The 246,967-nt window shown below is 38.9% G+C and overlaps 3 protein-coding genes, 1 long non-coding RNA gene and 1 pseudogene across 12 annotated transcripts; 3 read left to right on the forward strand and 2 right to left on the reverse strand.

Annotated features, from left to right (window-relative positions):
• Positions 1-9,220: 9,220 nt before the first annotated feature.
• Positions 9,221-92,260, reverse strand: METTL8 (methyltransferase 8, tRNA N3-cytidine). 7 transcript variants are annotated; one of them, XM_057318530.1, is made up of 13 exons: positions 92,044-92,114; positions 88,991-89,109; positions 88,197-88,264; positions 63,083-63,141; positions 55,672-55,826; positions 37,495-37,586; positions 27,590-27,957; positions 25,415-25,464; positions 21,036-21,099; positions 18,979-19,118; positions 14,609-14,715; positions 14,422-14,487; positions 9,221-13,717 (listed from the first exon to the last, which is right to left on the reverse strand). In XM_057318530.1, exons 4-13 carry the CDS (start codon positions 63,113-63,115, stop codon positions 13,527-13,529), a joined length of 1,266 nt encoding a protein of 421 aa, XP_057174513.1. In that variant the 5' UTR covers positions 63,116-63,141; positions 88,197-88,264; positions 88,991-89,109; positions 92,044-92,114; the 3' UTR covers positions 9,221-13,526. The 7 variants fall into 7 exon arrangements, with proteins under 7 accessions (XP_057174513.1, XP_026348360.1, XP_026348358.1 ...); XM_026492575.4 differs by lacking the exon at positions 92,044-92,114 and having other exon boundaries at positions 88,991-89,203; XM_026492573.4 differs by lacking the exons at positions 88,197-88,264; positions 88,991-89,109 and having other exon boundaries at positions 92,044-92,133.
• Positions 92,261-92,355: 95 nt separating this feature from the next.
• On the forward strand, positions 92,356-134,832 carry DCAF17 (DDB1 and CUL4 associated factor 17). Of its 2 annotated transcripts, XM_026492572.4 has the most exons (14): positions 92,356-92,853; positions 93,261-93,364; positions 101,292-101,382; positions 105,356-105,492; positions 106,640-106,718; positions 107,715-107,804; positions 109,997-110,101; positions 110,399-110,504; positions 117,336-117,478; positions 122,895-123,004; positions 125,768-125,858; positions 126,575-126,658; positions 129,148-129,303; positions 130,074-134,832. In XM_026492572.4, the coding sequence occupies exons 1-14, from the start codon at positions 92,728-92,730 to the stop codon at positions 130,218-130,220; spliced, it is 1,569 nt and encodes a 522-aa protein (XP_026348357.1). In that variant the 5' UTR covers positions 92,356-92,727; the 3' UTR covers positions 130,221-134,832. The 2 variants fall into 2 exon arrangements, with proteins under 2 accessions (XP_026348357.1, XP_044237421.1); XM_044381486.3 differs by lacking the exon at positions 93,261-93,364 and having other exon boundaries at positions 92,767-92,853.
• Positions 134,833-164,849: 30,017 nt separating this feature from the next.
• LOC113250780 (plasma membrane ascorbate-dependent reductase CYBRD1) lies at positions 164,850-198,715 on the forward strand. Its single transcript, XM_026492571.4, has 4 exons — positions 164,850-165,136; positions 180,762-180,970; positions 194,119-194,273; positions 194,811-198,715. Exons 1-4 carry the CDS (start codon positions 164,944-164,946, stop codon positions 195,106-195,108), a joined length of 855 nt encoding a protein of 284 aa, XP_026348356.1. The 5' UTR covers positions 164,850-164,943; the 3' UTR covers positions 195,109-198,715.
• LOC113247844 (G protein pathway suppressor 2-like) lies at positions 173,169-175,024 on the reverse strand (annotated as a pseudogene).
• Positions 198,716-208,428: 9,713 nt separating the features above from the next.
• On the forward strand, positions 208,429-222,110 carry LOC125281303 (uncharacterized). 2 transcript variants are annotated; one of them, XR_007188426.2, is made up of 3 exons: positions 208,429-208,722; positions 210,501-210,746; positions 218,081-222,110. It is a non-coding gene; the product is annotated as an uncharacterized LOC125281303 (long non-coding RNA). The 2 variants fall into 2 exon arrangements; XR_007188425.2 differs by having other exon boundaries at positions 210,638-210,746; positions 218,081-222,043.
• The last annotated feature ends 24,857 nt before the right edge of the window (positions 222,111-246,967 follow it).

The raw sequence follows: 246,967 nt of genomic DNA on the forward strand, positions 1-246,967 counted from the left end.
GCCCTCAACAAATGCTAGGGATCTTCTTTTATGTCATGCCAGCACACTGTGTGGGGAAAGTCAAATGTAACACCTTTGCTTCTGGCCCCCTCCATCACTCCCAGTCATTGGGATTTGTGAAAGGGCTGAAACTTTCCCAGGTTTGCTTGGTGAAGGGTTTTGATGATCCATACTTAGGGGTGGAAAGTCCCATGGTGGTGGAAGCCCAGGATCTTCTGTACTTAAGTCCTGTCTCCTGTGACCAGGCAATGAGTGTGTATGGAAACTGCCCGGCCAAGTCCAACTGGGCTGGGCGTGGTGAGGAATGGCAGGAGACAGGCTGGTCTCCTGGTTTGGAAGGCCAGGCTAATACATAAGGGCCAGTTTTCTTTTTCCTTTCTAAAAATTTCGGTAAAGTACACTGAACATAAGATTTGCCATCTTAATCATTTTTAGTGTACAGCTCAGTGACATTAAGTGCATCAGTCACATTGTTCTGCTACCGTCACTATCAGTCATCCACAGAACTCTTTTTATTTTGCAAAACTGTAACTCTACCCATTAAACAAAAACTCCCCATTTCCCGTACCTCAGCCCCTGGCAACCACAATTCTACTTTCTGTCTCTATGAATTTGACTATTCCAGGTACCTCAATTGGAGGTGGAGTGGAACCATACTGTGATTGTCCTTTTGTGACTTGCTTATTTAACTAAGCATAATGTCCTCAAGGTTCACCCATGTGTCAGAATGTTCTTCCTTCGTAAGGCTGAATAATTTTCCTTTGTATTTACGCACCATGTTTTATTTACCCGTTCATTTGCTGATGGATACTTGGGTTGCTTCCTCCTTTTGGTCATTGTGAATAATGCTGCTATGAACATGGAAGTACAAATATCTCTTTCAGTCTCTGCTTTCAACTATTTTGGATATATATCCAGAGGTGGGATTTCTGGATCATATGTAATTTTATTTTAAAGTTTTTGAGGCACTACCATAATGTTTCTATAAATGCTGCACCATTTTACCTTCCCACCAATAGTGTGCTTGCATTCTAATTTCTCCATATCCTTGCCAACAGTTGTTATTTTCTGCGTCTTGGTGATAGTCATTCTAATAGGTGTGAGGTGCTATCCCACTGTGGTTTTAATTAGTCATAGTCCTATATCTTTTCATGTGCTTACTGGCCATCTGTGTAACTTCTCTGATGAAATATCTACTTAAATCCTTTGCTCATTTTATAATTGGGTTGTTTTGTTTTTTTGTTGAGTTGTAGTTCTTCATATATCCTGGATATTAACCCCTTACCAAATATGTAATCTGAAAATATTTTCTCCCATTTTGTGGGCTTTTTCACTATGTTGAGTGTGTGCTTCGATGTACAAAAGTTTTTAATTTTGATGTAGTCTAATCGATCTTTTCGTTGTTGTGCTTTTGGTATCATATTCCAAGGAATCCCTGCTAAACTTGTGTTATGAAGCTCTTCTCCGGTGTTTTAAGAGTTTTATAGTTTCAGGGGCGCTTGGGTGGCACAGTGGTTAAGCATCTGCCTTCGGCTCAGGGCGTGATCCGGTGTTATGGGATCGAGCCCCACATCAGGCTCTTCCGCTATGAGCCTGCTTCTTCCTCTCCCACTCACCCTGCTTGTGTTCCCTCTCTCGCTGGCTGTCTCTATCTCTGTCGAATAAATAAATAAAATCTTAAAAAAAAAAGTTTTATAGTTTTAGATCTTACATTTAGGTTTTTTAAAATCCATTTTGAGTTCATTTTTCATGTTTTGTAAAGTAGGGGTCTAACTTCATTATCTTGCAGGTGGATATTCAGTTTTCCCGACACAATTTGTTGAGAAGATTGTCCTTTCCCTATTGAATGGTGTTGGATTCCTTTTTTTTTTTTTTTAAGATTTATATATCTGAGAGAGGGAGAGTGCATGGGAGCAGGGGGAGGGGCAGAGGGAGAGGTAGGAGAAAAGCAGATTTCCGGTTGAGTGCAGAGCCTGATGCTGGGCTCCACATGGGGCCTGATCCCATGACCCTGAGATCATGACCCCTGAATTCACAACCTGGGCCAAAATCAAGAGTCAGATGTTCAACTGACTGAGGCACGTAGGTGCCCCAGTGTTGGTACCCTTTCAGAAAGTCTTCTGACTGGTATATGCAAGGTTTTTTTCTGGGCTCCACAAGGATAAGTTTTTGAGATTATATGAGGATCAGGTGACAACGATGACAAGAGGTAAGCCAGATCAGGTTCCCAGTTTGGATGACTGACTCAGATGAATGGGGCATGGTGCCAGGAGTAGAGCTTTGTAGCACTTTTAGAGTCTTGTAGATCTTTTGAAGGCAGCCAAGATTTCATCTCAATTGTGACCAGTTAGATGGATTGTGGTGATGCTGAATGGTGCTGAAAGGCATTGTGAGTGAAAGCCCTAAATGCTGTGAAGGACGTGGTCTGTGTAGAGGTGGCATTATTAGAAGTGACCTTGGACATCAGAGGGCATATGGTGCAGGGGCTACATTTTAAGGACTTGTTTCATGTGCTTTGTTTGGCTTTCACTAGGTAGTACATGACTAGATTTGTTCATGGAAGGCCTTGGAAAGGGTCTCAAAAATGAGGATGCCAATGGATATGGTACAGTAAGGTAGACTGTGGCAGTGCTGGCCAATGGAACCAAGCGGTTTAAGTAAGTGGTCAGTTGGAGCCAGGCAATTCAAGTGGGAGATACTTACATTTCAGATAAATGGGCATCCATCCTACATTGCAGGCATCTAAGTCTTATTCACTCTAGTACTATCAGTGTCCAGCACAGTTTCTGGCACACAGTGCATGCTTAACAAATGTTTGAACAGAACTGAACATAAGTCAAGGAAATAGCAATGACTTTTTTTTTTTAAGATTTTATTTATTTATTTATCAGAAAGAGAGAGTACAAGCAGGGGGAGTGGCAGGCAGAGGGAGAAGCGGAATCCCCACTGAGCAAGGAGCCCAACTCAGGAATCGATTCTAGGACCCTGAGATCACGGCCTGAGACAAAGGCAGACACTTAGCCTACTGAGCTACCTAGGCGTCCCCAGCAATGACTTTCTGAAATTAAAAAAACCTCAATTCTTGGGGCGCCTGAGTGGCTCAGTCAGTGGAATGTCCAACTCTTGGTTTTGGCTCAGGTCATGATCTCAGGGTCACGAGATTGAGCCCCGCCTGAGTTAGGCTCTGTACCAAGTGGGAAGTCTGCTTGAGATTCTCTCTCTCTATCCCTCTCCCCACTCGTGTAAATGCGCGCTCTATCTCCCTAAAAATAAATAAATAAATCTTCAAAAAAACCAAAAAAACCACCTGAACTCTTCATAGTTAGGAAGTTCCTTATGGCTAATTTAAATAATTTGAACTGCAGGAGGAGGCCATTTTTCCTCCTCCCCCCAAAAGAGACAAAGATTTGATCACCATACTTTGTAAAAAAATAAAAATAAAAATTTATTAGTGATAGGTTAATAATTACCACTTTTTAAGCACCAATCATCTCCAGGTACTATGCCTTATATTTGATGCGCTTTGTCTTTTGTCCTTGCAACAATCTTCAGGTAAGCAATATCATCTTCAATTTATAGTTGAGGACACTGAGGCTCAGAGATGTTAAGTATTTTGCTTAAGGTTACACAAGCAGCAATAGCAAAGCTAGGATTCATATCCAGATGGGTCCCATGTTTCTTCTCCGAGAACCCATTTTGCCTGTTTCTACCTGGGAGCTATCATTCTCATCTTCTGGTGTGCTCTTCTTCTAGGGTGAATTAACACATTTTCTTCAGCTTCTAATCATCTATCTCTGGCCTTCCCTGAGTTCTCCATGTTCTTTGAGTTCGGCATCAACTCAGTCTTTAAAATACCATTCAATAGGGAAAAAATCACAAGTTTGACTTTAATAAACGAATAGAATCATCTCCCTTTCCATTTTAAATTAGCCTAGAAACTATTAAGCACCTATTCACAAAAAATCATTTTTAAAAAAGTGAACAAAAGGAAACAATAACTACCAGGAATCCTGGTGAGAGCTGGGTGATGCGGTGTGGTTTTGTGTGCTTAACACAGCCACCTGCGTGTAAAGGTACCAGGAAGAGCCTGGAGCACCTGGACTAAGCATTTTCTAGGTGGAAGAGTGCGGTCCTGGCAGAAGATGTCCCATGGTGAAGAAAGACTACAGGGTTCAGGAGGTGAAGCCGATCAAATACTGTGATGTGGAGTTTTAGTCTCTCTATGGCCTAGAGTCGGGCAGCTCAAAGAGTGGGCTGTGGGCAGGCGCTGGTCTGTTTCATCTCCAGTCCATGACAAGGTAAGAAGAGCAACCAAATCAATTTATATCTGTTGAATCTAATAAAAATCTTGAGCTTGTCTATTGCCTATCTTTATTTTTTCCTGCTCATCTCTTCATTTCCAAACACTAGAGCAGGGCCTGACATGTAGCTGGTATGCACTGGCTGCCTGGGAGATCATAAGGAGAGATTGTTGGAGAGAGGGCAGAGACCAGAAAACACAATGCCAGCAACTGGAGGACATCCTTTTTTTCCCTCCTAATGATTCATCTTTGTAAAGCATTGGTCTATGACAAGTTGCACATGCGCAAAACAAAACAAAAAGCAACAACTGGTCCTTTACCTCAGGTAATTTGAGAAGTGCTGGTCTACAGCCAGTTATTCCTTTTGCAAATGAATGTAGAAATGGTGCCTGGCAGAGTTGCTAGACCTCCTGGCCATTTATTTAGCAGTCTGGTAAAGATTTAAGTGTGGTAAGCTTCCCAGAATAAGTCACTGGTAATACCTTTGGAAACTCACTTTGATTTTAGTGCCCCATATACCAACCACTGACATGTGTCAGTGCATACGCTGAAGATTCCATCCATCACTAAGGCAGATGCTGATAGACCACAGGCTTATAGGTAAATGCTGAAGAACTACTGATGGTCTATCTCTCTAAGCAGACTACTCAGCAAGTCTAAAAGGACATAGGAGAGTCCACTCCACATTGCTCTAGCCCTGGTAAACGTGACATAGGTTTTACTCCGCACTTCTAAAAGGTTTAGGTAATGCTCACTCCTGTTGTTTCTTGCCATGTGGAGGGACCCACCTGGTCTCTTTAATCCTGCTCTCTTCATTCCTGGGAGAAGTGCCTTAGAGAAGTGAGTTTGGGAAACGAATTAGGCATGTTTAACCCAGTCCTCCTTCACCCTCTCTTGGAAACTGGCTACTCTGGACAAGGCCACACAGGGGCAGACCCCTGTGAGCACAGTCCTGCAGCTGTTCAGCTGTGGGTCTCGATTCTTGGATTCAATAGTAGGAAAGCCATTGTTCCCACGTACCCTGAGACATTTTCTCCAGTACCAGCTTCTCTCAGCTGGTTTACAGTTTGGGCAGGAATACAGAGATATTACTTTGGGGGCTTCCCTCAAACCTCACCAAATGGCAGTGATTGTACACTGAAGCCATGTCTCATAGGCTATGCTAGCCTATATTCTTCACTTGCTTTCCATTAGTGTTCTTGCACAGGATGGTGGCTATGCCATATTGATACCTACTCTGCACATTCTGCCAAGGAGAAGCCAGATCTTCCTCTGCCACACTGGTGAATGAGGGCAACCTTCCAGCTCAGTCAATGCCCTTTCTGCCTGTACCTTTCTGGGTGTGTTTTTCCTAAAGTTGTGTCTCATCTTTCCAGGTTTTTGAAGATCAATAAACACGTACTTTGTGACATATCATGATGGAAAACACAAGGGCTCTGGAATCAAAAGAAGAATCAGATAAAAGTGAGTCTTTGCTCTTCTAAAAAGTATCAAGAACAAAATGTCTTACCAGCCATTTCTATGATACACTTCAGGTAAACAGAAAAAAAGCTCATGGCCTCTGCAGCCTTCCCATTTCCAAGGCCCAGTTAGGGCTCTTTCTTTGGCTCTTCCTGAGCTAGGCCAGGGGGCATTAAAGCTTATAGTTCATTTCTCCAAGATTCAGTTACAAGTCGCTCTTGCTACAATTCTCTCTGACCTTCCATTTTTCTTTGGGTCACTGGAGCAGTTTTTGGCTAATCTGCCTGTGAACACTGCCTACCTTCTCTAAGCCAGAACGTGGCTTGCTTCTTCTGGTAGCCCTTCCTTGTGGTGACTATGCCTGGCTGAGCTGGAGGAATGACTGACCCTAGATTCTTTGCCACCAGACTGACAGCAGTATGCCTCCTCAACTAGACCTTGTCTATGCCAATAGCTTTATCTTTGTATTTTCCCCATCCCCAAACATGTTATTATATTTGTGATATTACTTTATATTACAGATTAAGTCCTTAAAGAAACAGTAACCACCCCCTTGATGTAAGATCTTTGTCAGTGTTTTTATTTTTATCATTCAACTTTGCTAGTCCAGGGCACCTGGGTGGCTCAATTGGTTAAGCATCTGCCTTCGGCTCAGGTCATGATCCCAGGGTCCTGGGGATCAAGCGCCACTTCACATTGGGTAGCATGGTGTTGGGCTCCCTGCTCAGCGGGGAGTCTGCTCCTCACCCCCTTGCTCTCCCCATCATGCTCGCTCTCTCTCTCTAATAAATGAATAAAAATCTTAAAAAAAAAAAACCTGAACTTTGCTAGTCCAAACATATTTTAATGTAAAAATGCATAAATATAGAAAAGTATAGGCTTCCGGGTTAGATAGCCTACCTCTTCGGAAAGTTACTGACCTCATAAGAAACTATGAATAAATTCCCCACGGTAGGATGAACAGAAAGTAACTTATACTCATATATAAACATAATTAAGTATAGATACAGTTGCATAACTAGAATGAAATGTAATGTAAATGTGCCAAAGAGAAGAAAGCACAAAAAATTTATAAAACTTACATGAAATAAGAAAATGTTCAACTGGGTAATAACCAAAACTACATTAACTCAGCAGTCTTGGGGACTTAGAAAGTGAGGTAGCACAAGCCAAATTCCTTTGGTGTTGCAGGTCCTTCTAGACCCAGGCCAGCAAGTGGCAGTGTAACTGGAGCAGGGGCAAGCCCACCGCGTGGTGCGCAGCACACTGCATTGTAGGTAGAACCCACAAACAGGGAATTCATTATTCTTGAGTTTCCCTGTGCATATGATCAGCTTCTCCCAGCACTTGGAGGAGAGACAACCCTATTAAAATGCCTTCTAAAAAGTTAAAGCTAAGTGACTAAACCTTAAAACTTGGAGGAATGGGGCGGGGGGGGGGGGGAACTATGAGAAAAACGTCGGCTTGCTTATCCAGGGAATGAGCAGAACTTAATTCTCATTCCAGCATGGGGCTGCTGGGCACCCAGCTCCTTCCACTCTGGGTAGAAAACAAATCCCCAAGTTGCTACTGAGCCAAATCTTTAAAGGCTAGTCAGGAAATGAGCAGCACTCCCGAACGGGAAAGACTGGATCAGTGTTTTTTCTAAAGTAAACAAAAGATCTGCAAAAGTGTTTCCTTGCACTATTTGGCAAGAGAAAGAAGCACCTGGAGAGTGAGTTAGGATGAGAAACCATATAAGAAATGGGAGTAAAACAAGGATGGTTATAATGAAGCTTTGTCTCGCTAATCTCCAGAGCCCAAGTGTTCTATTAGGAAACAAAGCTGCAAATGAAGAGACAATCAGAAAGACTGGTTGATTAAGAATACATTCATGGAAAGGAAAAATAGAATAAATACTTTTTCTGGATCCTGAATTTCATCTTTCATTTGGATTTTTAAAAAACTTTAAAAATACCTTCTACAGAGTCAAAGTGGAATCTATACATTAAAATAAATGAGGGCTGTGGAGGAAGAAGTATGAGCAACGAGAAAAGCAATTATCCTTGGAGACAGAAATTTCCGTGCTTCAATGCAGCACGTGATGCAGGCAATTTCAGCCATTCTCTTTCAGGGGATTTTCAGTGCGCTTTCCAAATGCTGCTTGAGGGGACGCGGTCTCAGCTCACCTGAGGGACTGGGGCAGAACTAAAGGTGTATGGAGAACTATCAGATTCTTTACGCCAAACATTCTGTTCAGTAGGACAGCCTCCGGAGGAAGACAAGTCACCCTCAGGAGACAGGTAAGAGAAATGAGGCAGCAACCACATAGTGTTGCCTGTGTTAAATACATAGCATTAATCCCCCCCCCCAAACCAATGCAAATGACTCAATGGCATCTTGTCGGTAATTTTATGAAGTCACACAGTTTTAGCTTTCTCCCAATGAAAAAAGGCTTAAAGACTTGAAGGGTGAGTGCCATTCCTCAATGGGTTTAAAACAACCAATAATCAATACAGAAAGATTAACTGAGAAAGAAAAATCATTTCTGCTTTTTCTGCAGTGAGCTAGGAAGTATCACATAAAGGAGCAATAGACTGAAAAAACTGCCAAAGAATTTGTATAAGCATAACAAAACTCATAGTTTCCCTAGACCAAACCCATCAGCCCAAGCAGGAGAAATGCTTGGGGGTGCTTGGGGGCTTTTTAGGAGGCGATCAATGGCTCACTTGATTTGGAAGGCAACATCCGATAGAAAAGCATCTATTTTCTGGGGCCCAGGCTCAGCTTAGTGCCTATCTGCTGGAGAAAATCAAAAGATAAAGACGCAAATCCCTGGGAAGCCAGGGACACAGCTAACTGGACGCTATTTGTGACTATTTGAAGTCCATGAGTTCCTCGAGTATTGATTTTTTTTTCTCCTTATGAAATGTTAACGTGTATTTTTATTCATTCACCTGCCTCTAGCTCTTCCTTACAAAAGGTTAAGTGGTTGTGAAACCCCATGCACTACAGAATCCAAAGCAGCTGTTTTAAACTCTTGAACAAGGAGTAGTGCCTCCTAGGTCCAGGGGCAGCTGAGGGTGGGCTCTCTTTAACCATCTGGAGGTCTGAATGTGCTCTGTCCAGCTCATGCCGGCGCGGCTGGCCGAGGTGGGGTCACTGTGCTGGAAGACACTTCAGGGGGTGCTCCAGGGGGCTGTGCTCTGAAGCCTCCTGGGCCTCTCCAGCAGGTGCACTTGCATTTTCAATTTGAGGCTGTTTTTCTTACCCTCTGCAGGCACTCATACACAGAGCTGTTATTACTGGTTACTGCATGCTGCTGATTCATACTCAGAAGGAAAAGTAATTTTGTCTTCAACACCTCTTCCCTGTCATGTAAGGCATATGTTAATGAAAGACAGATTTTGGCATCCATTCTCCTCTGTAGCTTTGAAGCTACAATATAAGATTCATTATAAATGAAGATGCAACTGTTATTTTACTTCTATTTATATTTATAACAACACCAAAGCCATCTTGCAGGTACCTTTGTGCCTCTCAAATCCCAAACCATATTCCAAGAAATGCTCAACATTTTATGCTTGAATTGGCATTAATGTGGCATTAATGTACATACAATGTTTTAAAATAAAGATGTTTTTACTCATATTTTATTACTGACAATCCTTGAATTCACATATTTTAGATTATACTAAAGCTGAATCCCTTGGAAGACATTTTAAGGGCTTTTTCAGACTGCTTTTTTTCTCCCCCTGTAAGTGAGGCGTGTGCAAGTGATGGGTTCTCAGGCTCTCTCCCTCGGAGGGGAGCCAAGTGGAAGCCTGAAGGGGGTGGGGAGGGAGCAGAAGTAAACATACGCAGAATGCTGAAAAGAACTGATTGAAAGCTTTGCTTTGTCATTCCCCTCGGTTCCTTTCCTTCTTTTCCTTCCTAGTTTGTAACTGTGGACCAGTGCAACGTACTTATTTCATAGAACCACTGGATCTAAAATGAGCTGTCACCTTGCAGATTGTCTCATCCAGACTCCTACCCATCGCTGTAAATTCTCCGCTTGATTCAGGGGCTCTTTTTCTTCTCCAGCAGCTTTCCCAGCAGCATGTAAGCTATAGATTAAAAGTGCGCTGAAAAGACTACAGGTTTTGGAATCAGACAGTTGTGGGTCCAAACTGTGGCTCTGCCATGGATTGGTGGTGACATCCTGGGCAAGTTACCCCAAATCTCAGAGCCCCAGTCTTATCTATTAAGTGGTCAGAACAGAAATGAATTCATAGGAGTTTGAAGATTACATGAAGTAATAATGTAATATATAAAAATATGGTATATAAAAGAATCAGCACTGGTTGCTAAATTAAGAGTAGCTAAGTGGTTCAAGAGGAACCAAGACCTATCTTTCTGATTGACTCAGGTAATACTTTTCCACTGCATCTTACTGTCTTTCTCACAAGGTCTCATAAAACCACTGAAAAAGTTTCTGTTGCTGGAATACTCTGTATGCTGCCTTGTAGATTGTAAATGTTGGTATTAATAACAATACTTCACATATATTCAGTGCTTTAGAATTTACAACACTTTCACAAGTGGGGGGTGGGGAATACCCACGCCAACTTGCCGTCTGCTGATGACTGATAGAGGCAGAAAGCAGGAGCAACAGAGGCTCTGAAAGAGGTCTATTAGTGATGCAAATGTGCAGTTATCTGCACTTGTGAGGAGCATAATAAACATTAAAACCAATTAGAAGTAACAAGGAGTGATATATTCAGGCTTCAGAACTTGGCTTTGAGGAATTGGAAAACCATAGGAATACAGCATAGGACTTTGGGGGCAAGAATTTAATTTACCTGAAGTTTAGCAGTCTAAATATGGGTGAGTTTTCACATACAAACTAGAGTACAGTAATTATTTAGACTCCAGAATGGTAGAAACCTCGATGTGTTCGTATTTTAGAGACAAAGCATATGGAACTGAATCAAGCAAAGCAAATAATTTCTCAGAAGTCAACATTAACTGGGTGTTCCAATACGATAAATGTGTCATACTGAATGCAAAACTTTTAGTAATAGAAACTGTTACCTTGACTTTCTTACAAACTTCTGAAACAGTTCTTCATTTGTGAGAGCTTTACATCTGGAAGGTGCTCAAAAGTGAATTTTTAGAAGTAGAGAAAAATGGAGGGTGCATTTTTAATATAGAATATTTCATTGTTCCTGTATCGTACGAAGAGGAAGGAACATCTTTTTCTGCTAGAAAGAAAATGGTTCTTTTGAAATTCAGCTCCCTCAGAAGATGAATTTTTAAATCTCAAACTCTGCCTAACTAACTGGTCCTAGCTTTATGTTCATAAGGAAAAAAATAGAATTTCATGCAGCTATCAAATATTTTAAACTAATACCCAAGCAGAAACATTTGCAATGCTTCATGATTTTTTAATATCTATAGGCAATATTCCAAATCAGGTCTTTCTCTCTTTTTTCCCCCTCTGCCAAAAATCTATATTTTGTCTAGCAGGAAACTTTAAGTAGGGGGCTGATTTCAGTGGGCTAAGCAAGAGAAAGACTGACCAGACAAGGAGAAGACACTGGTAGACATGGCCCTACGGAGCAGCCATGTGGCACAGGAGGTCTATGCAAGACAGAGCCCAAAAGAGCCCAGTTTGTGTCTCACAGTCCAAATTTGGTTGATGTATTTTTGAAGTTTCTAAAGGTTAACTACATGCTATACGTTATAGAAAGACACAAAGCTGAATTTTACTGTGCCAGTCAAAAGCCTGGCTTGAATCTGCTACTTGGGACTGAAAGAGAGAGAGTACAATTTACATGTGTGAGAATGCGAGAATGATTTTACCTTCTGTTGTTTTTAAAACCACCTTAGGCCATGATTTTTAAATTGAGACAGAAGAAGATCTGCTGGGGTTCCCATAGCAACATTAACTTACCTATCTGCCCTTGTTGTATGTAATAGTTTCACAACTAGTTTGGCTTTTAAATGTACACTTTAATTATGAAATACAACGGAGACAAGCGTCTCCGGCACATTTTAACTTCTGCATTTATCGACTGATGCCATGTTTAAACAGACACCTTGATATCGTACTTCTGAGGAATTGCTACCAAGGCAAGTGTATGCGAAAAACCTTTATGTGGTCTTCCTTGCTCTGATATCTGACCTCACTGCATTCCATTCCATATAGGATGCCTCAATCTCTCTAAATATATTTATAACATGCCATGGGTATGATAAAACAGAAACAAACAAACCTCAGATTGCTCCAGACTAGAGACTAGAACCCAATGTGCCCTCTATTCAAGGCTGTCTAGAAGCTGACTCCCCACCCCCATCTTTTCTCCATGATTCCTCATCAGGAATGGCCCAGACCAAACACACTTGTTTTATCCCCATCTTTGGAGAGCATACGTTCAAGGACTAACCTGATACCCACCACCCCCCAGAACCCTGATGCTTCCCCCTTCCTTCCCAGCAGCTAATCTTTCTCGCTCCTTGGAACCACTATTGCTGCTGCTACCACTACTATGTGACACGCTGTTTGTGACCTGGCAGCATCCCTCCTCTCTTTTTTTGACAACAGTGTCTTCATTTTCCTTTGAGGAACTTTCCTCCACTCCATAAATTCAGGTGGCACCATCAATGAAGCTGCCCTGCCCCAAACTGTCCAGAGATGAATCCATGACCCAAGTTGGACCAATCACATTCTTCCAGAAAACTGAATTTTAAGTGAATTCAAAAAGGAAAAATAGTGGCAACTGAATTTTTCCAATGGTGGTCCTTTAAGAGATTATCCATTTCTTCTAGATCTCTGTGGCTCATAACAAAGTCCGCTAGCTGATAAGTTCCCTATTTGAGTACCTGTTTATATATTATCTGAGATCATGATTTAGAGGCTTGGGATGTACACGTTTTGCTTTGCCAGCCAGATCCTATCTATGCTTTCTGAAGACAGGACTGGATCTGTATTTATTAGTCCATGTAATTTAGCATAATGTACTCAATATATGTTGTATAACAAATGAAAAACCAATCTTAGAAACTCCATTTTTACAAAGTGCAATTTGCAAGCCAACTTATATCCTTTTTGGGCAAGGTGGTAAATAAATTTTCAATTGCTACAATTTAAGAATTTTTTTGGGTATAACAGTTGTCCAAAGAGAGCTTACAACAACTTGTACACCTAAGAATAGCCTGAAAATAATGCTAGCATGGGTCATACTTCCCCAATTTTAGGAAAGGAAAGAGAAACTAAAATTCTATTTCAGACATTAGTCTCTGAATTAAAAAAAAAAAAAAAGTTTTGGCAAAAACAGACAACAACAAACCAAAAATTCACCTAGTCTTGTGACTTGCCAGGGAAACAAGGAGTGCTGCCTCTCTGCTAATCAGATAAGAGAGGAAGAGAGTTTAACTGTGTCAGACTAATGCATAAACAAAATTTTTTTTTTTTGCACTTCTAAAAAATGGCAGGGCATGGTTTCTCAGAATCATCTGACTGATATCAGTAATTTAATCAAATGCTTATAAAATTCACAGAACAAATAAAATGGTTAGACATAATAAACCCAAACAAGCTTGAGCATATTAAGTTTTGAAAACACAGAATATGGTACACTCTTCCAAATCATTTACGAGTGCTTAAACAAAAGAGCTCACCCATGATAAACAGCAGGATATACAAATTCTCTTTCCTTCTGATGGTCCTTTCAAAAATGAAAGATCTATAGAAGTCTTTGTACAGTGTTATCTTCTGGTTTGTACCTTAACATGGTACATACTTCAGCCATGAGAAAGGAGTGAAAATACCAATTTGGAGGTTTTTTGAGTCAAGTGTAATGGTTTCTGGAATTTGCCTTGAACCCACACTCGGTGCATTTTTACTTGTTTTTTCCTATTCACTTGTAAGCGACGATCAACCAGATTTTGCTTCTCGTCTAACCCAGCCTTGCAGAACATATTGTGGACTTCCCCTGCGAGACAAAAATGGCAATCAAATGTATATGTGACTGGGGCATGGTGGTGGGGGAGAGCGGGCAGTCAGGAACAATGGAATATTAATGGAATAACTGACCATCTAAATTTCATTTATACCAAGAAACTCCCTAGTACAAATTGGTTAAGGAAACCTGTGAAATCAAGTGGATTTCTTCTACTTCACAGAAATATACCAAGTATAAACAGCTTAACATAGCAGGCATAAACAGATATACAATACTACTGGTTGCAGATTTCAATATTTTGAAAGGTGGCCTCTGTTCTGAGTTTTTGTTGGTTTGCAGAGACCCCAAATAGCATATTATAAAAGTATTAACATAAGTCTGGAGAAAATCCTTGAATGTACAATTCATTTTAAATGCTGCTTTTTTTTTTTTAAATGAAAAGTCACAAAAGATTAGTAATTTTCTATGGACTCTTAAAATCAAGTTCCCTCCGTTCACTGTGACATGCATTTTTTTCATATCTGGGCTAACAGTATTTGCAAAATGGAACAGACTACACCTTCATTTGGGCATAAGGATGAAACAAGTGATTCTTTAAAGCAGTTTCAACGGGAAAAAGATTAAAAGACAAAAAGGTCATTTTCAAGCTTTCACACAGAACAGTTACACTGTGGTTACAGAGTAACCAAAGAGAGTTTTTACAGCTAATTGTTTTCCCTTAGAGATAAGCGTACCTTTTGTAAAGAAATATGCTCTGGTACCATCTCCTCGAACATAAAAATTTTCAGATAAGCAATGCCCTAAAAAACATAATCGTGATCAGAGAAACTTAGTATTCCTTAAAACAAAACAAAAACTTGACACAAAATATAAACAAGGTGTTCTTTAAAACACAGGGAAAGAATTCCAAACTGAATATACCCTTTTTAAAACGAAGCTGAGTCTTATCATATCTTCCATAGTCCCGAAATAATAGCATTCCTCCGGGTTTCAGTAAGTTGGACAGTCGGTTTACAACGCCTTGCATCCTTTGAAAACAAAGCACGATACTGTCTGCAGAAATCTTGTTTTACATGCACATTTAACCTTCTTAAAGATAAAATAAGGAAAGCTCTATGGGGCCAAAAAAATCTCACCAAAAACAGAAAGACAACAAAACCAAAAATATTTTGTACAGAAAGGAAAAAGGATACCAAAACTTGCTAAAGGATCAGATTCAAAAGACCTGGAGTATTAAGTAATCACCCAAATGCCCAGAGTGGTGACTTCTCAGAGCTGGATATATATGCCAAAGCTGCACTGCAGAACTACATAGATGGTTCCTGGTGTTTCTATCAAGTTAGGGTAGTTTCAAGGCAGATAAACACTGAAGTCGCTTCATCTTTCTTGCAGGATAAAAAATACGGTGGAGCCATCCCAAATTGCACATATCTAAACAGAGATCACGTTTCCTCCAAAACTAGCTCTTTCTCCTTTATTTAGTTCAAAGGTACCATCATTCACTGAAGTGTTACATCTCAGAGATATCTTTAACCCCTTTTCTTTTCCTCCTCTTTCACTAGCCTCTCCACAACCATTTGGTCATCCAATTCTAGGTTTTCTTTTTTCTTTTTATTTATTTATTTTTTTTAAGATTTTATTTATTTATGTGACAGAGAGACAGCCAGCGAGAGAGGGAACATAAGCAGGGGGAGTGGGAGAGGAAGAAGCAGGCTCATAGCGGAGGAGCCTGATGCGGGGCTCGATCCCACAACGCTGGGATCACGCCCTGAGCCGAAGGCAGACGCTTAACCGCTGTGCCACCCAGGCGCCCCTAGGTTTTCTTTTTTAAATTGACGCTTTGTCTCCTTTTTGTTTCCCTTTGGTAGTCTTTTAGCACCAATTGCTACCTCCTTAGGCCTGGAAACAGAATACTTCCTAACATCCTTTATTATTCCCCCCATTAATTCTCCTTGCCTATCAGGGAGGATTTATTCTGCTTAAAATGATGGTTTTGTCAAATCTTCCCTTTGCTCAAAAATGTTCATGATTTTAATCCATAGGATAAAATCTCAGTTTCTTAGTTGGGCCCTTAAGATCTCCTACAACTGGCCTCAATCTCTCCAACATCTTTCCCACCAAGTCCTGATGTGAAGCATCAACTCTGACCAAACTGTTACATGCTTGGCTCTGAAGCAGTCCATGCCTTTGTTCACGTGGTTTCCCCTCAAAGAATTCTCTCCTTCTTACTTTCTGCCTATTTAAATTCTATTCACACTCCAAGCCCCAGCTCAATACTGGGAAGCCTTTACTTTCTTTTATTATTTATTCTTTTCATCTGGCTCCCAATCAAATATGACCCCTTGTGACTGCTCTTGACTTAATGTTTTTGGTTAAATGTTCATGGTCTTATGTGTGATTATGGGTCAGAGATGGCAAAGATTTCAGATCTCATATCAATGCCGAGTGACTGACTCTGGCTGCCTACAGAGCTCACTGGGAATGACAATCAGGGTACAAAATCAGTTATGAGTGTCTGCCCTGAGCAGAGAATGGTAAATGGCAGCCCGGGTGCTGAGTCCCTGCCATCTCTGCCTTATCCACACTACTTAAAGCTTCTAGATTTTTCTTATTTTAAAAATGAGGAGTTTGCATCAGATAATCTGTAAATTCCTTCCAATTAAAACACTGTTCAGTGTAATAAAGGAGTGAAAAGCCAGATTTATGTCAGGTTATGAAGGAAGTAGATAGTGAGAAAATGAAAGTAACTATGAAAACAAGATACAAATATAACAGAAAGAGGTGGCATAATTAGATGAAATGCTCTTTTAAAAAACTGGAACATAAGTACATGAAAGGGAAAAAAGAAAAGTATTTTTCCTTGTTTGTTATTGGTTATTTTCGCACTGTGTTTATGGCCTTAGGCTTTGGCAATTAAAGAAAACCATATCTAAACCTTAAAATATTCACTTTCAGGATAAATGCCTTACGTACAGAGAAAAATATCTTTCTGCAATTACTACTAAAACAAGTATGAAACATAAATGCAGAAAAACAAAGAGCCAAATATTTCAAAATGCAGCCATCTCCCTCTGCAAATCCTTTCTTCCCAACTATCCTTTAACATCTGGGGTTGTGGGTGAAGGCAAAGGTGGGGGAGCTGCTTTTCTTCATCAGCCCATCTTGCTTGCCTCAGTGCCAAGTTCCAGAGCCAGTTCCTGAGGACTGCAGGTGGGTGTGGGCTGGGGAAGATGGACAAGACAAGAATGGGAGAGGGCCCCTTTTCTTTCTCTATCTGCCTTGGGCCAACTCTGCTATCCTCATCTACCTCTAGATGGAGGGCGAGGAAAAGGAAAAGAAGAGATTAAAAAAAGGAGTATTTATTGATTGCCTACTCGATGCTTGGATCTGTGGTAAGCATATTGTACTTTCTTTTATTTCGGTGATAAGGACAATTAGCTCTTCTTTTGTAGGCTCTTGGGGTTTACTCCCCTTTAAGCTGGGACCCCCAGACTCAAGGTCTAGCAGAACTGCTTGCCATTCATTTGTGCATGGGTTTTCCAAGCTGGCAAGAAGCCACTTTTCTAAAACTTTCATAGGGCTGAATATACCACCACAGTCCCAAATGACCCTAAAGATACTGTCTTTCCACTTACTATTGCCCTCCTTCTACTCATTCACCTTACTTTTAGATCACTTCCATATAGGTAAGAAAGTGGCTAGGGACATGATACATCTGAATTTATTTTATAATAAATAAATAGAATGAACATACTATAGGATAACAGTAATCTTTCCATGACATCTGCTTCCCCTTCTTCTTAACATTCAGTGCAAATCATGAGAAAATACATTATCTAAACTAATTTCAAGTAGTGTTTTTGTGGTCTTTTTGGAATTTAAACATTTCCTGTTATAGGTGTCAGATAGAAAATCTTGTTCTCTATCCACCTACTCCATCCTTTTAACTATTCATTCTTTTAACTATGAAACACAATACATAGATGACGTCTCTCTACCAGTACCTGAATGATGCCTATATTCTAAACAGATTAGCAGAAAGACATAGATTATAGAAACTGGGCGGAAAAAGTAGCTTCATGGAATGTGATATATCTCACCAGGTGCAAAAATATGTTTCATTCAGATTTAATTTGTCTTTCAACAAGCAATCAAAGTGCTCATCTCTAAATGAGAAGTAAAAGGACTGTAAAGGGTCCTAATGAGTTTGTAATTGCAAAGGAAAAAGCACATGTTAACTCAGTTTCTTTGGGAAAGGGTCACATTCATCAAAGACTGGTTGATGTCAAATCTGTATCTACCAGCAGAGGAACTTTCCTGGGGCTGAATCTACTACCACAGCAGAAAACCCAATTTTAAGAAAACTTACAAATGCACAACCCTTGATACCACATGTGTGCCTTAATACATGAGGTGGCAGAATTTTAAGAGAAGTGATCATTTTAACAGCTGGTAATATCTCTTTCTGCTTCCTCTCTGGACAAAAGCTATGTTGATTGTTTCAAAATATTGTGTGAACAAAAAATTTAAGTCATAAATATTTAAATGATGGCACTAGCCAATCTTTTTTTTTTAAAGATTTTATTTATTTACTTGACAGAGATGGACAGCCAGTGAGAGAGGGAACACAAGCAGGGGGAGTGGGAGAGGAAGAAGCAGGCTCACAGCGGAGGAGCCTGATGTGGGGCTCGATCCCAGAACGCCGGGATCATGCCCTGAGCCGAAGGCAGACGCCCAACAACTGCGCCACCCAGGCGCCCCAGCACTAGCCAATCTTAGACTACAAAGGTCCAAGGTTAATCTGGCAAATCTTGAGTACCCCTAATTCCCTGGAAGACTTCTTTAAAACAAATTTTTTAAAGCCCGCTGACAGACCGGTGTGAAACCAAACAGATTCACAGCCCACCTCTTCACGAACATTCAGTAAGATGCTAAATCAAAGATGTTTGTTTCTGATCACCAAGTACAATTTCCCTCTTGGGAGTCTATTAGGCTGTTCTGAATTTGTAATTTCCTTGAAGCACTGTCACTTTTAATAGGTATGTGTCTTGCTGGAATATGCTCACTTCACTCTGACAGTGATAGAAAGCTCACTAATGAAGCAGTTTGACCAGTTTCTTTCTCAAAGTCTGAAGAAAGGAAAAACTGCATTTAAAAGGCTGCATGTTCTACACAGTGTAGTTCACTAAATAATAAATTCAAAAATTGTCACTTTTTTTTTGATAGTTCTGAAAACGACGGACTGATAAAGGGGCTTTACACGTTTGCTTTGCCCTTTTGTCTTCGGTTACCTGTCAGGATGAATGGAAGAGAGCACAAAGACAAGGAGAATGACGTCCAGGATCCCATCTGGAAAAGGGTAGGGTAAGCCCTCATCACAGACGTCATGAACAAAGGCACAACACTGGGCTGCTCTGTAGGACGAGTGCAACTATCATGATAAAGGAATAAAAAGGAAAAAAAGCCATTAGCAGACTTTAGCATTTTTCTTAAAATAAAAAGGTCAAACTTAATATTTCTCCCTAGTGCCTTTCTGCTGTAAATCTGAATGCACTATATTTCAGATTCAGTATTCTGTTAGTTTATTTCAAGCTGCCATAAAAAACTAAGTCTTGCGCTTGGACTCGATAACAAATATTCTTCACAGTCCCTCTTTAGTTAAAAAGAGGAGTAGGCAGGCCTTTGAGTCAGTAGGCAGCGCTGTTGGAAGCCTACCCAATGCTATTTCAGAGGCACTGAAATGGTCCTCAGCTCTCTCTCCTACTGCTTGCTCCATGCCTCCTTTGACATAAAATACAAATATCCTCTACTACACAATCAAAAATTAGATAATGGTAATGATTGCACAACTCTGTAAATATACTAAAGTCACTGAATTGTATATTTAAAAATGGTGAATTCCATGGTATGTGAACTGTATCTCAACAAAGCTGTTATTTAAAAAAATTAGAGTATACACACACACACACACACACACACACACACACACACCTGCCTACAATACACCAGAAGGATATACACCAAAATACTAACCTCGATTCACCACAGGACTCTCAGAAGTGTGATTATAGGTGAATTTTATCTTCCTGTTTAGGCTTTTCAGTATTTTAGAAAATGTCTACCACAAATAACTATTACTCTTAATATCAGAAATTCAGTTCCATGTACTGGCTACACATTGCTGTTAGGAGACTTTCCATTCCTTTTCCATCTCTAAAAATACTTTTTGCTAAGGTAATGCTTACTAGCTTTTGGGATTGGTGAAACAAGTCCAGGCTCCCCACTGCTTTCCCAATAGTCTAGGACAGTTTACATTTGTATCATATGTCTTCTCAAATTTTTTTAACTTTAAAATTTTTAATTTAATGAGTGCCTCCTATGTGTCAGACTGTGTGTAGGGCTCTAGGGACATAAATATGAATAAGATTACCTTGTAGGGGGCACTTAGGTGGCTCAGTCGGTTAAGTGTCTGACTCTTGGTTTCAGTTCAGGTCATGATCTCAGGACCCTCAGATCAAGCCCCATCCTGAGATCAAGCCCTGGGTTGGGTTCCACACTGGGTGTGGAGCCTGCTTAAGATTCTCTCTCCTGGGGCGCCTGGGTGGCGCAGTCGTTAAGCGTCTGCCTTCGGCTCAGGGCGTGATCCCGGCGTTATGGGATCGAGCCCCGCGTCAGGCTCCTCCGCTGGGAGCCTGCTTCTTCCTCTCCCACTCCCCCTGCTTGTGTTCCCTCTCTCACTGGCTGTCCCTCTCTCTGTCAAATAAATAAATAAAATCTTAAAAAAAAAAAAAAAAAGATTCTCTCTCCTGGGGAGACTGGGAGTTGGTTGAGTGTCTGACTCTTAGTTTCAGCTCAGATCATGATCTCAGGGTTGTGAGATTGAGCCCTGCACTTGGCTTCACACTCAGGGGGAAGTCTGCTTGAGATTCTCTCCCTCTCCCTCTGCCCCTCCTCCAGCTCATGCGCAGGCTCTCTCTCTAAAATAAATAAATCTTTAAAAAAAAAGATTCTCCCTCTCTCTCTTTCCCTCCACCCTTAAAAAAAAAAAGATTCTTTCTCCCTCTCTCTCTCTTTCCCTCCCCCCTTAAAAAAAAAAAAAAGATCACCTTGTAGGAGCTATTGACCTTTCTAGATGTACCAGTGCCTTCAACTTTATCTTAAATTCAAAACAACTTCTATCATTTTAGGGTGTATCTTAGGCATCAGCTGATGATATGATTCCCAGAAATAGGAAAAGCTCAGTTAAGAATGGGCACAGATAACATGTGAAACATTTCAAAATTATCACATCAGCAGCAAATAAATTAGATCCTTACCTGGCTCTCTTTAAAGAAAATATGAGACATACCTTTACGAGCTCCACAGCTCCAGAAGCAAAATCACAACAGTAAAGAAAGGACTCTGGAGCATTCCTAGGAAAATGGAAGCAATACTTAAATCTAGAGTTCAGCTATGCTCAGGTTACAGAAGAAAGGAAACTGTAGGCTTGAACTTGTTAAAAAAAGTATTTCTTTAATAGAATTTTGGATGATACCTGGCTTGTTATTTCTTCTCTTTAGATGTTGTTCGTTCTCTATAATGGTGTATGGGTGCCTTCATGTTGCTTCTAAAACAGTACTGTCTCAAATACTTACCATTAATTACAGGGTAACTTTCAAATTCCTGTCCTGGTTTTGAAATTCTCCATTATGTGAGCCTACCTGCCCTTACTCTCACATGGGAAACCTCCAAAGCCATCCATCATCATTGCTCCATCTTCCTCCTGATCCCCTCACCTCACCACACTCTTTCCAGGAAGGCCTGTAGCTCCTCATAGCTTAATCAAGTTCTACCCTTGTGCAAGAACTCTCAGACCCCTGTGTCCTTGGTGCTTCAGTCCCCTTTCTATGTATACAACTCATTTGGTTCTTGGGCCTCTCAAAGAGGCTCTGATGTCCCTAATGGAATAGAAATATATACATATATATATTAAGAGCATGTAAATACAACTTCTAAAAAAGAATAAAACACTAATATATTAATTCTTTTCAAAGTATGGTCATTTATTAAGCTTCATGTATGTACCAAGCATTAGAATACAAGGTAGCAAATGAAATTGTCTAATAAAATAGTAAGAGCATAGATTTTGGAGCCAAATAGACCTGTGTTTAAATCCTGAATTTACCATTTATTAACTCTGTGAATTTGACTTAACTTCTCTAAGACTCAGTTATTTATAAGTAAAATAACTGAGTTACTGTCATTTTTTGGCAGGGGACGTTTATCCATATGAAAGTCTTGAGTAGTTTTAATTGGCCTCCACTGAACTTAGACAAGTTCTATTTGGCCTTTACCTGAAATTCAGTTACAATGTCTGGACCATGGTTACTCACGGGCACACACATACTTTGAATTTTGTGGGCCAATACCCTTCCTTATTATCCCTCGTATGCTGGTATCAAATAATTCTTGCATCATGTTACTTAATACCATGTCTGAATCATAGAAAGGAATTGGTATATCATTAAACAATAATTATAACTATGGTCCTTGCTCTTGTGGGTTTTATAGCCTGAGGACAGGATTGGTTTTATATAGCTTCTATAACGTTGTGGATAGGGCAGAATTCCTAAGGGATAAGTCTTAAGAATCCTGAAGGAGGGGAATAGCATTGCTGAGTGGGGAGAAGGGTAAATAGTATAAGGGCTTAGAGATAGAAGTCCTATGTCAGGGATGAGAAGCAGAGTTGATCCCGACAGCTAAAACCAGTATGTAGCAGAATATGCAAGTGGGCCTTAAAACACATAATTAGAACTTCTAATTTAGTTCAGGAGACTTTTCAAGCAAGGAGGACTACTAAGTAAATATGAAATAAAGCACAAATATGTATTCCACAAATAAAATCTCACCCAGGCTCATATTATACTCTTAAATGCTACCCATTGATGGATACTACATTCATGTATAACACATTCATTCTGTGGCATTGGGGATTTACATTCTATTTAAGATCAGTTAAAATATGATGAATAGGATTTGGTTATGACTTGCACTGCTTGCCATTTTCATCTGTCTTATATAAAAAAACAGTGCCTTACTACAGCTGAAACCCCTACCGTTTCCTAAAAAATCCATATATTTGTGACCCCCTAACTTGCTGGGTGGTCACATGTGTTCAAAATTTTCTCAGGAAGCACTCAGATGCATATAGCCCTATGTGATAGGATGGCTAAGGGCAAGGGTGGAACCAAACTGCCTGTGGTTTGAATCCTGGCTCTACCACTCAGTTGAGGATCTTGGAATAGTTACTTAATTTCTCTGTAACTCCGTTTCCTCATCTATAAAGCAGAGATAAATATGGCATCTAAGGTCATTGTGAGGATTGAAGGGATTCATATAAGTTTCCAGAAAGATGCCTAACTCAGAGTAAGCGCCTAATAAATGTTAGTCATTATAATTGTTGTTGCTATTGCCATTATTATTATTATTATTATTATTACTACCACCATATTATTATTATAGGAAGATCTGCCTCTGCTGTCTAGGAACTTAAAAACTTAAGAACTTATCACAGTTCTATAAAAACTTCCATATAACCCAAAATGCTTCTCTGGACACTAGCACATCTAGCTGATTATAAAAGGTATGCAGTCAACCTTTGGGCAGTGGTTACTAAACACCCACAAGATATAGAATAGTCTAGTAGCTAAAGGAAAGCATGTGCCATCTGCCATGTGTCCTACCAGGATGGCAGCATGACCTCTGAGACTGAATTCCCACTGCAACAGCAGCCTAAGTTGAAGTCTTGTGACCACTCAATGACTTTCCAGAGCTTTTCTGTAAAATCAGCTGACTGCCTTGGCCCTTCTCCCAGCAAGCAGGTGTAAATATCACTACTACCACCACACCATTAAGCACTCTCTTGGCAGGGGGTTTAAGCATTAAATGATCCTTGGAGAATGATATGACCTCTCAATTCCAGAGGTCTAATTATGGTAAAATATTCAGAAAATGTAAAACATTAATCCTATACTCTCCAAAAGTAATAAAATATAATTTCTTAGGTGGGGAAAAAAGTCTAATTCTCCCTTTGGAAGGCTAATAATCACTGGTTGCCTTTAGAGATGAATTAATTATCTTAGGTTATCAAGCTACAATGATTAAAACAACAACAACAACAACACAGAGCCAAGAAGTGTCAGGAGTGAAGAAGTAAGTGCTCGCAACTATTCACTGGACAGAGAAGTAAAGAGGGAAAAATAGAACTAACAAGTGGGAATTCAGAGACATTAGCCAATATATGTTGAGCTCTATCTGTATTACACTGTTAGGCTACATGGAAAATCAGATTAGGGTAAAATATGCTTTCTACTTCAAGGAATATAAGCAGTGGTTGGAGAGACAAGACTTAAAGAAATGATATGCTAAATAATACCTTGCGATGAGTCATAAAGTAACACACTATCAATTGCCAAAGTAGTAAATTTATGTATACTGTAAGTTCAGAAATTACAGGGGTGAAGGAAACTGGGTGTGTGGTATAAAAGAGTAGGAAATACTGGCCCAGAAATGGGGAAGAGGGAATACAAAGAAAATAAATACAAAAAGAGAAAGGCCATTCAGAACTGCAAATTTGCCACCATCACTTCTGTCTGGCCACTTCAACTGGTAATCTAATGGTATTAGGAAATTACTATTTATTATGTTAGGTTTAGAATAGTAATGAAGAATGTACTGATTTTTTCTTTGGAGCTACATCATAAGTATTTAAAAATAAAGTGTCATGATGTTGGCATTGTGTTAACTGTTAAACTGAGGTGGTGGTATATGAGAATTCACTGTATTACTCTTTACCTTTCTAAATGCTTTTACATTTTCACAAGGAGAAGCTAAAAAAAAATAGCATCATTAAAATGTAAAATACACATAGAGAAAAGACTGAAAGGAATTAAAACAAAAATGCTGACAGCAGCTATGTTAGGATGATGGGGATGATGGGTGATTCCCACCCTCCTTTCCTCTAATGGAAATGTTCTGCAATGTGCTCATGTCAATTTTATAATAGAAAAATAATGTGAAAGCTATTGTGTAAACTTGAAAAAAACAAACAAACAAACAAAGACCAGCCATAGGTAAAAGGTGCTAGAAAAAGCTTTGTGAGGAGTGTCGTCTTCATCATGGAAATACCACAACATATACGTGAAGCAGTGAACAGGAGAACACCTCTGTCCCTATCATCTATGTCTGCTTTTTTGTCTTAGGGTTAGTTGCTGTCACCTCTAAACAATTTCAAGTGTAGACATAATCATTTGACAAAGGGAGGTCTTATACTGGGTGTGGCCCCAGAAGTGATGACAAAATAAAATGAGGGTTAAAGTATAAGCTTTAAATTCAATTTTCTGTGTAAAATGGCACCACCATACCTGGAGGAGCAAATAGATCTCTGAAGTTTAGCAATTCACAGCTTAGTGGAAGAGTCAAATCTCTTGCTCTTTTCTTATTCTCTCATCCACACACACACAAGCTTAAAAAATTACTTCAACCCATGGCTGTGAAACACTCTTTTCAGAGTAATTCCTAATTCACATAAAATTAGACACTAAGACTAAGACAATTCTTTTGAAATTTGTTTAAGTCATTGTTTATATGTGAACAAGAATACTACTGGCATATACATGACATTTTTCCAGAATTTCTCAGCGCCCCCTATATATGTAAAACTTTGCAAGAGAAAACTTTAAAACTCACTGTAACGTGTTCAAAATTGGAAAAACACTATTTCCAGCTCCACAGCCAACCTAAGAAATCAAAAGAATAAACAAATATCATGAAAACCAGGTTAAATTTTCCTCACCAACATTAGATTGTTTTATTTTCAAAAACTAGGAAAAAATGTACTTGGATCTCTATATGTCGGATGGTTTCCTTCCTTCCTTCCTTCCTTCCTTCCTTCCTTCCTTCCTTCCTCCCTCCCTCCCTCCCTCCCTCCCTCCCTCCCTCCCAACCTCTCTCCCTCTCTCTCTTTCTCTCTTTCTTTAAATATTTTATTTATTTGACAGAGAAAGAGAGCACAAGCAGGGAGAGCAGGAGAGGGAGAAGCAGGCTTGACGCTGAGCAGGGAGCCCAATGCAGGGCTCGATCCCAGAACCCTGGGATCATGACCTGAGCCGAAACAAACGCTTAACCAACTGAGCCACCCAGGTGCCCCATAGGTGTTCGAAGGTTTTCTAAATTTTCTAAATTCAAAAGCATGGGTGGCTCACGGGGCACCTGGGTGGCTCAGTCATTAAGCCTCTGCCTTTGGCTCAGGGTGTGATCCCGGCCTTCTGGGATGGAGCCCCACATCAGGCTCCTACGCTGGGAACCTGCTTCTTCCTCTCCCACTCCCCCTGCTTGTGTTCCCTCTCTCGCTGGCTATCTTTCTCTCTGTCAAATAAATAAATAAAATCTTAAAAAAAAAATAAAATAAAAATAAACTCAAAAGCAATGGAGTAAGTCACAAGAATAATACTGACAAATTTAAAATTTTTACACAACAAAACTCAAACCAAATTAAATGGTGACCAACACACTGTAAAAAAAATTGGTAATAAATACAGTAGAATGGTAGAGTTTGTTTAAGAAATTAAAGATAAGTAAGCAAAGAAAATAAATAGAATACAAAAGAAGTGCAAATAGCTCTTAAACATTTGAAGAACTATGTGACCTAGTTAACAATCAAGAAATGCAAATCAAAACAAGGTACAATTTTCATTTGTCAAGGAGGAAAGCACTTAAAATAAGAATTTTTAAAAAATATTTTATTTACTTATTTATTTGAGAGAGAGGGAGAGAGCAAGAGTAGGGGTGAAGGGCAGAGGGAAAGGGAGAAGCAGACTCCCTGCTGAGCAGGGAGCCCAACACGGCACTCAATCCCAGAACCCTGGGATCATGACCTGAGCTGAAGGCGGACGTTTAACCAAATGAGCCACCCAGGCACCCCTAAAATAAGAATATTCTAACCCATGAGGGTATGATGAAACAGACATACAATGCCATGAATTGGTATTAATACAACTTCTTAGAAAGTGATTTGGAGAAAGAAAATATATTTAAGGGCATTAAAATTTTAAAATAAATTATGAGCCAGTAAATCTAACCCAAGATAATAAAAGGAAATACAGAAAAGTCTATACCCAAAGATATTTTCTGTAGAAAACGTGAAAACAATTTAAATGCCTAGTATTGTAAAAACAGATAAGCAGATTAAAGTACTTTCCACAGAAAAACATTTTGCAGCCTGAAAATATTTATAGAGAATTTTTAAGTTAGAAAAATCTGCTTTGGTTGCTTATGTTATAATGTTAAATAGAAACAAAGCAAAACTCCAAAATACAGGTACAGTATAGCTCAACTGTATAAAATAGTATAAACAAAAGGAGAAAAGTCAGTAAAATGTTAAGCGTGGTTAACTCCCTTGTATGTGGGATGGTAAATAATTTTCTCTTATCTACTCTTTAGCAAACTCTCTAATCAATATATACTACCTTTATAACCAGAAGGAAGAGATTTATTTTTAAAAATAGAAAGTCAAGGTCTATACTGGATTACAGGTAATTATACATCTCACTTATTTCTATTTCACTTAAAAAGGGTTAATAACAGAAAGAGATAGCAATTAAGACCAAAACTTTATTGGTATTTAAAACTGCCTTCAAGTTAAAAATGAAAACAAATGAAAAAAAAATTAAAATCCAAACTTAGAACCTGATGATAGACATGAGTCCCTTAAATATTTTTAATGCACAGAAGTATACTGAACACTTATTTAGTTAGATTTGATCATTTTCCCCCTAAAAAAATATGGATTATTAATAAAGACATATAGAATGTACATTTCAAAGTTATTTGCCACCTCCCATCTTTGCCCCGGCTGGACAGTACCTCTAGGATTCTGAAAGTGGCGTTGCTACCGGGAAACAATTCTGTCTTCAGAGGTCCTTTTCTGTGTTCTTTAGAGTCTAGGTTGGAAAAATGCAATCCTGCTTTGCTTTGACTATCTGAGGAACCACACCTTTCCTCATGATTTTTTTCTTGAGGCATGGTAGGGCGGTGCACTCTTGAGAAACCATCTGCAGCACTAGTTTTTGCATGATCCCAGGATAATTCTCGCAACTTCTGTTCAGTTTTCTGATCAACTGGAATAATTTCGGGAAATTCCCTCAACAGCCAGTTACGATCCTTGAAAAACTTATTCTTATGAATCTTATAAAATGTGTCCCAATATTTACTAGCTTCATCCTCATACTTAACTAAAATAAAGAGGGAAAAAAAAGATTTATTTTACTATGAATTATGTTTACTATTAGTTACTATTTTAATAACTATATTTGATACTGTTAAATATATTACAGACATTATCATTTATAACAATTACATTTACTATTGAATAATTTTAATATTAGAGTTTTTATTAATCTGATTTTTTTTCCTCTTACAGGTTAAAACTAGAGTACTGATTCTCTCAAAATGTGTTAATGTGTGGGGTATTAGGTCCTATTCCCCATAAATCTGCTTCTGCCTTAATCATATGGCCAATAAATTTTTGTGAGGAATATAATCCTTGCAAACTACTTTCTATATACTAAATCTTGGATTCTTAATAATCACATTTTCACCAATAACCTGTAGGGCTCTTTATCATCTTAAGGAAAGGACACCTCATTTTTTAATTTCTCTATAAATGCAGTTTCAACACGACGAATATCTTATGCAAATTGGTAATCAGAGAGGAAACTGCAGAATTATAAATGACATAATCTTACAGCCAGAACTGCCCTTTGAAATAATCTATTCCAACTCCCTTGTTTTGCATTTGAACAAAGAACAGCACAGAGCTATGAACCCACTTGTTCCAGGTCCTGAAGCCCAGTCACAACAGAGCCAGGACTCCTGGAATCTAGGGGCCGTTCCATTCTTCCCCCACCGCCAGAGGAATCTCTTCCTACTGACATCTCCTAGTATGAAGGCTTAAAGAGATATGCCTTTTTAAAAGACATTTGCATTTTATGATGTCCCTTAGATTTCCCTGGTCCCAGGGTCAGGGTTAGGTCAACAGTCTCAGGACTTCAGACAATTCTTAGTTTTCTGCCTCTTTTTATTGTACCTTAAATTAATAAAATAATTAATTCACTCACTCCTTCACTCCTTCACTCAACAAACATTTCTTGGTCACTACTATGCACCAGGCCCAATCCCTGGGTTAAGAATTATTCTCATCCAATATAGACACATGACATTTTTAAAGTGCTTTCAAAGAATAAAAAAGGCCTTCTATTGATATAATTTCAAGATTTAATGATGGGTGAAAAAGCAAAGTGTAGAACAGTACGTCTATGACACAATCATCTGCTAGGAAAAAAAAGAAGATAAAGAACACATGTGTGCATACACAAAAACATAATGCATGTACAAACATATTTACTTGTATATGTGCAGAATACTTCTGGAAGGAAAATCACATAATTAGTAATACCGGCTGCCTCTAGGAAGGGGAACTCGGTGGCTGGGGGCCAGGGTTTGTAAAAGAATTATTTGAATTTTGATCTGTATGAAATAACTACCCTCCAAATAAACTAAATTACAAATAAAAACAATGGACTCATTTCTTTCATAATTTTAAAGAAATCCCAATCCTCAGATCAAGCAGTTGCCTGAAGTCAGGTTCATCTTTCTTATAGAATCTTGTATAGTTTTCCTTTTCTTTCCGTTTTTATCTTTATGGCCTTGTACATGGATCTCCACCCATCTGGCCACAAGACTTCCTTCCCATCAAGGCCGAATCGTATCTGGCAGCAGCACTGCTATAAAGACAGAAACTCCCTTCTGTATTTAAGGTCTGTGAAATGAAAGTAGATCTCTGTAACAAAAGAATTATGTGAAGTTGAAGTACAAAACATGCTCACATCTGCACTAATGGAAGGAGGCCATTTATGGTTAATCTAAAAATGTTATATATTATCTTTAAAATAGTTCTATATCTACTTTTAAGAACTGGAGTGTACCTGTTATACTGTGTGAGAAAATAAAACAACATTCTGAAACCAGATTCAGGAGGAATTAGGAAACTATCAAATTTCCCCAGGGTCTTCTCACACCTTCTTCCTTTTACCCTAAAAACTCTCTTTGTAACTCTATGCTGGTAAAAAAAAAATTTGTTTAATAAAAAGCAACCACCTAAGAAGAATTACATTTAGTCAAATCTCTAGTATCTGCGTTTTCAATACCAAGCTACTGTGAAGTGAGTTTGAACCTATCATTAACTAGAATGTAGTATTACACCTCAATTAATTTGTGGAAATATTTCCCTAGAAATTAAGTGGGGCGGGAAGGGCATAAATAGCAGGACTGCAACTTGAAAGAAAAGAAGTTCATAGCAGTGCTATTTAAAATAGGAAGAAGTAGGAGATAACTTAAATACTCAACAACATAGGAATGACCAAGCAAGACACGCAGGTCAAAGCAGAGCAATTTTCCGTAGCAATTAAAATTTAAAGGATAATGGTATTAACAGAAAACATTCACACAGACTGGTCTATACACTGATTGCAACTCTAAAATTTATTTTATACTGATATATAACAATCAGATGAAAATTTAGAGCAATGATAACAATGTAATGATTATTAGGTAGTTCTTTCTTTTATAAACGTTTATCTGTATATTACACACAAAAACAGAATCTTAGTTGAATGCTTCATTCAACTTGCCTATGGAGTCTCATTTGATGAGGGGTTGAATAAGGTTATCTCTATGTTCAATGTCTAAGAAGTCTATGTACTTTCTTATTAAACCCCATGAATTTATGGAGAACACTGAACAGTCTCAGTTCTACAAACTACAAAATCTTGGATCAGATTGCTATCTTAAATATGAGGCTGTGCTACCACCGTTTTAATTTCTACAGGTTATAAAGAAGGTGAATGTGGGGCGCCTGGGTGGCACAGCGGTTAAGCGTCTGCCTTTGGCTCAGGGCGTGATCCCGGCGTTATGGGATCGAGCCCCACATCAGGCTCCTCCGTTATGAGCCTGCTTCTTCCTCTCCCACTCCCCCTGCTTGTGTTCCCTCTCTCGCTGGCTGTCTCTATCTCTGTCGAATAAATAAATAAAATCTTTAAAAAAAAAAAAGAAGAAGAAGGTGAATGTGCAGCAAGGTGACTGGAATCTGGTTCAGATTCCAAATACATAAAGCATCTCTATTCAACCAGATTATGCAATCTTTAGAAAGGATCTGATTACTATGAGAACACCATGGTCAAGGGCTGCTAATATGTACACTCCAAGCCTTTTCCAAGTATTTCCCATTCTTCAGGAATTAAGAGAAAAAAACAAAAAACAAACATAAATTACTATACCAATTATAACAATAACACATATTGAGTGTTTATTATGTGCCAGGTACTATGTCAAATGCTTTACTTGGATTTTTCCCCCCATTTAATCCTAATAATACCTCTCATACATATTATTATTCCAATTTACAGACAAAGAAATTCAAGGTCAGAGGAGACAAAAAATTTTCCAAGGTCACCTAGCTAAAGCCAGGACCCAGACCATGTCTACTGGGCTTTAAAGCTCATGTCCTTGGGGCGCCTGGCTGGCTTAGTTAGAAAAATGTGACTCTTGATCTTGGGATTGTGAGTTTGAACCCCACACTGGGTGTAGAGATTACTAAAAAAAAAAAAAAACACTTCAAAAAAATAAATAAATAAAGCTCATGCTCTTAATCATTACACTACATTGCCAACCTAACACTGAATCAATATTAGACCCCTTCAAATATCTCTGAAAATAAACTTGTTTTCCTGATTTTGTACTTTCCTCTCATTATGAAGCATCAAATTGAAATTAAAACCCCAGTATGACATAATCAGTATAATTAAACTGAAAAATAATGCTAATTGGAGGGAACCTTCATAAAAACAGATCAGAAATGCAGAATTAAACACCATTTGATTTATATAAAATATAAACTATGCAAGATTTTATGATTAAATTATGATGAGCAATGGAAACATAAAATGCTCTGTGAGAATAGATTGGTTTGTGGGATAGAAACAAAACAGAAACAGCACCTAGCATGAGTTAGGGTGAAGGCTAGTGGGCTGGACCTTTTTTGTCCTTTGCTTTTTAAGTTGTGCGTTCAGCAGTTATCTCAATCAATGCTGGCAACTCATAGTTCCTAGTAAGGTGTGACAGCTTCTGAGACGCCACAAAAGCTCAATCAAACTCACAATTATGGTTATGAGAGAAGGTAAACACCGTCAGCATATGAGTTGATTTCCTGAACTTTAAAGGTATCTGTGATAACGGGAAGTGGAAGAGCTATTTTCCTGACCATGAGTGAAATATTTAGTTTCGACCTGCTGTTAACTCATCTCAAGTTCAGGTCAATAAAGTTAAATACAGTGTGGAGAAATCTGCCCTGTGTTAATCTTGTCCAAATGATTTTCTATTTATTTATTTACTTATTTGCTTATTTTAAAGTAAAGTCTACCCCCAATATGAGGCTCAAATTCATGACCCTGTGATCAAGAGTCACATGCTCTATCCGACTGAGCCAGCCACACGCCCCAACCAATTTTTTTTTTACCACCTGATTTTCTAAACAGGTATATTAATGATCAATTTTTCTTGGAGAAGCAGTTTTTTCCTTTCATTTTCCTAGGCTGTGGATTCAGAGCTAATTGGTCTATGCCAATGGCAGTAAAGGGATGCAGTAATATGTTTAACCACAGACAGATGAAGCAAATTCTCAATTATTCACTTATTCAATACTGCTGAGGGAAGAGAGAATGTGACATACTAACTATACTTACTCAGAATTCACCCTGAATCACACTGAATATCACAACTAAGAAATTGAATTAAACCATTTATGTATCTGCCATATGATTAATATTAATTATGAAAAATTATCCCATTACAATGTAACAAAAAGCAATTTAGAGTTATTTTTGCACACCAATTACACTCTCAAAGTTGGAAATTTCCACGTATCACTGATAGAAGTTCATTGTCTAGTTAAGAAAAACCTCTTGGGGCACCTGGGTGGCTCAGCTGTTAAGCATCCAACTCTTGGCTCTGGCTTGGGTCATAATCTCAGGGTCATGAGATGGAGCCCCCTGTTGTGCCCCCGCCCTGGGCTGAGGTGTAGTCTGTTTGACATTCTTTCCTTCCCTCCCTCCCTCACTCTTGTGTATACACTCGCTCTCAATCTCTCTCTAAAGTAAATAATTAAATAAAACCTTAAACAAAGAAAACTATTACGAAAAGGGTGTGCGTGTGTGTGTGTGTGTATGTATATAATTTTAAGATTTTAAGTAATCTCTACACCCAACATGGGGCTCAAACTTACAACTCCAAGATCAAGAGTCGCATGCTCCACTGACTGAGCCAGCCAGGTGCCCTGTGAAAAGTATATTTCTAACAATAATGCATGAAATTTTAAACAACCAAAGCTGACTTAAAAACAAGTATTCTAGATTTATTAGCGCACAAAACTTTCAACGACTCTATTTTTTTTTTTTTTTTTTTTTACATAGGACACTTTGAAGTGGTAAAGGAATTCACAAGGTAAGGTATAATGGAATTCTTTTACCACTTTGGTGGACATAGATAACTCACTCTAGATAGGTAATTATTCGCAAGAATATTTTAAAGTAAAAATAGCAGCTGCTTTCATTATTAAGTTTTAAAAACCCATTACATTTTCTAAATAACCAGCTGAGATATAACACACTGGAGATGTTTTTAGGAAATTATAAAATATAATCATGTTAACTCAAAAACTGCCAAATGTATTTTCCTTATTTCTCTGAATTAACCTGCTTTTAAAAGAAATTTGAGCTATCATAAAATGCAAAAGAAATTACCAAAAGGAAATGTGGAATAAAAATGATTAATCTGGGCATCTAAGTGAAAGAAAAATTGCTAACGAGAGCTTGGATGTTATACATTTTAATCACAGAAATGAAATGTCAACCATCTCACAGCAAAAGACTGTACTACTGGTGATGCTTAAGCTCTTATTTTCAGAACTGTGAGGGTGTTTCCTGACTTCAGTTCTCACAACATCTGAGACAATAGGTGAGAAATGAGAAATGGGAGTGACAGGAGAGAGTGACACACACAGAGACCAAAAGAAGTGTGCTAGAGAGGAGGCCAGCAGGGCAGAACAACCAGTATTTCCGCCCAGTGGCATTAAAATTAGAAAGATAAGATCAACAGACAGTGTTTATGCTGTATATTGTCTGCGAATGGAATGCTCTGTGATGGGAGAAAACGCACTCTTTCAACGACTTAGGAATCTCCTGGATAAGAAGAGATGGTGTTTAACTAACAGGCACAGAAAAAGAACCGGGTCAGAGCTTCCTTTGGGTTTTCACAAAGTTTGTGAGTCGAGCTTTTTCACCGATCCATTCACCTTGACCTGTATTCATCAGAGATGCTAATTACCAAACAGGAAGCCTCGCCTAAGGCGTCTGCAGCCCAGCAGGTCTCTGATCCCTGGCTGAGCCGGCAGGGTGGCTGGGAAGGTATTTACTGTAATGTCCTGTCCCTCAACATAGTTCCTCAGGACAAAAGTTCCCTTTCTTTGCCATCCTCACAGCAGCCTCAGTTGCTGCTCTCTGCACCCTCGCTTACACGTGACGACACGGTCACCGGCATGGTGGGGTCCTCTCCTTGTGCCAGTTCCCTGACATGTGTGAAGCCCACGGCACCAAGTCGTGCTCCAGGGCAGGGTGGGGACCCGGCAGAATCCTTCCTCACTTTGAGCCATTTTTAAATGGAATCTTTAGGTCTGTGTTTCCACAGCAGCCAGAAAACTTGCTTAGAAAGTGACTGGACGTGCTAATAAGCAAACCAAATGCTTCAAAGCAGTATCATCAGTCCTCTCCAGCCTGCTTTTCCTGCTTCTGTAGAGAGAGGCCAGTCACCACCTTTCTATTTCAGTCACACTATGGTTCTGTGGGAACTGTCATTTTCCTTTACTGCGGTTTCCAAGGCCCTAAAATAACCTTCTCATTAGCTTCACTCAAGTTCATTGTTAACATAAATAGGCCAAAATAGGCAGCCTCGTACAGCGCACTTTAAGGGAACATTATCAGCACTGCTCATCTATTTATGTCCTAAACAAATATTCAAGAGAGCATGAAAAAAAATCCTTGGTTTTTCATATCAGGAAATATACTGTAGATAATTTTTAACTTCCCGGAAATGAATTAAGATGACTGATAACTTTTAATTCTGTTTAGGCTTGATGCTCTCTGTCACATCCAGGTGGCCACTAGCAGAAGCTTGAGTAATGTGGAAAATATGTCTGTGCAGCTGCTGGCAAAGAAGCAAAATTATACTTCCTCAGAAATAGTGTGACAGAGTTCCTGCAAAGGAATGCAATGTTGGCTGATTTGTAAGCAGAATTGCCACTGGTATGCACCCTCAAATCCAACCCCAACACTCCCTGGCCATATCCCACTCTGGAACTGTATGGCTGGAGCTCATAAAAATAGAATGGTTCCATTGTGGATCAGGTGCTTGTCTTTGCTGTCCACCCTACAGGACACATTCATGCTTAGGATAAGGAAGGAGAACTAGCTCTAATGAAGAGCAAACAATGCCAGGGGATAAAGTAAGTCATCGATGGTGGCAGAGGGTAAGATAGGGCAGAAGTGCCCCCTTCACTGCCTGAGAGCTGTCTCATTAGCTCAGTGTCCACAGCTACCTTTGCTTGCAAACCTTAGCCACAAATGTAGGCTAAGGTCACTAAAATAATAGTTAACTTTATCAGTGAGATTAGTGATTTTCACTATGCTTGGCTTGCACAGAGGAATTCAAACATCTTTCCCAGGGGAGTTTCAGAACATAGGATCAATCTGGAAATAAAATCCTATCGCAGGGGTTGGCAAAATTTTCTGTAAAGGGCCGGATAGTAAGTAGTCTTTGTGGGCTATGTACAGTCTCTTTTAATCACTACTCGACTGTATAGATAGAGCCCAAAAGCAGCCATGGACAATATATAAACAAATGAGTATGTCTGTGTTCCAACAAAACTTTATTTATAAAAACAGGCCGTAGGCTGGATTTGGCTCCTGGCCATAGTTTCTGGACACTCGCTCTAATAGGTACACTGATACTGCTACAACAGTGATCAAGAAATCATCATGACCAGAACCAAGCTGTTCTGGTAAAATCAATCTAGGGTATTAGAAGCCAGAATAATAGTTGCTCTTTGTGGGGTCAGAGGGGTTGGGGGAAGTATTGTTGTTGGGACAGAAAATGAGGAAGTTTCTGGGTTAATGGTAATATTGTTTCTTGATGTGGATGTTGGGAAAATTCATTGAGTTTTGTGACAATTCATTTAGAAGTTGTGATAATTTCTGTGTATGTTTGATACTTCAATAAACTTTTTTTTTTTTAAAGAAAAAAGAACCAACATGTTTTAAGGGGGAAATCATTTTAAGAAAAACAAGGTAGAAAAGCTTATCTGGAGAGTACATGTGTTGGTCAAAGTGTATATGGGTTCCTAGCTATGGCAGTGAGGACACAGACCAAATTTTTTTTAGTATGCTTTAAAAAAAAATGTGGTAAAAAATACACAACATAAAATTTGCCATCTTAACCATTTTTAGTATACAGTCCAGTAGTGTTAAGTATATCACTTGGTTATGAAACAGATGTCCACAACTTTTTCATCTTGCAAATCTGAAACTCTGTATCTGTTAAACAACAACTCTGTGTTTCCTCTTCCCCCCAGCCCCTGGTAACCACCATTCTACTTTCTGTTTCTATGAATCTGACTACTTTAGATACCTCATAGAAGCAGAATCGTATAGTTTTTGCCTTTTTTGTGACTGGCTTATTTCATTTAGCATAATATTCTCAAGGTTCATCCATGTCATAGAATGTGACAGGATTTTCTTCCTCTTCAAGGCTAATACTCCATTGTGTGTATATGCCACATTTTGTTTATCTATTTACCTGTCAATGGACATCTGGGTTGCTTCTACCTTTTGCCTGTTGTGACTAGTGTTGCTATGAACACGGGTGTATGAATATATCTTCAAGACTCCGTTTTCAATTCTTTTGGCTATATATCGAGGTGGGATTTCTCGATCATATGGTAGTTCCATTTATAATTTTCTTAGGTACTTCCATACTGTTTTCCATAGAGGTTGCATCATTTTACAATTTTACCAATTCCACAGCACCTAAGATTTCTCCACATCTTCACCAATGCTTGTTATTTTCTGTTTTTGTGATAGTAACATTAGCCAATTTTTTTAGAAGCCAGCTTTGAAGGTTGACAAGGTCTTACCTCAATTAAACTTGCAATATCAAAAAGCCTCCAAGAAAAGTACCTTGAATCCTTATGAAACTTGATGCTTAGCCTAAAAGGCCATAACATTTTGATATGACTTTACCATATTTGCTCAAAGTTTCTGAATTTGTTAAAAACTCCTGTTAAATACAATGCACAACAGCAGACTAAAAGATGTATAGCAAGAGGGAAATTTTAAAATTTCCTTATGTGTATCTCCCAGAAAAAGGTAATACTATGATTACCAAAACGGCAACTAAAGAGTCAATCCATAATTAATTTCACTAACTTTGGTCCCACTACACTAGAATAATGGAATTCTCCCAAATGGAGCAAGTGGATTGGCATGGGTAGAAGCCAAGAACTCTCCAGAGCAATGACACAATTAGGAGGAGAACATGTGAACTGAATCAGTGGAAGGCTGAACAGAAAAACCAGACTCCAGGAGCTACAACATGTAATTGCCTACCTTGTTCTTCCAGAAGGACTCGCACAGCTGAGTTTTCCTCTACTTTTTTTTTGGCTGCTGCTTCTTCTTCTTCAGACCATTGCATGTGATCCCTATCAAAAAATGAAAAGGTTGCAAAACCTGCTTCATAATTCAAGGCAGAAGAAGGGTGACAAGGGATACATCTTTCATTCTAAAATAATCAAAGGCAAATGATACAAACTAATTCCATGTTGAATGAATATATTTTGTGTTAGATGTTTCTTCTGATGGCGCTGGTACAACCCTGGAACTCCTACAGTTCTTCTGTTAAAATGTGGCTGTGTGGCAAGCCCCAACTACCTTTTGGAAATGACTGCTGAAGTCATGTCTCAGGAGCACTATGGAGCATGATTATTTGGGTGCTAGTATGGTTTGCTGTATTTTACTCTAAGGCTAAATTTATTTGCCTTTTTGTTCATTTATGAATATGGCATTCTTTAATAGTTTTTTAATCTTTTATAATACTTATATTCTAATACTTTACTATTAAAGAGATATGTTTTAAAATATTTTGTACTTACCCTCATTTTTTAAATTATGTTTAGTTAGCCAACATAAAAGTACATTATTAGTTTTTTTTTTTTAAGATTTTATTTATTTATGTGACAGAGAGACAGCCAGCGAGAGAGGGAACACAGCAGGGGAGAGGGAGAGGAAGAAGCAGGCTCCCAGCCGAGGAGCCCGATGTGGGACTCGATCCCGGAACGCCAGGATCACGCCCTGAGCCGAAGGCAGACGCTTAACGACTGCGCTACCCAGGCGCCCCACATTATTAGTTTTTGATGTGGTGTTCAACGATTCATTAGTTGCGTGTAACACCCAGTGCTTATCACCACACGTGCCCTCCTTAATACCCATCACCCTGTTACCCCATCCCACCCCCTTCTGTAACCCTCAGTTTGGTTCCCAGAGTCCAGAGTCTCTCATGGTTTTGTCTCCCTCTCTGATTTCTTCCCATTCAATTTTCCCTCCCTTCTCCTGTGGTCCTCTGTTCTATTCCTTATGTTCCACATGAGTGAAACCATATGATAATTGTCCTTCTCTGCTTGACTTATTTCACTTAGTATAATCCCCTCCAGTTCCATCCATGTCACACAAATGGTGGGTATTCAGCCTTTCTGATGGCTGAGTAATATTCCATTGTATATATGAACCACATCTTCTTTATCCATTCATCTGTTGAAGGACATCTCAGCTCCGTTCACAGTTTGGCTATTGTGGACATTGCTGCTATGAACATTGGGGTGCATGTGCTCCTTCTTTTCACTACATCTGTATCTTTGGGATAAATACCTAGTAATGCAATTGCTGGGTCATAGGGTAGCTCTGTTTTTAATGCCTTGAGGAACCTCCATACTGTTTTCCAGAGTGGCTGTACCAGCTTGCATTTCCACCAACAGTGTAAGAAGAGGGTTCCTCTTTCCTCCACATCCTCACCAACATTTGTTGTTCCCTGGCTTGTTAATTTTGGCCATTCTGATGCTGTAAGGTGGTGTTTCATTGTGGTTTTGATTTGTATTTCCCTGATGGCTAGTGATGTTGAACATTTTTCATGTGTCTGTTAGACATTTGTAAGTCTTCTTTGGAGAATTGTCTGCTCATGTCTTCTGTCCATTCCTTGACTGGATTATTTGTTTTTGGTACCCCCAGTCTTTTAAGTAACTTTAGATTTATCTTATTGGTTCCCTTAATTTCTGTAAATGGATTCTTTAACATTTAAATGATAGAATAGTTGATATAGTATATAAGAAGGTCAACTTTCCCAGATCTGGCACTTTCTATAAGTATTTTCAGTTTCAAAATTTATACTTCCTATGTGAGATGATATTATTTTCTGCTGCTAAAATGTCTTCATGGAATAGAAGCAACATCTTCATACAAAAAAGGTGGGGGTTTTGGGGGTTTGTTTTTACAAAATTTGTATTTCCTTTTTTGAAATAGGTAAGGTTATAAATGAGTGATGTAATTTTCTGAATAAACCATTTTCTTTTTTTTTTTTTTTTTTTAAAAAGATTTTATTTATTTATTTGACAGAGAGAGACAGCCAGCGAGAGAGGGAACACAAGCAGGGGGAGTGGGAGAGGAAGAAGCAGGCTCCCAGCAGAGGAGCCTGATGTGGGGCTCAATCCCATAACGCCGGGATCACGCCCTGAGCCGAAGGCAGACGCTTAACGACTAAGCCACCCAGGCGCCCCCTGAATAAACCATTTTCTTTTCTTTTCTTTTTTTTTTTAAGATTTTATTTATTTATTCGACAGAGATAGAGACAGCCAGTGAGAGAGAGAACACAAGCAGGGGGAGTGGGAAAGGAAGAAGCAGGCTCATAGGGGAGGAGCCTGATATGGGGCTCGATCCCATAACGCCAGGATCACACCCTGAGCCGAAGGCAGACGCTTAACTGCTGTGCCACCCAGGTGCCCCATGAATAAACCATTTTCTAAACAACAGAGAAGCCACATATCCAAAATTCAAGCTCCATGTAGCCTACTGATAACTGTAAGAAAAATCTCTCACATTTTTATATTTGTAGCTATCTCACTGATGAAAAAAGGGTGAAATATCAAATTCTTGACATGTATCATAATGGTGGTTGACAAACATTAATTGAGCACTTAGCATGATCATTATTATAATGATAATTACTATTATTATTGATTATATTGGTAGGCATTGTGCACATACATATATGTCTTATTTAATCCTTTCAAAAACCCTACGAGGGGTTTATAATCATTCTCATTTTGCATAAGAGGAAACAGAAATTTAGGAACTTATTCAAGGTCATATAGCCATTAAGTGACAGAGCCAGAATTCAAACCCAGTTTTGTCTCACTTCAAAGTCCATCCTCTTGACCAGTAGTCTATTACTGTCTACTAAGACAGTGGGGGATACTGAGAGATTTAAGACTTAATCCTTGGCCATAGTGGGGTTTATATGTTCCTGATACAGGCAGATTAACAATGTAATAATAATACATTGATATTATCAATGATAATATGTAAATTATAATACAATGTAGCCCACTTGGTGAGCATCTAATGTATGTAAATGTAGCCAATTAACGATAGCTGGGGCAAATAGGAAGCCTTGAGAGGGAGGTGAGTTTGGGCTCAGGTTAGGGGGAAGGGAGGTGGGGCAATTTATATGTTTCATTATGAAGCTGGCAGCTGCGTAATGGTCAGATTCCAAAGATCTTAAGTGTGAATAGTTTAGTAATGTATAAGATAAAATGAAGTGGGGAAGGACTGGTGGAAGGGAGACCGATGAAATTCTGTTGCAGTGGTCTAGGAGTAATGAGTCCCAGGACAAAGGTGGTGGCAACCGCAAACAGAAAGCAGAGCAGAGGGGGAGCCACTGTGACAAAAACTGGTTTCTGTGACTAGTATCTGTGACCTAGCTGCTGGGAGATAAAGAAGAATAGAGTCAAGTATGATTCTAAGGTCTTAAAACAGAGTACTAAGGGACGGTGTGTGTGTGTGTGTGTGTGGCAGGGGGGTAACCAAGACAGAATAAGAAGGTGCCTTGGGTAAATGATGATAAGCTTGGTACTCTTTTAAGTCATGTTTATGCAATCAGATATGAGAGGGTATATTCCAGTGACCTGGCTATAAATACACCACCTAAAGATAGGAAACTGCTTTCCTTTAAGAAGGATCAAAACTGATATATTGAAATTTCAGGAAAAGTAAATGAGGATGTTAAAAAATCAGAGTTCCAAAGATGAAAATTTAACTACCATTATTTCAAGTAAAAATCATTCACAGCCCAAATAATTATTAAGCAGCTTTGTCCACTTGCTTTAATGAGAACAGATTTTTGGGGGCACCTGGTGGCTCAGTCAGTCAAGTGGCTGCCTTTGGCTCAGCTCATGATCTCAGGGTCTTGGGATCGAGCCCTGTTTCTGTCAGGCTCCCTGCTCAGTGGGGGAGTCTGCTTCTCCCTCTGTCCCTCCCCGCCCCTGCTCATGCTCTCTCCCTCTCAAATAAATAAAATCTTTTAAAAAAACCCAGATTTTTGTTTTGACTTATTTTAATATATGTGAGCAATCACATACATAACTTGGAGCTGGCAATTATATTTTATACTCTGTATATATAAATACATACAGAGTGTTATTAAATGATAGTTATGATATTAAACACAACAAGTAATTTATTGAAAAAATAGGATTACTAAGGCTGGGTACAAGTTTCTCATCTATAAATTTCTACAGCATATAAGAAAGAAAATATAACAATCCATTTCCCTGTAAAAAAAAAAAAAAACACCAAGCTTTGAGACATTAAGAGTATATATATATGGTCGTTAGCTTTAAGCATTTGTTTTAAACTGTTAGTTTAACTTGCTTCTTCCTTAGTATTTAATAGATTTAGTTATTTCTTAAATTGCTCTCACTTCCGTACACTGTTCTTTATGTTGCTTCATTTTCTTAACTGCTAAGTGAGGGGAATATTATACCCTAAGCCCCTGCAGAACAGATTTTCCACTGTATAGTTACAGAATCCCCACAGAAACCTATAAAACGTTCCTACTATATTTATGGGGACTTCCTTTAGACCTGCTGCTTTATGGCATTTCTTTATATTAGAAGAGTCTGATTCACATATACAAAAACCCAACAGACAGCAATAAGAATCATTCGGGTTTGTAAGTAATAAATACAATTTCAATAGAATTTAAGCATAGAGACAAATAACTAATGAACTGAAATAATCAGGTATTTAACAACCACTGCCATTACCACCAAAGGAAAAAAAATGGTTCATACTGTTTGACCTATGAGTTGTGCTTCCGGGAATTAGTATAACAAAGTAACTCAAAAGAACAGAGAAATTCTATATAGAGAAGTACCTGTAAAATGATAATCACTAGAATACCAAATATAATAGCAAAAAATTGGAAACAATCTCAGTGATAGGGTAAGGAAAAAATTATGGTAACTTAAAGGAATATTATGCAGATATTTAAAATGATAAATATGAAGCTTATGTGCCAACACGGAAAAGTGTTTATGAAACATGAGGTTAAAATAGCAGAACCAAAAATTGTATCTGTATTATAATCACAACTAAATAAAACTATAGAGACATTGCGTAAAATAAAAACAAGTATGTTAGAATGGTGGAATTAAGAGATAACGGTCTTAAAATTTCCTTAATATTATAAAGCTGCTTCAACTAGAGGTAATTTTTTTTGGTGGGTGGGTAGAGGGACAGAGGGAGAGAGAGAATATTAAGCAGGCTTTATACCCAGCATGGAGCCCAATGCGGGCCTTTACTTCACAACCCTGAGATCATGACCTGAGCCAAATCAAGAGTCGGATGCTTAACCAACTGAGCCACCCTGGTGCCTCTCAACTAGAGGTAACTTAAAAATATATATATTTACAAAAAAACTGTATGTTTAAGACATATTAACAACTGTCATTAAAGCTTTATATCATCCTTCTCAAGAGAAAATCCAGCAATTCATACAATAAAAAAGAAGATATGTTTTCTTAAAAGAAGAGAATTGAGCAGAAAATACAAAATATACTTAATATTTTTCCTGAAAACTTGAATTTGAGAAAAAGAAATCTCAAAAATAAAAGACAGGATTTTTGAGCAAGAAATTTTTATAACATGGTTTGTAGAATTTGTCCTATAATTTTATAGTAGTTGTGAGTCTTAACGACCTCAGTTCATGAATGTGCATCGTATTTCCTATTCCTTCTATATGTAAAGTGTAATTGAATTCCTTGCTTTCACAGTTGATTGCAGTAATAGTCTAAATAACTGTGCATTTGGTTTGGTTTGGAAAAGTTAAAACACACTGACACACACATAGACCCCAATTGTTTAGCTTGGGTACTAACATTTTTGAGGATCCTACATATTGAAAATTCTGCCAAATGTGGCGCCATGTACTATTATAATTTTTAATAATCACAAATAAACTAAAGTACCCAGTGTAATCTATATGGATAGAATGTTTTCCTGTCTTTGACATTTACTGTGTATATAAAAGTCTCATTATAAAAAAAAATTTAAAGGCAAATTTAACAAATTTTAGGTAACTAATGAATTAAAAATAAGATATTCTTCCTGGGTGGCAGAGTTGGCTGGGCGTCCAACTCTTGGTTTCAGCTCAGGTCATGATCTCAGGATCATGGGATTGAGAACTGCATCAGGCTCTATGCTCAGCATGGAGTGCGCTTGGGACTCTCTCCCCCTCTCCTTCTGCCCCCACCCATGTTCTCTCTCTCTCTCTCTCTCTCTAAAAAATAAATCTTTAAAAATATATATTCCTAGGTAAAAGGAAGAAATGGAGGTTATTAGTTTCAGCTTAAAATTAATTCAATAATCCTTAATTCCATAACAAAATCATATTACACAGTTACACTTATAATAATGGAAAAATTTTAAAAGTTTTACTTTTCATTTTTAATATCCTAACAGATTAACAGTTCTTAATTTTTCAAGTTCCTTTCCTATATTTGTGTACATATGTGCATATATACACAAACATTTTTCTATATAGCTATAAAATCATAATTATTACTTAGAACTGCTGAATAGGGTTTGTAATTTTGGCCATGACAGAGTACGTCATAATGGGCTTACCCTCCTACCAAAAACAATGATAAAACTGGAAAAAATATATGAAGGAATTGTTTTAGGCACTGGATTACACTTCAGACAGTGCAGGACTGTGATCCTTAAAAGAAGAGAAAAACAAAAGGTCAGTCCCCACATTCACCCTCGTTTTCTGTCAGGAACATGTTCTAGACTATAGTGCAGAGGTAGAGCCCAAGCAGAGAGTGGCTGTCTCACTGAGTGGCACTTTTGTGAGTTGGAAGGCAGAGATCAGGGTTCAGAGTCGCTGAGGTGGTAAGACTTTGTGCATTAGAATACTGAAGAAAAGGGGGCTGGACAGAGGGGTAGGCTCCTAAAATCTGCAAGGGAGTTCTAGTGTTTAACTAGTGCTGGCTATTCACCAACAGGACAGACTCCACAGGTCCTGATGTACAGAGAGGATTCTGTGGGTGAAGGTAGCAAAAAGAGAACTGACCGGACATAGGCAGTGCATTGCTTGGCAATACTGAAATTCTGGCTAAGCCAGAGTGGAGAGGCCTCTCTGAACAGCTCCATTATTCAGTTAAGACCCCAGATATGCCATGCCATAGGAATAAGATCCACACTCACAGGACAATATCAAAATAGTCTCACCCTAACAACACCCAAAATTATACCTCACCTTTAAAAACAGAACTACCCTATGACCCATCAACTGCACTACTAGTTATTTACCAGAAGGATACAAAAATAGTGATTCAAAGGGGCACATGCACCCCAATGTTTATAGTAGCAATGTCCACAATAGCCAAACTATGGAAAGAGCCCAGATGTCTGTCGACAGATGAATGGATAAAGAAGATGTGGTACACACACACACACACACACACACACACACACACACTGGAATATTCCTCAGCCACCAAAAAGAATGAAATCTTGCCATTTGCAACAATGTGGATGGAACTACAGGGTATTATGCTAAGTGAAATAAGTCAGTCAGAGAAAGACAAACAGCATATGATTTCACTCATTTGTGGAATTTAAGAAACAAAACAGATGAACATAGGGAAGGGGAAGAAAAATAAGATGAAAACAGAGAGAGAAGCAAACCATATGAAACTCTTAACTATAGGAAACAAATTGAGGGTGGCTGGAGGGGAGGAGGGTGGCAGGATGGGGTAATTGGGTGATGGGCATTAAGGGGGGCACTTGATGAAATGAGCACTGGGTGTTATATGCAACTGATGAATCACTAAATTCTACCCCTGAAGCTAATAATACACTATATGTTAACTAGATTGAATTTAAATTAAAAAATTTAAAAATTATATCTCACCTGACCAAAAAGATTTGGCAGTAATTCAACCACTTGCCAGGAAAAATTCAATGCCTTTAAAGTAAGAAAACATAATCCAGATTCCATATAAGATATCATCCATAATGTCCACCACACAATCAAAACTATTAGCATGTGAGGAAATTAGAAAATGTGATCCTTAATCAAGAGAAAAGGCAGCCATAAATACAGACTAAGAACACTCAAATGTTAGAATTAGCACACAAATGTTAGAATTAGTACAAAATAGCTTTTTAAAATGTTCAAAGATTTCAAGATTTAAAGGAAAAGATGGACAGAATGGATGAATAGATGGGGACACCTCTGCAAAGAAATGGAAACTACTAAAAGGAAATTCTAGAACTAACCATATACAATATCTGAGATGAAAAATTCACAGGTAGGCTTAATAGCTAATGGGCACTACAGAAAAAAAGTCAGTGAACTTAAAGACTTGAAGGTGTAGAAATTATCCAAACTGAGAACAGAGAAAAAAAATTGGAAAAAAATGTACAAGTCTTTATAATCTATGGGATGATATCAATTGGGTCTAAGAAACACACAAGTTGAAGGCCCAATAATAGAAGAGACAGAGTGAATAAGAAAACAAAAACAAAAACAAAAACAAAACCTGAAGAAACACTGACTAAAGTTTTTCCAAATTTGATTAAAAAAAATAAATCCAGGAAGCAAAGCAAATCCAAGGCATGATAAATACACAGAAAACTGCTAAAAATCAAAGATAAAAAGAAATATTAAGAGGAACTATTATAGACAGGCCAAAAGCAATGCAAACACCAGCTGACTTCTCATTAGAAACAATGGAGGCAGAACACAAATGAATGACATCTTTAAAGTACTGAAAGAAAAAAGTCTGTCAATCTAGAATTCTATATGAAGTGAAAATATCTTTCAGAATTTAAAAATAAAAACATTTTTGGATAAACAAAATTTAAAAGAATTCGTTGCCAGCAGAATCGATAATACAAGAAATGTTAAAGAAAGTTCTTTAGGCTAAAGGAAAATGGTACTAGATGGAGACTCAGATGCATAGGGCAGAATAAAGAGACCAGAAATGATAAATATGTGGTAACTATAAAAGACAATGTTTTTTAATTTCTTAAAAAAATTACTAACTATATGTAGCAAAAATATTAACAATGAATTCTAGAGCTTACAGCATATATAGAAGTAAACTATATGGCAACAGTATAACACAGATTGAATGGGTAAGTAGAATCATATTATTGTAATCTTCTTACATTTTATATTATGTAGTACAATATTAATTCTTTTTTTAAGATTTATTTATTCTTTTTTTTTTTTTAAAGATTTTATTTATTTATTTGAAAGAGATAGAGACAGTTAGCGAGAGAGGGAACACAAGCAGGGGGAGTGGGAGAGGAAGAAGCAGGCTCATAGCGGAGGAGCCCGATGTGGGGCTCGATCCCACAACTCTGGGATCACGCCCTGAGCCGAAGGCAGACGCTTAACTGCTGTGCCACCCAGGCGCCCCAAGATTTATTTATTCTTTAAGAGAGAGAGAGCATGGTGGGGAGGGAGAGAGGCATAAGGAGTCTCAAGCAGACTCCATACTGAGTGCGGAGCCGATACGGGGCTCAATCCTAGGACCCAGAGATCATGACCTGAGCCAAAACCAAGAGTCAGACACTTAACTGTGCCACCCAGGTGCCCCTCACAATATTAATTCTGAGCAGACTGTATCAAGTTGAGGAAGTAACTTAAGATAATTACAGTAACACTGTAATCCTAGGACTATGGTTTCAAAGTTTTGTCCACCCTTTCCGGTGGTTCACTAAGTCAAAACTATTCTATATATGCTGCTATTTGCCTTTTTCACTGTATTGACATTTGCACTGATAGTATAAAAACAATGGTGGTGCAACAAAGTGCAACTGCCCAGTATGAAACAAGACAGTGGCACCAAAATGTACCAGTGGTCATTGATTCTAGACCACCAACCAGTGGGTGGTAAAGAATTTACCAATTTTTGTTTAAAAAGTCTAATTCACTGAAGAAGTGGCTGATAAATCAGCAAAAACTATTTTATAAAATATTGACCCTTGGGTAACATAATGTTTAATATTCAAACAAAATAGGAGGCACGCATAAAGGACTTTTGCTACATTCTGAAGTACGATGACTGACTTGTAGAAAAGCACTTATATGATTGTTTGCACTGTGAACTGAATTATCTGCTTTTTTTTTTTCGGAGAATGCTATTTTTAGTTGAAAGAGCAACTGTAGACAAATTATAGTTATTCAGACTTGGGTTATCTGGCATGTCTTAAAAGTAAGTAAATTGAGGGATGCCTGGGTGGCTCAGTCGGTTAAGTGTCCGACTCTTGATTTTGGCTCAGATAATGCTCTCAGAGTGGTAGGATTAAGCCCTGCATCAGGTTCTGCACTGGGGGTGGAGCCTGCTTAAGATTCTTTCTCTCCCTTTCACTCTGCCCCTCCCCTCCCTCTCTGTCCCGCTCTAAAAAAAAAAAAAAGATAGGAAAAGAAAAAGAAAAAAAAAAGAAATGAGCCTACACTTTAAGGAAATAAATGACAATTTTTGCCACCAAAGATAAATTTTGTGTTTTAAAGCAAAAATTAGTATTTTGAAAAGTGGTGTCTACCACCACGAATTGATAGCTTCCCAAAACTTAGAGATTTTCCTAATGAGAATAGTGTGGTATTACAAAAGTGATTTTTAAGTACTGTATAATAAAATGTGTCAATATTTGAAAGATTTAAACAGGGAATCAAAATTTTCCAAATTATCCATGCATAATGAATGTTATAAAATGATGCAGAGGTAAAATACCCAAAGTGCAGGATGTATCAATGAAATATAATAGATATGGTTTCATATTCCATATTGCAACTAAGAAACTCCCACTGCTGAGGTTTAGTGTAATATCAGGAAATATACCTACAATTATCTTAAAATGCTATTAAAAAACTCCTCTCCTTTACTAGCACATATCTGTGTGTGGCCAAATTTTCTTCATATACTTCAACCTAAGCAACTTATCACAACAGATGGGATGCAGAAGCAAAGACGAGTATCCAGCTTTTTCCATTAATCCAGCATTGAAGATGGGGCGCCTGGGTGGCTCAGTTGGTTAAGGAGCTGCCTTTGGCTCAGGTCATGATCCCAGGGTCCTGGGATTGAGCTCTGCCTCGGGCTCCCTGCTCAGCAGGGAACCTGCTTCTTGCTATCCCCCTGCCTGCCCTGCTCCCCCTGCTTGTGCTCTTTCTCTTTCTGTCAAATATATAAAATCTTAAAAAAAAATAAAACAATGCCACTCTTTTGGGGAAACAAACAGATATTTTCATTAAAATATGTAATTTATGTGACATGCAATGGATTATTATTGTTTTATAATGAATTAAATATTTTAATGTCTCAGTTTAATTTCTAATAAGGAAAAAATCAATAGATACAATTCAGATAAATAAGTTTTTTCAGATCCTCAAAGATTTGTGTGAAAAGGGGTTCTGAGACCAAAATTTTCTCCCTCCTTTCTTCTTTCCTTTTCTGTTTTTCTGCAGATAAATTTCCTTGACACGCAACCTTACTCAGAGACTTATCTTTCTCTGTAAACTGTAGTTTGAAGGCTTAGTATTATATATTTTCTCTACTTTCATATATATATATATATATTTTTTTTTTTTTTTTAATTTGATTTATTTGAGAGAGGGAGAGCACAACCAACAGAGAAAACATGAGTGGAGGGAGGGGCAGAGTGGGACAGGCAGACTCCTCACTGAGCGGGAGCCCCACACAGGCCCATCCCAGGACCCTGAGATCAAGACCTGAGCCAAAGTCAGACACTTAACTGACTGAGCCACCCAGGCGCCCCTCCACTTTCCTATATTCTGAGGGTGGTAGAGGTAGGAGAGAAGGGGGAAACGCCACTGGGTATTGGACAATCTTTATAAAGGTCTGAATCTGCTTTCTCTTTTCCTCCTCCCTTCTTCCCTCCCTTCCATTCCTTCCTTCCTTTTTCTCTCTCTTTTTATTTTTATTTTTTGAGATTCATTAAGTCCTACGTTACGTTTCACTTATCTAGTTAAGATGTGTCCTATTCCTATTCCTTAGGCTTGGGATAGTTCTCTCAATTCAGCATGGTACCCTGGAAAATGGTGAACGTCAGTATTTTTCCTGCTCTGCTAAGACCTTAAATTCTGCCGCCATAGGCAAAGCCATGTATTTTCAAGGGTTCTTTCTCAACCTTTGCCTGGGCTGCTAATGAGTATTAGTAATGATCTGTCAGCTGACCTTCTTTTCCTGGTACTGCTTCTGAGAGATGAAGGTGAGGTTAGGAGCCACGCTGAGCCACACATGAATCTACAAATTCTTTCCTTGATCATTCATTTTCCACGTTTATGGACTTTTGTGGTTGCTGTTGGTAATAGTTCTTGTTTGCTTTTACTACTTCTTATTCCTTTTGTTGGAGGAGGAACACTTTGTTTTTCAGATTCATCCCATCTTCTTTATCTGGAAGGTTCAGGCTTCTTAGTGAAATGGGTTGGAGTTCCTTTGGACCAGTAATCATTTCCTCTCTTAAGTCCTCCAGAGAACTTAATCTAGTGATGGGTATATGTCAATATACAAAAAATGCTGGGGATAAAAGATATCACTTCATGTTCAATGATGGATAATTCTAAATATCCTGAACAACAGAGCCTGATTAGTTCTCTTAAAATACTTCTTTTGTCACATCACTTACCCGCTTTCAAAATACAAAACCTCTCTTTCAATTGGGGTGGTCCATTTGTTTGCTTTGGAATAAACTTTGTGTATTTTCAAATGCTCATGCTACCACTTGTCCAGAACAAACAGTCTTCACTATTCAAAAACTCCTCATCCTTCAGCATCCAGGTTAAATCCTACCTACTCTATGAAGTTTTGCTGACTTTTCTTACATCCTCATCTCAGGAATCTCTTCCTGTTCTGAAGGTCATTTCTGTGTTCTTCACCTCCTTCACTGTATGACCTTACATACTCTATACTGTTTATTCATTCATTGGTCTATATCTCAATTCTCCATCTAATAATAACAAGAACACTTATTTCAGTGAACACTTACTACTACTAAGAGTCCTAAACATTTATTGCCTTTAATACTTGTAATACCCATGAAGGAACTTGCTCAAGTTCACACAGCTGCAAAGGGGTAGAGTCAGGATTCATATCCAGATTATTTGGATTCAGAAACCCATATTTAGCCATTATACTAACTCTCAGTCTAGCTGTACACTTCCAGTAGATATGAACTGGATCTTGTATTTCTTCATATTCATTCACTTATTCAAACATACTTATTGGGTGTGTATTATATGGGGAATATAGCTGTGAAACAGATATAAATGAAGAAGACTCTGAAACATCATACAATCTAATAATGACAAAAAAACAGACACATAAGTAACTTAAGTACATGTTAGAAAATAATAATAATATGATAGCTAATTCTTATGCATTACTTATTTACTATGTGCATATCTTTTATATTATATATATTAATTTAATCCTTACAATAGCCTTTTGAGGTAGATAATACTATTATTATCCCATTTTAAAGATGAAGAAACCAAGGCACAGAGTAACTTCCCAAGGTTAGACAACTAGTCAGTCAGTGCTCTCAACATTTAGACTACTTCTCATGACAAATGTTATAATGGAGACAGATAAAGAAAATATTTATTAACTGCATTAAAGAACTATGTATGAAACAAGGTAAGAGGAATCAGATAATACATAAGGAAAATTCAGACCATATAATAAGAAAGATATCCTGATAGCTAAACTCTATTGGAATTCTGTAAATAGTCTATTATTTAAAATAGGAAGTCATGTTGCAGCATACAGGTCCTATGCTGGATCTACAGAGAATGGTTTAGCTCAGTATTTTTTAAACTAAAGGTCATGATCATTTTAGTGAGTCATGAAGTCAACTTCATTAATCTAACCAACACTTAAAATGAGAAAGAAACAGAAATGGAGTAGAACAAATGGAAGCTATTAGTGAATGTCTCACATGGTAAAACTGTACAAGAAGCTTTTGTTCCTGTTTCATATATGTGTATATGTTATGTGTACATGTTACCTGTCCATGATATAAACTGTACCTCTTACTGTGGATCATGCTAAAAGGCTTGAAAGCCACTGGCCTAGCTGATTTAGTCATATAATTATATAAGTGTTTATTACTTCCTTATAAATTTCAGGGATCTTCTGAAAAATAACTACACACTTAAACCAGGAGCAGTGTAAAATAAGGAATGATTTTTCCAAGTAACTGTAATTTGCTGACTATAGACAGATCTCTGGTAACACGTCTTAAAAGCATTCTGAATATAGTTTTACATCAGTTGCTCCCCCAAATTAAAAATTGTGCTAAGTATAATTAAAAGACTTTAAGCAGAATGTAAAATGTTTCAGTCACTGTGGAAAATAGCTTGGCAATCCCTCAAAAAGTTAACACAGAATTATCATATGACCCTGAAATTCCATTCCTAGGTATATACCTCAAAGAACTGAAAACAAAGACTCAAACAAGTTCATGTACATGCATGTTCACAGCAGCTCTAATTACAAGAGCCAAAAGGTGGAAATAGCCCAAATGTCCGTCAGTGGATGAATGAATAAACCAGTTGTGGTATATACACAAATGGGATATTATTCAGTCATCAAAAGAAATGAAGTAGAGACACAGGCTACAATGTGGATGAACCTCCAAGACATTATGCTAAGTGAAAGAAGCCAGACACAAAAGGTCACATATTATAAGATCCTTCTTATATGAACTATCCAGAAGAGGTGAATCCATGGAGCTAGAACACAGACTGGTGATTGCCAGGGGCTTGGGGAACGGTAGCATGAAAATAAACCGCTTAATGGGTAAGGGACTTTACTTGGGATTGATGGAAATGTTTAGAATGAGACACAGGTGTTAGTTACATAAAATCATGAATTTAATCAGTGCCACTAAACTGTTTACTTTAAAACAGTTACTTTCATGTTATGTGAAATTCACTTCACTAAATTATTTAAAAAAAGACTATAGGGAGATGTAAATACTAGTAACCCAAATATACAGGATCTGGAGGGCAATTCTTTCTCAGGATATTAGAAACTGAATAAAAAATGGGTACCCTTATTTTTTCCTCAAAAAATATTTTTATTAAAAAGAAAGCCATATAGAAATAGTACTAACTAAACTAGAGGCTAAACGGAAAAATAAATTGTAGACAATTCTACATCTCTGAGAGAAAACTGACAGGTATAGTAGTTTTCTAGAAACATCTTTTAAAAATCAAAATTCAGCAAGAGAGGAAACATTATTCTCAAATACAAAGGAGAAAATAAGGAAGTCAGAACTTTTGGACAGAACTGTGGACCTGAAGGAAGGGGAAAGTCAACCAGTCTTCTGGTTTTCAGTTTAATTTAAAAATCTTCTCTTTGAAGAAAACAAACAAACACAAAACCAACCCCCCCCCAAAATGAAACAAAACAACAGGTAATTAAGGAGATGACAGGAAGCAAATACTTTCCTCTTCGTTTGGAGGAAATTATTTTTATTATTACAGTATGAATCTGCCTTTGGAGAGAGTTCACTACAAGTATCCTGGCACAGGCTGCATACCCTTTAAGGGGGTATGCTGTGGAGGATAGCTATCGGGACTAGACAAGGTTTTTCAAACTTTGATCAACAGAACCCTAAAAATCCATGAAGCTGCTACAGTGAGGGGGTGAGGGGAGAAATGGGAGGGGGAGCTGTTGATGCCCCAGGCCTCTATACCTACTTCATTAAGACCAGGTTTGTTTTTACCTTTTAAATATTGGGATTCCATGTTAGGACTTCACTCGGAAAAAAATTCTACTGCTAAAGAGAAGTGTAAAAACCACTGGACTGGATCAAAGATTCCTAAACCTGGCTGGTCAACAGAATTACTAAAAGAGCTTTTTCAAATTATGAATTCCTGGGCCTCTAGACCTAGTGAAATAATAACTTCCCAAGGGATTCTTGTGCAGCATCCCAAAGCTAGCCCACAGTGCTTGAGGGGCACTGACCCATAGGACCCTTGCTTCCCCGAGAACCTATGACAAAACAGAACTTAAATGGGTAGGCAGGAACCTTAAACAAAAGAGTTCGTGAAGTAGACAGAAAAAGAGAACACAGATTGCTAACTCACTAAACTCTAATGAAGAACAAAAAATTGGTGAACGAAGAGCTTGCCTAGGACCAGCAGTTCCTGTGGAGGTTTAATTGCCTGGCCATGATCTCACAGCCTACTGTAACTGTCCATATTGGTGATGGCAGGCAAAGTAGTTTAATTCAGCAACTGTCTGAGAAAGTATAACGTCAGCCACAGATGTAATTTAAAATTTTCAAGTATCCATGTTTTAAAAAGCTAAAAGAAATGAAATTTTAATAATATATTTTAACTCAATATATCCAAAATAATATCATCAACATGCAGTTCAGTATAAAAATTGTTAATGATATATTTTACCCTTTCTTTTTATACCATCTTTTTTTTTCTTCAGCTAAGACAGAAGAGATGATTTATTGTACATGTGTTATATTCTGCTACAAATGAAAACAGAATTAGTCTTGAAAGTCACAGGTTCAGGGCAAAGGACCCAAAGGGAATGTTTTGGTATAAGCAAGGTGGGTCTCTCAAAGGTAGTCCTTGAGATCAGATGATGGTTGTTCTAGAAAGTAGATACGCAGTTCAACAATTTGTACCAGCGTCTCCGGCCTCTGGCTTTCCTTATTTCTGCTCCTGTGGCTTCCATGGGTGCACAAGCTAGAGGTTTACTTGGACCTCTGCCTCATCTTTCTTCTTTTACACTTCAGCCTGCACATTTGCTTCTTTCTCCACTTGGCTCTCATGGTGCAGAGGTTTCCAAAAAGATGGCGCTAAGGCTGAGAGAGCCTGTACTAAGTCTTCAAAATGTTACAGCACATCTCAATTCAGACTAATCAGGTTTCAAGTGCTCAATAACCACATCTGGCTAGTGGCCACATATTGTATAATGTGGAACTAATTAGTAAGTTTCCATTAGTCATCTAGAATCAAAACTTCACAGCCAAATGTTTCCTTTTCCTTTCTACAAAAGCATCAAGTTCTATTTATTCTTCCTTCAAAATCTCTCTCATTGGCACCTTCCTGCTTCTAAGTTACACCTGCTGATCTGTCTAGTTAGTACACTGTCAACCAAATACATACACAGTACTTAATAGCCCATGTATAATGTCATTTCTCTTCAGTGGCTCTTTAATGCCTTCCGCTTCAGCTGTGAATTCAAGAATTCACACAATCTTGCCCCCACTGCCACACCCGGCCTATGTCATTCCAACTTTATCCCTACAAATTTCCTAGAAGAGTATTATTTTAGGCAACCTATCCTGTTCACGGTCTTCTGCATATACCTTATACTTCTTTATCTCTGTGTTTTATGACTTTCTACCCACCAAGAATGCCCTTACTCCAGCCTGAACTATCCAAATCATTATTTCACAAATATTTGTGTCAGGTACCATACTATGTACTGGAGACAGAATAAATAATCCTGATCTCAATTTCTCCACTTAAAGAAATCTTCCTTTATATATCAATAAAGTGGAAACTGAAAAAAGAAAAAAAAAATAAATCTTCCTATGTCAAAACAGGAGTGGTTTTGCACTGTTTAATTGTTCTTGTAAGACATACAGTGTATACGCTTTATAAGAACACATTCGGCACATACAATTTGCTGCCATGTATTGCTAATTATCAATTTTTCCTATAAATAACTATCTTTCCAAATAGAGTACAGATTTCCTGAAAGCACAGACTAGGGTCATACCAGTGTGTTTTCCTTGGTCTCAGTAAGCAGCAGATGCTGAATACATATTTGCTGATGGTCAAGTACTTGTAAAAGGTGGAAGGGCCTGCAGGCCAGGAGGAGGGCTCTACCTAGAAAAGAGCCTCCCTTCCCACCATATGCTTGCAAATCAGGACCAGAGGTGGGGAGGGAGGGTCTCCAAGAACCCCAAAGCTGAGGAAAACACTTGGGAAGTGTCATTTTATCAATTCCATTTGCAAAGAAATTCAGAATTGGCAACACTTAAGTTAGGACCCTGCCTTTGGGACCTTGACAACTTTAAAAATCCTTTCTTGGCTCTAAATGAAAATAATAACACTGTTAATGTTTAGTATACATATATAACATCAGACCTGGAAAGATAACTCACCACATGTTATGTTCAAAAACTTTGGCTGGGTCACTTAAAATCCTTGATCCCAGAGGGACCACTGGGTGATTACCACTTTGGTATCTATGTGGCACATTTCTTATCCTTCGACAGGAAACAGAATTTCTCCAAATCACATTCATCCGAATCAGTACCTGGAAAATTACAAATGATTAATCAGTCAGTATGGATTACACAGTGTATTATTTACCTAATAGCCAAAAAGTGGTCCAAAAGGTTTACAACCTGAGAGAAGACATGAAAACTAAACATTTTTTTTATAATGATTTTTTATTATATTATGTTAGTCACCATACAGTACATCCCCGGTTTCCGATGTAAGGCTCGATGATTCATTAGTTGTGTATAACACCCAGTGCACCGTGCAATACGTGCCCTCCTTACTACCCATCACCGGCCTATCCCATTCCCCCACCCCCCTCCCCTCTGAGGCCCTCAGTTTGTTTCTCATAGTCCATAGTCTCTCATGTTTCATTCCCCCTTCTGATTACCCCCCTTTCTTTATCCCTTTCTTCCCCTACCGATCATCCTAGTTCTTATGTTCCACAGATGAGAGAAATCATATGATAGTTGTCTTTCTCTGCTTGACTTATTTCACTTAGCATTATCTCCTCCAGTGCCGTCCATGTTGTAGCAAATGTTAAGAACTCGTTCTTTCTGATAGCTGAGTAATATTCCATTGTATATATGGACCACAACTTCTTAATCCAGTCATCTGTTGAAGGGCATCTCGGCTCCTTCCACGATTTAGCTATTGTGGACATTGCTGCTATGAACATTGGGGTGCATATGGCCCTTCTCTTTACTACGTCTGTATCTTTGGGGTAAACACCCAGTAAGAAAACTAAACATTTTTAAATGAAAGGTGGGCATGACAGCTTCTGTCCTGAAGTATTTTCAGGCCAAGAGAAGGAAAAAGAATATTTAGAGTGTGTACCACTGGCTGACATTCTTCATAAGTCACAACCTTGGCCAACTTTGCTTTGTTTAGTATTTGTTCATTTAATTTTTAGCACACAGCAAAAGCATGTCAGCCTAGGATCTGAATTTTGTGTATTAGAAGTTTTTTTTTAAGTGATTTTATTATTTTGGTTTGGGACTTCTAAGTGAACATGTTTCTTGGGAATATTTTTTGACCACTAGAACAAAAACCTGAGTATAGTAGTAGCAGAATAAGAAAACAAACCTATTAAATCTTCTCTGGGCTGAGCTGAACAGTATGAAATTTAGTCAAATAATAAGTAAATACTGAAGATATGATCCAGCAATTCTTAGTTCTAACAACCCTGTACACATATATTTGTAAGAAGAGTAATACATTTGTAAAAATAGATTTTTGCGTACAAAAAATATACAATCTTGGCTCAAGAGAAGAATCATCAGTTGGTTAGTCAAGTCCATCCCAATTTCTGGAAGAACTTAAATATTTAAAGAGTATGTCATCTTAATTATGCACTGACAAATATGTTGGCTTATAATCCTTATGGAAAAGTATAAAAAGAAGCTCTGAAGAGCTTACTTTTTCTAATGAAAATCCATTGTAAGACTGCTCAGCATTTCATCCCCATTCAGTTGTTCGTCACAACATTCAGCCTAACGCTGTAAGCTGCCAGGTAGAAACAGTGCTAAAAGGTGTGTAGATATAATACATGTTAGAGACTACCTAAGGTACTATTTTGTGTAAAAATGACATGTATTGTACATCCTTTACCAACTTACTGAAAGGCAATGGATTTTAAGACAGTGATTTCCAAAATGAACTGCAGAATGTCAAAAACATCTCATTGTGCTTTTAAACATAAAATTCAAGATTTTCCTTTTGGAAAAAAAAAAAAGGTTTAGTTATATACCAAAAAGATCGTAATGGTTCCATTCAAATGTAACTAACAGTGATGAGAAAGGAAACACTCAATAGCTAGTGCAGATCTCCTTTCTTGTTTGTTTTTCCTTCTCTGCTAAATGCAAGCTCCTCGGTGGAGGCAGAGATTAAATGCTCTGCCAACCACTACCCTTCCTCTGAGGGGCCTTTGTTCTTATTTCCTGCCTGTGTTCCACGTAAGACTATAACCAAAACTTACTGGCACAATTACTTTTAGAGCTCTTTCTGCACTGTTATTCATAAAATCTGTATGCTGAAGAGTAGAAACTGATTATACCTAGAAAGAGACAATTCATGCTCAAAAGTGTAAAATGAGGTAAACGTTTTCCACCCAGGAAAGCCAAATCAAAATGAAATTTTAATCTTCAAATAATCATGTGATACTTATCTATATCTATCTTATATAGAGAAGAGGAAGACAGGGAAAAGGAAGATATGAGTTTCTCTCACTATAAATGATCAAGAATCTCCATAGGCAGCTGTTTAGGCAGCTGTTTTTCTAATTAACTACAAAAACACCTTACCTCACTTACGTATTATCTGTAACAGTCACACACAGCCTTGTATTGCTCTTTGTCTTTTTATTATATAAAAATGATACATTTATATAATAAATACAATATAGAAAAATACATAACAAAATTATATAAATGTCTTCTCAACTAAATCGCAAGCTTCTAAGGGCTGCACCAAGCTGCTTGGGAATTAACTGTTGGATTGATAATACCAAAATGATATTTGTCTGACAAATTTAATTAGAAGGAAACTACTTCATATTTTTCAGGGTGGTTCCTAAGATCCTTACAGTGAGGAAGAAGGAAGTGACAGAAGAGTGTGATAGTAAAAAGGCAGCAATCCGGTTACATGGATTACAATGCTTTAAAAGTGTGTGATGAGAAACAAAGCACTCAATAGCTAGTGCAGATCTCCGTTCTTGTTTGTTTTTCCTTCTCTGCTAAATGCAAGCTCTTTGGTGGAGGCAAATGAGATGTTACGACTATCATGTTAGCTTCATGTCTACTAAGTCATGGTTCCATTTTGTGATGGGAAAAGAAAAGATGGGCAGGGTCAACCCCAAACAGAATTCTGATAGAGAAAGTTGATTTCTGCCACCAGATGGTTCCACTCTCTTTGTGTACCCTCTCTTCACTCTCTTTTGGCATACCCTAACTTGAATATAAGTTTAACTAAGATATTATCTGCATAATGAAAGTGTATGAAGAAGTAGTATTTTTGTTTGAAATAAAACAAATAAGTATAGCTAAAAGTATTCCAATCACCCAAAAGAAGGCAGGAAAGGAAGCACAGAGGAACTAAAAACAAAAGGAACAGTAAGAAAACAAATACTAGGATGGCATATTTAAACCCAACTATATCAATAATTACATTAAATGTAAATGGAGTCCAATTAAAAGACATAGCTGGTCAATTTGTATGAAAAAGCAAGATTCAACCATACACTGTCTATAAGAGAGGCACTTTAAATATAAAGATACAAATTTTTTAAAATAAAAAGAGATAATATACAAATGCCACATGAGAAAACTGGTGGAGCTATATTAATAATATTAAAAACAGGGATGCCTGGGTGGCTCAGTCAGTTGGGCATCTGCCTTCAGCTCGGGTCGTGATCCCAGGGTCCTGGGATTGAGTCCTACATCAGGCTCATTGCTCAGCAGTGAGCCTGCTTCTCCCTCTGCCTGCTGCTCCCCACTTTCTATACTCTCTCTCTCTGTCTCTGACAAATAAATAAACATAAATGTTTTTTTAAAAAAGTAGATACTAAAATAATAATAATAATAATAATAATAATAATAATAATAATAATATTAAAAACAAAACCACAGGCCCAAAATGGCATCATTTAGGTTAAGGCCCCAAGTCAGTAAAACAAGACTTAAAACCTAACACATCTGCTGTTTTAAACCCCCAGAAATGTAACCTTTAACCAGTTAACAAGAGAATGTCCTGCTCAGCACTAAGGACTTCATTGAGAGGCCCCTTCAGTGCCCCTTAGGAGAGCAACCTTGCCTAAAATAATGGATTCTTTGCTAATAATTTCCTTTTTCTGCTCCCTCGTTACCTTTATTTATTTATTTTTTTAAAAGATTTTATTTATTTATTTGACAGAGAGACAGCCAGCAAGAGAGGGAACCCAAGCAGAGGGAGTGGGAGAGGAAGAAGCAGGCTCCCAGTGGAGCAGGGAGCTTGATGTGGGGTTCGATCCCAGGACCCTGGGATTACGCCCTGAGCCAAAGGCAGATGCTTAACGACAGGGTCCTGGGATCACGCCCTGAGCCAAAGGCAGATGCTTAACGACAGGGTCCTGGGATCACGCCCTGAGCCAAAGGCAGATGCTTAACGACAGGGTCCTGGGATCACGCCCTGAGCCAAAGGCAGATGCTTAACGACTGAGCCACCCAGGCACCCCCCACCCTTGTTACCTTTAAAAACCTTTTCCTTTCTCTAGCCCTTTGGAGCTCCTCTCTACTTGCTAGATGGGATGCTGCCCAATTCGTGAATTGGTTAATAAAGTCAACTAGATCTTGAAAATTTACTGTTGAATTTTTGTTATTTAATAACAAAATAGACTTAAAAAAAAAAACCGAAAAGACTGTTACAGAGATAAAAGGGAATATTTAGTGATGATGAGCCAATTTATCAAGACATACAATCCTAAATGTGCACGTACATAATAACAGAGCTTCAAAATACATGAAGCAAAAATGGACAGAACTTTCTAAAAGGAGAAATTAACAAATGCCCAGTAATTCTTGGAGATTTTAATACCCCTCTCTCAGTAATAAATAGGACAACATTAAGAAAACAAACCATCAGAAAATCAGTAAGGATATGGAAGAATTAAACATTATCAACTTGACCTAAATGACATACAGAAAGAACACTGCACCTAATAACAGCCGAACGCACATTTTTTTCAAGTGCACGTGAAACACTTGCCAAGGCACACCATATATGCAGGGCTATAAGACAAGTTTCAGTAAATTCCACAGTATTAAAATCATACAGAGTATGCTTTCTGGCCATAACAATATTTAATGTTAGTATTTTTGATGAATTGACTCATTAATAAATATTCTTCCTTATCTCTGGTAATAGCTATTTTCTTGAAGTCTACTTTGTCTAATATTAATATAACCCTACCAGCTGTCTTATGCAGTGTTTTATATGTTACATATGTATTTTAAATGCATTTGTGTGTTTACATTTAAAGTGCTTCTCTTTTAAAAAAATACATAAAGTGCTTCTCTTATAGGAGCATAATGTTGATTCTTGCTTTTTCATCCAAACTTTAAATAATAAGATATCCAGAAAGTTCCCACATATTTGGAAATTAAGCAACACAATTCTTTTTTCTTTTTTAATATTTTATTTATCTATTTGAGAGAGAAAGACAGAGATAGCGAGAAAGAACACGAGCAGGGAGGAAAGCGAGAAGCAGGCTCCCTGCTGAGCAGGGAGCCCGATGTGGGGCTCGATCCCAGGACCCCGGGATCATGACCTGAGTCAAAGGCGGATGCCCAACCAACTGAGCCACCCAGGTGCCCCAAACAACACACTTCTAAATAACCTATAGGTCAGATTTACATGAGTTAGTAAGTCTTAAGGTAAATTAGAAAATATGTTGAACTGAGTAACAATGAAATCTTAAAATATCAAAATTTATGGGATGCAGCTGGAGCAATGTTTAGAGGAAAACTGATAGTTCTAAATTTCTATCAGAAAGAAAGAAAGATCTCAAATCAATGATTCAGTTTCAATCCTAAAAAGCTAGAAAAATAGTAAATGGGATGCAAAGTAAGTAGAAAGAAGGAAATAACAGAAACTAAAGGCAGAAATCAGTGAAAGAGAAAATGGACAAAACAGGGAAAATCAAAGTCAAAGCTGATTCTTTAAGAAGACTAATAAAACTAATAAGCCTCTGGCAAGACTGATCTCAAACACTTGTGTTTCAGAAAACACAGATTTCTAATAACAGATATAAAAGAGGTGACGTCACCACAGACCCCACAGACACTGAAAAGCTAATAAGGAGGTATTATGAAAATTTTATTCCATTTATTAGATGGGATAAATGCCATCAAAACCACAATTTACCAATAATTACCTACCAAAACAGCACAAGAAAAAAAAATTTAAATAGCCCTAAATGTGTTAAATAAATTAAATTTGTAATTAAAGGCAAAATTAATATCATGCCGGCACATTAGGATGGCTATTATTCAAAAAAATGTATTTGCGAGGATATGGAGAAATTAGAACCTTTGTGCATTGCTGGATGGAATGTAAAATGATGCAGGTGCTGTGGAAAACAGTACAGCAATTCCTCAAAATATTAAACATGGAATTACCATGCGATCCAGCAATTCTACTTCTGGATATATACACAAAATAAGTGAAAGCAGGGACCTGAAGAGATATTTGTATACCATGTTTACAGCAACATTATTCATAATCGACAAAAGGTGGAAACCACCAGTGTTCACCAGAAGATGAACAGATAAACAAAATGACATATATGTAAAATGGAGTATTATTCAGCCTTTAAAAAGAAGGGAATTTTGACACATGCTACAACACGGATGAGTCTTGAAGACATTACGCTAAGTGAAATAAGCCAATCATCATAAAAGGAGAAATGTTGTATCATTCCTCCTATATGAAGTTCCTAGAGTAGTCAAAAATTCACAGAGGCAGAAAGTAGAATGGTGGTAGGCTGCCAGGAGGGGAGAATGGGAAATTAAATGTTTAATGGGTATAGGGCTTCAGTTGGGGAAAATGAAAAAGTTCTAGAGATGGACAGTTGTGATATTTACACAACAATATTGAATATACTTAAAGCCACTGAACTGTATACTTGAAAAAGATTAAAATGGTAAATTTCATGTATATTTACCACAATAAAAACCAAATAAACAAAAAACCTGCCTACAAAGAAAACTACAAGCCCCAATGGCTTCACTAGTGAGTATCAAACACTTAAGGAAGAAATAACAACAATCTTAACACTGAGTCTTTCAGAAAATAGAAGAGAGAATACTTATTTTGTTTCATGAGGCCAACATAACCCGGATAAGTAGTACAATTGTATGAAGTAAAGGTCTGAATATTGGCCAGATAGTTACAATGCATTTTTTCTCACAGATTTAGTGTTTCTCATTATAGTTTCAAGTTATCAAGTATTTGTCAGAAACAAAACTTGAGGATATCTAAAAGGGAGAAACCTGCGTAAGAGTTTTCTAGGCATGCTTTAGTGTGCTTTAAATGCTAAGGCTGATATTAAGTTTGAGTTCTTTGAGTTCAGAGCAGAGAAAAATGAAGGTAACAAAAATCTTCACAAATCCTTGTTTGGTGTTTAAAAAGTTTTTATGTACTATTGGAAGCACTTGAAGAATTTTGTGATCCTCATCCTTCATTTAACTTAGCTCAGACTAATTCCACTATATCAAATTCTAGTCCGTACAATCAAATGGTATTTCTTTTACTTACTTTGCCTATAGGTTCCCAATTGCAGCTCACCATCCTTTAGTGGTTCTTCCTATCAAGTCCTGTCAAGGTCAAAATGAAACAGAAATGAGCATGATTTTAGGGCAACGGATCTCTAAGATTTCAATGCCACGACTCAGTCATGAGTAGTTAACTGGCTAGAGAAATCACAAAGGAACAGATCCAGAAAGGAACTGAAGCTCATACAAATGCCAGAGTGACAAAATTTCATTATCGATAACATTTACTATACTTATTAGTTATAATTATACAGAAATATGCCATGAAATGCTGACAGACTTCCTGCCAGCTTAGATATAGCTAAGTGTGCACTTATTTTAGAATGCAAGGAAAAGCACAAATATAAAAAATGATTCAGGTTCCACATACAGTATGACAAGCCAAGGAGAAGATGATTTTAATATTGCTTTTCTGGCCTCATCACTGCTACCACATTGTGCGTAGCAAAAGCAGCAGCCTTGGTATAGGAAGACTTAGGAGGAAGAGACCTCTGTCCTACCTCCAAATTTTGGCTAGATGTTTTGCTTTGCTTTCTACTAAAATGGAGCCCTTTTCACAATGATTTTACCTATCTGTCTTACCATACCAACAAACGATACCATTTTCTATCAGAATATGTAAGGTGTACAAGGATATTTCACGTTACAAACATGAAAAGTGTTTCTTAAGTAACTGCAAATTTAATTTTCGTAGAATAATAGTTTTGAGTACTTTTTAAATAAAAAGGATAATTTCAGTTGAAGGAAATACTCCATACTAAATTTTGAAAATTGAAAAAGTCTTTGAGGAAGTAAAAGCCCAATCCCAATTTATCTTTCATGTAAATCTCAATTAATAAAAAAGTCAAATATTTGCCATGTGTGAGGCCCTGTTCTTTTTAAGAGAGAGAGAGTACGTGCAGGGGGTGGGGCAGAGGGTGAGGGAGAGAGAAAATCCTAAGCAGGCTCCATGCTCAATGCAAAGCACCACATGGGGCTTCATCTCACAACCCTGAGATCATGACCTGAGCTGAAATCAAGAATCTGATGCTTAAACGACTGAGCCATCCAGGTGCCCCTGTGAGGCCCTATTATAAGCACTTTACATGTATTATCTTTTGGGTTTTTTTTTTTTTAAGATTTTATTTATTTATTTATTTATTTGACAGAGAGAGAGAGAGAGAGAGAGAGAGAGCACAAGCAGGGAGAGTGGCAGGCAGAGGGAGAGGGAGAAACAGGCTTCCCACTGAGCAGAGCCCAAGGTAGGGCTCCATCCCAATCTGAGCAAAAGGAAGCCGCTTAACCAACCGAGCCACCCAGGTGCCCCTGCATGTATTATCTTATTTAACCTTCATTTCCCTATCAAGGGGTATTATTTTTATACCCACATTACAGAGGAAAAATCCATACAGGATGACATAAAATAATATGCTTAAGGTCACCCAACCCATAACTGATGACACTTCAATTTGAACCCAATCAGTCTAACTGGAGAGTTCACGCTCTATCTTTCCTTGTTTTGTTTTTTTTTACATCTTCGTTATTCACATACATACAGTTCACCTATTTGCTTTCTACTTTTGTACACCACACATGCAAGAAGGATCACAGCATTGATTCTCCGGTCTTTACTGGAGTTGTTAATTTGTTGTAACTGATTTAAGGAGACGCAGAATTCCTTCTCTCCCTTTACCCCCTTCACCTTTTGGGATTCTGTTTCTTCTCTTTTGCCTTAATTAAACAGCAAGCAATACCAATGGGAGACACTAGTGCCCAGATTTAGGAAAGCATAGTTATTCTTTTTCCAGTATTCAAATTTCAAGATAGAGACAAAGTGCTCTTGCATCACCTAAACAATGGAACATTTTAATAGTGGTCTTCTACTTTAACACAGCTGAGGAGTAGAGGCAAAGAAGGACTTACTTCCCCTCTATCTAAGTTTGATCCTAGGACTGCTTTTTCACACAGCTCACTACTACTAGAAGAGCACCAAAGAACTAGAGCAAATAGTACTGCTGTTTGTGTGAGTCTGTAACAATTATCCTTGAAGCAGTCAGCTGGCTCTAAGCAAAAACTATTTGTTAGGCTCCCCAAGAATGACTCCCAGTTGTCTCAGCTCACTGAAATCTCAGGAAAAGAAACCACTGTTAATCACACACTAAATGCTTGCCCTCCATTTAAAAGTTAACTCTCCATTGATGTTTCCTGGGTTCTGAGCATCTTTTAAATAAATAAATTAGTGAGACATTTGTGTTTTCTCTTTGTAACTGTTTAGCTTTTCTTCTCAGCTGGGAAGCTGGTACAAAGGTTCCATTCAGAGGAACAAACATCATCTAGATAAAACTGCTAACATTACCTGAGAGGCTAGCATTAATGACAGCAAATTAAAGTGCTATTGCTGTACTGTTTTTGGATAGTGAAAGCCTACAGGTAAGAAACACTTAAGTATCAACTACACTGCAGTGAAGACTGAAGCTTCAATTAACCCTGGCAATTTCGGAGAACTCCAAGGGTGACCATCTGTGAGGCAAACAGCTCAGAAAACTCATACATCTTGTTTTCATCTTTGTTTGGATGATTATAATTTCAGGGTATAAATAAGGCTATTAGCAAGAACAGAACAACAACGATAATTAGAGTAAGTATTTGCAGAGCACTTCGATCACACTATGCCATCAGTCACTCTGCAGCTTCAAAATGGAAAGCTCGCACTCGGTGTTTGCTCACCATGACCACCCTTAAAGGTGGCCACATCATGTATTAACGAGAGGCTAGTGGGATTCATAAGTTATTTCTTTAATGGATTTCATGTCAACCCATCTCAAAGCAGCCTCAATCCTAATTATCTGAAGGATATACCATTCTAATTACTCTGGAAGTTGTTTCCAAAATCATGATGCTGGATCAGAATGAAATCTGTTTTAACTCATCCACTTAGCATTTCACATTTGTGTGCACTGTAGTAACTTCTGGAGACATTAATCAGATTTGGTGGGCTGAGAAAGGATATTAAGTTACATGCATACTTTATGTGCTATCAGTCCTTATAAGTTCTAGTAAAAAATGTGCATGGATGAGATTAATGTAGTTCATCTCTTAACGAGACTTCTGCTTTCCTGTTCATTGCAAAGGTCTCTATCCCTAGGTATACTAGACGGCAGGCAGGATTTACCCAGTCATGTTTTGGACTAACGTATCAATAAGGCTGCCCTGTTACAAAATGGAATATTATAAAAAATTCAAATCATAAATGATTGTTAAGATATAAAAAATCTGAAATATAGAATTAGTGAATAAAGGTGTCCAAATGACTGTATTTCCATAATTTCAAAAAAAAAAAAAACCGGAATTTAGGTAGGTAGATGCTATAGCACTGTGTAAATTCTATTTTAAAGAACCACAACTAGTTATAACTCGCAAAAAAGCAAGGCAAACTGCACCACGGACTGTCAGGAAAAATGCTGACTGCAAAACCATAGGAGGCATGATAGTTAGAAAAGGGGCCAAAGAACAAAAAGTAAAATTCACAGGAACGGTAAAATTTCTACATGAGAAGACAAGCTGAAAGTTTCCAGAGCAATATAGAATTCTCTAGGATTTTAGAGTGGGTGACCAGAGTATGTTAGATTCCTCAATAGATGAACCTGCGCTTTCCACCTATAACGGTCAGGTGCTGCTCCCACTGGGATCGCTCATTTTTTCCTCTTGTCTTGAAGAGCCTTCTTGGACTGGTCTTGAAGGTCTTCTATCCTTAGGTCTTTTATCCAATAGGAAACAGATCCCTGATTTCTTTGTGGTCTTGTGATTATTTGGAACATCTGTGATTATTCCAACATCTTGTTCTCATTCAAAGGATTAGTCTTCCTAAAAACTCAGCTTTCCAGTTTCTCTTGCAGTTGGAGGAGACACGGTACCAAGATCTGGATGATAGAAGTCTGCTAAGGGGCTAAAGTCTTTGCTTCCCTATGGAGGGAAAGGGGCCAGAAGATAGCTTGCTGGTACAAACTCAACCTATCTCTTTCCTGAACTTAGATGTAACGCTGTGTGCAGAGGAGAAAGGGGGGTCTGATTCTTGATGCACCACTGAACAGGTAAACCAATGTCAGTTACCACCTTCCCTCTGGACTTCTTTGTAGGTAAGAAACAGAAATCCTTATATATTTCAGACACTGTTAGATTTTCTGTTATTTTTCATTGAAGAGGATTCTAACATACAATATGCATTCCTGTTAAGTCCTGGGAAGCCAGGGAAAAATCCATTTGGTTTCTGCCCTCAAGAAACTTATCATCAAGTGAAGAAGAATGAAATGCAAATAAAGAGTCCTGACACAGGTATGGTGGAGGTGGGTATAAGGCGCTATTAGACCACAGAGGAATGAATGATTACAGTCCACTGGCAGTGGCCAGGGAGAGTTACCTGATGGAGGCAAAATCTGTGCTGGGTCTAGAAGAATGAGTGGCAATATTTCAAGGAGATAAGGACAAAAACCAGGGCATCTCGGACAGAGGGACTAGATCAATTAAAGACAAAAAAGTGTGAAAGCATATGCTACATTCAAGAAATAAAAAGTAATTTGGAAAAAGATGGTAAAGTAACTTTGAAAATGAGTTGGGGTCTTTAAGACTAAAGGCAAGAAGAATAAGCACTGTATTCCAGCTGAAAAGGGGTTAACAATTCTGAAACCACTATAAAAATATACCAGAATGGAACAATTCAGAAATAGATAGTAGATGGTGGGAACCAGGTTTCTCACTGGGAATGGAAGGTTACAAACAAATGAGGGGAGAAGGTTGAAATGATCCATGTGGTAATGGATAAGAACTGCAATCATCAGTATGAACTTATGTTTAGCTTAATATAAATACACATACTATATGTAGAAATATTTGTAGCTATGTATATACACAAGTTAGTATACACACATATATTTCTTTACTCTGCTAGAAGCAACCACATCCCAGTAGCAACAAGCATATGAAGCACCCAGATCTTGGTTTCTAACACCATTCTCAAATAAAAGGAACTAGGGCTCCTTGGAAAAATGACTGATGCTAGCTAGGACTGGCGCAGGGAATATACAAGATGAGTCTGTAGCATCTTTTAGTGCCAGAAAGTAAGGAAGTGCTCAAAAATAAAACAAACAAAACCCCAAACCCCACAATGATAGAGGTACGTCAAAGAGACATGTGAGCCAACTGAAAGTGCTCTTAATGGCAAAAGTTGAAACACTTGGAGCAACAAAACAGTTTTGGGTTATAACCCCCCAAATAAAATAAATATCTGTATGTCCATATGGATATAAATGATTGATTGAATAAGTAATAAATGAAGGAAAGGAGACAAATCTTCCATTCAGAAGAATTCCAAATAATTTATGTAGATACTTTACCCTCAAGGAGGTGGACCATAACTTCTCACTCCTTAGGTGTGGGCTACACACAGTGACTTCCTTCTAAAGAGTACATTATGAAAGAGGGGGGAACTTAACTCTGAAGTAGAGAAACTTGACCAATACTACTCAGTCAGGTGATCAAAGTTAAGTCAACAATGGATGTCATGTTGACAGCATGTATTCTTGATAAGATGTAATGAGAATGGCACTTTGCCTCTCTGTGTTCTTCTTCCTCCCTCAAACACATAACCCCAGTCTAATCATAAGAAAAACATCACACAAACCCCAATTTAGTAACATTCTATGAAACAGCTGACAGTACTCCTCGAAACTGTCAAAATCATCAAAAAGCAAGTTAATCTGAGAAACTGTCAGGGCCAAGAGGAACCTAAGGAGACATGATGATTAAATGCAATGTGGTGTCGGGGCACCTGGGTGGTGCAGCCGGTTGAGTGTCCTTTGGCTCAGGTCGTGAATTCAGGGTTCTGGGATCGAGGCCCCCTACCCCCGTCAGGCTCCACACTCAGCACAGAGTCTGCTTGGGATTCTCTCTCCCTCTCCCTCTGCCCCTCCGCTCCGTGCTCATGCTCTCTCTCCCTCTCTCTCTCAAATAAATAAATAAATAAATAAATCTTTAAAAGAAAAAAAATGCAATGTGGTATCCTGAGATCCTAGAACAGAAAAAGGATATTAGGTGAAAACTAAGGAAATCTGAGTAACCTAGGTACTTTAGTAAACAGATAACACAACTGTATCAATATTGGTTCATTAATTGTGACAAATACACCATACTAATGTAAGATGTTAATAATAGGAGAAACTCAGTATGGAGTATATATGGTAGTTACATGATTTTCACAATTTTTCTATAAAGCTAAAACTGTTCTGAAATTAAAAGTTTATATAAAAAAATTAACTTTGTATGCTTACAGCCTATGATGTGAGGGGCAGGTGGGGGTGGGGATGGGGAGGTGTTTATAAGGCTGGAAATTCACACTGGAGCCAGATAGTGAGGAATCTTCATATCACATTAAGCAGTTTGAATGTCCTTCCTCCCTCCCTCCCTCCCTCCCTCCCCCCTTCCTTTTTTTTAACGATTTATTTATTTACTTAAGAGACAGATTGAGAGAGCACATGGGAGGGAAGGGCAGAGGGAGAGGAAGAGAGAGAGTGAGTCTCTGGCAGCCTCCATGCTGAGCCCGGAGCCCAAGATGGGCTCAATCCCATGACCCTGAGATCACGATCCCAGCCAAAAAATTAAGAGTTGGAAGCTCAACCGACTACACTACCCACATACCCCTAGGCAATTTCTACAGGCACTGACAACAACTGAAGAGTTTTAAACAGGTGAGCAACATGATCAGATCTGTATTTTATAAAGATTGTTACGATGGTTTTATACCACCAAACACGGGGTCCTATACCAGACAAGTGAATCAAAGCTCTGGGACTGTGCATGTATAACTTTTTAAATCTTCACATGTGATCCTGGTACACATCAATGACTGAGAACCACTCCTATATAGAATTAATTAAAGAAGAGCTCCAAATAATAAGAATTTGTCAGAGATCATGGGAGCCAGAGAAGACAATAACACGAGAATCAAGGAAGGGGCCAAGTTAAGGCACGCTTTAGAGGCAGAATCAATAGATCTTTTGAAATGACTAGATATGAAAGCAGGATGAAGCCAAATACACAGGATGAAGCCAAACATGGAACAAGATCTTTGGCTTGGGTAGCTAGGTAAAGGATGAGACTATTCAAGACAGAGTTCAGAAAAAAGATAGATAATGGTGGGATGGTGGTAGGGAAGAGAAGATAAAAAGTTTAGTTTGCACATGACAAATTTTAAGGATCCCACAATATATTTACATGGATATTGCCAATAGGTAGTTGGAAATGAATTCAGGTAATTGGTAGGCATTGGTACAGATGTCGCTTTGGGAGACAAGTCACTGGTTTACAGGTGGTGGATGAAGTCATGATGAATTGATTGAGAAAAAAAATGAGACAGATGGAACTCATGGTAATACAACACTTAGGAGACAGGAAGAGGAGCCAGCTGATGTGATCAAATACTAAAGAATACTAAGAGAGAGAAATTAAAAATAAATAATAGGTTTTGATCTTTATCAGAGTGTTTTGATCCTGGTTGTGCCAGCAGAAGGCAGAGTTGAGGAATAAGTAGGTCAATGGGGTAGGGGAGGTAGTGAATGTAGATGACTGTGATGAGCAGTAGAAAGGAAAAGAGAAGTTGGATCACATCTTGAGGTGTAACCTGATCAAAGAAGAGCATTTGTTAAGATGCAAAGAATCTTGAGTATCTTTGTAGAATGACAGACAACCCACTGTTGAAAAATAGACTGAAAATACTGGAAAGAGATAAACTGTTGACAAGTTTTAAGAAGTGGGAGGAAGGGAGGGGACACCAAATATGTGTCAGTCATGTAAGGTGTCAAGAACAATCTCATCCTTTCATGAGTGAGAACAGGGAGTTTGTAGTTGTAAGGGAAGATTGTTCAATTGTTCGGTGAGTCCTTTGCCAATGTTATATTCCTTGAGAAAAGTAAGAGGCTGCAAGGTAGGGAACTTGAGAAAAGGAGGAACAGAGAAAAAAATGGAAACTAACAACATTTGAGTAAAGGAATGTTAACAGCTAATTGGCCCATCTGAAGTTGCAACTCAAGTTAGCAATCATTTATTGGTTGCCTCCTGAGCACTCACTCCCCATTAACAGCTCACGGATTTGAGATCATTGAATTTGTACAGACATGGAGACATGACTGAAACCAGAAGTGGACTGCTTAGCCTGTGGTAAACCAATCAGCGCATTCCAAACTGATGGGCATAGTGATAGGTTTAGAATAGACTACTAAACCTGTCCAACAGAGTGCATCTTAAGTCTAGAGATTTGGGGACGAAGGTGGTTTCTTGTACTTCCTATGCATGAAGGAGGAAGCATGAAGCCCTGACGCTGCTGAAAGCTGTTACTAGTTAGCTCAGGCTGCCTGGACGGTTTAAACAATAGATTTTATTTTCTCACAGTACTGGAAGCCAAAGTTCAAGATCAAAGTGGTATCAAAGTTAGCTTCTGGTAAGGTATCACTTGCTGGCTTGTAGACAGCTGTGTCCTCACATGGCCTTCCCTCGTGCATGCTGTGGACAGAGGTATCTCTCTGGTGTCTCTTTTCTTACAAGGACACAGTTTTATTGGATTAGGGACCCACCATTATGACCTCACTTAACTTTTATTACCTTCATAAAGGCCCTATCTCCAAAAAACTGTCACACTGGGGGCTGGGGCTTCAACATATGAATTGGGGTGGGGGCAGGGTCACAGTTTAGTACATAGCAAAAGCCATCTTAGAGACTTGAGTGGCCCTGGCCTCAGGATGGTACAACTTTAGGATGAAACTAACTCTGAGGAAGGAAAACTGGAAAGATAAAAGGAAGTTAGGTGCCATTGTTAAGTAGCTGGATCACGTTTCATTTGAAGCCCTCAATTATTTAAGCCAATCTAAGTTTTCTATTATCTGCAAACAAAAGTAACCTAATAGACCCATTATATGATTTCCTCTACCACCTGGCAGGGGGCAATATATCTGTTTTTATCTACATTGGGCCTGTCCAGGCTGGTAGTACAAAAAGTAGTGGTGATATAGGATGGTGGAATTTAGGGACAATATAACTGATGACCACGAAGTAAGCCCAAAATGACCAGAAATAAAATATAAAGAGGACAGAGGAAAAGGAGGGATGAGGGTGGGGTGCAGCTGATGGACCTGATGTGGCTTAAGTCTGGGTTAAATAGAAATAAGGGAAGGAGGGGGACTGGCTGGCTCAGTTGGTGGAGCATACAACTCTTGATCTCAAGATTGGAAGTTAGAGCACAATGTTGGGTGTAGAGATTACTTAAAAACAAAATCTTAAAAAAGAAAAGAAAAGAAATAAGGGGAAGAGAAGAGAGAGAGAATATACTGTTAGCAATTAGGTCTCCTGAGTTTGTTAACCCATGTCACCTAGTAACAAAAACTGTGACACTGTAACAATGAGAAGGAAATCCTGCTTTGAATGAGAAGCTCTTAAGTGTGGCTAGAAAGAACCACAAGGTTATAAACACCTATGAAAGAAAAACACTTCAGAGCAGACAAAAGCTAAAACATGGACTGCCACTCACCACCTCACTTTAACCTTCTTAAGATCATTATGATAGATCTCCATCCCTCGCTCTTCAGGAACAATCTTCCACTGGACACATCTATTAAAAAAGGGTTTGGGGCACCTGGCTGGCTCAATCAGTAGAGCATGCAACTCTTGATCTCGGGGGTGTGAGTTCGAGCCCCGTGTTGGATGTAGAGAGTACTTAAAAAAACAAAAAACAAAAAACAAAAACCACTTACACATTAAAAAAAACAAAAACAAACAGGGTTTGTCAAACTAAGGTCCTACTAACAATTTTTTAAAAACGTGTTTTTATTATGATAATGATCTAAAAATAAAATCAAAAGGAGCAAACGTATCTCTGCTACTTGATTTCAGTGCCTACGCTTGCATTTATGATCTTGTTGGCAACAAGCAGCACAGATATGTAATATGGAAATGGTGCATCTGAGTATACTGTAAAAGATTCTGCAGTATTTTGACCTGAGAAAAAGCGAAAAAGACACACAACACACAAAAGTAAAGCTGGGCTAAAGTCAAAAGAACCTGTGTGGTGGAGGTCAGCACTTGTTAATAATGAGAGCTGCAACTGAGTTTTGGTAACACATCAGCAGTCACATTATGCTGTTAATTTGAATTTTATTGGTTTTATGGTTATATTTGTACTTATTTTGATTTTATAGTTGAATAAGAGCTCTGTGCACAAGGAGCTTATACCTAGATTTGTGTAACAATAGAAGTCAATTTAAGTCAACCCAGGGGTCTGAGAATTTTTTTTCCCTTTAAATGGAGGTTTATACATTTTTCAATATTGAGAAATGCTATATTAGGAGATTCTGTTCCAGAGAATTCTCCTCTTATTTCTCCTTAATAGCTGAAATACCCCCAAAGTAGGGCAGAATCACCTCAAGTCTTCTTGGAAAGCAATTTCAGGTGAAGAGGCAAAGGGTTTGGACTAAGGTGAACCCAGGCTCTGCCACCTGCTACCACACAACCTCTGATATGATATTTAACTTTGTTAATTTCAATTTCCTCAAAATGTGGCTAATAAGATTATTTTAAGATTTAGGAAGGTCAGAGAAGGTGATCTACGTAACATATTTATGTAACATAGTGCTGGGTACGTGGTAAGTGCTCAATAAACTTTAGCTGATATTACTGTTGTTATCGTTAGTCTGGTTCTTCTAACAACTTCCACAGTGCTTCATGAACACCACAGCGTCAAGCTTTCTACTCTGCTGCTTAGTTTAAACAGCCTTAAAGTAGTCCCAACTTCCCAAGAAGGTAAAAGACTAATTTACCAGTGAAGTGTGGAAGTAGAGTAGAAATGCTGAATCAAGAATATACTAAACCTCAAGTTCAAGTCCTGGTCCAAGTATTATCATGACTTTTAGAAAAGTCACTTACTTTGCCTGAACCTATTGGCTCATTTGTAAAATGGAGATTATTCTTAAGTTACAAAGTTCTTGCACAGAACATTACAAACTACATAGTACTTCACAAATGTAAAGTCAAGTTATTATTCAGTGAATTCCAGAAACATTTCTAAATGGCACCCCTTAAAGCTTGAAAAGGAAAAAAATATACCACGCAAAAAATTCCCAATCAGGTATTGAGGTGGTAAATGAGGACAACAAGCCAAACCAAAAGTAACAGTGCAAGCAAGAGGCAAAGAGAAGCACCAGCTCTCCAGTGTTCCATTTCCCCTGTGGAATGGCACTGGGTGAGGATCACGGAGATGTAGCACCGATGGGGGGGAACTGTCTCCTGCCTTTCTATGGATCCATGCGCAGAAGGGGGTTGGAGGAGGGGGAAGAAGAGCAAGGAGTAGAATGATACGGAGCCAAAGTGGAGAAAGTATCTCAGCAGCAGTCCTCATTATTGAGCATGACTGCCCAGGGGAGCCTTAACTGCAATCCCTCCAGAAAACTGCAGTGCCCGGGCTGTGGAAATGGCAGCTTCTTCCTATGAGGCCTTCCAGGAAAAGTCTTCTAATTGCCTGTGGTCAGGCCTGAAACATCACACAGAGGATTCTGATCTGGAGCCAGACTCTTCACTCAAAGAAATAAAGAATACTTACGTTCTTTACCCAAACATACAATAAATGTTATTTCAAGAAATTACATAAACTAAAAAAATCAATAAACTAAAGAATGATTTTATAAAGCCCATGAATAATAATGCTATAGCAAGTTGCTGAAGAATAATTGAGAATATTATATTCTTTTTTTTTAAAGACTTTATTTTTAAGTAATCTCTACACCTAACATGGGACTTGAACTCACAACCCTGAGATCAAGAGTTGCATGCTCTACTGACTGAGCCAGCCAAGCATCACAAGAGAATATTATATTCTTAACCTGCAAGTATCACATCATGTAGAGAAACCTTAGTAATCTTCAACCTATAAAAGGTCTTATTTCTAAGGTTATCTGTAACTCAGTTGTTAAGAGCTCAGTACCACATTTTCTATAGAAACATTTTAAATGGTGATTAAGATACAAAGTTAGCCCACACATGCTTTTTAAATCCATAATGTGGATGAAAATAAATGTGTTTGTTTGTTTTAAATGATCTTAGAAAACTGGCAAGTTCCATTTTCCCAAAAGTTGAAACACTGCCAAACCATACTGCCTGGGGCAACTTGAATCTTATTTAATACAAAAACAGTATGATTAAATGATGATTCTTTTAAAACAACAACAACAACAACAACAAACCACATAAAACCTGTCAGCCATTTCTTTGCCACCTGGTAACATAAGGTGTGTCTATAAAGTGATGCTGTTTAACTAAAAGTAGACCTGTGCACCAAAATAAGTGTTGACCCTTCAAGTAAGTCACTTTGAGAGATTACTATTTATTACAATAATAAACATCTTTGAAATCCCATTTTCAGATAATGTCCTCATAGCAGCCTTATTGATTTTTTTTTAATTTTTATTTTTTAAATTTAAACTCAATTAGCCAACATACAGTACATCATTAGTTTCAAGTGTAGAGTTCAGCAATTCATCAGTTGCATGTAACACCCAGTGCTTCATCATATCACGTGCCCTCCTTAATGCCCATCACTCAGTTACCCCATCCCCCAAACCCCCTCCCTTCCAGCAACCCTCAGTTTGTTTCCTATGATTAAGAGTCTCTTATGGATTGTTTCTGTCTCTGATTTCTTCCCATTATGTTTTCCTTCCCTTCCCCTATGATCCTCTGCACTGTTTCTTTTATTCCTCATAGGAATGGAACCACGTGATAATTGTCTTTCTCTGATTGGGGCTTATTGATTCTTTTTCATATCCTCAGTGGTAGCAAACCCTTTGCTTTAGGATAATATCATTTATTTTTTATTTTTTAGAGTAAGTTGTTGCTCTTTTAGCCATAACTGTATAGACTCCCAATATAACCAGCTTGGAAAGATCATATTCATTGAGATATAGTTTCTGGTATGTTCTGTTTCCTTAAACAGCCCGAAACAGTCATACCTCATAAATCAAGTTCACACAGTACACACTGTACCACCACAAATGATAGTATCCTTTGTGCTTATTCTTTTTTAAGAAGCCAAAACTATCTGGAAATATGAGCTGAATTTTTAAAAAGTTTTTAAAAAAAATACCAATAGCAAAAATAGAAAATATACAGGGGAAAAGATTCCTCTTATGACTGCAACAAAAATAATATGAAATACATAGGAAAAAACTTAGCCAGAAATATACATGACTGATATGAAGAAAGCTATACAATCCTACAGAGAGGCATGGAAGACAATTTTAATAAAAAGGAAGACAGTACATGGTTTTCTGAAGCTGAAGATTCGATATTGTAAAAATGCAAATTCTCACCAAAATCATCCACAAAATTAAAGAAATCCCACTCAAAATTCCAAAAATGTTTTTGAGGAACTTGAACAAGTAAAAGTTCATCTGGAAGGATAAACATGCAGGAAGTGCCAGGAAAATACTGGAAAAGAAAGAGTGATGCTACTTGCAGTGGGGTTGGGTTGAGGGGAGTAGGGAAGTGCTTATCCTTCCAGACATTATAGTACACTATAAAGCAAGTATATCTTAGCCAGGATATACAGTCAAAGCAGTGAAACAGAATAGATAGTCTAGACACTAGTCAAAATGTATGTAAGAATTCCATTTGCAATAAAGCTACTATTTCAAATCAGGGGATTAAAGCTGGACTATTCAAAAAAGTGTATTTAGAAAATGGGCTACCTCGGGGCGCCTGGGTGGCACAGTCGTTAAGCATCTGCCTTCAGCTCAGGGCATGATCCCTGCGTTCTGGGATCGAGCCCCACATCAGGCTTCTCTGATAGGAGCCTGCTTCTTCCTCTCCCATTCCCCCTGCTTGCGTTCCCTCTCTGGCTGGCTTGTCTCTCTCTGTCAAAATAAATAAATAAAATCTAAGAAAAGAAAGAAAGAAAGAAAGAAAGAAAGAAAGAAAGAAAGAAAGAAAGAAAGAAAGAAGGAAGGAAGGAAGGAAGGAAGGAAGGAAGGAAAGAAAGAAAGAAAGAAAGAAAGAAAGAAAGAAAGAAAGAAAGAGAAAATGGGCTACCAGGGAGCCTGACTGGCTCAGTCGGGGGAGCATATGACTCCAGGATCATCTTGGGATTACGGATTTGAGCCTCACCTTACGTGTAGAACTCAAGGAAGGAAGGAAGGAAGGAAGGAAGGAAGGAAGGAAGGAAGGAAAGTAGGGAGGGAGAAAGAAAGGGGCACTTGGATGGGCTCAGTCGGTGGAACATGCGACTCTTGATCTTGGGGCTGTAGGTTTGAGCCCCATGTTGGGTGTAGAGATTACTTAAAAAATAAAACAAAATCTTAAAAAAAAAAAAGAAAAAGGGCTACCTATTTTGAAAGAATAAAGTTATATGCCTATGTTATATCTAACACCAAAATAAATTCCAGATAAGTTAAAGCTTTTAATGTAAAAAATACTCCTTAATACACCTAAAAATATATAGGTGAATACTAACTAAAAAGCAGGGTAGAAAAGACTCTTTTGGACATGATACCAAAGCTATAAAGTAAAAAAGGAAAGAAAAAGACTAATAGATAGCTTATAAAAATGTATGGGAAGATATGCTATAAAAGACTCTGGTAGAGGGGCGCCTGGGTGGCTCAGTCGTTAAGCGTCTGCCTTCGGCGCAGGGTGTGATCTCAGGGTTCTGGGATTGAGCCCCACATCGGGCTCCATGCTCTTCTGGGAGCCTGCTTCTTCCTCTCCCACTCCCCTTGTTTGTGCTCCCTCCCTCAATGGCTGTCTCTCTCTCTGTCAAATAAATAAATAAAATCTTAAAAAAAAAAAAAGACTCTGGTAGAGATACTTGCAAAACACTACAATGTAATACTGATACGTAAGGAATGGTTAAAAAACACTAAGGAATCTTTAGAAAATACTTAGAAATGACCTCAGTACAAAATTGCCACTGCCATCAACAAACATTCACAAAAGAAATGCAAATGGCCACCAGACACTTAAAAATATTCATCACACTAATAAAAAAAATGTCTTTGGGGGATGCTTTCAACTGCAAGTAACGGAAGACCTAATCCAAACTGGCTTAAATAATGAGAGTATCTTTCATAACTGCAAGTCCAGAGGCCGGGCAAATTCTAGGTATGGTTTCATCTTTAGTTCTATAATGTCACCAAGGACCCGGGTTCCTGCCATTTCTCCATCCTGCTCTTCACAGCATCATCTTCATCCTAAGGCTGGTTCCCTTTGCCAGTTACAAAATGGCTGCAGCAGTTCCAGGTATCACAACGGACATGGTAACATCCAGAGGAAGAAAAGGACCATTTCTTATGTCTCTTTTAGGGATGGGGAAATTTTCTCATAAGCTTCTCAACACGTTTGCTCTCAGATTTCACTGCCAGAACTGGAGGTCACAAACTATCGCTACATTGCTCTCTGGTAAGAGAATGGGTTCCTATGATTAGCTTAGGGTTCTCTGAGTGTGTTCCAGGGATCCCTAGGGGCCCAAAACACTTTAAGGGGGTCTGCAAAAGGTCAGAATTGTTTTCATAATAATGTCAACATATTATCTGTCCTTTTTACAGTGGTGGCCGTTGCACTGATGGCAATGGTGGCTAAAGCCGCTGGCATCTTCGTCTGAATCAAGGCAGTTGCACCAAACTGTACTGCAGGTGACTATTTTCTTCACCAACCATGCAATGACAGAAGGGGGAAAAAAAGCCAGTTTCACTTAAGCATATCCTTGATGAAGCAATAAAAATTGTTTTCATGGAACACCATTTCTATTTTGGCATTTTCTCAAAAACCAAGTAAGTCTGTCAGGAAAACAACTGACGTTTGATGCCATTAATAAAATTCAAGCTTTTAAGCAAAAAATTAGAATTCTAGAAAACTTGCGCCTACCATGGTGAGTTTAACAGCTTTCTGACACTTAAACACTATTCCGATGAGAATAAGGTATTTTTGATATGGTATAATGAAATATGTCAACATTTGGAAGACCTGCACAGCTCAGTGAACCAATATTTTCCAGATGACACACATGATATCACAGAATCATGCCTGGATAAAAGATCTATTCAAAGTGCAAGACAGCCAATGGATTTTAATGTAACAGAGTATGAAAAGTTCACTGACATGGTTTCAAATATTATATTGCAGTTAACCTTTAAGAAACTACTGCCTATTGGAATTTGTTATACTATCAAAGAATATTCATTCACATTCACCCTAAGAGATTCTTAAAGTACTCCTCCTCTTTCTAACTACTTACATTTCTTTTTTTTTTTATTTTTTATTTTTTAAAGTTCTTATTTATTTGAGAGGAGTGAGAGCAAGAGTGCACGAGTAAGGGAGAAGGGCAGAGGGACAGGAAGAAGCAGACTCCCCGATGAGCAGGGAGCCCGATGTGGGACTCGATCCCAGGATCCTGGATCATGACCTGAGCGGAAGGCAGACACTTAACTGACTGAGCCACCCAGGTGCCCCTAACTACTTACATTTCTGCATGAGATCAGATTTTCTTCATTTATATATAAACCAGAACAATATATCATAACAGACTCAATGCAGAAGCAAATGTAAGAATCCAGTGAAAGAGGTAGGAGAATTAAAAGGTGCAAACTCCCAGTCATAAAATAAGTCTCAGAGACAAAAAGTACAGCATAAGAAATATAGTCAATAATATCATAATAACATTGCCTGGTGACAGACGGTGACTATACTTATCACCGTGAGCACTGAGTAATGTTAAATCAATATGCTGTACATCCGCAACTAATATAACATTGTATGTTAAATAAACTAAAAAAAAAAAGAAAAAGAAAAAGAATCTAGTCATCTTCTCTTAGACCAAATATTAAGGAGATTTGCAAAAATGTAAAACTATGCCACTCTTCTCATTAATTTTTTTCTTTTGGAGAATATTTTTAATAAAAATGGTATTCGTGCTGATATGCAATGGATTTATTATTTTTATTTTTAAATGACCTAATAAATATTTACATTTTTTCTTAGGTTTAACTTCTAATACCATAAATACTGATAACTATGATACATATAAACAAAAGCTCTCAGGGGTATAATATTTCAGTGTCAAGGGGTCCTGTGACCAAAAAGTTGGAAAACCACTGCCTTAGATTAATTTTCTGGGGTGACATGGAGAATGGAAAGTCCACTAATTCTTTTAAAAAAAGAGTATGATGGCTTACTTAAGTATTTGACTTATCATTTTGGCAAAGTGAAATGTTGTGATCGGTAATGTGCAAAAACAAGCATCCTCACACATTGTCAGGGGAGACACACTGAGAGGCCTTTCCTGAGGAAACTTTGGCAATACCTATGAAAATTCTTTTTTTCGGGGGGAGGGGCAGAGGGAGAGAGAGAGAATCTTAAGCAGGCTCCACACCCTGCATGGAGCCCCATGTGGGGCTCGATCTCACAACCCTGAGATCATGACCTGAGCTGAAATCAAAAGTCCAATGCTTAACTGACTGAGCCACTCAGACACCCCATTTCTATGAAAATTCTTAAAGAATAAATTTGATGAAAAATTCAATTTCTAGAACTATATCCTAAGAATATATTCAGAAGGATATAAGGATTTGTTACAGCATTGTTGTACATTATTCTGAAAAACTGCAAACCATCTAAATAGCCATCTTTAGAAAACTGACTAAATTAAGGGAAATTATGTAGCTACTTAAAAATGTTGCTTTTAAACCTAAATTTATTGATATGGAAAGAAGTCAATTATTTATTAAGTGAGGAAAAAATCAGGTACAGAATAGTACCTATAGTAAGATCTCATTTTTAAAAATTAATTTATATAACAACAAATATACATATGCATAAAAAAAGTCTGGAAGAATTAATAGTTTTCTCTGATTGAAAGGCTCAAGGAGAGCCTTCTTTTTTATTAATACGTCTCAAAATGTTCTTTTCTTTTTCTTTGTAAGTAAACTCAAATAACCTTTACACTCAGGAAACATAAAAATATTTTTACAATCACTAAGTATGTAAACTCTACACACTATCTATGGGTAGAGGATTCATGCTTGGAAAGGAAGGGGAAAAAAAGATGGTATGGGCAGTAGTGATAGTAACACTCGAAAAGTGTCAAAATTTCTTTTCTAGCAGTCACCCATTTACATGGAGGAAAAGATGCCATGGAATCTGTGGGAGCCTGGTAAGGGGACCCAGACAGGGGGCTGCGGCCAGTTGGATCCAGGACCCTAATACCCTAGGGCCCAAAAAGTTCAGAGAAAGACTAGTTTTAAAAACTCTGATCTGTTAGACCACATAAGGCTGACAACTGCAAATGCTCAGAAGGTGGGGGCAAAGAACCCCGAAAAGGGAAAGAAATTACTGGAAAAGGCAAAGAGTAGTAGGAGGAGGTAGAAAACAAATAACTCACTGTAGAATACCAAATTCCAGTCATCTAGAAACTTCCTATTCACCAACTATGGCAGGTACTTGCCACATTGTTGTCTGACATATGGCTGCTCTCTCTTTCCATTTGGTAACTGTGTTTTTGGTATGCCAGAACCTTTTCATTTATAGTACTTGTTAATCATCACACAGCAAACACAGATGACACACCAGTCAGGTCTGCCCAGCCTGGTCTCTGAGGCCAGCTCCTGGGAAAGCTCGTGCACCCTCTGCTGGTCAGCTCCACTCCAGGACAAGAGGATCTATGTCCTAAGGAGACAACAAATCAGAGGGATACACTTTTGTGTTCTCTATACACCTAATTTCACTGAAGAGTTTGGAAACTATTTCCTCAAACTGCCACCTGAAGGAAACAATTCCAGATAAAAAACAATGCCTTCCTTTGTTACACCAAAGAAAAACATCATAAAAACTAAAGTGCTATAAGAAAATACACCATCAAAGGCATGTTAAATTCAAATGATTTCATCTTATTACATAATTAAATAAGTAAAGGTGTGCAACACCTAATCTGACTATAAAGCTTCATCAGAGTCTCATTCTGGTTGAAAGCCTGAGAATTACTATAACAATAATATTTGTATAGGTTTTACAATTTACAAAAAGCCCTCACATTCATTTTCACATCTTATCCTTACAACAGTCCTATAAGCAAGGGAGGAAGGCAGGACAAGCATTTTTGTTATCACCATTTTACAGATGTGGGACATGAGGCTCAAAGAGGTTACATGAGTTGCCTTGTTCACACAGCTATAAGACCCCATAGTCCAAGCAGACTTCCTGACTCCAAACTCTTTGTTCTACTCAGTACACTATTATACCTGAGCTGCTAATGTATAAGGAGTTTCCTATTAGAGTTGGTATGTATTTCAGGCAGAGAAGTAAAAGGCCTAAAACATGTTTTTATATACATTTTTTAATAATACATTCCATTTTGTTTCAAAGGTCACAAAAATTTTAGATGCTGACCCCTACATCTGAGGGATTCGTCCCGTAGGCTATACTTTGTCCTAAAAAAAATCCATTTAACAAGGGGAGTAGACATTTTAATAAGAAATTTACTGAAAACCAAATAAAGTTAACTTCAGAATTTCTGTATGTGGCATGTCTATGCCCATAAAAAGTAGATCCTGCCAGGCTTTGTAACTTCCGCATTTACTCCGTCAATACTATTTATACAGCATGAAACAGGGGGTGGCAAATCCACCAGTTCTGGCCCTGATTCCTCTTGAATCTTTATAATCTTAATAATTTCCCCCTTATGAAAAAAGTATTATGGATACTGTACTGTTGGAGTGCCAAACTAAAAATCATTATGCTGACGAAGATTCAGTAAAATTCAGCTATAAACACAGAGCTCTCCAAAACTAAAGATCAAAATAAAGTAGTAATGATAAATGGAATCACATATAGTATTTGCTATATGCCAGGCATTACTTTAAGTGCTTTACATATGATAACTCATTTAGACCTCCCAAGAACCCATTTAACAGGTAAGTAAATAAGGCACAGGGAAGTTAAAGTAATTCTAGTTACTTAGCATCCCCAGGTTGGCACAGCTAGTATGTTGTGAGGCTGAGATCTGAATTCAGGCAGGTTGGTAATCGAGTTCATCTTAACCACTAAAGTTATGCTGCCTCTGTACAGTGGGGTCTACCATATTCTTACTGCATTTTTAAAGCAAACTTTTAATTTTAGAACAGTTTTAGATTTACAGAAAAGTTGCAGATGGTACAGAAAGCTCCCAAATTCTAACATGGTTTCGTTTCTTTTTCCCTCCTTCCTTCCTTCCTTCCTTCCTTCCTTCCTTCCTTCCTTCCTTCCTTCCTTCCTTCCGAGAGAAAGCATACATGCCCAATTGGGGGTGGGGGAGAGGGAGAGACATAATCTTAAGCAGGGTCCAGACCCAGCACCCAGCCCATCGCGGGGCTTGATCTCATCACCCTGAGATCATGACCAGGCACCCCTCTAACATAGTTTCTACCATATTATTAAAATCTTACATTATTAGCATGGTAATTTGTTACAATTAAGAAGGTAATACTATTACATTATTATAAACCTAAGTCCATACTTTGTTCAAATTCCCTTCATTTTCATTCAATGTGTTTTTCTCTCATAGAATTCCATCCAGGGCACCACATTATATTTAGTGATTAGGTCTCCTTAGGCTACTCTTTGGCTCTAATAGTTTGAGTTTCTTTGTTTTTGAAGACCTTGACAATTTTGAGTAATACTGATCAGGTATCTTGTAGAATGCCCTTCAATAAATACTTTTGAGATATTTTTCTCATGATTAGATTGGGGTTTGGATTTTAGGGGGAAAAAACCCCACAGAAGTAAAGTGACACTCTTATCACATCATATCAAGGGTATTCATGACATGAACATGACTTATCATGGGTTGATGTTAATCTTGATCACCTGGCTGAGGTGGTGACTGACAAGTTTCTCCACTGTGAAGTTATTCCCTCCCCTCATTCCACAGTGTATTCTTTAGAAGGAAGTCACTATGCACAGCCCACACTTAGGGAGTAGGGAGTTATGCTCCACCTCTTTAAGGGCAGAATATATACATATATTATTTGGAATTCTTTTGCGTGGGAGCTTTGTCTCTTCTCCCCCACTTATTTATTCAATCATTTGTTTCTATCAGTATGGACTCATATTTATTTTAAACTGTGGACTATAACCCCATACTATTTATTGCTCAAACTCTTTGTTTTGGCCATGAAGAGCTCTTTTTTCTTCTATAGTTTCTTTCTACAGTTAGCTCCTGTATCCTTTTGACATACTCCCATCATTGTGTTTTTGTTTTGGGGCACTTTTTTACTTTCTGGTACTATAAGATGTTGCAGGCTCATGTTGCATATTCCTTGACCCAGTCCTAGAATCAGCTATTTCTCCAAAGAGTGTTTGTTCCTTTTACTGGGGAACAGACTGGGTATTGGGTGTGCTCCTTGCTACTAGGCTCCTTATAGGCCCTCTCAACTGACAAAAGAAGGAAATAGTTGTAGGTATACTAAACCTTGTATAAACACATGTCTTTATAAATGTTTCTATATGTATCCATCTCTATCTATAGCAAGCTAGAGTTCATACTTTATCAACCAGAGTACAGTGCTTATGTACAGTTCCTATTGTCTTTAGTTTTAGTCTTATTTTCAAAGTTACTTAGGTCAGCACCTTTTCCTTGGCCCCTTTCAGTGAGGTTATTACATACATTTGTAATATAGTTAGATTCTTTTATAAGTCTGCCTTCCATCCTGAACCTTATTTCCCCTTATTTATTTTTAAAATTTTGCCTATGTCAAGACTTACTCTTTGTGCTGCAGAACTCTATGGATTTTAACAAATACACAGTGTCATGTATCCACCATTCCAAAACCATGAAATAGTTTCACCACCCTAGAAAAATCCTCTGTGCTACCAAATCAACCCTCTCCCTTCCCTAAACTCCCTGTTTCAGTTACATTTCTCTAACAGAGAATGTACTCAACATCATTGCTTCTCGTCCTTTCCCCTGACAACATGTTCACATTTATAAACTCATGTAATTCTCACTTCAATCCTGAGTATTTCCTCTTAGCGGATGGTTGAATGAAACTCAGGAAGAATAAGCAGCTTGGTTAAGATCTCACTAAGTGCTGGTGCTGGCACTACAACTTGTGCCTTTTGACCCCTGGTATGATGCTCTTTCTACTATACAACACTGCTTCCTTGTTTCCAGCTGGAATGGGGATGGTTATGCAGGGAAACAAGAAGAGAAGACAGAAATGGTGGTAGTGATCATATCTTACATTAATGGAAGCTTCTACACTAAAAATACTGAAGTGGAATTCTAGTTTTGGTAATTTGGTGAACTGACACCCCGAAAACCTTTCTGTTATAAAATACTCCCAAAGGCAGAATAAATAGATTAAAAAAATACATCTTGTTAAAATATATCACTGAGCCAAAAAGAAAGAAAAATCCTTGGAGATCAAAAGCTAGCAAAGGTCCAGAAAGCTGAGTGAGAACTGAAGTGACCAGCTGCCCAAATCCCACAATGCATAAAAAACAAACATATCACAAAAATTTATCAAAATAAACTCAATCTCATTTTAACATTAGAAAATATATTTAGGTAATTCACCACATTATCAGATTAAAGGAAAAAAATTATATTATTACCTCAACAGATACAGAGAAAATAGTTAAATTCAACACCCATTCATGATTAGAAAATCAAATATACAAGACTTTTAGCACATATGGAATGGAAGAGAATTTCATTAATCTGCTAAGGGTAGTTACCAAAAACACTGTTATACTAATGGTGAAATATTAGAAGTAGTCTGTTTATAAACATGAATAAAACAAGAATGTCCATTATCACTGGTTTTATTCAACACTGCATTTGAGGTTCTGGCCAGCACAGTAAGAAAAGTGTAATAAATGGTAATATTTGAGAAGGAAGCAATAAAACTGCCAGTTTCCTGAGGACATGATTATCTACATAGAAAAATCCCTCAAACCTTACAAATGACATTTTTTTTTTTTTAACAAATGACAATTATTACTACTAAAGATAAAGTCTGGCAAGGTTGCTAAATAAAAGACCAATATACAAAAAGAAAATTTGCATTTTTATGCACTAGCAAAAATATAGTTAGAAAATCTAATTTAAAAATTTACCATTTATAACACTGACCAAAAATATAATGTATTTAGGAAGTTTGAAATATGCAAATCCTTTAAGAAAAAAATTATAGAACTTCATTGAAAGACACTACAGATCTAAATAAATGGAGAGACATATGGTCTTCATAAGTAGGATAATTTGATATGGTAAAGATGTTAGTTCTCTTCAAGTTGATATACAGATTTAATGCTATACCAATCAAAATTCCAATAAGGTTTTTTGGGGAACTGAAGCTGATTTAAAAAGGTATATGAAAATGCAAATGGCAAAAAAGAAATAAAATACTCCTGAGAAAAAGGAATAAGGTAGAGGAGTGGCCCTACCAGCTCTCAAGCCTTACTACAAACGCGGTCAGGTATTAGCCCAGGAATAGAAATAGAACAAGAGAACAGAAAACAGAGCCTAGAAACAGATCTAATTATGAATGTAAACTTGATATACAACAGCATTAGCACTGCAGATCTATGAAGAAATGAGGGCCCTTCAAAAAGTGGTTCTTGGACAAAGTGAGTATTTATGTAGGAAAAAAAAAACTAGGGATAATAAATGGGTGTTTGTTTAAGCTGCTAAATTTGTGGTAATTTGTTACACAGCAATACAAATATACTCTTTAACATGTATAAGGATGTCTATAGCAATACCTTTCTAGGAATAAAAAAACTTGAAAGAAACAAAAGCCCAGCCAATAGAAAATGGATAAATTATAGTAAATTCAAACAACAAAATACTATATAGCAGTAAAAATAAATGAAATGAACTATAGGTACTTTGTCAAGTGTTGAAGAAACAATGAAGAAAAAATAGGCAAGTTGTAGAAGAGTACATATCTATAGTATGATTCAATTTATATGATGTTTGATAACACTCAAAACTTAACAATTTTTTTTATCTTTTAAAAAATATTTTATTTATTTATTTGAGAGAGAGTGAGAGAGCACAAGCGACGGGAGGGGCAGAGGGAGAAGGAGGAGCAGACTCCCTGCTGAGCAGGGAGACTGATGTGGGACTAGTTCCTAGGAACCTGGGATCATGACTTGAGCTGAAGGCAGACGCTTAACCGACAGAGCCACCCAGGCGCCCAACAATATTTTATTTTAAAGAGGAAAGAGGGATCTGGGAACTAGGAGAGGCACAAAGGAGATGTCAAAGTTGTAGCTAATGTTCTGGGTCTTTCTTATAAGTTGATGATAAATATATGGGTATTCATTTTATAATTATTATTTATAAATTATGCTATGTTATCAATACATGTTTTTTAAATAATAAAATAATTTTAAAATAAGAATAGTTTACAAACTTTACTATCAACCTTTAAATCTAAATCTTTCTGGATTTTATATATGCATGAATGTACTTCATGTTCAAACAAATATGAAAATATACAGAGGAAAGGAAACATAAGAACCAAACTTGTGGTCAAAAGCCTCAATAATTTAAAAATAAATTTCCAAAAGTGATTCTCATCTAAACTATACCAATTACCTGTTAAATAGTCTACTTCACTCTTGTTCTTAAAGGGAATGTCCTCTCACTAGTGATTTCTCCGTCAAATTACCACGGTCCAACATGCTCTGACTCCTGAACCTCTGGGACCTGAGTTTATTTCCCTCTTCCCACATGTCCTAACCACAGAACAGATCCTAACATTTCTTAGCATTAATGTCTAAAAAGCTGATGTGTACATTTAATAAAATGCAGGTATTGCTTCCTAGCCATCGCATCATAAGTAGTTCCCTGCTTTCCATTTGTTCTGGGGAGTTTAGGGATGCTTATTTGTGGTTCTGCCTAACATGATTTCACTTGAATCTTTTCTTTTCTTCATTGTTAATATCCACTACATTAGAAGTCTTATCAACTCTACTTCCAAAATACATCCTGAATCTGTTCATTTCTTTCCATTTCTCCTGCTACCACCCATTCCAGTCCAAACACTATCATCGCTTACCTGGACTAAATGAACAGCCACCTGTCTCCTTGCTTCCATTCTTGTCTCCCCACAGTACATTCTCCACACTATAGGCATAAAGATTTTATTATAACACATATGAGATCATGTCACTCTTTTTCTTCAAATCCTCCTTTGGCTTCCTATTACAACAGAATAAAATCTAAAATTCCTTCCAGCCTACCTCTCCAAGTTCATTTCCCTCATGCACACTAAAGAGCCACACTGGCCTGACAGTTTTAGAAAAAAACAAGGCTATTATTGCCTTGCAGACCTTGCATTCAAGCATTTTTCTGCCTGGACTACTCTAACCTCAGTTCTTTGCAGATTGACTCATCCTCATCATTCAGGGCTTAGCTCAAAAGTCCAAACACCAAAAAAAAAAAAAAAAAAAAAAGTCCAATTTCCAAGAGGCCTTCTCTGACCACTCTGACAAAAGCAGGGCTTCCAACCACACTCTATCAAGCACACCACCCTGTTTTATTTTCTTTACAGCCCTTATCACTACCTGAAATCTTATTTTAAAAATCTATTTATTTATTGTCTCTCTCCCTCCACATATAGGGATCTTGTCAATCCCATTCACTGCTATACCCTATGCCAAAATAGTTCCCAGCATAATGTACATGTATATAATCACGTGCTGACTGAATGACCTCTTGTGGTTTTGGTTCAAATTTGTCTCTGAACAAGTGTTCAAGTTTAATAACCTGAATGCTTTATTTGGTTATACTATGCTTCTTTAAACAAAGTATATGAACAAAAAGCATTTTTATTAACTTCTAAATTCATACCTCTTCTTCTCTGTCTTTAAAATATCAGGGTAGGGGCGCCTGGCTGGCTCAGCCGGTAGAGCGTATGACTCTTGATCTTGGGGTCATGAGTTCGAGCCCCACGTTGCAAGTAGAGATTACTTGAAAAAATAAATTTAAAAATATATTTTAAAAAAATATCATGGTAAAGATGGTTAAGTATTCTGTAAACACATCGGCACAGACTGAAAAAGAAAAAAACAAAAAAACAATGTTTGTTTTATGGCCCAAATTGAGAAGTTATTTTCAAATCCTAAGCTAGGGATATCTGTGCATGCCACTGACCTTCAACAAATGGAAAAAAATATCTACTTTATAGGTAGAACTGCTGGGGATTTAAGTTTTTAAAAAGTTATTTCCTCTTATGAACATTGTAGCTTCCTACTGATTTAAAAATAGAGACTAAATCTGCATGTATGTTAAAGGTCTTAGTTGTCAATAATAGATTCCATACATTGTCCTTAGACTAGCCCATTTATTCAACACACATATGTGTCCTTAGTATACTGCCTAAAATGTGGTCAGTGCATATGTATGTTGAATGAATAAATGGACTACTCTAAAAACAATATGTTGGGGGGCACCTGGCCAGCTCAGTCGGTAGAACATGCAATTCTTGATTGGGGTTGTGAATTAAGTCCCACGTTGGGAATAGAGCCTACTTAAAAAAAAAGAAAAAAAGAGGGGCGCCTGGGTGGCTCAGTTATTAAGTGTCTGCCTTCGGCTCAGGGTGTGATCCCAGAGTCCCGGGATTGAGCCCTACATCAGGCTCCTCCGCTGGGAGCCTGCTTCTTCCTCTCCCACTCCCCCTGCCTGCGTTCCCTCTCTCGCTGTCTGTCTCTCTGTCAAATAAATAAATAAAATCTTTTTTTAAAAAAAAGAATAAAAACAATATTTTGGGAAGACAAACAACAATTCTAATATAGTGCTGCAACCAATGTATGCAGAGTAACATGTTAGAAGAGGCAAGACTGTAACTAAAGTGAAGGGGTCAGGAAAAGTGTCTGAGTGGAGCTGTGATACCTGGGATGAGTCGTGAGGTAAACAGGTAAGAGAAAGAAAGGAAGAGAGCTCCAAAGAAAATATGAGATGCAAAGATACATTGGCTTGAGCAAGTGAGCAACACGTCAGAACTGCAATAGCAAATGTTAAGGATGGACAAAGAAATAAGGCTGAAAGTGTGGGCAAGATGCAGATAACAGTGCCTTGTATACTACATTAAGGGATTCAGATTTTGTCTTATAAGGCACCTACACAGACCCCTAGGGATTTGTAGATGTAGCCCCAAGGCTATGTTTCTCTTAGAGAAACCTTTTATTTTCAACTTGATACAAATAAAAGACAAAAATATTTTTTAAAAAGGATAATCTGGACAATGTGAATGGCCACCTTTTAATTGATTACTGTCATAAGATTTCAGTTCACATGTTTGTGTTTAGCTGTGCGCTGGCAAACAACTGGTACCATTTGTCATTGGCACAGGTTAATGAGAAAGAAATGGGAACTACTTTATGTAAATGATGGTGTTTGACAAGTGAAGGTCAAATGAAATCATGATACATTGAACAAAGGAAAGCTTTGCAGTGGTTTAAATAAAGAAAAGAGGTGAAGGCATAATCTCAACACAAGTACAAAATGGACAGGGCTTTTGTAAGGAAATTATACTACAGAGGACAGTGAACATTTGCTTTTGGAACATATTAGGTCCAGCAAAAACAGTCTCATTGGTAACAAAGAATAAGTATTCGTTTGAATTTGTTTTATAATTCTGCTTCATTTAACTTATAACTGGGAGTTATAGTTGTGTAAGATATACAACATAAGGAGTTTATATATAGTTTTATATTTGCATATATTTAACATACTGAAACTATTTTAAGTTAACAATAGAGAATCCTGGGTATCTACTCAGGCTTGAGAAATTTTGTTCTGGGGATTGGGAGCCACTGAAAGATTTTAATAAGGAAACGACAAATTTGTGCTTTAGAAAAATCACTCTGGCAGCAGTATGGAGGGTTGGAATTGAAAGTACTGAAGCAAGGCAGGAAGGAGGCTACCTAATATAATAATGTGATAAAACGGTGAGGCCCTAAATTACTTAGGTGATAAAAAAGGTGACGGATAGGAGTTAGAATCAAAAGGACTTGGCTGTGGATGAGGAAAGGAGGGTATCCAGGAGGACTGCCCTCTGTGTGAGTTGGTGGTGAGATAAAGACCACAGGAAGACAAACAAGTGAGGGTGAAGGAGAATGAGAAAAGAGAGATGATGAATTTAAGTCAGCAATGATTTGAATTTCATTTCATCCAAAGAAAATCCAGTTCTCTTTTCTGGGTCCCAGTTTTCTCAGTGACAGCTGCATTCATGAATTAACAAATTAACTATTATAGCGCGCTCTAAAAATACACATAGCACTCCACAGTATGCTGTAAATAAGTCATGAAAAATCAGCAAAACCCCAGGCCCTGAAGGAAATTCAGCAGGGTTAAAAAGAGATGTGACAAATGTCTACTAAACACTTGAATTGTGACCCAACGCGCTCTCCCAGTACTGTACTCTGCTCTGTCAGTCAGAGGCGATCACTCCCTTGCCCACGTAGGAACAAGAGGTAGCATGCCAAGCCCACGTGGGAGATGGAAAGACACCACCCTCAAGGGACGTGCAAAGCAACGGGGCACACCTAGTGCATGATTACTGAAAATAACGTAGGGGTAGTTGACCAAGTTACCTTTTACTTAGAGGAATCAACGTGTAATATCTTAGTCCGATAAAAATGTAAACATTTCACATTTTATTACCAAAAGAAGAAAAAGGTGAGAGGAAGGAAAATAAAGCCGTTATCGTGAAACAAGCCTGTCTCCGCAGGCCACAGAAGGGCGAGCTCTGGAAAAGAGTAATTCAACCCTAGTTTGGTGGGAATGCCAGCATCTTCCACCACTAACTCATAATACAATAGCATAATGTTTACAGACCCCAAATGTTTAACCGTCAACCACAACGTCCAACGTGCGACTGAGGGGAAAGCCGCGGGGCGTACCTTTAGCACGGACTCTGCTTTTGGGGGGGGGGGGGGTCGCACTCGACACAGCGCCCCTCTCGGCACCCGGCCAGGGCCTCCCAGAACGAAAGTCGGGGAATGAGGGCACCGGGGCGGCACGGTTCGCACAGTAAACCGACACCAGGAGGCGGTAGCACAGTGCCCCCGAGGCTCGGCCCCGCGCCGCGTGCAAAGCAGGAAACGGGTGTCTGTCGCACAGCGCAGCCTCCGCCGGACCGGGCCGGGCGGGGCCACGGCTGGTTGGAGGCGGGGCCGGCGCAAGAGCTCTCTTCCCGCTGCCTGATGGGAATTGTAGTTCTGGGAACTAGCTAGGCTCCCTCAAAGGGCTCTGGGAACTACACTTCCCGTTGAGGGAACGGCGCCCCAGGCCGCGCGTTACGGGGGCGTCACACTGCCTGCAACCAGGGTCCAGAGCTGTAGAGTGTTTGAGGGGCAGGCTGGAAGGGGGTGTCTTTTCCTCCACTCTGCGCTCAGGCGGTGCCGATTCCGCCTTATCTCGCCCCACTGCCTTGCGCTCCTTGCCCGGCTCCCCGTGTCAGCTTTTCCTGGGCCCGTCAAGGAATTGGGGCCTGGAGGTTCGGAGGTAACGGCCGCTGCCTGGCGCGGGAGCGAGGGGCGCTCCCGTCTTCAGCCCAGCCAATCCCGCACCCGGCCCTTGCCTCCATGGGCCCAACTCAGAAACCCAACGTGTGCCGCCAGCTGAGTCGCCGGGCGCTGGGCTTCTTCTCGCGGGATGCAGGCGTGGTGCAGAGGACGAACCTGGGCATCCTGAGGGCGTTGGTGTGCCAGGTGACGCCGGCGGCTGGGAATGGGGCCAAGGGCAGCGGGGCGACTAGTGGCCAAGACTCCTGCCGGGGTGCAGTTTTTACGCGTTAGAGCCCCTTTTTAAGAAGATCACATGTGACGAGCAGGGGAATCCAGGCACTGAACCTGGGGAATTAGTAAATAGCTATTAATAGAACAGCCAGATGCTTTTAGTTTTAAGCTTCTTAGGTTCTTCCTGAGTACGAGCTTCCTAAAATTTGGTCATCTCGCTTAACACGTGGGGGCAGAGTGAGGAAGATAGGAATGTAATGTTTTAAATAACGTGCGTGAGATTACTTTGAAAACTGTAGATTTAACTATCCCACCTAAAATTGGTGCATGGTAGAAATTTAAGAGTTATTCCCTAAACCAAAATTCCTTGTGTCTTTCAGGAAAGTACTAAATTTAAGAATGTGTGGACAACTCATTCCAAGTCACCTATAGCCTATGAGAGAGGAAGAATATATTTTGACAATTATCGGTGCTGTGTCAGCAGGTATCTTTTTGATGAACATTTTTGGTGTAATTCACCTCACTGTTAATCTTAACTAATTTTTATAGAACCACATGCTATATCAGCACTTAATGAAATAAGAAGAATGAAAAAATGAGCCCAAAATAAGAATAGATGGTAAAATGGGTTGTAATTTAATAATCTTGTTAAATCCAAAGTTAGAGGTTTCATCTTTGCAAATATCAATTTAAAATGAATTTACTTTAGAGTGCAGGCAAAATAATGGGTTGCTCAGGGTATGGTATAGTGTTTTATTGTACTTAGAAGATATCAGAGTCAAGGGAGCCAGGTATCTAATATTTAGATGCTGCTTTAGAGAAGAATTTCTTTGTGTTTTTTTTTTTAAGATTTTTATTTATTTATTTGAGAGAGGGACACAGAGATAGCGAGAGAGAGCACGAGCTGGGAGGAGAGGGAGAAACAGGCTCCCCGTGAGCAGGGAACCCTATGTGATGCTGGATGCTCAATCCCATGACCCTGGGATCATGACCTGAGCCACCCAGGCACCTTTCAAGAGTTTCTATGTTTTGTTTTGGAAGTATTTGCCTTTTTTTTGGTTTAAGAGAAAATTTTCAAACTTGTTTCAGAGAGAATAGTATAGTGAACCTCCATCTACTCACTACCTAGATTCAAAAGGAATCCAGATTTTGCTGCATTTGCTTATCTATCCCATTGCCCCCTTTTCCTTGACCTTTTTACTAAGTATTCTAAAGCATATTCAAAACACCATGCCACACTTAAGTTTGCTTCTCTAAAATATATGGATTTTTTTCTTTCTCTTAATAGCTTTTATTAAGATATAATTCACATACTAAACAGTTCACCCATCTAAAGTATACAATTTAATGGTTTTTAGTTTATTGAAATTCATATTCAATGATAGGAATTTTGGTGAACCATTGTGGTTCATATAGGCAACCATCACTACAGTTAACATTTTCATCACCTCAAAAAGAAACCCTATTCCATTTAGTTATAGCCCCATCAACCTTAGCCATAAGCAACTGCTAGTATACTTTCTGTCTCTGTAGATGTAGTTTGGAACATTTCATATAAATTGAATCACATAGTATGTGGTCTCTTTTGTGATTGACTTCTTAGTAGATTAGCACTTTATTATAAAAGGATGTATATAATTCAAGAAGAGCCAGATAGAAGAGATTTGTTGGTATGTGGGAAGGGGTACAGAATATCCATGCTCTTTGAGCATACTACTGTCCCTAAATCTCTATGTGTTCACCAACCCAGAAGTTTCTCTCCTTTGGCAATATATACATTTAGTGCTATTCATTTCCTTCAAGCACTGGTTTTTGCTGCATCCCACAAATGTTGATATATTTTATTCATCTTCATTTTGTTAAAAATATTTAAAAATTTCTCTTGAGACTTCTTTGACCCATGTGTTAATTAGAAGTGTGTTGTTTAATTTCCAAACCTTCTGGGATTTTTCAGCTTTCTGTTATTGACTTCTAATTTATTTCCATTGTGGTGTGAAAGCATACTTTGTATTACTTCTACTCTTTTAAATTTGTAAAGGTGTGTTTTATGGCCCAGATTGTGGTCTCTCTTGGTGAATTTCATGTAAGCCTGAGAAGAATGCGTATTCTGCTATTATTGGATGAAGTATTCTCTAGATGTTAGTCAGATCCAGTTGATTGATAATACTGTTCAGTTCAACTATATTCTTACTGACTTTCTGCTTGCTAGACCCACCAGTTACTGACAGACATGTTGAAGTCTCCAACTATAATAGTAGATTTGTTTCTTCTTGTGTTCTATCAGTTTGTCTTACATGTTCTGACACTGTGTTGTTAGATGCATACACATTAAGGATTTTTATGTCTTCTTGGAGAAGTGACCCCTTTATCATTATGTAAGGCCACTGTTTATCCCTGATAATTTTTATTGTGGAAGTCAACTTTGTCTAAAATTAATATAGCTACTCCAGCTTTCCTTTAATTAGTATCTGCATGGTGTGTCTTTCTCTAGTCCTTTACTGTAATCTGCGTCTTTATATTTGAAATGGGTTTCTTGTAGACAACATGTGTTTAAGTCCTGTTTTGTTTTTTTTTTTAAAGATTTATTTATTTATTTATTTGACAGAGAGAGTGAGAGAGCCAGCAAGCACAAGCAGGGGGAGTGGCAGGCAGAGGGAGAGGGAGAAGCAGGCTCCCCCACTGAGCAGGGAGCCAGATATGGGGCTCAAACCCAGGACTCAGAGATCATGACCCGCCATGAAGGCAGATGCTTAACTGACTGAGCCACCCAGGAGCCCCTAAGTCCTGTTTTCTTATCCACTCTGACAGTCTTTGCCTTTTAATGGGTATATTTAGACCATTCACATTTAAAATGATTATTGATATAGTTGGTTTAATACACTTCCATATTTACAACTATTTTCTGTTCATTGCCTCTTGTTCTTTTTTTTGTCTTTCATTCTTTTTTTGTCTTCTCTGCTTTTAATTGAGCATTTTATATGATTCTACTTTCTACTTTAGCATATCAATTATACTTCTTTTTAAAAAGTTTTAATGGTTGCCTTAGAACTTGGAATACATATTTACAACTAATCTAAATCACCTTCAAGTAGCACTATACCTCTACGTGGGTAGTGTAGTTACCTTATAATAGAGTATTTCTAATTGCTCCCTCCTGCCTTTTATAACGTTGCTGCCATTCTTTTTACCCATAAGCTATATTCACTGAGTATCTTATTGCTGTTATTATTATGAACAAATTTTTATCTGTTAAATCAATTAAGAATAAGAAAAGTAAAGAATTTTATTTTACCTTTATTTATTCCTTTTATTTATTTATTTATTTTATTTGAGAGAGAGAGCGCGCTTGCGTGCACATGCACATGAGCAGGAGGAAGGGCAGAGGGAGAGGGAGAGAATCTCAAGCAGACTCCCTGCTGAGTATGGAGCTGGATTCAGGGCATCATCCCGAGATCATGACCTGAGCCACTTAACTTACTGAGCCACCTAACGTTCTTTCTTTTTTAAGGTAGATCTGAGTTTCTGACCTATATAATTTTTCTTCTCTTTGAAGAACTTTTTTGAACATTTCTTGTAAGGCATATCCACTGGCAGCACATTCCCTCAATTTTTGTTTGTCTGAGAAAACCTGATTTCTTTTTGACTTTTGAAGGATAACTTCTTAGGATACAAAATTCTAGATTGGTTGGGTGCAATATAATGATTTATAAGTAATATATATTTGGATGTGATGTGATGAGCACTGGGTGTTATATACAACTAATGAATCATTGAACATTATATCAAAAATTAATGATGTATATGTTGGCCAAGTGAATTTAAATTAAAAAAAAAAGAAATATATATTTGGTCATTCAGATGACCAAAAATATATTTCTCTGATATATTTGCTCTTCATCTACGGTTCCTGAAAATCTTTAGACCCATAAAGGTGAAGTAGGTGTCTTGTTATTAATGAAGCTAATTTTCAGACCCCACCCGAGTGTAAAGGCTTGTTGCCTGGAGGACCAGCCATGTGATTAGAGGGTTGGAATTTTTGGTCCCAACCCCTGACCTCCAGGCAACAGGGGAGCTGGAGGTTGAATCAACCAGTGGCCAATGACTTAGTCAATCACAACTATACAGTAAAGCCTCCATAAAACCTCAAGAGGACTGGGTTTGAAGAGCTCTGGGTTGGTGAACACTTGGAGATGCAGGGAGAGTAGCTTTCCTGGAGAGGGAATGGATGCTTCATGCCCTTTTCCCATACCTTTTCCTATGTATCTCTTCATCTAGGTGTTGATTTGTATTCTTTATCATATCTTTTAATAAACTGGTAAACATAAGTAAATGTTTACCTGAGTTCTAGGAGCCACTATCAAATTAAAAGAAACTAAGGAGAAGGTCATTGGAACCCCAATCTGTAGCCCATGGGTCAGAAACACAGGTAACAGCCTGGGGGCTTGGTGACTGGCATCTGAAGTGGGGGGCGGAGAGCAGTCTCATTGGACTGAATCCTTAACCTGTGGAATCCGATGCTATCTCCTAATAGATAGCATAGGAATTGCGTTGAATTCTTGGACACTCTGCTGGTGTCCGAGAATTGCTTGGTGTTGCGTGTGGGAGAACCCCCTCCCCCCATATTGGAATTGGGTACAGGAATCTTAAAAGACTGTAGGTGGGGATTGTTTCATCACCTTAAATATTTTACTTCACTCTCCACTTGCTTGCGTGTTTTCTGAAGAGAAGTCCAGTGTAATTCATATCCTGCTCTTCTTAGATAAGGTGTTTTTTCTTCTGACTTCTTTCAAGATGTTCTCTTTGTTTTTGATTTTCTATAGTTAGAATAATATATACCTAGGTATAGATTTTTTGGTATTTATCCCCTTTGGTGTTCTGTAAGCTTTTTGGATTTATGATTTGGTGCTTGTGATTAATTTTGGAAAATTCTCAGCCATTATTATTTCAAGTATTTCTTCTGTTCTCTTTTTCTTATCTTTTTAGTATTCCCATCATGTGTACATTACACCTTTCTAATTGTCCCTCAGTTCTAGGATATTGTGTTCTGCTTTTATCATTTTTTTTGTTCTAGTTTGGGACGTTTCTGTTGACATATCTTCAAGTTTACCAGTCTTTCCTTGGCTGTGTCCAGTCTACTGATGAGCCCATCAAAGACATTCTTATTTGTATGGAGTTTTGGTTTTTAGCGTTTCCTTTTGATTTTGTTTTTAGGTTTTTTTGTTTTGTTTTGTTTTTGTTTTTTAAAGATTTTGTTTATTTATTTGACAGAGAGAGAGCATAAGCAGGGGGAGCGGCAAGCAGAGGGAAAAGAAGCAGGCTCCCCATTGAGCAAGGAGGTTCTGATGTTTGCTTCCTCTCTTCAATCTTTGCATTTTAGCATCCCTTGTAATTTTTTTTTTTTAAAGATTTTATTTATTTATTTGACAGAGAGAGAGACAGACAGCGAGAGAGGGAACACAAGCAGGGGGAGTGGGAGAGGAAGAAGCAGGCTCATAGCGGAAGAGCCTGATGTGGGGCTCGATCCCATAACGCCGGGATCACGCCCTGAGCCGAAGGCAGATGCTTAACCGCTGTGCCACCCAGGCGCCCCCCTTGTAATTTTTTGTTGGAAGTTGTATGTGATGTAAAAGGAATTGTGGTAAATGGGTCTTTAGAGTGAGTTTTTATGTTTGTCTGGCTAGGGATTAGGCTGTGTTTGTTGTTTCCTGAAGCAGTAGGTGTCAAAGGCTAAAATTTCTTCCAGTGTCCTTGTTTTTATTTGCCTAGTACTGATTCCAGTGGCTTACTCCTGCTAAGCTGTGATTTTTGGTATTCACCTCTCTTTCTAGTTTTGGGGGCAGCAGTTTGCTCTGTGACCTTAATTCTCTGATGAAACTAAAAACAGTTGTTGATTGTGTTTGTTCAGCTTTTTTTCTTGTGAGGACAGGAGTGATGACTTCTAAGCTCTTTACATGTAGGATCAGAAACCAGAAGTTAGGGAAGATAGTTTGAGATTTGTCCTGAAGAGGGATCCTGCCAACAATCTTTTTCTGATTTGAGATTTGTTCTGAGGAGGGATCCTACCAACAATCTTTTTCTGATTCTCTCTGACAATTTAGCCAGCCTACAATTCAGCCTGTATGGCCAGTGAATCTATAAATTTCTTCCCATTTGCCTTTTACCACAAACTCCACTGATTTTGAGAGTGCTCTTAGGCTAGGACTTCTCCACACTCTGCTGCAAATGAAGTCAGTTGCTCTGGGAAGAGAATAGGGCTATCTGCTCTAAGGCCTGCTTCTTCCCCCCAGGCAAAATCTTTAAGCCCAGGCTTTAAAGTTGGTAGTGGTGGGGTGGGGGGGGGGAGTGTGGAATCAATGGCGTTCTTCTCTTTGAGTGACTCCCCTACTCTAAAAGCTGAACATTTGGAGTTGAGGCAAACATTTGCCTCAGCTTTTCTTGCCTTTCTTAACGTGGAACCACTGCTTTATGAGGTGGGCTAAGGGTAATCACAGCCTCTGTATTCTTAGGCATGTCACATCCAAGGTAGAGTTGGGGCTAGGTGGGAGAAGGAAGCCCCACTTTTTGACTGCACTCACCCAGGACTCAGCCCCAGCAACAAGCAGCTGGGAGCTACATGAGAAATGCTGTCATCCTGGTCCCCCATGAAGGTGGCCCTCTGGGAGCTGGGGGTAGAGGGAGTCCTTTGCTCTCAGCTATACCAGTCTGGAGTAGTTTTCATCTTGCTGAGCTAAGAAGAGTATGGAGGGACCACATCCTAGTTTGAACATCATATACTCTCTTTATGCTTACTGAACTCTAGTAGATGTTTTTGAATAAATGTCTCTTTGTTTGCTGTATGCCCCTAGGACCATTTCCAGAGACTTTAAATAGTTGTCCTTTTACAGTTTTCACCAGTGTTCCTGGAGAGGATGCCCATAAAGCTCCTCATGCAATCATGTTGGAAGTGGATATCTGGACATTTCTTTATATGATCATAATGTCATTACCACACCTAATGAAATTCATAATAATTCTTTGGTATTTAATTTAATTTAATGCCCATTTCGTAACTTAACCAATTTAGAGGTGTCTGCTTTAATTAAAATAAATTTAAATCTGCGTAGGTCGCATTGGTTGGTGATCTAATAATAAATAGTTGTAGTTCTTTACTATGGCATTCAGGGGTGTTTTACCCATAGTTTAGAATCACCCACAGTTTAGAAGTTTGAGCTTGCTTTCATTCCTGTGAAATTGTTTGGTTTAAACCTTTGAATCAGAGAACATCAAAGGTGGATAAAATTGTCACTCTGAAAATTGTTTCTTATTTTTTTTAAAGATTTTTATTTATTTATTTATTTATTTGAGAGAGAGAGAGAGAGAGAGAAAACACAAGCAGGGGGAGTTGGCGGAGGGAGAGGGAGAAGCAGGCTCCCTGCTGAGCAGGAAGCCTGACATGGGGCTCCATCCCAGGACCCTGGGATCATGACCTGAGATGAAAGCAGACGCGTAACCAACTGAGCCACACAGGTGCCCCTGAAAATTGTTTCTAAACAGTAATTTAATTTTAAAGTTAATCAGTTAAAAAAAAGAAAAATGTCTATGATCACATCACGGTAGTAATCAGGGAAGTATAAACTAAAGTTAAGGGACTATTTTTCACATAAAAAATGTAGTGTTCAGTACTGGTAGAGGTACAAACTTCTTCAACCTTTCTGAAAGGGAATTTGGGGGGCACCTGGGTGGCTCAGTCGTTAACCGTCTGGCTTCGGCTCATGGCGTGATCCTGGTGTTCTGGGATCGAGCCCCGCATCAGGCTCCTCTGCAGGGAGCCTGCTTCTTCTTCTCCCACTCCCCCTGCTTGTGGTCCCTCTCTTGCTGGCTGGCTGGCTGTCAAATAAATAAATAAAATCTTTAAAAAAAAGGGGGGGGGAATTTGGGAGTAAAAAAAACCCTAAAGTTATTTCCTTTTTTACCCACTAATTTTCATCCTAAAATGAATAGACTCTTTATCTAATTTTCATTTTATAATATTAAAATAACAGTTTATGAACCCCATGGAATTCAGAGATATTCACAGTAAATGTCCAAGAGTAAAGAAAGAATTCAATATGATCCAATTTTAGAAAAAAATATGCAGGTAAGTATATGTATATAAAGAAAAACCAGAAGGAAATGAACCAAAATGTCAATAATGGTTATTTTTGTAATCTTATAGCGTTATAATCTTTTTTATTTTTCAGATTTTCTGTGAATTTTATTGTGAATTTTGTGATCAGAAAAAAAAATGTTAACATTTAGTTAAGTAAAGGAAAGCAAAATAGCAAGTTATATCTTGGTATTCCAAATCTCTGAAAGAAAAAAGTCACTCAGAGCTGAGCAAACACTGTTTCAGTTATCAAGAAGAATAATCATTCATTTTTCTTTTCTCCCAGCATTGCATCAGAGCCAAGAAAACTTTATGAAATGCCAAAATGTTCCAAGTCAGAAAAAATAGAGGATGCATTATTATGGGAATGCCCAGTGGTAAGATTTGTTTTTAGCGTATTTGTTTCCAACACATTTTTAGCCTAAAAGAACTGATTATTGTTAATATATATAAAAAGGAATAAAGCTTAAAAATCATAGTAATTCCTTACTCTTGAAAGGAGTCAAGAAGAGAGTATATCCTTTGCTTTTTTTTTTTCCTCATGAAATAGTTTCTATTTTTAAAAATTATACATTAATATCATGAAGGTATTTTAAAACTTTGATGCCATTTGTAAATCTTGAAAACTGAAAAAAGTTATGAACTGGTTAAAAGTTTTATAAGCAATGTAAGCTAGTTTAGGGTTATTCTCAATGTTTAAGAGATCATTCCACTGATTTAAGAGATCATTCTATCAAAATATTAATTTAGGTGACAGTTATGTTACATGGCTCTTTGAAAGTAGATTCTTATGAGTTTCCTCCATAAATCTTGTTAGGAAAATAATAAGTCAAAAATAAAAAATGATAAAAATACTTTAAAAATAAAATAAAATAATAGGCTAAACTCATTCCACGAGACAGACCAGCATTTCCCTCGTGTGTATTTTTCAGAAGACTGTTTTAGTAAAATGATAACATCTTATACTTGCTAAAGGAGCTGGGAGAATTGAGTTGTAGACAAAAAAAGTGGGATATTCTGAACTTAAAAGGTGAAAAACTTTATATAATTACTTCTTAGAGCCTTTAATGATAGTGTACAATAATACTAATGTTCATGGTGATTTTGACAACCATTTTCCAAAATTCTCTTGATCATAGGATTCCTTTTTTGAGGTGTATTTCTACATATTGGTTTTCCATGGGATCAGTGCTTTAAGAACAGCACTTAGGAAATGCTGCAGCAAATTAATCAGGTCTTTGAATCTGGCTGGTTGTCTTTTTTAGGAAAAATAGAAATTATAATACGGGACCAAAAATAATGTTTAAAGGATAAGAGGCTATGCTTTGAATTTACTGTTAAAATTCTTTCTCTCTCTTTTTAAATACTGTTGTTTTTACATAAAATTATAGTTTTCCAGAGCTGCTGCTTTCTTTTTCCCTAGACACTTAAGCGCTTTAAAAAGAGACACCTTTTTAAAAATCAGAAAGTTTTAAATCTATGTTTTCTTCCCTAATTTCTTATTGAAAGCTGAAAATAACTGTTGTGCCTCCAACATTTAAAGCCTCTTATTTTTTTTTAAAGATTTTATTTATTTAATTTATTTATTTAAGAGAGAGAGAAGAACATGAGCCAGGGGAAGGGCAGAGAAGCAGACTCTCACTGAGCAGGGAGCCAGACATGGGACTCGATCCCAGGACTCTGGGTTCATGACTTCAGCCAAAGGCAGATACTTAACCCACTGAGCCACCCAGGTGCCCTCTAAAGCCTTTTTTTTTGTTTTTAAAGATTTTATTTATTTATTCGACAGAGATAGAGACAGTCAGTGAGAGAGGGAACACAAGCAGGGGGAGTGGGAGAGGAAGAAGCAGGCTCATAGTGGAGGAGCCCGATGCAGGGCTTGATCCCATAACGCCGGGATCACGCCCTGAGCCAAAGGCAGACGCTTAACTGCTGTGCCACCCAGGCGCCCCCCTCTAAAGCCTTTTAATCCATTTTCATTTGTCGGGGAAGGAGGATGACAGATTTCTTAATTGAGAAAAGTTTTGAAGACACCAGTACAAAAACACCAAAAATTTAGAGCAATCCTTGCAAAAATAAAGTTTCTAGTAACCTAATTCCTTTTTTTTTTTTTTTTTTTTAAGATTTTATTTAGGGGTGCCTGGGTGGCTCAGTCGTTAAGCGTCTGCCTTCGGCTCAGGTCATGGTCCCAGCCTTCTGGGATCGAGCCCCGCATCGGGCTCCCTGCTCAGCAGAAAGCCTGCTTCTCCCTCTCCCACTCCCCCTTCTTGTGTTCCCTCTCTCACTGCCTCTCTGTCAAATAAATAAATAAAATCTTTAAAAACAAAAAAAAAGGCTTAAATAAATAAAATATTTATTTATTTATTTGAGAGAGAGAGATAGCGAGAGTGAGAGAGAGCACGAGCGGGGAAGAGAGGGAGAGGCAGGCTCCCCATGAGCAGGGAGCCCAATGCGGGGCTCGATCCCAGGACCCTGAGAACATGACCTGAGCCAAAGGCAGATACTTAATGGACTGAGCCACCCAGGTGCACCCTAGTAACCTAATTCCTATTCTCACTTCTCTTCTACCATTTTCTTCTCATTTGAAGTTAAGCAAGATTTTCCATTAAGAAAAACTAAGAAGCATACCATATTGTTGTTAACATACTGATGTGAAACCACCTTTAAATCAGCACCGTTGTTTTTCTGAGACCATGTGTGAAATACAACTTTTGGTTTAGGAAAATAGCTCAAACCTATTACATATGCTATTTCAAATTCTTCTTTTGGAGATGATACTTACATAAGACACCATAGAATAAAAATATTTATATCATTGCATGTGATTTTAATGTAAGACTTCTAGTAGTTAGTAAGTTTCCACACATACACACAACCAAGAAACAAACACAAGAACCTTGATTCTTTCCCTAACATTTGAAAGGGAAGACAAATCTTTAAAAGCATATATAAAATAACTATGCCTTCATTCTTTTCTATTCACTTTTCAGCCTAAGTGAATACTAGATTAATTCCAACTTTCCTATCTTTAACTGTCCTCTTAGAACGTCCTTTTTAGGGGCACCTGGGTGGCTCAGTCGGTTGAGCATCTGACTCTCGATTTCAGCTCAGGTCATGATCTCGGGGTCCTGAGATCAAGTCCTGAGTTGGTCTCTGCGCTCAGTGAGGGGTCTGCTTGGGATTCTCCCTCTGCCTCTCCCTGCACTGCTCTCACTCTCTCTCTCAACTAAATTTTTTTAAAAAAGAGAACTTCCTTTTTATTTTGCAAATTAGAGTAGAATACCTTGCTTCTCTTTCTTTTCCTGCCTTAGACTTCCACCTTGTGGCAGCTGCTCAGTGGCAGGGATGCCCAAGTAGCTGTTCTCTCCCTTTTTGGGGGGTAATTCATTGGCGACAGAGAACATCTTTTTTTTTTTTTTTTAAGATTTTATTTATTTATTTGACAGAGAGAACGACAGCCAGTGAGAGAGAGAACACAAGCAGGGGGAGTGGGAGAGGAAGAAGCAGGCTCATAGCGGAGGAGCCTGATGTGGGGCTTGATTCCAGAACGCCGGGATCATGCCCTGAGCTGCAGGCAGACGCTTAACCGCTGTGCCACCCAGGCGCCCTAGAGAACATCTTTAAAACCTGGCCCATCTTCTGTTTTTCTTTGGCTGCCTTGATTCTACATTCTAGCTTTTCATTTGGAGTTATAGTAGAGCCACAGTGAATCATGGAACAATTTGTCCTCTTACCATTTTGACTTCTATCAAAAGGAAAACAAGTCTTAGAATAAAGAAACATCTATTCCTTGGGGGTGGGGGCAGAGAGAGAGGGAGAATCTTGAGTAGGCTCCATGACCAGCATAGAGCACAATGCAGGGCTTGATCTCACCACCCGAGATCATGACCTGAGCTGAAATCAAGAGTTGGACACTTAACTGACTGTGCCACCCAGGTGCCCCAAGAAACATCTATTCCAGCAGATGACTTAGGCTTATGCTATTATACATGGTTTTAAGAACTGTTAGTATCATCGTTATCACAGCAGCAGTAGTAACACTCCTACTGTTTTTATGATGATGCTTGGCTCACATTTGTTGAATTATTTAATGATAAATAATAAGTAATAAATTATTTGAGGTACTGTTTAAGCACTTTATGTGAATAAACTCACTTAATAAGTTAATGATGAAAATAATTACCTACAGTTTCATCTTTCCTTCTCCCAATTCTCTATTTGTACATTTATTATTTCCTCTTTGGTTTACTTATCTATTTCTCTAAGGTTTTAGCTGTTTTCTTTGGACATGGATTTCTGCAGATTTGTTCATGACCAACCAGTTTCATTTTTACACCTTGTATTTTTTAGGGGGAAATACTTCCCAATCCATCAGATTATAAATCTTCACTCATTGCACTGACTGCTCATAATTGGCTATTTCGCATATCAGCAACTACTGGGAAAGTCCTTGAGAAAATATATCTTGCTTCATATTGCAAATTCAGGTATTAACTGTGACTTTATTACTCAAAATTTTATTAAAATATTTAAAATATAAATATATATACAAATTTGAGACTTGTGGCCCAGGAAATTTCAAGTTTTGGGTTTTTTTTTAAGTTTCTCATTGTATATCTGGATCTCAGTTTATAAACATTTTCTCTTTTTCTCTCCTTATGACTACATTTGAAGATCTGAAGATACAGACCCTTTATCATTCATTTTTGTATCACTCATAAGTAACTAACCTTGGCAGATATCTCTCCCCACCCTTTTCAAATTTCCCTCCTACAAGTAGTATTTTATATGTTCTGCAAGTAGTATTTTATATGTAGGTTGCATTTCATGATAGGTTTTCCTGAAGGCTATTCTGTTTCAGTTAAATCACCTGCCTAGTACAGTCTAAGAACTGTTGTGTTTTTTTTTTAAAGTGGTCTCTACACCCAGTGTGGGGCTCGAACTCATGAACCCAAGATTAAGAGTCCCATTCTGGCTGAGCCACCTGTGTATCCCTGTAAACTGTTATTTTAACTTAGTAGTTTTATATATTATATACAGACATATTGGGAGTGAGTATATGCATGTAGAATGTGAAAGTAACATTTTTAATGCTTTTTGTAATGTTAATGTCCATTTTAAAGTAGGAATGGCCTTTTGTTTTCTAAGTTTTGAATATTGTTTGATCAAACACAATTTTTATTTATTGACACTAAAAGGATTAAAATTAAATATATATATCTATTTACTTTTTATTTATTTACTTATTTATTTTTTAAAGATTTTATTTATTTATTTGACAGAGAGAGACAGCCAGCGAGAGAGGGAACACAAGCAGGGGGAGTGGGAGAGGAAGAAGCAGGGTCCCAGCAGAGCAGGGAGCTCAATGCGGGGCTTGATCCCCTGGGATCAGGCCCTGAGCCAAAGGCAGACATTTAACGACTGAGCCACCCAGGCATGCCATATATATTTTTTTTAATAGGAATATATCCATGTAAGGATGTAGAGGGAATTTTTAAGTTATTTGTTTTTTTAAATAAATTACTTTGCTTTTATAATTTAAATGAAAAAATGTTTATTTATGAAATATCTATTATATTTTGATTATAAGGAAACTTACCCAAATGAATAACCTTGTCTTCATTCTTTTATAAGATACCTGAGCTGGGACACTCCTCAAGAAGTCATTGCAGTCAAGTCAGCTCAAAACAAAGGCACAGTGTTGGCCCGGCAGGTAGACATCTTTAAATATCAATAAATAAATCTTTAAACTCAGGAAGATGAGGAATTTGTTTCCAGAGGAAATTGTCTGCAAATTTGTTAGGAAAGAATTAATGATCTTGGATTTCTGAAGAATAGTATAAAAGTATAAATAAAAAAAGAATGGTATAAGAAATGGTATTAAACTTAAGAAATACCCTTTGAGCCACTTTGGGGAAGTACAACAGATTATTTTACATTCCATAGTGGAAAGAAATTAACAGAACCTTGTTCTTCAAAGTAAGGGAGCTTTATTTTTCAAGCAGAGAAATCACTCCAGCTTTATTGATAGTTTTTTCTCATTTCATATAGACATGTCAGTGTAATTCTACTTTCAGATGATGTGACTATGATAACTCAGATGATGTGATTATGATAACTATGATTAGGCTCTTTATTATTAGAATTCCAATTTATAATATAATTTATATTACATTAATATAACAATATATGTATAACAATAACAACATATATGATATATATCAGAAATTTATATTAATTTATATTATATAGAAAATGTTTTATTATGCATATAAAATGTTTTTGTTGTACAGTATATAAAATATGTTTTGTTGCTAAGAAATATTTACTGTTAATGTTTATTTTTTTTGTTTATTTATTTTTATTTTTATTATAATGCGGGGCTTAAACTCATGACCCCGAGATCAAGGCTTGAGCTGAGATCAGGAGTCAGACACTTACCTGACTGAGCCACCCAGGCAGCCCTGTCTTTACTTTTATAGATTTTTGTGTGTGTGTGCCTCTGTGTTAAAGGGCTGAAGGTTTAATGGACATATTTTGAACATGTATGCTTTCCTGTTTAAGTAACTTTGCAATGTAGATAGATGTTTTCAATTCATGAAAACATCCACATAACTGTATGCTAGGACAGATGGGTGTTTTCAACTCATGAAAACAGTGTTTCTGAAATTCTTTTGAGAGCTACCTGTAATTTAATCTTTCCTTTTAGGCAGGCATTCAACAGCCTGTTTTGCTATACCTTGCAGTGTTCCATGTTTTACCTTTTTCACTCATAGGGATTCTGGAGATCAACAAGAAGGTAAGGACTTACTTCTTATTTAATTGCAATGTTAATTTTTTGATAAAAGATGTGATGTCAGTGTATGTTTGTTTATTAGGTGTTTTGATTGCAGATGTTCCCCTGACTGTAAAAAGCTTTCTGATCTTGTTTGTTTCATGTCAGAATACATGAGAATGTTTCATTTAGGGAGAAAGCCTAATCATCCTTTCATCTTTCTGCATGTTCTTATGCCTTTCAAGTGGATAGTGTTGAATACCTTTGGTGTCATTAACAAACCACTACTTTATAAAATTATGAAATGAGTGAGGGGTTTTTTTTCAGAGGGATATTCCAAAACTTGTTAAAATGACCATTAGGAAGATGAAAAGCTACAACAAAATGAATCATTTTAATTGCAAAGTATAAATCTAAAATTTGTTTTATGATACATAAACAAGGCCTATAATTAAATAGGTGAGTTTTCCAACTCATTCAGTTATAGGTTTTATTCTTGTCATTTTTCTTGATTTATGGTTTGTTATATGGGAGGAAAGAAAGGACATAGTTTCTTTGAGTAAAAGAATCAATAGCCTCCTACTTTCCATTAAAAAATTGTTACTTAGTCTGGGTGGGTAGTTACTTATTGTCTATTCTACTAGTCTTTAATTAAGCACCTCAGGTATTACTGGGGTCAGATCTTCAGGGTCCACTAAGAGCCATTAGCAAATAAGATGAACATATTGAAAAATTTTTATATAACCATAGTATACTAAACTACGTAATATGAATGAGTAGTATAGTATCAGTTACTTATTTATTGTTTTGTGCCAGGCACTTTGAGTAGTTTATAACTTTGTAACATATAGTGGGTTCAACTAGGAAGTTAAGCAGCTACCCAAATTCTAAGTAAATGGAGAAGCTGACATTAGAACCTAGATTTGACTCCAAAGTATGAACCAAATTTTAAAATAAGAGTGGCTGCTTTATTAGAGCACTCATTAATTGAAAACATGTTTGAATTACACAAGTCCTCCTTTTCAAAGTGGGAAACAAAGATCAGCAAATAAAAAATCGTGAGCTAGTCAAGATCGAAGCAAAGCATAATTATCTCTCTAAGAGATGACAAGAAACACAATTTAGGAATTTAACTATTTTCTTTGTGCTTGTGGATTAAGTAGTTGTGTGTGCTTATTACAGTCTACAATAGGAATGAACACTTAACTAAGCTGTGAATTGTTTCTATTTATTCTTAGATGCCTATGATAATCATTGGAGGGATTTGGTTTTGATTAGGGTTAGTTGGAATTGAAGCATATCTTCCACTTACCATGTATAAAAGACTACCCAGGGACCAAGCTCAAAATGTACTTTAAGCTAGTTATTGGGGTAGTAAATCTTCACCAAGTAATTTGTCTTGAGTAGAAACAGAAACAGATTTTCACTTAATTTCCACTTGTTCTTTCATTGCTATGAATATTTGTCTATGTTGCCTTTTGTTAAATATTAAAATAGGCACAGAATCAAGTTATTTTATCAGAGCTCTGTGGAGGATTATGACAGGATCCAGTGCATAGAACAAAAACAGAAGGGAACAAAGAGCCAAAGCCTTACTCAAGGTTAGCCAGTTTAAATGTCTCTATAGGTGCTTGCTTGATTTTTAATACGTTAGGTTTTTATATGACTAAAAAATCAAGCAGTATTAGATATTTAAAGAATAAAGTAATGATAAAATTCTGGAGTTGGTAGTTTTTCTTTAGAAGTGCTTTTTTAGAGCCTATCTTTTCACTTTTAGCTAAAAAATAAGTCTCTTTATAACATTTTAGCATGAAGAATAGGTCCCTATATTTATTCCACAACACATATCCTGCATGGTAGAATTAGATCATCTCAGTGTATGCCTGTGTCCACGACAAATAGGTTGTGTTATTAAAAGATACTGACAAAACTGTAAAGCGATTAGATGAAGCAAATGAATGCTGCTGAATCATTTTGAGGGTTAAGTGCTGCACTCCCATTAGTGCTCCACTCCCATTAGTGCTCCTGTTCGAGACTCTAGTGGCCTACTACCTAATGACACCTTAACTTCAAGTCTCTAAATTATAATTAAGTTATAATGGTAGGCAGCAGTGTTGTAGTGGTGACCGATATTAAGCAAATGCACAAACCACTGTGAACACTCAGAAGATTGGCCTTCTGGTCTTTTCTCAGGTGATATCTACCTTTCCCCTCAGATTTTCGGGAACGTTACAGATGCTACCTTGTCTCATGGAATACTGATTGTGATGTACAGCTCAGGACTGGTCAGACTCTATAGCTTCCAAGCCATCACTGAACAGGTAAGACTGAAATTTGCCATATTATAATAACTCGAGGTTTGGACTAAGGTATGATTTTTTTTTTTTAATGAAATGCTTTTAGAGTAAGACACTTGTGTAAATTTCAACTCTACAAAACTGTACAAATGCAGAAAGACAAAGTAACCTTTAAAAGAGGGGAGGGAAGATAAACAGAAAGGCCCTTGAGTCAATAAAGATATTTTCTCTGTCATGTACATGTGAATTTGACTTTTTCTCTCTTCAGACAGCAAATAAGTAGGTGCTAAAGCCACCGTTTTTGTTTTGTTTTGTTTTTAGTTCATGCAACAGAAACTTGACTTAGGGTGTGCATGCAGATGGGGTGGGACTGCTGGAACTGTAGGAGAGGCTCCTTTTGGCATTCCTTGTAATATTAAAATCACAGGTATGGCTACTATATAGCATTTTTTTCACCTTAAAAAATAAGTGGTCATATAAATATTTATTGTAATCATCCAGATGTTTTCTCTTAATTATAAACTCAATTCATTTTACTTCTATACAGCATATTCCTTGCTATTGAATAGGTAATCAGTTATTCATTGAACTGAAGGCCTGGGGATACTGAGTCTTGTTTGGCCTTTAATTAGGGGAAGGTGAAACCCAACATCACTGGTAAGAGAAATGCAAATTAAAATTATCATAAGATATATCTTTTCAGATTCTCAAGTATCAGAAGGTTACATAACAGGGTTGTTAAAAGTATATAAGAATATAACAGTATATTCATTTATTGTTGGGGTCCTTTGCAGAGGACAGTTTGTCATTTTGAGTCAAAGCTTTAAGGTGTATACACCTTGAACAATTCCATGTCTAGGAATTTATGCCAGATATATTCACATGTGTACAAAATGACAGGTGTACAAGTACAACATTGTTTCTAGTAGCAAATGGTTGGAAATAACCTGTACATTTGTAGGTGACACTAATATTATTTCATTGTTTGGCTGTATCATAAATGTAATTGTTAAAAAGAATTTGTTTTGCATTTATCGAGCAATTCCCAATATATATTACTAAGTGATAAAAAGGAGTATAAAATTGTATATAAAAAGCTTCATTTGTATAAAGAGTTCATATTCACATGTTAAAAGTGGACATATAGGGGCGCCTGGGTGGCATAGCGGTTAAGCGTCTGCCTTCGGCTCAGGGCGTGATCCCGGCGTTATGGGATCGAGCCCCACGTCAGGCTCTTCTGCTGTGAGCCTGCTTCTTCCTCTCCCACTCCCCCTGCTTGTGTTCCCTCTCTCACTGGCTGTCTCTATCTCTGTCGAATAAATAAATAAAATTAAAAAAAAAAAAAGTGGACATATAAGCATATGCTTTTAGATTTGCTTGGAATATATGGAAGGACACCCAAAAACCTGATAAATAGTAGTTACCTCTGAGGGATACAGATGAAAGGAAGACTTAGTTTTCATTATATATCTTGTGATACTTTTTGAACGTGGTGCTTACATTGTGGTTCCTTGTGTATGGATGTGCACACGCAGCTCCTTGAAATTTTAAGAACTTGACATATACCATTTTATTGATGAAGTCTAAATTTGTTGAACCAATTCACTAGTTTGGACACGTAGGTTGTTTTTAATTTTCTGTGATTACAAACAACATAAGAATATTCCTGTAACTATTAATGATTCTTCCCCGAGTCAGTTATGTCATTTGGGGTGGCAGAATGGCCATTTGAAGGATTCGGTCATTCCTTCTACCTTTAATAACTAACATTTTTCTATAAATAAAAACTTTCACTTGTCACCTAGGGATGAACTATAATTCCTCCTAAAAAGTCAAAGTAAATATTTATTCCTTCTCTTTAATTATCAATATTTGAGCAAGGAGTTGGTGTAATAGTTACTTCCAATGGTGGCAAAATATTTTAGAGGTCAGCACACATGTATAATCACAATAGACTCAAGGATTTTTATTTATTAAAAATTATACAGTTACAGTCATTATTCTTAATGATGTTCAAATTGCCCCAAATTTGGCCAGCGAGAACTCCATTTTGACGTACCCCAACAGTCTTGGAGAATTTCCTTGCTTTCTGGAACAATAATATATTCCAGGTTTATCTTTTACTTTCCTTATCCTAGATCCAACAAGGAGCCATTTTAGTAGAGAATATCATCATAGACTGTATTCGTTTCCTAGGGTGCTGTGACAGCACAGACTGGTAGCTTTCGACAACAGAAATTTAATCTCTTACACTTTTGGAGGTTAGTCTGAAATTAAGGTGTTGGCGGAGACAACCTCCCTATGAAGACTAGGAAAGAATCCTTCCTTCCTCTTTAGCTTCTGGTTGCTGCTGACAATCCTTGGCATTTCTTGGTTTGTGGCGGGATAACTCACATTTAGGCCTGTCTTCACATGGCCTTCTTTACTCTGGGATTTGGTACCCACCCTTATCCAGTTTGACCTCTGCAAAGACCCTGTTTCCCAATAAGGTCACATTCATAGACACTAGCAGTTAGGACTTTGACTTATCTTTTTGAGAGACACAGTTCAACCCACAACACAGACCAAGATCTAGTTGTGCTCAATGCAATTGGTTGTCCTTATTTTTTGGTGAACAGAGCTGGGAAATACATTAAAACAAAAATTCTTTAGTTCATTCTCATATTTCCAATTTAATTGTTCCTTGATTTTATATTTGTATTTCTTTTGGCCCACTGAACTTCTCGATTCCTAATAAAATTTTATCCCATTGTATATGTGATAATCTTAAAATTGCCGTATCAGTGCTACTACTAAAAACTATGGTGTGAAGGTTAAGATTTCTCTACAGTTCCTTTTGTCCCTATTGTAGAGCCCAGTAAGTGTACTACAGAGTAATGTGTTCAAAGATTATTAAATTATTTTTCTATATGATTAGGTTACCAATTTTATGTAATTAGATTCATTTGTTTTAGTCTGTTTTCAATTTTAGGTTTGTTTTTCCCTTTTAACTTTATTCTTGAAGTTGTAAAATGTGTATATTTCAAAGATCAAAACTATATAAAAAGATGGTGTTTGAGAGATTTTGCTTCCATACATAGGCCTTTTATTCTGTTACTTCCCTTCCCCTTACCCCACCCTACCCCGCCCCTATAAGTAATCATTATTTTTAGTTTCAAGGTTATCCCTCTGTTGTCTGTTTTTATAAAAATAAGAAAACGTGTGTATGTATTCTTTAAATATTACCTTCCTTCTTATACCAAGTGTAGTATATCATATACTCTGTTCTGTACCTTGTATTTTCACTTAATGTGAATCTAAATTTTTTAAACATTTATTTAATAGAAGAAATAGATTAACTACCTATTTTTCTTTTTGAGATAAAATTGAAATGTATATATAACATTAGATTTGTTTCAGGTGTACAGCATAATAATTTGATTTTTCCCAGGACAAGTCATCTCCACTTGCCAGTGATTCTTCATAATTAGGATCTCACCTAGGCTAGACATCAGGCAAAGAGGGATTCTTGATGGTTTTACCCCTTAGCCATATTTGTCCCAGGAGCTTCCTCTATAGCTGTAAAATGACAAATAGAGGCTTTAGCGAAGCATACAGTGGCCACCTTTAACCAAACCCAACATGCAGTCACCCACAAATTTGAAAGGTGGCCCTCCAAAACCAAATGGTCCTTGACATCCTGACTGTAGCTCAAGAAGAAACTTAGCGCTAATATTGAGACTGAATATTTTGTATATATCCCTGATGAGTCTAGTGTATTCAAAGTTTTAGCAGACATGCACGCACAAATTAAAGCAATGTCTGAATCCTCTCATTCTCCCAGTGATTGGATTTCTTCCTGGTTTAGCGGAAATGGATAGTCTTGATGCAAAACTCTTCTTTTACTAGCTGTGATAATTATGCTAGGTCTTTTCCTTTATTGAGGGAGCTACTGTTATTATATGCTCTGCATAAATATGTCAGATAAATTATCTCAATGGAAACTGAGGAAGCATCTTATTCTTATGATGAGGCCTCATGAGTGTCTCCAACGCAAGTCTGCCACTAGGGGCCGTTCATTTAATGAGATAGCTCAGGAATTTTATGCCTCTCAATATATAGGACCTATAATCTCTTTCAGCCTGAAGAGCTACAGAAGATGAGACCTTCACCCTTCAACACCCCTTAAGAATTAGGAGGATAAAAATCTCATAGTAGGAAATGGGAGGGAAACTGAAGGGAACCCCATTGAGAGAAAAAGCTGTTTTTTGCCTTTGCTTCTTTTCCAGTTTCTAATCTTGCTAGGACCTACACCCCTACCCCACTTTACACATGCCTTATAATGCAAGTAGTACATGTCCTTGTAAGGGACAAATACTTAATGATTCTCTAGAATATATAACATCCAAGGAAGGACTAGGTGAGAATGACTGGACGAAGCTCTCATAGGTGCATTCCAGACCACTGGAGCTAAACATCTCCATGCCAAGACCCCGTGGCTCCAAGGAATAACACCTGAACCCTCGTCTTTGTTCTAAACAGTTTCTGGATCCCTGAGAGTACATGTATACCAGACAACTATCCTCAACAAAAAACACCAGACCCCAAACAAAGATGAGATTCATGCTCCTTTCCTTTCCAAGTCCCATGGAGTGTCTGTCTATACCTGCTTGCTCCATATCTTCAAAAAACTGCTTTCACCTCAAAAAATATATATATTTTTGTATACACAACTAAGTGATACATAATGTAAATCTACGTAAATCCACAGTAAATCTAGTTACCATTTATCACCATACAGTTGACCCTCTTCACCCATTTCACACCCCTTCAGCCCCTTCCCCTCTGATAACCGCAGTCTGTTCTCTGTCTCTATGAACTCCTGTAAATAATGCCGCAATGAACATGGGGGTGCATATTATCTTTCCAAATTAGTGTTTTCATTTTCTTTGGGTAAATACCCAGTAGTGGAATTGCTAGCTTATATGGTAGTTCTATTTTTAATTTTTTTTTTGAAAGATTTTATTTATTTATTTGACAGAGAGAGAAAGAGAGTGCACAAGCAGGGGGAGCGGCAGGCAGAGGCAGAAGCAGGTTCCCAGCTGAGCAAGGAGCCTGATGCAGCACTCAGTCCCAGGCCCCTGGGATCATGACCTGAGCCAAAGGCAGATGCTTAACCGACAGCCACCTAGGCGTCCCCCATTTTTAATTTTTTGAGGACCTTCCATAGTGCCTGCACCAATTTACATTCCTAACAGCGGTACATGAGGGTTCCCTTTCCTCTACATCCTGTTGTTGTTATTTATCTTTTTGATAACAGACATTCTAATAGGTGTGAGGCAATATCTCATTGTGGTTTTAATCTGCATTTGCTTGATGTATTCCCTATATTTTAAAGTTACAGCAAAATCATATCCTATTTTAGCCACTTTTATAAACCATACAACATTTTGTACAATTTATATTAAAACTCTGAAGTATCATTGCTTGACCTTTCACAGACTCAGAGCATTATAATAATTATTCGTTTTAGTGCCTCTCTTTCCACAGTCTAGCCAGTAGGAGCCCCTTTTGCTGGTTCTCTTATTCTTTTAACACTACACTGACATCCTTGTAAATAGTCTTGATAGCAATAACTGGATGGTTCAGACCTATCCTAAAATCTCTTCACTATAAGACATGGAATCAGCTACTCTCAGAATTTCTAGGACTCTAATTGAAAATAGTATTAGAGATCAAAATTCAGGCTCTTGAGGTTAGTGGGGGCCCATCAGAATTGTGATGATGAGAGCCTTGCTGCTACTTTGGGGCCATTTTTAGCAACTGCTGAGAAAAGCATTTCTTTTTAAATACATCTTTTTTGGATTGACTTTTTTCCCCCTGTTGTTCATACCTATTTTATATTCTCTATGACATACCTACTTGAAATTTTAACCCCAAATTCAAACTCTATTTTTTCTTTTTATATATTTTTTCCTCATTCACCATCATTTGATAGCTACCATATTATCACATATGATGTTTGTACTTTTTTCATAATTTACTTAGTGATTTTTTCCCCCAGTTTTCTGTTGGGTTCATATTTTTCTTAGTAAAAAGACTTCTTTATATATTAAGAATATTATTCTTTTCCTAAAAGTTTTTTTTTTAAGTGCTTTAAGTATATTTAGTATGTTTATACTTGTCTCTTTCTCAGGATTGTCAGTTTGTGAATTCACTTTTCATTATTTTTCCCCTATGTATAGCACCAAGTAATAAATTGTCCTTATGAAGAAGCCTAATAGAGCACACACTTCACTTCTATATGTAACATGTGACTCTTGAGTGAATGGTCTTCCTATGGCAAGCCCCTTTACTGACAGTGATGGCCTCATAACCAAAGAGTATACTCTTAAGGTAGAGGGGTAAAAAAAAAAAAGGAGTTATAGATTAACCACCTGCTGAAACAGACTGTGTGATTTGTGGTGTTTCCCGAGAACTGCCCAAATGCTATTCTGGTCTTCTAAAGCTATAGTACCTTCCACTTATGCATTTCTCTAAGAGTACATCTGTTTCACTGTACTTAAAATTAGTTGTCATCAAGAAGACTAAGAGACACCAACAGATACTTTTATGGTGTCAGTCTCTAAATGACAGTGACTGACTAGATGTATCTAAACTAGTTAACTTGTCTAAAGATGATACTAGTAGTAGTGGCTACCCTTTAATAAAGCTTTCACTGTGACAGGACCTATCCTAAGTGGTTACATTCATTATGACTAATATCACTTCTACGCTGGAAATCTTAAGACTCCTCTGATAAAGTTTGCTAAGTATAACCTGTTAGTCTGGAATATGGAAGATCTCTTCCTCACATCTGAAGGAATTATTAAACTTAATTACCTATTAGGATTGTTATGAGTGTTGGAAATAGTATCTAACCGGGAGTCTGAGACATATATGTCTAGTAAATGGCAGCTGCTTTTATTAGGTGTACTTTGCCATTTTTTCCCATCATAAGCACCTTCACCCCACTTTTTATCTCCACTCACCTGCAGGTCACACGTACCCTGAAAACGGATGTCTAGAAAGTTGACCTCATAACAACATTTGTTTCCTACCAGCTTTCTCTTTTCTTAGCAATCAGCCTCTTTCCTGATTATATTTCCTGAACATAGTAATTTTTCGTTAATGGAAATTCATAGATGGTGCATGCAAAGAAGGGTTGAATTCAGTTCATGAATGTTCCAAGGCTACCAGAACAGAGAAAATAATAAATTCCTTTTGCCCATCTCTGCAGACACACCACCACTGCTCTTTGAGGTGTCCTCCCTGGAGAATGCTTTTCAGATTGGAGGCCATCCTTGGCACTACATCATCACACCTAATAAGAAGAAACAGAAAGGAGTTTTCCATATTTGTGCCCTGAAAGATAATTCTTTGGTAAATCATGAGTGATCAGCCTTTTTAGTAGTAAATTTGTTTCAGAAATTCTTCATTTTCTACTTCTATAATAAGAATTCCTAAGAATTAGTTTTTATTTGTATTAATAATTTGTAAACGATGTTAGGTACAGAAGAATACAAAGAATATAACGAACACTTGTGTGTACTACCAAGAATTTAAAAGCATTAAGATTTGAAAATTTTTAGAAACCAAAGATTTCTCATGGGATCTCTGAAGCTCCATAGTGGAAATTATTGATGGAGTATGTTCAGGCTGCCTCTGAAATTGCTGGTGCAATGTGTAGTTGGTTCTGTTTTTTTATGGTTTGCTGCTATTAGCTTTCCAGAGCAGAACCAGGTACTACTCTGTTGGTCACAATATAACCATCGAAACACTTCGAATTTTCAAGAACTATGTTAAGTAACTTATGGCAGAATAGGAAAAAATGGTACATGGTAAGACAATAGAAATTTCTACCCCTTGAATTAATTTTCTTTATTTTCTTTTTGAAAATGATTTAGGCATGATTTATTAATTTAATTTAATTTAATTTAATTCAATTCATTGAAGGCCTAATATGTGCCAGGCATGGCTGGGGACATATTCCCTTCCCTCAAGTTGTTTACGCTCTTGAAAACACACGTGTAGATAAGTAAGATGCAGTCTGTTAAGCACAGTGATTAAGGTAAGTGCAAAGAGCAAGTGCACAGGGAGTGGTGGAGGGGTTCCCCTTTGCTTTGTATTGCTGAGTTAGTGTAATTTATTTCTGGAACCTATGTATTTGACATATAAAATACATAAAATATATAGGTTCAGCTAATTCCATACCCATTTCTTCCAGGATTGTGCTCAATCAGTCACTGTTGGACTCAGTGGCTTTTAGTCATAGGCCACCTTTCACCACACCAAAGATCAACACAATCTTGGGTCCAGTTATCTATTTCCTTTGACGTCACTACCAGGGAACACTGTGTATAGTGTCTTCTAGTTTTCTTTTGTGGGGACATTGTCCCCTTTCATTTTTTCATTTACCTATCACATGTGACTGCTCCTGTTTGGCCCAGCCCAGTGACATCTTCTTTTAGAGTGGCCTCACTAGGGGCTGTTAACCTGTCATGACAAGTCTGTGATTTGATTGTTCCCCTCTCAGCCAGGGAACATTCTTCAGCCACCAGGACCTGTCACATCTCTCTTTCACTTAACTTTTCCATCCAGTCAAACCCTGTACATATTCTTTTTATATAAGAACTGGTAATACATATTAGTGTGTGTGTGTGTGTGTGTGTGTGTATAAAATGGTCTCCACCATCCATATCAAGCGTGTCTGTCAAGTACTCCCCTTCTATAATAACTGATTATAACATCTAGTCATATCTATATTTCAACATATTCATAAGTAATTGCCGAATCCAGGGGAAGTTTTCAATCCCTTTGCCAGACAGCTTTGCTGTAGTGACATTAACTTCAGGATGCATTTGCCCGTTACTTCGCCACCTGTCAGTCAGAAGAGTAGATAACCCAAAAACACATGCAGCCAAACTGAAGAATTCAGAAAATGTTTCATAACTTTCTATTAAAATGAGCTTTAAAATCTAGCATTCAAGCACATAACAAAACTACAGAAGCTGGTAATAATGCTGCCTTATATTTAACACAAAAAGAGATAATATTTCTTTTGCATGTTATAGGAATTGTAATAAAGGGAATTGTTTAAAGAAAGAAGCACGTAAGTATGTACATGTTTTATTTTAAACAAAGGAGCATCCAGAGCTAATGCATTCTTGGACGTATTAATTTCAGTAGTTGCAGCCAAGGTGTTTGAATGGATTTCCTTATATGTACAATGTAATAATACCACCATTCCTATTAGAAATTATTAGAATACTTATAAAAATTTCTGAAAAATGAAAACATTCACTAACAGAAAATGTGTTAATTCCATTTTTTTAAAAGCATGGCATACAAACACTTGTGACATAGCCCCCACCTACTTCTCTAGTCATTATATTACTTTTGTAGGAGCCAAAATTAAAATTTTTATTCATGTGTATACATATACATGCTATATGGATTAAAATTTCTGTGTTTTGTGTTTTGCCATCTCTTCTTTCTCACCATTTTGTGCTCATCCTTTAAGGCTTAGTTTAAGCTTTGTTTTTTCTTCTAATATCCTGCTCATGTGGGTTGGATGCTTGATAATATCCTGTGCATGGTTTGATTACTTTGTTTTCTGCACCGTCTTTTTGTTTGTTTTGTTTTTGTTTTCTGCACTGTCTTATTTCTGTTTATGTTTCTGCCTCCCTTCTTTTTTTTTTTTTTTTTTTTTTTTAATGATTTTTTATTATATTATGTTAGTCACCATACAGTACATCCCCGGTTTCCGATGTAAGGCTCGATGATTCATTAGTTGTGTATAACACCCAGTGCACCATGCAATACGTGCCCTCCTTACTACCCATCACCGGTCTATCCCATTCCCCCACCCCCCTCCCCTCTGAAGTCCTCAGTTTGTTTCTCATAGTCCATAGTCTCTCATGTTTCATTCCCCCTTCTGATTACCCCCCCTTTCTTTATCCCTTTCTTCCCCTACCGATCATCCTAGTTCTTAGGTTCCATAGATGAGAGAAACCATATGATAGTTGTCTTTCTCTGCTTGACTTATTTCACTTAGCATTATCTCCTCCAGTGCTGTCCATGTTGTAGCAAATGTTGAGAACTCGTTCTTTCTGATAGCTGAGTAATATTCCATTGTATATATGGACCACAACTTCTTAATCCAGTCATCTGTTGAAGGGCATCTCGGCTCCTTCCACGATTTAGCTATTGTGGACATTGCTGCTATGAACATTGGGGTGCATATGGCCCTTCTCTTCACTACGTCTGTATCTTTGGGGTAAATACCCAGTAGTGCAATGGCTGGATCATAGGGTAGCTCAATTTTTAACTTTTTAAGGGACCTCCACACTGTTTTCCAGAGTGGCTGTACCAACTTGCATTCCCACCAACAATGTAGGAGGGATCCCCTTTCTCCACATCCTCTCCAACAATTGTTGTTTCTTGCCTTGTCTATTTTTGCCATTCTAACTGGCGTAAGGTGGTATCTCAGTGTAGTTTTGATTTGAATTTCCTTGATGGCTAATGATTTTGAACATTTTTTCATGTGTCTGTTAGCCATTTGTATGTCTTCATTGGAAAAGTGTCTGTTCATATCTTCTGCCCATTTTTTGATTTGTTTATTTGTTTCTCGTGTATTGAGTTTGAGAAGTTCTTTGTAGATCTTGGATACCAGTCCTTTATCTGTAGTGTCATTTGCAAATATATTCTCCCATTCCGTGGGCTGCCTCTTAGTTTTTCTGACTGTTTCCTTGGATGTGCAGAAACTTTTAATCTTGATGAAGTCCCATAAATTCATTTTATCTTTTGTTTCTCTTGCCTTTGGGGATGTGTCATGAAAAAGGTTGCTTTGGCCGATGTCGTAGAGGTTGTTGCCTATGTTCTCCTCTAGAATTTTGATGGATTCCTGTCTCACATCGAGGTCTTTCATCCATTTGGAGTTTATTTTTGTGTATGGTGTGAGATAGTGGTCAAGTTTCATTCTCTTGCATGTAGCTGTCCAATTTTCCCAGCACCATTTATTGAAGAGACTGTCTTTTTCCCACCGGATGTTTTTTCCTGCTTTATCAAATATTAGTTGCCCAAAGAGCCGAGGGTCCATTTCTGGGCTCTCTATTCTGTTCCATTGGTCTATGTGTCTGTTTTTGTGCCAGTACCATGCTGTCTTTGTGATCACAGCTTTGTAGTACAGCTCGAAATCCAGCATTGTGATGCCCCCAGCTTTGTTTTTCCTTTTCAACAGTTCCTTGGAGATTCGGGGTCTTTTCTGTTTCCATACAAATTTAAGGACTGTTTGTTCCAGTTCTTTGAAAAATGTCCTTGGTATTTTGATCGGGATAGCATTGAAAGTGTAGATTGCTCTGGGTAGCATGGACATTTTAACTATGTTAATTCTTCCGATCCATGAGCATGGAATATCTTTCCATCTTTTTATGTCTTCCTCAATGTCTTTCAAGAGTGATTTATAGTTTCTAGAATATAGGTCCTTTACGTCTCTGGTTAAGTTAATTCCAAGGTAACGTATGGTTTTTGGTGCTATTGTAAATGGGATGGATTCCCTAATTTCTCTTTCTTCGGTCTCGTTATTCGTGTATAGAAATGCAACTGATTTCTGAGCATTTATTTTGTATCCTGCCACGTTACTGAATTGCTCTATAACTTCTAATAGTTTGGGAGTGGCTTCTTTTGGGTTTTCCATATAGAGTATCATGTCATCTGCAAAGAGAGACATTTTGACTTCTTCTTTGCCAATTTGAATACCTTTGATCCCTTTTTGTCGTCTGATTGCTGTTGCAAGGACTTCTAGTACTCTGCCTCCCTTCTTGATTATGAGTTTTTTGATGGCAAGAGTTATGTTTAGTTCCTGTGAGGTACAAACACCTAGTGTGATACTTAAAACATAATGTCCTGTCAGTATATGCTAATGAAATTAATAAGTTAATATTTAAAAAACTTTTGTAAGTATCTAATAGGAAAGGTAGTATCACTTCATTTTACATTGGAGAAATTAAAGAAATTAAATGAAATCAATGTATCCATGCTGGTCTTAGTTCCCAGTGCTCCCATGTATAAGGTAAAACATTTATGTACATATGTGATCATATATCATGGAGGTATCTTTTTCTTTATTTTAATGTCTAAATGTCCTACCATGAAATAAATCTCTACATGCCTAAAAGGCTAAGCAGTATTAGACCATTTCTTCATTATTAGAGGTTTACATCTGACTTATCCAAGGAGATTATATGACCTGTTTCTGAGATTGTGGGTTGGGTTGCTTGTTTATCTTTGTGCTAACCACTCCTTTTGACAGTTTATTGGGGATAGGCAAGGGAGGAAGAAGTTATAGGGAGCTGTGTGTGCATGATTGTACAAAGTTATATCATAGAACAAGTCCTTGAACCTCAGAATCAGAGCAGGCGTTTAGCACGTGTAAAACATTGAGCAAATGATTTATCCTTTTTATATATCCGTTTCCTCATCAAAGTGGGGATGATAATATATGCTTTGAGTGTTGTTAAATGAAATGACTCTAAAACATCTACTAACACAATTAGATGCTTGAGATATGGTAACTGTTAAGTTATTATTTGTCAGGTAAATTGTATGGTACAGGGTAAATGTTCTGGATTTCTCAAGTATGAGTGTCCTAATTCAATTCTTACACATATCCCAGTTCAACTATTGATATTTTCTCTTCCCTGTACCTTTGATTTACTGATCTATGACTGATGTTAGATTTGAAACCTTATTTTATTTTCCCTTAATCTTTATTTTCAATATTTTTACCCAACTTCAGGCAAAAAATGGGATCCAAGAAATGGAATGTTGTTCTCTAGAATCTGACTGGATCTATTTTCATCCTGATGCTTCTGGCAGAATAATACATGTTGGCCCAAATCAGGTCAAGTGAGTATTTTTATGAGTTATTTTAAAGTGAAACATAGATTTTGGAAGCATTTATCGGCAAGTTTATTTTTGCCAGCTAACTATTGACTCAATTATAGAAATAATTAGCTTGTTATAGGTTGCTTCTTCAGAGGCTGGCATCTAGAAAACTTTATTTTTCAGCCTCATCGTTGTAGATATCAGCCACTCTCTATAGATATTACATAAATTCTTTAATGGATGATATATGGGTAAAAGGAGATTCAGATTGGCTTGTCCTCATCATGTTTTAATTCTTCAGGATTAAGGAGAGAAATGATTTGTCTTTGTTCTAAAAGACAGCTTTAGAACAGGAGTTGTTTGAGGTAAACCTTGTTTTGCTTTGTTGACCCACGTCTTCCATCCAGTTGACCTTTCCTTCCTTCAAACACTTCATTTGGCTTCCCTGACACCACAGTTCTGAATATTTTCCTCCCTCTTTGATCTGTCTTTCGTAGTATCCTTTCACGTTCTTTCTCTTCTACCCAGACTTTAATTATTGGATGTCCTCAGGATTTAGACCCTGTTTTCTTCTCATTCTTCATTCCTTTCTGCATGATTCTATTTATTGATTCTTTTTATTACCTTGGTTTCATAGATCATGTATACACCAAAACTCCAGAATTTATATCCTGACCCAAACCTTTCAACTAATACGAGAAATCTGGAATTATTCTGAACACTTTGTTACCTTTTTGTCTTTCATCAGTACATTGCACTCGTGTGCATTTTCTCTGTCACACAAACACACCCTCCCACCCATATATCCTGTTAGTCCTTTTTCTTTTTCTTTTTTTTTTTTTTTTGTTACTAAATATTTCTTAAATCGTCCTCTTTCTACCGTTGGCCACTGTCACTATGTAGGTCAGACCACTGTCACCACTAGCCTGGACTGTGGTAATAGTCCACTTACAGGACTCCCAAGAATCCATTTTTGTACTCTGTCAGTCTGTTTTCTTCTCAGCAGTGAGAGTGATTTTTAGAACCATTAACAAACACAAAAACCTAACTAAGTGGATTCTCCTTTAACATTTTTATAGCTTCTTGTTCCTGAGATAAAAACCATCATTCACTTAGCATGGTCTGAAAGACCCTCCGCCCCCTCAGTTTATTTCAGTAATGCTGTCTTTTCAGACCTGTTTCCTCTGTTTGGAGTGTGTTTCCCCTCCCTGTTCTCTTGTCGAATTTCTATTCATATTTCGTCACCAGCTTAAATATCCCCTTTTCACAGAGTCCTTCTCTGATACGCTTCATTAGATGAGCTCCCCCATCATATTTTCTTCCTCTAACACAGCAATTTTAATTAATTATTTGTTTGATTATCTGTTTAAATATCTAGCTTTGGAGTCATCAACTCAGTAGTGGCAGGGAAAGAGTCTGTTTTGCTGACTATAACCCCAGCACTGAGCATAGTGCTTAGCACAGAGTAGGTGCTCAGTAAGTTTGTTGATAAGAAAGACATTGTCTGCCTTCTGTATTCCTTATGCTTCTTGTTAGTTAGCTTACTTTTCCGGATTGATTATAAAGAAAATAAAGGGACTTAAGTAAGATTATGAACTTTCATAAAAAGTCTTAAAAACTGTAGTTCAGCTTTAGTAAACATTGGTTCTAATGTTGGTTGCTATCCACCTTTTTTGTTTTTGTTTTTGTTTTTTTTGTTTTTTTAGAGAGGGAGAAAGGGATGGGCAGAGGGAGAGTGAGGATCTTAAGCAGGGTCCACTCCCAGTGCAGAGCCCAACTTGGGGATCTCACAACCCCGAGATTGTGACTGGAGCCGAAATCAAGCGTTGGATGCTTAACTGACTGAACCACCCAGGCACACCATTACCATTGCCCACCTTTTAATAGTAGTTCGAGCTTAAGAAAATAAGGTCCACAAAGGGTGTGTGCCCTTTTACCAGGTTCTAGAAGATAGGCACTTTTAAATATTGGCACTAACTAAAATAACAAATTGAGTAGTTTAAAATATAATCTGATTTCTTTGCCCCTGGCAAACTGTAAGGCTTCTGGCTCTCCCTGGCCACACTAGCTGCTTCTCTCTGCTACTCTCTTTGCCTGCGTTTGAGACTTTAAGCTTTGAGAACATTGTGCTTTTGAAGCTTGTTAATACTGTGAACAGATTTGTGTGGGCAGTGAGCAAATTGTTTTCTTTTCTCTTGCTTAGTAAGCTTGTCCATTAGGCCATTTGCACTCAGAAAATCCAAATTTTTAAATATAACCCTACGATAAAAGTATTAAGTAAATTTCAGTTTTTAAATATTACTCTTTTACGAAAACATTTAGTTTAGGTTTAGTTGCTAATCCGGTCTGCCTTATAGTTAACTCTGAGTGTTGTTCATTGATATCTCATTCTATCTTCAGAAGCAAAAAATGCCAATATCTACTGTAATGCTACTGTTAAAGCTGAAACGTTTAAGACCTATTGCAGGATGACAAAGATGAGGTTCTTTAGAGTAACTTTCATTAAGCCAGTTTGGAAGATGGCTTAAGCCTGAGGAAGCTGCTTCATTACCTACTTAGGAGTACCTGTTGTCACAGGTTTTCTGTTTTAACAAAGTCTCTGAATTTCAAGGAGTTTGTGGACACTAAAGTGATCAAACATTAATACTTCAGACTCCACAGGAGGAGAGGAGAACTGACTTAGTGTTATTCCTGTAATTTTCATTTGTTGAATTTCATTTCAGTGGTTCCACTTTGGCACTTTAATGATGTGTTGAGGTCTTAGGTTCTTTTTTCCCTTTTCAGAGTTTTAAAGCTAAATGAAGTAGAAAATGATAGTGCCCAGCATCAGATCTCTGAAGATTTTGTCATTTTGGCCAACAGGGAGAAGAACAAAGTAAGCCAGAAGTACTTTAAAATTCTTCCTAGCACTGTCTTTCTATTTGAGAATATAGTATACAAATGTGTTTGTCTTTTAGTGTGGCTGAAAAGAACAGCACAATAAAAGTCTGGGTTTTTTCGTTTACATAGGTAGCTGGTCTTAACCCCAAGCACAGGTGAGATTCGAAAAGAGTTGATTATATTGAGCTTATCTTTTGCTGATTTCTGTTTCCTTTCTGGGTTTCTCCTTAAGTTTTTATTGATGAATTTTCAACCTATGGGTTTAATTAGCTGTGCAAACTTAGAGTAGGTTGGGGTAGATATGAATCTGTAAAAATCACATACCATGGTTTAACTCCAAATAGTTCTTTTCCTTTAGTGTACAAATTAAGAACATGAAGAAAATTATGCAGAGAGAAATTTCCAAAAGCAGACCCACTGTAGCATTGCTGTACTTATACTAAAGCAAAAATCAGAAGGGCAAGTGAAGTAGCAAATCTGTAACCTTTGTATTTATTGTTTGCCTATTTTGGTATTTTATCCATTAATTTATTATAGTAAAGTATTTTTACTAATTGGAGGATCAGAAATCTGATTCAGAATTTTCTCAGTAGAGGAAAGAGTTGTGGATGTTGGATAAGGGTTGGTGGTTTAACGAAATTTAGTACAGTTTTGCTATTTATTGCACATAAAAGGACTCATCATATCTTTTTATTTCTCTCCATATGATAGAATGAAAACTTACCCACTGTTACAGCTTCTGGACGGGTGGTGAAAAAAAATGTTAACCTTCTGGATGATGACCCAGAACAAGAGGTATTACTTTAGCCAGAGATAATAAACCAAACTAGTGTGTACTAGCCCTGGGGTTCTTAAATTATACTTCCCGGACTCTGGGGTAGAGGTTGGGGGTGAGTAGTTCCACGCAGACTCCATTGGTGGGATTGTACGTGGTATTTCAACCAGTGCATCCCCGTCATCCTCTCTTCTCATACTGGAATTATTCATAAGATTTTGTTTGCAGAAAGGGTCTTAGGACTGAAATAATTTGAAAACACTACTAGCTTATTTTTTGTTTATGTGCACATTTCTAGGGAAATTTCTTTTTTTTTTTTTTTTTTTTCCCAAAACTTATGAAAACGTTTTATTGAAGATCTGTCCTTCAAATGTCTTTTCCGATATTTCTGCTCTCAGGTTACCCTCATGTTAACCACAGTTTAAACTGATTTGGTCACACCATACACACTATTCAACTTTAAACATTGATATGTAATGTTCTTTTTTTTTTTAATAATTTTTATTTTGTTATATTAGTCACCATACAGTACATCCCCAGTTTTTGATGCAATGTTCCATGATTCATTATTTGCGTATAACACCCAGTGCACCATGCAATATGTGCCCTCCTTAATACCCATCACCAGCCTATCCCAATCCCCCACTCCCCTCCCCTAGGGAAATTTCTTAATAGAAACTATTTGAATTATATCCTGATGACTTTATGGCTTTTGCTTTATTTTTTACTTACAAGACATGGATATGTTTGTTAATGATCGTGGGCCAGGGAAGAAGAGTGTGAGGATGTGATAAATTAATTTAGCCTCTAGCCTGAACTTGACTTCACCACTCACTAAGCTAATACATTTTTATCCTTTTCTTTTAAAGAGGCATTGAAAGTTCTTATGAAATCAACTGACCGTGACTATGCTTCAGATATATAACCATTGCATGTATTCTAAATCTGTTTAGACCAGAAAACTGTTTGATTGTGTGGCCATTTCTAGGTAGAAACATTAGAGTAGCCTTCTAAAGGTAGTTTTGAAAAATCTTTTAAAAATGTTGAAGGAGGGGCACCTGGGTGGCACAGCGGTTAAGCGTCTGCCTTCGGCTCAGGGCGTGATCCCCGCGTTATGGGATCGAGCCCCACATCAGGCTCTTCCGCTATGAGCCTGCTTCTTCCTCTCCCACTCTCCCTGCTTGTGTTCCCTCTCTCGCTGGCTGTCTCTATCTCTATCAAATAAATAAATAAAATCTTTAAAAAAAAATGTTGAAGGTGACCCAGTATGTGGCTACTCTCAAAAAGAGAGTGTGTATACACATTTACACACATTTGAGAACAAAGGAGAAAGCTCCCTGTATATAAAACTATATTCAAGAAAGACATACTAAAATCACTAAAAGGTAGCAAAAATAATAAACAAGGAGAAATTGGTAGCAAAGAGAGAGATACTCTACATCAAGAGATTAGAAAACAAAAACTTTTAGCCTGTAAAGGAGAAACTTAAAGGGGTCGAGACTAAATGCTGTAAAATCACTACACTCAGGCAAGAAGTCTACTCTTTGAAGTTTGACCAAGGTAATATTAAGGCAAAAAAGTAAATAAAAAGGAACCATGTGTAATAAATCTCTATACATTTTTATGTCATGGGTAGTAAAGGCAGAAAATATAAATAGATGAAAAAGCAGTTTGACCAAATGTGAGTGAAGGATTAGTATATGGTGGTTCAAAGAAACTTGCTGTGCCTGCCAAAGTGTCCCTTCCTGTGGTCCATCCCTGGATGGCTGACATGGATCTGTTTCCCCTGTGAGGCTGTTAGAGTCCCAGGTTTACTTCCTTAAACAGAGTTTGAGGTTAGATTTTTCTCTCTTAAGACTTTACCATCATTAATCATTTCTAGCTAACATCGCTCATCCCAGTCCTGTTCTGTGGGTTGAATTTCAGTTCCTAATTATTAATATTCTCCCTCAAGTATAAGCAGCCATTTTTGCTTTCTTTAGGGAACGAAAAGCATTCAAAAAGAGAAAAAAAAAAAAGATGGCAAATAGAGTCATAAATAGTATGTGATAGGCTATTAGTTCTACTTGAAATGACTTGTGTTTTTCTGAGGTAAGACCCTTCTGACAAAGTGGGTAATTTTTAGGTTTCAGAAATGAACTTCATATATTTAGTCCTATCTGGAAGCCAGTGAACACACATGTCAGAGGCAGCAGTTGAATACCTCTTTTGAATTTGGAGAAGTTCTAGTGTGCTGTCGTAATAGAGAATTTCAGTAATACTTTGGCTGAGATCTACATAGACTTGGTTCTGTTAGAATCTGTAGGGTACTGCTGCAGTCTTCAGAATCTTGGGACTTTATTGGCATAAAAGTAGAGACCTGTTTCTACCTATGCTCTCACCCATTCATTCCTCTTTCTACATTTTAAAAATAAGTAATAGAATAGTTAAACCACAAATAGAAACAATCCTAACTGGATAACTGGATTTTGCCCCTCTTTTTCTCTGCCTTATCCATCTATTCCCTGAGACTTTTAAAATTGTGGACTATGAAGATGAGCTGGATTTGCTTTCCGTGGTAGCTGTTACCCAAATAGATGCTGAAGGAAAAGCTCACCTGGATTTCCATTGTAATGAATATGGAACTTTACTTAAAAGCATTCCACTGGTGGAGTCATGGGATGTGGTGAGTAGAGTCCATGGAATACAAAGTTGTAAGAATTTTCTTTGTAGGTGACATTTATTGGAACAGATGTTACTGTGTTCATATCAGTCCAGGGTCACCTATACCAGTGACCACATCAAAGAGGATATCATCCTACAGGACAAAATGAGTACTTCTTAAGCCTTCCTCCCCTAGGAACTAGAAGGCCTTCTTTCTAGAGGCCTTAAAGATGAAGTTTTATGTTTTCTTCTGAGACATCCTATTTCCTTACCATAGTCTTTGGTTTTCTCACATTTTATAAGTTTGGTAACATTTTAAAAAATAGAAGTATACTCTGTTGCATCTCCCCAGTTATTTCATAGAGATGATATCCAAGCATGTAGGGTTTCCAGGCACTCTTGGAAATATTTGTCTACTTTTTTGATTATTATGGAATATAAAAACTGTAAGGAAAAGTAGCTATTATTTTATCCAGTCCTTTTGTTTCATCAGTGGAGTACCTAAGAGGTTTAGCAACTTGACCACTGTCACACAGTGAAATAGCAGTATAAGCAATAGAATCTGGGTGTTCAGACTCCTACGACCAGGGCTCTTTTCATTTTTAACATTTTGTGCAATGCTTTTCTATCTGCATATTCATAAATAATGAAAATAAACTATTTCTAGCAACTGTTTTGCTTCCAAGTATATATTTGAAGATCCCTAGCATAGGTGCTATTACATTTTAGTGAGGTAATTGCGAACATGGTTGTGTGAAGAGGAGATTTCATTTGACTGTGTTTTCATTACAGACATACAGCCATGAAGTCTACTTTGATAGAGACTTGGTACTACACATAGAACAGAAACCAAGCAGGGTCTTCAGCTGCTATGTTTACCAGATGGTATGTGACCCTGGCGAAGAAGAAACAACAAACAGAAGTTGTGAAAAAGAGTGAGATAATTTTAAATTTTGAGCTGTAACGTATAAGACTTTTAGCCACATACCTGAGCAGCTATGTTCAGTCCTCCTTTTTGTTATCTGAGTAGAAAGTTCTCCAATATTTTCCAGAAAAGGTCTTGTGTTGACTTCAGGTGATGGTGACTTCTTTTTTAAATTCTTGCCATACAGGGGGTGGTAAGGACTTCATTTTATGAAAAGATTTTTTAGAATGACATCCCAGGACGTCTAGCATTTTAGAGCTTTTAGCTAGGTGGTGATGCAAATATAAAGTGTTGGGAAGTACAGAAGACAAGTTAATTTCAATTGTTGGGAGAGGTTTATTGATGGAGAAGTATTTAACATGGTTCTAAAGGATGGTATGGAATTTTGATAGGTAGGACTAAGCAGGAAAGACAGAAAGATGTAGAAGACACAGAAAGAAATTCTCTGTCCTCTATACTAGACTTTGCCTAAGGGTGAGAAAGGCGATCTGTAGTGTGAAAGAATATTTTTGAGCCATAAATGTGTCATCACATTTTTTAAAATCATCTATATGTATATATACGTTTTGTATTTATATATAGCATTAGGAATTGGCTCTAGTTCCCAGATTATCTTTTCTTCCATGGTTTTATTCTCTTGGCTTGGTGTTCCCATTGATTATTTCTGTTTCTATCATAGACTAATGTAAAAGACTCCAAGCAAACTTTAAGTGAAATATTTTTCTGATATGTAGCCTGTTCAGCTCTTAATACATCTAAGAATGTTGTACTCATTCCACCATTCTATTTATTTGGTGAATTTTCCAGTTCTGCTTAGGCAATATTTTCATACCTATGCAATAAGATAAAGGTATCCTGGATCCCACCAGTTCTGCTCATTGTAGAGGAGCAGATAAAGTTTCAGTTCCTGCTGGCTTGGGAGTTGACTGATTAGCTAGAAAGGGCTTTTGGCTCTATCTTAGTTGTGAAACAAGTATTTTTTTCTTCTTCGTTAGGACCATTCTAAATATAATCCTTAAACTCAGATAATCATTCTTCAGATTGTTAAATAAAAGCAACCTAAGGGAGAAAATTGTTTCTTTTTGCTTCCTGTTTGAGAAATTCAGTTGCTGCAATCCACATGTTCAGCACATTTCTCTGATTCAGCCTCAAAAGAATAGTAAAAATAGAAGGGGAGGAAACAGCAGTAAAAATCATTGCTGATTCAAATTTAAGGTTAAAATATGGGATTCTAGCTTGGATAATTTACATTAAAATCATTTGGTTTTGGGGACACCTGGGTGGCTCAGTTGCTTAAGCATCCAACTCTTGATCTCAGCTCAGGTCTTGATCTCAGGGTCATGGATTTAAGCCCCATGTTGGGCTCCATGGTGCGCATGGAGCCTACTTAAAAAAAAAAAAATTAAAATCCTTCAGTTTTTCCTTCAGTTTTGGCTTGATCCCATGTTAAGAATGATGTGAATTCTGCCTTTTTCTGCCATTGAAGTTTGCAGATAAATTTCAAGCATGATTGACAGGGCTGAAGAGAAAAGGTGTGAACCTATTCCAGACATCAAGAAATTAGTAGCAGAGTTCCTAAATTTAGAAGAAATAAAGGGAGCAAACCTGAAACTGTCTTTTGCGCAATAGAAAAGAAGATTGCTAATATTTTAGAATAAAAGAAAGTATTTATATGTGAGCTAAAGATAAATCTTTCTGAATCTGATCCTAAGTGTAATAATAACCATTTGGGAAAGTAGAAGTGATGATTACCTCATGAGCAAGATAATAAAACTATCTTTATGTATTAAATTCTAATACTTTTATACTAATTGAAAAATCCATTCTTGTTTTATGCATCGTTAGTAGTACTATTTAATATAATATTTGAAGCTTTCGGAGCATTTTAGAGACTTGTTTGTGGTTATAGCAGTTGAATAGTTATAATGTGCTGGCGATTGCCCCAAACTCCTAATTAGACACTTGTATCTAAACAGTCATACCCAGTGAATTTACATCTTGAAGAACAAGTCTGGTAAGAGGTAATAAATTAAAAATACCAGAGAAAAGAAAGAAACCAGTGTTGTACGGGTTTCAAAGCAGATGCAGTGCTATTATATAAAAGCAGAAAGCCTACTCTCCAAGAGTGTTTCAGAAAAGGATGTCCTAAGACTTCAGTCCTGTCTGGTTTTTTAAAAAAACGTTTACTGAGTTTCCCCTTCTCCTTTAAGTCGTTATCTTCTTTTGATGAAATGATAGGAACTCACCTGCTCAGAAGGGCATCTGAAAATGAGCTGAGATTCTTAGCTGCTTTTTAGGATGGGGGCAGATATGAGTGGGTGGGTCAAATACTTCTAGTCTAGGTATGAACTGACCACTGAGAAACTCCTAATGTTTCACCACTGCCAAAATCCTGATCCTAGACCAGGATCCAGGCAGGAAATGTACTTTAGTGTGAAAGACCAAAGGGAGTTGTGGGCAGTGTAACAAATAGAAGGGTTATGCCCCAATTAAAAGGACAAGCTGCTCCTTCATAGTTTCAGCCGATTGTGACATTATGTGGGGTACATGATTGTTAACAGGATGGTTGATAAAAAGATGCCAAAGGTAGTAAAAAATGTGGGAAATTTATGGATAACACACATAGCAGGAGACATTACAGCATGCTTCCCAAAATGTATGGGCTTCCCAGCTTCCCATAGGAGCCTTGCAGCTGTTCATTCTGCCACCTGTTAGGCATGACACTGCCATTCTCTTGGGGTGGAGGGAAGCGGCCATTAATATCCTCCTGGTCCCACCTTAACCGCCACCGTCTGCCTGACTGTTTAGAGTCTTTAACTGGGTGCCCACCTACCTAACAAGCACTAGTGATAGGCATAAAACACGGTGGGTAACATTTCTGGGTGTTCAATGTAAAACCAAGCGAAGGTTGTATAGCTTCTTTTAGCAGGTCTAGATAATATGCTGATAAGAAGTGTGTTTTCTGCATCTAATTGTGATTCTGTATTCTCACAGTATCAGTGCAGCAAGGTTATCATTCTTTGACTTTTTAAAACGTTTCTCAGAGTTTGAGGGGTTTGAACTACCTAGTGAGGAGATGATGTTCTATTTAAACAAATTAAGGTACTCTTCCACCAATTCTTCCACCAATTGAATGTTTTGTTTCTTGTACGTACTTTTTTAAAAAAATGATAACTTAGATTTATTGAGTGCTTTCTATCTACCAATCACTGTGATACATGTAAAATGAATTGGCTCACTCAACATTCAGAAGAATCATATGAAGTATGTACTACCATTATCCTTCCACATTTTGTAAATGAGGAAAGTGAGGCTTATAGAAGCTAATTTGCTTAAGGTCCTACAACTAATAAGTGCAGAGATAGGAAACACCCAGATTTGTTTGACACATTCTTATGCCACATTTCCCCCAGAGCTCTCAAAACGCAAATGATGTTATTTTATCTCATATATAGCATGCTGATAGTGATAATACTGGGTATAGGAAAATGCTTAATAAGTGTTTTTTAAATGATGATTGGCTATCCAAATTTTGGACAAAGTTTGAATGAGATACGGTTGGCCTATTCACATATGTAACGTGATATAAAAGATGATTCTTCTATTCAGTGATAGTTAAAAGTAATTTTTTTAAAAAGATGCAAAATATGGTACTCTCATCCTGTTTGTGGGTGATAATAAACACCAGTATTAGTAATTGCTCTTAAGGTAACTTGGCTTCCTTTTCAATAATTTTTATAGTTTCTTAACCTTTCTTACCATGTTTACATATGTCATCTAACTTTTAGAATTTCAGGGAAAATTCTGGGACTAATTTCTGGTCCCTATGTTGCTATAGAACCTACCTCTGTCTTAAAGAAGGAATAATTTATTACAGGCATAGGATGTATATTAGAAAGATAAGACCAACTGAGGGCTTCTCCTGTCACTTTATTATGAAATTTTTCAAATATACAGCAAAGTTGATGGAATTTTATAGTACATACCCAATTACCAACTTCATGGATTCTGAATTTTACTCTATGTGTTTTATTACTCATCTATCCACGTTACTTTTATGATGCATTTCAAAGTAAATTGCAGACATCAGTATGCTTCCCCCAATACTTCAACATGCATATAAGTAAGTAGAGTTCAATGTTTAGTTCTTAAAATTTTTGATGTACACTTACATGCAATGAATTGCACAAATGTTAGATATAAACTCACTGAGTTTTTGCAAATGCATTCATCTGTGTAACCCAAACCCTTTTCAAAATTTAGAATACAGCAATCATTCCAGAAAGTTTCCTCATGTTCCTTCCCAGTCAATTCCCACCCCACCTATTGGGTGTTAACTACTGTTCTGATTATTTTGCCTCACAGATTAAATTTGCCCATTCTAAAACTTTTTATGAAAGAAATCCTACAAAGCATAATGCTTCCTTCATGTTTTTGAAGTTAATTCATGTCGCATGTACCAGTGATTCAGTCCTTTTTATTGCTGAGTAGTCTCTTATATAAATGTGTCAGGTTTTTTTCCATTTTCCTGTTGATGGATACCTGGGCTGTTTCTGCTTTCTCTCTCTCTCTCTCTCTTTTTTTTTTTGCCATTATGAATAAAGTGCTCTGAACGTCTTGTATACACTTTTTGTGAACATATGTCTTTATTCCTCTTGGGTAAACATCTAAGGATAGAATTGTTGGGTTCTAGGGTAGGTGTATGTTTAGTTTAATAAGGAACTGCCAGACCTTTTTTCCAAAGGATTGTACCATTTTACATGCCTGTGACAATGTATGAAACTTCCAGTTGCTCCACATTTTCTCCAGTACTTGTGGTTGTTAGTCTTTTTTATCTTGCATTTATGGTGGGTGTAAAATCTTTCCTAGTTGTTGCCTAGATTGTTTCTACTTGCCCCTAGCAGCCCTCTCATCAGGTTACCCTCGTTATCTTTTTTAACCCCACCCCACCAGGAAATGCTGAAAACATTCTTTCTTTGTGATAATAATTAAGATAACTCAAAACTCAGCTTGAGTTATTCTTTCTCAAACATAGGATACGTTGTCACCAAGGAACCCTGTTTCCTTTAGTGGAGAATAACTGAGAACAACCTGGGTTGCTAACTTGACTGCTGGAGCTGGACAGGATGACACCAGAGCAGGGGCTCCATAATATTTTAATAAAGCAGAAAATGACCTTTTCCTTTAAAGATTAGGAGTTCATGTTATTTGTAAACCAGATGAATTTTTTTTAAAGATGTATTTATTTGAGAGAGAGAGACAGAGCGCATGCACGTGCTCAAGAAAGGGTATTGAGTGGGGACAGAGGGAGAAAATCCTCAAGCAGACTCCACACTGAACGTGGAGACATGGGCTCAGTCCCAGGACCCTGAGATCATGACCTGAGCTGAAACCAAGAGTCAGATGCTTAACCAACTGAGCCACCCAGGCGCCCCAATCAGATGAATTTTTGCTATAATATGAAACCATATTAATATTAAGCAAGCTTTATCCTTTCCCCAATAACTATTGGATCTCAATGTGGTTTTAATTTCTATTTCCTTATTAACTAATGATGATAAGCACATTTGCATGTGTTTATATACTGTGTGTAAATTTTACTTTATTTTATTATTTTATTTTTTAGTTGTAAAAACTGTGTTCATCCTGCAAAAAATATGTGCTCTGTTTTGGGGAGGGGTGGGGAGCTATAGCACAGGCCTCCTCTGAACTGGTAATACGTAAATTTTAAATTTTCTTAACAGATTTTTTGAGGTATAATGGACATAAACTGCACATATTTAAATTGTACAATTTGATAAGTTTTGACATGTATACATCCATGAAACCATCATCACAATTAAGATATTAAACATATCCATCACCCCAAAAAGTTTCCTCTAGATTCTCTGTAATACCTCTTGCTTGTCTTTCCCGTCTTTCCAAAGCAGCCACTAATCTGTTCCTGTTGCTTTAGATTAGTTTGCATTTTCTAGAATTTTGAATAAATGGAGTCACACAGTAAGTACTCTTTTTTATTTTTCCTGGCTTCTTTAACTCTGTATAGTTATTTTGAGATCCATCTGTATTACATGTATCATAGTTCATTCCTTTTTATTGCTTAATAGTAATCCATTGTGTGGTTATAAGTCACAATTTATTTATACATTTACCTGGTACTGTACATTTGGGTAGTTTCCAATTTTTGGCTACTACAAACAAAGCTACTATGAACATGTAGTAAAATTCTTTATATGGTCATATGCTTTATTTCTGTTGGAAAATACCAAGGTGGAAATGGCTGGATCATACGTTAAATATTTATTTATTTATTTGAGAGAGAGAGAGAGAGAGAGAGGGTGCATGAGCAGGGGGAGGGTCAGGGGGAGGAGAGGCAGAGAATCTGAAGCAGACCCCTCAATGAGCATGGAGCCTGACACAGGGCTCGATCCCATGACCCATGAGATCATGACATGAACCAAAACCAAAAGTCAGACACCTAACCAACTGAGCCACCCAGGGACCCCTATGCTTAACTTTTTAAGAAGCATCCAAACTGTTTTTCTAAAATGGCTGTGCCATTTTATTTTCCCATCATCCCCTCATCAGTATATGAGAGTTCCAGGTGCTCCATATCCTAGCTAACACTTGTTATGGTCAGTGTTTTTAATTTTAGACATTTAGCTTAGGTCTTACGTTTAGATCTATTATCCAATTTTTGTTTGCTTTTGTATATGGTGCAAGATATGGATCAAAGTTCTTCCTTTCTATATGGATATCCAATGCATAGGGGATAGCATTCCGTCTTTTACCATTAAGTATGATATTAACTGTAGGTTGTTCATAGACACTCCTTATCAATTTGAAGAGGTTCCCTACTATTACTAGTTTTCTGAGGTTTTTATTGGATATAGATGTTGAAGTCTGTCAAATAATCATTCTGCATCTCTTAAGACGATCATACGGTTTTTAGTCTGTTAATATGGTAAGTTACATTGATTTTCTTAATGTTAAACCAATCTTTAATTCTTGGGATAAATCCACCTGATACCTCTAAATTTTTTTTTTTAAGATTTTATTTATTCACTTGACAGAGAGAGAGAGAGAGCACAAGCAGGGGGAGCGGCAGGCAGAGGGAGAGGGAGAAGCAAGCTCCCCACTGCGCAAGGAGCCCGATGCAGGACCCCAGGATCATGACCTGGGCCAAAGGCAGACGCTTAACCAACTGAGCCACCCAGCACCCTGATATCTCTAAATTTCTAATCATATTTTAAGTCAGACAGTTTCTGCATTTCCACTTTTTCACATGTGTCATTTCCACAGTAATGAACTCATAAAATTTACATTACATTTGTACTGTAGTACACGTTAATCATTTCAAGCTCATTACATTCATATGACTTTCTTCCTATACGAATAATTTCCAGACGTTTTTGGACCCTTTGCCAAATATTTCATTCTCAAATAAACAGAATTTAGCAAGTTAGTACTTAAAACCTTGGGGGAGCTCTGGGCATGTTGCCAGCCTCTCCCTGTCTTATCACAGCCCAGAGAGTTCATATACTAAATAAAATTATATCTGAAGTAGAAAAGTCAGTTTATACCTGCTGTGACCCCAGTGAATGCTTTGAACACATTTTAGTTTAGTACACTTTGAAACCTTGGACTGCTGCGGAAGTGATGAAACTTAACAGTTAACTAAATTCATAAAGATGACAACCAGTGAAATGAGTCATATGGAGGACACTCTACCTGCTCAGGTAATATGCATCCATAAATTGATCTCTCAAATGAAATTTTCAAAAGAAAATGATTTACCAGTAAATTCTTTATCAGTTCTTTTTTCCAGTAAAAGTTTTAAGGCTCAATTAAAGATTTTTAATTTTCTTTTAGGAGAGCTCAAATAGACAATCATTTCTGAAGCCTATTTTGAACATCGTTTTTTCTTTGAAAAATCACAAGCTCCAAGGGCACAGCTTTTCAAGCTTTATCTGTAAGAGTAACAAGACTGGTTAAAGTATGTTAAAAGAAATAAAACTTAAAAGCCATTCTAACACTTAATTTTTCCTGTCTGTAATCTGTCTTTCTCTCTTTAGAGATCAAATTCAGTGAGAGTTAAAGCATTTCCAGCTCCAACCTCTCCCACATCTAAAACCTCAGTTATTACACAATATCTGCTTGAAGATATGCTGACTAACACTGTATCATGAACTTAAAGAGGTCCTTGAGACCACTACCACATCTAATATAAAGTCCCAAACATCACTTTTCTAGAGTTTGTCTTACCAGCTGGACTCCTGATCCAATGGTTCCATTTCAATTTCTGCCAGAAAGCCTTGGTTGCCTCTGCCACTTCGGCTAGAGTTATAGTGATCTTATCATTTATTGTGCATATACAGGCACCTTTTTTTTATTTATTTAAATCCAAGTTAGCTAACATATAGTGTATTATTAATTTGGGGGTAGAATTTAATTCATCAGTTGTATATAACACCAAGTGCTCATTACATCAAGTGCCCTCCTTAATGCCCATCACTGTATTACCCCATCTCTCCAACCCCCTCCCCTCCAGCAACCTTCAGTTCATTTTCTGTAGTTAAGAATCTCTTATGGTTTGTCTCCCTCTCTGTTTTTATCTGATTTTATTTTTCCTTCCCTTCCCTTATGTTCATGAGCTTTCATTTCTTAAATTCCACATATGAGTAAAATCATATGGTATTTGTCTTTCTCTGACTGACTTACTTTGCTTAGCATAACACACTCTAGTTCCATGCATGTCATTGCAAATGGCACAATTTCGTTCTTTTTGATGGCTGGGTGATATTCCATTGTGTGTGTGCATATATATACCACATCTTCTTTCTCCATTCATCCATTGATGGACATCATGTCTCTTCCCATAGTTTGGCTATTGTGGACATTGCTACTATAAATATTGGGGTGCATGTGCCCTTTGAATCACTATTTTTGTATCCTTTGGGTAAATACCTACTAGAGCAATTGCTGGGTCATGGGGTAGTTCTATTTTTAACTTTCTGAGGAACCTCCATACTGTTTTCCAGAATAGCTGTACCAGTTTGCATTCCCACCAGCAGTGTAAGAAGGTTCCCCTTTCTCCACACCCTCGCCAACATCTGTTTTTTCCTGAGTTGTTAATTTTAGTCATTCTGACCAGTGTGAGATAGTATCTCATTGTGGTTTTGATTTATATTTCCCTGATGCTGAGTGATGTTGAGCATTTTTTCATGTGTCTATTGGCCATTTGTATGTCTTCTCTGGAGAAATGTTCATGTCTTCTGCCCATTTCTTGACTGGGTTTTTTGTCTTTCAGGCGTTGAGTTTGATAAGTTCTTTACAGGTTTTGGATACTGGCCCTTTATCTGATAAGACACTTGCAAATATCTTCTCCCATTTTGTAGGTTGCCTTTTAGTCTTGTTGATTGTTTCCTTTGCTTTGCGAAAGCTTTTTATCCTGATGAAGTCCCAATAGTTTATTTTGCTTTTGTTTTCTTTGCTTCTGGAGACATGTCTAGCAAGAAGTCTCTGTGGCCAAGGTCAAGGAGGTTGCTGCCTATGTTCTCCTGTAGGATTTGGATGGATCCTGTCTCACATTCAGGTCGTTCATCCATTTTGAGTCTAGTTTTGTGTACGGTGTAAGAAAGTGGTCCAGTTTCATTCTTCAGCATGTGGCTGTCCAATTTCCCCAACACCATTTGTTGAAGAGACTGTCTTTTTTCCATTGGATATTCTTTCCTGCTTTGTTGAAGATGAGTTGACTGTAGAGTTGAGGATCCATTTCTGAGTTCTGTATTCTGTTCCATTGATTTATGTGTCTGTTTTTGTGCCAGTACCATACTGTCTTGATGATTATGGCTTTGTAATACAGCTTGAAGTCTACAACTGTGATGCCTCCAGCTTTGTTTTTCTTTTTCAACATTCCTTTGGCTATTTGGGGTCTTTTCTGGTTCCATACAATTTTTAGAATTGTTTGTTCCAGCTCTGTGAAAAATGCTGGTGTTATTTTGATAGAGATTGCATTAAATATTTAGATTGCTTTGGGTAATATAGACATTTTAACAATATTTGTTCTTCCAGTCCATGAGAATGGAACATTTTTCCATTTCTTTGTGTCCTCCTCAATTTCTTTCAGAAATGTTCTATAGTTTTCAGAGTTACATACAGATCTTTTACTACTTTGGTTAGATTTATTCCTAGGTATCTTATGGTTTTTGGTGCAATTGTAAACAGGATTGATTCCTTGATTTCTCTTCTGCTGCTTTGTTGTTAGTGTATAGAAATGTAACAGACTTCTTTGCGTTTATTTTATATCCTGTGGCTTTGCTGAATTCCTGTATCGGTTCTAGCAATTTTTTGGTAGAGTCTTTTGGGTATTCTACGTAGAGTATCATGTCATATACAGACACTTTTGCTAATGAAAGGAAACATTACTAATCATTATACCTGGATCACTAAGTACAATTAAATACTCAGTCTCAGGGACCAGCATCTGAGAAGCCACATAAACTGCCTGCAGGGTAGTATGGCAGGGACAGGTTAGGGAGAAAGGGGGAAGAATTTATCCCCCAGCTCTAATCTGCCTCTCTTTAAAGGTTCAAACATACCTCCCCAGAATTTCCAAATTGCTTAAGCCAGAATTCACTTTGACATCAATGGGCAGGAAGCAAAGGGAACTCAGCAACATGACATGAATTGAGGTCCTAGCATTGGCAGGTTGTGCGGGCATGAAGTTTACAGAGTCCACACAGAGCAGTGTTGGTAGCAGTAGCTGGAACAAGAGATGGGTAAGGCCAAGAGAATTTGAATTTGTGCAGGATGTCTGATAAAAGGGAGAATTGGCAAAAATTTGGAAAGAATTAGATTTCTTCCTATGTGTCTGAGTTCTGGTCTACTTTATATCCAGGGAGTATGGCTTATGACAGAAAGATGACAGAGGGCACTAATCAACAAACTCAAACCTAAAGAAAAAGACCTTGGCTTTATATCAAAGATAGTTAAATGAATGTACCCTTTGATGTTTTAAGTTGGAATAAAATGTTTACAGATTATATATATCTTTATACAATGGATTATTTTTTAATTAACTGTTTAACTGTCCAGCCTTCTTCAATAACATCAGATAATAGAGTTTCTTTATTCTTTTTAAAACAATAAGCCTTATTGATTTTTAAAATAATTCTCTGATTTTAATAGTGGGGGGATATTGATTTTTTATGGCGGCTTTATTGGCTGTAATTCACATTCTATAAAGTTCACCTTTTCAAAGTGTAGAATTCAGGGATTTTTAGTATATTCACAAAGTTGTACAGTCATCAGCACTATCAAATTTCTAGAGCATTTTCATCATCCCAAAGAGAAACATTAACAGTCATTTCCATTTCCCTCCCCACCAACTTCTGGCAACCACTAATCTGCTCTATGGATTTGCCTGTTCTGCACATTTCACGAAAATGGAATCATGCAAAATGTGGCCTTTTGTGTCTGGTTTCTTTCAGCATAATGTTTTCAAAATTTAATCCATGCTGTAGCATGTGTCAGTACCTCATTCCTTTTTATAGCCAAGTAATAATCCATTGTGTAAATGTAACACATTTTATTTATTCATCTGTTGGTGGACATCAGGTTGATTCCAATTTTTAGCTATTATCAGTAATGCTGCTATAAACATTTGTATGCACATTTACAAAGAGTTTACAAAGAGTTCTCTTTTTTTAGCAAAGCAGTCCAGACTTACAAGGAGCAGGAAGATATCCTTCATGCGCTAGGCACCCAAGGTGTTGGAAGCAGCTGGAAATGACCCATTTGGGATTGGATTATGTCAGGGTATGACTGAGGACAGTAAGCCTGGGAGGCACAGCTCAGTGGAACTTCTTGTCCTCATGGTCCTTATCGTAGATGGAACTTAATTCGAAATGGTTTTTTACAGTGTCTTTGCCAGATTTGGATCTGAATTTTGAGAATGGGGTCTAGGGGCCCCTGGGTGGCTCCGTCGTTAGGCGTCTGCCTTTGGCTCAGGTCATGATCCCAGTGTCCTGGGATCAAGCCCCACGTTGGGCTCCCTGCTCAGGGAGTTGGGCTCTCCCTTTCCAGCTCCCCCCTGCTTGTGTTCCCTCTCTCGCTGTCTCCTTCTGTCAGATAAATAAATATAAATTCTTAAAAAAAAAAGGGGGGGGGATCTGGATCTCTTCAAAGAACCGGTTGCTATAGCTACCATGTCTCAGTGTCCATTGGATATGTCATAACAGGGCACCTCATGGCTCCATTGCAGGCACAGAATTCAAAATGTTTGAAGGTGAAAAGTGATCTCTCTCTCCCTCTTTTTGGGTCTGTTTCTGGGCTTTCTCTTTCTGATCCTTACCTTTTGCATTCAGAGCTACAGTCCACCTAGAATTGATTTTTGTTTATGTATGAGATGGGGGCTCTCTTCCCCCTTTTTGTAAAAAAAAAAAAATCCAATCAATTTGGCACCATAAATTCCACCTTTGTAGTGACATCTTTATCATAAATTGTGTCTATATATGGACTGTACTCTGTTCCATTGGTCTATTTGTCATTATTTTCACCAGTATCACACTGTATTGGTTACTGTAGATTTATACTGCATCTTAATATCCAGTTGAGTATGTCCTCACACATTTTTCTTTCTCAGGAGTGTCATGGTTTTTCTTTACCCTGTGCTTTACACTCTAGAATCTACTTGTCAATTCCACAAAAATAATTCACTGCAATTATAATTGGGATTAAATTAACTATAGATAAACTTAAGGAGAAATGACATCTTATTTTGAGTCTTAATACATTGACCTAGTGTATCCTTCCATTTATTTTTGTCATTTTCAGTTTCTCTAAAAATGTTTTTAAGTTTTCTCTATAGAAGTATCACACATCTTTTTTTATTGCTAGGTATTTGATATGCTTTGATGCTATTGTAGATTATATTGTTTTTAAATTTCCCCTTTTTAATGGTTTGATGCTCACTAGGGAAATTCCATTGATTTCTGCATACTAATCTATGTCCCGTAAACTTATTAAATTCACCTAATAATTCTAATACTAATAAGCAGATTTTATTTTCTAAGAATGCAAAGAATTCAATTCTCTTGTTTTCTCTATCTTTAGTACTGTTATTTATTTATTTTTTTGCCTTATTATATTGGCAGGGTCCTCCAGTATATTCCTGATTTCAAAGTAAACAATTTTAACATTTCACCACCAAGTACTGTTTCCTGTGGGGTTTTTTTTCATCAATACCCTTTAAGAAGTAAAGAAACTTTCTTCTATCCCTAGTTTGCTAAGAGTTATTTTAATAATTACATGTAGAATTTTATCAGTTTACATCTGTTAAGATAATCATAATTTTTTCATTTCTTCTGATAATGTGGTGAATTACATTGTTTGGTTTTTTATGTTAAAACGATCATATATTCCTGAAATAAAGTCAACTTGGTTATGATGTATCCTTTTATATTTTGCTATATTCAGTTTGCTATTACTTTGTTTACTGAAGACCTTACCTTCTAAGTAAAATATATTAATTAACGGTAGTCCGATGCTGCAACAACTAGAAAATGAAATGGATGAATTGCAAAATTAAATTTGTGAAGATATCAGAGAGTTTTGGAAGACGGAGGAATAGGCGAACTACAATTCCAGGGCAGTAAGAACTCTTCCTAAGTAAGTCAGTGATTGTCTTTCCTGATGGACTTGACTTAGCAAAGAGATTCTACTAGAAGGAAAAACCCAGCATAATTTTTGACAGTCACACAGGGCTGGTGTGAACTATTAGAAACTGGAAGAGCCCATGCAAGGCAGGTTTTCCCCATGAGACATATTCTGAGTTTTAAGGTAATGTATGAGGCTGGAGGCTGGGCCAGAAAGGCAGATTGTAATCTATTGTTATGTGGTCCTTAAGGGGATATCCTACTAGGGGAGAGGAGCCTTTCACAAATTCACAACTAGTCTCTCCCTCAGGCATATATGTACAGGGGTGTATTACTTTGCTAGGGCTGCCATAATAAAGTACCGTAGGCGGGTAGCCTAAACAAAAGAAGTTTCTTTTCTCACAGTTCTGGAGGCTAGCAGTCTAAGATCAAGATGTCAGTAGAGTTAGTTTCTTCTGAGGCCTCTCTCCTTGGCTTGAGAATGACGGTCTTCTCTCTGTCTTCATATGGTCTTCCCTCTATGTGTGTGTCCTGATCTCTTTTTAAGGACACCAGTCATATTGGATTAGAGCCTACACTAATGAACTCATTTTAGCTTAATTATCTCTTTAAAGATTCTATCTCTAAATATAGTCACATTCTGAGATACTTAGGGTTAGGGCTTCAACAAATGAATTTTGGGGGATACAATTTAGCCCATAATAACGGGGTTGGAGGCTAAAGAGCGAAGCCCAAACCTCTTCTGAAGGACTACTATGATAGTTTCAGGGCTGAAGAAACAGAGACTTTACAAACTCTCAGTTAAGACCACTGAGTTCAGTCACTAGCTGGATTGAGGTGATCCTTCAATCTGCCTAACTGAGGAAAAAGGGACCCTTCACTAATGAAAGATATCAGTTGGAGCCTTCTTTTACACATAAGTTCTGCCATATAATAAAAAATTATTAGACGTGTGAAGAAGCAGGAAAGAAATGGCCAATGACCAAGAGAAAAATACTAATAATAGAAGCAAACCTTTCCCTTCGTGGAGAATGTTTTAAATTACAGATTCAATGTATTTATTTTTTAATCTGGTTTTCTCTTTCTTCTTGTATCAATCTTGGACAAATGAGTCTTGCTAAAAACCTATCCCTTTCATCAAATTTTCAAAGCTGTAATCCTGAAGTTGTTTATACTATCCCTTTGACATCTTTTATTTATTTATTTTTAAAGATTTTATTTATGTATTTGAAAGAGAGTGAGTGAGAGAACATGAATAGGGGGATGGGGAGAAGCAGACTCCCCTGCAGAGCAGGGAGCCCGATGCAGGGCTTGATCCCAGGACCCTGGCTTAACCAACTAAGCCACCCAGGAGCCCCCCTTTTGACATCTTTTAATAGCTAAAGGGCTTGTAATAATGGTAAATAGTTGCAAAGCACCTGAAAGCTCAGTTTATGGCTGACCTAGGTATTCTCTTTTTCCTTGGTCAGTCTCATAGGACATTTATTATGCTCTTTAGGCTTTGAGAAACTGGGGGCGCCTGGATGGCTCAGATGGTTAAGCAGCGGCCTTCAGCTCCAATCATGATCTCAGGGTCCTGGGATCGAGCCCCACATTGGGCTCCCTACTCAACAGGGAGTCTGCCTCTCCCTCTCCTGCTCACCCTGCTTGTGCTCTCTCATGTTGTCTCTCAAATAAATAAAATCTTTAAACAAACAAACAAAAAAGAAACTGTCTTTCAGCTGTGTTGATTTTCTCCATCATGTGTATTTTTCTGCTACTTCTATAATTTCATGAGATAGATTTTAGATCATTCAGTTTTCAGTTTTCCTTCTTTTCTAATCTATGTACTTTATATGCTAAAAATTTCCTTCTCAGTATGGCTTTTACTATTATCTCACAAGTTATGGCAGGATGTATTTTTAATATTAATCAGTCTAAAATATATTTTGACATCCTTAATGATTTCTTGTTTGCACAATGGACTCTTTAAAAGTGTATTTCTTAATTTATAAAAAACTGAATTTTCAACTTTATAATCTTGTTACTAATTTCTAGCTTGATTCTATTGTGGTCAGAGAATATACTAAATATCATTTCAGTTCTTTGAAATTTGTCAAGAGTTGCTTTGTGGTCCAGTATTTGGTCAGTTTTGCTTAATTTTGCATAAGCACTTGAAAATTTCTACTTTTCCCCAAATTTGCCTGTTCATTTCTGGTATTTTGTGGCTTGTTTATCTTAGTGGTGGTTTCCTTTATTTCCTCTTAAAAAAATTAAACTGTAAAATATAGCATGCATCCTGAAAAAAGCATAATTCAAAAAATGGCCACAAAACACATGACCACACAACTCATCCTCCAGGTCAAGAAATAGAGTATTATCAGCATCCTAGAAGCCACATATATGTGCCTTTCTGATTACAGTTTTATCCTTCCTCTAAGATATTACCATTATCCTGATTTTTGGTAATTTTCCTGTTTTTCTTCATAAATGTACTACTTCTTTCTGCATCTCTAAACTAAAGGGTTTTTGGGGTTTTTTTTGTCTCTTTGAACTTTAAGCATATAACTATGTTATATGTATTGTTTTGTGTCCTGCTTTTTTACTCGACATTAGGTACATAAGGTTCATTTATGTTGTTTTATGTATTTCCAGCTACTGTATAACATTCAATTGTATAAAAATTTATTTACCAATCCTACTGTTGGTGGGCATTTGAGTTGTTTCCACTTTGAGCCAATTATTAACAATACCACCATGAACATTCTTGTACATACATCCAGATGCACATATACATGTATTTCTCTAAGATATATACCTTGGACTAAAATTCTTGGATCAGGGGGTATGTGTCTGTTCAACTTTATTGGATACCACACGGTTTTTCAGAAAGATTATGCCAGTTTACAGTCGCACCAGCAGTGTTTGAGGGTGACTATTGATCCAGTTTCTCTCCAAAACTTAATAGTATCAGACTTTTAATTTTCTTCCAATCTCATAGCTATGTATCCCATTGTAGTTTTAATTTGTACATCCCTAATTACTAAAGGTAGAGCTCCTTTTTATCTACTTATTGATCATTTGGCTATCAATTCTTGAATAGTATCTATTAAAATATTGTAGCCATTTTTCTTTTTGGCTCTTTGTCCCATCAGTTTGTAATAGTAATGCTTACTGGGTTTTGCTGATTATATGTATTGTAGATATCTTTCCTATCCATTTTTCTTTTTTTACTCTAATAATACCTGATAACAATGGAGTCTTTTGAAGAACGAAGTTCTTCATTTTAACATGGCTAAATTTATCAATCTTTTATTTTATGGTTGATATAATTTTCATCTTCTCTTATATATTCTTTACTGTCCTGGACCATGAAGATACTCTCCTACATTCTTTCCTAAAAGCATTATAGTTTTTACTTTCTTATCTAGATCTACCTAAAATGGATTTTTGTTTCTTTATTTCTTAAACATTTTATTCATTGCTTTTCCATATTTTATTATTTATGATGATTCTCACTAATGGTGGCTTGCCTTGCTTTCTCCGGGGCATGATAGTCTTTGATTGTGTACTTATCTTAATCTGTGAGATCCCCATAGCCCCAGACTGGGATCCCAGCTCTCCTCCAGAGAGGATTTGTTTCTACTTCTGTCTGTAGCTAAAGTTGCCACCATCCTGGGACCACTTCAGGATCTTAGCTCAGTTCATCCTTCCCAACCTTGTGTTGGTCAAAGCGTCCATATCCTGATAGCAGTTTCACTACTAACATCATTTCCCTCATGACTCTGGTTTTGTTTTTGCTTTTGGAGGGGAAAGGTCTGCAGAAACCTCCTCGGCCTCTTGAGAGACCAACAATGTCTTAAAGAAATGGGTTCTAATCAAGGTCTACTTGTTCCTTAGCAGATGGGTGCCTCTGTGCACCTAATCAGCCATAACACCATACTTGGAAGTCCTTAATAATATATTTTACATAGTGTTCCAGATCAATACATACAGAGCCTCTTCGTTCTTTTATAAGACTGCGGAATGATCTGTTGTATAAAATTGTTTAACCAGTTCCCCAGTGGTGAACCTGTGGATTCTGTCCAATCATTTACTATTACAATGTTGCAGTGCCATTTCACACCTATACGAGTATTTCTGTATTATAAATTCCTAGAGATAGAATTACGGGATCATACCCCCCCCATATAAGTTGTATCAATTTCTATTCCCACCAGAAATGTAGGAGCATGCCTATATTCTCACCAAATGTATTTTAAAACTGTTTGATATTTATCCATCTAATGGGTGAAAATGATATTTCATAATTTTGATTTGCATCTTGTACTGTGGGTAAGATTGAGTATTTTTTACCCATCTAAGAGAAATTTTTATTTCCTTTTCTGTAAACTCTTATGTTTCTAGTCTTTGCCTTTTTTTCTGTTGGGTTTACCAGGTAATTCTTAAGAATCATAAAGTTTGCGAGGTCTTGTTGCTTTACTGCTGTGTTTCTATTCAAAAGAACATTGCTTAAAAATACTAAAATATACGTAGATTATTTGCTTTATGCAATTTTAGAGAAATATACCACAATGCCTTTTGACAAAGCATATATGTAGTGTTGCAATTTCAATATTTCACTGAACTCATTTAAAAGGAGATTTTATGGGATTTGGAGAAAAAATAGAACTTTCAAAGTACTCATGGAATATTAAGCAAAACTGATCAATTTCTGGACCATAAAGCAATTCTCAAGTGTTCCAAGTGTTATTCTTTACATATGGAAGAATATCTTTTGTTTCTTTTTCTACCTAGAACCAAGCTTACAAAGATTTACTACTGCTGAACTTTTAATCTAGTCAATTAAGTTGTGCATCATTTATCTGACATTTAAATAAGCATGTAAGTCTAAAGTCCTATAATAGATAAGGTATCATGGAATTGAAGGTACACAGCTAAAATGGGCAACAGATTCTCTTATCTTAATTCCTTTGTACTTAAAGCTAAAGCACCTTCCAATGATATTTTTATGGTAGGAAATTACCCAGCTTCTTCCGCACTAATAAACTTAAATATAGCTAAACCTTAAGAATATAAACACTAATCAGTAACTTAGTACTTTGTTAATTGAACTAAACTCTATATCTTGTTTTTAAATTATAGTAGTAAATTCCTTTGGAAATCTGGGCGGCTTAGTCAGTTAAGTGTCTGACTATTGATTTTGGCTCAGGTCATGATCTCAGGGTCATGAGATCGGGCCCCACATCATGACTCTGCATTCAGCAGGGAGTCTGCTTCTCTCCCTCTCCCTCTGCTCCTCCCCCCACTCACACTCTCTCTCCCAATCTCTCTATAAAATAAATAAATAAATCTTTTAAAAAAATTCCTTTGGAAGTAAACAAAGGAAAGAATTTTCATATCCAGGTTTTCCAGTTTAGGACAACGGGATATCTAATGAAGAATATCTTCAAAGTAAAGCAAATTCATACTCACATTACTTTCAAGGCTTTTGATGTCTCTGGAGACACAATAACATATGTATTTGATTAGCAGAATATATTTTTATACTTTCTATGCTTGAGCCATAATTATATTTTATTAAGCTGCACAAAGATTTGACAATTCACCTTCAGAATATATCCAATTTAAGTATATAGCCTTAACACTATGGTTAGAAAAGCTGAGAGTTCATCCAAATTGTTAATTTTGCAATGCATGTACTCTTTAGCACTTGCCCTTGGAAAACTCTGACATTTTAAACTTTTGGGCCATAGAGTAAATACCATTTTTTAAAGATCAAATTGTTTTAGGATTGAAAGAATTGTAAAGAATACCTGGATTATTCCCCTACTTAATCGTAGGTGGAAAGTGACACACAGAGAGATTGTGGCTTGCCCAACAGATAAAAGCAATTCGAATACAGACTTTCTCTGTCAGTCTGCTTCCAGCATATTAATAGAATTATTCTGTTCTAAATTTCACTTTTGATGCACAGTAGATACCAGTAATGGAGACTATCAAAGGAAAATAATCTCTCGTTCTTTGGAGCTGGATTTTAGTAATAAAGAGGACATGGTTATTCTAGTGCTTATAGAGAATCAGCACTTAAAAGGCTCCCACCAAAAATGTAAAGATGATGGCAAATATCCTTATCCCCCAAATCATACCACTCTAGAATCAATGTAAAGTGTTCTAAATTTAATCTTAAAAGAATATTTAAGGTCAGAGTATATGAATATATTCTTCTTGGTTTAAATGTCTATGCCAAACCACAGAGCTAAGGCTGGACTTCCAGAATCATTATACATTTCCATAAAAGGCCTTCCTGTGAGTTTAACATGGGTGAGTCATGCAAATTCTCTGACAGAATAAATTCTAAAGTTAACTCTTCTGAAGGATATCAAAATTATATTTTAATTATATGTACTCATTGTACTCATCCAGTGTACATTTGCTCAAGTAATAGAGAATTTATTTTGAGGACATGACTTACTATATGCACAGACACATATCAAAAAGTGTCTGGAAAAATATGTGGCAAAATGATGTTAGTAGTTATTTATGGAGGGTGGGGTTATAGGTGAATGTTTTGTTTATTGGTCATCTTAATTTCCCAGGTTTTTTTTTTCCAAAATAAATATTACTTGAGCAATTTTAAAAATTAAAAATACAGAAAGCAAGCAAGAAAAAAAAAATCACCCAGGTTTATACGATAGTGATTCTAACTACCTTATCATCTGGATTGACACACCTTGTCCCATATTATGTCCTGTCAGAGAGCCTGAGCCAAAAATATGAGCATAACTTACTGGGAAGCTGGCCCAGAGTCCTCACTCTCTAGCCTTTTGTCTACATGCATATGGAGAATGCTATCTTGTGACCCGCTGAATGGGAGTTGAACTCCAACATGATATCTTTGAATATGTCATTGACTGCTTGGGACTGCCTTACAACTCCAGCCCTGGGTTCCATCCTGAGAAACTGAACTCCTTTCCAGGTATTTGGCAGGAATTTGGAGATTAACGTGGCATTTTACTCTTCAGGCAAAGCCTGCATTCCCTCAACCCCCATTCACTAGGTGCTCTGTATGGATAGATGTTTTTGTGATTTGTCCTGTAGAACCGACCACCTGGACCTGCATGTACACAGGCAGGCTAAGGAATGTTGTTTGTAAGACTCATGCTCTGTGAATAACCTTAGAAGCCTAATTGTTTAAAATATATTATCTGGGGCACCTGGGTGGCTCAGTCGGTTAAACGTCTGTCTTTGGCTCAGGTCATGATCCCAGAGTCTTGGATAGAGCCCCTGCTTTGGGTCCGATCTCAGCGGGGAGTTTGCTTAAGATTCTGTCTCTCCCTCTCCCTCTGCCCTCCCCCCACTTGTGCTCTCTCAAAGAAATAAATAAAATCTTAAAAAAATAATAAAATATACTATCTGGCCTGCAGGTTAGAACTGGCCCTTCTGTTGTGGATGCCAAAGGCTACAAATTTGTCTCATGCCCCTTCTTGCTCCAGGCTGGCCTGTCCCCCCCCCTCACCCCCCTGGAATGGAATCCAGAAGGGGAGGCAGACACACATAGCCCAGTCTCCTTGAAAATATAGAAACACAATAACATGGAAATGCAACTCCCTCCAAACTGCACATAGGCAAACAAACGTTTGATTTCAAACCCTTTACTTGCCCTATAAATATGGCCCTTATGGGGATGGTCAGTTGGAAGTCTCACCTGAGGGGAGGGCGCTCCACCTAAGCCTCTCAGCTGGGACTCCAGCCTGGCTGTTTCCACGGGGCTTCCTTAGCTAATGAGGTTGGATGTTGTAAGTACCCAATTTGATGTAACTTTTGCCGTATTCTCATTTATTGCCGACTATTACCTTCATCTATGTGTAGATTCCTTTCCTCTTCTGTTTCTGTTAGTTTGCTATAATAATAAAATTTTCTTTCCCTTTCGAAACCGAAGCACGGTTGTTGTGAATCTTTTGCAGAACACTAGGATGGAAGCTTTGAGAGTGCACTGGTCTTTGTTTTGTTCACTGCTGTGTCCCAAGAGCCTAGAAGAATGCCTGGCACATAATAGATTCTCAATACATTGAAATAATTTCTTCTGTATAGGAGGAAATGCCTTAGTCTTTTATAGACCACACAAAGTAATAATATCTTTATATTCTAGGACAAGGATATCTCCTTTGCTTTCTCCCTCATTCTCCACCCACCCATATCACATCTTCTGGAAGAGGAATGCTGATTAGTTACTCAGAAACTTGGACAATGACTGAGTTTTCTAGGGATAGAGTGTTCAAAGAAGTTAAAGCTCAGTAAAAGGTCAGTTCTTGAGTGAAAGGCCTCCCCTCGAGTATCTTCCTTCCACATTCTCTCTCATCCTGTGGCTCCATTCCACTGCTGCTAGAAGTAGGTACTAGATCTACTTTTCCTCATATCTGAACTGACTGCAGGTCCAGGACTCAGGTTTAGTATTTGGAGGGGACTGGGAGTTCTATGAGGACAGAGACCTTGTCAATTTCTGCTCTCAAGTATGTTCTCAGCAGCTAGCATATAGCCTGCCCTCTCTCTCTCTTTCTTTCTCTGTCTCTCTGTCTCATCTTCCTACAGAGAGAGGTTGTTTTAAATGAATGGATCTGGGGCGCCTGGGTGGCACAGCGGTTAAGCGTCTGCCTTCGGCTCAGGGCGTGATCCCGGTGTTATGGGATCGAGCCCACATCAGGCTCCTCCGCTATGAGCCTGCTTCTTCCTCTCCCACTCCCCCTGCTTGTGTTCCCTCTCTCGCTGGCTGTCTCTATCTCTGTTGAATAAATAAATAAAATCTTTAAAAAAATAAATAAATGAATGGATGTGGTTGGGGTGCCTGGGGGCTCAGTTGTTAAGTGTCTACCTTCAGCTCAGGTCATGATCCCAGGGTCCTGGGGTCAGACTCCCTGCTCTGCGGGAGGCCTGCTTCTCCCTCTCCCACTCCCCCTGCTTGTGTTCCCTCTCTCACTGTCTCTCTGTCAAATAAATAAAATCTTTAAAAAATAAAAAATAAATGAATGAATGTGGAAAGATAGAGCTCAAACTATACTTTGGATAATTTAGGAGAAAGGAGACTTCCACATGATCTAGCTTAGCATATCAGATTGCTACTTTGAGGTATGGGGTCAAAATCAGCTCATTGTTAAATCCCACTTTACCTTCTATGTGTTGGTCATTGAACTGGGCATACATTTCCATCAAGAACCTTGAAGTTTTACTGGGTTCTCTGATCATAATATCATTTAAGTGCCTCAAATCTCATCCTATTTTCCAACACAAGTCAATTTTTTTTTTTAAGTTGCAGCATTTACACAAGAATTACGGTCAGGCTTCTTAAAGGAGACCTATCAGGATAGATTCTAGCCTTTGAAAAAGCTTATTGATTTGAGATATGGAGCCTTGGAAAATTACAGACCCCTGTCCCTGGCAGTAGCTAAGCATCTGAAAGGGTCATGGCTGACCAGTCTCTGGTTGTTAAGTTCTGATTGCCAGGTGCTAGGCTCCTTGAGGTGGAGCTTCTCAATTTTTAATGTGCTTATTAATCCCCTATGAGTTTATTAAAATGCAAATTCTGATTTAGTAGGACTGCAGTGGAGCCTGAGGTCGTGCATTTCTAACAAGCTGGTCCATAGACCACCCTTTGAGTAGCAAGCACTAGAACACTGACTCCCTCTTCTTCCCATATGCAGGAGTTGCTTTTGCTCCATATGAGTAGAGCAAAAATAGTTTTTGAAAGTGGCAAGCTATTTAAGTTTATGTCTCTGTTTAATTACTTTTTTTGATAAAACTAATATCCGGGTAAAGTCCTTTTCTTCAATATATGTTAAGCAACCACCCAGGAACAGAATGAATTTTTTTTTTAATTTATTTTATTTTAGAGAAAGAGAACATGTGAGAGCAAGAGCAAGAGGAGCAGAGGGAGAGGGAGAGAGCATCTCAAGCAGACTCATCACTGAGCACAGAGCCTGGGGTGGGGCTCAATCCCAGGACCCTGAGATTATGACCCGAGCCAAAACCAAGAATTGGATACTTAACTGACTGAGCCATCTAGGTGCCCCCAGAGTGAATTTTTTTTTTTTTAAATCATCTGTCCTTTCTTCTGCAGAGGCTTGATTTTTAAATCTTAATCTACTTAAATATCCCACATTTTTATCAGTGTAAATATAACAGAATCCAAACCTGTGAGAAGCTGGAATATTATTTCTTTGTTTCCAGCATAGTTTAGGGTGAACACATTGCATATTAAGCAAGGAATCTGATTTAAGATTAAAGGACTCCTTTCTTGGCACAATTTATATCATGCCTCTCATTACTCTCTTTTTTTCTCAGAATTATCTCATCATTCTTATGGTTTTTTTATTTTGCTATATCAAATGGACTGCTGTTTTGCCCCCCAAAAATCTTATAATTGATTTCAGAATCTTTTCCTTAGTTATTTTACTATAGGCCTGAGAACTGTATAACTATTCAGAGTGGTAATAAGCATGATTATATTTGCAAAGGACCCATGCGTCAATTTTAGTTGCTGCTTCTGATTTGTAACTACTTAATCAGACTGGAAGGAGTCATCAGGCAGAAGAGGGCTCATACTGCCACCAGATTCTAACCTGCAGCAATAGCATGTGCAAAGAAAAGGTCAAAAATAAGAGCATGCCATTTGGGGGGACACTACAAATAATTCAAGATGGTGGCATCCAAGATTGCTGGAGGAGAGCGGAGAGAGATGAGGTTCATTCAAAAAGGACTTGGATACCATGCCAAGGAAGTTTTCTTTTCTTATTTTTTTTTTTAAGATTTTATTTATTTATTTGACAGAGAGACAGCCAGCCAGATATGGAACACAAGCAGGGGGAGTGGGAGAGGAAGAAGCAGGCTCATAGCGGAGGAGCCTGATGTGGGCTCGATCCCATAACACCGGGATCACGCCCTGAGCCGAAGACAGACGCTTAACGACTGCGCTACCCAGGCGCCCCAGGAAGGTTTCTTTAAACCTGAGGCCACAGAAAGATTTAATCAAGGGAATGTGCTCGGGTTTGTATTTTTGGACTATCTTTTGATGTAGTGTGGGGGAATTCGTGGCCTGGGGAAGGAGTGACAAGAATAGAAGCAAGAAAACCTATTGGATGGTTGTTTGCTAATCTGGGTTTGGTAATAGGGTTGCTGGAATTAAAGTAGCAGAAAAGATGGAGAGAAATGAGTGGATTTCTCAGGGGGTAGAATGGACCCATTAATTGCACGTAGGGGCTAAAAAGGGGAGGCAACCTCAAAAGACACATAAGTATCCCTCTCCCTAGTGACCTGTGAAGAACATGGGAAATAGAACTTCATGGTGTGCAAATTTGAGGTACTGCGGAAGAGTAATTTAAGGTAGTCTGGGTAATAGTAATCAGCATTTGTGCTAAAAAAGTGACATCAGGGGCGCCTGGGTGGCTCAGTCCTTAAGCCTCTGCCTTCGGCTCAGGGCATGATCCCAGGGTCCTGGCATCGAGCCCCACATCAGGCTCCTCTGCTGGGAGCCTGCTTCTTCCTCTCCCACTCCCCCTGCTTGTGTTCCCTCTCTCGCTGGCTGTCTCTCTCTCTGTCAAATAAATAAAATCTTTAAATAAATAAAATAAAAAATAAAAATAAAAAAGTGACATCAGTAAAGGAGGGTTGAGAGGAGAAACATGCTTAGTAGGGAATTGTTTTAGAATACAATTTTTTGAAAATCAGCTTGAGAATCTCAAGAATTAGATATGGGAACAGAAAGTGATCCCTTGTCCAAACCAAGGTGTTGCTGACTTAAAGCAACCCAAATAAATCCCCAGGTCTCCTGACACTGGAATGTTGTAGGACATTGTGAAATCTCAGTCTTCTCAAGCTCAGCAAAGAACTAACATTTATAATTTCCTGTTAAATCTTTCCAAAGCTCTATGTTAAGAATTTATGAGGAAGTAAAGATTACACAAAATTTTATTTATTTATTTTAAAGATTTATTTATTTTAGAGAGAGAGTGTGCAAGCAGGGGGAGGAGCAGAGGGAGAGGGACAAGCAGGCTCCTTGCCGAGCACAGAGCCCGCCGCAGGGCTCGATTGCAGGAACCTGAGATCACTACCCAGGCTGAAGCCAAGAGTTGGAGGCTTAACCAACTGAGCCACCCATGTGCCCCTACATGAAATTTTATTTAAATGGTCAAAAAAGAAGAATAAGTAATCACAAAAGAAGAAATAAAATGACTAATTAATACATGAGAAATGCTACGTTGTATAACGCAAATTATAATGAGGTATCATGTGACGCACATCAGACTGGCAAACATTTGGCAGAGCGGGCGGAGGGAGACGAAGAGAGAGAGTATCCTAAGCAGGCTCCGTGCCCATGCAGAGCCCCATGCAGGGCTCAATCTCACGACCCTGAGATCATGACCTGAGCCGAAATCAAGAGTCAGACACTTAACTGACTGAGACACCCAGACACCCCCAAATATTTTTAAAATACAGAACAATAATACCCTTTATTGGCAATGATGTGAAGGGACATGATCATACAGTTCTGGTCAAATCGCTACAATCTTTTATAGGGTAATTAAGCAATTTGGTTAAAATGTTTTAACCTGGTAGTTTCACTTTTAGGAATTTGTCCCTAGGAGTGTAAAATTATTTATGTATAAAGACATTCATGAAGACATTTTTCTAGTAGTGAAAAACCGTAAACAACATAAATGTCAATTCAACAAACAGGGAATTTGTTAAATAAATCATGGCAGTTTAGCATAGTATCTGCAAGTGTAGGAATGGAGTCAAACTACTTGAGTTTGAATCCCAATCCCACTACCTCCTTGCTGTGGGAACTTGCCAAGGTGACTACCTTCTGTGTGGCTCAGTTTCCCCATCTATAGAATGGGGTTGTTGTAAGAATCAAATTATTTAATACACGGAGAATTTATAGAACTGTGCTTGGGGCATACTAAATTGTCAATAAGCATTAGTAATGCTCATGGTGTTAGTATGACCATCAATACTCAGCATGAAAGAGACGTCCAATCACTCCATATTAATAGATGGTAGAAGGTTAAGTCTCCATCTGGGGAACTTGGTAGTGGTAGGAAGGTCTGAGTGTTGGGGGTTCTTGTATGAAATGTGGGTGCTGGGAAGAAGAACAGCCAAGAGAAGGGGAGAAAAGTATTGAAAGAGGGGGCAACAGGATACCCATGACAAACAAGTTCTGTCTGACACTCTTGTCTGGCCTGGCTATGCTTATAGAACACATCTACCAGACCATCAGTAAATAAAGATTAAGCAATCAAGGGGTAGGCTTTTATTCTTGAGGAAGTATGACACTCAGGACAACTCAGCATTTAACAATAGCCCTGGATTAAGAGGATACAAGGTTTTTCTAGGTTGGCTTTCCAAGTCTTCAAGCATTGTTTTTTCACATTCCTATCACAGTAGGATGGTGACTGTACTTTTTAAGATGTAAGTTGGATTTAGTTGATAGCCTTCCCCTGGATTTCTGGGTAAAAAAAGCAAAAATAAGCCTCAGAGGTCATTTAACTCAGGGAGTTCTCAGCCTTTTGTGTGCCGTGGACTCCTTTGGCAGACTAAATAAAACCTACGGGCTTCTCCTCTGAGTCTTGTTTTAAGATGCATACAATTTAAAAAAAATAGGATTACAAAGAAAACAACTACATTTGAAAAGAAGTTATCATGGCTTAAAAGAAAATTGTGATATACTAGTATATGTGATTTGTTATGGATGCATTAATCAGATCTGCTGCAGGTCTAATAACTGCGGTGACTCTGAAAAATGCTGAGCATAAATGATAGACATATCTGTAACAACTCTTAATGAGACATAAAAATATCAGTGATTTCTGTTGGCGACAGAGTCATAGCCACTGCAAATACTAGTGGGGTTTGCTGTCTGCATTCATAATTAAAGAAATTGCTAAATTTCGATTATAACTTAAGGAAAATAAAGGTGCAATCCGCCGCCCCCCGCCCCCCCCCCCCCCTGGTCCAGATCCTATCCACGGACCCTGATCTAGTTCCAAGCCGTCCTGTCACAGATTAGCAAACTGCAGCCCAGTTTTGGGCCCCTGTAAATTGTCTGATTGTACAGCAATCTAGTAGCAGATTGGAGCCCCAGAGCAATGACTACTTCCTCATTCCAAACTGCTTCCTGTTGACTGGGATCTCAAGGATCTAGTCTCCGAGGCAACATATAAATGACAGAGCCCAAGCTAAATTATTTTGGAGCAAAAATAAAATTTGGACTTATACCATTTGGCTTTCTCTTTAAAAAGAACTTCTAAGTGGGGCGCCTGGGTGGCTCAGTGGATTAAGCATCTGACTCTTGGTTTCGGCTTAGGCCATGATCTCAGGGTTGTGGGATCCAGAGCCCCCAGTTGAGCCCCAAGTCCAGTTCCATGGTCAGCGGGGAGTCTGCTTGGGATTTTCTCTCTCCTCCTCTCTCTGTCCTCCCCACCCTCCCCCCACCAACTCACTCACGCTCTCTCTTTCTCTCAAATGGATGAATAAATCTTTTTTTTTTTAAGAACTTCTAACAGAAATTATAATCTCTTCCCAAGATCCAGTGAGGTCAGTTTAAGCTGTTTGCAGATAAAAGTTATTTAGCCAAATATTTGATCAAGTAAGAGAGCCTCTGTGTTCTACTTTCAGAGTTCTTTTTGGGACATGCATGATTCCTTCAAACTTCAATAAGATCTTGAGATCCATGAGTCAAAATTCTAGAAATATATTTCTGAGACCTCCTTCTGTCTGTGAACTCCCTTTAAAAAATTGGGTAACTAGGGGGAGCCTGGGTGGCGCAATCGTTAAGCGTCTGCCTTCAGCTCATGGCATGATCCCAGCGTTCTGGGATTGAGCCCCACATCAGGCTTCTCTGCTGGGAGCCTGCTTCTTCCTCTCCCACTCCCCCTGCTTGTGTTCCCTCTCTCGCTGGCTGTCTCTGTCAAGTAAGTAAATAAAATCTTTAAAAAAAAAATTGGGTAACTTAACTCATGTTATTTCAATGCCAAACAAGGAAGCGTCCAATAAAGTTCTCCAAAGGTAAAATGATGTTTGGCTACTCATTAATAATACTATAATAATAATACTATAACCCAATTTTTAACATACTTTGATGTCCCACCTAAATAGTCCGATGCACTAATAAAATCTGGTGGAGATGGAAGAAAAGTATTCTAGAACATTCCTTACCTTGCTAATTCTTTGACTTGATCTTAGGCTCTCCAATCTAACCCTCTAGTCAGGAGGAGCATGAATGTGTTCTTAAATGCCTTTTCTCTGTCAACAATTGTCCTAGGCTGTATTAACTGTATTTCTTCTTTTCTGTAGTCTTGATGCTCTGGCATCTGGGGCCTTGTGGACCTGGGGACTGCCCCCTCAGCGTTAACTAAGTCCTAGAGATAACAATTTGCCTGCCAGCAACCTCCGATATGTAGATCAACCACTTCAGAGTCCCTTCCCCTACCCAGCTCTTTTATCAAATTCTAGTACTTCCTGGGCACCATCCCCTGCCCTAATCACTACAGGGTCAGGGATGAGACCACTGGGGGCCTCCCCTATAAGCCAGAACCCACGGAAATCATTCAAACTATCCAATCCTAAATTTGTTCCACTTGCTTACCTTGCCTGGCCCGTTCCTTCCCTCAAAAACCACAGTGAAGTCTCCACCCCGTCGTTCCCTTTCTGGTTTTTGTGCTTCCCTGGGTGCCCTGCAGGGCATGCAGAACTTCCAGTGCTTCCTGTTCCTCGGGGACTGTGAATATAAAAAAGTAACTTCTTCCTTCACCGCAATCCTTTTTGTGTCTGTGTGTTGAACGCACCCATTCACAACAAATCTCAGCACATTTTTAGAACACAGACCCTAAAAGAGCAGCAGCAAATACGGTAGACCAAATCCTCATCTTGAAGTCTATATTTTAATTTAGGGTTTAAAAGTTTGTGTGGGGAGGAGGGCTAGAAAGTAAATTGAACCTGGATCTGACCAAGTCCCATTTTTTTCTTCTTCAACTGATTATTTCCTGCTAATCTATGGAGTTAAGGTGGTCAATGAGATTTGGGGAATCAAAGAATTGAATCCTATTTCTCTTCTGCCTGGGCAAGGCTCCACCTACAAATGTCTGGGCTGAGGAGATAGGGCCAGAATAGGATCATTGTGATTTTGCCAAATGATTAGGAGAAGGCGAGAGGATTAGGAAGAGTTACTAATCCCCTCCCCAAGGGCTTCCTGCCTCACCAAACTCCCAAAACTCTCATGGGATGATGATGGAAGCAATTTTAAAAATTAAATGATGGGTCAGCTCTTACAGAGCAGTATAGAGCCAGCGAACAAAAGTAATGCCTTGATCTGACCAACCCTTCTCCCAAGGCTTCAGGGGAAGAGGCACTTATTGAGTTAGTCCTTTTGATTGGGCCCCTCTTAAGGTGCTTTCCTCACTTCCTCTCTTCTCCAGAGACGTCTTCCTCTTCTTGTGTCTGCTTCCAGTCTGGTGTACCATTCTGCTCCCTCAGGAAGAGAACTGCTTTCTACCTCAACCTGGACTGGGGTTCCTGAACTGAAATCTCTCCTTACTCCAGCTCTGCCCTCTTCGGGCAGGTAGATTCAGGAGGCCTCTTGATTTAGGTAGTAGAGGCTGATTCCATAGCCAGTCTCCCCACAGCCAGAACTGGAGCTAATCTCCTCACCAGTTCCCTTAGAGGAGAAACATAGCAAAGCAGACATTTGGTTTTTCCCACAAAGACAACACAGTCTAGCATCACATGGGGAAGTATATTCCTCTTGTTAACATGGGTTTTTCTTTTCAAAGTCATAATCCTTGCTTTATTTCGCTAAGGAGTCTTTGACCACTGCCTGAGCTTGGTTTTCATCATGGGTCAGGGTGTCAGCTGTGAGTCACTGAGACAGTTTTCTGATCCCCAAATCTCTTGTCTAGTAGAAGGGAGAACAGGAAGATGTGTGAGCTCATTCCTCCTGCTTGTGGTTCTTTCTTGTTTCATTTATTCCTCCTATCATATGTCCTAAGAAGGCATAGACAATTAGGCGGGGCTAGGGGAACAGTTAGGTGAGATAATTTTTGCACTTGTCTGTCAGGGTCTTGCAGGAAACAGCTGGTTTGCACAAAGGTTTCATCAAAGTGTAAGAAAGGGAATTTTACAGAGGTGGAAACAGATTTAAGAAAACCCAACAAGGAACAGTGAAGACAAGGCACAAGCAAAGGGGCGCTCAGCACTACACGTAGGCCTGTATAAGCAAGTGAGCATGGTGTTACTTGACCCTGGGAGAGTTACAACTGTGGAAGAAGGGTCACTCAAACATTGTTGTGGTAAAGGAATACAACCACTGCAAAAACGGCCTGGGAAGGGGACAGAGAGAGATAAAAAGATTGACCTCTCTTTCTTCCTGCCCTCTAATCTCCTTCTTCAGCACACTGGCCAAAGCCCATTGGAAGCCAGTGGGCAAGGAGCCTGCCAGGGTAGAAGGCAAGGCAAAGAAGGATGGAGAATGGAGGGGCAAACAGAGTAACCAACACATAATCAGTATTTGAAAATTTAAATAATGGTCCACTTATCCCACAAAGCAAACCATTAGGCACAACTTATTAGACTTTACATTAGAATAGTTGACTTCTGTGTGCACCAAAAGAAATGCAACAATACGTCATGGAAGTTCAATAGCCAAATGGCATACAGGACACCTGGTTCCTAATCTCATGATAGCTGGGGTTTGGATTTTCTTTCCCTATCCCTTCAGGTCCTACCTCCTTACTTTGCATTCTGTGTTTGCCAGGGAAAAAACAAAACAAAACAATCTATGCCGACTTGTGCATGCTTGAAGCATCACAGGTTTTTAGGAAGGCTATCCTGTGGTGTTCGTTCCCCCCCCCCCCCACCCCGCCCGCCGCCCGCCATCTTCCCACACACACATCAGGAATCCCTTTGATAGCATTGCTGACATATTATCTAGTCTGACTTTGGTAATAAAAGTGTTTACCATCTCCCAAGGGAAACTTCTAGTATTGAACAATTCTTGTTTAAAAAAGTTAGTACTAAGCCACAACAATATTTATTAAAAATGTTCCTCTTTCAAGTGACAAGTTTTATCAAAGTTAGGTCCTTAAAGGATGTTAAGAAGACAAATGCAGACCAGGCTTGAAAATTGCCTGAGCAGACAAAACCAGTTTAGTCATACAAGCAAAGCTTAATTTAGTTCATTTTGTAAGACTAATTTGACAAAGGTCATTTCTGGCTTATGCCTCTGGAAAACATAACCAAAACTTGGACTGTTTCCCAAGATTGATATGAGATAACCACTGATCAATTCCCTATCTTTTATGAAAACTAATATTAAAACCAATCACTGTGAGGGGCACCTGGGTGGCTCAGTCGTTAAGTGTCTGCCATCGGCTCAGGTCATGATCCTAGAGCCCTGGGATAGAGCCCCACATTGAACTCCCTGCTCGGCTCCCCCTCCCTCTCTCTGTCAGATAAAATTTTTTTTTAAAGATTTTATTTATTTAACAGAGAGAGATAGCCAGCCAGATACGGAACACAAGCAGGGGGAGTGGGTGGGAGAGGAAGAAGCAGGCTCCCAGCGGAAGAGCCTGACGTGGGACTCGATCCCATAACGCTGGATCACGCCCTGAGCCGAAGGCAGACCCTTAACGACTGCGCCACCCAGGTGCCCCCAGATAAATAAGTTTTTTAAATCTTAAAAAAAAGCAATCCCTGTGAAAAACGAAGTCACTGCTCTGTCACTACATAAGCTGCTTTATAACGATATACCCGTACCCCTGAACCTCATTTCATGTTTTGGTTTGAATGCTCCTAGTTTGCAAACTATCTTTTTGCTGTATGCACAATAAACTTTTCCTAATGACTACTTACATGATTCATTGGTTTTCTGTTCTTTCTGAACTTTTGACAAAAACAACTTAAAAGTTGAAATCCTCTCAGTTTAGCTTGTAAGTTCAAGATAGTTCAACACCATCCGTACCATTTGGCCAAGTTTTCATTCTCCTAAGATGTTTTGTTAAGTGGAATCTGGAATCCCAGAGATTCTTATTTGCTGTTTCTGTGGAGCAAAATAAACTCAAGAGGAGTACAGATGTTGAGTTAAGGAGGTGAAGAAGTTAACTGGGGACAAGGAATAGCTACTTTAAGGGAGAAGAATAGGGACACAATGACATTGTTAAGGAATTACCAGTTGAAGATCACAAAGGAAGAGGAACAGCATAAAATTAAACGGAATGTTTGTAGCACTCAGGAACCAAAAAAGTAGAAAAATAAAGTGGAAGATTCGGTGATAGTTTCTGTTCATTCCTATGGGTTTACTTGTACCCTTTTCCAACCTGTTGTGTCCTGGAAGGCTGACCTATATAGGCCACATCAACTACCCTCTGGCTTCTGATAAGGGTCAGCCATTTGGGACCCTGGACAGGAGATTGGAGGGGAAGAGAGTAAGACTGAAATATTCATCCTGCCTCTCCTCTCATTCTTCCTCCCTGTAGGGTCACTGCAGGCTTGCACCATCCCTTAGTCAAGGCTAGAACCTCAGTCAGACTGCTCTCTTTACACAGTTCTCTCTCTCTGGATTCCAGTAACCCTCTTCCCTTCAGGCCTGGACACTGCAAAACCCTTGTGGTTTCCTACACCCTGCCCACAACTTTGCAAATAGTCCTGTTCATTATTAAATTGCCCAATTGGAAGGTGCCATCTATTTTTGGCCAGGACCCTTACACACTCAGTCCGATTCATTTACTGAGTAACTACTAGATGCCAAAGAAGAATAAAATGATAAATCAGACAGTTAATGCTCTCAAGGGGGCAGTCTGGAAAGTGGAGACAGTTGCAGGAACAGATGATTATATCACAGCTTGATCAATGAAGCAGAGAGGCATTGGATGGGGAGGTGGGTGACAGGAGGCATGAAACAGAGGCAAGGGCAGATTCAAAAAAGGGATCTTGGTGGAGACAGGGTCAGGAAAATTCAGAGGCAAGGATGTGGGTAGAGGGGTCAGGAGCTGGGTGAGAAGTTTACAGCCATGGACAGCCCGGCCAGTCAGGGTGTGAAAGGATGAGAGTGGCTGGTTAGGCTGGGCCAGACCATAGAAAGCCTTACACTGTGGGCAGGGGTCCTTCTTTTCCATGTGCTTATTCTCCCTCTCTTTCTCTCTCCACCAAGGGAAAAATAATGACACAAGTGAAGTGTGCAGCCTCCTACTCTTAACCCTTAATCCTGCCCTACTACCAGGGCTTGACACTCCTACTTCCTTAGCTTAAAAGCAGTCTTTTCTGTTGAAAATCACTTCCATACACCACCTGCACATCCGAAGGTCTTTCAAAATGGCAACAAGACAATATGGTAAACTAGTCCTTGGAAATGAGTTACAGGAGAGGGCTAGAAGTGAAAGTTCGCAAATGCATTCTAGAAGCCTTAACGGCCGGAGCCACGTTTTCTTTAACACCAACAGACAACAGTCTAATGGAGAAGAGCAACGGTAATGCTGGAAAGAGGGCGAAGAGTGAAGCTTCACTTCGCCAAAGTGGGGCTTTGGTCCAAATTAGTTTGTGTAGGTGGGCACTTTTAAGATCCATTACTTCTCACTCTATATAGGCAAATCCAGGGTCCAGGAGATGTCTGTCTTCCTTCTCTAAAGCGCAAACTGCAAGGAGTTTCCTTGCTACGTAGGGCCTCCTTGGCACATTCCTGGCATGGATTGAAGTCGGCCAATCCTCAGGGCTGGGGCTCAGGAGGCTTCGTTAATCAAAATCAACACACACTTCCATCTTCTCTTCTCATAACCTAGCGGTAGCACCACTGCCTTAGTCATCCCACAAATAATAAGAGACACGGGTGGAGTTAAAAGCAAGCGGTGGGGATGGAATCCTTCCAGCTCTCGCTCTGAACTACGAACTGGATCGGTTACCGGATGCTCGGCCAGGGGGCGGCCCCGAGATTCTAGCTGGCTGGCGAGGAAGCCCCTCCTCCCGGGCGTAGGCGGCTCCCCGGAGCCAGAGCCCTAAAGCCGCCGTCGCCGCCTGGCAGAGTTCGTGTGGCTGCCGCGGCGCGGAGTATGGGGCTCTGATGGCCATGGACGGCTACAAGGGCTTTCTGGGGCTGCTGGTGTCGGCGCTGCTCGTCGGCTTCCTGTCCGTGATCTTCACCCTCGTCTGGGTCCTCCACTACCGGGAGGGACTCGGCTGGGATGGGACGGCGCTCGAGTTTAACTGGCACCCGGTGCTCATGGTCACGGGCTTCGTCTTCATCCAGGGCATCGGTACTGGGCACCTCCTGGGAGGCAGCGGGGAGGGACGCGCCGGCCGGGGTCCCGGACCGATCGCTCTCCGCCGAGTGGGGCCGACGTGGGCGAGCGAGGGGGTGAGAGGGGCGCGCGAGCGGCGCGGGGTCGGGAACCATGAGCGGAGCGTGCCGGGGGCCGAGACGGCGGGGCGCGGCGGCGGGACGGGGTCGGGGGTCGGGGGCGCGCAGACCCGTGACTCGGCCGACGTGGGCTGGCGGGCACTGCGGCCCTGGGGCGGCGCGCGGGGCCCGGGGATCGCCGCCAGACGCTTCGAGGGGGGGGGCGGCTGAGCACCGCCGCAGCCGGGAGGGTGGCCCGCTACGCCGGCGCCACTTGCTTAACTCTTTGCTGCGAGTGGCCGGGGCGCACTCGAGATACCCGCCTGACACCAGAAACCGGAACGGAGGAGGGAGGCTGGAGTGCGTTCCTAGCCCATTAGCCCGGAAAATCGCCCCCTGTGGCCAGAGCCTGCGCCATCACGGGCACAGAGACGCTCTTCAGGCGAGGCCTTTCTCTGAACTTTCTTCAGGGCTGCAGGTAGGAGAGAAGGGCAACGGGGAAAATGGTGGGGCGAGAATTGGTCTGTTCTTGTCCCAGCCTCAGTCGTGAGTGGAGGGGCCGGTCAGCCGGTGGCCAGGACCAAACCAAAGCATCAACTCTGGTGAGCGTTCAGTTCAGTCCAGCCCGGGACGCCTCCAGGACTCAAAAGGGTGTGAGACTGCCCTGCCAGGTCCCTGGACAGACTTTAGCCCAACTTGTTTTTGTGGCTGCCGACCAGCGAAATTTCCCCTGCGGGCCTTCCTGTTGGGCGCTGGCCCCTGAATTGGGCTGGAGATGCCAGATGGGGCCTGCGGGCACCTGGCTCCCAGAGGTGCTTGGTGCTTGAGACATCCGTGGGGTTTGCTTTGTCCACGTTTGGCCCCACATGAGCCAGCTCTGGGCCTGCGCTCTCTGGGATGAGGGAGGATTCAGTTGATGGCAGATTCTGTTGTTGTTTTTGTTTTGGGATATAATTGACGTTTAACATTATATGTTTCATGTGTATAACATGGCCGTGTGTTATGATTATATATAGGATTTATACATCGAAATGGTCACCACAGTAAGTCTAGTTAACATCCACCAGCTCACACAGCTACACGTTTTTTCTTGTGATGAGAACTTTGAAGATGTACTCTCTTAGCAACCTTTAAGATTACTTTCTTAGCGACAGCTCAAATATACAATATAATGTTATTAATGTAGTCACCGTGCTGTCCCTTACATCCCCAGGACTTATTTTGTAAGTGGACATTTGTACCTTTTGACCACCTTGACCCATTTCGCCTGTGTGCAGACCCCCGCCCCCCCAATCCATGACAGTTTTTATTGCGGTTGTATAGTGCTGCTCAGTGTCCTGACAGTTTCCTTCCTCTGCTGTTTGGCTGGAGGAAGCTCTAGCACCATTTATTTGCAGCCACTTTTCCAAAAGGGAAGTCAAGGCCTGGCGGATAAAGTATTTAGAAGTCAGAAAGTCGTGGGCTGGGGTTGTCTCAGAAGGTAATGGAGAGAAGCCTAAAGGCTTCAGAAAGAGGTGCCCACGGGCTGAAACGTCTAAGCCTTGCCTCTGAGCAGGCTGCCTTTTCTCCACCAGTATCTGGCTCTCCAGAACAAACAAGCGAACAAAAGAGCTCCGACCTCCTTCCCAAAGAAAAGAGTTTTGTTTCCGTGTAAAACGTATGCGGCGGCCTTCTGCAGGTGCAGCTAGCATCCTCCCACCCTGAGATGCAGTGGCAGGCGTTGCTCGTGCTTAGTCCGCCTGGGTTGCAATAGGCATGGGGGTGTGAGGGCCACCAGCCAGCCAAGTGATTTCGTTATGTAAGTCCTGGTTGTTTTGCCACTGGCCGAAAATGAGAAAAACATATTCAAGTTCCAAAATCGCCGTCATCAGAAACTCTCTTTCCTTCGTGGTGGAGCTCTTAAGTTTGGCCAGGGCTGTCAACATCTTCTGTTTGCTCATAGTAGAAACAGTCTCTTCATCTCTTCCAACCAGCACTTTAGAGCAGCTCCTAAAACCAAGCAACTTTCTAGAGTCTTCTCATAATTGTGAGGGTAAGGGAAACACAGACGATATTAGTTGTTTCCTGACCGACCAAAGAGGAGATAGTCACAAAACAATCACTAACGTTGATTGAGTGCTTTCTGTATGCCCACTAAGTGGGTTCTTTCACAGGTATTTAAGAATAAACCAAGGCACAGAGCAGTTAAGTACCTTACCCATGGAAGCACTATGTTTTTAGTGGCCTTATTTTCAAGGTTCATTTCTCTGCCTTTATGACAATATGCTTACTTTATGCAAAATATTCCTTTTTTTTTTTTTTTAAAGATTCTATTTATTTATTTGACAGAGAGAGAGACAGCCAGTGAGAGAGGGAACTCAAGCAGGGGGAGTGGGAGAGGAAGAAGCAGGCTCCCAACGGAGTAGGGAGCCCGATGCAGGGCTCCATCCCAGGATCCTGGGATCACGCCCTGGGCTGAAGGCAGACGCTTAAGGACTGAGCCACCCAGGCACCCCTCTGCAAAATATTCTAAAGAGAAGCAAAAACGTCATCTAAAATACACCTTAAAATTCTTTATTCGTGTTAGAGTCCATTAGAGTTTTCCTAAAAGGATTTCTAGTTTCTCTAAACTTTGGGCTTTTCTTAATCTGTTCGTACTCACTTTTGGGCAAATGGAGGGGCGCCTGGATGGCTCAGCCCTTTAAGCGTTCGACTCTTGATTATCGCTCAGGTTGTGATCTCAGGGTTGTGACATCAAGCCCCACATAGGGGAGCCTGCTTAAGATTCTCCATCTCTCCCCCACTCTCTCCCTCTCTTTAAAAAAACCCCAAAGCATGTAAATGGATATTTTGGAAATTCTCATCTGTTGCTTTTATGCAAACCTTGTTTTCTTAAAGCTTAGTTACAGTATTTGTATTAGTTTTGGAATGTTTGTCCTGTCAACATTCCCCATCCTGTTTACTATTTGGATTCCAGACTTGAAAAGCACTTTAATGAGATAATGCATTTAATTGACATAAGCATAAGCTTTTCCCTACACACAGGCACATGCATAGTACTCCTGAGTTTTTACAAATCTTGGTGGGCGAGGGCCTCCTCAGGTCCAGCAGTAGGAGGGCTTCAGTGGAAGGATGAGCATTAAAGAGTCGACATTATAGGCCAGGAGGGAAACACACAGTACAGACTGGCCGTGTTAAAACAGGCTTTTTTACTGTGTGTAATTGTTTCAGGGAGGAAATGTTTAGGTTTTGCTGTTTCAGATCTCTAGTAATGAACAGGATGCAATTGAGTTTGTGATGCCCAAATATTTAGAGATGAGGAAGGGAAAGCTGAATTACAGTTATTACTCTAAGCATCGAATGCCTTACAAATCCAATGCACAAACAGTAAATGATATTTAAAACCGTCTGAGAACAAGTAAGAGTCTTGTGAAACACCTTTAAGAGGTGAGCTCTGGAGTGAGCACAAAAGTTACAAAATAATTGTCTGCCTGTGCATGAGGGCCACAGACACCTACACACACATAGTCCAAATATATTTTGGGAAATACATGTTTTCTAAAATAGTATAACAGACCACAGGATGTCTAAAACTGAAATAAAATTTTGAACTAGTGGGATATCTAGTAAACGTGAATGAGGAAGAGTTTCAAAGAACTTTAGAAGAGGCTTTGTACTTCTCTAAAAGGAATGTTTCCCATGAAGTAAGTACACTGCCAGGAAATCAGAGAAACAACCCTTGAAGAGAAGGCCACAGAAAAGACTGAAACAAATCAACCCTCTCCAAGTGGCAGTTGACCTTTAAAAGGTTCAGCAAGGTGGAATGTGTTATTTGGTAAAAGGTAGAAAATTCAAGTATATTATTTTGGTGAATAGAAGTCTCAGCAATTCTATACTCCTTCTTTTTGGACATGTGGACCTCTGTTTATTGTATAAACTGAAGGGAGAGAAATTGAATCGTATAATGATCTCAGGTTGGCTTTGTGAGAGAATATAACTACATTTCAGTCACATTTAAAAGACTCAGAAAAAGAAATTGAGTAGTTCTTAAAAGGCAGTTGGTATATCCTATTAATGCATCTTAAAGTGACCACATTCCAAGTCCACTTAAGTGTACATGAAAAGGCTCTTAGGGTAGAGCCTGACGAAGAAGACAAGGGAGAAAGTGCCCCAGATGCCTACTCCAAAACCAGCTTTGGGGGCGCCGCTGATAAAACCTACCAATTTTAGGGAAAAGAAGGTTTTTCAAAGCATAAGGACATAATTCAAGGCAACCCAAAACACAATTTTTTGTCATAAATAAATCCATGCAGATCTCTTTGTAATGTAACTAATAACACTGTTTTAGAAATGATTATTCTGCTCACTGTTGTATATCTGGCATCTAAAATAACACCTGGAACTGGCAGATGGTAGGCCAATAGTTATCGGATGAATGAGTGATTAGTTCTGTACCATCAGTAAATCGTTAGTAACAAAATGCAATTTTACTCATTTGTGATGATAATGGTAGCATCGAAAGTAAAAGTGCCCTCCCTTGCCCCTCAGTGATTACCCTGTGTAGCCAGTGTGGCAGCACTGATTTATCAGGGAAGAACGGGCATCAGATTATATTGGAAATGCATCTTTCTTCTAAGGCCTCAGGCACGTTAGAATGGTGCCACCTAAGTACGACCTGTGCCTCCTCTTGTCTACCTAAAGACATTAATACTCCCTTTTTCCTTCTGCATCATTAAGTTTCTCCCCATCGTTGGGTTATTTCCAACATGTTATAATTTCTGTCATCTTAAAACCAACCACGCTCTTAACTCCATGTTCCCCCTTCAGCTACTGTTTCAGTTCTCTGCTTGCCTTACTACAGAACTTTTTGGAAATGTTTGTCAACACCTGCAGTATTGACGAAAAAGTATCTCCGAAAAAGTATCCCCCCCATTCTCTCTTGAACCCACTCCAGTCAGGCTTTCATTCCACTGCTCCACCGAAATTGCTCTTAGCATAGTTACCACTGGCAAGCAGGTAGCTAATTCCAGTGGTCTATTCTCAGCCCTCATCATGCCTGATCAGAAAGCAGCGTTTGGTGTAACTGACCTCCTTGGGACACTTCCTTCACGTGGCTTCCAAGACACCCGTGCTCTTGGCACTACTCTCTTCACTGGCTGTGCCTTTCAGTGTTCTTTGCTGGTTCCTTCTCATCTCCCCCATCCTTCAAATTTACAGTGCCCAAAGCTCAGTCTTCTTACCACTTCTGCTTTGTTGATGCACTCATACCCTTGGTGATCTCATCCAGGCTCGTGGCTTTAAACACCATCTATTCACTGAATCCGATATTTATGTCTTTGGCCTAGACCTCTCCCCGGAACTCCAGACCCACATATCCATCTGTCTACTCAGACTCTCTCTTTGGATGTCAAATAGACATGTCCAAACCTCAACTTTCCATCTTCTTCACACCTCCAAAACCACTCATCACACAGGTTCCCCATCTCTGTAAATGGTAGCTTCATCCTTCTGAACATTCATACAGTCATCCTGGATTCCTCTTTTCCTGTCATACTTCTCATCCAGTCCTTCAGAAAATTATATTGACTCCAAACTCAAAATACAGTGTTTTCAGACTCTGACCAGTAAGTATTTTAGTTAGTTATTCATTTCTTGTCTGTCTTCTACTAGAACACAAGCTCCCTTGTCTGTTTTCTTCACTTCTGTATCCATGATATGTAGAACGTTACTGAACATATAATCAGCATTCGATAATTATTTACTAAATTAATGAAAGTTTGGTCAGTCCTCTAAACCAGGGGCCATACCTACAAGGATGGCTTATAAAGTATATATGAGAAGTGGTGTAGCACCCACCAGAGTGTCTTCCTGTGTTCAACTAAACATTCATATACACATGACTGCCAAGACCACACTGGGCACTTGCCTGCTCAGAAGGATGTAGGACAGGAACCAGAGCTTGCTGCCGGGGTAGCATTGGGTATTCTTTTTCAAAGGGCATCCTTTTTGCAATAGTTCATGTAGCAGCCATGTATCCCTCCATAAACCAGCCTGAACCTGACTGTTCAGACACCAAGATCTGCATTGATGGGATCAGAGCTTAAGGTCCCCAAGCTCCCACAGGAGCCAGTAAATTTTGTAATACTCTACAGACCTGGTTTCCAGTGTCGCTGCAGGGATATACAGTGAGTTGAAGTGTGGCCCCCAAAAAGACATGTCCAACTCCTAATCTTACGGACCTGTGAATATGACTGTAGTGTCTTTGCAGATGTAAAGTTAAGGATCTCAAGATGAGATCATCCTGATTTAGAGTGGGGCCTAAAGCCAATGACTTGTGACCTTAGAAAAGAGAAGACATGAGACACAGGCATAGAGAGGGGAAATCAATGAGAAGATGGAGGTGGAAATTGTGTCCACAAGCCAAGGAACACCAAGAGTTGCCAGCAGCCACCAGAAGCTAGGATAGAAGGATGGACTGGATTTTGCCTCAAAGCCTCCAGAAGGAACCGGTCATGCCAACACCTTGATTGTGGACTTCTGGCCTTCAGAACTGTGGGAGAATACATTTCTGTTGTTTGAAACCACTCAGTTTTTCTAATTTGTTATAGTAGCCCTAGGAAACCAACACAGGATATAACGGTTATCATTGCACTCTGGGAAGCCCAAAGTTTGGCATTCTTATCAGGTATTTATAGATTTTTCATTGTTTCTCCCAGTCCGTCAGGGGCTCATTTTCACTATAAGTGATGTTGCGTAATAACGGTTGGTGTCAAGCCACTGGTATCTGTTTATCAGGACAATTAACCAGAGGTCAGATCCTCATGCAGCAGAAGGTAAATACCTTTTGTGTGTGTGTGTGTGTGTGTGTGTGTGTGTGTGTGTGTGTGTGTGTGTGGAGGGCAGAGGGGAGATTGTAAAGAATTGGAGACTGCCTACTCTGGACAAAATAGGAAACCTCTTAGCTACAGCAAATTTGGCTATATGGGGATGCCAGCCCAAAGTGGCTAGAGCATCCCATTATTCAAGAGAATCCAGATTTTTAAAAACTGGTTCAATCTAAAAGTAAACCAGCCACAAAATCAGAACAAACCCCCCAAACATGGTGCTGATCAAACAAAACACATCTATGGACCAAATCCAGTCCCTACCTTCCAGTGTACAAGTGACGTCTGCTAGAGCTTTCTATCTTGACTTTGTGGGATTTAAAATTTTTCCCTTAAAAAGTAGAACAATTTTCTCTTTTAAGTAATTAGACCAGAAATCTTTGTTATAACTTCTTTTCTTCCTGTCTTAAAAGGCCAAGATAGGCTTTGAAATAACTATACAGACTTAGGCTGTACTTTTCTAAGTTCATTCATTCATTCATTCAGTTTTCATATATCATCCTATTTAATTAGCATACATTTATTAAGCACTTACTGTATGCCAGACACTGTGTAAAACAAATGAATAAAATGTAGCCTTGCCTACAAATTGTTCCCTTTTGAGTTTGTTAGAGCTGAGTTATGGTTTTCTTGTAGAAAACCTGAGCCCTAAATATTTAGAGCTGGCTAGGATTTGAAGTTCAGTGCCTAATTTTAGAGATCAAATGCCCGACCAGGGTCAAAGAGGTGATGTCAGAGCCAGTACTATTTCTAATCTGTTATAATATTGATATGAGGCATACGAAAATACAGCCGATGTTTCTAACAATGCAGGATTTCTGGATATTTATAAATGTCTAGCAGTTAATTGAATTTTTCTCTCTTCACACACTATTTGATACCAACTAGCTGCCTTTGTGGTGATTTCAGTCACTTCGAAGAAATGCTTAAGTGCCAAGATACTAAAACAAATCTTCCAAATCATCCAAATCCCTTCCTGCAATTTGATTCTCTAAAGGTTTTCAGTCACATGATATTCATGCAGTGAGACAGTTTGAATACGCAGGCATGTTTCAAAACTTAGATTCTTTTTTGTTCCAGGGGCAAGTAGATTTTATTGGATTGGGACACACCGCGGACCCTCACCCATGTCAGAGAGTGGGGGTCAGGTTGATGATAAAAATCTGATGATCACTTGTGGGAGAACCGCAAATTCTGGAGGTGCTGGATGAAGGGGAGCCCAGGACCAGGTTGACTGGTAGCTGCAAAGCCCGACTTCCCTGCTGGTTGCCCGCTCCCCAGAAGCTGGGGAGAGGCAGAGTCCAGGGGCTGCTTGCAGAGCTTGGGGATGCATAGGGTGCAGGAAGAGTCAGAAAAGCCAGTGCGTTGGTTGGTTCGCATGTTCCATCTGCTTTTGTAGGGACAGGTTACCAGCAGGCTGGAAGAAACCCGTCTGGGTGGGCCGAAAGTGCACTGCACGGAGCTAGGGCTGTGGCTGAGACAGGTGCTGCACTGCCAGAAACGCCGAAGATGCACGGACCTGGTGACGAGGGCTAAAGGCCGGCTTAGTGGGTCCATAGTGAGGTAGGCGGTTCCAGAGGCACCGCGGGGGCTGCCTTGGAATGGACCGTGCTCTGGGCTCCCTGCGAAAGCAGCTGCTGAGCCCACGTCGTGCCAGGTTCTAAGCACTTGGGGTCCGCACTTCTGTTTGGCCCTGTCAGCCGCCATGAGGTGCCTGGGTGACCGTGTCCTCCAAGGGCTCGTCTGCACGCGGAGAAGGTGAGTTCCTGTGTGAACAGACAGGCGCTGCTGAGGCGCAGCTGCTGTCGGAGCGCTCAGGTCACTCTGCTCCTTTCGCGTCCGCTTCTCTTCCTCACGTAGAACTTTCTAGAGCTGCAGGAAAAGCTGGTGCTTCTCTTCCTCTAGGGCCCAAAGCTTCTCCTGCCACTTCAGGATTTGTTCTATGGGCTCCTCTAGTGACATTCTCTCTTCCATCTCCTTTTTCTTCCTTCTCTCCTGCTCCACCAGTTTGGCCCCCTCTTCCCCCTCCGGCCATTTGCGCGCCGGCTCCATCTTGATGTCCCGGTGCAATGCCTCACCAAGGCGGCGGGAAGCTTGGGACGCTGCAGAAGGGCCGGCGTGGTGCGGCGGGGGGCCCTCGGGCAGGGGGTGCCTGCTCTGTCACTGCCAGGCCTACCGGGAGGCGGGCGCTCAGGGGGTCGCCGCGGGCGGTGCCCAGGGGGAAGCCCGCCCGCCGTTGCTGCTGCAGTCCCCGGCGTCCCGGCCCATCCAGCCCCGGGTGCTCCGCGTGCGCAGTGCCGGCGGCCCGGGGCCTCAGCCTCGGTGCTTCAGAGTTCAGATTCTCGTTGAGAGCCGCTGCACGAGCCTTTCCAAGATTATTTTATTTTATTTTTTAAGATTTTATTTATTTATCAGAGAGAGAGCACAAGCAGCAGGAGCGGCAGGCGGGGAGCCCGATTAGGGTCTCCATCCCAGAATCCTGGGAGCATGACCGGAGACGAAGGCAGCCGCTTAACCCACTGAGCCACCCGGGCAACCCTCCAAGAAGATTATTGTAAAAGAGTTCTCTGCTTTTACGTTTTCGGTTTTTTTTAAATATTTAATTAATTTATTTATTTGAGAGAGAGAGCGTGAGCAGGGTGAGGGGCGGGGAGGAGGGGGGGGGAAGCAGGCTTTCCACTGAGCAGCGAGCCGGATGCGGGACTTGATGCCAGGACTCCACGATCGTGACCTGGGCGGAAGGCAAACACTTAACCAACCGAGCCACTCAGGCACCCTCGACCCCTGCTTTTACGTTGAAACTTGAGGTCTTTAGATACAGTCTGGTACATTTTGGGATGCACGGGAGACTTGAGTTGGTAACACTGCTCGGAACGCGTACCGAGGATGTCAAATAATACTTCGTTCGAAGAGTTAGGAAAAGTGTAATGTGGGTACACCATATTTAAGTAGAATTTATAAGTGTTTTAAAGTTACAGTGTACTTCGAACAGTAACCTATTTTATTTTGGGGTTCACTTAAAGCTAATGTAAAGCTCTTAAGTAGGCCCAAGTATAGAGTACCTGTTACTTGAAAGAACCATTTGGTCTTATATGAGCTCAGACTGGGATCAGCAGTACAAACTGTCTTGAGTTTTTGATTCGCACATTTTAAAAGAGGATCTGCTTATTTGCTGGGGGAATACTGAATAAATTACTGTACTTTTTTAAATTTATTTTTTCAACATACACTTAATATCAGGCTGTGTGCTAAATGCTGAGATATGGCAAGGAACAAAATAGACATGCTCCTACCTTCATGAATCACAAGATTTAAACACAGAAGAATTAGAGTCAAATTGTTTTCTGTGTTTAGGGACAATTCTTCCAAGTGCTCCTCTCTCCACATACCCTTTGACAGATTCTAAATTTGCATTGCCTGCTCTAAGACAAACCTACGTATAGATAGTTCTGTAATGGTATATGGATGGGAGACTGGTGTCAAACCAGAGATTACATCTCAGAGAGTATATATTTTCACATATTCTGAATTGCTTAGGCAGTGAGGAGCAGAGAAATTTTCTAATAAATTCAAGTTACTGTAGTTTCATCTTCATTTGTCGAAAAAATTAAACACAGGTGTTGATTTCCCTTTTCCTTTCCTTCCTTGCTTTCTTTTTATCACAGGAGCATATTCCACTACCAATAATTTTTCTTTTAAAAAGATTTAAAATGTATTTCTCACATACATGTGTTCATGTTTTCCTTCATTTTCTGGGGGGAAATGGTCTTGCCAACTAGGGCCTCTAACAGAAGACCCTTGTTTGCGTTACAAGTAGCTGTTTGATGCCATTTCCCCTCCTCATGGGCTTATGAGACCTTTTTCTTCCTCCTCACTGAACCTCAGGAATGGTGTCTAGGTAAATGCCACGCCAAAGAAGCAAGAAATACTTAAATTCTGCTCTCCAGGCAATTTTTATAGCTGTTGAGAGTAGCTTCTTGTTTAAGAAATGTGGTTTGATTTGTTAAGATTGCCCTTTTCTCCTGAAGTTCACCATAGTTTGGTTACTTATACATTTTTAAAAACATGTAAACACCTTATGCAAATGCAACATTTTGCAGTTAGCCCTCATTTACCTAGAGTGCATTCTGAACGATAGTAAACTCTGTAGCAGAACTTCTACATAGCCAGGACAGGCAGAAAACCCCATGCCTCACTCACACGAGAGCCTCTCCAATTTCCACGGGCTGCCTACTTAGTAGAGATTAATTCGCTATTAGGTTTGTGAGCTTACAAAAATGTTGTTTTAACTTTTAAACTATTAGGAACTGTTTCAATCTTACAGAATGTAACTTAACAGATGTTCCGATTTTTGCCAATGTAAAGATGTATAAACTAGAACTTAAAGCTGGTAGGAATAAAAGATAATATAGGACGATGGAGGGAGGGTAAGCCCCCTAACCTGAGCAAGAAACTAAAAAAGGAGATTGAAGAATTCTAAACTAGACCCAGGGACTGAAAACCCATAATTGCCTGGGCTCATGTGAATCAGAGGCAAGCACCTCTTGTGCCCGAAGCCCCGAAGGGCTTTCTCCTCTGGTAATGGGACAGTATATGTTATTGGTAACCACAAATGCACAGTAGAAGATTGGATTCATGCTACTGCTGGAGAAGGAAAGCTGGTGTGCAACCAGTCTAAAATCATTTGAGTAAATGTGGAAGGTTTAAAAATCCAGTTTGAACACTTAAAGGGGAAAGAGTTTTTAGTTTTATCACATTCCTGTGTTTCCTGTTGTATTTAGAAGAGTAAAAATTCTTCACTGAACATTTTTTTAGGTAAATATTTTATTGAAGAACCACATACATGCAGAAAAATATCTAAATTATAAGTTACATGTTTTCATAACATGAACACACTCATATACCCGGATCATGAAACAACATCCCAGACATCTGAGAATTTTCCTGGGAACTATTGTAACTTCTCTCAGTCAAGATAACTACTCCTGACTTCTAACATCAGAGGTTAGTTTTGACTTTGGAAAAATTTAATATAACAGGATCCGGATTGGGGAGAAAAAGCTCTTGTGATTTATTGTTCATAATTTGCTTTTCAAGCAAACATACTCCAAGTATTTTCTTTTCATGTGTAGATGTTCAAGTTCCCTCATCTAAGATGAGGGCAATGCCTGGGTGATAGGATGATGATGATGATGATGATGATGACGACGACAAGAATAATATTCATTTCAAAATACTTGCTAAGATTAAGCAAGCTACTTAACCTCTCTGAGCCTTAGCTTCCTTCTCTATATAATGCTCATGGAGATGGTAATTGTACCTTCCTCACAGAGTTGAGGTAAGAATTATAATATAAATGTAAACAAGTAGAGCACTTAGCAAGGTGCCTCCTATCTAGCAAGGGCTCAGTTTGTGTGTGTGTGTGTGTGTGTGTGTGTGTGTAATAAATGAGGTTAACCCAGAAGAGGGTGAGATGTATTATTAGATTTTCATATTATCCACATTTTTATTTTACTACTGCCTGATTACACAGGTTGCAGAAGGCTCTACTGTGTGGATGAAAGGTCACAAAGTCATTGGGTAAAGAGGCATTTGCTTTTCTTGATAACTAGAAAATCATATACGGTGTGCCACTGAATCAGAGGAGAAAAAACATAAGGAGGGGAAACCATATGTTTGAGTTGACTTCAATTTTATTTCTAGTCCTTGATCAGCCTGCAGAAAGTGTTTTATATTTATTTTAAAAATATTTATGGATCACATACACAAATAAAACTAATGAAATCTGAATTAGGTCAGTGGATTATATTGATGTCAATTTCCTGGTTGTGATACTGTACTATGGTTATGTAAGATGTTACCAGTGGTAACAACAGATGTTACCACCTGTGTGAAGAGTATGTGGGCTCTCTCTGTATTATTTCTTAGAACTGCATGCAAATCTACAATTATCTCAAAATAAGAGTTTAAAAAATATGCTTATGGAGCTACATACTTTGAGCCCAGGGCGGTCCTAGGATCAGGGTGAAAGGAGAAACAGCAAAACACAATCCTGCCCTCAGAGAGGATGAAGTAGGGATGAGAAGGGACTTTGAACTAGCTTTTAAAACTACAGGGGCACCTGGGTGGCTCAGTTCGTTAAGGATCTGCCTTTGGCTCAGGTCATGATCTCAGAGTTCTAGGGTCAAACCTCATGTCAGGCTCCCTGCTCAGTGGGGAGTCCACTTCTTCCTCTACCCCTGCCCTTCCCCTCTCCCCTGCTCATGCGTGCTCTCTCTATCTCTCTCTGCCTCTCAAATAAATAAATACAATCTTAAAAAAAAGTTCCAGTTGACTCTGGAAGAGCACGGGTCTGAACTGTAGTACAGGGTCCACTTACAGGTGGATTTTTTTCGATAAACACATTCTACAGTACTTATGTGTTTTTTCCTTACGATTTTCTTAACATTTTCTTTTCTCTAGCTTAGTTCATTCTAAGAATACAGTATATAATACATGTAACATACAAAATATGTGTTAATCAACCGTTTATGAGGTTTCCAGTCAACAGAGGCTATGAGTAGTTAAGTTTTGGGGGAGTCAAAAGTTATATGCAGATTTCCAACTGTGTGTGTGGGGGGGGGGCATTACCCCTAACTTTGCTCAAGGGTCAAGTGGTATAACCTGGTCTAAGGATCCACTGGTCTACCAGGTTGCACTAAATGGCTTGAAAAGATTCACTGAATACCGAAATGATGATCTGAAAAGTCTCCATGTCTTCGAGGAAATATAACCAATCATATTTATAAGATACCCATATATGCACTAAAATTAGTAAGTAGCAATCCTTCAGACTTTAGATTAGATGAAAAGAATACTGTATTAATGGTGAGGGCTGTCAAGTGTTGTGGAGTGGAACCAAAGGATAGGAATATTGACATCTTATGCTGGAAGCTTTAAAGAGGCTGAATTCACATCTGTCTCTGTAGGTTTATGTGTGTTTCTGCCTGAGAATGGATTAGATAATCTCATACATTTTTGTGATCCTATGAAGTTCTATATATTCAAATCATAAATGTCTTTAGTGGGAATGTGCTTTTTTTTTCTTATTGAAACTAAACAATATACAGGATACTCTGCTGATATAATGGAATCCATCTTCCAAGGAAATATTCTTCAAACTTTTTCAACCTGCCATACATTTTCAGATCTCTAAATTTTCCCTGACGTGAACCAGAAGGGTGGGAATAAGGGTCTGTAGCGGCAGGATATTGTCTTCAGGACAAAAATTAATTGCATGCTGATTAAGGTGACCATATAATCTGTTGCTTAAACCAGGACACTTTTTAAAAAATGCATTCAAAAATGTTTTTGTTGAAGTTTAATCTACATGCAAAAAAGCGTACATATAATGTATAGCTTGATGAATCATCCCTCGGTGAATACCTATGTAACCAGCACCCAAATTGAGAAACAGAATATTAGCAAGAAGCTAGAAATCCCTTGTATCTTCCTTTCTAGTTACTATCCCCTTTCCTCACAAAGGCAACCAGTATCCTGACTTTTCTTATTGCAGAGATGAGTTTTACTTGTTTTTGTACTTCGTATAAATTGAATCCATACAGTATATACTTGTTTATGCCTCGTTTCTTGGCCTTGACATTATAGGTTGATCCATATTATTGGGTGAAGTTCTAGTTATAGATTATTCATTCTCTTTGTTGTATATTATTCTATGGTGTGAATATGTCACAATTTATTTATTCATACTATTAATGATGGGCATTTGGGGAGTTTCTAGTTTTTGGCGCCTACAAATGGTGCTGCTAATAATATTCTAGTGCATGTCTTTGGTGAACATATGTACATATTCCTTTGGAGCATATACCCAGGAGTAGAATTGCTGGATCATAAGTTATACACAATTTTAGCTTGAATAAATACTGCTGGTTTTCCAGAGTGTGTGTTCTCATTTAATCTCCTGTTGTAGAACATGAGAGCTCTGATTGCTTTACATCCTCTCCAATATTTGGTATTCTTCATGTTTAGCCATTCAGATATATGATAGACATATTGTCATTTGATTTTAATTTGCATTTCTCTGTTGACTAATGAAGTTGATATTTTGCTTAAGTTCTCTTTTTGGATATACTTTTTGGTAAAATACTGAGATATACTCTTTTGTCTATTTAAATCTTGGTGCATATTTTTCTATTCCTTAGTCTGTCTTTTCTTATCAAACTAAGACACACACACACACACAAAACAGATGATAAGATTAATAATTTAGTTTTGGATTTGCTGAGCTTGAGATATTTGGACACATATATATAGAGATGTCAAGAAGCTGTTGAATTATGTGGGTCTGGAGTTCAGAAGACAGTTCTGGGCTGGAGATAGGAATTTTGGAGTCCCTGCCATGTAGGTGGCATCTCAGTGAAAGAGTGAGTGAGGTCACCCACAGAGAAAAAGTCTTAGAACTGAGCCTGAGAGCCACCAGGGTTTGTTAATAAGTTGGGAGTAAAGAAGATGCTGGCAAACGAGCCCAAGAAGGAACTGGTGAGGCGAAGGGACAAGGGGAGAAGCAGAAGCCAAGTGAAAAGGGTTTCATGGAAGGGAGTATTCAGTGCTTCAAAGCATTCAACTTATGTTGATTAAAAATAACAACACCACATTCTGTCCCCTTCCGTCTCTTTCTAGCTATCATCGTATACAGACTGCCGTGGACCTGGAAATGCAGCAAGCTCCTGATGAAATCCATCCATGCCGGGTTGCACACTGTTGCTGCCATTCTCGTAATTATCTCTCTGGTGTCCGTTTTTGATTTCCACAATGCCTTGAGTATCCCCAACATGTACAGTCTACACAGCTGGGTTGGACTGACGGTTGTCATACTCTACATCCTACAGGTCAGTGTCTCGGTGTATTTATAAACACGTTATAAAAAGTAAAACGGTTCAGATACCATAGATGTTTTCTGTGCATTCATAGTTCTTGATAAGCTCCTTTTCATTCCCCCATGAGGCTCTGCTCCATTTTGTTTCCATGGTCGGTATTCTTCCCTGGGGGGCCAGCAGACCTGTAGAATTCCCGGTCTTGAAGCTTGAGTGTGAGATTTTAGACAGGGACATATCTATGTAGGGAGACTGCCATGTGCAGTTCCAGGTGCTAAATAAACAAGCATAGGCAAGAGCTACAGATTTCTTCCCCATATTCTCTGTCACTTCTATATTCTGACTTTATGAATGAAGACATGAATTTTACTTCTTTGTTAGATTTTGAAGGCTCAGTGATTAGTTTTCTCCTTTCTTCACTTAGTAAAAACACATGCTTTTGAGAGCACTGTATTTAAACATAAGTGTTTAATGGAGTGTGATAGGGATTTGGCTGTGGGGTCACTGAAGTAAAAGGTTAATTTTAAAAGTCTTTATGGTGGTAACCACTTTGTTGAAGAATCTTTGTCAACTATGTCAGTTCATTTCCCTTGCTTAGTACAGTATATATCCAGCTACTTAATTGGGATATCAATGTAAACTTAAGCTTTCTGTAAATATAGGAGAAGAACCTGGAGTGAATCCACAAAACCCCAAGGCATAGCTTTTTTTTTTTTTTTTTTAAGATTTATTTATTTGAGAGAGAGAGAAAAAAAGCATGGGGTGGGGGGAGGCAGAAGAAAAAGGAGAGAGAATCTTTTTTTTTTTTTTTTAAAGATTGTATTTATTTATTCGACAGAGATAGAGACAGCCAGCGAGAGAGGGAACACAAGCAGGGGGAGTGGGAGAGGAAGAAGCAGGTTCATAGCAGAAGAGCCTGATGTGGGGCTCGATCCCATAACGCCGGGATGACGCCCTGAGCTGAAGGCAGACGCTTAACCGCTGTGCCACCCAGGTGCCCCAAGGAGAGAGAATCTTAAGCAGACTCCATGCTGAGCACAGAGCTTGACATGGGGCTTGATCTCACGACATTGAGATCACGACATTGAGATCACGACTTGAGCCGGAACCAAGAGTCTGAGTCTCAGCCAACTGCACCACCCAGGCATCCCTGCCCCCAACAAGGCATGTATTAAAATATATGAATGTATGACCTCTTAGAGAAAGACCTCTTACCAGGTGTCTGTCATTTTTCTTTTTAAAGAAAGGTTTTTAAAGCCTTAACCATTCTCAAATTTTAATTAAATAAAAGTTAATGTATGTTTGGACACTATTGATTTTTTAAGTTTGCATTACCATGACTGGAGGTAGGGATTAGAGAATGGAGAGGGGCCATACAGGAGGGAGCACAGAGAAAACCCTGGATCAAACATGATCTTATTGATAAGAAGGAACAAGAAAAATATCTCAAATTGAATAGCTGCGCCTAGCTCAGACCTCCTGTCTTCAAGGTTGATTTTTCCCTCAGTGTTCTCGTCCGGGAGGCAGGTTTTTCTCCCCCAGCAGCTGGTGGGTCCTCCCTGCTCAGAGAGTAGGATGGCAAGAGCAGAGGCCATTGAGATGCTGCCAGTTGCTTGGGGGACCCCCTTGGCTTCCTGCTGTTCCCACGATGTCCCCGGGGTCACTCAGCTAGCCTTTGATACATCCTCAGCTGGAGGGTGTATCTCTGAGGAACAGAATGGAAACCACCCAAAAGCTATGCAGCTTCCCTGGGAGAGGGTTCTGTGGTTCTGAGTGCAATAATTAAAACAGACTAGATAAAATACTTTACTGAGTCATGTGGTTATATAGAGCTGTCCAGATAATCCAGTTTATCTCCCAGTCATAAGATCCATAAACTAATTACATTTACAAAGTGTCTTTTGCCATGTAACATAACATATTCATAGCTTCCAGGGATTAGGGTGTGGATATCTTTGGAGGTGTAGGGGATGGCATGATTCACAACTATGAATAAAAAATAGAAGAAATTATAAATGAAATGAAAAGCTGGTCTTTAAAAAAATAAAATAGATAAACCATTGCAAACCTGACTGAGAAAAAACAAAATATACAACTTTCAGAATAAGAAAGAAACATAATCATAGATACAAATAATATTTTGAAATTAGGACAGATTATTCAATTTTAATATATGGTAATATACTTAAAAATCTTAAGGAAAAAAAAGGACTATTTTCTTGCCAAATATAAACTACCAGATTTGATCCAAGAGTAATTAGAAAACCTAAAGAGGCCAATAATATTAGACAAAATTGGTAAAGTTGTTTGAAATCTATCACTAAAAAAGGCATTGGGGTCCTTACTGTTTTATATCTTTGACCTTCTAGAAACAGGTACTTTCGACTCTTCCAGTACACTGGGAGAACTCAAACTCCTCTTAGATGTGGTCCCATTGTGCATTACATACTTCCACACTTAAGATAGCGGCTCTGATGATAATAAACACCTTGAATAACATCCACCAGCAAAAGCCAGCTTAAACTGTGAAATACTAAAGAAGACATTACTATTAAATTAATATAAGACATTGATGCTTGCTACCTTTGTCATTCAACTTTATTTTAGAGGTGTTAGCTACAAGATAATGGAAAAATCTGTATAAATAATAGAGAATTTGTGACCTTTTTTTGGTTTACAGATCATGTAATGTATGTCTAGTAACCTAAGAGATGGCTAGAGTAATAAGAGCATTTGGAAAGGTCGCTGGACATAAGCTAGCCATTCATAACTCAGTAACTTTTTCCTAAACCAGAAATAACCACTTAGAATAAGAAGTAGAATTCATTTATAATGTGGATATAAAATTATAAAATACCTAGGAATAAATTGAACAATGAAGGTGTAAAATCTATATGTAGAATATGTAAAATACTATAAAATCTTACTGAGAAAAATGAGATAATTAGAGAGATACCATGTTACTAAAAGAGAGAAATTAATATCTTTCCCTCTTCAACCATATTTATGTTTAATGTAATTCTAATTTTAAGCCCAATGGGAGTCTTAAACTTGCAGAGCAAGTATCCAAGGATAATCAGAAAAATTTTGAAAAAGAAACGAACGGAGACCTGCCTTACGCAAAACAGGTTATTAACACAAAAGTAAACAGAATATAGTCATGGAAAGAATAGAGAGGACAGAAACAGTCCAAGTACGTACAAGAACTTTTTCTATGACACTATGGTATTTCAGTTTAGTGAGGAAAGAATGCTTATTTAATAAATGTTATCGTCCTAATTGGTTATCCATTCGGAAGAAACCAAATAAATAAGCAAAAGGACTCTGTATATAACACAAAAGAAAAAAGATTCTAGCTAGATTAAAGTTCTAAATATTAAAAAACAAAGCCAATGAAAAGAGAAAAAGAAAAATTAAGAAGCATATAGTCTGAGGTTGGGGAGTCCATAAGGTTGACAAGAAATCACAAGTCATAAAGGAAAAGAAAGACATTTGATTACATAAAATTTTTTTAAAAATTGTATGGGACAAAAGATACCAAAGTCAACAGAAACTGCACAAGGGGATATGGGGAATAATCATGTCATGTGTTAAGGGTTAATGCATTTAATATATAGAACAACTTCTAAAAATTAGTGATAAAAAGGCAACCTCATAGAAAAATAAACAGAAAATTTGAATAGGCAGGTCAAAGAAGAAAAATTTAAATCACCAATAAGCATATGATAAATGTCTAACCTAAGAAGTGAGGACAACAATAAAGTGTCATTTCCCCCCACAAGACTAACACAACAACAGTGGTGATGTTCTTTGCTGCCAAGGGTGTGAGGTAAAGGGTGCTTTCCACTTCTGCTTTTCCACTGCTGGTAGGAAAATGCATTGTTACCAGATTTTAGGGAAGTAGTTTGTTAATATCTGCTAAAATTTTTAAAAATATGGGTTACTCTTTAACCTAGCATCCCCACATTCAGAGAAAGCAGAAATAAAATACTGTAACATAAGGAACTCTAAAAAGGATTTTTAGTGTGGCACTGTTGTGTGCAGGCAGGAAACGGGAAGCAACGTAAATGTTCATCAATAGGGAATGGTTAAATAATCTGTGGTAAATCGATGGTGGATATTATAAAGCTATTACAAGGCATGTAGCTGTGTCTACTGACCAAGAATGAAATCATGATATGTTCTTCAGTGTAAAAAATACTAAACAGTAATATGTATAGTAAAATGTCATTTAAAAAAAAGGAAAGAGAGAAAGAAAAAAAAGCATGTATGTGTTGACATGTAAAGAAAAATGTGGGAGAATATACCAAACTACTACCATTGTGGGAGTGGATAGGATTGGTGGGGGTTATTTTTAAATATATCTTGTTTGGGGGCACCAGGGTGGCTCAGTCAGTTAAGCCTCTGCCTTTGGCTGGGGTCATGATCTCAGGGTCCTGGGATCAAGCCCTACATCGGGCTCCCTGCTCAGCGGGGAGCCTTCTTCTCCCTCTCCCTCTGCCCCCATCTGTCTCAAATAAATAAATAAAATCTTTTAAAAAATTAAAAAATAAAAATAAATAAATTTATCTTGTTTGACTTGCTTAAACATGCAGCTCTTTAGTTTTAAATATAAGTAAATCATATGTTACATAAAAATCATATATACATGTTTTTTTTAATATTTTATTTATTTGAGAGAGAGAGCACAAGTTGGGAGAAGGGCAGAGGGAGAAGCAGGCTCCCCGCTGAGCAGGGGACCAAGACGTGGGGCTCGATCCCAGGACCCAGGATCATGACCTTAGCCGAAGGCAGACGCTTAACCAACTGAGCCACCCAGGCGTCCCTACATAGTTTTTAAAACTAAACAAACAAATGGGCGCCCCCTCACCACAGTGGTGAGGGCTCATTTTGTGCTTGGTGCCTGTGGTTTCAGGAAGCAGGTGGACAGTTTCCCGTCTGGGAGAGAGGACTACATTCCAGCTTTACTCCTTTGTTGCATAAAGGCTGTTTTCAAGTTATATGCATGCCTTCTCCATAGAAGTGACAGAACCGATCGCCCAGGTGTGCTCAGGAAGTAATTACATGAAAGAACATTTCTTTTCCCAGAGGAAAGAAACCAATTCTAAGCTTGCTTTCTTCGCTTTTGATAGGAGCTACGCTCTCTCCTTGTTATGATTTACAAAGATTCCTGCCTCCATATTCTTAGTTGTAAAAATTCATGAGCCACAAAAACAGGCTTCGACAGAGACATGCTTCTGTCCGATTTCTTCAGTCGAAAGCACAAAGGGGAAGCGGTTTCTGTGAATCAAGACGAGCCGTGGGCGTAGGCTCTTGCAGCTGCCCGTCGGGCTGGCGAACAGGAAGTCCCGCTCCCCCCCCCCCGCCCCCGGCGGCCCCCGCGGGGGTCTGGCTGCCGGCTTCCACGCCCCGACTGCCTGCACCTCAGGCCCCGAGTCTAAATCGTGCGGGCGTTCCCCGAGTCGGTGAGGTTGGTTGGCACTTCCCGCCCCCACGTAAGACGCTTCAAGAAACGAGCCTACCACAGAGTATGAGGAGTGCGGGAGAGATTGCCAAGTTCGGATCCTCACCGCAGCGCTGCTCGGGGTTGGCTTCGCTCCCGCGTCAGGCTTTAGCTGCCCGGGGAAGCCAGTGTCCAGGTGGTTTCTGTAAATACAGGAAAGAGGGAGGCAAGCGGCAAAGGCTACAACCAGAAAAGGCTGAAAGGTCTTCCTCCTTCCTCAAGTTTACTTATGGATTGTGAAGCATTTCAAGTGTAGAATTCTTTTCGCCTTGCGACATCCAGCCTCTGGGGCATTTTAAACAGTAACAGCTGTCGGAGGTCCAAGCTGTGCTCTCTCTCACCGGGCTGTGTTGTCTGCGTGGGACCTCTGCTTCCCTCAGCCTGTTGCCAGGACGGAGAGAGGTGGCTCCTGAGATCTTGAGCCTGCCCCCAAAAAGGGAGGGCCCACCTTTCCTGAGTCCATAGATGAAACTGTAAAAATGTGTTTGGGTCCGCTTGTCCGTCAGGTGTTCTTTTGACTGAGGCGCTCGGACAGGGGGTGGACCAATCGGGATCATCAATCTGCTGCCTGCCCCTGCCGGGTTCCACGGCCCCGAAAACAGAATCACAGGAATGGTTCCCCGGCAAAGCAGAGATCCTTTATTTACTCTTTTGAAGAGGAAATTAATCTGAAATTTCTTTATGACAATCTTCCCCCAAATTTTGCTGATACATACTTTCTTGTTCTTTCTTTTCATCTCTCCGAGGAGTTCCTTCTCTCTGCTTTCAAGGCATCCTCTTAGAGTAGTTCTCATAGTCTGGTCCAGGGAACCCTGGGCATGGGTGGGGGGTGGGGCGGGGGTAACCAAGATTTTTCAGGTGGTCTTTCTGTTCAAAGCTCTTTTCATAATACTAAGATGGTATTTGTCTTTGTCTCAGTTTCTCAAAAGTGTTCAGGGGACTTTTCCGGAGGCTGCATTATATGTGATATCCCGTAAGACTGAATGCCGAGACAAATAGAGGAATCTAATTATCCACTATTGAATCAGACCTTAAAATGATTTGCAAACATGCCACTCGGCTCACTATTTTTTGTTTCACATAATATAGTTATTTTTCCATAAGACATATTGTTTATTGTAAATATGTAGAGAATTTATTATCCTTGTTAAATGAATAAGTATTTTTAGAAGTTTCAGCTTTAATTTCTAATATGATAAATATCAATAGATGTAACCCATATAAATAAAAGCTCTTTGGGGTTCGCAATTTAAAAAGCCCTATTGTATGTATTTAGAAGTTACAGATTATGATAAAATTAATTGCTATGATTCCACCATCTAGCCTAATTCAGAAAGCCTAGAACCCCTACCCACTCCTAGTTTGATCCCATTTCTCTCTACCTACTCCAACCCTTAGTGGTAACCATTCTCTGGAAGTTTTTCTCTCATTCCCTGTTTTTCTTTATAATTTTACTGCATACTGTGAATCCCCAAACAATATGTTGTTTAGTTTTGCTTTTTTACTGTTTAAAAAAATAGTCTTATAATATTTGTATTCTTTTGCAATTTTTTGTTCATTCTACTCAATCAACTATATTGATTCCTGTAGCTGTATTCATTTTTACTTCTGTATCCCATTGCACAAATATATCATGAATTTACTTACCCATTCTCCTGCTATTAGACATTTGGGCTATTTTCAGTTGTTTTCAGTTACGAGCAATGCTATATTGAACATTTATGTACACATTTCCTCGCCCTCATATGCAAAGATTACTCGGGACGTATACTTACGAGTGGAATTATATGCTCAGCCTAAAAAAGAAATGCCAAATTGTTTTCCAGATTGGTTGATCCCAGTGTGTCCCTGCCAGCAGCATTTAAGAGTTCCCGTAAGGCACATCCTTCCCAACACACATCCTCTTCAAACTTTTTAATGATTGCCAAACTAGTGGGTATAAAATGATGTCTTCTTGTGGTTTTAATGTTTATTTTACTGATTACTCATGTTTCTCTTCTCAGAAATACCTGTTCATATATTTTGTCCACTTGAAAAATGAGGGTTTTTTTTCTTGAAGATATGTAGGAGTTCTGTGTCAGATTCCTTTTCATTTATACGTATTGCTTATATATATATCTTCCAGTTTGAAGCTTTTATTTTCTCTTTGTTGGTATTTTCTGATAAATGGAAATTCTCAATTTAATGAAACAAATTAATCTTTTCCTTTAAGGCTATGATTTTTTATTTCGTTTTGGTAACTTTTTGGTGAGCTCTTCCCTTCTCCTGAGGTCAAAACAAACCATACTCTCAGATTCTACTCCAGAATGGCTAGATCAGAAACTCTGGGTGAGGGGCCCAGTGACGTGTGCTCACAGGCCCTTCTGGGGGTTCAGAAGCATGCTGTTTGAGATTAATTAAAAGCTTGTCCTCTTTAATTTGTTAATATAGTTAATTATATCAGTAGATTTTTCTAATATTAAACTTGGATGAATTAAAAACATTTTTAAATGTCTCAAGATTCTCTTTTGCTCTCTGAAATACTCAAATTCTTATCTTTTGTTGTTTTATTTGTGTGCTAACTAGGCTTCTCAGAAAGGTCATTTCACAACTTTATGACTTTTGTTAGCAGAAGGAAATCTGACCCCTCGCTTTTTTCTCGCGCAGGTCCAGAGAGCAAGTAGTGTTTAAGAACATGGGATTTGCATTCAGGGAGACCTCAGTTTGAATCAGGTTCATCTGCTTGTTGCTGGTGACCTTAAGACAAATTACTGAACCTTTCTGAACTTAGTTTGCTCACCTACAAATGAAGGGTTTTGATACATCCTTCACAACATCATAAACAAAGCCAAATAATGCACGGAAACGCTCAGCCTAGGGCTTAACATACTAGAAGGGCACAGGTCAGCTATTGTTGTTAGAAGTATAAGTCTTGTGGAAGCCTCCTTTACAATCTGAAGATGGCATTTTTTTTTTTTTAAGATTTTATTTATTTATTTGACAGAGATAGAGACAGCCAGCGAGAGAGGGAACACAAGCAGGGGGAGTGGGAGAGGAAGAAGCAGGCTCATAGCGGAGGAGCCTGATGTGGGGCGCGATCCCATAACGCCGGGATCACGCCCTGAGCCGAAGGCAGACGCTCAACCGCTTTGCCACCCAGGCGCCCCTGAAGATGGCATTTTTTATTTTATTTCTGCTGTGGATCCTAGGCACCTTCATGGTTGAGAACATACATTTTATGTCAACAAAATTTTGTTCATGAGTCCATCCACTTATTCAACAAAGCTAAATACCTATTGTGTATTAGATTCCTCGCTAGGCTGTAGGGGATGCATTGTTCACAAGACAAGCATGGGTCCAAAGAAACATGCTTTCTGTCCTCATGTAACTTACAAGGGAGACTGGTCTCTCAGTATTTGGTAGATAAGGTGGCTATGGAGTGTTCTGGGAGAGCTTTCGTATGGTATAGGGGATAAAGGAAGTCAGACCAAAACCTGAAGTCATGAGGTTGGTGGTGAAAGGGGGGACGTATTATAGGGGAATGGGGTAGTATGTGGGTAAAAGTTTGCATTGTTTGGGAAACAGGGAGGTCAGGCTACCTGGAGTGAAGAATGGAAGATGAATTGGAAGCTGGACAGGAGTACAGGTAGATAGACTAGCTTGAAAGCATTTACAGAGGTTCCAATGAGAAACGACGGTGGCCTCGGGTATAGCAGTAGCAGTGAGCCAAGTGCATAGTTTCTAAAGATAGTTCAAAGGTGGAATTAACGAGATTGGGAAAGTCAGTGGTAAAGGGATGAAAGTCGCTTGCAGGCTTGAGCAAGTGGGGCGATGAGAAAGGGAACATTAGAGGGGAAGCGGAGGTCTTGAGGAGTGTTGGATGCTGTAAGAAGTCAAGGAAAATAAGGTCTGAAAACTGTCCTTTGGATTAAGTGCCCTGGAAGTCACTGATGACTCTGGAGAGCAATTTTCTTGGGGGGCAGAATCCAGATTTCAGTGGATTGAAGAAGGAGTAGAAGGTGAAAAATAGGCAACTCAGTCCAGAGGTTTGGATACGAAGGCAAGGATCAAAAAGGATGGTAAGTGGACAGGTATGGGAGTCAAGGCAGGTGTTTGGTTGGGGTTTTCTTTTACTTCTTTTCATGGTGAGAAGCTCCAGCATGTTAAAATGCTCCCAGGATGGCCCCAATAGAGAAGGAGAGGTTGTAAACGCTGGAGTGAATCTATAGCTATGTCTTCAGGAAGCAGGTTGCAGAGCCCACCTGGGAAATTGAACAGCAACTCTGTTGTAATTGAAGAAAGGAGGGAATTGTCAACTTGGGGTGCTTTTTTGGTTTGTTTGATTCGGTGGCAGAAAAGTGAGACTCTGTCTTTCCCACGAGGTGGTAATAAAATCATCTGCTAACAGAAGGCACACAGGACAGCGAGTAGTTTGAGGAAGAGGGGACGTGGAGGACCAGCTGAGAAATTGGACAATGGAAGGATTGTTGAGCAGTGTCGAAGTGCTCATAACTGTGAGCATCATAACCATGATTTACAGTGATGTCCGTGGCAGTATGATTTTACTCTAGTGGTACCTAGAAGACCAGAGGTGGTCCTGAAGATGTCTGAGCCAGTGCTGGCGTATCACCAGGTAGTTGTGATGCAAGACAGTGCAGCAAGGAGATGTGGGATATTGGCAGGAATGTAGTGTTCAATTTGTGTGTCGTCGCTCTTTATAAAAACTGCAGACATATTCTAGTTGGTGCTGATTAGATGTTTAATCCCTGGAAGAAACATGCTTTTACATTTGAAGAATGCAACTTGGAAATGGCCCAAGACGGCTTCTCAAATGTGGTCCCTAGAGCAGCATTATTAACATCACCAGGGAAATTAGAAATACAGATTCTTAAGTTCCATTCCAGACCTGCTGAATCAGAAACTTTAGGGATGGGGCCCAGCAGTATGTGCTTTAAATGTATATAAAATCGCAGAAAAATGGAGAGGACCTTCATATAATAATCTGTAAATCACTTGATTGCTCATTAAATCCACCTCTGCGGTTAAAAAAAGAAAAAGGAAATCATACCAAATACAAAAGCTAGCTAGGCAGATATTTCCTGGTCTCATTAATGATGTTTGCAAATAAAAGCTTTTGTTAGGTCTCAAAGTTCACACATGTCTTTATTTTTAAACTCATTTGTTTCATAAAGTGAGATAAAACTGGAGTAGTAAAATATGTTTGTAAGTGAGCAGATAATAATTAATAATTAACTGAGAATGTCCAGGTATTTAGTGTGGGATCTTAAGTAAACTTTTATTGTCTATTTCCAATTATAAAAGTAATATACATTAACTTTAAAAATTATAAAATACAGAAAAAAAGAAAAATCATTGATAATGCCATAATCTGTAGGTATCATTATATTTTGGCTTATTTCCTTTAGGCTTTTATTATGCCTATGAATATGCATTTTAAAAATTTTATGTATAATTAGGATCATACTACACTTTCACTTTACTATCTCAATAATAATTTTTTAATGAGATTTTATTCTTCTTTATCTCTCTTAAAAACTCCATTGTGGTGAAGAACAACTTTCTGTAGGTGATGGTTTCTACATACTGGAGCACTTTGTTTGCCCATAGTTGACACTTAATACACGTTTGAAACTGAAGGTAATGGATGATTCCACTACCTTCACTTTTAGGGAGTTTCCAGACTGCAGTTAACCCATATCTCTGAAACAATTTAAGTGAATTAAAAGCAGTGATCTTCAGACTTTGACATGTATTAAGAATCACCTGGGTATTCAGTTAAAATGCAGATTCCTGGGCCCGACTCCCACAAGTTCTGATTTAGCAGCTCTGGATGTGTCCCAGGGATCTCTTTAAAGAAAGGCACAAGTGTTTCTGTTGCATGTCTTCTATGAACAACACTTCAAGAACCACTGACTTAAAAGGACAAAGGGATTTTGTTTCAGTCCACTAGGGTTCAAGCTACCATACTACTTGTAAGATGGTAAGGCTAAGATAGTAAAGAGGAAATAAAGAATGATTATTATAAATTACAAATTTTTGTAAGTTAATATAAATTTCCACCATTTGGAACACTTTTAATCAAAGTTAAGCATTCTGCAATTTTTTTCCTTGCCTCTTAAAAGTAACTTTCTTTTGCCAAAAAAAAATTTTTTTTAATGGTGAAAGTAACATTTAAGGGGGAGTTAAATCGCCTGGGGTCCTGTAAGCCAGTTTCTGGCACCCCACCTGCTTTGATCATTGAGCCCTACAGGATTACAAGAGGCACACATGATAAATCCTGAAAGAAATAAGAGGAAACAGAATCTTAGGAATTAAGAGTCAGGAGAACAAAAATATGGAAGATACATATTTCCGTGGGCAAGTCGCAGAAAAGATGTGGTGACTTTACTCACAGAAATGTAGATGCGTTAAGTCCTTGGTGGCCACTTACCTGAGTCCCCTTTTCATGGAGAAAACTCAACCTGTACATCAGGATGCTTGGCCTTTGCTACTAATAAGATCACTAAACGTCACTGAAGGAGAATTAGCAACATTCTGAACCACCAAAGGGGACCCTCTGTATCGCTTCTCATACATTCAGGTATTTGTGGCCTTAAGTCGATGATAAAATACGCTCACCAGCCTACCGAATGCATTCATTACAGTGTCCCAGAAGCTGATTCTCAGTGTGTTTTAGGGTCTCAGACCCTTCCTGTCTTCATTCTCCTGGTGTCCCCCATTAGTCCTGTGAGCTCAGTCTGGAAAGATGAACAGTGATGTTGGGTTTCTCCTTGTTTGGGTGGTAAGTCCAAAGTAGGTACCTGAGAAAACCCCCTTTAAATTCAGTAGCTCAACAGTTGTCTTCATTCTCCTGAGGAGAAAAGAATAGTTAATGGGGAAGGGCTGTGGGGCAACAAAACAAAACGAACTGGAAGTGTCACCAGACTTCAGTTCCATAGGAATCTTGCTATCCTCTGCAGAGAAGCATCCCGCCAGGGATTTGATTGTCAAGGAAATGGAGATAACCTCTTTGCAGAATTATTTTATTCCTCATAAAACAAAATTGTCATCTTCTTGGTACAGAGTTTGAGGTTGAACTGACTAAATGTGTCCTCTTGTGTTTGGTTTTAGTTACTTGAAAATCTTTTATTTCCTCTTCTATTTCGCAACCTTAAGGGAATAGATAAAAACAAATAAGAAGGTACCAGAATGTTCACTGCAGCTTTGTTAGTGATCGGAAAAAACTAGAAACAGGAACATCCATAGAGAGAGAATGGAGTAAATTACTAGAACAGTAGCCATTAAAAAGAATAAACTAGATACACATGTGTTGACATGAAAAGATCTCCAAGATATACTATGAAGGGAAAAAAGCAGAACACAAAACAAGTATGTATAGTAAGATGCCACCCATACTTACAAAAGTCTCTCTCTCTCTCTCTTTACACACACACACATGCTTCCATAGGCATAGAGATTTTCTGGAAGGATACTTGAGAAAGTGGTAACAGGTGTTGCTTTTGAGTAGTAGAACTGGAGCGTGGAAATGTACTTTTCGTCTTATGCCCTTGGTTCTGTAGGAAGGTTTTCCCTTTTGCACATAATTGCTTTTATAATAATAATTTTAAAATTAGTTAAAGCTGAAAATTGAGTGATAACCTTTGTACTTGTCAATGTTCAGCTTGTCCTAGGGGTCTTCATCTTCCTGCTTCCTTGGGCTCCACTTTCCCTCCGAGCGCTTGTCATGCCCATGCATGTTTATTCGGGGCTCCTCATCTTCGGAACAGTGATTGCGGCAGTACTTATGGGAGTGACTGAGAAACTGCTCTTTGCCCTGTAAGTTGCATAGTTTTCCTAATTATAATATTTGAGCTACAAAATGTTAAATACTTATTCATCGGGAAAATGTAATTTAAAGTAACAAAATTTTTAATATTAAAAATGTATTCTACTACACGTGTAATATAGCATTAATAATGCTTAGAAGAAGGACCAAAAAGTCCAAAAAATTGTGTCACTCTTACAGGACAGCTATTGAAGTTATGCATGCCCTTTTAATTTCTTTGATATGCATGTTTTTAGATTAATTGTGATTATGGTGTACATACATTTTTGTATCATCCTTTTTCCAATTTTTTAGTGCTATAGGTGTTCCCGGTGTTCGATTATTTTCAAACTTATCATTTTTAACAATTTGATACTATTTCAATTGAGTTATTTTACATAACTTAAATTTCTCCTTAATGTCAAACTTTAAGGGAATTTACATAGAAGGTGTACCAGTGCGCATTTTTAAGCAGATCGATTCAAGACTGTTTGACATGTGGTTATATTGCCCTCTTTGTAATTGGACACACTCTCTCTTTTTTGTAGGAATAGTTCTGGATACAGTAAATTCCCACCAGAAGGCGTTTTCACAAATACCCTTGGCCTCCTGATTGTGGTATATGGGGCGCTCATTTTTTGGATAGTCACCAGACCACAATGGCAACGTCCTAAAGAACCAAATTCTGTCCTGCTTCAGCCAAATGGGGGTGCTCGAGAGGGACCAGAAGGCTTAGCAGTCAACTTCAGCAATGTGGACACATCAGATTCAAAATTAAACAGTGAAGCAGCAGCAAAGAAAAGAAACGTCACCGTTGATGAGGCTGGACAGAGATCCACCATGTAAAATGTTGTAGAGATATGGCCATATTACTTCACTTTTAAAAACCAACTCTGCAGTTTAGCTTCTCCTATTTAGCCCCAAGATGATTGAGCTCCGCAGTCCATATTTATTTTAATCATAAAGTAGGATTCCTTGGAAGAGTTTGTATTGATTGAGGCCTATGATCTTACCTGAGTTGGAAATGACATGATCTGTGTAAATAATAGAAGGTACAAATAGTTATGTTACCTCTTTCTTGTTGAGGACCAAAACATTTAGCACAGTGCCTTGCATAGAACAGATCATCAAAATATGTCTCTCACAAAAACAAAACAAAACAAACACCAACCCCCCCCCAAAACAACCAAAAAAACCCACCAAAAACAAAAACAAAAATATGTCTCTCAGCTGGTAAATTTCATCAGTTGGTAGCTTCTCTGGCCTCTTGTCATGCAGTTATTTCCTGTTCATTCTGGGAATCCAGTCCTAAAGTTTTAGAATCAAATCTGGGGCAGGGTTTATGCTACACAGATAACAAAATGAGTACAGAAAAAATTTAGGAAAGTGGTTTCCTTCTCCCCACGCCTGCCCCCCGGCTCACTGCCCAAGGAGTTTGGGCTCAGATTAGCCCTGGAGACCAGGGTTTGTTTGTATTAGTGCGTTTTGGAGCAGTGACTGAGCCAAAGGTAGCCAAAGAGGTTTTCTCTTGTCAGACCTGGAAGTTTTTCCAAAACTCAGCTTCGTCCCAAGGCTTCCTCGGGGTTTGGTGTATTCTAACCCAGATTGCAAAACCTAATTAGAATGGACTATGCCTGAAAGCTTACGTAGCATAAACTGCTCTCCACCCCTCAAAGAGCACTTTTTCCCATTTCTGTTTTTATTGCAGAAAGTACTTACATGGCACTTACTACATGCCAGACACTATTCTAAGCACTTTATAAACATTAACTCGTTCAGTCCTCAAACTTTATGCTGTAGGAATTATTATTATCTCCATTAGACAGCTGGGAGATCTGAAGCTTAGAAAGGTTAGTAACTTCCCCCAAGGTCATACAGCTCATTAGTGGTAGAACTGAGATTTGTCACATGGCTGACTCCTCGCTCCATGACCCTCACCACTTCACTCGGCTACAGTTTCTATTATATACTAGTTTGTAGCTACTCTGACTCATTCTTGGATAAATCCCAATTGCTGGAGTGCAGTGGAGTTGTTAAAGTTTACCTTCCGCTCTCTCTTCCAAGGCAGCTTCCTCAAATAACCAAGGAAAGAGGCCTACCCATCCCTGGATATAGGTCATCGCACCCCGCCGCTGCCAGCAAGCCATGACCCACCTTGATGCCCTTTTGATCTTAAAATTGTGTCTTGGTGACAAAGAAAGGTTTGGGCAAAAACATCTGTAACTTTAAAGATTAATCGATTACAGTTTTTGGTCTTCAGCATCTTAGTTGCTGAATAGCTTTGGGTTTGGAGACAGGAGAGACTCACCTCGTGGTCTGCCCTTCCCAGTGGCAATAGCCAAGGTCCTTGCTGATGTCGGTGGAGTTTTAGGGAATATCTGGAGCTTTGGGTTCTCAGTATGAAATGAGACTCAGAGGTGACCTCTCTTGTGCATGGAGACCTGCGTCTAATCTCCGGGCTGACTTAAATTAAAACCTAAAGTAGTGGGGCTCCTGGGTGGCTCGGTCGGTTGAGTGTCTGACTCTTGGTTTCAGCTCAGGTCGTGATCTCATGGGTCGCGGGATGGAGCCCTGCCTTGGGCTCCGTGCTCAACAGGGAGTCTCCTTGAAGATTCTCTCCCCCTGTCCCTCCCCCGACTCATGTGCACGTACATGTGCTGGCTCTCTCTCTCTCTAAAATAAATAAATAAATCGTTAAAAAGACGAAACCCTAGAGTAGTGCCTATGCTGAAATGAGGCTTTTCATTTGGGGTTTTTTGGTTTCCCTGCGATTTTAAACTGGAGCTTTTTAATGTGGGTAAAAACCTTACAGTTTACACCAAACACACTTAACCTTTTTGGTGCTTAGTGGAGTTCCTTTTAAGTTAAGTGGTAATTACCTCCATAGACTGAATATGAGTTTTAGTCCCTCATACCGGTTAAGGTTCATGGCTGACCATTGAAGATTCCCTTGCCAAAACACTCTTTTCTTCCTATTTAATTCTATTTCCAAAATTGGTAATGGTGTCATAAGTACGCCCAGTGCCTAGCCCAATGCCTGGCACATAGGCACGATTAAATTCAATACGGGTAGAGCATGCTATAATTTTGGTGTGAAGTAGAAAGAATAATTTCGTTGTCACACACAAACACATTTTTGATAAATGGATGTTTCTTTATACAGAGGTGCCCCAAATTCCAGGAGTTTTTGGGGGGGAAAGGGGTCAGTGACAGCACCAATGATTGAAGCTGCCATTCCATTTTACAAAGGCCAATGAAGAGGTTACTAGTGAAAAGTTAATTACGGATTTGGCATGAGAATATTCTATTCCATTGCAAAGTATTTGAGCACCCATCATCTCAGCCCTTTATTTTCTCTCTCTTGTGGGCTAATGTGAGAGCAATCGTACGGATATTATAAGAACTTCTTTCTTTCTCAACCTTTATGAAAACAATGCATAGTAAAATATATCTAGAAAACCTTTCTGAGACTCTGCTTTTAATGGGCTTTTTATTCTAAGGGTAATTGTACCTTTATCTTTCAAAAGCTGGTATTTCCTACCTAAAGCCATCTCTCCCCAAAATATCTCATTAAAAAGTCCACAAAAAGAAAAAGGGAGAAGAAAGCCTTAGGTATCATTTCCAAAACAGTGATTGAAATCTTCCCAAATAATTATAGCTTATATCATCAGCAGAGGTAGTCTGGCTTGGCTTACCCCATAATCTAATTTCAGGGGTGGCGGGAGAGGGGAGCTTTATTTTAACACTCATCTAAATCAACACTAAAGCCTTTTCTCTGAAGGATTTATTGAGAAACTCAAATGAATATGCTTTTTGAATTAATGTTCTCAAAGGCGTTCAGCTCCCTGTGCTTCTGTGTCAGACTGAATTCACCCTCCAGAACGCTTGCCTTGCCTTGTGTGGTTTCATTTAAGCTGTGCTGGTTAGAAACAGCAACTCAGACCTTACAATCAAATGACAAAGAAGGCAATTGGACTTTTTCAGGAATACTGACAAGTGGGTTCTGTTTTCTAAAGGACAAAATAAAGAGAATGTCTTGTTTTTAATTAGGCTCTTTTCCCTGCTGAGCTGAAAATTGCAGTACCATACCGGTTGACCACAACTGCCAGATCTAAAAGCTCAAAGAAAGAAGTAAAGTGTTATGCTAATTTTGTTGCCGTGTGATGGAATTTTTTATCTTGTTATGTCCTTTCTTAGAGAACTCGGAGGGAAAACTGTAACTGCTATGTCTCAGAGCTGCACATAGGAGAGTATAGAGCAAAGAAACTATTATTCTTTATGCCTTAGGAGATACCTGAAAACTTTTAAGTGGAAAAGATGACTGTGTTTAAATTTGCTTTCTTATGGAAAAATTATTACGTAGCCCAAATATTTTATGATGTTGTAGAAAAAACATGCATCTGTTTTCCCTTGACTTGTTTTTATACAGTAATAAAAGTTATTTTGGAAGCTATTTGTGTGTGTTTACCATTTGTCCAGGCTGGACGTTGTAGTTATTCTTCTGAAAGTTTCTGTCCCATGGCTTTTTTGTCTATTTGGGGAAAGAAAAAAATTTTTCAAGTTTTTTTAATTGAAAATGCTGTCAGATTTTTTTAATAAAGTGTACTCTGAGTACCATCTGGGAGGATGAGAGGATTGTTTTAAAACTGCCAGGGTATTCTCCTCTGTGCTTGATCTGAACCGGAGCCATACTATCGTGCAGAAGGGAGCCATAGGTTTAGGCAACCGAAGCAGGTACAGTTTAAGTTGGAAAAGCGTGGAAGGAGGGCCTATTAAAAGAGCCGATTATCACAGAACTCTGTGTTTGCAGTAACTCATCCTTGAGAAAGTACATAACTCATTACGGATGAGTTGTTGGATTTTTTTTCCAAATAAGAGAAAGGATTAGTCACATCTAAGTAGTGCCAATACTCCTCCAATCTTAATTTAACCACTCATGTAGCCTTTTTTTTTTAAAAGATTTTATTTATTTATTCAACAGAGATAGAGACAGCCAGTGAGAGAGGGAACACAAGCAGGGGGAGTGGGAGAGGAAGAAGCAGGCTCATAGCGGAGGAGCCTGATGTGGGGCTCGATCACACAACGCCGGGATCACGCCCTGAGCTGAAGGCAGATGCTTAACCGCTGTGCCACCCAGGCACCCCAATGTAGCCTTTTTTTCACCTACTTTTTGTCTCCTGAGAAATGTTAATGGCATTTTATTTGGTGTAGCTATAATAACACCATAATATTACATATACTATTATGCAATAGAGCTATAATATTGTGTGTGAACTGAATTTTTATGTTACATCATATTTTGTCATCGATTTATATTGTTAATTTCAGGAGTACTGTATTTTATTTCAAATTGATCTTAATTGGCAAGTACTTTTTATACTTTATAAATATATGGCTCAAACACGTTAACATGTAATTTTATATATATTAGTTCGTTTAATTTAATTTGCAGTTGTACTGGACAATTACATTGTCCACCATGCCCAGCCTTCCCGACACAGCTCTGTTTCACTGACTACGTATCACCTGCGTTTCCTCAGCTAATTGGATGAGAGTGGGAGATGAGACATCACCTGTATGCAGCCTCTCCATAGCCGGTCAAGGCACTGTGAAGCGGCCTGGTATGAAATGAAAATGTCCTCTTTCGTTTCATTTCAGATTGAGGAATGAGCATTTCAGAGGATTTTGGTTCTCTCCCTTCTAGGAATTTGAATAGGAAATAGTTCAAGACTAAGTCAGGAAGAACAGAAGTTAAATGAATACCTAGAGAAAGGAGCCCTGAGGAGATCTAGATCAGGGACCAGGAAACTGTGAAGAGCCAAATGGATTTTGTGGACCACATGGTTTCTGTGGCAACTACTCAACTCTGCTGTTGTAGCCAAAAGGGGTCACAGATAATAGTAAATGAATGAGTATGACTATGTTCCAATAAAGCTTTATTTATAAAAACAGTGGCAGGCCACATTTGTCCCATAGGCCAAGGCTTGACAATCCCTGGTCTGGGCCATGAGATAGGGCCATGATAGTTCATAACAGGCTGAAATGATAAGAAATCAAGAACTACGTAGTAAAGAGAAAATACCTATGTGGTAGAGAGGAAGAATTGGCAGGTAATAATAGGAAATACAAGTGGGCAGTGGAGTAGTCTTGGGGAGGGTGACCAACTCACATTAATGGCAGGTACTAGAGTGAAGATCCAGGAAATCCTGCTGAGGGTTCCTCAGGGCTGCAGTGGATTCAGTTCCATTGGAACTGCTCCTCTGGCAGTTATGGGAGATTTCAGTTTCTTTTTTGGCCCTAAATAAAATCCAGTGAGTTAAATACTATGAATCCTGCTTTACAAACAAGGACACTTAGGTTCAGAAAGGTTAAATGTTTGTCCAAGTCACCCAGCTGGTGAGCAGCAGTCAGAATACACACATAGGTCTTCTGACTCTTAAATTTAGAATGTTTTTTGCTACAGCCTTGAACCAACGCTTCAGTGTACTCCAAAGTTGCTACCTAACAAAACTATAATCTAGAAAGCAAAGGCTGATATTATAAGATACACCACCACCTATTCATTTATGAAGTTTAAATATCTTTAACAAGGCAAAGTGGAAATTCTGGTATGCCACCATGAGAGACAATCTCCAGCGATGACTGCCATCAGTTCCTCTTCTCCTGCGTGTATACGTTGCTCCTTATACCAGGACATGAAGTCTATTTCCTCTTCCTCGAATCTGGGCTGGCCTTTTGGCTTCCTTCAGCCAATGGAATGCAGAAATGACATTCTGAGAATCTGAGCCCACACCTAAGAAAACTCACATTCTATTTCCTCCTCTTGGAGTCCACCCAGTAAGCTGCTGAGGAAGTCGGGACTTGGCCACCTGAAGGCCACTCAAAGAGAGACCCTGGAGAATAAGAAGTCATCTTGGATGTTCCAGCCCTCAATGAGCTCGATGCATGAGAGGTTCCAAATGAGATCGCAGAACTACCCAGCTGAGCTCCAATCAACTCACAGAATCATGAGAAATAATAAATTACCTGTATTGTAAGCCACTGTGTTTGGGGGAGGTTTGTTATGCTGCAATGGATATAATACAGAACTCTTATTTTAAAAACCTAATTGGGGATAGACTAAATCTAAATAGGAAGTATTTTTAGGGTGACTGGGTGGCTCAGTCGGTTAAGCGTCTGACTTCAGCTCAGGTCATTATCTCGGATCCTGGGATCAAGCCCCACATCAGGCTCCCTGCTCAGCAGGGAGTCTGCTTGTCCTTCTCCCTCTCCTTCTGCCTCTGCTCCCACTCGTGCAGTCTCTCTCTCAAATAAAAAGATAAAATCTTAAATAAATAAATAAATAAATAAATAAATAAATAGGAAGTATTTTCCAGAATGTGTTCTGTAGGGTTTATTACCTTTCCCTTAAGGACTTTTTTTTTTTTTTTTAATTTTGTTTTGCTCAAAAAAGAAGTTTGGGAAACACAGGATTAAGCAAAGTTAAACAGGTTTTTTTTTTTTTTTTAAGGGAGGACCTTACAGATCTTTTCCCCAACATCTTACTATGAATATTTTCAAGCATCCAGAAAAGTTGAAAGAATTATAGAGCGAACATACACATACCAACCACCTAGAGTCTATAATTAGCAATTTGCTATCTTTGCTTTATCACATTTCTATTCATCCCTTTATTCGTCACGTACTCCGTCTTAGGTTTTATACATTTCAAAATGTCGCAAACATCAGTAAATCGGAGTGGGTAGACATTCTTAGTTTTTTCACTATCATAGAGGGAAAGCATTCAATATTTTATCATTAAGTATGTCATATGTGACCTTCAGCAGGTTGAGGAATTTTAATTTGCTGAGTTTTTTTTTTTTTTAAGATTTTATTTATTTATTTAACACAGATAGAGACAGCCAGCGAGAGAGGGAACACAAGCAGGGGGAGTGGGAGAGGAAGAAGCAGGCTCATAGCGGAGGAGCCTGATGTGGGGCTCGATCCCATAACGCCAGGATCACGCCCTGAGCCGAAGGCAGACGCTTAACCGCTGTGCCACCCAGGCGCCCCAATTTGCTGAGTTTTTTTAAACCATGAATTAAATAGTTAAATTACGTCAAATGATTTTTCTGCATCTACTGAAATAATCATATTGTTTTTCTCCTTAGTTCTGTTAATGTGGTGAAATACATTCATTGGTTTATGAATATTGAACCAATTTTGTGCTTTTGTCATATGTATTACAACTACATATGTTATAAACCTATAAAATAGAGTGAAAAGTTTTGCTTTATATAGTCATATGTAATCTAAAAAATGTACTCATATTGCTCAGGTGATATTTCAAATTTAAAAAGTCTTCTCAGCAAAGAAAGAAAGAAAGATGAAGAAGTAAAAAAATAGCCTTTAAAATTTACCCACATATTTACCATTTCCAGTGTTCATCATCCTTCTTGAAGTCTGCATTCCAACTGGCATCATTTTACCCTCCTGTTGAAGAACTCCCCTTGGTATTTCTTTAGCACATGTCTGCTATTGATGTAGTCTTCTTGTTTTCATTTTTTAAAAAAATCTATATAATTTTCATGTTTGAAGAGTATAGTCACTGGATATAGAATTCTGGGTTGGCAGACATTTTGTTGCAGCAATCCAGAGATGTCCTCCTGTGTTCTGGCCTCAATAATTTATGATGCTAAAACCGTAGTCCTTTGTATTATTGTTCCCTTGTATATAATGTGTCTTTTGTTCCTGGCTACTTTCAAGATTTTCCCTTTATTTTTGGCTTTCAGCAGTTTAATTATGATATATTTGTGTGTAGACTTGAAAAAAAACCCCACAAAGATCTCTCATGTTACTCCTTTATATTCACACCCACCACCTCTCCCCCCACACCATTTACATCCTTTTACCCTCCCCATTTATAACATAGTTGTCTTAAATATTTCCTTTATCTATTGAGAATCACATCAAACAGTATCATAATTTTTGCTTCAACCACCAGAAATATTTAGAAAACCCATTAAGGAGGAAATTTACGGTATTTGTCCCATATATTTACTTTCTCCATTGTTTTTCTTTCCTTCCTGATGTTCCAAGATTCCTTTCTGTTTAGAGAACTTTTGGTAGCTATTCTTTTAGGTTAGGTCAGCTGGCAAAAGTTCTCTTGGTTTTCCTTCATTTGAGAATGACTTTATTTCCTCTTCATTTCTGAATAATGTTTTCAGTGAATATGGAATTATGGACTGACAGTTTTTCTTTCAGCACTTGAAAAATGTAATGCCATTCCTTTTGGCCTCTGTAGTTTCTAATAAGAAATCTGTGGTAATTTACATTGTTTTTCCTTTATAAGGAGGTTGTTCCTCCTGTTGCTTTCAAGGTTTTTCTTTGTCTTTTTTTCTTTTGGAAATTTGCTATGGATTTCTTTGTCCATTCATTTCAAGTAGATCCCTGAGCATAGTTGCAATAGCTGCTTTATAATCTTTGTCTATTAATACCAATGTCTGGATCATTTTGAGATGCGTTCCTATTAATTGTCCTTATCTTTTGAGTATGGGCTACATTTAGCTATTTCTTTGTATGTCTACCAATTTTTATTGTATTCTGGACATTGAGAATGGTTGAAGAGACTCTGGTTATGTTATATTCCTCTGAAGAATATTGACTCTTTTTTTTTTTTTTAAGATTTATTTTCTTTGAGAGAGAGCACATGCGGGGGAGTGGGGGGAGGGGCAAAGGGCGAGACCTTTCAAACAGACTCCCCGCTGAGTGAGGAACCTGACATGGGGCTCAATCCCACAACCCATGAAATTATCACCTGCGCTGAAACCAAGAGTCAACCCTCAGCCACCCAGGTGCCCCTGACTTTTTGTTTTAATGAGCCGTTAAGTTGGTTAAGACTCAATCTGTACACTCTAGTTACCCTGAAGCAAGCAGCAGCTGAAACCTCTGCTCTGTTCTTTCAGCCTTAGATGGGTTGCTTAGTCGGCCCTATGCTAGGTATAGTTCCACGTTAGCCAGGGATGTGAGTAGAGTTAATGTGCAGAATTTAAGGCTCTTCTTAGAGGCTCTCTTCTTTCCAGGACTCTCCTGTTGGTTTCAAGCAGCTGTGGTCACATTGAATTCTGTTCTCTTGTTCTTCAAGCCAGTAAACCTGATCTGAGTTTTAGAGGAGATGCTGAATTTAGCAAGGCAGACAAGGCAGGGTGATGTTGGGGTCTGTTTTACCAGATCCTGGCCATCTTGTAAGCTACTTTAGGACAGAGATTGGTTCTAAGCCTAGCAGGGAACTTAGGAAAACCCCCCCCCTGGCTCCTGCTTCTTCACCTTTGCCATTGCTTGGTCTGAGTGAAGTGTTTCTCCTCACAGAGACGGAAGAACCCTGTACTTGCCCCTAACTCTTTTTATCAGACTGTGTCTAGTGCTCATTAGCTCTTCCTCCCTGATTTCTGTAAGTGTTGGGGAGTTGGGATTTGTACTCCCAGACTTATGGTAGGGCCAGGTATGTATATGTTGAATGTTTACGAAAGGTTGATCAACCAGAGAAGCAGGCTACGATAGTAAGAGAGATGGTCAGTGGTGGACAGAAGAAAGGAGCGTGGGGAGCAGAACCGGTAAGAGCTGCTGCCTGTCTGTGACTGGGCAGTAGGGATTGTTGATTGGCCCTAGGCCAAATTAAATCTCCCTTCCTGGCTCACTGGCATTTTTTCTTAATCTCTTCACTCCCTAGCTTCCCAGTGCCTTCACCTTACTATTTTTCTCTCATTAAAAGCCATTCGCATACGCAACAAATGAATCATCAAACTTTACATCAAAAACCAGGAATGTACTGTATGGTGACTAACATAATATAATAAAAAAAATTATTATTAAAAAAAAAGCCATCGCATTAATGTGCATGGCAAGATGGAAACTAGGGAGGGTACCTCTAATTTGAAGGAATATTCTTGGGACCACTTGGAGAGCTTGATATGTGCCCACAGTGGACTAGTGTCTGCCTCCACCTGGAAAACGGGTGGTGAGACCCAAAAAAAGGGTGGAGAGAGGCTAGCTAGCTGCTCAAATGGGAGGATGGCTAGAGAGGCTACTGCTGCACTGGGTTAGGCCTGCAGCTCCTGAGGCTGTTGGGCAAAAAGTGCATCTCCAGTCCACAGGGCACTTACTCTGTCCTTAGCCAGCACCTAGAAATCTGGTGCTACCTATGACATTTCTCCTTTAAGAGGGTCTTTTGCCTTTTTAGGTAGTCCTCTTAGACAAGAGTTAAGATAACTTCTCGCTGTGTACCTCCCCTGGGTCCATATCTCTTCTTACAGATTATTAGCTGCACAGAGGACAGTCTTGGACCCCAGAGAATAAATCTTTAATTATGGAATGTTAGGCTTTAGGCAGCTAGAAAAGAGGAGAAGAGAGTATAAACTGAAAAGGGCCCTCCTCACTCACCGGGGAAGCATGACCCATAAGGCTACCCATTTTAAGGATGGGCAAATTTAGATGGAGAAGGTGCTGTAAAAGTGAGGTGTATTAGCTCCCACAATCTGCCAGTCTCTGTTCTTGTTGGAGGTAGCCCAGCACGCTAAGGTATATTGCAAATCTGCCTAAGAAGGTATGCATGTTTTTTCAACAAAAAAAAAAAAACAAAGAACACCTATAAAATTACCTAAGTTTTCTTATTCGGATCTTAATATAGTTAGGGAGTCAGTTACCATCACTTTCCTCCTGTGAAGGGGGAAAAGAGTAAGGAAAAGAGTGAGGTTTACAGAGTGAAAAGAGGAAGTTCAGGAGTGATGGATGAGTGCTCCGTTAGGGTGGGATTTTTGGAAGTGGAGGAGGTTTTCTTGACTTTCAAGTGCATTTGGCCATCTTTGATTGGTTCAGTATTTACTGGTACATAACTGGGAGATTTCCAGACGGGCCTGGGGACCCACTTGCTTTGCAGCACTGACGATCCTCAGGTCCTCAGAGGCATCAACATCCCCAAGTCTTCCAAAGGTAATGAAAATTACTGGAAACTGGTCAGGGTTGAATCTCCCAAACTGGATAAAACAGGAAGATCTGGATACTTGTAAGAACTCTGTCATGGTCCAGGAGTGTAACCTTGGACAAGCCACTTGATCTCTCCATCCTCTGCAAAAACAGGCCCTTCTTACTCACTCACCAATGATTCACGGAGGCACTTCTGCGTGCATAGGCACTGTTCGCAGGCACTGCCCTGGGCTCACGTTTCAGTGCTGTGAGTCTATGTTATTTTATAGACTTGCTCCCAGTTTAATTTATACCACCATTGCCATACTTCAGCACAGAATTATCCAGAATTTTCAAGGCTTAAGAGTGGAGCAGAACTATTGTAATCTAAGTATTGAGACTTCCAGAAATAAGAGAAAATTAGTGTGGGCTTTTTAAAGATGACAAAAGAGGCAAGACTGGGATAAGGGATAAACTGAATGAAGAGTTAGACTTGGATCAGATCAGAATCCACTTGGCTTAGAACAGCTTGGAGGAAGGGGGCAAAGGGGAGAAGCTCCAAGCAAAAGCAATGGGGAAAATTATAGATCATGGTGGTAAATTCCAAAGCATCATTGTCTAAATGCCTTATTTTCCCTCAATGCACCATTCATTATTCTTCGCAGGCAAGAACAATCTGAACCAAACAATGTTCCTGTGTTTTCTATTATGACAAGAGAGGGAGAGATCAAGCCAAACATCTTTGTCCTTGAATATTTAATATTGCACATAATGGTAAGATCATGGATTTTGACAAATACGGGAAACATGGGCCAAAATCAATAGAGACTGGTATTTCATTCCAGAAAAACTACACAGAATAAACATGGCCATAAGGGACATAATAGTATCAGGAAAAGTTATTTTTACACTTCTCAGAAAATATTTAGATACATTGCTAGGCACAGGGTTTTGTTTTGGTTTTGGTATATCATAATTTGATTGTTTTTCCTCATTGCACAACAACGTGCTTACCAAGAAAATTCAAAGGGCCACCAGCAGTAAACAACTAGAAAACAAACTAGTAGAAAAATGCTGACATAAGGACACGTACTCACTCAGATGCAAACACACACAGACACAGATAAATGTCACGTAAGAAAAAGAACTAGGGACACCTGGGTGGCTCATTTGGTTAAGTGTCCAACTTTTACTTTTGACTCAGGTCATGATCTCAGGATCGTGGGCTCAGATCCTACATTGGGCTCTGCGCTGACTGTGGAGTCAGCTTGAGATTCTCTCTCCCCTTCTCCCTCTGCTCCTCCCCCCACTCTCCCCCCTATAAATAAACAAACAAACAAATAAATAAATAAATCTTTTTAAAAAAGGAAAAAGAAATATGAGGTATTCAATAAGGAAAACTGACCACTAATCAGAAATTTAACTATGAGAACAAAAATTCCTTTGGGCAAAAGTTGGTGAGCACATTCCCTCTTTATGAGACTCCAAAGAGCCCGCCCAATGTCACGGGAAACAAACTAGTTGAAACAATGTCATGTTATTTTAAAGAACTCTGCCATGCTCACTTATCTTAGCCAAATATGGGCGTCGTAAAGTGAAAGTGCACTGTGTGTCAACGTAGACGGTGCTTGATGGGAAAATCAAACCTATTTAGATGCTCTGAGGTCAGGACTGAAGATGGGCCTGGCCAGTATGATAATTTGATGCGTTAAATGAACACTAGCAGCTATTAAACTCATTGTTCATTATACAAAAAGGTAATAATGTTCCATGATTCAGAACTCTACAGATCCGTTACTTGTGTTAAGAAGCTAAGAAAGCTCAATTGAGATTACTAATGTTTTCTCTTTGGAATCCAGAAATGTGCCATTTGAGGATTTTTGCAGCTATTACATGCATGCACAGGTGCTCTGTATAGACTCTAACATTATTGGAGTATTTTGTATGTGCAAAGGGCTGCTAGAAAACTTCTGCCCTTGCCTCCCTCTCCTTCACACACATACATCTCTGCTTTCCTAAGTAAAATGCTGTGGCATTATAATGCTTTATGGATTGTACATTACATATTATGTAACGAGATATGTGAAGTACACCTGATGATCCTGAGCCTTATCCCTCACTAATTGTAAGATCTTCAGCAAGTCCATTTCTGAATTACAGCTTCTATATCTGTAGAATGGAGCTAAGAATTGGTGTTATAAAATTGGTGGTTGTATAAACGGTTCTCAAATTTTTTGACACTCCTCCCATCGAGAGGTGGAATCCAATTCCCCTCCCTTAAACATGTCCCAGACTTGGTGACTCACATCTAAGGAATGGAATGTGGCAGCAATAATGCCCTGTGACTTCTGAGACAAAGTTCCCCCTGGCTCTCTCCCTTGGAATGATTGCTCTTGGAACCCAACCACTTCGCCATTTGGTGGAAAAGCCAAGAGGCCACAAGGAAAGGTCACACATAAGTATTCCAACAACTGTTCCAGATGGACTCCCAGATGACAACCAACATCAGCTACAAGACGTGTGAGTGAGTTTTCAGATTATTCTAGCCCCCAATCTTTGAGCCACCCCAGCTGACACTGAGCACAGCAGAGAGAAACTGTCTCCTCCAAGTGCTCCCAAAATTATAGAGTAATGAGCAAATAGATATTGTCCCTATTTCAAGCCATTACGTTTTTGGGTGGTTTATTCTGCAGCAACAAATAATTGGAACAGATTTTGGTACCATGACAAAACTGAGAACATGTAGCAAGGACTTTAAGACTGGTCAGAAGGCAGAATTTGGGAAGATCTGCAAAAAATTGTTAGTGGAAGCTTCACAGCTTTTTTTTTTTTTTTTTTAAGATTTGTTTATTTATTTTGGAGAGTAGTGGGAGAAGGGGCAGAGGGAGAGGGAGAGAGAGAATCTCAAGCAGGCTCCACACCCAGCACAGAGCCCCATGTCTCACCTCCGTGAGATCATGACCTGAGCTGAAATCAAGAGTCACACACTGAGCTGACCAAGCCAACCCAGGTGCCCCGGCTTCACGGCTTTTGAAGAGGTTATGGTTAGGGCTGACAGGAAAGTGAGGAAAACGTTCTTGGGAGCTGGCATAAAGTGGTAGAAAGTTCAGCAACACTGTCATCTGTGGTAATATGGAAAATAGAAAACATACAAATTAAGTGAATGACCTAAGGAGACTTTCCCCAAGAGTACCACAGGGGCTGCGTGGGTTTTCTCTTGCAACAGCAACAGTCAAGAGGGCAGCAATAAGAAAGAACTGTTAACGTATAAAGGAGCCAGGAATTGCTGGGTTGGAAAATAAGTTCTCTTTCCCCACCTCTGCAAAGGGCAAATGAAATGGCTTCCAGGGAAAGACCGGATTCAGAACGCCCTCAGGAAAACACAGTTCCAAGGGGAGGCCACCAGGGTGACCCTAACACGGGCAAGCCCTGGCGAAGATTTCAGGTGTTGCTTTGTGGACGTTTGCAAGCAGACGAAAGGCCCACAAACGGAAAGAGTGTTACCAGACAGCGGCTTTGGAGAACCTAAGGTGGGGAAGGGCTCAGCGAGATTTATAGGAGGGGCTTTGGCCTGAGTTGGCGATAAATTAATTCATAAGAAGCCCAGAACTCTTTTTTTAAAGAATTACAATCAGCTTAGACTGAGAGGGACAGACAGTCTGGCTGTTGGATCCCCAGACTTCTAAGGGCTGAGAGCCGCCTAAAGAACTATTAGGGGCAAACACGGGCTACGTTTACCGGAGAAGGAAGACTGGCTCGGAGGGTGGACCCAAGGGCGCAGGGGGCGGAGCCAAAGCTACTTCCAGGAAGTAGGACTGAGTCCTAATTGAGGAGCTGGCGAATTGGGCTCAGGTGGATTTCAGAGCTGCTATGAACCAGGGACGGCTGTATGCCTCCTGTTTTTCTTCTTGAACAGAAGTGTGTCCCACCACCGTATATGAGATGTGGTTGGCAGATGGCTTGTCTCTTGATTCACTGGCCTTCAGATTGAGAGGAGCTGCATCTGGAGAACAGCACCCAAGGAGCCTCTGCTCCACCTGGACCTGATTAATGTGTCCAGATCCTGACCTTCAAGCTTGAGTGTGAGGCTACAGCAGGTGCAATGTTGAAGGGGTCTAGGGACAGGCTGTGTGTGTGTGCGTGTGTGTTGGGTGATGAGTGTACTTTGCATGTAGGGGAAAATGTAAATAATTTATGTACAGTGGGTGAGTTGTGATCATCTTAAAACATGTCCACAAACTATTTCAATTTCTTTCCAACACAAAATAGAGCCTAATTCCCCTTTCTTTGAATCATAGTTGACTTCGGTGACTTGCTTCTAACAAATAGAATATGGCAGAAGTGATACTGTGTGACTTCTCAGACAAGATCACAGAACAAGAGACAGCTTTCACTTTGTTTTCTTTTTTTTGGGATGTTTGCCTTTGGAACCCAGCCACCATTTTGGTAGGAAGCCAAGCAGCCACATGAAGATGCCATGTATAGGTGTTTGGCCCCAGCTCCACCTGACGTCCCAGCTCACAGTCAGCAGGAACCAGCAAACTGTGAGTAAATAAGTTTTCTTTCTTTCTTTTTTTTTTTTTTAAGATTTTATTTATTTATTTGAGAGAGAGAGAGCATGACGGGGCGGTGGGGGGGTTGTGTGTGGAGGGAGCCCGGGGCAGAGGGAGAGGCTGGCTTCCCCCTGAGCAGGGAGCCCGATGTGGGACTCGATCCCAGGACCCTGGAATCATGACCTGAGCCGAACGCGGCCGCTTAACCGACTGAGCCACCCAGGTGCCCCAGTAAATGAGTTTTCTGATGGCCTCAGCCATTAGTCTCAAGCCACCCCAGGTGATAGGGGTGCCATATCCCTATAGGAGCAAAGGCCATAGGGAGCAAAGACAAACTGCCCTTGCTCAGCTCTGCTCAAACTACAAATTCATGTGAGAAATAAATGCAGTCATTGTTTTAAGGCGCTAAGTTTTGGGGTGGTGTGTTAAGCAGCAGATACCCAGGTACTGATTTGCAAATATCTACTAGAAATATCCACATATCTAAACAAAACCTTATAACAGTTACAACATTATATGCAGCATAAATTACAGTTGCTTTACGATCCCTAGCTTTATCACTTGCTAACTCTGGGGCCTTCAGTAGGCCAGGCTCCTGAGCTTCATTTTCTATGACTGTAAGAAATAAAAATATTTGTCTTTTAAAAAAACATTTATGAAGATTATATAGCAACAAGGAAAATGATATATTGTAGGTTATAAAACTAGATTCAAATGATTACAACTGTAAAAATGTTCAGATGAGAAATAGATTAGATTAGTGGGCTTAAAAGTAATTTTCCAAATTTCTGTAAGATTATTTGCTTTAGTAATCAAAAAAAGTAAGTGTTTTAAAAAATCCCATTGTGCATTCCCAGCCCAAACCTGGGGAAAGGGTTAGGTTATTTCTTCTCAGTGACCTCCCTGCTGGTTAAATCATGTAAAGTGGCTTGAAAGAGGAATGGGGACAACACAGCATCCTATTACTTGGAGTTTGGAGGTCAATCAAGGGTAGACTCCAGAACTCAGATTTCTTGCCTCCCCAACCAGTGCACCATTCCCTCCCACTGTAGCCTCTTAATACTAGTTTTTACCCATATGGGCTAAGCATGAAAACCAATGCCATGTTAAATGCTCATCTTTTAAATAACCAGCAGTCCCAGCTATCTCAGCTCAGAAGCCATGGAATCCAGTGGTCAGGGGCATTGATCAAAATGCACGGGTTGGAAACCTGCTTCCCCCACATTTTGTCTGGGGTCTTTGCAAATGTAAGTAAGGACCTTGAGTGGAGATCATCCTGGATTACACAGATGGGCCCTAAATCCAATGATAAGTGTTCTTATAAGAGAGGAAGACAGCAGAAGACCATGTGAAGATGGAAGTAGGGGCTGGGGTTATGTAGCCACAAACCAAGGAATGTCTAGAGCCACTGGAAGACGGAAGAGGCAAGAAGCATTTCTCCCTTAGGGCCCCAGAGGGAACACAGCCCTGTGGGCACCTTGATTCCAGGCTTCTAGCCCTCAGAACTGTGAAAGAATACATTCCTGTTGTTTTAAGCCATCGAGTGTGGGCTAATTTGTTATGGTGGCCCTAGCAGTCTAGTGGAATGGGTGACTCTCACAACCACAACATTGAACGAGAAAAATACTCGGGGTACAGGGGAAAAAAATGGTATTTAAATAAAGTTTTAAAAACATGAAAATTGATACTTTGTCTTATATTAATATATTATATATTAATAAAAACATAAATGGGAAGGATAAACACCAAATTTAGGGAGTGGGAACTGTGAAGGGAAAGAAGGGAACACAGTGGGGTACACAGAGGGCTCCAGCTGTATTGATAACACTGTGTTTCTTTTTTCTTTCTTTTCTTTTTTTTTTAAGATTTTATTTATTTATTTATTTGACAGAGAGAGCAAGCAAGCACAAGCAGGGGGAGTGGCAGAGGGGAGAGGGAGAAGCAGACTCCCCGCTGGGCAGGGAGCCAGGCACAGCACAAGCCCAGGACCCTGGGATCACCATCCCAGCCCAGGACTTTGGGATCATGACCCCCGCCCAGGACCCTGGGATCACCACCCCAGCTGAAGACAGATGCTTAACCAACTGAGCCACCCAGGCGCCCCTATAATATTGTGTTTCTTAAGCTGAGTGGTGAGGTCAAGCATGATCAATATCATATTTTTAATACCATTGTGTAGGACTAAACTATTTCCTAATAATTAAATTTAAAATAACACTTGAAAAACGGAGAAGGACAAGAAGGGAGGCTGATAGCACCCTGAGGGCGGGGAGCTTCTTTCTTGGAGAATGCGTGACCTTTCAAATGTCAGCCAGAACAACATGATTTGGTGCGTGTGTTGTCTCCTGATACTTAATAAGCAGATGGAAATCACTTTGTTAATATTCAGAGTTCTGATGTCATTTATAAATAATTCCAATAGTAACCTTTTTCATTGGAAAAACACCTGTATAGTGCTGACTCTGATTACTCCCTGTGGATATTGCTTAGCTAAAAATTAATATATCATACTTTCTAGAATGACAGACTGTGGGCTGGAATAAGAGAAAACAGTAATTTATAAGATGGAGTAATTACTGGACGATCCAGGTACTATTTACTGACTTTCTTCTTCTTTGTTCTCAAGCCAATGAAATTATCGAGTCCACAATCCCAGAGTCCTTTATTAGCCTTAATCTTAGGTTGTCTATCAAAAACAATACTGTCGTGGATTAATAAACACCACAAACCCATAATAAGCTGCACAGGCCCTTCGTCCTCCGCGGTAATAAGTGAGCTCAGCTGAAGCATTATCGAAGTGTGACTGGCTGGGCTGCCCAGCCCTTGCTCCCTCAGTGTGGCTGAAGTGCCTCCCTGGCTGCGCTATCTGGAATTTCCACGAGGTGGCAGCAACTCCTCGGCAGCCAACCAGGGGCTCCATGGGCAACTGAGGCCGCCATTGACTTCCTTCTTACCAATAGGGTGTGGTTGTGGTTTCAGAGTCAGATTTGGTTGTTTCTTTTAGAGCTGGGATTTAGAAGAACATTGTGACCATTTTCAGTTAGAAATTATTCAGGTTTAATCACAACTAACATAAACCATAATTTGATATCTGCTATAAGCAGTCTCACATTTTTTCCTTCGTTTTTTTGGTATACTAGGTGAAATACTTTATTATTTTAAAAACATGCCTATTTTCCAAAATGCACTGAGCATGTGAATAATTTTAAATAAAAAGACATTTATATTGTGAAGGCATAGGGGAAGTCAATCTACAATAATCAAAGAAACAGATGATCTTTCAAACAATTTGCATTTTATAAAGGGCAGAATCATGACAGCAGGTAAAATATGGCTAGTACCAGTGGTTTCTTCTTGTAAGGGGCACTGTCGCTAAAATCCAGACCCAGCTGGGAAAAGTCACGCCAAGTCTCTAGTTTGCTTACTCTGTCTTACAGTGCTCAGATTCAGAAGTTCTGAATCCTTGAGCACCTAGGCCCCTAAAAGAAAGACTAGACAGTGGTCCTCAGGAATTTCTGAGCTGACACTGCCTTTTTTTTTTTTTTTTTTTTCAGTAGGCTCTACATCCAACATGGAGCCCCACACGGGGCCTGAACTCAAAACCCTGAGATACGACTTGAGCTGAGATCAAGAGTCAGATGCTTAACCGACTGAGCCACCCAGGTGCCCTACCTGATAAGGAAGACTCTCTCACTCCCCTCAGATATAAACATTCTAAGCAGGCTTGGGATGTATTAAGAAAAAGAACCATGAACTAGAAAAATGCCTCCTCTCAACTGTTCATAAATGTAGAGCACTAGAAACAATGTGGTGGCAGGACGAACACTGGCTTCAGCATCCGGGAACACAGATTTGAGCCCGTTCCCTAAGGAACTGTGGGATCTGTGATATCTCTTCTGTGTAATGAATTTAGTCATATCTCTCCTCCTGACCTCCTGGGTCTGTGAGACTCACACAAAACAAAATAATCTAGATGTTCAATAAATGTTTGTTGAATATTGTTAAAGTCAGTATAAATGCCGGTGACAGGACTTTAAAAGAGGCACTTTAACAAACAATCCAAAATATATAACTGTAGGGTTTTATAACTAACACATAATGTAGTGATGGTTTTCAGAAATGAACAAGGAATAGCCTTCCACCCATACTGAGTAGTGGTTTTCAATTCTGGGAAACTTTTCAAAATTCCCAGTGCCCGGGGGTTTTTGTGTTGTTTGGTTGGTTAGTTGTTCGTTGGTTAAGCCCTCTGGGTGATAATAACAAGCAGCCGGGATAGAGAACCACTGCTCTAGTGCAAAAGTAAGTTAGTGCCTTTACTGAATGTTGGTTATAATTGAATCAGAGTAGAAATGAGTTTCTAGTTGAAAAAAAAAAAAAGTCTGCTATTTCTGGCCAGAAATGCAGGGCTATGTCTGGATCGCTTTTCTTTGTTATGACACTCTTCTTTTTCTCTTTGTACAAAAGAAAAATTGCTTGATGCAGAAAATGTGAAAAACACAATGAAATTAAAACAACAAAAAAAGCACTCTACATCTGTAGGCCCTGAACACACGGGGCACGCCCTTGCGGTTTCTTTTTTCTTGTGTATATATGTATATTTCTAAAATGAAAATGGAATGAGGCCACGTTTTGTAGCCAGTTTGTTTACTTGGGACTATGACATGGACATCTTCCCATACCAGTGAACTTTCTTCCAGGGCATGGCTTTTAATGGCTTCTTTGTGGCTATTAGATGCATCGTAATTTCTTTAATTTCTTGTTATTTAACATTATATTGTTTTCAGTTATTCTATTGTGATAAAGATATTACGATAAATTCCTGTAATACCATTTTTGCACAAAGCTCTGATAACTTCTTTGAATAATGGCCCCACCTTTTATATTTACCCCTGATCAGTTCGAGCAGGCTTTAGATGAGCCAACAAACAGGAAGATGAACTTCTTAGGAGTCCTGATACCAGTGACCTTCCTCCACTTTCCAGAAGTGCCTCCAGGACACCTGGATCTCTTAGCCAATAGTGTCAGGTAGGAAAGCTCAAAATTAGCTGAATATTCACTAGTTAGTGGTGCTTAAAGTTCAATGTATGTACGAATCTTGTCAAATGCAGAGCTTGTCAAAATGCTGATCTGGGGTAGCGGCTGAACTTCTGGTTGTCTACCGCGCTCCCAGGTGATGCTGGTGCTGCTGGTCAGTGGACCACACCTGGGTAGTGAGGACCAAGATTATATTCCCATTAGACCGAGTATACCTGTGTCTCATCTTTGGGTTTCCCAGTTGTATGAAACACGATGATGCCCACGAATAAAGGGGCAGAGTTGAAATGAATGTCTACTTTCAATAATGTGTTTATTCAAGCCAGTTCATTTGGACCTTGCTTTTGGAAGAAAAATTTTTGCTCTTTATCTTAAGCATTCTCTCTCATTTCCAGATGACCATAGGCAGCTTTTCTTTCAATATGAGTAATTCTATAAAAGAGAAAAATCAAGGATTTATATCTGAGACTGATGCTATATCATAGATTCCCAAAGGTGAATGAAGCAGCTTGCCCTTTCATCCATTCATTATTGGAATCTTTCAACTTTCGTGGGTGGCCCTATTGGAAATCTGAATTGTGAAGAACATGTTTAGTGATTGGTGGAGCTTTCCAGGAACTGTCACATTTTTTTTTTTAACCAGGAAAAAATAAATAAACAAATACTTAACAGTTTTTGTTTTAACAAGGTAAGGTAACCTACCAAATACTTTGAATGTTGACAATTAGCATTTAAACAACTTTATTACCAAAGAACAATGCATGCTCATTGTAGGAAATTTGGACACGTTAAAAGGTAGAAAAAGAATTAAATTCCATCACCCAGAGATAATTATCGTTGTTAATAATCTACTACAGGGACGCCTGGGTGGCACAGTCCGTTAAGCATCCAACTCTTGGTCTTGGCTCAGGTCCTGATCTCAGGGTCATGAGATCTAGTCCTGTGTTGGGCTCTGTGCTCAGTGCAGAGTCTGCTTAGGATTCTCTCTCCCTCTCCCTACCCTTCCCGCTCATCCTTGCGCATGCTGTCTCTCAAATAAATAAATAAATCTTTAAAAAAATCTATTACAAGCATCCCATGGACCTCAGCAATTTGGGAAAATCCTCATTCCTTCTCCTGTTCATAAAATCCACTTCCAGACACAAATCTTGTGCAATTTTTCTGCTCCTTATCCTCGGAAGTAGGCATAGTAAATCCAAGACGCTCTTAAGAACTATTTCTTTTTCATATCCTTTGTCAGTCATATTACATTGTTTTATTGGGGGAAAATTTTTATTAAATCACCTAAACTTTTATAATATTTATTCTCAAAGTAAAATTATTCCACTTGTTTTTATAAGTGGATATTTAATTGTTTAATGGTTTCTGGGTTATTTTTTTTTAACATCAGTTTAGCAACCCTTCCTTGGCGAGTCAGTAGCCCACAGTATGACAAGCTAATTAAATTAATTAACCCCTGCATGTCAGCTCACATACTGTGTTCAGTCAGTTAAAATACCATAGATCTGCAGAATAATTATTAGACCCATGATTTGATCAGTGTTTCAGACTTTATAATAGGTCCACATACAGATATTTCGTATGTACTTTATTACGTTGTCACCACAGCAACTCGGTGAAATGTTAGTTTTATCTCTGTTTTATAAGTGACAGAACTGAGGTGCGAAGATGTTAAGTGATTTACTAAAAATCTCACATTCGGGGAGTGACGGAACAATGAAAATGGTACCTTTTAAAATTTTCTACTACTGCCTCATTTTGTTCTTAATTTCCCTATTAAAATGTTCAGAATAAAAAAGCCTTCATTTAAAAATATAAGATACAAAGATGAAGATGTTTATGCTTCTTCATGTGCTGTAAAAATCCCTTTATCTCTGAAAATGAAATAAAAGTATAAGGTACATATGGGAACCCTGCACTATCTTTTCCGTTTTTCTGTAAATCTAAAACAGTTCTTCAAAAGTTTATTTAAATGGGGGTGCCCGGGTGGCACAGTCAGCGAAACATCTGCTTTCGGTTCAGATCAAGGTCTCAGCGCTGTATAGGTCATGATCTCGGGGTCCTGGGATCAAGCACCGCGTGCGGCTCCCTGCTTGGAAGGGAGTCTGCTTCTCCCTCTCCCCCTCTCCCCCAGTTCTCTTTCTTTCTCTCTCTCTCAAATAAATAAATACAATCTTTTTTAAAAAGTTTATTTAAATGTGTAAAAGATAATCTCATAAAATTACATATATCGTGTCAAAATATATTTTGTGTAAATAGTTCTTAACTAATTTCCACTTCTGCCTTCACAGCCTTATAATCCTGTGATGTCCTACAACCACAGAACTCCGGTCCTTTCGATATTGAAGACTAGACTGCTGAGATCGTCCAGCCAAGAGACACACCCCGCGGAATCCAGAGTCTCTCAGTTAAATGAACCATCTTTTCTCGCGTGGCCAAAGACACATTTCGCATCTAGGTTTCTATTTCTTTCAGTCCCAGAAATATGCTGTCGTCCATAAATTTAATTTCAGCCTTTAGAAGATGAGCACTGCCAGGGATGATTGCCTCTGCACACTGGCTGCACTTCAGGTCCCCATTCAACGTGGATGTGTCCCCTCACTGTCCAGGAGCCCACACCACCACCCCAGGCTTGTCTGGAACTGCACGGCCATGACTGGCTGGCAAGTCTTCCTTTAGAGTGGGAGCACAAGATCAGGTCAGTTTGCCTGCCTGATGGCATGATACTAAAAGTCACATTTCTTTTAGGAGTAAACAGAATTTAAGTGTTTATCAACCCCTTTTGGTTAAAAACGACCCATCCTTGCCTGCTCTTTTCCTTTCCATCTTCTGTCTTCCTACAATTGATCTGCCAGACAGGTTCTTGGAGAATTTGGGAAATTGAATTTGGAGGAAAGACTGAGAATGAGAAGTGGTGGTAGAAAAATTGATCCTCTGATTTTTATATGGGCATGTGGCCTTCCAGAACCTCTAGCTCCCTTGTGGCTAGGCATGGCCATATGGTGTGGCCATATGACTAAATTCTGGCCAATGGGCCGTGAGCCAAAATAATGTGTGCAGCTTCTGGGTTATGCCTCTGAGAGGAAGGGGTGTGTCTTCTCTCCTTCTTTCTGCTAGCAGGAATATGGGTGTGGGAATGGACCATCCTGGTCATGAAGATGAGGGCCATATTCAGGAGATAATAGAGCAACAAGAGAGAAAAAAACCCTGGGCCCTTGACTACCAAACTTTCACATGAGAGAGAAATAATCTTCCAACCGATTAGAGCCATTACAGCCATTCTTACCTACTTGAGTGGATTTCCTCCCAATGTCAATATCTGTGTCCGCCCCTGGAGCACCTTTCAGGCGCTGGGCCCTCCCAGCACCCCCTACCCCGCTATGATTAACTAAGCCAGCTTTAGAATACTGCAAAGTATAATTTGTTCTGTACTTTCCCTACTCTCTCTTTCTCCTGTGGTTCGTAGATATGTTCTCTGTGAAAAGGATTGCACAATGTTCTTTTCCTCATTCTGTTCTTTCAATCAATCAATCTTTCTTACCCTCTCTAAGGCTCTGTTATTAAGCTCACCACTTCTGTGCCGCTGGCATCTATTAAGGCTGCACATTCTGTGGTTCTGCTGCTCATTCCCGGCTGACTTGTTGCACAGTAGAGTGGGGCAATTTAGCGCCTTCAGAAAATTTTATCTGCACTTACATAGGAAAAGGACAGGCTCGCTCACATAAAACCACTGGGAAGATTACTTTCCCAAGGAAAACAAACACATTCTCACTGTCCTATCTCATGACACAGCCACTCCTGCAAGAACTGGATCTTGACCAGATCCAGAGACTGAAATCAGCCCCACCCTGTCCCTGCAGGAAAGTTAGAAACTGTGGGGGACGGAGGGTCATTCATGAAAGCCAGAGAAAATTGCATCTTGAAACAGAACAATTGGTAGTCCAGGCAAACTGTTGGTGCCAGAAAGATGTTGCAAGAATTAGAGTGGCTTCTTTATTGGAAAGAAGAACGTGGCACTGAGAAATCCAGGAGCAAGTTATGTTTGGAGAATTGGCTGGTGGTTGGTATTAGAGAGGTCTGTCGGCAGATAGCAGGACTCTAGGCATCAGGCAGAAGCTTAATGACAGGACTTTGGGCCCTAGAATAGTGATTCCCAACTCGAGGTGATTTCTTTCCAGGGAACATGTGGCAATGTCTGGAGACACTTGTAGTTGTTATAATTGAGGGTTGCTAATGGCATCTAATGAATAGAGGCCAGGGATGCTGGTTAGCATTCTATAATGCACAGAGCAGCCCCTGCACACAGCGCAATAGAAAACTGTCCAGCACAAAGTGTCAATAGTGCCAATGCTGAGACACCCTGCCCTAGAGAGACTAATATTAAAAGGGCAGGACCCTATCTCTGGGATGATGGGGGTCCTGAACAGTCTGCCAAGGTGCCAGCTCAAGAGCAGGAAAGTAAGACCTGGCCCCAATACCAAAGTTAGGCTGTAGGTCAGACAGGCAGGACTGAATCCCATTTATCGGAACTGGTGTACGACATCATGGCCAGACTAGGAGCAAATTATATTCATACCAAATCCATAGGGGCTCCCGCTAGAACAGCTTAAACCCCTCTAGAAAACTAGGAGGCTTTTTTTTTTAAGACTTTATTTATTTGAGAGAGAGAGAGATAGCAAGAGCAGGTGGGAGAGGGAGAAGCAGGCTCCCTGCTGAGCCGGAGAGCCACCGTCCCAGCACCCCGGGATCATGACCTGAGCTAAAGGCAGCCGCTCAACCACCTGAGCCTCCCAGGCGCCCTGGGAGGCTTGTTTCACAGCAGGATTCTTAACCAGTTCCACAAATCTTTTGGAGGTAGGGGAAGATCCATGCACATAGATAAGGGGATCCTGACCTTCCTCAAATTATATGCAAAATTAGGTGTTTTTTGTATTTTCCTAGGGTAAGGATGCAAAGCTTCCTTCAGGATCTAAACAGGGGCGGAAGATCCAGCAAAGGTCAAAACCCACTGTTGATGGCCTGGGGCATCAGGCTGAGCCTGCAGGAGAGGAACACAAGGTCTTGAAGAAGAGGAAAGATGAAAAACTAATGAAAACAGCTGGCAGTAATTAAACACTGCATGCCAGCTACTCTTCTGTTGCCTAACCCAGATTAGCTCATTTAATCTTCGTAATAAGTTTTGAAGCACATACTTTTTCAATCCCATTTCATAGATGAAGAAACTAAGGCTAGACTTTCTCTAAGACAATGCTTCCTAACTTTCCTCACAACATGGCGTGCACGCGTGTGTGCATGCTCACACACAAGCTATTATAACAGAAAAACTGTGAGGATTAATAAGAGACTTTAGTAAGCTGGCCGAATAAGATCAATAAACTACAATTGCAAATCTATAGCAACAAATATTTAGAAAACACAATTAGAAGAAAGATGCCAATTGCAATGGTGACAAATTATGAGGCATCTTGGAATAAATCCAACGAAATATATGCAAGATCTTTATGGAGAAATAAAAAAATACAGTAACATATGTCAAAGGCACAGCGGGGTAAAGGGACAAGGTTGCTCACGACCAGAGGCAACTTGGCCAGGGGATCCTGCAGCCCCTTGTCTGCTTCTCACCTGCCTGCCTTGGCCTCTTCAGGGTTGAGAGCTTAAAATCTCTAAAACCCATTCAGAACACATCGGTTTGCTTCCATGGCACGCCAGATAGAAAACTTTGCTATTACCATTAAATAAATTGAATTATAAATTTTCCAACAAAGAAAACACTAGGCCTGGCTGTTTCTAATGGCAAGAACAGCCAAACATTCAAGAGACAATTTCGATCATACATGAAATTTTGCAGAATAGAAAAAGCGGAATAGTGCCCAACTCCTTATCTGAAGCTAGCATAACCTTCATACTAAAAGCAGGCAAGAATTGGGAAAAGAAACTTTCAGGCCAATCTAAGGTGAATAGACAAAACATAATTGCAAATCTACACTTCAGCATCACATATACAGAAAGGAACGATGCTAATTACAATGGCCCCAAAAATATATGGGGCCTTGGAGTAGATCTAACAAAAGGTGTGCAAGTCCTTGACGGAAAAAATCATAAAACTTCAGTAAAAGTGGGGAGCCTGGGTGGCTCAGTCGGTTGAGCTAAGCGTCTGCCTTGGGCCCATGATCTCTGCGTCCTGGGATCGAGTTCTGTGTTGGGCTTCCTGCTCAGCGGGGAGCCTGCTTCTTCCTCTTCCTCGCCCCCCCCAACCCGCCCAGCTCGTGCTCTCTCTCATGCGCTCTCTCTCGCAAATAAATAAAATCTTAAAAAAAAAAACCTCAGTAAAGGACATTAGATTACATGTAAACAGTATTTCCCTAAAATGACCGATAGATTTAGTGAGAGTCTATTCGTGAAAGTTGATAAGCTGGTCCTAAAATATAGGTGAACAAAGAGCCAAGAATGGTCAAAACAATCCTGGAGATGGGCAAATAGAAGCAATGGCCCAACTACCAGCTATTAAGATTTTTTTATCAAGTCTTTAGTAATTTGGTATGTGTTATCGATTGAAAGATCCATGGACCAAAACAGAGTCCAGAGTAAGACCCATGAATCGATGAATATACGGGAAACTTATCCCGGGCATTGCAGATCAGGAGGAGGGGACAGACCCTTCGGTACTAACTGATGAGTCAAAAGAGGGAAAGAGTTACGTGAACTCCTACCTCACACTATACACAAAAATCAATTCTAGATGGATAAAAGACTTAAAGACAAAACTTGAAAATTTTAGAATCCGTAGGATATTATCTTTCTAATTTTGAGGTAACAAAGGATTTCTTGACAGAAAACTGGCAGCATAAATTCAACTACATTAAAATAATAAAACTGCTGCTCTTCAAAAGATATGAAGAGTGAAAGCAGAAAAAAGAGATTGGAGGAAGAGACTCACGCCACGTGTAGTCGACTCGGGTTTAGTAGCCAGACAGAAGCCCTCCTTTGAGTTGATAAGAAAAAGATAACAACCTGCGATACAGATGAACCAACAGGAACAGCCTCGAACAGAAGAACGCGTCGAGGTGGTGAGTAAACGCAAATTCGCTCACCGTCATTAGTTCTACTAGGGAATTAAAAGAGTTCCTGTTGTATACCCACCAGACTGGCAAAAATAAACAAGTCTGACAATAGCAAGCGTTGGTGAGAACTTGTAATAATGGTAACAATCATATACTGTTAGATAGTAATCTGGAACTGTCTAGGAAAGCTGAACATGGGCGTTAACCCTCCCACCAAGGGGTTTCTCTTCCGGTGTGGTAAGCAGACTTGCAGGACGGCCCCTAATGAGCAGCGCCTCTTAGTTTCTATGCCCATGGGTAATTCCTCCCCTTGAGGGGGGCTGCACCAGTAGAATACCGCAGAAGGGACGGGGAGCCACCTCTGAGACAAGGTTTCCAAAAACTGACTTCCGCCCAGCTCTCCTTGTGTCTCTTCTTGCTTACTTGTGAGAAGCAAGCGATAGCTGTGGAGAGACCCACATGGCAAGGACTGAGGGCTCCAGTCAACAACCAGAGAGGAACTGAAGCCTTGAGCCCAACAGCCAGGGAGGAACGGACTCTTGCCAATAACCAAGTAAGTGACCTTGCAGCAGATTCTCCCCCAGGCTCAGAGCGGGAGGACCCAGAGGAGCCGCGTCTGGATGCCTGACCCAGGAATCCTGGAAACTGTGAGATAATAACTGTGTTATTTTAAGCTGTTAAATCTGGGGGTGATTTTTTTATGCAGCAGTAAGGAATTGGTATGTCTGAGTACAAGCACATCGGTGTATGGAATATGAAGTGAGTACAGGTGAGCCCAGGATGTTGATCCTTCAATCACTGGGACTGCCAAGACCAAGCAGGTCAAGGCCGGGCTGGGTAAGTGGAGTTCAAGAGCAGACTAGCCCCAGCCAAGAGCAGCCTCATCCGTTTACCCCAGTGCACCATACAATATTATAAGGTTTTTCTGTATGTGTGCCAGTATGTGGAAAAAGTAGGAAAGCATTAGATTATAAAATAATCTCTCTTTCTTGTGAAGAGTGTTTGGTAGAGGTTTTCTGAGATAGTGCCCTCAATGCTTCATCGTCTGAGAACTTGCTAAAAATGCCAACTTTCAGACTCCATCTCAGATCGACGAAATCAGGTACTCTTGTGGGGTGGGGGCAGTAATCCGTGTTTTTAAAAGCTTTCCAGATGATCCGGATACAAGTGAAAGCTTGAGAAACATTGTTCTAAGAACTTGTGCATTTCATCTGTTTTCAAATTTGTTGGCAAAGGTGTTCAAGGATTCTCCTAAATCCTTTTAGCATCCAAGTTATGTACTCTTCTCATGCTATGTTGTTGGTGTTTCCTCCTCGTTCTTGGTCAAGCTGTCTGAGGGTTTGTCACTACTCTTACTCTTTTCAGAAGATGTACTTTGCTGTTTAGTTCCTGTTTCATTAATTTTTTCTCTTATTATTTCCATACTTCTACATTCTTTAGGATTATTCTGTTCCTGTTAACCAAATATTTGGGAGCACTTTTAACCAAATATTTGTCTTAGATTTATTAGGGAGTAACACAGATGATATAAATCCTGGCCCCAAACATGTGTTATGGTTAGATATTCTCCAAGTATTTCCCCCCATTTTTTTCTTTTTATTTAGATCTAAAGATGACAGGTAAATTCCCCTCATTGTCTCTCTCTCTCTCTGTAGGGTGTCCTTTCCACACACCCCCCCCCCATTCAACCATCTTGAATGTACCTAGTATAACCTTTCTGGAATTCTGGCTTCATGTGGAAAATTTCCAGGCCATCCTCTCAGCATTTACAGGCCTTGTGTTTTTGTCTATCCTCTTCAGCTTATGGCCACCAAAATTAACTAGAAACCTCTGTGGCAAACACCAGCATCAGATAGGCCTACCTCTCGGGATTTTTACTTTTTTATTACCTATGGCAGGGACATTCTTCCTTTTCCCAATAGACCAGCCAAGTATTTTAAAAGATATTTAAAAATATGTTTCATCCAGTGTTTTAAATTCCAAATTGGAAGACATTCTCTAGTCTCCCATAGAACTAGGAATAGAAGTTGTCCTGTTTATAACAAACATCTTCTTTGTCTTTTCCTTATTTCTAAGTTGAATGCTTATTTCATTTTTAAAAGCTTTCTTATATTTTTAATGTTTTAAGCCATAAATTTCCCTCTGAATGCCACTTTACCCCACAATAATGATCAAGATAAAATTTTGTTACTCACTATTACTATGCAATATTACTATTGTGTAGGCAATACATGTCATGATCTTTATGTATTTTCCCAATAATCTTCACCAAAATCCAATGAGATGTGTAATATTACCATTTATCCTGTTATCAATGAGGGAATGAAGTGAAGAAAAATTAAGAAATTTCCTTAGGATCATCAAAGATGGGTAGCATGTAGGGAAGCTAAGATTCCCACCCAGGTTTGCCTGAATTCAAAATGAGTTCTTGCAACCAATTCAATCTATTTTCTGGGGGTGGGGGGATAAAAAGAAGGGGGAATATTTGAGATGAGAGTGAAAAGGAAAAACATGACATCATTTGGTTTTAGTGTTGGAGTAAAAAGTACCTCACAATTTGAACTAAGGGAAGGTGCAGGTTGTTAAGGGGATAATAGCAATCCAGCCTAAACTCAGAGAACGTGTTGCAAACTGAGGACGTGTTGCAAGCAGTAACAGGTGTGCACAAACACCGCCTGGGCTCCCAGGTGTGCTGACAGAAACTCGTCCTTCCCGACAATTCAAATTGTTATTAATTTGTACTATCTCAATTTACGAAAAAACCAACTTGTAAACCAAATGGACGTATTTGTAATGTATAGAACCATCACTGACCAACACGTTTTTAGCCGAAAACAAAATAGTCTCTTCTGCTAATCCCAGACCTTGGCTCCAAGCCAACTGGCTTCTTGCTTTTATTATTTGCAACAGAATCCAGGATTCAGAGTGAATAAAAGAGCTGAACAAGAATATAACTCCCGGTAAGATTGTCTCTGCGCCTCGTGCACTTATCCTTTTTGTCTCTCCCCAGGGGAAAAGCAGTTATTCTTACTTATGCTAAATCCAGTTGTTCCCCACGGCGGCCATGTAAATCTTGGCACTGAGTACGCCGCAGAATAAAAAGTCAAGGCAGTGGGAGGTGCTCACGCGAGAGCAACAGGCAGCCGCAAAGCCCCAAACTGTGCCATCCATTTTCTGCTAAAAATAAAGGGTTCTATTCATCAAAAACTTTTATATATTCTTATGATTTTTCTTACAAAAAAGCCCACATGATATGCAGGCAAAGAATAACAACTCCTGGTTCACAAAGCATGCCATCCTTTTCATTTCCCAGAGTAAGCAAATAATCCAGAGAGAGGACAAGTGGGAGAAGCCTGACATTTGCCATATTCGCCAGACAAAAACCGTCTTCTGCTCAAAGGGATCTGACCTCAAATTAGACATCAGAATCGTTCAGTTTGAGGGAAACCGTTTCCTTTCTGTGCACCCGTTTAACCAAATGAATTACCCAAAGCCTACACGGGAGAGGTGTTATAGTTTTGTTTTAATGAGACTTCCAAATATTCTAGGTTTCTTATCATTTCTTCCCAGCCAAGGAGAACTGATTAGTTAGAATTTACCAAAATTGAAAGATTATTTAGACCTTCTTCTTTTCCTGTCTCCCATTTCCTCTCAATCTTTAAGAATGATTTTTCTGTTTTAAGTCCAAATTATTGTATGCTTTAGAAAGTTTCCTCTACTTATTAACACAATAGTACTAATTGAAATTTTTAAAGAGTTAAAAAAATCACAATCCTACCCTAGTAAAAAGTCAGTTGGTTTCTGTTTTCTAGGCTTCCTCTCTGTCCTAAATTTGCATGCATTCATCGTACCTACCTACATGCATAGATGGAATCCTAGCATAGATTGGATTTTAAAAATCCCTATCATTTGATCACGTCCTGACTTTTTTTCTGTTTCTTTCTTCCTTTTGTGTTTGCAGATGAGTTTGCCTAGAGAAGGAATCACATTGGCCCAGGAGGGCTACTCATTCCTTGTAATTATTCCACACATGTAAATCCTACCTCTCTAAGAAGACCAGAAAATCCCCCTTTTTTTTTCTATTTTCTTTTGGGCTTTCCACAGACTCTGGGAGAGTGTTCAGTGCATAGAAAGTGCTCAATGGTAGAATGTTTTCAGTTATTCATTTGCTTTGCTGTGTATTCACTTAAGTGAACTGAGAGTTTATGAATTGGATTTATTGAATTAAATTTAAATTTCCCATTCATAAGACTCGAATTGCTTGAAAGACACAGGAATTTTACCAACCAACACCCCCAGAGCAGCGAGTCACTGTGTGCATCGTCTCCTAAACATACCAGCCTCTCCCACGCCTGTCTGTCCTCGCTTCTGCTGTCAACCTGGAAAGCCCATTTTCATGCTTTTAGAATGTTGTGCAAAGTCTGCCTTCTTTAATGAAGCCTTTCTCTAACCCCACCCCAAGATAGAAACCACCAATCTCTTCTTCAGGCCACTCTAAACTTTGTGCCTATTTTATTATAGTAATTTATTTGTTACATGACTACCTCCCCATGAGAACATAAGCTCCCTGAAGTCAAGAACTGTATTTTATTCATCTTTGTACTTCCAGCATCTTCCATGGTTCTTTGGATGTCATGGTCACTTCAGAGTGTACATTGAATGTCAGATGGCTACTGGACACCTACCTCAGTGGTCTTACAGCTAATGTAATGGGAAAGCAAGTTTAGGTAATGTCACAACGTGAAAGCAGGTCAGAGAACAATGAAACACACTGTGATGCCACCATTTCTATGCTTCAAATGTTCTGACAAGGAGAATAAAAAACATATGATAGCAAAAAAATGCCAAATGGCTTCAGACCTATTCTGTGACAAAGCAGTCATTTTTAAAATGTTTCTTTTTCCCCTTTCTTTCTTTTTCTTTTCTTTTCTTTTTTTTAAGAGAGGGAAAGAGAGGGGTGGGGGGTAGGGGCAGAAGGAGTGGGAGACAGAGAATCTTAAACAGGCTCCACACCTAGCACGGAGCCCCCTGTGGGCCTTGATCTCACAACCCTGAGATCATGACCTGAGCCGGAATCAAGAGTCAGACGCTTAACCAACTAGGTGCCCCTAAAATGTTTCTTATAGAAAACTTCAGTCATATACAAAAACAAGAATAGTTTAATGGAATGTCCAACATTAAGAGTTATCAACATACAGCAAATCTTATGCCATTTATGCCCTGATCCATTTTCTTTCCCTCCTGGATTACTTTAAAGCTAAATTTAGACAATAAGTCATTCTTTTGTAAACATTTAGGATATACCTCTATAAGAGAAGGGATCTTTCATTAGACATAACCAAAAAATATCACTATTCCTTAAAAAAAATACTCTCTTCATATCATCAAGTATCATCAATATTTAAATTTTGCCTCATTAATGTTGTTCAGGGCTTTACCATCAGGATCCAAAGGGCTCATGCTTTACATTTGATTGTTTTTTGTCACTCTCTTTTCAACTATCCATTCCACCTCCCTCCTTTTTTCCCTTGTAATTTATTTGTTGAAAGAGCTGGGTCGTTTGTCCTATAGAGATTCCTAGATTTAGTGATTGAATCCTCGTGCTGTGTGAATCATGTTCCCTGTACTTCCTGTAAACTAGTAGTTAGGTTTTCATCCCTGTCCAGTAGAATTTTCTGTGATGATGGAAATGCTCTATATCTACGTGCATGACTATTGTACTAGTGTGACTGAGGGACAGCATTATTTTATTTTGTTATAATTAATTTATATTCACATAGCCACAGATGGCTAGTGCCTGCCTTATTGGACAGTACCTACAGGTTCAGCTGAGAAATTGACATCGAAATAGACAGGTTGTTGACACCTGTATTGAATTCAGGTTTGCTTGTTTATCAAGAATACTTCATAATGGTGACTTTCCACTAGGGGGCGGAACATGTCAGGATGTCTTCTGTAATGTTCGCAGACCCTTAATGACCATTGTCTATATGCATTAATTCATTAGAAAATGAAACATGAGAGACTATGGACTATGAGAAACAAACTGAGGGTCTCAGAGGGGAGGGGGTGGGGGAATGGGATAGACCGGTGATGGGTAGTAAGGAGGGCACGTATTGCATGGTGCACTGGGTGTTATACACAACTAATGAATCATCGGACTTTACATCGGAAACCGGGGATGTACTGTATGGTGACTAACATAACATAATAAAAAATCATTAAAAAAAAAAAGAAAGTGGCAAAATGATCATATTCTATTTTTACCATTCTTATTAGCTTAACTCTATCAAGAAAACTTCCTTTTATCAACAGTTTTATGGTCCTGAGGTATAATTTGTGCAGGAAAGGCAGAATAAATGCTTAATCCTTTTCTTCTTTTTTAAAGAAAAATGATTTGGTTCCCTAACATTCTCCAAAGATGATCAATATTTTTTCGTTTGCTTAGTGTCATTATAAACTCACAGATTATGTGTTTCATTCCATTGTAGTTATTATTCATCTTGATGCTTAAATTTGTCCCATTTTTGGCCCATGGGAGCCTTGGCTTCTGAATCCTTTTATCACTACCCCCATAGTTTTTCGTAGCTTCCTTGCTTTCTAATATGACAAGATATTCCAAGCTCATCAGAATCATTTTTGCTCTAGTTAATTCGCCATTTTCCCAAGAGGCCAGTTCCCTTTGGCGAGAAGTTGTATTTAGAAACTGCAGTCTGGGTGCTACGGTAGACAGATGAGCCCGGGTTCATCATTGTCCCTAGGCTTTTCTAGTAGATAGAACCAGGAAATATTTTTTAATAGAAAATGGATTATGCATTTACATTTCTAATTCAAATTTAGGATTACATGGTTTTTATTTAACTTCTCTGATTTTGGGACGCCTGGGTGGCTCAGTCGTTAAGCGTCTCCCTTCAGCTCAGGGTGTGATCCCAGGGTGCTGGGATCGAGCCCTGCATTGGGCTCCCTGCTCTGCCGGGAGCCTGCTTCTTCCTCTCCCACTCCCCCTGCTTGTTTTCCCTCTCTCGCTGGCTGCCTCTCTCTCTCTGTCAAATAAATAAATAAAATCTTAAATAAAAAAATTCTCTGATTTTATATTTGTAACTTTTTTATGTTGAAAATCTTGGCTCCCCTTGAATTAACATAATTTCTTATTTGCTTTATCCTATTACATACATAATAGTTTACAGTAAACTATATGAATGTTATTACTAACAATAAGACTACTGGAAAAAACTCAGGTTTGTTCGTTTGTTTTGCAGTTCTTTTTGTCTTAGAGTACAGCCCAGTCAAATTATTATGTTTTAAAATACCTTGGAATAGTTCTCTGTGCAGTGAAGCTACCCACTCAGTACACAGGTTTACTAACTGCATTTTTAAATTGTCAGAGTTATTCCATTTTATTTTAACCATGCATCACATTCACGATTCCAAAGTCGTATCTCTAATTTGAGAAATGTCTGACTTCTGGTAGTATTCCCTCCTTTTGTTCCTTCTACCTCTCGGGGAGATTTATTTTAAATTGGATGTTGGTTTATCTTCCACTTAAGCTAGTAAATCTGGAACTTTAAAAAATCACCGTGTACCTTGAGCCACAAGCATTCCTGTCTTATTTCGCCAGGGCTCATCCCGTCCCTTGTTCTGTCCATTTCATTTGCCCAAAGTGAGGATGATAGCAGCAACGACTCCCGTGACAGTTTTGCATAAGTGTGGCTCTGGTCAGCAGTTGAAAATACCAAGTTGTTTCATCCTACTTTTATGTTTGTTAGGGTCACAAAGTAGATCTGAAACCATTTCATATTTTCTGCTGACAGAGCCTTTGCTCTCTCGGAAGCAGAATGGTCGCAGCAGTGAAATAGCGGCATCAAAACTCATGTACCCTCAGTGAGAAAATCGGGACCATGCATTTACTGAATCCTGGAAAAGGAAATCATTTGGGGGAAATAATTTAGCCCATTACTCTGCTCAGAGCTGCACTTAATGCATTTTAGGTAACTATTATGACCAACGCCAAAAATACACTTGTAATAGGTCTTCATGTGTGGCCGCCACGAAAAGGCACCTCCCAGATCTGCAACCGCAGGGAGTGTCATTGACTGAGGCTCCCGTGTGACGGGCTCTACAATGCATTGCGGCATTTTTTAAAAATAGCATCTTTATTGAGGTATAATGCACATACCATAAAACTCACTTTGAAAGTATACAATTCAATAGTTTTTACTGTCTGCGCGAAGTCATGCAACCATCACCATTATCTGATTCCATAGCGTTTTAATCCCTCCAAAAGGAAGCTCTGTTCCCATGAGCAGTTGCTCTCATTCTCCACTCTCTCCAGCTACGGCAACCACTAAGCTACTTTTTGTCTCCACGGGTTTGCCTATCTTAAATATTTTGTGTAAATGGGGCCATACAACATGGCCTTTTATGTTGGGCTTCTTTGGCTTCCACAATGGTTTTGAGATTCATCCACGTCACAGTACCTATGGGTATTTCATTCCTTTTTTTTCCCCCCATTTTGTTTTGCCCTTTTTGAAATTGTGGTAAAATACACCTAACTTGAAATTTACCACTTTAACCATTTCACGTGTGCAGTTCAGTAGTGTAAAGTATATTTACATTGTTGTACAACCAATCTCCGGAACTCTTTTCATCTTGTAAAACTGAAACTCTATACCCATAAAACGACTCCTTACTCCCTCCCCACCCCCAGCCCCTGGCAGTCACCTTTCTACTTTTTGTCTCTATGAGTTTGACTACTCCAGGTACTTCATACAAGTAGAATCATGTATTATTTGTCTTTGTGTACCTGGCTTATTTCACCTAGTATAATGTCTTCCAGGTTCATCATGTTGTAGCATACGACAGAATTTCCTCCCTTTTTAAGGCTGAACAGTATTCTGTTATTTATTCCGTTTTTATGACCAAGTAACACTCCATTTTATGGCTAGACCATATTTTGTTTATCCCTTCAATAGTTGATGAACACTTTTTGGTTAATATGAATATTTGTGTATAAGTTTTTGTATGGATATAGGTTTTCAATTCTCTTGGATATATACCTAGGGTAGAATCACTGAGTCTTTTTAACTTATGACAAGCAGTCAGACTGTTTTCCAAAGGAGCTCCACCATTTTACATTCCCACCCACAATACATGAAGTTTCCAACTTCTCTACACTGTGGTCAACTTTTGTTATTGTCCGTCTTTTTAATCATAGCCATCCTAGTGGGCGTGAAGTATATATCATTGTGGCTTTTATTTGCATTTTTCTAATGACTAATGATTTTGAACATCATTTCATGCTTACTAGTTATCTGTATATTTTCATTGGAGAAATTTACATTCAATCCTTTGTTCATTTTTCATTGGGTTACTTATCTTTTTATCACTGAAGTGTGTTCTTTATATACTCTAGATACAAGTCCTTATCAGATATATGATTTGCAAATATATTCTCCTATCCTGTGGATTGTCTTTCACTTTTTTGTCCACCCTAGCAGTTACACAGAGACCATGATGCTCATAGCTGCTCGCATTCGATGGCTGAATAGGGCAGGGATACTAAGGCAGACTCATTCCTGGGAGATGTGGGACTTCTCAACTTTGGTTCACGGTGACTCTGGCTCAAGAATCATCGCCCTCATAGCTTATTTTGGCTAAGGACTTCCCAAAAACTTTACTAAGCCTTCCTGAGACTGCTTAGTGGTCCAGGAACCTTCCGTCCAATCCTCCTTCCCTTTCTTCTTCAGACTTGCTTTGCAGTCTAACTCTCAGCCTTTTCCCGTAACTGCCCCATATTCTGTCACATCAACATTTCCCCTAATAAAATCTCTGCACATCTAATCCTGTCTTGGGGTCTGCTTCTTGGAGGACCCGGACTAACACATCATGCGATGGCAATGTCTACACTAAAGAATGAGTTTAAAAGTTCAAGGCCAAAGTCCCTCTGTAATGGATGGCAGCAGTGACCAAAACAAAAATAGAGATTTGAACTCTCTAGTATGCCATGGTGTTTCTACTCAGTGAAAAGAGCAAGGATTTTCCAGCCAGATAGGTCCTACGAGCTCTGCCACTTACTAATTTTGTGATTTTGACAAGTTATTTAACCTTCCTGTGCTTTAGTTTCCTCATCCGCAAAATATGCACAACGGGGCTATCTCCTGCACTGTTTTGAAGATTAAATAAAATAATGTAAAAAGCATCTAGCAAAGTGCCGGCACATAGTGGGAACTCACCAAATGTTAGCTTCCTTCCCATATCCCCTCAGTCAGGACTTAGCAACATCACACTTGGCGATTTGGTTTTTTTCCTCCCTTGCCCTTATATTCTTTTTAAATTTTTTTTTTAATTTAAATTTTAGGAAGTGAACGTACAGTGTAATATTGGTTTCTGGAGTAGAACTCAGTGATTCATCACTTACATACAACACCCAGTGCTCACTACAGCAGATACCCTCCTTAATACCCATCACTCACCTAGCCCGTCCCTCACCCTCAACCCTCAGTTTGTTCTCTATTGTTAAGTGCCTCTTATGGCTTGTTTCCCTCTCTCCTTTTTTTCTTTTCTCTCTTCCCATATGTTCATTTCTTTTCTTTCTTACGTTCCACGTATGACTGTGATCATACGGTGTTTGTCTTTCTTGACTGACTTATTTCACTTAGCATAATACACTCTTGCTCCATCCATGTTGCAAATGGCAGGATTTCATTTTTTTTGACAGCTAAGTAGTATTCCATACACATACCTCATCTTCTTCATCCTGCTTCTTTATCCTTTATCCTGCTTCAGGATATCCATTCATTCATCAGTCGATGGACATTTCAGCTCTCTTCGTAGTTTGGCTATTGTTGGTAATGCTGCTATAAACATCAGGGTGCATGTACTACTTTGAATCTGAATTTTTATATCCTTTGGGTAAATATCTAGTAGTACAATTGCTAGATCATGGGGTAGTTCTATTTTTAACTTTTTGAGGAACCTCCATACTGTTTTCCAGAGTGGCTACACCAGTTTGCATTCCCACCAACAGTGTAAGAGGGGTCCCCTTTCTCTGCATCCTCGCCAACATCTGTCATTTCCTGTGTTGTTGGTTTTAGCCATTCTGACCGGTGTGAGGTGGTATCTCATGGTTTTGATTTGTATTTCCCCGATGATGAGCGATGGTGAGCATCTTTTCATATGTGTGTTAGCCGTCTGGATGTCTTCTCTGGAAAAGTATCTATTCAGGTCTTCTGCCCATTTCTTAACTGGATTACTTGTTTTTTGGGTGTTGACTTTGGTAAGTTCTTAATTTTTTAAAAGATTTTATTTATTTGAGAGAGAGAGAGAGAACAAGTGGAGGAGTAGAGGTGCAGAGGCAGAGGGAGAAGCAGACTCCCTGCAGATTATATGGCACACTCTAGGCAGTTTATATTTTAAAACTTTATACACTATAAACACCCTGTTAGCTAGAAATGTTCTAGAAAACATTATTTAAGAGCTGGGATAATACTCAGAGAAAAACTACTTTTACTGCCATGGTAAGTAAAGACATCTGATAAGGGATGGGATTCTGTGTTTAAAAAAAAAAAAAAAAAGAGTAGGGTGACCCTGCAGGGCAGATGGGATCCCAAACATGCACCAGTAGTCAAATAATTTGTTTCTTCATACAACACTGTTTGTCTGGTCCACACTTGACAAGTAAATAAAAATCTCAGCAAGCTGCTTTTTAGACTTGAAAGAGTGTTCCAGCTTTCCTTCCATTTTCCAACCAATCCCTTGGCTCTCTGGCCCTGATCTCAGCCACACCCTGGGCCCAGCAGGCCCACCCCACCCCCGACTCCTCCTCTTACTCACCTCTTCTCTTCTTTCCTCCTCACCCTCAGATTTGAGAGGTTGGAGGGAAAGAGGGAGAAAATAAAACCATTTGTTAGAGAGCCCAGGGCTCTCGCTCTTTTTCCTTTGATTGCTCCTGACTTACTTCAGGGCACGATGGTCTGCTACAGAGAACAAAAGAATCTTCATTAATGGATTGGACTATTCAAAACTAACTCGGTTGTTTGCTATTATTTTATCTACCATCTCACGTGAACAAAGTACTCATAGGCACAACTGTCTTACAATTATAATGGCTTGCTTTTTGATTTTGTAAATAATAAATGCTCATTAGAACAAAATCAAATACAGAAAATTATAATGTTCTAGAACAACAGCAACAACAAAAACCAAAAAAAAATTATAAAGGTAAAAACCACCTAAAATCCCACCATCCAGAGATAGCCACTGTTAATATTTTGGCAAACACCTTTCCTTGTATTTCTATATACAACCTATGTGCTTGAATATTCTTCAAATAAATTTGGGCTAGAGAAAACAAAGGGGGGACGCTACTTATTTAGGACACAGACAGAGCACTTGTGTTGGCTCAGAGCTAACATTCTCAGAGGAGAGACAAACACAACACAGAACTTTCCCAGGAACTTGAGTTGCCTCTGTCAGATTCCCCAGAATTTCTCTCTGTTCCTTTGTTCCCCCAACCCCCTCCACCCCACCCTGGGGCCTCCTCCTCATAGGCACCCATGTCACTCTGAGAAAACATGTCAGGACTTGTTTCTTTCTCTTGGGACCATGTTGTGTTTCAGGGGCTCAAAGGCCACCTTCTCTTTTTCCTTCACATCAGTGTTTTTGTTGGGTACCTCTTCTGTTCTTAGGCCAACAATTTCCCAACTTGGAGGTCTTTACGGTGAAGTTTGAAAGTAAAAACCGGTCAGCTTTGAGTTTATGGAACTATTTGAACACCTGCTGTTTTTTTTGGGGGGGGGGAGCCTTTAGCATCTTGTGGGAATTGTGCACACCATTGTATACAGGAGGAGAGTTTCCTGCATTTTTCACTTCTATAAATATATACAACAAATATTTGGAAGACCTAAGTGGCTTTAAGCTAAATTATCTTTCCTTACCATTTTAAATTATGAAAAGTAAAACCGTTAAACATATCAATGGTTCTTAAGGTTTAGGTGACTAATATTCATGAGAGAAGCTTGTTAAATAAGCAGATACTTTGGCCTCACCCCTGGAAACCCAATCAGGTGGTCTGGGGTGGGCCCCCAGAATTTACATCTTTAAAAAGCGTAACAGGGATTCTGAGGAAGTAGCCCTCTGTTGTGGGTTGAACTGTGTCCCCCTAAAAGGTTAGTTGAAGTCCTAACTCCTGGTACCTATGAACATGGCTTATTTGGAAATAGGGTCTTTGCAGATGTAATCAAGTTAGGATGAGGTCATATTAGATTAGGATGGGCTCTAAATCCCAGACTGGTGTCCTTAGAAGGAGAAAGAGACAACACAGAGGCACACAGGGAACAAGGCCATGTGAAGATGGAGGCAGAGACAGGAGTTATGCTCCCATGAACCCAGGTACGCCAAGCAACCACCAGAAGCTAGAAGAAGCAAGGAAAGGATCTTCCCTAGAGTCTTCAGAAGGAGTCTGTCCCTGCTGACACCTTCATTTTAGGCTTCTACCCTTGAGAACTGTGAGAAAATAAATATCTGTTGTTTTAAACCACTCTGGTTTGTCATGGCAGCCCTAGGAGATTAATACAACCTCACACATCACTTTAAGAAACACTGATCCACAGCAAACACAAACATGTAAAATTCATATCAATGTAATGTAGCTGATGGTCAGTGCTATGATATTTCAAATTAGTTAAAAACTGGGAGCCTTACCCATGGATACTTTAGTTTGCATAACAAACATCCAATTATAGTTAATAATCTAGAGAGACCCATTTTTTGTTCTAGGGTATTAGGGACCAGTGCCATCTAAAATAATTTGATGCAATTTTATTAATTTCCTATGGGTGCTGTCACAGATTACTGCAAGTTTAGTGGCTTATAACAACACAAATTGATTATCTTACTGTTCTGGAAGTGAGAAATCCAAAATGGGGCTCACTGGGCTAAGATCAAAGTGTTGGCAGGGCTGTGTTCCTTCTGGGAGCTCTAGGGGAGAATTTGTTTCCTTTTCCAGCTAGAGGCCACCTGCATTCCTTGGCTGGGGTCCTCTTCTATCTTTAAAGCCAGCAATGGCTGGTTGAATCTTTCTCACGTCACATTATTTTGACACTAACTCTCTGATTCCCTCTTCCACATTTAAAAACACCTGTGATTATATTAGGCCCACCCAGATAATCCTAGATAACCCTATATTAAAGTTAGCTAATTAGCAAGCTTTACTCCATTTGCAATCGGAATTCTTCTTTACTATGCAGTGTAACAAATCCACAGGTTGGGGGATTAAGACATAGATAAACTTTAGGGCCATTATTCTGCTGCTCACAGTAACCAATCTTTGCATTCATTCAAAATTTGTTTCCATTTCCTCCTTTTAAAACTCTTCACAGTGATTCTCCAAGAGAAGTAGGGCAGATAGCATAATTACCATTGCTGTTTTGCAAATGAAGGCGATATATTAAGAGGTAAGGATAAACCCCACATCACAGAGGCAATTCGCTTATTCATTCAACACATATTTATAAATCATGGCAAAGCTGAGATTAGAACTCAGATGCCTGACTCTGCCAGGTTCTCTCTCCACCATTTGACTCAGCTCTGCTCTTTTCTAGAAATGAATAAAAGTCGTAGCCAGGGCAATTGATGGAGATATTTAAGTCTATATTGTCTCACAGTTGTAGGAGATTTAAAAAAATAAAAAGGTCGTTCACTTCTCTTCCTGCCTTCTGCAAGGAAACCCAAACCCTTGGATTCTTGGGGCCAGCCTCTTTTTTTCCAACCCCTACACCCCACAACCTCACTATCACTCCACCTTTCACAGAAGAGGATTAAAATCTTCTTAGAGGCTTTTAGGGGCTAGTCAGTGTTTTGTTTTGAAGAGTAACCCTTGAAGGAGCTAAGCTAAGCTTGCTCCCTGAGAGAGAGCACAGTGAGGTGGCTGACTTGTGAGTGAGAGTGTGGTGGGTTCCGTAGAGTGGAGAGTTTTTGCTTCCTTGAGGCTGGGGAGGAGGGCAGTTAGGCTTTAGGGGTTTCTATGAGTGTTGTATCCCTGGGACCTTTAGATGAAAGTGGCTATGTGGATATCTTAATGGAGTTGGGTACATAGTCGATGTTAAATAAATAAGTAATAAATAAATGTGGCTGAAAATCTCCAAATTGGCTTTCAATAAAAAATTAATTAAGCAGTAATTTTGTTGTATCTTCCTGTGATCATTAAATTTGTGTGTCAACCTGGCTAAGCTTTGGTGCCCAATTGCTAGGAAGGTATTTTATTGATATGATTTGTATCTATAATCAATAGAGTTTAAGAAAAGGAGACTACCCTCAATAATGTGGGTGGGCCTCATTCAATCAGTTTTAGATCTTAAGAGCAAAAACTAAGGTTTCCTAAAAAAGAAGGAATTCTATCTCAAGACTATAACACAGAAATTTTGCCTTAGTTTCCAGGCTGCTGGTCTGTCCCATACATTTCAGACTCAAGACTGTACCATCAACTCATGCCTACTTTCCAGCCTACTGACCTACCCTAGATTTCAGACTTCACAATCTCGTGAGCCAATTTCTTAAAATCTCTGTGTGTGTGTGTGTGTGTGTGTGTGCACAACACAGAGGAAACACAACTGTCACTCACTTATAAAAAACTTATTGTAAAGGGATAAATGAAAAAAGAACACAGATCTACTATTAAATTAGAAGACACTAGAAACGGGGAGCTGTCATCTGCTCTGCTGAATTTTAAAGACACATGGTTTTTGAAAATCCTAAAATTTCAAATCCCACACGATTTGAAACAGCTTAGGCAAAAGGGGAAATTTGTTGGCTTCCACAGAAGTGCTGGAGCATAGACAAAATGGTCTGCAACCTGGACTCATACTTCCTGGTCTTGTCTCTAATTTACATGCAAATCTGCCTTATTCTCTTCTACTCTACATTGACTTTCTCCATGTGTGGAGGAGCAAGGCTTCTGGCAGTTCTCGGCTTTCATCTTTCCCCCTCTCCCACTTTAGAGGAGAGGTCAGCAAACTTTCTGTAAAGGTCCAGATAGTAAATACTGTAGGCTTTGCAGACTTCTAGTGGTCTCTGGGGTCACTCATATGGTCTCTGTTGCACTTTACTCAATTCTGCGGAAGTGGCCCAATAAAACCTTTGTTTATAAAAGTAAAACAGAGTTCCAATAAAACTTTATTTACAAAAACAGGTAGCAGAGAAATGGAACAAAAGATTTTGTGAAGCATGTATCTTACAAAGAATCCATATCTAAAATATATTTTAAAATTCTCTAAACGCAACAGTAAGAAAACAAATGACCCACTTAGAAAATGGTGGAAGACTTGAATGGATGATTTCCCAAAGAAGATATATAGATGGTAACTAAGCACATGAAAAGTGTTCAAAATTGCTAGCCAGAGGGAAATGCAAATTAAAACAATGAGATACTATTACAAACCTATTAGAATTAGATTAAAATAAAAATACGGACAGTACTGGGGCCCCTGGGTGGCTCAGTCAGTTAAGCGTCTGCCTTCAGCTCAGGTCATGATCCCAGGGTCATGGAACTGAGCTCCACATGGGGTTCCATGCTCAGCAGGGATTTTGCTTTTCCCTCTCCCCCCCCCCCCCCACTAGTGCTCCCTCCCTCTCTTTCTCTCGAAAATAAATAAATAAAATCTTTTAAAAAGTGCTGACAGCACTGATTACTTGCAAGGACACAAAGAAGCTAGATCTCACATATTGCTGGTGAGAATGTAAAATGGTACAGCCACTCTGGAAATCAGTCTGGCAATTTCTTAAAAAGTTCAATGTATATTTGACATAGTAATTGCTCTCCTGAGCATTTATCCTAGAATTGTATATGAATCTTTATCTGTAATAGCCGAAAGCTGGAAACAACCTAAATGTCCTTCAAAAGGTGAATGGTTATACAGTCTAGTGGCATATCCCTCTAATGGAATACTGCTCAGCTATAAAAAGGAACAGACTATTGATACACAACCGCTTGGCACTCACCGGTATTATGCTGAATGAGAAAGCCCAATTTCAAAAGGTTATGTGCTGTTTGATCCCGCTTACATAACATTCTTGAAATGACAAAATTATAGAGATGGAGAAGAAATTAGTGGCAGGTTTGGAGAAGGAAGTGGAGAGTATGTTATTAAGGGGTAGCAAAAGGGAGTTCCTTTGTGGTGGTGGGACGGTTCTGTATCTTGATCGTGATGGTGGTTATAGGATTCTGTACACATAATAAAATGCCATAGAACTATATACAAAGACATAAAAAGAAAGTGAACAGCCGATGAAATCTGAATAAGGTCTGCGATCTAGTTAATAATATTGTGCCAGTATCAATTTCATGGTATTAATAATGTATGATAATTACATAAGATGTCATTCGGTGAAGCTGGGTGATGGGTGTTGGAATCTCCCTACTATTTTTGAAATTTCCTGTGATTCTATAATTACTTCAAAAAATTAAGGCAAAACAGGCAGTAGGCTGAATTTGGCCAGGACATAGTTTACTGATTCCCCTTCTTTGGAGAAAAGAGTTTCTTCCTTCCATTTGCTTCCATTTCCATTTCAAAAAAATCCCAGAAGAAGCCTCTGATTGTCCTGCCTTGGGTCATATGCATCTCCCTAGGATCAATCACTGTGGCTAAAAAAGCAAAGTCATGTGATTACATGTTGGAACTGGTATGGGATGGAGGAGAATTTGATCCCCCAAACAAAGGAAAGGGTGCAGGGTAGACAAAAGCATATATGTCCGCTGTACTGGGTATCTTAAAAGTCTCAAAGTTAGGAAGTACACATGGGACTCATGCAGAATGAAAACCAGGAGCCCAAACCCATAAGGAGCTAAAGAAACTATGCTCTTCATGGAGCCCCATGGCCTCTTGTCTCCTCTCTTCTCTGTGCATCTGCTTCACCCTACACTTATTCTGCAGTGTGGTTTTCTCTGCTTTTCTGTGGGGGCTAAATGTGGTTGCCCCATAGCCACTGTATTCATCTGTTTTACCAATTAAATGCTTATACTGTTATTTTGCTTGCATTTTATGTTGTGTTGAAGAATACTGAAAGATAGTGACATTTTGCCTTTCCACTTTGTGAAATTCGTATTACCAATTATAGAGCAATTTTTATTTTTATGGTGCTATACTCCTAGCCTCGCCTAATAAGCTGTGTGTATTATTTTAAAATGCCAGCAATATGTAACATTTGGAATCAATTTAAAACAAAATGTGGCCTCTAGTGAGAGTCTGTGTATATCATTTTAGTTTAAAAGTTTAGTAAATGAAAAACACTTAAAAATAAAACAGAGAAAGACTATCATTTCTTAGTATGTTATCAAAATTTCTGGAAAGATATTTGGAGTTAATGTCATCCTTTAATTCAATAATGATCTATGACAAGTGGTGGCATTAGATAGTAAAGACATGGCCACAGGGGCCCACCCTCTGGAAGGCTACAGTTCTCAGAAATGGGAGCCATTTACTGAACAGATACCTGCCAAATGTGTCTACCACACTACAAGAGACAAACAGGTCCACACAACCTATGGCATAGACAGCTAGCTATCCATCAAAATCATGATCCCACTTCCTTAGGGTAGAATTTGCACTGGGAATCAGCAGCTCAGGACTACATCTCCCAACCCTCCTTGCATCTAAGTGGGGCCATATTACTAATGCCTGCCAATGGAATGTGAGTAGAAATGGTGTGTACCACTCCAGGCTGGCTGCCCCCACCACCTCCCCAGCACCCACTTCATATACACTTCATGCCCGTTCCCCTTTTGCCAGCTGGAGGCAGAGGCCTAGTAAATATTTTAGGTTCTGTAAACCATATAGTTTCTGTTGAAACTTCTCTGATCATTTTGGCACATATACAAATACCAAATTATTATGTTGTATACCTGCAATTACTAGAAGGTTGTATGTCAATTATACCTCAATTAAAAAATAAGTAAATAATGGGTCCTGTCCCTGTGCTTTAATAAAACCACATTTTTGCATAAAAAAAAGAAAGTAAATAAAATCTGAAACAAAACAGAAACAACCTATTCAATTCTGACAGTGCGGCACAAATGTAGCGTAGACAATAAAACAAGTGGGTGTGGCCATGTTGCAATAAAACTTTATTTCCACAAACAGGCAGTGGTGGGCTGGATTTGGTCCTCAGGAGGTCTATATTTTTGCGCTGCCGTTGTCATGTGATCTTGGCTACATCATGTAAACTCTCTGAACCTCAGTTTCTTCATCTGTGAAATGAAGAATTTGAACTTGATCTCAATATCTCTGCCAACTCCATGACTCTACCATTTTGGTCCATCAACTATTATTTCCACTCAACTCCTAGCCAGAATGTATTTCTTGTGCACGCACAGGCATGTGTGTGTGCATGTGTGTGTGTGCATTTTAAGAGGTGCATGAAATACCGATAACCTTCATAGCATCTTATAAAATTCAGAGAAAATTTACTAAAAAATATATAGCAATTAACCTTTTTTTCCAACTTTGGGAGTGAGTAGAGGAGGAAATTGTCAGGAGAAGAAGAAAAGCATCAGGTACTTCTGCAGTTAATAGAATTTAACAGATTAAATACAACAAGCAAGGCAGTGAGTGAGTTCCCGGTATACATTCTCATTGAACAAGACCGCAGGGTGTTGGAGCTTGATCACAGCCATCACAAGAGAGGAAAATTGGAAGTCTTTCTTTGGGAACTGCACAGCACCATTTATTAAATAAGCACCCTGGGAGCTAAAGAGTTGTTTAGTTCAACAGCAACAAGACACATCGAGAAGAGAGGAATGACGACATGAGTCCTCCGAACAACTGAGCAGTTTATTCAGTGCAGGGAAGTTAATGTGTCAAAAAAGAAGTATCAGCTATGATGATAGTAGTAATAACTGAGATTTATATTTGTGTTTGGGAAGCAACCAACTTTCAAAGAGCTCTACGCACATCAACCCCCTCAATTTCACGTCGATGGAGCACCAGCCAATGCTAAGTGATTATTCTATTAAGCACATGAATAAAGCTGGAAAGCCACTTATTCATGTCACACTTATGTGTTCAAGTTTCAATATACCTAATAGAACTTTAGGGGATGTATTTCATTGAATATTGTATAGAAGTTATCCACACCAAAAACAATGGTAGTAACTATGTTGGTATGATCAATAATATAGGAACGCTAAAACTCATTTTTCAAATATTAGGTTCCGTGTTATTTTAATCCTCGCAATCCAATGAGGTAGGCTGAAATCATGGTGTGACTCCCTTAGTTAGCTGAGGAAATCAAGGCTAAATGGCATGTCCACACTCACCTATGTAGGCACAAGCAGAATAAATGCCAGAATCCAGGTCTCCTGACTTAGAAAACACTTCCATGTATTATTCACGGTTAATATGCAGAAGTTTCAGTTTGGATAAGTGAAGTGAAATAGAACCAGTAATGTCTTTTCAGGACTGTCATCATAAGTTGTAGGTTCTAATGCCCACGCTTCCTTACACTGACATCGGAAGAAGCGTTCACCTGTGGTAACTATGGTACTACTACTCATGGGAAGTGTGCCATTATGGTCACAAAGCAAGCCTGGGACTGTAAGAGGAGCCAGAATGACTGAGGAGGTGAGAGGGAGCCATTACTCATGTTTTTCTTCAAGTCTGCCAAAGAGGATGCCAACCGATCTTTCAGTCCTACTCTACACTCACTAATCTCAATATAGACTAGAAGTGTTCGTTGGTTCCTCCATCCTGAATACTCTTCCCCCACTCAGTTAAATCCAACCTAGACTTCAGCTTTCATTTCAAGCACCACTTCCTTAGGGAAGGCAGCCTTCACTGACCTCTAGTCCTTTGTAATGTGCTCTCCTTTCCTTCAGCATACTTAACTCACCTAGCAATTATATATCTGCCTTGGTGATTATGTGATTATTGCCACTTTCCCCAGCTAGAGAGGTTGAAAGTCCCATGAGAGCAGGAATCTTATCTGTTTTTGTCTTAACTGTGTCCCCTGTACCGAGCAGGGTATCTGGTCGCATAGCAAATGCCCAATTAGTATCTATTTGAATAAATCTATGGATGGATGGATGGATGGATGGATGGATGGATGGATGGATAGATGGATGGACAGACGAATGAATGAGCAAATGAATAAACTTATGGTCTAGGATTAGAGTGGCTAAGTAAAATGCAGTATACCCAGTTAAATTTGAATTTCAAATAAACAGTGAGCACTTTTCAGTTTAAGTATTCCCATAAAATATTTGGTACATACTTATACTGTTTATCCAAAATTCAAATGTACTGTATTTTTATTTGTAAATCTAAATGTTGACGGCAGGGGAAAACTTAAGAGGTGATAGCTCAAATCTGTTAAAATTTAATTTTGTTTTCATTTTTCTTTTTTTAATTCCAGTAAAATTAACATACAGTGTTATATTAGTTTCAGGTGTACAGTATAGTGATTCAACAATTCCATACATTACTCTGTGCTCATCACCATAAGTGTGCTCTTAACCTCCTTCAGCTATTTCACCCATTTCCCCACCTGCCTCCCCTCTGGCAACCAGTTCTCTATATTTATGAATCTGTTTTTTTTGTCTCTTTTTTCTTTGTTCATTTTGTTTTGCTTTTTAAATTCCACATATGAGTGAAATCATATGGTATTTGTCTTTCTCTGATTGACTTATTTCACTTAGCATTGCATCCTCTAGATCCAGCTACGTTGTTGCAAATGGTAAGATTTCATTCTTTTTTATGGCCAAGTGATATTCCATTATATATATATAATGTGATACATATGTATATATCACATCTTTATCCATTCATCATGAATCAATGGACACTTGGGTTACTTCCATATCTTGGCTTCCATATCTTGGTTATTATAACTAAAGCTTCAATAAACATAGGGGTGCATACATCTGTTCAAATTAGTGTTTTCATTTTCTTTGGGTAAATACCCAGTAGTGGAATTACTGGATCATATGTGATTCTATTTTTAGCATTTTGAGGAGCCTCCTTACTGTTTTCTACAGCGGCTGCACCCGTTTGCATTCCCAGCAACAGTGTGAGAGGGTTCCTTTTTCTCCGCATCTTTGCCAACACCTGTAGTTTCTTGTGTTTTTGATTTTAGCCATTCTGACAGGTGTGAGGTGGTTTCTCATTGTGGTTTTCATCAAATCTTTCATTTTAAAGACAGAGAGTGAGACCAAGAAAAATGAGTCTCAAGGGAGATTTTCCTTAATGGTGATTGTATATATGACCTTAAAGTCTTTAAACTGTGGGTTTCCTTTCTAGCTCATCTAAATCTTTTCAAGGAAGGCAGAACTAAGAGATAAAGAGATAAGACATTAAGACCTAGGATCCAGCAATACCTAAAACAATTCTTAAACTTTTCAGCAAAATGAGCCAATTTTATCACTTGAGCTGGTTTGAATGGTATTTCTTTCCCTTTTAATCCTGAGAGTCCTCACAAACATTGTGAGTGTTTCTACATTTTCTTATTCAGGTTGTTAGGCTAATCATGATAGTGCCATGTACATAGCAGGAGCTCGATAAATATTTATTACATAAATCATGTCCTTGGTTTAGGTTATCACTTTCACGTTACTATTTAAACATTTTCTTTTTTAAAAAAATATTTTATTTATTTATCAAGCAGAAGGAGCAACAGAGGGAGAGGGAGAAGCAGGCTTTCCACCGAGCAGGGAGCCCAACGTGGGACTTGATCGCAGGACCCTAAGATCATGACCTGAGCTGAAGGCAGATGCTTAACTAACTGAGCCACCCAGGCGCCCCTATTTAAACATTTTCTTGGGGCATCTGGCTGGCTCAGTTGGTACAGCATGCAACTCTTAATTTCAGGGTCGTGAGTTCAAGCCCCATGTTGGGTGTGGAGCCTACTTAAAACAAAGAAAAATTAAAATAAAAAAAAATAAAAATTTTCCTTACCCATACAATGTGTCATTGTTGTTTAAGTAGGCTCCACACCCAATACAGGGCTTGAACTCACAACCCCAAGATCAAGAGTTGCATGTTCTACCACCACATTATTGTAGTTGTTGAAGAAAGTCTGAATTTCTTTGCCTGAGCTCAAAGAAAATAAACGAATTTATTATTTTTTTAAAAAATGTAAATACATTAAATAAGGAAACTGGGGGTCAAATTATATATCTGTACTGCTTTCTGGAGATAGCTTGAGCATGGAAATAGCCAGATTAAAGAATTCTGTATTTTCAAATTACTTTTCTTCTTCCCCAACCAGTCCTAATTTTTCAGGATAAGAAACCAAGATGTAGATAGACCTCCATAGTACCAGTAGAAATAAAACAGGTATTTTAACATTAATAAATTCTTGGATAATATATTTCTAAGACTAAATTCCCCTGTCTTATAACTTATTAAATTTCTCTCTCAGGACTAAAGCCTCAACAATACAGATGGATGATTTCAGCATATTTGCATATTCACACCTAGATGTAAACATTTAACCCCATACCTGAAAAACCGTTTGAAAAGCTGAGTTGATGTTTGCCCTTCTTTCCCTTTCTCTTAATTTTCCAAAGTACTCACATTTCTGCATGCAGATTCTTTAGTCTTTGTTCAAGCAGCAGATCTTCTATAGCCAAGCTTCCAGGACATCTGAGAGCCAAGCTCCAAGAAATTCACGTGAATATCTATTTCTGGAGTGGGAATAGACTCACATATACACTTAAGCATAGTCTTCTAAACCATGTGGTGTTCAAACATGACACTCTGACCCCTCCAACCCCCACATCAAATGAATTCATTGCTTTGGATCAAATTCCAGATCATTTCATCAATAGGCAGTTCTAAATCTTCACATTGACATCTAGTTTTGGGTGTTGAGGCCAATTTCCTAGTAAAATTCACACCTGGAAAATGTGTTAGACACAAAATTTAAAATCCTTTAGATGCTTTTGTCTTGTTTTGTATCCAAACCCTAAATCTCAATATTATTGAAAGTGAGTTTTCTTAACACCATGATAACAAATAAGATTTTCATTCCAGTCAAACCATGACCATTTGAATGTGGTCAGTAACTGTAATACAGGAGGAACTTCAGTGGTTTTCCTGAAAAGTTATATATCTGTCTTTCTTATGCCTC

Source organism: Ursus arctos, unplaced genomic scaffold (genome assembly GCF_023065955.2).
Source record: "Ursus arctos isolate Adak ecotype North America unplaced genomic scaffold, UrsArc2.0 scaffold_1, whole genome shotgun sequence".
In the NCBI taxonomy this organism is placed as follows: Eukaryota; Metazoa; Chordata; class Mammalia; order Carnivora; family Ursidae; genus Ursus; species Ursus arctos.

Excerpts from the sequence above, each read along its gene's own strand:
- METTL8 (XM_026492573.4), bottom strand. The coding sequence starts at position 63,115 with ATGGTGAGCTGCAATTGGGAACCTATAGGCAAA. Across the intron at positions 55,827-63,082 it reads ATTGGGAACCTATAGGCAAA|GTACTGATTCGGATGAATGT; the intron begins GTAAGTAAAAGA and ends GTAATTTTCCAG. Across the intron at positions 37,587-55,671 it reads GTTTTTGAACATAACATGTG|GGATCACATGCAATGGTCTG; the intron begins GTGAGTTATCTT and ends ATTTTTTGATAG.
- DCAF17 (XM_026492572.4), top strand. The coding sequence starts at position 92,728 with ATGGGCCCAACTCAGAAACCCAACGTGTGCCGCCAGCTGAGTCGCCGG. Across the intron at positions 93,365-101,291 it reads TATCGGTGCTGTGTCAGCAG|CATTGCATCAGAGCCAAGAA; the intron begins GTATCTTTTTGA and ends CTTTTCTCCCAG. Across the intron at positions 101,383-105,355 it reads TATTATGGGAATGCCCAGTG|GGGGAAATACTTCCCAATCC; the intron begins GTAAGATTTGTT and ends TGTATTTTTTAG.
- LOC113250780 (XM_026492571.4), top strand. The coding sequence starts at position 164,944 with ATGGCCATGGACGGCTACAAGGGCTTTCTGGGGCTGCTGGTGTCGGCG. Across the intron at positions 180,971-194,118 it reads TCATACTCTACATCCTACAG|CTTGTCCTAGGGGTCTTCAT; the intron begins GTCAGTGTCTCG and ends GTCAATGTTCAG. Across the intron at positions 194,274-194,810 it reads GAGAAACTGCTCTTTGCCCT|GAATAGTTCTGGATACAGTA; the intron begins GTAAGTTGCATA and ends TCTTTTTTGTAG.